The 240,711-nt window shown below is 57.1% G+C and overlaps 9 protein-coding genes, 1 long non-coding RNA gene and 1 pseudogene across 20 annotated transcripts; 6 read left to right on the forward strand and 5 right to left on the reverse strand.

Moving 5' to 3' along the window:
* The first annotated feature begins 2,477 nt into the window (after positions 1-2,477).
* On the forward strand, positions 2,478-3,715 carry LOC129007167 (interferon-induced transmembrane protein 3). Its single transcript, XM_054437636.2, has 2 exons — positions 2,478-2,834; positions 3,401-3,715. Exons 1-2 carry the CDS (start codon positions 2,589-2,591, stop codon positions 3,551-3,553), a joined length of 399 nt encoding a protein of 132 aa, XP_054293611.2. The 5' UTR covers positions 2,478-2,588; the 3' UTR covers positions 3,554-3,715.
* Positions 3,716-4,756: 1,041 nt separating this feature from the next.
* Positions 4,757-8,879, forward strand: IFITM1 (interferon induced transmembrane protein 1). Of its 2 annotated transcripts, XM_063670615.1 has the most exons (3): positions 4,757-7,283; positions 7,601-7,959; positions 8,526-8,879. In XM_063670615.1, the coding sequence occupies exons 2-3, from the start codon at positions 7,774-7,776 to the stop codon at positions 8,715-8,717; spliced, it is 378 nt and encodes a 125-aa protein (XP_063526685.1). In that variant the 5' UTR covers positions 4,757-7,283; positions 7,601-7,773; the 3' UTR covers positions 8,718-8,879. The 2 variants fall into 2 exon arrangements, with proteins under 2 accessions (XP_063526685.1, XP_054293612.1); XM_054437637.2 differs by having other exon boundaries at positions 4,757-7,959.
* A 5,641-nt stretch (positions 8,880-14,520) lies between these two features.
* LOC129007169 (interferon-induced transmembrane protein 3-like) lies at positions 14,521-16,041 on the reverse strand. Its single transcript, XM_054437639.2, has 2 exons — positions 15,402-16,041; positions 14,521-14,835 (listed from the first exon to the last, which is right to left on the reverse strand). Exons 1-2 carry the CDS (start codon positions 15,645-15,647, stop codon positions 14,683-14,685), a joined length of 399 nt encoding a protein of 132 aa, XP_054293614.1. The 5' UTR covers positions 15,648-16,041; the 3' UTR covers positions 14,521-14,682.
* Positions 16,042-74,937: 58,896 nt separating this feature from the next.
* Positions 74,938-86,619, forward strand: B4GALNT4 (beta-1,4-N-acetyl-galactosaminyltransferase 4). Of its 2 annotated transcripts, none has more exons than XM_054437640.2 (20): positions 74,938-75,418; positions 77,506-77,609; positions 78,061-78,153; positions 78,245-78,340; positions 78,419-78,509; positions 78,584-78,684; positions 78,835-78,902; positions 79,137-79,215; positions 80,347-80,413; positions 80,523-80,657; positions 80,731-80,840; positions 80,971-81,071; positions 81,148-81,248; positions 81,318-82,224; positions 84,263-84,546; positions 84,711-84,864; positions 84,975-85,047; positions 85,137-85,290; positions 85,672-85,798; positions 86,165-86,619. In XM_054437640.2, exons 1-20 carry the CDS (start codon positions 75,268-75,270, stop codon positions 86,286-86,288), a joined length of 3,120 nt encoding a protein of 1,039 aa, XP_054293615.2. In that variant the 5' UTR covers positions 74,938-75,267; the 3' UTR covers positions 86,289-86,619. The 2 variants fall into 2 exon arrangements, with proteins under 2 accessions (XP_054293615.2, XP_054293616.2); XM_054437641.2 differs by having other exon boundaries at positions 85,672-85,822; positions 86,165-86,295.
* Positions 86,620-96,281: 9,662 nt separating this feature from the next.
* PKP3 (plakophilin 3) lies at positions 96,282-107,736 on the forward strand. Its single transcript, XM_054437642.2, has 14 exons — positions 96,282-96,428; positions 98,020-98,215; positions 100,289-100,368; positions 100,495-101,126; positions 101,220-101,343; positions 101,942-102,146; positions 103,037-103,211; positions 103,405-103,522; positions 103,594-103,764; positions 105,897-106,082; positions 106,454-106,607; positions 106,773-106,965; positions 107,065-107,152; positions 107,363-107,736. The coding sequence occupies exons 1-14, from the start codon at positions 96,348-96,350 to the stop codon at positions 107,396-107,398; spliced, it is 2,439 nt and encodes an 812-aa protein (XP_054293617.2). The 5' UTR covers positions 96,282-96,347; the 3' UTR covers positions 107,399-107,736.
* Positions 107,737-108,563: 827 nt separating this feature from the next.
* Positions 108,564-118,323, reverse strand: SIGIRR (single Ig and TIR domain containing). Of its 4 annotated transcripts, none has more exons than XM_054437644.2 (10): positions 118,177-118,323; positions 112,736-112,896; positions 111,572-111,770; positions 110,950-111,083; positions 110,694-110,834; positions 110,301-110,444; positions 109,912-110,014; positions 109,694-109,844; positions 109,200-109,389; positions 108,564-108,907 (listed from the first exon to the last, which is right to left on the reverse strand). In XM_054437644.2, exons 2-10 carry the CDS (start codon positions 112,740-112,742, stop codon positions 108,744-108,746), a joined length of 1,233 nt encoding a protein of 410 aa, XP_054293619.2. In that variant the 5' UTR covers positions 112,743-112,896; positions 118,177-118,323; the 3' UTR covers positions 108,564-108,743. The 4 variants fall into 4 exon arrangements, with proteins under 4 accessions (XP_054293619.2, XP_054293620.2, XP_054293618.2 ...); XM_054437645.2 differs by having other exon boundaries at positions 118,208-118,281; XM_054437643.2 differs by lacking the exon at positions 118,177-118,323 and adding an exon at positions 115,676-115,914.
* A 483-nt stretch (positions 118,324-118,806) lies between these two features.
* Positions 118,807-148,137, reverse strand: ANO9 (anoctamin 9). 3 transcript variants are annotated; one of them, XM_054437649.2, is made up of 23 exons: positions 148,047-148,137; positions 139,653-139,727; positions 139,444-139,566; positions 134,701-134,846; positions 133,387-133,442; positions 133,237-133,295; positions 133,083-133,156; positions 131,091-131,225; positions 130,905-131,001; positions 130,602-130,662; positions 130,412-130,494; positions 129,214-129,318; positions 128,967-129,131; positions 128,850-128,886; positions 128,580-128,691; positions 122,020-122,077; positions 121,824-121,921; positions 121,597-121,739; positions 121,342-121,494; positions 120,462-120,609; positions 119,767-119,868; positions 119,599-119,692; positions 118,807-119,468 (listed from the first exon to the last, which is right to left on the reverse strand). In XM_054437649.2, exons 1-23 carry the CDS (start codon positions 148,050-148,052, stop codon positions 119,250-119,252), a joined length of 2,349 nt encoding a protein of 782 aa, XP_054293624.1. In that variant the 5' UTR covers positions 148,053-148,137; the 3' UTR covers positions 118,807-119,249. The 3 variants fall into 3 exon arrangements, with proteins under 3 accessions (XP_054293624.1, XP_054293625.1, XP_054293626.1); XM_054437650.2 differs by having other exon boundaries at positions 133,387-133,436; positions 148,047-148,118; XM_054437651.2 differs by lacking the exons at positions 133,387-133,442; positions 139,444-139,566; positions 139,653-139,727; positions 148,047-148,137 and having other exon boundaries at positions 134,701-134,775.
* Positions 148,138-156,601: 8,464 nt separating this feature from the next.
* On the forward strand, positions 156,602-202,382 carry PTDSS2 (phosphatidylserine synthase 2). 2 transcript variants are annotated; one of them, XM_063670618.1, is made up of 12 exons: positions 156,602-156,783; positions 168,421-168,522; positions 185,371-185,453; positions 191,517-191,584; positions 197,958-198,092; positions 198,451-198,501; positions 199,208-199,321; positions 199,538-199,656; positions 200,451-200,565; positions 200,639-200,784; positions 200,912-201,097; positions 201,278-202,382. In XM_063670618.1, exons 1-12 carry the CDS (start codon positions 156,602-156,604, stop codon positions 201,426-201,428), a joined length of 1,452 nt encoding a protein of 483 aa, XP_063526688.1. In that variant the 3' UTR covers positions 201,429-202,382. The 2 variants fall into 2 exon arrangements, with proteins under 2 accessions (XP_063526688.1, XP_054293627.1); XM_054437652.2 differs by having other exon boundaries at positions 201,449-202,382.
* LOC134740227 (uncharacterized) lies at positions 156,800-161,120 on the forward strand. The gene is made up of 3 exons (XR_010127524.1): positions 156,800-158,246; positions 158,319-158,585; positions 159,359-161,120. It is a non-coding gene; the product is annotated as an uncharacterized LOC134740227 (long non-coding RNA).
* A 2,824-nt stretch (positions 202,383-205,206) lies between the features above and the next one.
* RNH1 (ribonuclease/angiogenin inhibitor 1) lies at positions 205,207-217,752 on the reverse strand. 3 transcript variants are annotated; one of them, XM_054437655.2, is made up of 10 exons: positions 217,600-217,752; positions 212,528-212,689; positions 210,706-210,876; positions 210,052-210,222; positions 209,303-209,473; positions 209,052-209,222; positions 208,744-208,914; positions 208,259-208,429; positions 205,575-205,745; positions 205,207-205,470 (listed from the first exon to the last, which is right to left on the reverse strand). In XM_054437655.2, exons 2-10 carry the CDS (start codon positions 212,626-212,628, stop codon positions 205,383-205,385), a joined length of 1,386 nt encoding a protein of 461 aa, XP_054293630.1. In that variant the 5' UTR covers positions 212,629-212,689; positions 217,600-217,752; the 3' UTR covers positions 205,207-205,382. The 3 variants fall into 3 exon arrangements, with proteins under 3 accessions (XP_054293630.1, XP_063526687.1, XP_063526686.1); XM_063670617.1 differs by lacking the exon at positions 217,600-217,752 and adding an exon at positions 215,333-215,404; XM_063670616.1 differs by lacking the exon at positions 217,600-217,752 and having other exon boundaries at positions 205,207-205,745; positions 212,528-212,662.
* Positions 212,600-214,528, reverse strand: LOC129007176 (uncharacterized; annotated as a pseudogene).
* Positions 217,753-240,711: the final 22,959 nt, after the last annotated feature.

Consider the following 240,711-nt stretch of genomic DNA (forward strand, 5'->3'; position numbering starts at 1 on the left):
TGTCCACAGGGAATTTCCTTGCGGACAAAAGACAAGTAGAACTCAAACTTACCCTTCTGTCCGCTGAGATAATGCATATCTGATTGCTTCCTTTGCAAAGGCTAATCAGAAACTCAAAACAGTGCGATCCTTTGTCTCTTCTCGACCTATGACCTGGAAGCCCCCTCCCACTTCGAGTTGTCCCATCTTTCCAGACTGAACTAATGAACGTCGTACATATATTGATGTCCATGTCTCCCTCAAATGTATAAAACCAGCTGTGCCCCGATCATCTTGGGCACCCTGTCAGGACCTCCTGAGGCTGTGTCACCCGCGCATCCTTAACCTTGGTCCTAAATCGACTGAGAACTTTCTCAGATATTTAGGGTTTACACTGTCATGTGATGCTGTACCACGGTCAGGTTGGAATTTGGTAACTTATTGCTACGAAGAGTCTGTTTTGTCAGTACTATGAGCTCCATCTCAGTGTTAATGCTGGTCGGTTGTGCCTAAACTCCACAGGGAGGGGATATGAGTAGGTCTGTCCAACCTCCCTTTCCCTTCGACGGTGTGAATTCAGTTTTTCAGGTTTGTTTGGGACCCCCTTGGCCAAGGGAGCTCCATTCAGTCATGGGGGCAGTGGGGGGCTTAGATTTTTAATTTTGGTTTTCAGTCAGCACTCCAGTCCAGTCAGGAGGGCTTCAGACCACGAAGAGGGGAGGTGTCCCCACGGCAGAGCCAGACACAGATCCCAGGACATTCTGTGTGTCAGGGAGACATGGCCCAGGACAGAAGGCCTCTGGAGGCCTGGACATGGCTAAGTCCTTAGAGCTCACCCCAGCCAGCAGAAGGAGGAGGACTTAGGGTGTTCGACGTCGAGAAGCACTGTGAGTCGATGGTAGACACAGCCATTGTTAAAGTTAAATCATAAATCTTAGAAATTATCAATACAATGTATCTTATAGAGCCAAAGTCATCATTACTCAAACACATCACTCTGCAGTTACACGGCTGCACGCTACTGTCATGTAAGCTCTGGAAGTTACTGACATGGACCTGACCGCCCGCTGAGGTGAAAGGCTACAGCAGGGTGAGCAGCTGCCCATCTCTGTAAATTCCACCTTCAGCGATGTCCTCTGGGGAGTCTGGCCTGGTGGGCGAATAAGCCCAGGAAAATGGGCCCACGTAGCACATCAGGAATTAAACAGGTCGCGGGTCGCGGTGCACACAGGCCTGCAGGCCACACTCCTGCCCCGTGACCCACACTGCCCCCTCTGACAAGCCCAAGTGTACAGCATCAGCTCAGTTTGCCGCAATAGCCTCTGCCAAGGAGGGTCCAGGAAGAAACCCAGAGGCCACACAAGGTGTTTCCACAGGAAGGCTGTAACCTCAGGAACTCTTCAGAGGCAACACCGGTTCATGGGAAAAACAGGCGGCAACTACGGGAAGCAGCTGGCACCCGTGTGAGGACCCAGGGAAGAGGCAGAGATGATCAGAACCTGGGAATCTGGAGGGTGCCCCAGGGACCAGCCAGCCAGAGCTCTGGGCAGTGTGGGCGCTGCTGGGCCGTGTGGAGCGGGTCTGGGAGCCGTCACCCAGGTGGGCCTCCAGGGGAAAGGGCCATGGCTCCTAACTCCACCGTCCAGGTCTCTGCCATTGGCATCCCACAGCCCCGTCTTCCGTCAGTGCTCCCCAGAGTCCCTGTTCCTGGGCCTGGAGGGCTCCTTTGGGGCAGGCAACATTGGCCACCAGGCCTCTGACCTGCACCAGGAGACACGGGGACCTTTAGTCCCTAAACCTGCATGGAGCAGGACTGCAACCCCAGGAAAGGACAAGGGATGTCAGCTGTCAGCAGATGAGGCCTGTGACAAGTGAGGTGAGGGCTTTTTTTTTTTTTTTTTTGAGACGGAGTCTGCCTCTGTTGCCCAGGCTGGAGTGCAGTGGCACGATCTTGGCTCACTGCAAGCTCCGCCTCGCCGATTCACGCCATTCTCCTACCTCAGCCTCTCGAGTAGCTGGGACTACAGCTGCCCGCCATCACACCAGGCTAATTTTTTTTTTTTTGTTTTGTATATTTAGTAGAGACGAGGTTTCACCGTGTTAGCCAGGATGGTCTCGATCTCCTGACCTCGTGATCCGCCCGCCTCAGCCTCCAAAAGTGCTGGGATTACACGCGTGAGCCACGGTGCCTGGCGGAGGTGAGGGCTTTGGGGGAACGGTTGTGGGGCCTGGAGTGTGGAGGCATCAGCACAGGCCTGGCAGGAGCCCTGAACCGGGACAGTGAGGTCCTGCAGCTGCTGGCCTGGGGTGTGGAGACTCCCAACACAGGGGAAGTCTCCAGGACCCCCACACCACTAACAAGATGAGACTTGTACTCCCGTGGGCTCTAGAGAGGAAGCCCCTCTTAGCCCTCAGCCCTTCCTTCCTCCCTATCCTAAAGTAATTTGATCCTCAGGAATTTGTTCCGCCCTCATCTGGCCCCGGCCAAATCCCGATTTGACAAATGCCAGGAAAAGGAAACTGTTGAGAAACCGAAACTACTGGGGAAAGGGAGGGCTGACTGAGAACCATCCCAGTAACCCGACCACCGCTGGTCTTCGCTGGACACCATGAACCACACTGTCCAAACCTTCTCTCCTGTCAACAGCGGCCAGCTCCCCAACTATGAGATGCTCAAGGAGGAGCACGAGGTGGCTGTGCTGGGGGCGCCCCACAACCCTGCTCCCCCGACATCCACCGTGATCCACATCCGCAGCGAGACCTCCGTGCCGGACCATGTTGTCTGGTCCCTGTTCAACACCCTCTTCATGAACCCCTGCTGCCTGGGCTTCATAGCATTCGCCTACTCCGTGAAGGTGCGTATGGCCCTGGTGGAAATCCGGGGGGTGCCGGTGAGCCTGGGGCTCCACCTGCCCAGATGCTGCCTGGGGTGGGGACTTGTGTGTCCCTGTGAGTGTGAGTTTGTGTGCACGTCTGTCCCGTGTGTGCCCACGGCAGTAGCTTTGTCTGTGTGATCTGTGTGTGTGTGGCTTGGGGAATCTGCCCAGTGCAGGTCTAGGAGGAGGCTCCAGGAGGCTGGCTGGCTGGCTCAGAGTCTGTCCCTGGCTATCCACTAGCCCAGAGCAATTCTCCCTACAGCCCAGTAAGAAATTACACCCTCACCTTCCAGACTGGCCCCCAGGCTCTCCCAGAAAGTGAGAAGGGAACTCACAGGTGACTTCACCCCATGGTGGGGAGAACAGCCTGTGCTGGGGCCAAGGCAGAAGGAGGATGAGCCCCGAGGCTCCTGGAGAGTCTGAGCCCGGGTGAGGACGGGGAGGAGGTGGTCCCTGATCTCAGGGCGGGGAGGAGCCAGGGGGAGCCATAGCACGCGGCTCTCAGCTGGGGGATCCTGGTCTCTTCACCATCTCCTCTCCCCCAGTCTAGGGACAGGAAGATGGTTGGCGACATGACCGGGGCCCAGGCGTATGCCTCCACCGCCAAGTGCCTGAACATCTGGGCCCTGATTCTGGGCATCCTCATGACCATTCTGCTCATCGTCATCCCAGTGTTGATCTTCCAGGCCTATCAATAGATCAGGAGGCATCATTGAGGCCAGGAGCTCTGCCCATGACCTGTATCCCACGTACTCCACCTTCCATTCCTCGCCCTGCCCCCCGGGCCGAGTCCTGTATCAGCCCTTTATCCTCACACACTTTTCTACAATGGCATTCAATAAAGTGCACGTGTTTCTGGTGCTGCTGCGACTTCACCTGGGGAGGGGTCCTGCTGAGGGTTCGGAGCGTGGTTCTGAGACTGAGCAGGTTGGTCAGCCCCTGCACTGTCCCTTCCAGCCTCTGTGCAGTTCTTGGGGATGGGGCAAGTGCTCAGGCCTTCTGGTTTCGGGCCTCCTGCCGTGAGCAGCAGCTGGATCCAGGACCCTGGGAGGAGTTCCTGTGTCCTGCACGTCTCAGCTCCGACTCAAGGTGAGCTCTTTTCGGGAACGTCAGTGCTGAGTTCGGGACACCCTGGGCCCAAGGCCACGCTCTCGGCCTGTCAGCAATCCAGGCTGTCGGCTCAGGACAGAGGGAAGGGTTAAGCCCCCAGTAGGGCCAGGGAGGGGTAAGGTGGCACCGGCTCCCCAGCTGCTCCCAGGCCCTGCTCTGTGGTGCTGAGGACCTGGCTTTAGTTCCTCGGGGTGGAGGGAGCACACAGCTGCCTGCCTCCGAGCTGTCTGGAGCAGCCAGTCCTGCAGATGTGGGCAGCTCAGGCCCCGTGGGAGGGAGGGGGCTTTGTGCCCAGGGCAGCAGCTGAAGGAGCCCCGGGCCTCGCAGCCCCTCCTGGGTGACCAGGTGCTGCTTCGCGGCGGCTGCCCCCTCCAGTCCAGCGGGTATCGGCCCGGCCCCCCCGTGGTGGGGGCAGCACAGGAGAGTGGAGCGACCCTCCTCGAAGGGTCTGACGCCCCGGACAGAGACCCCCGCCCCGACCTGGTTACAGCTCCCTTCCCGGGTTCGGTCTCCGGTGTGCGCATGTGGGGTGCCCCACGGGCGGCCGCGGTAGGAGCTGGGGTGGCCATGCGCGCCCCCGCCCCGCCGTGCACCCCCGACTCCAGGTCTGGATCTACTCGCCCTCCCCACCCTTATCCGCCCCCAGCCCCGGAGCCGCGCTCTCACCCCAGGGGCCGCAAGGGCGATGGACGCAGAGGAAGCGCCCTCTTCCCCTCGGGGTCTCCCGGAGGTGAGTCCCAAAGGGGGCCAACTCCGAAGTGGGTCCCGGGTGGGAGGCGCGCGGCCCCGCCCGGCGGGGAGGGAGAAGCGGCGGAGGCGGGAGCTCAGCGGCGCCCCTGGCGGCGGCCGGCGCAGGTGCAGGTCCCGGAGGAGGCTCCGCCCGCAGCCCAGACCCCCGCGGGGTGGGCGGGACGCGGACCCTGAGACCCGCAGCGCCTGACCGGGGCGGGAGCCCCTCTCCTCCCCCTCGGGCACGTCCCCGGCCGAGCCTTCCCGCCCTCCTCTGGGGCTCCCACCTCCCCTTCACCCGCGGGGGTCCCGATTTCCGCGTCTCCTGGGCCCCTCCCTGGGCAGGGGGTGCAGCCGGAATCCAGGGGTGACCTGCTGGAGGACTTGGTGGCCAGGGAATCACCGTGGGAGGCCGGTCCTGTGACCCCATAATGGGTTCTCTGCGCTCCTGGACGGGCCCATTGGTCGCATCGGGGCAGGGGAATCGCAATAAGGAGAATGTAATTCATGCAGAGTCCGCTGCGGGGGAGACCGGAGTTTTATTATTACTCAAATCCGTCTCCCCAAAAACGTGGGTATCCGAGTTTTGAAGGATGATATGGTGGGTAGGCGGCCAGTGAGTCAGGAGTGCTGACCGGTCCGGTTGGAGATGAAGTCTTGGGGAGTCGAAGCTGTCTTCCTAACCCTAACCCAGTTCCTGGGTGGGGGCCACAGGACCAGATGAGCCAGATTGTGGATCTGGGTGGTGCCAGCTGATCCATTGAGTACGGGGTCTGTAAAGTATCTCAAACTCTGATCCTAGGTTCTACAGTAGTGCTGTGATCCCCGGGAGCAATTTAGGGGCTGGCGGGGTCAGAATCTTACCTCCTCCAGCTGCATGACTCCTAAAACATAATTTCTAATCTTGCAGCTAATTTGTTAGTCTTGCAAAGGCAGTCTGGTCCCTAGGCAGGAAGGGGGCTTGTTCAGTCTTGATCTGTAAACTGTTTCTCTCCAGATTAGTTTAGGCTAAGCCCAGGGATGCGCAAGGGCAGCTTGGAGGTTAGGAGCCAGGTGGAGTTGGTTAGGGTCAGAACTCCTTCACTGTCATCATATTCTCAGCTATGACTTTTGCAAAGGTGGTTTCAGTTCCATGCCTGCCCCTCAGAATCCTGTCTCCCTCTTGTGCCCTGCAGTTTCTTCCTCCCTAAACCGTCCATGGTTTAAAGAAGCTTCCAAAATACCTTCCACAGGAAATTCAAGCCCCACCCCACTCCGCAGTGACGTGTGGCCTTTGATAGGAGGTCACAGAGCCTTGTGGGGAGTTTGTGTAGGCAGCCCTCGATGTCTCAGAGCAGGCTCTACCCACATCCACCCCTGGCTTGCCGGGACCCAGCCATAGTTTGGTCTAAGTGGCCTGGGATGTGGTTGGGCTGGCGGCGACCTGTTGAGGGGTGGGTGGAGGGTGGGGGGTTGGTGTGCAATTTGGGGAGGCCCAGGAGTGACTCCAAGCAAGGGCGAGGGCTAGCTCTTTTTTTTTTTAGCTGCAATGGGTAGGGAGGGGCTGATGGTTCTGGAGCTCGGTGTTTGAGATGTTAAGTCCGCTGATGCTCCTGGCTGAATAAAGGCCAAATAAAGCCCTTTCTTTCCTCAACTCGATGTCTGAAGGTTTTGTCTGTGGCTCGTCCTGGTACAATTTCTAACGTTACCAGTAATTTTAAAGCTAGCTTATTAAAGATTCTACTTAAGTCACATGAACGTGAAAAGCATTTAGGCTTATTATTTAATTTATGAGTACTCTTTAAGTGTAAGCTAAATTTGGTAACTTGTGGCCAAAAACACATAACGAAATATGTGTATGTGCACATACACACACATACACACTCAAGCAAAAGTATGGCTTTTACTTCAGAACTCTAGCTATGAGATAGTAATACAAATTCATTGGTTTACACAAACAATAAAAAGAAATGGTTGGATGCAAACAGTGGATTTTATCTCTGTAGAAAAGTAACAGCAGACTTAAAGCAGGCAGAAAAGAAAGCAGAAAAAGAACTTAAGAACATTATATTAATAATTGCGGGCCCACCTTCGGGCTCTGATTTTTCCTTTATGTAATTTGCAATTTGTAATTCATGATCCTTGTGCCTGAGGGCTCACTCCTGCTACTTAGTCCACAATTCCCCGTCCCTGTGAAGGCGCACCCAGGCCTGACAGCCCCAGACTTGGCTTTGCCAGCCCTCCAGGTCTCTCCTGCATGGCTAGGACCCAACGCCTAGGTCATCCAGCACTCACCCCAACCAAAGCCATGGGAAATGCTGGGACCCGGGAGGTAGAGGGTGGCACATGTGTGCCCTGTGCGCCGAAGCTCCCCCGTCAGGCCCTGGAATCCTCCCTGTGTCTCAACACACTCCCCTCTGGGGAGTCACTTCTCCCCAGAGTCCCCGTTCCTGGGCCTGGAGGGCTGCTTTGGGGCAGGAAACTTTGGCCACCAGACCTCTGACCTGCACCAGGAGACACTGGGAGGTTTAGCCCCCAAACCCGCACAGAGCAGGACTGCAACCTGAGGAAAGAGCAAGGATTTCAGGAGAGAGGCCTGTGACAAGTGAGGTGAGGGCTTTGGCGGGATTGTCCTGGCGCCTGGAGTGTGAAGACCCCAGTGGGGGCCTGGCAGGGGCCCTGAAACGGGACAGTGAGGTCCTGCACTTGCTGGCCTGGGGTGGACAGAACCCAAGCCTGGGTAAAATCCCCAGGGCCCCCTAAACCCCACACTTAGGAAGTCACTAGTCCTGACTTCAGTTTCTGATGAGGAAGCCCCTCCCCTTCACCTTCAGCCTTTCCTCCCACCCTTCCATAAAGTAATTTGATCCTCAAGAATTTGTACCACACCTCATTGGTCCCCGGCTAATTCACCAATTTACAAACAGCAGGAAGGAAATAGAAAAGAGAAATACACACTTCTGAGAAACTGAAACGACAGGGGAAAGGAGGGCTCACTGAGCACCGTCCCAGCATCCGGACACCACAGCGGCCCTTCGCTCCACGCGGAAAACCACACTTCTCAAACCTTACTCAACACTTTCTTCCCCAAAGCCAGAAGATGCACAAGGAGGAGCACGAGGTGACTGTGCTGGGGGCACCCCCCAGCACCATCCTTCCAAGGTCCACTGTGATCAACATCCACAGCGAGATCTCCGTGCCCGACCATGTCGTCTGGTCCCTGTTCAACACCCTCTTCTTGAACTGGTGCTGTCTGGGCTTCATAGCATTCGCCTACTCTGTGAAGGTGCGTATGGCCCTGGGGGAAATCCGGGGGGTGCCGGTGAGCCTGGGGCTCCACCTGCCCAGATGCTGCCTGGGGTGGGGACTTGTGTGTCCCTGTGAGTGTGAGTTTGTGTGCATGTCTGTCCCGTGTGTGCCCACGGCAGTAGCTTTGTCTGTGTGATCTGTGTGTGTGTGGCTTGGGGAATCTGCCCAGTGCAGGTCTAGGAGGAGGCTCCAGGAGGCTAGCTGGCTGGCTCAGAGTTTGTCCCTGGCTATCCACTAGCCCAGAGCAGTTCTCCCTACAGCCCAGTAAGAAATTACACCTTCACCTTCCAGACTGGCCCCCAGGCTCTCCCAGAAAGTGAGAAGGGAACTTACAGGTGACTTCACCCCATGGTGGGGAGAACAGCCTGTGCTGGGGCCAAGGCAGAAGGAGGATGAGCCCCGAGGCTCCTGGAGAGTCTGAGCCCGGGTGAGGACGGGGAGGAGGTGGTCCCTGATCTCAGGGCGGGGAGGAGCCAGGGGGAGCCATAGCACGCGGCTCTCAGCTGGGGGATCCTGGTCTCTTCACCATCTCCTCTCCCCCAGTCTAGGGACAGGAAGATGGTTGGCGATGTGACCGGGGCCCAGGCGTATGCCTCCACCGCCAAGTGCCTGAACATCTGGGCCCTGATTCTGGGCATCCTCATGACCATTGGATTCATCCTGTTACTGGTGTTTGGCTCTGTGACAGTCTACCATGTTATGTTACAGATAGTACATGAAAAACGGGGTTACTAGTAGCTGCCCATAGCCTGCAACCCTTGTACTCCACTGTGCAATGCTGGCCCTGCACGCTGGGGCTGTTGGCCCTGCCCCCTTGGTCCTGCCCCTAGATACAGCAGTTTATGCCCACACACCTGTCTACAGTGTCATTCAATAAAGTGCACGTGCTTGTGATGATGCTGTGACTTCACCTGGAGTGGGGACCCTGCTGAGAGGTCCCAGCCTAGTCCTGAGACAGCCCAGTGGTCAGCCCCTGCACAGCCATATCCCTCCTCTGTGAAGCTCTCAGGGGAGCAGGGATGTGCTCAGAATTTGCTGGTTTCCGCCTCCTGCTGGGGGCAGCAGCTGGACCAGGACCGTGGGGTGGGCGTTTCTCTGACACCAAGGTAAGGACACACTGTCCAAAATACCTTTGGGCCAGGACAACCTGCCTCTGAGCTGGCTGGAGCAGCTGGTCTTGCAGATGTGTGCAGCTTAGGCCCTGTGGAAGAGGCAGGGGCTTTGTTCCTAGGGTAGCAGCTGAAGGAACCTCAGGGCTGCAGCCCCTCCTGGGTGATCCAGGTGTGCTGGGTCCTAGCAGCTGCCTCCTCCAGTCCAGCCGGCATCTTCCCTGCTCCCCTGGGGTGGGGGCAGCCAGTGGCCCGAGGGTGGGGCGGACCCCCCCGCGCTGTGGGCTGACGACACAAGCCGGTCATACCCAGTGACTTTTCCACCAAGTCGGACGGAAACTCTGAAGTCTGAACCCAAACGCAGCTGGGCCTCCTGGGTGGAAGAGTTCCTGGGGACAAGGCAGGGCCTCATTGTGACGGTGGGGGTCCTCCTCCCACGGGTGCCTTGTCCCTCGGGGGATTCTGGCTCTCAGGCTGCCGGCAGTGGGACCGCGACGACAAGCCCCGCCTGCCTTCCGCCTCAGCCGGCGGTACTGAAGGGCTCTCCCGGGGCCTAACTCGGTGCCGACATTGCTAACTGCCTCCAGCTCCCCCCGCCGCTCACCCTGCGGCGCCCTCTCCCCGGGGGTTCCACTTTCGCGAGCGTGACCAGGGAGTGAAGCCGGCTCGGGGGTCCTGGGGAGTGAGGGGCGGGCCCGGCGCCGCGGGATCAGGGAAAGGCACTCGCTCCGAGGCAGCGAGGTCGGCGGGAGCAGCAGCCGGGCCCGGGGAGGAGGCGCAGCCAGGTGCCCAGGCCCAGGCGCGGGGCGCGCGGGTGCGGGGACCTTCCCCAGGCGGGCAGCGCTCGCGAGGGCCTGGGAGGGCAGCTTCCGACCGGGAGCCCCGCGGGAGCTCGGGAAGAGGGTCCCGCCAGATGGAGACCCCTCTGGCGCAGCCAGCGAGGGCCCCGGGATCCCGCAGTCTGGAAATGTGACGGGAAGTCTGAGGCATCACGAAGGCGGAGACGCAGGGCGCGTCGTGGGTCCTGGGTGCCGAACGCCAGCTCGCCAGGGCCCAGCAGCGCGGCCAGATCCCGGTCCCCACGCGCGTCGGGGGTGCGCGGGCCGCGGGGAGGTGAGAGGCCGGAGCCGAGAAGTTTCCCAGACAGCACCCGCGGGAACAGAGCTGGTCGGCCTGGCCGCTCCTCGCCGCGGACTCCTCGGGGTCCCCGTGGACAGCAGCCCCTGCCAGGCCTGCAGCGGCCTTGGGCCTCTCCTCCTCTGCAGGGGAGACTCCGGCCGCGGGCTCTGGAAAAGGGCAAGACCAGGCACGGCGCAGGTGCTCTCTGTCGGGAGAATGCGGCCACACGGGCTGCGTTCACAGCGGGAGAAACCCTCCTGGGAGGGACGGGGAGGACGCTGAGCCCAAGGCGGGAGGCGCCGGAGGACAGACGTGCCCTACACGGGGTGCCGAGGGACCGGCCAGGCTGACCCCGGCGTGGACAAGTTTGCCTCCCAGAGGCCGGAGATTGAGAGGAGAAGGGACCGGCCGACTCTGGGTGCAGCGTGCCTCCTCACCGGGCGGGTGTGTGCTGCGGGCATCCATTTGCAACCGCTGGAGGGGACTTCCTGCCCGCGAGGGCATTGCAGTAAAGAAAGGGTTTGGGAGGCGGAGGCTGCAGTGAGCCGAGATCCCGCCACGCACCCTATACTGGGCGACAGAGAACACTGCGTCTCAAAAAAAGGGTTTAATAAACCCTTTCTGTCCTCTTGAGCTGAGTCGCCCCTCCCGGGTGGGGCCACAGGAGCTGTCAGGTCCAGGGGGAGCCATGGGTGTCAGGCACGCAAAAAAAAAGGGAGGGGAATCTCAAAAGGCCAATCTTAAGCTCTAAATTATGTGGACGAAAAGAGTCGAACTCTGTAAAATATTTGAAGAGATTTATTCTAAGCCAAAATATGAGTGTCCGTGGCCTGTGACGCGGCCCTCAGGAGGTCTTGAGAACATGGGCCCAAGGTGGTCGGGGCCCAGCTTGGTTTTATACATTTTAGGAAGACATGAGGCATTTAAGAAATACATTGAAAAAAAAAAATACATTGGTTTGGTCCGGAAAGGCGGGACAACACAAAGCTGGGGGGTGGGGGGGCGGTGCAGTGCCCCAGGCTACAGGTGAATTTAATCCGCTGGTTGACGATTGAGTCATTGAGTTTGTCTAAAGACCTGGGATTGGTAGAAAGGGGGTGTTCAGGTTAAAATAAAAATTATGGAGACCAAAGTTCTTTTGAAGTCTTATTATAGTGGCTGCCCTTAGGGACAATAGATGACGAATGTTTCCTATTCCTAAAAGGTGCTAGACTGTTAATCTCTTCAGGATTGGGAGGGTCTGGAAGAAAAAGATTTAGCTATGTTAATAGAGATTCTTTACAGCTGCAAATTTCCCCTACAAAGAACAGCTTTGCTGGGGCCATTTCAAAATATGGCAAAGAAACTTGTTTTGGGGTAAAATATTTTTATTTTCTTCCTCATATCGTAATGTTCTGCCAGGGCCAGGTTGGAAAGTAAATAATGATATACTTGGTTAAATAAAACCCATCTGATGAGAATTTATGGTTTGTAGGGCATGACTCCCCAAGCCCCTTATAGGTAGGAATTTGGGCAAGACAAAAAATCAGAGTTTAGTCCTCAATCATGATGAGCCGCTGAGTTTTGCACAAAGCCTGTTGTCATTTAAACTATAGCCTAAATGTCTCTCAAAGTCAGCTTGGCCCCAAAAACCAGGAATAATTAAGGGAAAGGCAAGATGGGGGTGGGTTAGCTCAGCTCACAGTTATAATAATTCTTCTCAGTGATATTGTTACAGCAGGTAGCTCCTCCGGCTTGAGCAGGACAGGAGAGCGCTTCCCACCCCCAACCAGGAATGTCAGGCGACCCCTCAGGTGATGGTCAGATGGTTGTTACACTGTTTCTCTAAAATAATAATTGTTAGCAACCAGCGCCAAGGAAAGGCAGTCAGTCTCCCAGTAGATAGAAAAACACCTGAAACGTGGTCAGCAGCTTCCCAGTAAGATCTCAGGAGCTGGGTGAGTGGGCTCCAGCATGCGCATGAGGAGGCAAAACGGCGGGGTTTAACTGGTGTATGACCTTCGAGGACCTTTCAGCTGGGAAGGGAAGAAGGCCTCAAGGGAGCATGCGTACAGCTCCCCACGTTTTTAGGGAGACGGATTTGAGTTATAATAAAACTCCGGTCTCCCCCGCAGCGGACTCTGCATGAATTACATTCTCCTTATTGCGATTCCCCTGCCCCGATGCGACCAATGGGCCCGTCCAGGAGCGCAGAGAACCCATTATGGGGTCACAGGACCGGCCTCCCACGGTGATTCCCTGGCCACCAAGTCCTCCAGCAGGTCACCCCTGGATTCCGGCTGCACCCCCTGCCCAGGGAGGGGCCCAGGAGACGCGGAAATCGGGACCCCCGCGGGTGAAGGGGAGGTGGGAGCCCCAGAGGAGGGCGGGAAGGCTCGGCCGGGGACGTGCCCGAGGGGGAGGAGAGGGGCTCCCGCCCCGGTCAGGCGCTGCGGGTCTCAGGGTCCGCGTCCCGCCCACCCCGCGGGGGTCTGGGCTGCGGGCGGAGCCTCCTCCGGGACCTGCACCTGCGCCGGCCGCCGCCAGGGGCGCCGCTGAGCTCCCGCCTCCGCCGCTTCTCCCTCCCCGCCGGGCGGGGCCGCGCGCCTCCCACCCGGGACCCACTTCGGAGTTCGCCCCCTTTGGGACTCACCTCCGGGAGACCCCGAGGGGGAGAGGGCGCTTCCTCTGCGTCCATCGCCCTTGCGGCCCCTGGGGTGAGAGCGCGGCTCCGGGGCTGGGGGCGGATAAGGGTGGGGAGGGCGAGTAGATCCAGACCTGGAGTCGGGGGTGCACGGCGGGGCGGGGGCGCGCATGGCCACCCCAGCTCCTACCGCGGCCGCCCGTGGGGCACCCCACATGCGCACACCGGAGACCGAACCCGGGAAGGGAGCTGTAACCAGGTCGGGGCGGGGGTCTCTGTCCGGGGCGTCAGACCCTTCGAGGAGGGTCGCTCCACTCTCCTGTGCTGCCCCCACCACGGGGGGGCCGGGCCGATACCCGCTGGACTGGAGGGGGCAGCCGCCGCGAAGCAGCACCTGGTCACCCAGGAGGGGCTGCGAGGCCCGGGGCTCCTTCAGCTGCTGCCCTGGGCACAAAGCCCCCTCCCTCCCACGGGGCCTGAGCTGCCCACATCTGCAGGACTGGCTGCTCCAGACAGCTCGGAGGCAGGCAGCTGTGTGCTCCCTCCACCCCGAGGAACTAAAGCCAGGTCCTCAGCACCACAGAGCAGGGCCTGGGAGCAGCTGGGGAGCCGGTGCCACCTTACCCCTCCCTGGCCCTACTGGGGGCTTAACCCTTCCCTCTGTCCTGAGCCGACAGCCTGGATTGCTGACAGGCCGAGAGCGTGGCCTTGGGCCCAGGGTGTCCCGAACTCAGCACTGACGTTCCCGAAAAGAGCTCACCTTGAGTCGGAGCTGAGACGTGCAGGACACAGGAACTCCTCCCAGGGTCCTGGATCCAGCTGCTGCTCACGGCAGGAGGCCCGAAACCAGAAGGCCTGAGCACTTGCCCCATCCCCAAGAGCTGCACAGAGGCCAGAAGGGGCCGTGCAGGGGTTGACCAACCTGCTCATGAAAGGAGGGTCCAGCTGGGCTTCCTGGGTCCAGTAGGGGTTCAGAAAGCTGTGAAACACTCCTTTCCTGCATCAGGACTCCCTTCGGTCCTGGATGAATAGTACTGAAGATACATGCCTACAATATTCCTAACACCAGGATTTGTGCATGTTTTCTTCCTCAAGAAAGCTATAAACAGCAAAAATTCTGCTGTAGGCTTCCCTGTGTCCTCTCCCTGTCTTCCTTCCCCCCACTAAAACTAAAAGGAACGTTAAAAGCCCCTTTTTCTGCGACCAGCGGACCTTATCTATGCTCCCAATTCCAATTCCTGTGAACATACTTTGTAAAGTCCCGTGAAATCCTGTCTCCTTTGCCATACCGCTGCAGGTCATAAAGTAGATAAAATTAGATAAAACCTAAGTTGCAATTCCGTTTTTCCTCAAAATCTAAGACATGTCACAAAATAATTTACTGCCTTTGTTTCTCCCTCTGGTAACATCTTCCCACCACAAGTATTTCCCGCCTTAAAGAGATTAAAAGGCAATCACCCAAAACCAACAGTGGCTACCCGCTCGGGACCCCTTCCATGCTGTCGAAGCTTTGTACTGTCACTCTGCTCAATAAAGCCTACAGTTTTTTTCTCTTGGTCTGTGTCTCCAACACTCGCCGCGGGCAGCCGCCACACCCACTTCTTTGGTGTGGCTAAGGCAAGAACCTTTGGCATTACATTTAGTCTCAGAACCAGCAGGACCCCTCCCCAGGTGAAGTCGCAGCAGCACCGGAAACATATACACTTTATTGAATGCCATTGTAGAAAAGTGTGTGAGGATAAAGGGCTGATACAGGACGCGGCTCCGGGGGCAGGGCGAGGAATGGAAGGTGGAGTATGTGGGATACAGGTCATGGGCAGAGCTCCTGGCCTCAATGATGCCTCCTGATCTATCGATGGGCCTGGACGATCAACACTGGGATGACGATGAGCAGAATGGTCATGAGGATGCCCAGAATCAGGGCCCAGATGTTCAGGCACTTGGCGGTGGAGGCATACGCCTGGGCCCCGGTCATGTCGCCAACCATCTTCCTGTCCCTAGACTGAGGGAGAGGAGATGGTGAAGAGACCAGGATCCCCCAGCTGAGAGCCGCGTGCTATGGCTCCCCCTGGCTCCTCCCCGCCCTGAGATCAGGGACCACCTCCTCCCCGTCCTCACCCGGGCTCAGACTCTCCAGGAGCCTCGGGGCTCATCCTCCTTCTGCCTTGGCCCCAGCACAGGCTGTTCTCCCCACCATGGGGTGAAGTCACCTGTGAGTTCCCTTCTCACTTTCTGGGAGAGCCTGGGGGCCAGTCTGGAAGGTGAGGGTGTAATTTCTTACTGGGCTGTAGGGAGAATTGCTCTGGGCTAGTGGATAGCCAGGGACAGACTCTGAGCCAGCCAGCCAGCCTCCTGGAGCCTCCTCCTAGACCTGCACTGGGCAGATTCCCCAAGCCACACACACACAGATCACACAGACAAAGCTACTGCTGTGGGCACACACGGGACAGACGTGCACACAAACTCACACTCACAGGGACACACAAGTCCTCACCCCAGGCAGCATCTGGGCAGGTGGAGCCCCAGGCTCACCGGCACCCCCCGGATTTCCCCCAGGGCCATACGCACCTTCACAGAGTAGGCGAATGCTATGAAGCCCAGGCAGCAGGGGTTCATGAAGAGGGTGTTGAACAGGGACCAGACAACATGGTCGGGCACGGAGGTCTCGCTGCGGATGTGGATCACGGTGGATGTCGGGGGAGCAGGGTTGTGGGGCGCCCCCAGCATAGCCACCTCGTGCTCCTCCTTGAGCATCTCGTAGTTGGGGGGCTGGCTGCTGTTGACAGGAGAGAAGGTTTGGACAGTGTGGTTCATGGTGTCCAGCGAAGACCAGCGGTGGTCGGGTTACTGGGATGGTTCTCAGTCAGCCCTCCCTTTCCCCAGTAGTTTCCGTTTTCTCAACAGTTTCCTCTTCCTGGCGTTTGTCAAATGCAGAGTTGGCTGGGGGCCAGAAGAGGGCGGAACAAATTCCTGAGGATCAAATTACTTTAGGATAGGGAGGAAGGAGGGGCTGAGGGCTAAGAGGGGCTTCCTCTCTAGAGCCCACGGGAGCACAAGTCTCATCTTGTTAGTGGTGTGTGGGTCCTGGAGACTTCCCCTGTGTTGGGAGTCTCCACACCCCAGGCCAGCAGCTGCAGGACCTCACTGTCCCGGTTCAGGGCTCCTGCCAGGCCTGTGCTGACGCCTCCACACTCCAGGCCCCACAACAGTTCCCCCAAAGCCCTCACCTCACTTGTCACAGGCCTCATCAGCTGACATCCCATGTCCTTTCCTGGGTTTGCAGTCCTGCTCCATGCGAGTTTAGGGGCTAAAGGTCCCCGTGTCTCCTGGTGCAGGTCAGAGGCCTGGTGGCCAATGTTGCCTGCCCCAAAGGAGCCCTCCAGGCCCAGGAACGGGGACTCGGGAGCACTGACGGAAGACGGGGCTGTGGGATGCCAATGGCAGAGACCTGGACGGTGGAGTTAGGAGCCATGGCCCTTTCCCCTGGAGGCCCACCTGGGTGACGGCTCCCAGACCCGCTCCACATGGCCCAGCAGCGCCCACACTGCCCGAAGCTCTGGCTGGCTGGTCCCTGGGGCACCCTCCAGATTCCCAGGTTCTGATCATCTCTGCCTCTTCCCTGGGTCCTCACATGGGTGCCAGCTGCTTCCCGTAGTTGCCGCCTGTTTTTCCCATGAACCGGTGTTGCCTCTGAAGAGTTCCTGAGGTTACAGCCTTCCTGTGGAAACACCTTGTGTGGCCTCTGGGTTTCTTCCTGGACCCTCCTTGGCAGAGGCTATTGCGGCAAACTGAGCTGATGCTGTACACTTGGGCTTGTCAGAGGGGGCAGTGTGGGTCACGGGGCAGGAGTGTGGCCTGCAGGCCTGTGTGCACCGCGACCCGCGACCTGTTTAATTCCTGATGTGCTACGTGGGCCCATTTTCCTGGGCTTATTCGCCCACCAGGCCAGACTCCCCAGAGGACATCGCTGAAGGTGGAATTTACAGAGATGGGCAGCTGCTCACCCTGCTGTAGCCTTTCACCTCAGCGGGCGGTCAGGTCCACGTCAGTAACTTCCAGAGCTTACATGACAGTAGCGTGCAGCCGTGTAACTGCAGAGTGATGTGTTTGAGTAATGATGACTTTGGCTCTATAAGATAAATTGTATTGATAATTTCTAAGATTTATAAGATTTAACTTTAACAATGGCTGTGTCTACCATCGACTCACAGTGCTTCTCGACGTCGAACACGTTTGCTACAGCATGTTTTCCAGGCCATGCAGCAGGGATTGTATCCACATAGTATAATTTTTTTTTTTTTTTTGAGACGGAGTATCACTCTGTCACCCAGGCTGGAGTGCAGTGGCACCATCTCAGCTCACTGCAAGCTCCGCCTCCCGGGTTCAGGCCATTCTCCTGCGTCAGCGTCCCGAGTAGCTGGGACTACAGGCACCCGCCACCATGCCTGGCTAATTTTTTTTTGTATTTTTAGCACAGACAGGATTTCACCGTGTTAGTCTATTTCCTGACCTTGTGATCCACCCACCTCAGCCTCCCAAAGTGCTGGGATTACAGGCATGAGCCACCGCACCCAGCCTCCACATAGTAAAATATTAACGTCTCATACTAAATGCCCGCTCGCGGGAGTCAGTCCTCAGGCCCAGCTCCCTAAGTGCTCTTCCTTCTGCCGGACAGAGTTAGTTCTAAGGAGCCATGTCCAGGCCTGCATACACATGTTCTATCCTGGGCCATGTCTGCCTCCAACACAGGATGGCTTGGGTTCTGTGTCTGGCTCTGCCATGGGGACACCATGATCTGAAGCTCCCCTCACGGGGTGGAGTGCAATGCCATCGAGGTCCTACTTGCTCCCTCACCCACAGCCGGCGCATGGAGGACCAGGCTCTGAATTCTGCCTCCCCCATCGTCTGGTCCCCCAGGATTCTTACTGTAGCCCCAGACGTGAATGGAGGGACAGGCCTCGGGAAAAAGTGGTGCGGGACAGGGGTCAGGGCAGCTCGCCTGTTCCATCCGGGTGCTCCGCTTCCGTGCTGCAACGATGCATTGTTGCTGGTCCCACACCTGCTCTTACTTGGTGGGTCTGACAGGGCCCTGCTGGTGGTGAATGGTGTCCATCTTTGGCAACAGAATAGAGAAGACTGCATTTGCCAGATCAGTGTCCACACCTCCCAGGCTCCAGGCCGGCTTGATCTACACCTGGCTGTCAGCTGCCACTGGGCTACAGTTGGTTGGTCTGCACCAATCCCCTCCACCCACCAGGGGCCGTGGGTCCTGCGGGGCCAGACTGCTAAGGAAAGGGCGGACGACCGGGCACCAGCACCCTGCACCCACTAGGCTCCGAGGGTGCCACTTACTTCCGTCCCTTCCCAGATGAGACTTTGTTTTCGGTTGACTCTCCCAGCTGGGGCGGGTGGGGAAGCAATTTCAGAGACTCCACCTGCCTATCCCCCATGCAATAGCTGCTACCCACCAGGCCACTGATGGCGCGAGGGGCTGTGCCTACCCCCATTTCTCCCTACCCCAGCTACACATTTTGGGAATGGGAAATGCCTGGGGGGAGGGTCCCTGGACCAGGGCCCCACTGATTCCTTGGCCCCCCTGTGTCCCGTGTGGGCCAGTGGCCAGGATGATGTTTTCTGTGTCAGGGTCCTGGCCTGTCCCCTGTGTCCAGCATGGTCTGAGATGTTTGGGATGCGGCTTTCCTCAGGGCCTGTGATCCAAGTGCACGGCCATAAGCTCCTCCAGAAGGACTGAGGGATGTGAGGAGCCCGGAGCCTGGTGGGGCAAGGTCCCTCCTCCTGGGGCCTCCAGCCTCACTGAGTGGATGGGCTGGGGCGGAAGACTCGCTGGCGTCTGGAGGGTCCAGGTCCTGAGTGGCGATGGAGGTGTCACCTGTGTCCCGCTCTGCCGCGGGCTCCTGGGCTGGTGGGAGCTGGGGAGCAGCACTGTGAGCCTCCTCTTCTTTCCCTGTGGGGATAGCATCTTTCCAGACATCTGGAGGACTCTGCTGGCAAATGCCGTGGGGGCTGCTCTCACCTGCGTTAGGAGGGAACTACTCTCCACCCGGGGTCTTTTCGTCTCTGAGCCATGAGGCCCCTCTCCCGAAGGAGGTCAGTCCCTGTCAGGGCAGGGAGGCCTCCACGGACGAACCATCCTGTGTGCGGTTGGCACGCTCCCAGCCGTGACCTTGGTGCATGGGGTGCCCCGACCCTCCCTGGCCAGCTGCTCAGAGACAGCATCCTGGATTCAGGCTGAACCCCTGCCCAGGGAGGGGCCCAGGAGACACAGAAATCGGGACCCCTCGCAGGTGAAGGGGAGGTGGGAGTGGCAGAGGAGGGCAAGAAGTCTTGGCGAGGGATGTGCCCAAGGGGAAGGAGAGGGGTTCCCGTCCTCGCCAGGTGCTGCAGGTCTCAGGGTCCGGGTCCTGGCCACTCACGATGCCCCAAGAGCCGCACATGAGCACATGCCCTGTCCGTAAGAGCTGCACAGAGGCCGGAAGGGGCAGGGCGGGGGCTGACCACCCTGCTCAGTCTCAGAACCACGCTCTGGACCCTCAGCAGGACCCCTCCCCAGGTGTAGTGGCAGCAGCACTGTTGTGGGATTCAGGAGGACGAGAGAGAGACTTTGCGTTAAAACAGGAGAATCTTTTATTAATACACTCAGGCCCAGCAGACTCACGTCCAAAGACTGGGTCCGGAACAAAGACAGCATCTGACTTTTATACACACTTCACAAAAGGGGCAGAGCTAGCTTGAAGCAAACTTACAGTGGCATGAAAGCAGGGATACAGGAGCAGGACAAAGACAGCATTGCACACGACCGTTGCCAGGCAACCCAGATGTCCATTGTCTGGGTTTGCCTGGGCACAGGCTTATCCCATAACCTTCACTGTGCTGCCCAGGCAGCTGGATTATCCCATAACCCTCACTGTGGTGTCCAGGCAGCTGGATTATCCCATAACCTTCAGTATGGTGCCCAGGCAGCTGGATTATCCCATAACCCTCACTGTGGTGTCCAGGCAGCTGGATTATCCCATAACCTTCACTATGGTGCCCAGGCAGCTGGATTATCCCATAACCCTCACTGTGGTGTCCAGGCAGCTGGATTATCCCATAACCTTCACTATGGTGCCCAGGCAGCTGGCGTTCAGGCCTGCTCACGCGTCTTATGACCTTCACTGTACTTCTTAGATAAAACAGAATACTTGAAGTCACTAGTTACAGAGAACAGGAATCTATAAACTCATTCCATAAAACAAAGGAAAATTTGTTTTTTCTTCTCCCTGTGTTGAGGGAATGCTGGGAGAGTCTCAGAGCACATTAGATAATATTATTAAGACTTCTCCTGGGTCTCGGCTGTGCCTGCTACTGCCTCTGGGACAAGTCAGCCTAATACAGGAAAACCTATTTCTCTTTCTTTTTAATTTTATTTTTATTTAATTTGCTGCCTCATTCCCTTCCCCTCTGAGGCCTTTTATTATTATTATTTATTTTATTTATTATTTTTTTTTAGTTGGAGTCTCGTTCTATCACCCAGGCTGGAGTGCAGTGGTGCGGTCTCGGCTCACTGCAAGCTCCGCCTCCCGGGTTCACGCCATTCTCCTGCCTCAGCCTCCCGAGTAGCTGGGACTACAGGCACCCGCCACCACGCCCAGCTAATTTTTTGTATTTTTAGTAGAAACGGGGTTTCACCGTGTCAGCCAGGATGGTCTTGATCTCCTGACCTCATGATCCGCCCGCCTTTGAGGGCTTTTATAACAGAAGTTTACTAGAAGGCCTCAATATTACTTAATTCTGAATGAAGAGACAAGTTTTCTTCTTTGGGCAAAGTTTGATATTTACGCAAAGCCATTAGCTGAGTGGCAGTTTGCTACTGTTGCCTCTGTAGCTGATTGAATGCTTCCGACAAGGAGAGGTCAGAGACAAGGGAGCTTAGGCAACTTCTTAGTATGGCCAGAACAACTCCTATTAAAGTCTTGAACTGTCTGAAAAATGAAAACTAGCCTCTAAAGGGAGAATCTAGAGACTACTTTTTCTTTTCTTTTTCTTTTTTTTTTTTTTTGAGATGGAGTCTTGCTCTGTCACCCAGGCTGGAGTGCTGTGGCGCGATCTCAGCTCACTGCAAGCTCCGCCTCCCGGGTTCACGCCATTCTCCTGCCTCAGCCTCCTGAGTAGCTGGGACCACAGGCATCCGCCACCATGCCTGGCTGATTTTTTGTATTTTTAGTAGAAACGGGGTTTCGCGTGTTAGCCAGGATGGTCTCGATCTCCTGACCTCGTGATCTGCCCGCCTCGGCCTCCCAAAGTGCTGGGATTACAGGCGTAAGCCACCGCACCCGGCTCTTGACAAAATTTGTTTAGCAGCTGCTTGAGTGTCCAGTTCATGCGTTCCACTTTACCTGAGCTCTGCAGCCTGTAAGCTGTAGGTAATTTCCACTTTATTTTTAATAATCAAGTTAAGTCCTGAACTATTTCAGCCATAAATATTGGTCTATTGTCTGATCTTAGAGTTAGAGGCAGTCCAAATCTGGGAATAATGTCTCTTAACAACACCTGGGTTACTTCTAGTGCCTTCGCTGTCCAGGTGGGGAAGGCCTCAACCTATCCTGAAAAGGTGCAGATGAACACCAACGTGCACTGATAACCCCCCTCTCAGGGCAATTCGGCAAAGTCCGTACCACAGCTTTTCACAGGGCATGGCTCCCTGGCTCCTGTTTCCTGAACTCCTGGGGGCTGAGTAGGCCCTTGTTGTGGATTGTTCTGAGCACAAATTTAACACCATTTGTTTACAAATGGCTCGAGTAATAGCAGTGAGCCACGGCACATAGAAATAATGCCTTAATAGGGCCGGGCGCAGTGGCTCACGCCTGTAATCCCAGCACTTTGGGAGGCCGAGGCGGGCGGATCACGAGGCCAGGAGATCGAGACCATCCTGGCTAACACGGTGAAACCCCGTCTCTACTAAAAATACTAAAAAAATTAGCCAGGCGTGGTGGCAGGCACCTGTGGTCCCAGCTACTAGGGAGGCTGAGGCAGGAGAATGGCGTGAACCTGGGAGGCGGAGCTTGCAGTGAGCCGAGATCGCACCACTGCAGTCCAGCCTGGGGGACAGAGCACGAGACTCCGTCTCAAAAAAAAAAAAAAAAAAAGAAATGATGCCTTAATAATGTCTTTAGTGCTTGTTTTTGTTTTGTTTTGTTTTGTTTCCAGTGGAACTGTTTTACAAATCTGAGGGCCACCATTCCAGGTATGGCTAGCCTCCCGTTGGAGAATTTTTACCATCTTTCTTCAATGTAGTTCTTATTCTTCTGGGCAAACCAAGCCTTTTCGTTTGGAGTGGAGCTTGGGGTCCCCAGGAGGGGAGTCTCCGGGAGGGGGAGGCATAGCTAAGGGTTCCTCTCTAGAAGGTGGAGTTGTCGTTGCAGCCCGTTTGCCTCTTTGTCTGCCTTTCTGTTTTGTTGCTTTTCGGCGCCTCTTGCAGTGCATTGCTGCCACCTCTTCTGGGGCCCACACAGCATTTAACAGCAGTAGAATTTCTTCCTTATACTTTGTTTTTTCACTTCCAGCGGTTAAAGGTCTTTTATTCTTTGTAAACAGCCTCATGAACATGCAAAGTGGCAGAAGCATATTTGGAATCTGTGTAAATACTTGCCTTCTGCTCTTTTCCTAGCCAGAGAGCTCTTGTCAGAGCTATTAGCTCTGCTTTCTAAGCAGAAGTTTCTGTAGACACAGACGGCACCTCTGCTACTGAGTCCAAAGTCACCGCGGCATACCCAGCTCGGCAGACTCCCTTTAGTATGAAACTGCTTCCATCAGTAAAATATTCAATGTCCAGGTCCCCGAGGGGCTGATCTGCTAAATGTTTCCGGCCTGAGAACACTTTATCTACCACGTCCACACAGCAATGAAGGGGACTTCCTGTGTAGGGTCCAGCCCTATGGGGGCTTAGCGGGTGTTCTCCCCGTGTGCAGAGACAAGAGATTGTAAGAAATAAAGACACAAGACAAACAGATAAAGAGAAAACAGCTGGGCCCGGGGGACCACTACCACTAAGACATGGAGACCGGTAGTGGCTCCGAATGGCTGGGTGCGCTGGTATTTATTGAATACAAGACAAGGGGGCAGGGTAAGGAGGGTGAGTCGTCCAAGTGATTGATAAGGTCAGGCAAGTCACGTGATCATAGGACAGGGGGCCCTTCCCTTTTAGGTAGCCGAGCAGAGAGAGAAGGCAGCATACATCAGCGTTTTCTTCTATGCACTTTTAAGAAGGATCAAAGACTTTAAGACTTTCACTATTTCTTCTACCGCTATCTACTACGAACTTCAAAGAGGAACCAGGAGTACGGGAGGAGCATGAAAGTGGACAAGCAGTGTGACCACTGAAGCACCACAGGGAGGGGTTTAGGCCTCCGGATGACTGCGGGCAGGCCTGGAGAATATCCAGCCTCCCACAAGAAGCTGGTGGAGCAGAGTGTTCCCTGACTCCTCCAAGGAAAGGAGACTCCCTTTCATGGTCTGCTAAGTAACAGGTGCCTTCCCAGGTACTGGTGTTATCGCTGGACCAAGGAGCCCTCAAGCGGCCCTTATGTTGGCGTGACAGAGGGCTCACCTCTTGCCTTGTAGGTCACTTCTCACAATGTCCCTTCAGCACCTGACCCTACACCCGCCGGTTATTCCTAGGTTATATTAGTAATGCAGCAAAGATTAATATTAAAAGCTAATGACTAATGTTTATAATAATGATTGATAATTGTCCATGAGCATCTCTGTATCTAATTTGTGTTATGACTGTTCTTATTCTAACTATTTTCTTTATTATACTGAAACAGTTTGTGCCTTCAGTCTCTTGCCTGGGCACCTGGGTAATTCTCCGCCCACAGCTGACTTCACACCATGCTTCTCCTTGAGCACGTCTCAGGTTTCCGGGAGGCTGATGTTTTTGGGACTGAAGAAGGCTTGGGAAGTGTGGTTCCTGGTCTCTTACGTGGCCATTTGTGGAGTGACGTCTGGATGCTGGGGTACCGTCTCTGGCAGGTCTGTCTTCTCAGGCACCTTCTCCCACCTGGACTCAGGGGTTCTGCTTTCTTAGAAGTTTCTGTTTCCTGCTGTTTGGAAATTCGTGAATTGTGTGAGGTCTGAGGAGGGGGGTAACACATTTCTGAACGTGAAGTTATACATTCAGGGCAGGCGGAAACACTGTGGGCTAAGGAGGGTTCTCTGCAGGACCCCCATCAGGACGGTGTCAGGGCGGGTGGAAACACTGTGGGCTAAGGAGGGTTCTCTGCAGGACCCCCATCAGGACAGTGTCAGGGCGGGTGGGATCACTGTGGGCTAAGTAAGGAGGCTTCTCTCCTGGACCCCCATCAGGATGGTGTCAGGGCGGGTGGAAGCACTGTGGGCTAAGTAAGGAGGCTTCTCTCCAGGACCCCCATCAGGACGGTGTCAGGGTGGGTGGGATCACTGTGGGCTAAGTAAGGAGGCTTCTCTCCAGGAGCCGCATCAGGACAGTGTTATGTGACTCCAACCTCCTCTTGTAGGGGTGCCAGAGGCCCCTGTGAGCTTTACTAGGCCTGGGAGTCTCCTCACCTCACCCCAGCTGCTGCAGGACCTCACTGTCTTGGTACAGGTCCCTGCCAGGCCCCGATGGGGCTTCCACACTCCAGGCCCCACAGGGAGCCCCTCAAGCCCTCACCTCTCTCATCACAGGCCTCCTCTGCTGAAATCTTTCCTTTCCTGGGGCTGCGGTTTTGCTCTATGTGGGTTCAGAGGCCTAAGCCTCCCCGTGTCTCCTGGTGCAGGTCAGAGACCCAGTGGCCATTGCTGCCTGCCCCACAGCAGCCCTCCAGGCCCAGGACCAGGGACGGCAGGGAGCACTGACTGAAGAGGCGGCTGTCTTGGGACACAGGGAGGATTCCAGGGCCTGTGGGGGCAGCTTCGGTGCTGAGGGCTGACACGTGTGACCCCCTCCTTCCTCCTTCCGGGGCCCCTTTGTTTTATAAAACACCACAGAGGTCGAGGGTACATGAGGGGTTGGGGGGGGGTTCCTGGACTCAGGGCCACACCCAATGGGGCCTGGGCAGGGCTCTAGGGCCCCACTGGCCAAGAGGTTCCTGAGATTACAGCCGTTTCCTCTTCCTGCCTCAGTGTCCCATGGACAGGGGGTGCAATCTGAGCAGAGTGAGGTGAGGTCACTGGGTCAGCGGCTCCTGTGGCATCCGGCCAAGGACAATGTGCTGAAAAGTTTCCCCTGAAAAAATCAGAAACAAAACTCACCTCAGGAGAGGCCCCTGCTCCCTCGAAGAGGAAGTGGGAGTCACGTGAGGCTCGTCTTGATTGGGGTTCCTGGAGAGGAGGCCCCCTCTCCCTAGGTGGGGGCTCCTGTTTCCCCTGCTCTGCTCTCTGAGGTCCCCAGGGTCCAGTCCCCTCCCCACCCTATCCTGAAGCTTGTCAAGGCCACCAGAGACCTGCTCCCTGTGCCGTCTCAGACTGGACTCTGGGGTCTCCTGTGCCTCCTCCGATTCTGCACCTCAGTGCAGCCTCTGGCCTGGCTGCACTCTGAGGAGCTCCCTGTGGCCACCGAGCCCTTGGAACGTGGCCAGTTCCATTCTCAAACTGCTGTGAGTGCAAAGCTCATGCTGGATTTTGAAGATTTGGTGAGAAAAAAAATTTCTTTGTAAAATGTCAATATTTCATCAATAGTATATTTTATTGATGATACGTTGAGATAATATTTTGGATATATTTGTTTTAGTAGATTGCTGGCCAGGCATGGTGGCTCACTCCTGTAATCCCAGCACTGGGAGGCCAAGGCACAAGGATGGCTTGAGGCCGGGTGGTTGAGGCTGCCGTGAGCTGTAATGGTGCCACTGCCCTCCAGCATGGATGACAGAGACCCCGCCTCTAAAAACAATTAATTAATTACAATTAAATCAGTAAAAAAAAAATTTAATTAAAATTTAAAAAATGGATTGTTAAAACAAATATCACCCATTTACTTTTGCTTTTTTAGAAATGTTGGTACTGGAAGATTTAGAATGGGGTGTGCAGGGCTCACCCTCTTCACTCATGTCACTGGCCCCTTCCACTGGCAGCATCGCAGGTGGAGCTGCCATGCGTCCAGAGGTGAGGGTCCTGGCCTGGGGATCTGCCCCCACAAGTCCCCCAAGACTCCGGCTTCCTCTCAGGGGTTCACTTCTTTCTTGAATTAGAGCTGGGTCTTCTGGTCACAAAGGAGCTGTATCTTTGAGGCTTGGACTGTTCCCCAAATATGCCTCATGGCACGGGGCAGGCCTCTGAGCAGTGGGCAGCGGGGGCTCGCTGCCGCCAGTCCCTGACCCCCGCCCTTGTGTGAGTGCTTCAAATGGCTTCCCCACTGCCATTCAAACACGATAACTTCAGAAGGTGGCATTTGTATCTGACATCTTGAGAGTCTTAAGACTTTTTCTAACAGTTTCCAAGGACAGGCTAATAATCAGAGAGATGAGAACAACCTGGTCATCATTAGGAAAACAAAATGTTCTGACTGCACAGGAAAATAAGGTTGATATTTCTGTGAACCTACTCAAATTAACACCCAATCAAAAACATTTTTTTTTTTTTTTTTTGAGAAGGAATCTTGCCCTTGTTGCCCAGGCTGGAGTGCGATGGCGTGATCTTGGCTCACCGCAACCTCTGCCTCCCAGGTTCAAGCAATTCCCAGCCTCAGCCTCCCAAGTAGATGAGATTACAGGCACGAGCCACCGTGCCCGGCTAATTTTGTACTTTTGGTAGAGACGGGGTTTCTCCATGTTGGTCAGGCTGGTCTCGAACTCCCGACCTCAGGTGATCTGCCTATCTCAGCCTCCCAAAGTGCTGGGATTACAGGTGTGTGCCACCATGCCTGGCCACAAAACTGATTTTTTAAAAATTTATCTAGATTGTAAAAAAATATATCTTCTTCTTTTTTTTTTTTTCTGAGATGGACGGAGTCTCGCTCTGTCGCCCAGGCTGGAGTGCAGTAGCGCGATCTCGGCTCACTGCAAGCTCCGCCTCCCGGGTTCACGCCATTCTCCTGCCTCAGCCTCCCGAGTAGCTGGGACTACAGGCGCCCGCCACCACCCCGGCTAATTTTTTTGTACTTTTAGTAAAGATGGAGTTTCACCGTGTTAGCCAGGATGGTCTCGATCTCCTGACCTCGTGATCTGCCCGCCTCGGCCTCCCAAAGTGCTGGGATTACAGGCGTGAGCCACCGCACCCGGCCTGTCTTCTTCCTTCCTAAGTAAGTGAAGGAAATAATGTATACAGTGGTCCATTTCCAAGACAAAGTGCCTTAAATCAGCTTGGGTCAGCAAACTACAGAAGAAACAGGATATACTAGGCCCCTGCTTGGATAGCTGATGCCTTCTTGTCAGCCTCCTCCCTCCTCTTCTCCCTCCACTTAGTTGCCCTTGCCCAAACCAAGGAAGTTTAGTCTAAGATGAAAGTTTACTGGCCTGCAAAATAGCTCGGTTTGTCTGCCCTTATCAGCCTGCCCAGCTACTTAGCTCGTAAGTCAAATACACAGAGCCCCTGGGCTGACTGGGATTGCAACGCATTGTGGGCTGCAACAAAATGCAGCAGGACAACCCTAAAGAAGACACCTAAAGCTCCTGCCCAACAACCAATAGGAAGACTGTGACCCCACAGTACTCAGCCTATGAGGATGCGGGGGAGGGGCCCGTGCACTGGGGGATAAATCGCTTGTTGTGACTGTGCTGCGTGTGCCTGCCCGTCAGATGCCTGATCTCGTAAGACCATCATTAAAAGTCTCACTTTTACTGTTTTCCGTGTTTCTAAATCCATTCTTTGGGTTCGGACAAGTGAGTTTGTTTCTCACAGTAAGCTCTAGAATTTTGTGACTTAGCAGTTTAAGGAAAAAGCAAGTCTCCGTGGGGTCTCTTAATGGCCAAAAAATAGAGCAAGGAATAAATAGAGGGTTTTTTTGTTTTGTTTTGATTTGTGAGTTTTGTTTGTTTCTTTGTTTGAAACAGGGTCTCACTCTGTCACCCAGGCTGAAGTGCAGTGGCACCATCATAGATCACTGCAGCCTCCACCTCCTGGGCTCAAGCGATCCTCCTGCCTCAGCCTCCCGAGTAGCTAGAACTCTCAAGTAACACACACATTAGCATGCCCAGCTAATGTTTAAATTAGGGTTTTAATTCACAGAGAAATAAAGAGTATCTGAGCATTCATCTTCCACAAAAGCAATCTGAAATCGTCTCTGTAAGTGGGCGCCCTGTCCTTCTGCAGGCTCAGTGTGGAGAATGAGGTTGCATCTCAGGATGGCCACGGCTCCTTCCTTCCCAAGCCCTTTCTTCAGCAGCCGTGGCGGAAAAGCCCCTTTGGAGTTGCAGCTAGAGGGTGCCTTCCAAGAGCTGCTGGGCCAGCTTCACCAATGCCTGCAGACGGTCAGGACAGATTCAGAGAAGCTCTGGGTCAGAAGGTGTGTGAAAAGCCCCTTCCTCGAGCTTCCGGTCGAACGGCCCCATGAGGGGTGCCCTGACCTTCTTGCTCTAATGCAGCTGCTGTTCCCCGGGGCAGCGACTCCCCCTCTCTCCCTCCCAAGTGCAGCCCCGCCCTCTTCACAGGCACACACCCCACAGCACGTGCGGTGCCTCAAGGTGCCCAAGGTGCACGGGGAGGCCCATCAGTGCTGTTCCCCAAGCCTCCAGCTTTCTTCCTGGAATCTTTCTTCCCTTCCTTGCAGCTTGGCATGAACTTGTCACTTGAGGTGGCCGGTGAGATGTGGGCATGAGAGGTGGTGCCAAGAGATCAGGCGTGACTCCACCTCCGGTTCCCACCTCGGAGGGCTGGCAGCACACGCCGGGGGCTCCCCAACCTGGGCGGCTGGGCGAGGACGAGGCGCAGACCCCACACCCGCCACAGGCCCACACTGGAGGGAGTCAGCGGCTGAGGGTCGGGCTATTCGTTACCATCGCACAGCCTGGCTCATCCTGGCTGACTCGGGGCAGTGCTGCCCGGGCCAGGCGGAGCAGGGAGGACGTGGTGGGGAAGCGACCCCTGGGGTGTTTGGAAGGCGGAGAAAGAACCTAACAAATGTGAGCCCTGGACTCTGAGGCCGGGCAGCGAATGTTCTGCGGGTGCTGTCTGCGGCAGGATGTGGGTTTTGGCATCATGAGTTCAGGAGAGAACTGGCCGGTGGGTGAGCAGGTGTGAAAGGAAACCGAGAAAACCCAGGGGGACTTTGTGGGTTAAAAGAGGCAACTGCCTTTCCATCCTGACCAGCAGAAGGGAAGATTGCAGAGACCCTCGAATGACGATCTCAGCGGTTGCGGCTAGGATGGAATCAAGAGTCCGCCACCGCACCCACAGCTGACATCTCCAGGTAGGGTCCAGCCAAGGGAGTGGCCCACGAAAGCCCTTTTGTTGCACCAAAGGCTCCAAGAAAAAGAGACTAAGGGTGTGACTCACGCTCTCAAGCCTGACCTGATGCCGCATTTTGTGCAGAGAGATTCTAGAGGGAGGGGGCAGTGGGGGCTGAGGATGACCAAGGAAGGAAATGCAACAAAGCCCAGAGCAGGGAGGACAAGCAGGTGTGACTCCGGCACAGGGACCTGACTAAATCAGACTGGTTTAAAAAGCTGATTTACGCCAGCTGCTATGGCTCACGCCTGTAATCCCAGCACTTTGGGAAGCTGAGGCAGGCGGATCACTTGAGCCCAGGAGTTCACGACCAGCCTGGGCAACATGGTGAGACCCTGTCTCTACAAAAAGTATGAAAAAATAGCCAGTGGTGGTGGTGCATGCCTGTGGTCCCCCCCACTCGGGAGACTGAGGTGGGAGGATCGCTTGAGCCCAGGAGGTCGAGGCTGCACTGAGTGTTGATCAATCACGTCGCTGCACTCCAGCCTGGGTGACAGAGCCAGACCCTGCTGTCAGGCCTCCATGCCCAAGCCTGGACATATACATCCAGATGGCCTGAGGCAACTGAAGAACCACAAGAGAAGTGAAAATGGCCAGTTCCTGCCTTAACTAATGACATTACCTCATGAAATTCCTTCTCCTGAACAGTGAGTCTCAGAAGTTCCCCCACCCAGCACCTTGTGACCCCTGCCCCTGCCCGCCAGAGAACAACCCTCTTTGACTGTAATTTTCTGCTACCCACCCAAATCCTATAAAATGGCCCCACCCCATCTCCCTTCGCTGACCACCTGCACCCAGGTGATTAAAAAGCTTTATTGCTGGCCGGGTGCGGTGACTCACACCTGTAATTCCAGCACTCTGGGAGGCCAAGACAGGCGGATCATGAGGTCAGGAGATCGAGCCCATCCTGGCTAACATGGTGAAACCCTGTCTCTACTAAAAATACAAAAAATTACCCGGGCGTGGTGGCGGACGCCTGTAGTCCCAGCTACTCGAGAGACTGAGCCAGGAGAATGGCGTGAACCCGGGAGGTGGAGCCTGCAGTGAGCCAAGATCACGCCATTGCACTCCAGCCTGGGTGACTGAGCCAGACTACGTCTCCATAAAAAAAAAAAAGCTTTATTGCTCACACAAAGCCTGTTTGATGGTCTCCTCACATGGACGCGCATGACACCTGCCTCAAAAAAAAAAAGAAAAAGAACAAAAGTTGATCAAAGATTTGAAAGAGTTGCACTGTCCTAAAAACACAGGCTGGATCCAAAGAGACAGTGACAGCTTGAGACTCAAAGTAGCCCTTGGGCCCTCCGTCTCTATAGGCAAGAAGGGAGCTGAGGAAGCCACTCAACTCTCCAGCACCCACCCTGTGAGGCCACGGAGGACCGTGGGGATGGGAGGTGTCCTCTCCACCGAGCACAGCCCTCTTCTCTTCCAGGAAGTTGCTCCCCAGCACCAGGGTCCTCACCCAGCCACCCCTGGGACTTTGGAGCCGCTGCAGAGCCTGACTGCTGGGATTTGCCTTCTTCCCCTTCCAAACCAGACCGTTGAAGCCCCTGTCCCTGCTCCTTGGTTGAATACTGGGGGCGTGGGCAGAAAACTCTTCATTCTTTTAATTCAGGGCCCTCCAGCTTGGGAGGAGACACAGCTAGGCTGGATGCGGCAACTTGTGTACTTTTGACCTTCATGTAGCTGGAGGACACCGGGTTGCCCTTGAGGAAGCAGGTGTATTTTGCCTGCACGATGGGCAGTCTTCCGAGTACCTCGAAGGTGTCTGCATGTGGTGCGCATTAGTGCTGTTCACCAGACACCTTCAACTGTCCTCTGGGCAGATGGCAGGGTTGTGTCTTCCCATGGAGTTCCTTCCTTTCGCCTCAGTGACTATGAAGATGTGTGTCGAGGTGTGACCTCGCCTGGGCCTCTGCATGAGGGTGGGGAGCACAGTCCTCCTTAGTCGGGGTGGAGCGTGCATGGGACGTAATTACCTGGGGCCATTTGTTACGCAGCCTAACACAGCCTCTCCTGGCTGATGCAGATGGCCATTGCAGCAGTCATCTGCAGGTCCTCAGCTTAGTCTCACCCTCACTGGAGATCTTAGCCTTGGCCTCACAGGTGCTCCAGATCTTTTCCTGGCAGAATTTTGGTGACTTCAGAAATATGATTACTGCTGAACCCACTTCTCCCAGCATTTCTATTTGTGGTTGCCTGGTGTGTTTAAAGTCTGTGTTGATGGGTGCATATATTTTTTACGTTTCCCTATTGTGAAATTTAATAAATTTACAGCAAAATGTATAAAATACGAAAGTAAAAAACTATCACCCTAGTCAAAAAATGGTGCATTGCCCATCCCCGAGAAGGTGCCTGCCTGTCCCTGCCCAGTCACGACCTTCACTTGCGTCCGTCCGTGTGAAGAGACCACCAAACAGGCTTTGTGTGAGCAATAAGGCTTTTTAATCACCTGGGCGCAGGTGGGCTGAGTCTGAAAAGAGAGTCAGCGAAGGGAGATGGGGGGGGCCGTTTTATAGGATTTGGGTGGGTAAAGGAAAATCACAGTCAAAGGGGTTGTTCTCTGGCGGGCAGGGGCGGGGGTCACAGGGTGCTCAGTGGGGGAGCTTTTTGAGCCAGGATGAGCCAAGAGAAGGAATTTCACAAGATAATGTCATCAGTTAAGGCAGGAACAGGCCATTTTCACTTTTTTAGTGATTCTTCACTTGCTTCGGGCCATCTGGGCGTATATACGTGCAGGTCACAGGGGATACGGTGGCTTAGCTTGGGCTCAGAGGCCTGACAACCACCCCTCCCATCCCAAAGACCACCCCTCCAGACTTCTGTGGTGAACACATTCTTGCTTTTTGTCAGGATTTTAACACCCACGAGTGGGTTAAACCAAACCTAATCGAGTGTTGGCTAAACCCAAACACAATGAGTTAGAGCTTCCAACATCTAAGTTCTAGGACCTCTGCTGATAAGGGTTTTCTACGGAGGCCTCATTATGTAGGGACGATTGCTTAAATCATTCCCCTAGGGACTGACTCAATCCAGTCCCTCTACCCTCCCCACAGGTTGAGGGTGGGGCCGGCAGTTCCAGCCCTTGAATCGCCTGGCAACCAGAGCCCCTTTCCAAAGGCCTCTCCATTAGCATAAACGCAGGTGTGGTTGAGAGGAGCTCTATCTTTACTCCTCATCACCTCGGAATCACCAGGGTGTTAGGGGCTCTGCAGAACTGGCAACGAAGGCCAAACCGGTTTTTCTTACTGCATCACCGTATCCATTTCCCATTTGTTGAAAAAGATCTTCAAGTTTACCTTTTGTTTCCAAAAACATAGCGAGCATCGCTGGTTTATTGTCTGGGAATTCCAGCACCCGGAGTTTTTGCTGCCTGTGGCTCCTGCTGTCCCTCACCCTCACTGTCTTCTGTCTCCATGGTGCCTGTTTATGTTTCACTGTTGGACATGGAGCAACTTTCAGGCCTGGGGTGTTATCTCCATCAGGGGAAGATTGCCTGCTGATTCTGTCAGGCACCTGGAATCACCCAATTTCAGTTTCAGAGAACTTTTCCATATTTCTGGGTCTTTTCTTAAAATGTATCTGTTATTAAATCTGTCTTTTAATTCATATTTATTATAATAATTCTTCTACAAGGACATATTTCTGCCATAGTTTTTATATTTTCTATTTGCCCTACTTTTGGGGTTTTTTTCTTTTGGTGATTATCATGAGAGATTTTTTCTTTTATAACTTTTTTTTTTTTTGAGACAGAGTCTCGCTCTGTCACCCAGGCTGGAGTGCAGCGGCGCGATTTCGGCTCACTGCAACCTCCGCCTCCCAGGTTCACGCCATTCTCCTGCCTCAGCCTCCCGAGTAGCTGGGACTACAGGTGCCCGCCGCCATGACCGGCTAATTTTTGGTATTTTTAGTAGAGTCAGAGTTTCACCGTGTCAGCCAGCATGGTCTCGATCTCCTGACCTTGTGATCCGCCCGCCTCGGCCTCCCAAAGTGCTGGGATTACAGGCGTGAGCCACCGCACCCGGCATAACTTTTCTAAAAATTTATATTTATTTATTCATTCAACAAATACATACACACACATACACACACACACACACACACACACACACTTTTTTTCTTAAGATGGAGTTTTGCTGTTGCCTAGGCTGGTCTCAAACTCCTGGCCTCAGGCTCTCCTCCCACCAGGCCTGCCACAACAAAACTTACTGAGTCCCTCCTTTTTGTTGTTGGGGCTCCAAATGTGATCTTCAAATATGGCCCTTTGGCATGTTGAGTACTTGGGTCTGGGGGCATTAAGGGCCTCAGAAGCAAAGCCTCTCTGACCTTCTCCTTCCCTCCTATTTCCTGCCCCATTTTCTCCCCAGTGTGAATCACAGAAACCAGAACCCCTTTTCCCCACGGTGAGTCATAGAAAATAGAACTCCTCTCCCCCAAAGCAGGCCGTAAAACCTAGAAGGTCACTCTGTCCCTTTCCCTTGGAGGCCTTCCTTCCAAGAGGTCCTGCTCCCATGAGTGGGAGGGAGGAAGGGGCTTTGCAGGGGAGGCTGAGAAGGCTCTGGGCAGCCTTGCTGGGTCGTCCCTCAGCCTTCCCACTGGCTTGTTCCCATTTCTACACAGCTGCCCGTTCTTCATCTAATCTGAGCATAAAGAGCTTCCCTGGGTCTCTGGGTCTTCTGTGTCACACACAGCTTTGACGCAATAAATGTGCTCTGCTTTCCTCTTGTTAGCTGTGTGTTGTTAAAGAGTGTCGCTGTGACCTATGACAGGTGAAGAAAGGTCTCACAGCTCTCTGCTCCGAGTGTCGCTGCCACCCTATGACGGGTGAAGAAAGGTCTCACAGCTCTCTGCTCCGAGTGTCGCTGTGACCTATGACAGGTGAAGAAAGGTCTCACAGCTCTCTGCTCCGAGTGTCGCTGTGACCTATGACGGGTGAAGAAAGGTCTCACAGCTCTCTGCTCCGAGTGTCGCTGCGACCTATGACGGGTGAAGAAAGGTCTCACAGCTCTCTGCTCCGAGTGTCGCTGTGACCTATGACAGGTGAAGAAAGGTCTCACAGCTCTCTGCTCCGAGTGTCGCTACCACCCTATGACAGGTGAAGAAAGGTCTCACAGCTCTCTGCTCCGAGTGTCGCTGCCACCCTATGACGGGTGAAGAAAGGTCTCACAGCTCTCTGCTCCGAGTGTCGCTGCCACCCTATGACGGGTGAAGAAAGGTCTCACAGCTCTCTGCTCCGAGTGTCGCTGCCACCCTATGACGGGTGAAGAAAGGTCTCACAGCTCTCTGCTCCGAGTGTCGCTGCCACCCTATGACGGGTGAAGAAAGGTCTCACAGCTCTCTGCTCCGAGTGTCGCTGTGACCTATGACAGGTGAAGAAAGGTCTCACAGCTCTCTGCTCCGAGTGTCGCTGCCACCCTATGACGGGTGAAGAAAGGTCTCACAGCTCTCTGCTCCGAGTGTCGCTGCCACCCTATGACGGGTGAAGAAAGGTCTCACAGCTCTCTGCTCCGAGTGTCGCTGCCACCCTATGACAGGTGAAGAAAGGTCTCACAGCTCTCTGCTCCGAGTGTCGCTGCCACCCTATGACGGGTGAAGAAAGGTCTCACAGCTCTCTGCTCCGAGTGTCGCTGCCACCCTATGACGGGTGAAGAAAGGTCTCACAGCTCTCTGCTCCGAGTGTCGCTGCCACCCTATGACGGGTGAAGAAAGGTCTCACAGCTCTCTGCTCCGAGTGTCGCTGTGACCTATGACAGGTGAAGAAAGGTCTCACAGCTCTCTGCTCCGAGTGTCGCTGCCACCCTATGACGGGTGAAGAAAGGTCTCACAGCTCTCTGCTCCGAGTGTCGCTGCCACCCTATGACGGGTGAAGAAAGGTCTCACAGCTCTCTGCTCCGAGTGTCGCTGCCACCCTATGACGGGTGAAGAAAGGTCTCACAGCTCTCTGCTCCGAGTGTCGCTGCCACCCTATGACGGGTGAAGAAAGGTCTCACAGCTTTTCTGCTCCTACGGTGCCCAGAATTGTTGCACGTGATGAAACAAACCGAAACACCCTAAAATACTGGGGGTTGTTGAGATACGAAAGTTAAAACACAGGGCGATGCTCTGTCCCTCTCTCTGCTTGCCTGGTGGCAGGACAGCAAGTTACAAAGACTAAGGTCCTGGCCTCCCCTCTGCCTTTTGCACCTGAAGATACTTGCGTATCAGCTCAGAGACAGAGATTCCAGGAGGAGATGTTGCTCTTCCCCTAAATGTTCGTCCTCACATTTTCCTGCCTTTGTCTTGTTCCCATAGGATTTATAGCTCATGTTAAAATACTATTTAAGTAAAGTCCTAAGCCATTGCAGAGAGAGGGAAATACTTTTAACCTGAGGCCTCTCCCATGAGACGGGTACAGCAGGCATCAATAAACTGCTGTTGATTTTTCTCATGTTAATCTCACTTCTATTTTCAGGAGACTGTCTCAACTAAGAACCTATGAGGGAAGGAACAACGTTGTATCTTCTCCCCTACACCCTTTGGCAAACCTTCCCATATCCCTCCGATCTCTCACTCCATTGCTGACGGCATTATCCAGATCTTCAGGCTTTGTACAACTGTATTTTCCTTCATCTTTGCCCTTTGCATCTACCTTTTTATTGGCAGTGGTTTGTTCCTAATAACAGATTTCCCAAACACATTTGGTCCCCAGACTTCTCCTGTGGCCTGCAGCATTTCCTGGATTTCTGTTTTTTGTTTTTTGTATTTTTTTCTTTTTTGGCTTCCTTCTTCAAGAATGTTTTCAATGTAGATGTGAAGGAGGAACACATTCTGAGGCTTTCTGGAAATATCTTTATTATTCTGTTAGATTTGAATAACAATTTGGCTGCATATAAAATTCTAGATTTTTTCTTTCAATTCTGTAAAATATCACCCTATAATCTTCTTATTTGTGTTAAAATATAAACATAAAAAGATGAAAAAAAAATTTTTTTTTTTTTTGAGGCAGAGTCTCGCTCTGTCGCCCAGGCTGGAGTGCAGTGGTACGATCTCAGCTCACTGCAAGCTCCGCCTCCCAAGTTCCCGCCATTCTCCTGCCTCAGCCTCCTGAGTAGCTGGGACTACAAGCGCCCGCCACCGCGCCCAGCTAATTTTTTGTATTTTTAGTAAAGAAGGGGTTTCACCGTGTTAGCCAGGATGGTCTCGATCTCCTGACCCCGTGATCCACCTGCCTCAGCCTCCCAAAGTGCTGGGATTACAGGCGTGAGCCACCGCACCCAGCCACATCGGGTTTTTAAAAGTCTAGAACTCTTTCTCTTTTTGAGATAAGTTTTCACTCTGTCACCCAGGCTAGAGTGCAGTAGCATAATCATAGCTCACTGCAGCCTCAAACTCCTGGGCTCAGGCGATTCTCCCACCTCACCCTTTTGAGTAGCTGGTACTACAGGGATGTGCCAGCATACCCTGCTAATTTTTTCTTTTTTTAGAGAGGGGTTTTTGCTGTGTTGACCAGGTGAGTTTCAAACTCCAGGCCTCAAGCAATCCTCCCACCTCGGTCTCCCAAAGTGCTGGGATTACAGGCATGAGCCATCACACCTGGCACTAGAACTATTTTGAGGGGTGCGAGTGAGGGGACAGGGTGTTACTCGGCTGCCCAGGCTGGAGTGCAGCGGCATGATCATGGCTCACAGCAGCCTTGACCTGGGTTCAAGGAATCCTCCCACCTCAGCCTCCCAACTGGCTGGGACCACAAACATGCATCACCACACCTAGCTAATATATAGATATACTTTTTTTTTGGTAGGAAGAGTCTGGCCATGTTGCCCAGCGTTAGAATTCTTTTTAATTTCTTTTTCAAGACGGAGTCTTGCTCTATCACCCAGGCTGGAGTGCAGTGGTACGATCTTGGCTCACTGCAATCTCTGCCTCCTGGGTTCAAGTGATTCTCCTGCCTCAGCCTCCCGAGTAGCTGGGACTACAGGCGTGACCTACCATGCCCGGCTAATTTTTTTGTATTTTTAGTAGAGATGGGGTTTTGCCATGTTGGCCAGTCTGTTCTTGAACTCCTGACCTCAGATGATCCACCCGTCTCGGCCTCCCAAAGTGCTGGGATTACAGGTGTCAGCCACTGTGCCCGACTACAACTTTTAATACAGAATTTCAGATTTGACTTTGAAAACCTCTTGAGCCTAGAAAGCCATGCCATTCCATCAGACTTTGCCTGCAATACTGTATTAGTCCGTTTTCACGCTGCCAATGAAGACTGAGCAATTTACAAAAGAAAGAGTTTAACTGGACTTAGAGCTTGCAGTGAGCAGAGATCGGGCCACTGCACTCCAGCCTGGGTGACAGAGCGAGACTCTGTCTCAAAAAAAAAAAAAAACACATCTTCATACCTTATAATTTTTTTTGTTTTTTGAGACTGAGTCTTGCAATCTCTGCTCACTGCAACTTCCGCCTCCCGGGTCAAGCAATTCTTCCCCCTCAGCCTCCCAAGTAGCTGGGATTACAGGCGTGCACCACCACGCTCGGCTAATTTTTGTATTTGTAGTAGGGATGGGCTTTCACCATGTTAGCCAGGCTGGTTTCGAACTCCTGACCTCAGGTGATCCGCCCCCGTCAGCCTCCCACAGTGCTGGGATGACAGGCTTGAGCCACTGCAACCGGCCTCTTATAACTTTCCTTACCCAAAATTTGCCTTCCTTTGTTTGTATATTCTGCATACAGAGCTGTTTCCCTTATTATTTCTAGTAATTTTAATTACCATATAATTAGAATTCTAAACACTTACTAACTTTAAAATCTTTTCTTATCTTTTTTTGTTGTTGTTGTTTTTTGAGTCAGGGCCTTGTTCTGTTGCCCTGACTGGAGTGCAGTGGTGCTATCGCAGCTCACTGCAGCCTCAACCTCCCAAGCTCAAGTGATCTTCCCACCTTAGTCTCCCAAGTTGCTGGGACCACAGGCATGTGCCACCATGCCCAGCTTTTTTTTTTTTTTGAGAGGAGTCTCACTCTGTCACCCAGGCTGGAGTGCAGTGGCGTGATCTTGGCTCACTGCAACCTCCGCCTCCCGGGTTCAAGTGATTCCCCTGCCTCAGCCTCCCAAGTAGCTGGAACTACAGGTGTCCACCACCATGCCCAGCTAATTTTTGTATTTTTAGTAGAGATGGGGTTTCACCATGTTGGCCAGGATAGTCTCAATCTCTTGACCTCGTGATCCACCCATCTCGGCCTCCCAAAGTGCTAGGATTTACAGGCGTGAGCCGCCGCACCCAGCCCAGCTAATTTTTATTTTTGGTAGAGATGGACTGGTCTGGAACTCTTGGCTCAAGTGATCCTCCCACCTCAGCCTCCCAAGTGTTGGGATTACAAGCATGAGCCACCACACCAGCTATTAACCTTAGTTTCTAGTGAAAACTAGCAAATAAACACTTGTCAACTTTTTGCATACATACCAACATTCTGCAGATTGGCAAATCTGTGAATATACCATTTCATAATTTCTAGAAGTGTGTGTTTCTTTATCATACAATTTTTCAATATGGCACAGGATATGTTTGCTGGCAAAGAAAAGTATGTTTAGTTCTTCTATAATAAGAAGCCAAAAGTAGACAAGCTTATGTTTAGCAATCAAAGTTTCAGTATTTTATCTTATTTGAAAAAAATAAGGTTTAAAAAATATCTTTCTAGATACTCAATGAATAACCATCATTTAATTTAACTTAACACAACCCTAACAGTGTAAGCTACCAAAAAGAATTGGGAAGCTACTCTTAAGTAGATGTTTCATAACAGCAGACAAGGCTAGACATCATCAAATTGCTTTTCTTGGTGGCAACTCTTGTAACAGAGATAACATAAATTTTTTACTAATAAACCTAGGTAAAACCAAAGTTGTGTGTCTGTGTTTTATTTAATGCTGACAACTCTAAATGTTTCATTAAACCAAAAAAGTTTAAATAGCATTTATTTACCAACTATAATCTCAGATGACATGAAATTTAAAAAACATTTGGGTTAGTTTCTATATTTCTAAGAGTTTAAGGATAACTCAACTTATATAAGCTCATATTTTTCTTTAAGCCAATTAAATACCACTTTTTTATAAATTAATTTTGGCAATGCCATCTAGAGTAGGAAAATGTCATGTGTACATATATACATAGACATACATAAACATACAGACAGAAGCAGATCATATAGCTTTCTTATTCTTTTCACACTCTTCAGACACTAGAGTGTTACAGCTTTCATTCTAAAATTTTAGCCATATGCCAGGTACAGTAATACAAAACACACTATTTAATACAAGAACAACTGGCTTCAAATCTTGTTTCTGGCACATGGAACAAGTCAAAATTACTTGCCAGATGATTAAAGCTTTTATTAATATTTGTGGGAAAGACTTAAGGTTTTTCATTTGCCCAATTTCCATATAGCTCTTTTTTTTTCTTTTCTCATAAGACATCTTCCCAAAATTTGCATATCAAAGAGATAACCCTCAGGTGTTTGAGCAGAGTAGAAAATTTACATCTCAAAGGCACAGAACTTAGACTTCAGGCTTAAATATCTTCATTTGAAGAAGAGAAAAATAGAAAGAAATGAAAAAAAGAAAGAGAAAGAAAAGAAAGAAAGAGAAAGAAAAAAGAGAGAGGAGAAGGAAGGAAGGAAGGGGAAGGGACGGCAAGGGAAGGGAAGGAAAGGAAAGAAAGAAAAAAGAAAAAAGCAAGCAAGCAAGAACAAAGAAAGAAAGAAGGAAGGAAAGAAAGAGGAAGGAAGCAAGGAAGGAAGGGAGGGAGGGAAGGGAAGAGAAGGAAAGAAAGAAAGAAAAAAGCAAGCAAGCAAGAACAAGGAAAGAAGGAAGGAAGGTAGGAAGGAAAGAAAAAAGAAAGAGGCCGGGCGCGGTGGCTCACGCCTGTAATCCCAGCACTTTGGGAGGCCGAGGCGGGCGGATCACGAGGTCAGGAGATCGAGACCATCCTGGCTAACACGGTGAAACCCCGTCTCTACTAAAAATAGTAAAAAAATTAGCCAGGCGTGGTGGCAGGTGCCTGTAGTCCCAGCTACCCGGGAGGCTGAGGCAGGAGAATGGCGTGAACCAGGGAGGCGGAGCTTGCAGTGAGCCGAGATCGCGCCACTGCACTCCAGCCTGGGCGACAGAGCGAGACTCCATCTCAAAAAAAAAAAAAGAAAGAAAGGAAAGAAAGAAAGAAAAGAAGGAAGGAAGGAAAAGGAAAGAGGAGGAAGGAGGGAAGGAAGGAAGAAAGGAAGAAAGGGAAGGGAAGAAGGAAGGAAAGAAGAAAGAAAGAAAGAGAGAAAGAAGGAAGGAAGGAAGGAAAAGGAAAGGAAAGGAAAGAAAAGAAAAAAGAGAGAGCAAGCAAAGAACTAACTTAGCCAAGATGGGGGTCAGAAATGCACCCTAAGTGAAGGTAAGGTTTGTGATGTAGATTTAAATCAATACTTTCTCCATTCTTTTTTCATTGTTTATTTTGTTTTGTTTTGAGACAGGGTCTTATTTTACAACCCGGCTAGAGTGCAGTGGTGCGATCATAGCTCACTGCAACCTCAAATTGTTGGTTAAATTTATTTGTAAAGACGGGGTGAGATGGTTTGGATTTGTGTCCCCACCCAAATCTCATGTTAAATTGTAATCCTCAGTGTTGGAGGAGGAGACTGGTGGGAGGTGATTGGATCATGGGGGCGGACTTACCCCTTGCTGTTCTCAGGATGGTGAGTTCTCATGAGATCTGGTTGTTTAAAAGTGTGTGGCACCTCCCCCTTCTGTCTCTTCCTCCTGCTCCGGCCATGCAAGACGTGCCCCCTTCCTCTTCACCTTCTGCCATGATTGTAAGTTTCCTGAGGCCTCCCCAGCCATGTGTCCTCTTTTCTTTTGCCTTTTTTTGAGACAGAGTCTCGCTCTGTCACCCAGGCTGGAGTGCAGTGGCACAATCTCAGCTCACTACAACCTCCACCTCCCAGACTGAAGCAATTGTCTTGCCTCAGCCAGCTGACTAGCTGGGATTACAGGTGCACGCCACCATACCTGGCTAATTTTTGTATTTTTAGTAGAGATGGGGTTTCACCATGTTGGCCAGGCTGGTCTCAAACTCCTGACCTCAACCTGCCTCGGCCTCCCAAAGTGCTGTGATTACAGGCTTGAGCCACCACGCCCAGCCTAAACCTCTTTTCTGTATAAATTACCCAGACTCAGATAGTTCTTTATAGCAATGAGAGAAGGGACTAATACACCGACTCTCACTATGTCACCCAGGCTGGTCTTGAACTCCTGGGCTCAAGCAACCCTCCTGCCTCAGCCTCCCAAAGTGCTGGCATTATAGGCATGAGCCACCACTTCTATTTCCTTTATAGAGGTAAATTTCTCTTACAAAGGGTCTCAAAATAATTGGATCAAAATAATCTTTATGCCAGAGTAGCACATTTGGGGCCTACGTTGGCTACATCAGAGGCTTCCCAGCCCAGTTTATGCTTTTTAACTCCATCACTGAGTTCAGGGTGGAGCCTACTGATGAACCGGCAAGCATTTTCCATGCCTGGAGTTAGCACAAATAGGCCAGGATATAATTCTACATCATCAGCAAATTTCTGGGACAGGGAAACCTTTCACTATTGTTCTGGGCTCAGATTTTAATCAAGATGTCAATGTGGTTAAAGAAGAAGGCCTGGTTGATCTAAAGGCCTAACACGATGAAGGTTTGGCTAACTTTCTTTTTGTCTCTGGGTTATAAAATTTACTGAGCAAAAAAGTGAATAGTTCAGAGCAATCTGGCAGAGCAAGATGGAGAGAAATACAGAAGGGCTCATCTGTGTTGAGTCAGTAGACACGCCCTTTCTCATTGTCAATTAACTGCTTCGGTGTTCCATTTGCCTTTTCTATGGAGTCTTTTAGAGAGACAATTTCGGATTCATTTAGTCTTTTAGCAGCCTGTGCATGCCAATCAAAAAATCGTCTGAGCATGGCGGTTCTCGCCTGTAATCCCAGCACTTTGGGAGGCTGAGGCAGATGGATCACTTGAGCTCAGGAGTTCGAGACCAGCCCGGGCAACGTGGTGAAAACCCATCTCTACTAAAAATACAAAAAATTAGCCGGGCTTGGTGGCGCGTACCTGTAGTCCCAGCTACTCAGGAGGCTGAGGCAGGAGAATCACTTGAACCCAGGAGGCGGAGGTTGCAGTGAGCCAAGATCACGCTACTGCATTCCAGCCTGGAGGACAGAGTGAGACTCTGTGTCAAAGAGAAAATGTAAATTAAAAAATGCATTCCATTTTCTCTTAGTTGCTTTGGATCCCATCTTTTGCAGTGGACACCACAGATGAACAGCTTCGTCTAGGTCATCACTTACCCACTGCGGCCACCACTTAATTCTAAGTTGTCTTTGGTAAAGTTCACCAGTTTCTCTAGACAAGTACTGGTTCTCAGGTGGAGGAATCTCAGACTCTGTGGATTCAGATAAACTCATTATTCTGTCTTCCCAAACCCTTACCTATGTGAAGATACCTAATGGACCCAGTCCAGTTTCTGTAGGTCCCCTACTAGGCCCAGTTCAGTTTCTGATAGATCCAGTTTGACGCTAGATCTAGTCTGGATTTTTTTTTTTTTTTTTTTGAGACTGAGTCTCACTCTGTCGCCCAGGCTGGAGTGCAATGGCGCAATCTCTGCTCACTGCAACCTCCGCCCCCTGAGTTCAAGCGATTCTCCTGCCTCAGCCTCCAGAGCAGCTGGGACTACAGGCACCTGCCACCGCACCTGGCTAATTTTTGTAGTTTTAGTAGAGACAGGGTTTCACCATCTTGGCCAGGCTGGTCTTGAACTCCTGACCTCGTGATCTGCCCACCTCAGCCTCCCAAAGTGCTGGGATTACAGGCGTGAGCCACTGTGCTCGGCCCTGGATTTTTTTTTTTTTTTTTTAAATGCTCAAATAAAGTTGGAGATCTTAGGATGAAAGTTGCGGAGCTTGCATGAAGTAGAAAAATTAGGCCGGGCGTGGTGGCTCACACCTGTAATCCCAGCACTTTGGGAGGCCAAGACGGGCAGATCACAAGGTCAGGAGATCAAGAACATCCTGGCTAACACGGTGAAACCCCGTCTCTACTAAAAATACAAAAAAATTAGCCAGGCGTGGTGGCGGGCGCCTGTAGTCCCAGCTACTCGGGAGGCTGAGGCAGGAGAATGGCGTGAACCCAGGAGGCGGAGCTTGCAGTGAGCCAAGATCGTACCACTGCACTCCAGCCTGGGCGACAGAGCGAGACTCCGTCTCAAAAAAAAAAAAGGCAACTGCCTTCTTTGTCTGGTGCTCAGACTTTCAGGACGCATGTCTGCTGAGCCGGTGTACACCTTAAATAAACTCTCCTGCACCCTGTTCCATCTCTCCGGCTTCCCAATTTCCTGCAACAGCATCCAAGAGGGATCTACTGGTGGGGATGTCCAAATCAGCAGCAAGAAAGCAGTGAGTACAGAGGCTCCAGGGGCGTCCACACCAGATTCTTCATTGCTGCAAGGTGTCTTTATGGCCAGGAGGAGACTCTTCCAGGTCTCACTTCTGACACCTGAACTGCTAAAAAGATAAACAGACACATTTAAAAATTTTAGGGTCTATTTTAGCAAACAGCAATTCATGAATTGGGCAGCACCAAACTGCAAGTTGTTCAGGGCTCCCGGAAAACATGTACAAGGTACACATGGAAGCAAAATTTATAAAAAAAATTGGGCCAGGCGTGGGGGCTCACACCTGTAATCCCAGCACTTCGGGAGGCTGAGGAGGGAGGATCACGAGGTCAGGAGATGGAGACCATCCTGGCTAACATGGTGAAACCCCATCTCTACAAAAAATACCAAAAAAAATTAGCCAGGTGTGGTGGCAGGCGCCTGTAGTCCCAGCTACTCAGGAGGCTGAGGCAGGAGAATTGTTTGAACCTGGGAGGCAGAGGTTGCAGTGAGCCGAGATCATGCCACTGCACTCCAGCCTGGGTGACAGAGCAAGACTCCGTCTCAAACAAACAAACAAACAAATAAACAAAAAATTGATTGGTTAAATTAAAACAGTAGCTTCAAAGTCCCTAGTTTGAAGCTGCATTTTCGTGGTATCTAACGATTGTGTTTAGTTTGAAGTCATGTTAGGATCTAACCATTCATGCTGAGTTGGGTTTCAGTTACCTTATCTAAGAACTCAGGGCACTGGGAGCCTCCTCAATCTAATGGCCTCCCAATGAATTATTTCAACATAATTTTCTGAGAAATCTGGTATCAATCTAATTCCTGTTTCATTGTAGGAGACCTGTTTTTTCTTTCTGGAACTTTTTCTTTGATACTCTTCAGTTTCACTGTGGTATATGAAAATGTAGGTTATTTCTTATCTCACCTCTTTGCAGCCTTTCGGTCTGAAGCCCTTCATCTTTCCTCAATTCTGGGAATGTTAGCTTTATTATTTATTCAGGTATTTCTTTCTCCCACTGCTTTTGGCTCCCTCTTCTAGAACATGGAATATTGACAGGTATGCACCCCTCTCTCTTTCCCTCCTCTCAGCTCCGTGTTGCATGCGCCCGTTCTTTATTCTTCCACGATAATTCCTAGCACCTCTCTCAATGGAGCTGGCGACGCAATGTCCACTCTTCAGTTGGGTGCGTTGCCTTTTTATAATTCTGGCCGTCATAATACTATAAAAGCTAGCACTTCTTTTATCACAGTCTGTTTGGTGGGGGAAAAACTGTCACTTTCTTTTTTTTTTTTTTTTTGGAGATGGAGTCTCGCTCTGTCACCCATGCTGGAGTGCAGTGGCGTGATCTCAGCTCACTGCAACCTCCGCCTCCTGGGTTCAAGTGGTTCTTCTGCCTCAGCCTCCCAAGTAGCTGGGACTACAGGCGCCCGCCACCACGCCTGGCTAATTTTTGTATTTTTAGTACAGACAGGGTTTGACCATATTGGCCAGGCTGGTCTCAAACTCCTGATCTCAGGTGATCTGCCCGCCTCCGCCTCCCAAAGTGCTAGGATTACAGGCGTGAGCCACCGTGCCTGGCCAAAGCTATCACTTTCTAAGTGCTTAGCCTGTACCAAGCATGGTACTAAGTGCTTTACATATATATATTGAACACTCGTAACAACCTGCTGACATAGGTGCTGTCATTGGCCCAATTCTTCAGAAGGCAAAATGGAGACACAGAGAGAGGTTAGGCAATCTGCCCAGTCTCACACAGCTGAAACGCAGCAACAGGATAGCGATCTGCGCCGGAAGGTCGGCTGTAGGACCTGCACTCAGTCATGTGCCACTTTGTTTATTCCAACTTTTGTATTATTTCTTTCCATGTACTTAATATTGATTTTTTCTCTAACTTTTTATTTTGAAACAACTTAGGACCTACTGAAAAGTTGCAAGAACAGTACGGAGAGCTTCTGTACCTCCCTCACCCAGCTCCCACCACTGACAGCATCTTATATGACTGTAATATAATTACCAAAAGTGGGAAATTAACATTGGCACAGTGCTGTTCAATAAAGACCTTATTCAAATTTCATGGCCTCCCAATTAATTATTTCAACATAATTTTCTGAGAAATCTGGTATCAATCTAATTCCTGTTTCATTGTAGGAGACCTATTTTTTCTTTCTGGAACTTTCTCTTTCTGGAACTTTTTCTTTGATATTCTTTTTTTTTTTTTTTTTTTTTTGAGACAGAGTCTCACTCTGTTGCCCAGGCTGGAGTGCAGTGGCGCGATCTTGGCTCACTGCAAGCTCCACCTCCTGGGTTCACGCCATTCTCCTGCCTCAGCCTCCCGAGTAGCTGGGACTACAGGTGCCCGCCACTGCGCCCGGCTAATTTTTTGTATTTTTAGTAGAGACGGGGTTTCACCGTGTTAGCCAGGATGGTCTCGATCTCCTGACCTTGTGATCTGCCCGCCTCGGCCTCCCAAAGTGCTGGGATTACAGGCGTGAGCCACCGCGCCCGGCCTTCTTTGATGTTCTTCAGTTTCACTGTGGTACATGAAACTGATGTCCTCTTCTGTTCTGTTCCATTTTGCATTTTCATTGTTACTTCTCCCAGCCTCCTGCAGTCTGGGACGGTTCTTCAGTTTTTCCTTGTATTTGATGATCCGAACACTTTTATAGACTATCCACCAGTTATCTTGTAGAATATCACTCAGTTTGTGTTTGTTTGATGTTTTTCCATTTTGGAACGAGATTATGCCTTTTTGGCAGTAATATTGCAGAAATGGGCTGGGCAAGGTGGCTCATGCCTGTAATCCCAACAATTTGGGAGGCTGAGGCAAGAGAATCGCTTGAGCACAGGAGTTTAAGACCAGCCTGGGCAACATAGCAAGACCCCATCTCTACAAAAGAATTTTTAAATAGCCAAATGTGGTGATGCATGCCTGTAGTCCAAGGGACTCAGTAGGCTGAGGCAGGAGGATCACTTGAGCCCAACAGGTGGAGGCTGCAGTTAGCCATGATCATGCCATTGACCTCCAGCCTGGGTGACAGAAAGAGACCCTGTCTCAAAAATAAATATTAATACAGAAATGATGCTTGGCTCTCCTGGCGCGGTGGCTCACGCCTGTAATCCCAGCACTTTGGGAGGCCGAGGCGGGCGGATCATGAGGTCAGGAGATCGAGACCATCCTGGCTAACATGGTGAAACCCCGTCTCTACTAAAAATACAAAAAATTATCCGGGCGTGGAGGCGGGCGCCTGTAGTCCCAGCTACTCAGGAGGCTGAGGCAGGAGAATGGCGTGAACCCGGGAGGTGGAGCTTGCAGTGAGCCGAGATCACACCACTGCACTCCAGCCTGGGCGACAGCGAGACTCCGTCTCAAAAAAAAAAGAATCTATTTTCTTTTGCAACAGGACACAATTGGAGAAATTGGTTATTTTACCAAGGCTTTAACTGGAATGGTGTGCTTTCTTTTAAGGAATGAAATTTGACTTGTAAAGTCAATAAAAGCCCTTGGGAAACTAGCCTCACATCTTGTCTACTCAGTCCCTGGAGAAGGTTTCTGAGCTGTGGTAAGTAAGAAATGTCACTTTCTTTCTTTTTTTTCTTTTTTCTTTCTTTCTTTTTTTTTTTTGGAGACGGAGTCTCTGTTGCCCAGGCTGGAGTGCAGTGGCGCAATCTCAGCTCACTGCAACCTCCGCCTCCCGTGTTCAAGCGATTCTCCTGCCTCAGCCTCCCAAGTAGCTGCGATTTATAGGCATGCACTATCACGCTCGGCTAATTTTTGTATTTTTAGTAGAGACGGGGTTTCACCATGTTGGCCGGGCTGACCTCAAGTGATCCGCCCACCTTGGCCTCCCAAAGTGCTTGGATTACAGGTATGAGCCACAGTGCCTGGCTAAGAATGTCACTTTCTAAAAGGTCTAGGAGCCCCAAGTTATCTTGGGACCCCAAGAGGAGAGGAATTTACTCAGCTCACAGGTATTTGAGGGCAGAAACCCATGGCAGCGCTCAGCTCTAAAAAAGTCTTATCTAAGATTCCTTCTACGGAACAGACTTCCATCAAAGCCAATTTTAAAAAAAGCTTATCTAAAAAATAATTATTCTTGCTGCCCTTTATACAAAGAATCAGGCCAAGTGTAATAAAGCAAATTGGTCATACCATGATTTGTCTTTAGTAAAAATAGGAAACTAGAGAGAAAAAAGTTATATTTCAAGAACTATGGTACATGTGTTATTAAATTCTAGTCTCATCAGTTGTGTTGTTTGCATTTAGTGAACTTAATATCTGACATGCATTATTTGGATCAAATTTTTACATTTTTGAAGTTATTTCTGCTTTACCAATAATCTTTAAAACTTGTCTGTATTTCCCAAAGATTACTTAAGTCACATGAACTAAAGGCATTGCACTTTTAACTTTTCTGACAAATTTTTTATTTAAGCTCTTATTATTAAACCAATTAATTAAAGCTCTTTTATATTCCACACACAACATGTATAAAAACACAGACAAATAGAAGATAAAGACCCATCTCCTAAGCTGGGAATTGAACCCTGAACCCGGGCCGCCATTGTGATGGCCGAGACCACGAGAAAGTACGGCCACGTGGTTACAAGGCCAAGCTCCCAAGGACATGACGGACCAGAGGGAAGCCTCGTCCAGTTTACACACACACACACCCCACACACACCACACACGCACACCCCACACACACATCACACACCCTCCACACACACACACCACACACACACCACACACGCACAACCCTCCACACACCCCCCACACACACCCCCCACACACACCCCACACACACCACACACACACCACACACGCACACCACACACACACCCCTCCACACACACCCCCCCCACACCACACACACACCACACACACCACACACGCACACCCCTCCACACACACCCCCCCACACACACCACACACACACCCCACACACACACCCCACATAAACATCACACACACACCCCACACATACATCACACACACACCCCCACACACCCCCCCCACACCACACACCACACACACACACACCCCTCCACACACACCCCCCCCACACCACACACACACCACACACACCACACACGCACACCCCTCCACACACACCCCCCCACACACACCACACACACACCCCACACACACACCCCACATAAACATCACACACACACCCCACACATACATCACACACACACCCCCACACACCCCCCCCACACCACACACCACACACACACACACCCCTCCACACACACACCCCACACACGCACAACCCTCCACACACACCCACACACACCACACACGCACACCCCACACACACATCACACACCCTCCACACACACACACCACACACGCACCACACACACACCACACACGCACAACCCTCCACACACCCCCCCACACACCCCACACACCACACACACCACACACGCACACCCCACACACACCACACACACACCACACACACGCACCCCTCCACACACACCCTCCCCACACCACACACACATACCACACACCACACACGCACACCCCTCCACACACACCCCCCCCACACACCACACACACACCCCACACACACCCCACACACACCACACCCCCCCCACACCCCCACCACACACACACCCCACACACGCACACCCCTCCACACACACCCACACACCCCCCCACACCACACACGCACCCCCCACACACACCACACCACACACCCCCACACACACCCCACACACACGACACACACCCCCCACACACACACCACACACACCACACACACCACACACACACCCCACACACACCACACACACACACCACACACACCACACACAACACACACCAAACACACACCCACACACACCCCCCACACACACCCACACACCCCACACACACACCCCCCACACACATCACACACACCCCCACACACAACACACACACCACACACACCACATACCACACACACCACACACACACACCCCACACACCTCCCCCACACACACCCCACACACACCCCCCCACACACCCACACACACACCCCCCCACACACCCCCCACACACCCCCCACACACCACACACACACACCCCACACACACCCCCCACACACACCCCTCCACACACACACCTTCCCCACACCACACCCCCCACACATGCACACCCCTCCATACACACCCCCCCCACACACACCCCACACACACACCACATACCACACACACACACCACACACCCCCACACACATACCCCACACACACCACACACACACCCCCCACACCCCCCCACACACACCACACACACCACACACACATACTACACACACCACACACACCCCTCCACACACACACACCCCACACACCCCACACACACACCACACACACACCCCACACACCACACACCCCACACACCAAACACACACCCACAACACACACACCCACACACACACCCCACACACACACCCCACACACACACCCCCCCACACACACCCCCCCCACACACACCACACACACACCCCACACACACACCCACACACACCCCCACACACCCCACACACACACCCCACACACACACCCCCACACACCCCACACACACACCACACCACACAATACCACACACACACCACACACACACCCCACACACACCCCCACACCCCCCCACACACACCACACGCAAACACACATCATACACACCACACACACACCACACACACACACCACACACACCACACCACACACCACACACACACCCCACACACACACACCCACACACACACCACACACACCTCACACACAAACACCCCACACACACCCCACACACACCACACCACACACCACACACACACACCACACACACACACCACACACACACCACACACACACATACACCACGCACACCCCCCACACACACCACACACACATCACACACACCCACACACCCACACACACACACCCACACACACCCCCCTCATACACACCACACACACACACACCACACACACACACACACAGAAGTCTGACTGGTGAGCAATTCTTACACTTTTGCCAGCATGACAGATTTCTGGGTTTCCTTTCCCCGGGGGGCCCTAGTGACCTGACTGTAGCAGGACAAGCCGCAGACAAAGCCCCTCAGACACTGACTTAAAGAAGGAAGGGCTTTATTTGCCCGGGAGCTTTCGCAAGAGTCAAATCTTCAACAGCCGAGCTCCCCGAGTGAGCAATTCCTGTCCCTCTTCAGGGCTCACAACTCTAAGGGGGTCCACGTGAGAGGGTCGTGATCGATTGAGCAAGCAGGGGGTACGTGACTGGGGGCTGCATGCACCGGTAATCAGAACGGAACAGCACAGGACAGGGATTTTCACAGTGCTTTTCTATACAGTGTCTGGAATCTATAGATAATATAACCGATTAGGTCAGGGGTCGATCTTTAACTACCAGGCCCAGGGTGTGGCACCGGGCTGTCTGCTTGAGGATTTCATTTCTGCCTTTTAACTTCTTTCTTTGGAGGCAGAAGTTGGGCATAAGACAATGTGAGGGGTGGTCTCCTCCCTTACGACTGGCTGCACCACAGCCCTGGGGCCAAGCTGCAGCACAACGGAAGTTACCTCTTTCTGTTCTGGCCAGAGCAAAATACGTGTGAGAAAACAGAGACATTAGCCACTCTGCTTAGCACCCAACATCACACTGGCAAGGCTCAAACTTGCCCCGGTCATCGTTAATCCAACCACGAGTTTCAGCATGTGTTCTCTGGGCAAGACGGTCGCCCTGAGTGATAGAAAAGATAAAAAAGGGGAAGGAGAGAGAGAAAAGCATTGCCTGAGGCGGGATGGGGAAGGCAAAATGTTCCAGGAGGCCAGAGAAAGACCTGCCCATTGCAGGGACACTGAGGACTTCAGGCGGCTGCTGTTGGGATGGGACTTTTTCTGGCAGTCCCATCAGCTCTCAGGTTCCCCTTTTGGGGGAGGAGGAAGCTCCCCATGTTCCACGATCCTGTACGTGCCTAATCCTGTCACCCACAGCCATCGGCAAAGAGTGCAAGGCAGATTAACCCAAAGAGAATAGCCATTAACATCCCCTCGTGCCAAACCCGTTCTCAGCCGAGAGGGACTTTTCCAAGGGGGACTTTACTGAGGGGGGCCTCTATGCCCCTAAATCTTAGAAGGGACCCTAACCAACCCTCCTAAGTTGGGCCTCTAACCCAAGGTGGATCAAGCATCCTTGCCTTGTATTAAGAGTGGCCTTTCACCCTCTCTGTCTTAGGACAGACCTTACCCCTAAGTGGGCCTCTCACCCAATCCCATCCTTTACCGGCTACCCCACCACTTACCCAGTGTCGTCCAATCAGGGCCGAGTCTATTTCCTTTGGGTCGGGGGCTCCTCCTCAGTATTGTCCCTTCAGGGTTTGCCAGAAAGATGTTACTGGACCCCACCACTTACCCAAAGTTAGCCTTTAGGTCGGGGATTTCTGCACTGGAGCCCCTCCTGAGGTCACCAGAGATATGTCACTGGGCCCCACCACGTACACAACGCTAGCTTTTGGACCATGTAGAGTAGCTTCCTGACCTTGCCATGGATCTGTAAACTGTCAGGGCCCTGGTGGGAGTGTAGCACTGAGGACGACCAGAGGCCACTCTCGTCACCATCTTGGTTTTGGAGGGCTTTGTCCGGCTTCTTTACTCCCAACTGTTTTATCAGCAAGGTCTTTATGACCTGTAGCTATTGCCAACCTCCTATGTCATCCTGGGACTTAGAATGCCTTAACCGTCTGGGGATGCAGCCCAGTAGGGCTCAGCCTCATCTTACCCAGCTCCTAATCAAGATGGAGTTGCTCTGGTTCACATGCCTCTGACGGAACAGTCTGTGCTGTTTCGCCCTCTGGACCAGCCAGAACATTCTCACTCTCCCTGGGATGCCACTAGGTCTCTGCTCCTGAGAGCCAGGGTGTTGACCTTGGAGGTACGCAGAGTCCATTTCTCACATTGTGTGACTGTGGGCCTGGTGCTAGTGACAGGAGAACGAGGCCTGGAGACAGGGAACGTAAGACCGATTCACACCTCAGCTATGACAGGAAATATCCTCTCCATAGCGCCTGCACCCAGTAAATGACTTTGTAACTTTACTTCATCCTCTCCATTTACATGGGGCGTACACCAAGTAACCAACAGAATCCTCTAGAAGGTATTTAAACTCCCCAAAATTCTGTAACGGGGCATTGAGCCCCATGCTCCGGCCGCTCCCACGCTGTGGAGTGTACTTTCATTTTCAGTAAATCTCTTCATTCCTTCCTTCTTTTGTGTGTTTTGTCCAGTTCTTTGTTCAAGAAACCAAGAACCTGGACAGGACACCCTCAACCGGTAACGATACGAAATTCATATTCACCCAGTGACTCTGCGCCCTTTTTAAAGAGGAGGGACTTTGGGTGTGTTACTTTACCTCTAGAGGGGCGGAAAGGTCCCCCCAGCTGGGAGCCGAAGGCCCAGCCCAAGCTGCTATTGGTGGGCGGCACCCCGCCCCCAGGCCGTGAGAGCAGAAGACGCTCAGAAAGATCTCTTTCTAAACAAATCAAAGCCCAGTTTTGTTTTTGTTTTTTTGGCTTGTTTTTTTGTTAAAGCAAAGTATCAGACTGTGAATAGGCACCAGTTTCATCTCAGACTTACTGCTGGACAACCAGCAAAACCCTGTGTCTGCCCGGCAGGTTCCTATAGAGAAACCTCGACTGGTTTCCAGGGCAGGAAGCCCGGCCCAACTTTGTGGACTGTGCCAGTGAATCGGCCTCAGGCCAGGAACAGAGCCCGCCCCAGAGGCCGGGGTGAAACACGAGCTGTGAGCTGCGAATCAGAAACAGAGCGACAGGACACTATTTTCATGACGAGGTTCTGGGATTTTCCCTGATGTTCATTTCCTCGTTTTTTTGTTTTGTTTTTCCCTTCCCAGTATTTTTGGACTTGAACTTTAGAACTTCAACTTCTCTGAGGTTTAGCTTGGTGGGAGGAGGGGGATTAATTATTGTACCGTAATTTCTCCTGGGATACTGGATTTGGGAAAGGGTATATATCCTAATTTGGCATTCTGAATTGGTTGCGTTTGATTAAAAACATGACTTCTATCATGTAGGGTCCAGCCCTACGGGGCTTGGCGGGTGTTCTCCCCGTGTGTAGAGACGAGGGACCGTAAGAAATAAATACATAAGACAAAGAGATAGAAAACAGCTGGGCCCGGGGAACCACTACCACCAAGATGCGGAGACCGGCAGTGGCCCCGAATGGCTGGGCACGCTGATAATTATTGCATACAAGACAAGGGGGCAGGGTAAGGACGGTGAGTCGTCCAAATGATTGACAAGGTCAAGCAAGTCACGTGACCATGGGACGGGGGCCCTTCCCTTATAGGTAGCGGGAGCAGAGAGGGAAAGCAGCATACGTCAGCGTTTTCTTCTATGCACTTTTAAGAAAGATCAAAGACGGCCGGGTGCAGTGGCTCACGCCTGTAATCCCAGCACTTTGGGAAGCCGAGGCAGGCAGATCAGTTGAGGTCACGAGGTCAAGACCAGCCTGGCCAGCATGGTGAAACCCTGTCTCTACTAAAAACACAAAAAACTAGCCAGGCGTTGTGGCGGGCGCCTGTAGTCCCAGCTGTGTGGGAGGCTGAAGCAGGAGAATGGCGTGAACCCAGGAGGCGAAGCTTGCAGTGAGCCGAGATTGCGCCACTGCCCTCCAGCCTGGGTGACACAGCAAGACTCTGTCTCAAAAAAAAAGAAAGATCAAAGACTTTATTTCTTCTACCGCTATCTACTATGAACTTCAAAGAGCAACCAGGAGTACGGGAAGAGCATGAAAGTGGACAAGGAGTGTGACCACTGAAGCACCACAGGGAGGGGTTTAGGCCTCCGGATGACTGCGGGCAGGCCTGGAGAATATCCAGCCTCCCACAAGAAGCTGGTGGAGCGGAGTGTTCCCTGACTCCTCCAAGGAAAGGAGACTCCCTTTCACGGTCTGCTAAGTAACGGGTGCCTTCCCAGGCACTGGCGTTACCGCTTGATCAAGGAGCCCTCAAGCAGCCCTTATGTTGGCGTGACAGAGGGCTCACCTCTTGCCTTGTAGGTCACTTCTCACAATGTCCCTTCAGCACCTGACCCTACACCCACCGGTTATTCCTTGGTTATATTAGTAATACGACAAAGAGTAATATTAAAAGCTAATGACTAATAATGTTTATAGGGATTGATAATGTCCATGATAAAAGCTAATGATTAATAATGTTTATACTAATGATTGATAATGTCCATGATCATCTCTGTATCTAATTTGTATTATACCTATTCTTATTCTATTTTCTTTATTATATTGAAAGTTTGTGCCCTTTTTTTTTTTTTTGGTACAGAGTCTTGCTCTGTCACCCAGGCTGGAGTGCAGTGGAGCATCTGGGCCCACTGCAAGCTCCGCCTCCCGGGTTCACCCCATTCTCCTGCCTCAGCCTCCCGAGTAGCGGGGACTACAGGCGCCCGCCATGTGCCTTCAATCTTTTGCCTCCGCACCTGGGTAATCCTCTGCCCACACTATCACGTGCCCTGAATAACGGGGTTAAGAACAATTTGGGGTGGAAAACAGGGTAGCAAGGGAACAGGTGGCTCAGAACACAGGAAGTTAATTTAACTGCAGTCCAGGGAGGATGGCATTCTGGAGGCCGAGTTGGCCTGAGGTCTAAGAGGTGGAGGGAACTCCAAGCTTGGCCTGGAGCTCAGGGAAGGGAGCTCGCGTGGACTTCAGGAGCCCGGTGGGTTCTTCCTGTGCACAAACGGGCAGGGTCTGAGCTCCCACCGTCTGGGAATGCAGCCCAGTGGATTTCAGCCTCATTTTACCCAGCTCCTAATCAAGATGGAATTGCTCTGGTTCAAACGCCTAGCTTCTCCAGCTAGGGGGTGAACCGGCCACAGATCCCCGGAGGCCAACAGAAGACAGAGCCCCTGGGTCAGAGGCAAGGACGGTTGACTTCTCAGGCAGGCAGGTGGCCAAGGGAACCGCTTCTGCGGCGGCTTCCCAAGCCCCAGCTCCCGCAGAAGGCCTGGAGGGGCCCGGGGACCCGTGCCACGCAGTGGGTGGTGGCAGGACCCGAGCCCGGGGGCGCATCTTCCTGCACAAGGACTCTGCCCCCAGACACTGGCTGCCACGCGGGACGGTGACCAGCGCTGCCCTCGGCGCCGGGGAGGCCTCCCAGGGCTGTGCGCCAGGAAAACATTCCCGAACCGACGGCCCGGAATGGAGCGGGGCGGGGCGTTTCCCAGCCCGAGGAAAACAACCCCGAACGCGCGGCCAGGAATGGATGGGGGTGGGGCGTTTCCCAGCTGCTCTCCAGGGAGCGGCCCGGAGCGGGGGAAGGGGGGGGCGGCGCGTTCCAACGGGGGGGGGGGTCTGCGTTTCGGGCCCCCAGACACGCAGCGCGCGGAGGAGCCCCATCTAGAGCCCCTTCCTCCACAGGAGGGCCCGGGCGCAGGGGGTCTCCCCGCACCCAGCCCGTCCCGCCCCGTCCCGAACACAAAGGGCTCTGCCCGTCCGCGCTCCCACGAGGCGGCCCCTCCCCGCTTCCGGCCGAGGTGCGGTCGTCACTTCGGGGAAACGGAGAAAGCGCCTGGGGGGCGGGGGGCGGGCTGCGGGTTCCGACGCTGCCCGGGCGCGGCATCCCCTCCCCGCCCCTACTTCCTGGGGCCTCTGGCACGCCCGACTCCCCGGGACCTTCCCACCCCGGCGAGCGCGGCCCCCAGCGGACCCGCCCCCCAGAAGCTCGGAGCCGACCCCGACCCCGGCCCCGCCCCTCCGGCGAGAGAGCCCGAGCCCGGCCCTGCGGCGCCACCTGGTGGCCTGGACGGGAAAACGCGCCCGCACGGAGGGGACGGAACGGGGCCCGCGGCCTTCGCCCCCCAACCCCTTAGCCCCCCGGGACGCCGGGGTCCGGGACGCTGAACCCAGATTTCGACAGACTCCGGTCCTGAAGGTCCCCCGAATATTTCTGATCAAACCGAAGCCCAAATTAGGACCTGAGCGGGAGTTTCTGTTTCCGCTGCGCTATCCTGGTTCGCCGGGGGCGGATGGAGGGGACCCCGCGGAGACGCAGGATCGGACCCCAGCAGCCCAGGGCCCCCGTCTCGTTCGTGCATCAGAGCGCAGGGCGGTGCCCAAGGCCCTGGAGCCACGAAAGCGGCGTGGGCCCCGGAGCCCCTGAGCCCACCCACCCCTGGCAAAGGAGGTTGGGAGGACACGCAGGGCAAGAACGACCTGGCGGAGCCTCGGGTGCCTCAGGGAAAACACAAACCCTAAACAAGCCAACAGGACTTCGGAATGGAAAGACCTGGAAGCACCGGGCTAGGCCCGGCAGGACAGGGGCACCCGGGGGAGCGGGAAAGGCCCTGGGGGGCGCCTAGGGGAGTAAGGAGGGGCTGGTGTGCACACCAGGGAGGGTCAGGGCCAGGCCTGGGGGACGTTGTGGGGACCCAGGAGCGGGTCTGGCCCAGGGCAATGTCCCACCTCCCGTGCGGGGAGCCACCGCGTCTGGAGGAACCTCCCGCCACTGCGCGGGTGTCGAGGGCGCGCGGGGGCTCAGGGCGCGCAGCAAACACACAGGCGCCCCTCCAGGAGCCCGCGATGGACGCGCTCACCCCTGGGTCACCCTGACCTGCTCGGCTGCCTGCATGGGGGGGCTACAGAAACCGTTCCACCTTGGGAGGGCTGGCCCTGTGGCCCGGCCACTCAGCAAGGACACGCAGGACTCAGGGCCCATAGCGACGCCTCTCCCAGAAGCTCTACCCTGAGCTGAACCCACTCTTCGGTGCAGCCGCCCTGTCCCCAGACTGCAGGTCACACACTCTGGCAGGCTGGGAGCCCCCCTCCCCTCGCGCGTTTGTCCTAAGCAGGGAGCCCGACTCTGCCGCCCTGTGAGTCACAGAGGGGCACCCAGGTTGCATCTCCAGTGACCCCCAGCCTCCTTTCCCAAGTCCCCACGGTGGCATTAACCCAGACACAGCAGGAGGTGTTCTCCTGAATCACCCAGGAAGAGACTCAGGCGCCTCCCCCCTCCCACCCGCCCCGCCCGTTACACATGGTGTCCTCCCGGGCCTGCTGACTTAAGGGCTGGGGTCCTGGCGCTTGTCCCACTGTCAGGGAACAGCCCTCACCCTGCTGCCTGACGCCAGGAGTCGGCCCCACCTTAGGACAACCCCCTTTTTCCCGGGGGCCCAACAGAGGACATGGAGGGGTCCAGGAGCAATTATTACAGACAGTGTGGCCAGAAGGCACCCGCATCCCCAATGGAGAGGCATCGGAAGCCCGCACTCCCCAGGGCACAGCCGCTGCAGTGGGGATTTGTGGTTGAACTTGGTTGGGACCCGGTGCATTGGTTTGACCCAAGCCAGGGGGCAGCGTCACACACTGAGCATGTGCGGCCTCCGTTGCTGGAGCGGTGGTGTGCACCTGTAATCCCGGCTCTGTGGGAGGCCCAGGTGGGAGGATCGTTTGAGACCAGAGTTAGAGACCAACCTGGTCAACATAGGGAGACCCTGTCTCAGTGAAAAATACAATTAGCTGGGTGTTGTAGGGGCTGGTGGCATGTGCCTGTAGTCCCAGCTTCTCAGGAGGCTGAGATGGGAGAATTGCTTGAACCCAGCAGGTCGAGGCTGCAGTGCGCTGTGTTGGCACCACTGCACTCCAGCCTGGGTGACCGAGTGATAATATAGGAGTTAAAAAGAAATTATTTAGGCAGGTAGTGAGGGTAAGAAAGTCCTCAGTAAGGTTTTCCTTTTAATGAAAAGCAGCCCCGAAATCATTTTCTTTTCTAACAAAGAGCAGCTGGTAAAATCGAGCTGCAGACATAGACAAGCAAGCTGGAACAGGTGAATGCCGACAGCCGTGCCAATAGGAAAAGGCTACCTGGGACTAGGCATGATCAAAATGGCAGTTCCATCTTCCCTTCCCTTTGGCAGCCACGAGTACAGTAAGGAGCAGACAAGATGGCGCTGGCAGGCCGGGCGCAGTGTCTCATGCCTGTCATCCCAGCACTTTGGGAGGCCGAGGCGGGCGGATCACGAGATCAGGAGATCGAGACCATCCTGGCTAACACGGTGAAACCCTGTCTTTACTAAAAATACAAAAAAACTAGCCGGGCGTGGTGGTGGGCTACTCAGGAGGCTGAGGCAGGAGAATGGCGTGAACCTGGGAGACGGAGCCTGCAGTGAGCCGAGATCGCGCCACTGCACTCCAGCCTGGGGGACAGAGCGAGACTCTGCCTCAAAAAAAAAAAAAAAGAAAATTTCTTCAACTTGATAAAGTTCATCTACCCAAAAATGTGCAACCAACATCACACGTACTGGTGAGACTGTAGATACTGTGTCCTAAGGTAGAGAAGAAGACGAGGCTATCTCCTCTCATCATCCCTATTCAGCATTGCACTAGAAACCCAGGATCATGAAATAAAACAGGAAAAGGAATACCATCTATATAGGTTGGGAAGGAAGAAGTAAAACTGTCTTTGTTCACAGATGACATGACTATCTGCGCAGGAAATCCCAAATAATTAACTATAAAACTCTTGGAACTCATAAGTGATTATAGCAAGACTGCAGGATACAAAGTAATACACAAGAGTCAACTGCTTCCTATATACTAGTGAAGAACAATGGGGATTCAGCATTTAAAACTCAATACATTTACATTAGCACCATAAAAATGAAATACCTAGGTATAAATGTAACAAAATATATACAGGAACCACATGACAACAACTACAAACTTTGATGAAAGAAATCTAGGATCTAAATAAATGGTGAGATAGTTTGTGTGAGTTGATAGAAGTTTAATACTGTTGGGATAGCAGTTCTTCACAATTTGATCTATAGATTCCATACAATCCCAATCAAAATTCCAGCAGGTTGTTTTGTGGCTATTGACAAGCCGATTCCAAAGTTTCTATGAAAACTCAAACACTCGGAATAGCCAACACCATACTAAAAAAAAATAATAAAGTTAGAGGACTGACACTGCATGACTTACTGTAAAGCTATAGTCATCAAACAGCCTGGTATCAGCAAAAGAACAGACAAATAGATCAATGGAACAGAACTGGGAGCCCAGAAATAGGTCCATACAAATATAGTCAACTGATCTTTGAGAAAGGAACAAAGGAAATTCAATAAAGAATGATAATCTTTTCAACAAATTATGGTGGAACAATTGGACATCCATATGCAGAAAGATGAATCTAGACAAAGACCTTACACTTATCACAAAAATTAACTCAAAATGGATCACAGATCTAAATGTGAAATGCAAAATTATAAAACTAGATGATGATGGGAGATAATTTAGGTGAGCTTGGATTTAGCAATGAGTTTTTTAGATACATCATGAACATCCATGAAAGAAAATTAGTTGGGCTTTATTGAAATTAAAAAATTTGGTTCTGGGCCAGACACAGTGGCTCACCCCTGTAATCCCAGCACTTTGGGAGGCCGAGGCGGGCAGATCACGAGGTCAGGAGTTCGAGACCAGCCTGACCAACATGGAAAAACCCCATCTCTACTAAAAATACAAAATTAGCCAGGCGTGGTGGCACATGCCTGTAATCCCAGCTACTCGAGAGGCTGAGGCAGGAGAATCTCTTGATCCAGGAAGGTGGAGGTTGCGGTGAGCCAAGATCCTGCCACGGCGCTCCAGCCTGGGCAGCAAGAGCAAAACTCCGTCTCAAAAAAAAAAAAAAAAAAAAAAAAAATTGGTTCTGTGAAGCACACTGTTAAGACAATAAAAAGGTGGCCAGGCATGGTGACTCACGCCTGTAATGCCAGCACTTTTGGAGGCCAAGGCAGGCAGAACACTCAAGCCTAGGAGTTTGAGACCAGCCTGGGCAACATAGGGAGACCTCATCTCTACAAATAATAATAATTTAAAAAATTAGCCAGGCATAGTGGCATGTACCTGTAGTCCCAGCTACTCAGGAGGCGAGGTAGGATTGCTTGAGCCTGCGAGGCAGAGGTGGCAGTGAGCCAAGACTGAATCACTGCACTCCAGCCTGGGTGACAGATCGAGGAAAAAAAATAAAAAGATAAGACATACACTGGGAGAAAATATTTGCAAAACACATTTTTGGTGCAGGATTGCATGAAAAATACTCAAGGAACTCCTAAAACTCAACAATAAGAAAACAAACCACCTAATTTAAAAATGGGCAGGCCGGGTGCGGTGGCTCACGCCTATAATCCCGGCATTTTGGGAGGCCAAGGCAGGTGGATCACTTGAGATCAGGAGTTTGGGACCAGTCTGACCAACATAATGAAGCCTTGTCTCTACTAAAAATACAAAAGTTGGCCAGGCAAGAGGGTGCATCCTGTAATCCCAGCTATTCAGGGGTCTGAGACAGGAGAATAGCTGGAACCTGGGAGGCAGAGGTTGCAGTGAGGTGCTCCAGCCTGGGCGACAGAGTGAGTGAGAGACTCTGTCTCAAAAGTAAATAAATAAATATATTTTTAAAAACCTGTAAATAAAAAACTAGCAATACCAAATGCTGACAAGGACATGAAACGGCAGTAACTCTCATTTATTTGCATTTATGGCTAACGGAAATGCAAAATGACACAGCCACTTTGGAAGACATTTGGCAGTTTCTTACACAACTAAACATAGGTTTACCATGTGATCCAACAATTCAACCCCCAGGTGTTTATTCAATTGAGTGGAAAACTTACGTCCACAGAGAAGCCTGCACACGTTTATAACGGTTTTATTTGTAATTGCCAAAATGGGAAACAATCAAGATGTCCTTCAATAGTGAATGGGGCCGGGCGCGGTGGCTCATGCCTGTAATCCCACCACTTTGGAGGCCGAGGCAGGTGGATCATCTGAGGTCTGGAGTTCGAGACCAGCCTGCCCAACATGGAGAAACCCCGTCTCTAGTAAAAATACAAAATTAGCCGGGCCTGGTGGTGGGCGCCTGTAATCCTAGCTACTCGGGAGGCTGAGGCAGGAGAATCGCTTCAACCCAGGAGGCAGAGGTTGCAGTGAGCCGAGATCGCACCACTACACTCCAGCCTGGGCAACAAAAGTGAAACTCTGCCCCCCGCCCCCCCCAAAAAAAGAAAAAAGAAATAGTGAATGGATAAACTGTTAGTACATTCATATAATGAAATATTACTCAGCAATAAATAAGAGCTATCAAGTTACAAAGAGACACGGCTGACCCATACGTGCATATGGCTAAGTGAAAGAAGCTGATCTGAAAAGGCTGCATGCTCTATCCGGGCGCGGTGGCTCACGCCTGTCATCCCAGCACTTTGGGAGGCCGAGGTGGGCGGATCACGAGGTCAGGAGATGGAGACCATCCTGGCTGGCACGGTGAAACCCCGTCTCTACTAAAAATACAAAAAATTAGCTGGGCATGGTGGCGGGTGCCTGTAGTCCCAGCTACTCGGGAGGCTGAGGCAGGAGAATGGCGTGAACCCCGGGGGGGGTGGAGGCTGCAGTGAGCCGAGATCACACCACTGCACTCCAGCCTGGGTGACAGCGAGACTCTGCCTCAAAAAAAAAAAAAAAAAAAAAATGACTGCATGCTCTATAATTCCAACAGTATGACATTCTGGAGAAAGTAAAACTATAGGGACCAGAGGCACAGGGGTCTTAGGATGAAATGAATAGGGGAAGGACAGAGGAATTTCTTAGAATGGTAAAACTATTATGCATGATACTGTAATGGTTGGTACATGACAGTCAAAACCTTAAAACTGGACAACACAGAGTGAACCTTCATGTACGAAAATTGTGTTTTATTTTTGACACAACATCTTGCTCCGTCTCCCAGGCTGGAGTGCGGTGGCATGATCACCGCTCACTGCAGCCTTAACCTCCTGACCTCAAGCAATCCCCCACCTCAGACTCCTCAGCAGCAGAGACTGCGGGCGCGCACCACCACACCTGGCTAATTTTTGTAGGATCTCATCATGCTGCCCAGGCTGGTGTTGAACTCCTGGCTCAAGCGATTCTCCAGTCTCAGCCTCCCAAAGTGCTGGGATTACAGGCATGAACCACCACACCCAGCCTCAAAAATTTTAAATAATAATTTAGGAGGGCAGGGGATCCCAAGAAAGAATGTAGAATGTGACAAAAGAATGCGATCGTGGTACGAAGGTATGAAACACCTCGCTGAAGGAGGCAGGGGAAGGGTGCTGACCTCAGTGATTCTGGAAATGAGTGGAATCTGTAAGACTAAAGGCAAAAGGCACTCGCATCTGCAATGTGCTTTAGTTGATAAAGTTGTCACACAGGGCTACAGGTTGACAATTCTGATATCACCGTACACGTATACTGGGACTGAGCAGCTAAATAAGCAGAGGGCAGATGGTGGAGCCCCGTCCCTCGCTCTCAGAGGGGAGTTTGCAGATCATGAAGGGGAGACGGCTGAATGATCCTGGTGGTGACGGGCGGGATTGGAGGCATCTGTGAGGGTTCCTGTTTAACTTCACATAGACACAGATGGCTACAGACAAAAATATGTACAGGTGAGTGCATATCCCTGTTAGCACACACACGTATTTATTGGTTTTGTCTGCAAGAGAACATAAAGGAACTAACAGCCCAGCATCAGTGAACACACCTGGCACCAGGATCTTGGTTTCCTGTCCTGTTCTGTCCTAAAGGAACCAGCGCTCCGTGGGGAAGCGGCTGATTCTAGGACTGGGACAGGAAAAGTATAAGGTGAGTCTGGAGCATCCTGCAGTGCCAGAAAGGAAGGAAATGCTCAGAAAAACAAACAACTACAGACCAGACACACACACACACACCATGCACACATGCACACACCACAAACACACATACACACATTCATACACCACAAACACACCCACATGCACCATACATACACACAGGCACACACACACATACACACCACACACCTACACACATACACTCACATGCACCACGCACACACACACATACACACACATCATGCACGTACATGCATCATGCAGAGACACACCCCCCACACACCAGGCACATACACGCCACACACACACACACCGTGCACACACATATACACCCACCACATACATACATATGTCACATCCACACACACACCACACACGTACACACATCACGCACACATACACCAACACACACAGATACACACACCACAAACACACCACACACACACACAGCACACATACATACACACATACATTCACACACATGCACCATGCACACGCATATACACACATACCACACACACCACACACAGGCACCATACACATACACACACACCACAAACATACATACACACATACATACACTCACACACATGCACATACACACATACACATGCAACACACACATACATACACACCACAAACTCACACACACACCACGCACACACCACAAACATGCATACATAGATACATACACTTTTACACACACACCATACATACATACACATACATCACACACACGTACACACACACCATGCGCACACATATACACACATACCACACACACAGGCACCATGCACGTACACACATACCACAAACATACATACACACATTCACACACACACCATGCACATACACACATACGCACAACACACACACACACACACCACAAACACGCACACACCACAAACATGCATACATACGTACACTTTTACACACACACCATACGTACATACACCCACACCACACACAACATACACACACCACAAACACACACACATGCACCATGTACACACACACCACACATACAACGTACACACAGGCACCGTGCACATACATATACCCACATATACACCACATACACATACACACTCACATACACACATGCGCTAAAAACATACATACACACACACCACACTTACATACACATGCACACACACGTACACATGCACACGTATACACATACACATGCACACACATACACACCAAACACAAAGATACACACACACGCAAGATGTAAATATGCCAGTGGACCCAGGGTCCAACTGAGTGAACTCCCAGAGTTTGAGCAACACCTCATTCTACATCCTAACCCAAAGTGTGCTGTAAATACCTACAAGTGCATAGCGACATAAATTTATAAGTGGGGAAGAAGAGACAAATCTCCCATGCAGAAGAATTCTAAACCAATGGCTTAGACACTGCCCCTAAGGAGGAGCAGAGCCCCTGCCAGCCCCTCGACGTGGGCTGGCGCAGTGCCCTCCTTCCAGAGAGCGCGGGGTGGGAAGGGCTGGGCTCCTTCCGCGCGGCTCCTCCTGCAGAAACCGCTGGAGCTGGATGGGCTCTGTCTCTGCAGAAGACGAGGCAGGCGTCATGAGTCATGAGTCATGAGTCGCACCGGTGATGTTACCCCGATAGAATGGATGAAGATGCTGCTTTACCTCTGGAATGTTCTTCCAAAAAACCTATAACCCCAGCCTCATCATGAGAAAAAGAGCAAGCGAATCTCAGCAGGGGCCCCCCACCACACACCCGGCCTCTTCTGAGCTGTCCAGGTGGTCAAAAGCAAAACGGCTCAGCCCAGAGGCCCTGGGAGACAGACGCTGAGGAACGCGATCCTGGAACACAGAAAGGATGTCAGGGAAAACAAACGAGGGACTCTGAACCAACTGTGACTTTATTTGGTCAATAATGCATTGATACTGGTTCATTCATTATAACAAATACATCGAACTAAGCAAGATGGTAAAAACGAGGGGAACTGTTGGTGGGGCTGGGGGGCAGGGAATCTCTCCGTGTTATTTCTGTAAATCTCAAACCCTTCCGAAAAATAAAGGCCATTCATTTTTTAAAAATGCTAAACTGGGGCCGGGCACAGTGGCTCACGCCTGTAATCCCAGCACTTTGGGAGGCCGAGGCGGGTGGATCATCTGAAGTCAAGAGTTTGAGACCATCCTGGCCAACCTGGTGAAATCCCATCTCTACCAAAACCACAAAAATTAGCCGGGCGTGGTGGCGGGTGCCTGTAGTCCCAGCTACTCGGGAGGCGGAGGCAGGAGAATCGCTTGAACCTGGGAGGCGGAGCTTGCAGTGAGCCGAGATGGCTCTACTGCACTCCAGCCTGGGCGACAGAGCAAGACTCCCTCTCAAAAAAAAAAAAAAAAAAGCAAAACTGACTATGTTGTCATGCCCCTGCCCGCTCCTCCCTAATTGTGAATTAGGTGTTGCAGTGGGCCCTGGAAATGGGGTCTCTGCCGTCCCCAGCATGGCAGGACTGGGGTAGCACCTCATGTCTACAGACAGAAGGGTGTGGCCCAGGCAGGATCAGCATGGCACCCCTAGGCTTGGGGGCTGCCCACTGAAGCCTCACTTGATTTGTGTAATCAGAAAAACTCTAGGTGTGGTGGATAGAAGTGTGTCAGTCAGCTCAGTCTGCCATTACACAATACCGCAGGGTAGAAATGTATTTTCTCACCTTTCTGGCTGCTGGAAGCCTGAGATCAGGGTGCCGGCGTGGTCAGGTTCAGAGGCTCTGGCTCCATCTCACTGTGTCCCAGGGCCTTTCCTCAGCATGTGCATGTCAGGGGAGAGAGAGACAGACAGAGAGGGAGAGAGAGACAGAGGGAGAGAGAGATGGGGGAGAGACAGAGACAGAGAGGGAGAGAGAGATGGGGGAGAGATGGGGGAGAGACAGAGACAGAGAGGGAGAGAGAGACAGACAGAGAGGGAGAGAGAGAGAGACAGAGGGAGAGAGAGATGGGGGAGAGACAGAGACAGAGAGGAGAGAGAGATGGGGGAGAGACAGGGACAGAGAGGGAGAGAGAGACAGACAGAGAGGGAGAGACGGACAGAGAGGGAGAGAGAGAGAGACAGAGGGAGAGAGATGGGGGAGAAACAGAGACAGAGAGGGAGAGAGAGATGGGGGAGAGATAGAGACAGAGAGGAGAGAGAGATGGGGGAGAGACAGAGACAGAAGAGAGAGAGATGGGGAGAGACAGAGACAGAGAGGGAGAGAGAGATGGGGAGAGATAGAGAGGGAGAGAGAGAAAGAGAGAGAGATGGGGGAGAGACACAGACAGAGAGGGAGAGAGAGAGACAGGGAGAGAGATGAGGGAGAGACAGAGACAGGGAGATAGATGGAAGAGAGAGGGAGAGAGAGAGAGAATTTGTGGGGAGACAGTGTGTGAGCTCTGGACTCCCCTGTTATCAGGGCACCAACCCCATCCTGGGGGCCCAGCCTCAGGACTTCATCTGACCCTAATCACCTCCCAAGGGCCCCCTCCAAATGCCGTCTCATAGGCTTAGGGCTTCAACATACAGATTTGTTCAGTCCACAGCGAGAAGCCTGGGTTCCTGACAACAGAGCTGTGGCCCCTCTGCCAATTTCCATTCCAAGCCAGTCCACAGAACCAGGCCCTGAGGAAGGACCTAATGACACTGCCAAGGATTTTACTGTAAATCTCCTTCCTGGACTTCCCGTGGGCCCCTAAGAACCACGCACCAGATGGCTATGAAGGGAATGAGAGATACAGACTTTTCAGGGACCTGGCTGTGCACGGACGTTGATTCCACGGTGGTCTGCCGGCAGAGCAGGGGCTTGTGGCCGTCAGGTGATCCATGAGTTCTAGCTCAGATCTGTCTCTTGGCGAGGCCAGTGACCTGCTCTCTGGTTTTGGAATGCATCAGTGGCACAGACATCCTCAGAATCCTACATTGGTCCCTGACTCATGGGGTGAGGGGTCTCATGTTGGAAAAGGCCAGATGGAGGCCATAGAGCTGCCTCTACCCAGATAAACAGTCAATCGAAATCAGTCCTGCCTCCCTAGAGGGACAGCAGAGATTGGTGCCACCATCCAGGACCTGACCCGCCTCCCTGGAGGGACAGCAGAGATCAGTGCCACCATCCAGGACCTGACCCGCCTCCCTGGAGGGACAGCAGAGATCGGTGCCACCATCCAGGACCTGACCCGCCTCCCTGGAGGGACAGCAGAGGTCGGTGCCACCATCCAGGACCTGACCTGCCTCCCTGGAGGGACAGCAGAGATCGGTGCCACCATCCAGGACCTGACGATGCAGGGGCTGGCGACTCCACCACAGCCCCGTTTGCCTCCCGTCTTTGGCCCGTGCAGAAGGCAGGTGGATCTTGAAGAAGTACAGGGAATTGCTGTAAAAATAATCGATGGTGATTAGTGTAACTTCTGCTCCTGACACGCTTTCACTGAGCAGCAAATCCACACGTCCCTTGCAGCCTCATGGGCAGCTTATTCATCAGGGAAGGCCTTTTTCTCCACACCTGCGGGTGAAGACCATCGGGACGCTTTGCCTTCAACAGGCAAGGCCAACGATTCACCTTCATTCCCTCCCTCCAGGGACGCCAGCTCCCAGCCCAGCGTCATCCTGTGGTGACAGGAACCACATCGCCCTCGCTTGCAGACGTCACACTACCCGCTCCGTGGGGGGCATCGTGTGGACTGGACTCGTGAGCAGAAAGTAGCCACTGCCCTCAACACCCCCCTAGAGCATCTATGAGCCGAACGCCTGGGGTCCACGCCTCTGGCACGTCTAGGGACCCAGTGGTTCATCCCTTCCCAAGCACAAGGCAAGTGGCTACCTCAGTCCCTTCCTCCATGAAGAAAGAGGCACCATGCCTAGTGCTGTAGGTCCCATGTTATTTGGGAAGCAACTTTTGCCCTATTTGGAAGTGCTGCTCCAACCCCTTAACCCAACACAAGGGGAGGCCTGCTAGGGGCCACGTGCCACATGGGCTGCTCTGACACTTGGGCCACATGGCCAAGCACATCCAGTGCTGCTTGAACTGTGTCGAGCTTCTGGCTGGACCTCTAGTTGGCCCCTGCACTGACTTTCAGCAAAGCATTGCCACCATCTGGAGACAGGTGTCCCAGGGTCCACCATCTGGACATAGCTGTTGCAGCCCACGCCATCTGGAGAGAGGTGTCCTGGCCCCCACCATCTGGAGAGAGAGCTGTCCTGGCCCCCACCGTCTGGAGAGAGCTGTCCCGGTCCCCACCGTCTGGAGAGAGAGGTGTCCCGGCCCCCACCGTCTGGAGAGAGAGCTGTCCCGGTCCCCACCGTCTGGAGAGAGAGGTGTCCCGGCCCCCACCGTCTGGAGACAGAGCTGTCCCGGTCCCCACCGTCTGGAGAGAGAGCTGTCCCGGTCCCCACCGTCTGGAGAGAGAGGTGTCCCGGCCCCCACCGTCTGGAGAGAGAGGTGTCCCGGCCTCCACCGTCTGGAGAGAGGTGTCCCGGCCCCCACCGTCTGGAGAGAGGTGTTCCGGCCCCCACCGTCTGGGGAGAGCTGTCCCGGCCCCCACCGTCTGGAGAGAGGTGTCCCGGCCCCCACTGTCTGGGGAGGGTTGTCTGGCTCCCACCATCTGGAGAGAGGTGTCCCGGCCCCCACCGTCTGGAGAGAGGTGTCTGGCTCCCACCGTCTGGAGAGAGGTGTCCCGGCCCCCACCGTCTGGAGAGAGCTGTCTGGCTCCCACCGTCTGGAGAGAGCTGTCTGGCTCCCACCGTCTGGACAGAGGTGTCCCGGCCCCCACCGTCTGGGGAGAGTTGTCTGGCTCCCACCGTCTGGGGAGAGCTGTCTGGCTCCCACCGTCTGGGGAGAGGTGTCCCGGCCCCCACCGTCTGGAGAGAGCTGTCTGGCTCCCACCGTCTGGAGAGAGGTGTCCCGGCCCCCACCGTCTGGAGAGAGGTGTCTGGCTCCCACCATCTGGAGAGAGGTGTCCCGGCCCCCACCGTCTGGAGAGAGCTGTCTGGCTCCCACCGTCTGGAGAGAGATGTCCCGGCCCCCACCGTCTGGAGAGAGGTGTCCCGGCCCCCACCGTCTCGGGAGAGGTGTCCCGGCCCCCACCGTCTGGAGAGAGCTGTCTGGCTCCCACCATCTGGAGAGAGCTGTCTGGCCCCCACCGTCTGGGGAGAGGTGTCCCGGCCCCCACCGTCTGGGGAGAGCTGTCTGGCTCCCACCAGGCTCCAGATACTGAGCAGGGCCAAAGGCCACATTTTTTTTTTTTTTTTTTTTTTTTGCACAGGGACTTGCTTGGTTGCCCAGTCTGGAGTGCAGTGGCATAATCACAGGTCTGCAGCCTTGACCTCCCAAGCCTCAGCAATCCTTCCACTCCAGCCTCTCGAGTAGCTGAGACTACAGGTTTGCACTACACCTGGCAAATGTTTGTATTTTTTGTAGAGATAGCGTCTCCCTGCGTTGCCAAGGCTGGTCTCGAACTCCTGTGCTCAAGCGTCCTCCCACCTCCACCTCCCAAAGTGTTGAGATTACAGGCATAAGCCACCGTGCCCAGCCCCAGGGGCCACATTCTAACGCCTGGGCTGCCATCGTGCACCGGGTGTGGTCGGACCCACCAGCCTCAGGGCTGGCTGTGCACAGCAGATGCCACGGACGGAAGTGGTCTACGCGTGGTCAGCTCAAACAGGTCCTGGGGTCCCGGGAAGCCAGTGGAGGAGGTGGGTCCTGAACAGGCATGAACAGGCAGCTCCCCTCACTCTGCCTCATCTCTCTGAAATACACCACTGGGTCATGAGGAGTTCCCTCGGACCAGATGACTCAGAAAGCACAATGCAGCCCTGGTCACAGATGGCTCTACCTAATGAGCTGGCACCACCCCGAGGTGGGCGCCCCAGCACAGCAGCGCCACCTGGGTGTGGGAGGCCAGGCCTGCATGACAGGTGCAAAGGCAGGTCCTCGCAGGGCCGAGCAGCAAGCAGGATGGAGGAGGAGGCAGAGTTCCGTGGACGCCCCGGCCATGGCCGACCGTCTAGCTGACGGTCAAGCACTTGGAGGGGCACGATTACAAAGTCAGAGATGAAACGGTCGGGGTGAAGGTAGACAGACCTCTTGGGGTGGGCAGTGTGAAGAATTTGTGTGCAAAGACCTGTCTCAGCAGAGGAGGACCCTAATAGTCAGATGGACAAAATGACCCATTTGTGCGCATCAGCCAGCCTCTTTCCCCACCTCCTCTCATCCTGAGTCAGGACCAAGTGGCTGTAGCAGTGGGAAGCGGATAACCCTGGGCACCCCGCAGCCAACAGCGGAGACCAACACTGGCCCCATCCTCCACCATGGAGGATGCTTGTCCCAGCAGGATGAGCTCCCACCCTGGCTGTGGATGCTCAGTGCCCTCAATGCCTCTGCCCAAACCACCACCCCACACATTCAGAGCGCCTCACCCACCCATGGGGTGCTCCGCATGGTGGCATCGCCATTGTCCTGGGGACAGCAACCGGACGGTGCTCCTGGAACCCACGGATCTCACCGTGTTCCTGATGGAATGGCCTTTAGGAGGCTCAGTTTTGGCACCAGCTGAGTGACAATGCAGTGGATCTGGGGTCCTCTGGACGCAGCAGATCCACTGAATCAGCACCTAATCTCTGGCTTTTCCCAAAGCCAAGGCTCACTGGTCCAGGCGTGGAGGAGTGGAAACTGCAACATTTTCCCATTGTCGTTAATCCCCAGTGAGCCACAAGTGAAAGTTTTGCCCCCTGCAGTGTTGCGCACTGTTGGTCTAGAGGCCTCAGATTCCCAGGAACCAACTCATCCCAGTTTGCTTAAGACTTTCCCGGGTTTATTTATTTATTTATTTATTTATTTATTTATTTATTTTTGAGGCGCAGTTTTGCTCTTGTTGCCCAGGCTGGAGTGCAATGGCATGATCTCGGCTTACCACAACCTCTGCTTCCTGGGTTCAAGCAATTCTCCTGCCTCAGCCTCCTTAGTAGCTGGGATTGCAGGCATGCACCACCACCCCCAGCTAATTTTTTATTTTTAGTAGAGACGGGGTTTCTCCATGTTGGTTAGGCTGGACTCAAACTCCCAACCTCAGGTGATCTGCACACCTCGGCCTCCCAAAGTGCTGAGATTACAGGTGTGAGCCACCACGCCTGGCCGACTTTCCCAGGTTTAAAATGGAAAGTTCCATGTCCTAGGAATCCCCTTGGTCCTGGGAAAGCCCTGGAGTGTTTCCACCAGTGGACACGTTACGCAGGAAGCTGACCAGCAGAGGTGCTTGCAGAGGGCAAAGGGACCACGCAGGAGTGACGGAAGAGCATGGCCATAAAGACTGTACCAGCCACGACCACGTGACTGTAGAAGTGAGCACTTCTTATACTCACACAAGTCACACTTGTACTGACATTACCCATTCTTCCTGCTTTTTTCCTCTTCCGTTGCCCTGCTAGCTGCATAAAATGCATTAACAATAGTTAACTTTACATTTCATCTCAGTATTTGTGTCATCCAAACCCAAACGTGCACTTTGCAGTGTCAAGTGTTAAACGCTCTTAGAGAAACTAGAAGAACGAGGATCGTCTTCTCAAATGTGGATAAAATGACACGAACCTTTTGTTCAGTCCCTTCTGGTTGAAATATTTGCATCATATTACGTAGAAGCATGACTTTGTTTTTTGCCTTATTTGGAAGTTAAATGTGTTTTTTAAAAGAAGTGTGAGTGTGTGCTGAGTTATTAAGAGGAGGACCCTGCCAGGTTCTTTTTTTTTTTTTTTTTTGAGACCGAGTTTCGCTCTGTCGCCCAGGCTGGAGTGCAGTGGCGCCATCTCAGCTCACTGCAAGCTCCGCCTCCCGGGTTAGCGCCATTCTCCTGTCTCAGCCTCCGGCGTAGCTGGGACTCCAGGCGCCCGCTACCGCGCCCGGCTAATTTTTTGTATTTTCAGTACAGACGGGGTTTCACCATGTTAGCCAGGTTTGTTTCGATCTCCTGACCTCGTGATCCGCCCACCTCGGCCTCCCAAAGTGCTGGGATTACAGGCATGAGCCACCGTGCCCGGCCAGGTTGTTCTCTTATTCTAAGCTGGAGATCCATTTCCCAGAACCTTCTCCTCTGTGGCTGGGTCACACCGAAGTGAGGCAGTGGCCGTTCTTCTCCGGAAGGGGCCAAGACAGATGTGGTGGCATATGGAGCATCTGCGTCTGGCAGATCCCAGCTCGCCCCTCAATTGTACCTACTATGCTTTGGATCCACAGAGGACACTATCTGACTGTGGACCCATCAAGCGTCCCAAACGCATCTCTCCCGACATTGGCAACACTTGCCTTCTAAGCACCTGTTTATGGGTCAGGCCAGCCGTTGCCTCCCCAGAGAGTGACCCTGGAGCTGGAGCTGGCCTCCCTCCATCACCCGTCTCATCTCCTTCACGTCACCCACCACCAGCAAAGTGACTATGCGTTCACTGGTTTGTCCCTGCCTAGTAACATGTAAACTCCATGAAAGGAGGGCCCTTTTCTGTCTTGCTCACTGCTGTGTCCCATAAGTCCCTGGCTCGTCAGGATACTAGAATACTAGGTAGCGTCCGCTGGCTGGGTGAATGTGCCTAGGATGGGGTGCCATGCAGTGAAAAGAGGGAAAGCATTAGATGCACAGCAAGACAGATGCACATAGAAAATATGGGGCTTGGAGAAACAGAATGAGATACATAAAAGAGCACTATCGGCTGGGCGCGGTGACTCACGCCTGGAATCCCAGCACTTTGGGAGGCCGAGGCGGGTGGATCACGAGGTCAGGAGATCGAGACCATCCTGGCTAACACGGTGAAACCCCGTCTCTACTAAAAATACAAAAAATTAGCCGGGCTTGGTGGCGGGCGCCTGTAGTCCCAGCTGCTCGGGAGGCTGAGGCAGGAAAATGGCGTGAACCCAGGAGGCGGAGCTTGCGGTGAGCCGAGATAGCGCCACTGCACTCCAGCCTGGGCGACAGAGCGAGACTCCGTCTCAAAAAAAAAAAAAAAAAAAACAATTAGCCAGGCATGGTGACGTGTACCTGTAGTCCCAGCTCCTCAAGAACCTGAAGTGGGAGGATCGCTTGAGCCCAGGAGGTCAAGGCTGCTGTGAGCTGAGATTGCACCACTGCACTCTAGCCTCAAGAGACATAGTGAGACCCTGTCTCGAAAAGGAGTGGGGTACTATATTTTAATGAATATGCAGATAACAAAAATATGGAAAGTGGACTGCAGGAGGCAGGAGATGAGGAGCTGATGGGGTGGGGGAAGGTTTGAGAGACCGGGTGTTGTTTAAGGGCCGGTATGAACAGCAGGATGCAACCAGCTTGCTTCTGTGCTCAGAAGTTAGGGGAGGAGGATGGAGGGGAAGGAGGGATGGAGTTGAGGTCTTAAAATAAGAAGGCAACTTCTGGGCAATCTTCCATTGTGAGGTGGGGTCCATGTCCCCACAACCCACGAAGTTGGGTGGCCGTGGCAGCATGTGGCAAACCTGGTGGGTGACTCCAAGATGCTTCACTCTGTGTGCTGGACCGGGAGGCTGCCCCTGGCAGCTGAGCGTGCAGGTGCTCTGGCCAACCACCCGGGGTGAGCCCAGCCATTCCTGCTGAGGGTGCACTGGCTTGGGGCAGAAGTCTCTGGATGGCTCCAGCCTGTCCCGCGGAGCCGGCCCCACCACTCACGTCTTCCCACCGGAGGCCAGCACCTCGAGGAGCAGAGAGGAGCTGTCCCCGAGTGCCCTGAGTTCTTGACCCACAGGACACAGGAACACAGGAACACAGGAACGCTGCTGTTGGACAGCACTGAGGCTGGGTGGTTTGTTACACACCCAGAGACAGCTGAACAGACAGAAGGAGAAGAGTAGGGTCACGCTGGCAGCTGGACAAGGGAAGTACTGGGGGGACAGAGGGACTGGCAGAGGTTGGTGCAGACCAGGTGAGAAAGGGCACGAAGTGGGACAAGGTCCCGGTGAGAGGCACAACACGGTCACCCGCCTCAGGCCGCGCTCGGTGGGGCGGGGGCCACCAGCTGGGGCCCCTCCTGCCGCCCAGACAGCTCGGCCCCCTGCGGCCCCAGCCCTGCAGGCTGAGATCCCGCAACGACTCCCACCTCTGGGCTGAAGCCGGTGCTTGGGGCCCCCCAGCCTCTCTCGCCCCCCCATCCCCACCCCCATTCCCCGCCCCCCAGGACCCCGGGTCCCTCCCCTCCCTCCTCCTTGTTGTCTGGCTCCAGTCCTTCGGGTCACTGTTCTCCGGAGGCTGCCCCGGCTCCCAGTCGGGCCGTGCCCATCCCCCGCCGCCCCCCACGGTCCCCGAGCCCCAGAGCTTCCCAGCCCCGCGTCTGTGTGCCGCGCCCCCGCGCTCCGTGGCCCAGGTGGACGCGCGCCCCGCACCCCGCATCCCTCGCCCCGCATCCCTGCCCGCCCCGCACCCCTCACCCCCCGCACCCCGCCCCCCCTCGCCTCGCCTCCCCTCGCCCCGCCTCCTCCGCCCCGCACCCCGCGCCCCGCCCCGCCTCCCCCAGCCCCGCACCCCGCCCCGCGCGCAGCCATTGGCTCCCCGCGGCCTGGCTCGGCCAGATTGGTTCCGCGCGCGGCCGGGGCCCGATCCGCGGTGGCAGCTCCGCGGCGTGGATGCTGTTCCGTCCCGCCGCCGCCCCAGGAGCGCGGAGCCGGGAGCGGCCGGGCGGGGGGCACCGCGAGGAGCCGCCCCCGCCGCCCACCCCGGGCCCGCGGCCGAGGGCGGCCTGGGGGGGTCGCGGCCGCACCCGGTGGCCGCGCGCGGCGGACAAAGGACCATGCGGGGCCGCGGGCGCTGAGCGCGGCGGGGCGGGCCGGGGATGCGGCGCGGGGCGGGCGGGGGCCGGGGGCTGCAGCGGCGCCGCTGAGCGCGGCCTGGGGCGGGCGCGGCGGCCGCGATGCCGCGGCTCCCGGTGAAGAAGATCCGTAAGCAGATGAAGCTGCTGCTGCTGCTGCTGCTGCTGAGCTGCGCCGCGTGGCTCACCTACGTGCACCTGGGCCTGGTGCGCCAGGGACGCGCGCTGCGCCAGCGCCTGGGCTACGGGCGAGGTACGGCGCGGGGGGCGCGGGGGGCGCGGGGGGCGCGGGGGGCGCGGGCCGGGCCTCCCACCGCACGGGGGTCTCCGCTGGGCCCGACCCGCCCGGAGACCCCGCCCGCTGTTCCCTGCTCTGCGATTTGGGGGGAGGGGGCGCGGTTCGGCTCGGCCCGGACGCTCGATGACGTCGGCAGTGACGCGCGCGACCCTCCCAGAGAGGGTCCCTGACTCTGGGATCTGGCCTGGATCCGGTAGTGAGGGGCTGACGGTGGGCTCCTGGGGAAGTGTCTGTCCCTAGACCCTGCTGAGGCTTCCGAGAGGCCTTCTCAGGCCTCGCCTCCACCCCCTGCCCGCTTAGCAGGGCCTCAGTTTCCCTGTGTGCTGGGGACCCGGGCCGGGGCTTGGTGAAGTGGCCGGTGCAGCCAGGACGCTTCCCGGCGGGGGCGCCCTGGTGAACTGTGCCAGTGTTGTGGGGGTCCATGCGTGGGGATGGGGCCCAGCTTGGGGAGCCTGGAGTAAACTCTCCCAACCCCAACCCACAAACAAAGCACATGGGGTCACGGTGAGCCATCCCGGGCAGGGCCTCCTGGAGATGGTGATCTTTGACATACACCTTCCAGACAGGAAGGCGCAGATGAAAGCCTGGGGGTGGGGTGGGGGGAGAAGGGGCAGAATGCCCCCTCTGGAGGAGGGAGGTTAGTGCCATGCTCAGACCAGGAGAGACCCCAGCTGGCTGCCTCTGAGCCTTTTCCAGGGAGCCAGGTGTCCTGAGGGGGCAGAACAATGATACTGGCTGGGGACACCTGGGCCACTCCACCTGCCAAAGCCTGCCTGTCTTCTCTTCCTGTGCTGGGACACCTGGACCCACACAGGCCAAGGGTCTGGGGCTTGTCCCAACCCATGTACCTCACAGCTTCCACACCCTCAAGAGACCCCCGCTACTGCTGAATCCCTAAAAAGCCCCACCCCAGCTATCAGCAGACAGGGCAGGATCCACAGCTGGCCCAGTGACACAGAACAAAACCAGCCCCCTCTGCAGGTGCCTCTGTGGTTTTCTGAGCAGCGCAGGGGTCTAAGCCCAACCAGGAGGGGGCGGAGGCATAGGGACCCCTCTTCCAAGGACCCTTTGAGGCTAAGCTAGCTCTGCCCAAGGGCACTTGTACCACTTGCTACCTCTGAGGTCAGGGCCAGGACCAGAGGAGCCCAACAGCTGCCTAGGGAGAGGGCGAGTGAGCAGACTGTTCTGTAGGAGGACCTGGGGCCAAAGTCAGGGGAGCCCCGGGGGGCCCTTCCCAGGTCTGCCTGTGGACATCTCTACTGCCTCCCCACAAGCCTGGGCAGGCCAGCTCTGCACCCCAGCCCTCTCCACTTCCTGGACCTCCCTAAGCTGAGGACCTAGACATCCCCACTGCGGCCCCAGGGGGTTCCACGCCCTGGGACCTGAGCATCTGTAGGGATGCTTCTCTTCACCCCAATTCTGCCCCTCCTGGTCCTCCTACCCAAGGACACTCAATCCAGGGCCACCCTCTGCTCCAGGGCCGTGCCTGGGCTTCAGCATCCATGCCTGTTCCTCAGTCCAGACTTTGAGAGCTCAAATCCTTCAGGAGAGACAGTGCCAGCTTTCCTGACTACAGTCCCTGGCACTAACCCTGAGTTTTCAGTTCTGGTAAGGGAGGCAGACGTGGAACACTCCAGCACACAGAGAAAGTGCTGAGTGCACAGGGCAGTCCTGGGGTCTTCCTGGAGGCAGAGCCACTCAACAAGAATGGCCAGATGGAGGTGCATGTGGGTGCCTACACAGGCCAGCTGGCGTACCCAGCTTTCCTCCCTCACACCTGCTGGAGGTTGGGAAGAGCCTGCTGGAAGGCTCGGCCTGGGCTGCCCCACCAGAGGTGGGGTGTAGAAGAAGTTGCCTCGCTGGGGGAAGGGGCATCTGGTGGCAGAGGAAGCAGATGAGAAGGAGAGGCTTTAGCGAGAGACACCACAGCCTCCCTGCCCTGCTCTGGCCATGTGGGTCCCTGGCCCAGCTGAACCCAGCAGCAGGTGGAATGGCCTTGGAGAGAGCCTGCACCCGAGACAGGCCTCACGTGCCACCTGCAGATGGTGAGAAGCTGACCAGTGTGACCGATGGCCGGGGGGTCCACGCTGCACCATCCACACAGAGGGCTGAGGACTCCAGTGAGAGCCATGAAGAGGAGCAGGCGGTGAGCAGGGCCTTGGGGAGAACACGTGTGCACGGAGACGAGACCCCGAAGCCACTTGTGTGTTTGTGTCTTGAGAACCTGTCCATTCTGGAGGACGCAGCAGGGGAGCATGAGACACAGGACATGTGGGGCATGGCACGGCTTGTCTGTGTGAGCTCCAGCACCAGGCATCCTATCTGCAGCTCTGTGTCTGGGGGCTGCAGCAGGTGCATGAATGTGCCGGCCGGTCAGTGTGTGGGGTGGCCGAGCATCTGCTTGGGCTAGAGTGACCAGGGTGTCTGAGCGTATGTGCCAGGTGCCATGCATCAGGGTTTGCTTGGCTGTGGGCTCGCAGGCATTTAGGGCTGTGTGGATACATGTTGGAAGGGGTCTTTGTGAAGGTTTGTCTTGGTGTGTGTGACCTCCTCCCTGCCCTTCCAGCCCTGACCCCGTTGCCTTTTCTCTCCTGCAGCCTGAAGGTCGGGACCTAGATATGCTGTTTCCTGGGGGGGCTGGGAAGCTGCCACTGAACTTCACCCATCAGACACCCCCATGGCGGGAGGAGGTGAGCTGGCTTGGCCTGTAATGGGCTGGGAGGCAGGGTGGGGGCTGGGGGGCGGCGGGCCGTGCAGAAGGTAAGGCCCCCCAATCCCCAGTACAAGGGGCAGGTGAACCTGCACGTGTTTGAGGACTGGTGTGGGGGCGCCGTGGGCCACCTGAGGAGGAACCTGCACTTCCCGCTGTTCCCTCATGTGAGTGCCGGGGTTGGGGGGTGCAGGGTGGGCAGGGCACGCAGGGGGCTTCGACAGCAACAGTCACTGCTCCCCCAGACTCGCACCACCGTGAAGAAGTTGGCCGTGTCCCCCAAGTGGAAGAACTATGGACTCCGTATTTTTGGTTTCATCCACCCAGCGAGGGACGGTACGGGGGTGAGGGTACCCCGGGGGAGGGGTGTCGTGAGGCTCCACCCCCCTGAGCCTAGTCTTGTGGACTAGGAGACGTCCAGTTTTCCGTGGCCTCAGACGACAACTCGGAGTTCTGGCTGAGTCTGGACGAGAGCCCCGCTGCTGCCCAGCTTGTGGCCTTTGTGGGCAAGGTACCCCCACCCCAGCCCTGGCGTCTTCCCAGGCCTCCTGCAGCTCAGTCACCTGTGCCCACCAGCCTCTTGGGAATGAGGACCCGATGGGTTTGGTGTCCCCAGGGAGAGACAACCGCCCCCCACCACCCCTGCTCTATCACCCCCCAGACTGGCTCCGAGTGGACAGCGCCTGGAGAATTCACCAAGTTCAGCTCCCAGGTGTCCAAGCCCAGGCGGTGAGTGACTGTGGGGTGCATGTGCATGCACTTGTGTATTCGTGAGAGGGGGCTACGCGCTGTCTCCTTATCCTGTGCACACTTGCACACACACTGCACGAGCACCCACCCAGCCGAGCTGCCATCCTCCTGAGGGCCAGCCCTGAGGGGTGTGGGAGCCACCTGCCCCCTTCCCTGGCTCCACTCATTTGAGCTTCCTGCGCATGGCACAACCCTTGCTCCTCGTGTCCCCAGGCTCATGGCCTCCCGGAGGTACTACTTTGAGTTGCTGCACAAGCAGGACGACCGCGGCTCGGACCACGTGGAAGTGGGCGTGAGTGCCTTCCTCCCCCAGGAGCTTCTGGAGACTCCACTCCCTCCACCTCCCTGCAGGGCAACCGCAATGGGGTCCCCGTCCCAGAGTTGACAAAGCAGATGGTCAGGGCCATGGGCCTGAGGTCAGGAGGGTCTGCTCTGCCCTCCTGGGGGGCTCGGTGAGGCTTCACTAGGAGTCACCTTTGAATAGAGTCTTGAGAGGATGGAGACATTCAGTAGGGAGATGTGGGGGGCAGAGAGTTTGGGGTGGGATGTACGGCGGGTGAATTCCAGACCACAAGGACAGCGAAGGAACAGACCCAGCAGAGGAACCGGGTCTTCGAGACTAGGAGGGGTCTGGTGGCCAGATCAGGCGGGGCCTGAGCACCACTCTGGACAGATAGGGCTTTGTCCTGAGAATGAGGCCATTGGATTTGCATTCCAGGAAAAAACCCCTGGCCACAGAGTGGAGAGAGCCTGGGGGAAGGATTTTTACTGTGGCCTTTGGTCCTCAAACCCAGGGAGGTGGCTGTGGGGATGGATGGGGGAAGGGGGGAAGGGGTTATACAGCAAGGCAGAGGGCCTGCAGCCTGGTGGGTATGGGCGGCAGCACGATGGTGCCTGTGTCTGGCGTGTGGAGGGCACATTTCATCCCAGCTCAGCTGGGCAGAGGGCCCAGGCTGGAGACAGGGGTTTGGGGTGGTCTGTGGAGGCCCCAGGATGAGGTGGGAACAGAAGGGCCTGAGACAGCCCCTGGAGCCCTAACTTGGTGGTGGGGGTAGAGTGGGGGAGGGGGTGTCCAGCCTGGCCCTTAGGGGGCCAGCAGTGACCTCACTGGGAATGGGTGGGGTTGGGGGGCCTCAGGGAGGGAGGGAGGGAGGAAGGGAGGAAGGGAGGGAGGAGGAAAGGTGAGGAAGGGAGCATGGCGGGGTCTGGCACTGCTCCCAGGGTCCCTCAGCTTTCTGGGCTTCCTTCCCCAGCTTCCCTGCTGCCCCTTCTTGGAACCCCCCAGACCCCTCTGCCATCTCCCCTCCTGCATCCTTTAAGGGATTGGTCCTATTAGTCCCCTGGCCCTGAGCCAGGGTAGACCCTTTCTTCCCTGGACCCAGCCACGGCCCTGTCCCTGACCCCCACCTTCTCTGCCCCCCAGTGGCGAGCTTTCCTGCCCGGCCTGAAGTTCGAGGTCATCAGCTCTGCTCACATCTCCCTGTACACAGGTGCGAGCAGACGCCTCTGGGGATGTGGGGCTCCTCGGGATGGGCTCTGGGTGTGAGCGGGAAGAGTGGAGGAGGGTCTGAGCACTCCCTGGAACCCCTCTGCCCCCAGATGAGTCAGCCTTGAAGATGGACCACGTGGCGCACGTCCCCCAGTCTCCAGCCAGCCACGTAGGGGGTCGTCCGCCGCAGGAGGAGACCAGTGCAGACATGCTGCGGCCAGATCCCAGGGATACCTTTTTCCTCAGTGAGAGGGGGCCCGCGCGGGGGCGAGGGCGGGGGTGCCTGCCCCAGCCACCCTGTGACCGCACCTCCTGCAGCTCCGCGCATGGAATCTTCGAGCCTGGAGAACGTGCTGGAGCCCTGCGCCTACGCCCCCACCTACGTGGTCAAGGACTTCCCGATAGCCAGATACCAGGGACTGCAATTTGTGAGTGCGGCTGGAGACCCCGTCTCCCGTCCGGGACTCCGCGGAGCCTTCTCCAGCCCCTTGGGAGGCCGCCCCGGGAGGTCCTCGCCCTGAGCCCTGAGCCCTGCGCCCCCCACCCCCCACCCCCTAGGTGTACCTGTCCTTCGTTTATCCCAACGACTACACCCGCCTCACCCACATGGAGACGGACAACAAGTGCTTCTACCGCGAGTCTCCGCTGTATCTGGAGAGGTGGGCGCGCGGCCGGGCTAATGCGGGGCGGGGCGGGCGGGGCGGGACTCGGCTCTGATGCCCCGCCACGCCCCAGGTTTGGGTTCTATAAATACATGAAGATGGACAAGGAGGAGGGGGACGAGGATGAAGAAGAGGAGGTGCAGCGCCGAGCCTTCCTCTTCCTCAACCCGGACGGTGAGTGTCCTCAGCGCCCCCGGCCCGCACCCACCTGCGCAGGGAGCTTCTAACCCGCGTTTCCCGCAGACTTCCTGGACGACGAGGACGAGGGGGAGCTGCTCGACAGCCTGGAGCCCACTGAGGAGGCCCCGCCCAGGAGCAGCCCCCAGTCCCCCGCCCCAGAGGCCCCTGCCGAGCCGGGAGCCACCCCAGCCCCGCCGACCCCTCCCCGCCCCCGGGATGAGGGGACCCCCAGGCACTCCCGGGCCCTGAGCTGGGCCGCCAGGGCCGCCCGCCCCTTGCCGCTCTTCTTGGGCCGAGCTCCGCCCCCGCGCCCTGCAGCGGAGCAGCCGCCCCCAAAGGTGTACGTGACCAGGGTGCGGCCGGGACAGCGGGCATCCCCCCGGGCCCCAGCGCCGCGTGCGCCCTGGCCGCCGTTCCCTGGCGTCTTCCTGCACCCCAGGCCTCTGCCCAGAGTGCAGCTGCGGGCGCCCCCACGCCCACCCCGGCCCCACGGCCGCAGGACCGGCGGCCCCCAGGCCACACAGCCTAGGTCCCCAGCCCGGGCGCAGGCCACCCAAGGGGGCCGGGAGGGCCAGGCTCGCACGCTGGGACCTGCGGCGCCCACAGTGGACTCAAACTTGTCCTCCGAAGCGCGGCCCGTGACCTCCTTCCTGAGCTTGTCCCAGGTGTCCGGGCCGCAGCTGCCCGGGGAGGGAGAAGAGGAGGAGGAAGGGGAGGACGATGGGGCCCCCGGCGACGAGGCCGCGTCGGAGGATAGCGAGGAGGCCGCGGGCCCGGCGCTTGGACGCTGGCGTGAGGATGCCATCGACTGGCAGCGCACGTTCAGCGTGGGCGCCGTGGACTTCGAGCTGCTGCGCTCAGACTGGAACGACCTGCGGTGCAACGTTTCGGGGAACCTGCAGCTGCCGGAGGCGGAGGCCGTGGACGTGACCGCTCAGTACATGGAGCGGCTGAACGCGCGCCACGGCGGGTATGGGGGCGGCCGAACGCGCGCCAGGGCGGTTGTGGGGGCGGGGACAGCCGGGCAGAGGAGGTCTTGGCCTTGGTGAAACCCTCAGACCTTCCCCAGGGCCCAGTGGTGTACCGGCCTGGGGGCTGAGGCACCGCGCCCCACCCCAGGGAAGCCCCAGCTTCTCCCCTTCCTACCCGGTGTCCTGACTGCCTGGGCACTTGTCCAGCCTCAGGGACCTCCCTGGAGCCCCACCCAGGGCTGGCGCCCCGTCCTTGCACCTGTGAACCCCACTTCTGTCATCCTGGACCTAGGCCCAGGGATGAGTACAAGCTGCAGAGGTCGGCGTCAGTCGCAGCCAGTTGCTGCGCAGACAGCCCCATTCCGGGGCCAGGCAGAGACACTTAGGGCAAATCTCAGGACGCCTGGGCCCCTCCTCCTCTCCCCTCGCAGTGCCCCTGGGCGTTCCCAGACTCTCAGGACCTGACTGCAGAGGAGGGTGCAGGGCTTCTGCCCCATTGGCCCCTCTGGTCTCCCTGAGGCCCCAGGAATCTAGTGCTGTCTGCCCTCCCTGCAGGCTGGTGGGCGGGAGTGGGGAGTCTAATTTGGCCTTGGGGAGGCCTGTGGAGTTCTAAGAAGAGGCAGCGTCTGCTGTGCCCATCCTTGAAGGCGAGTTAGGAGTTGCACAGTGATGACAGGAAGCGGCAGAGGCAGAGGATGGAGGCAGAGCGGGGACTGTTTCTCGTGTGTGTGATGGAAAGTTGCGAGCAGAGCAAAGGCAGGGGCAGAGGATGGAGGCAGAGCTGCGCGCGACTGTTTCTTGTGTGCGTGCTGGAAAGTTGCAAGCAGAGCAGGAATTCCACCGGTTTGGGTGCAGACAGGTGTGCCGCTGCCTGGAAGGGAAGGGAAGGTGGTGGGTGGCCTGCGCCCGGGCCGGAGACCTCGGCTGTGTGGCCTGGAGCCCTGGGCGGTGGAAGCTGGATTCTAGGTGGCTCAGAGGGCATGCCTGCCCCTGGCTCTAAGCTTCCTGAGAGCAGCTCATCATTCCATGGGGTCCTCATGGGAAGATCATGGTTGTGGCCCCACCGTTGCTCACCTGGGTGTAGCTCAAGGAGCAACAGTGTAGAGAGACCAGGAGCATTTGGGGCAGGAGGTCCCTGACACTCAGGGCTTTGGGGTGGGGAAGGACAGGAGTTGGAGGGAGGCCTCGGACCCTCGGCTGTCACACAGGTGAGCGTCCCCCAGTGAAGGGCACAGACTGCCAAGGGAGGACGTGAGGCCGACTGAAGAGAAACCGTTATCTAGGGCAGGGTCCTGTTTTCTTCAGTTGAGGAGAGCAGAGTGGAGGGAAACTGAGGTTCTCCGCCGAGCGGAATGAGGAGGAAGGGGCCAGGAACGGGCTCCCGGCATTGAAGCAGCCTTCTCCACTCAGGGATCAGGACAGGAGCGGAGCTGCTGCCCGGGGGAAAGGGGTGCTGTGAAGGCACGGTCGGGGGCTTCTCAGAAGAGGTGACCCAGGGCCTGGAAGAAGAGTGGCTGGGAGGGCTGGGGCAAACATCCCAGGCAGGGGACTCCTCAGGACAAAGGAGAGGAGACAGTGGCTGTGCCTGAGGAGGAGTCTGCTATCCCAGTATGAGGGGAAGACTGAAGGCCACAAATTCGAAACTGCTTAAGGTCCTAGAATGCCACAAAAGCCCTTTGGAACCTTGTCCTATGGGCGGTGGCTAACTCATGAAGGTTTCTGAGCAAGGGGGTAACAGGACAGGCGGGCATGTCATAAACGTCACCTGGGACGTGAATGGTGGCCAGGAGGCCCGCGAGGAGGTGAGGACGGGCCTGGTCTCGCTGGTGTGCCCCCAGTCCTGCCCCGACCCTGGAGGGGGTGGCTGGAAGGTGGACCTGCCTGTTGGGCCTGCCTGGAGGGGCAGGAGCTGTGCCGCGGAGCCCGCAGCCTCCGCCAACACTAAGTCGGCTGAGTTTCTGTGGCCAGCGCGGACCAGGGTTGCGGGCGGGGTGCAGGCTGGAAGCCCTAGTACCGGCTGACCACCGAGCCTTGCAGGCGCTTCGCGCTTCTGCGCATCGTGAACGTGGAGAAGCGCCGGGACTCGGCGCGAGGGAGTCGCTTCCTGCTGGAGCTGGAGCTGCAGGAGCGCGGGGGCGGCCGCCTGCGACTGTCCGAGTACGTCTTCCTGCGGCTGCCGGGAGCCCGCGTGGGGGATGCAGACGCAGAAAGTCCCGAGCCTGCTCCCGCCGCCTCCGTGCGCCCCGACGGCCGCCCCGAGCTCTGCCGGCCACTGCGCCTGGCCTGGCGCCAGGACGTGATGGTTCACTTCATCGTGCCAGGTTCGCAGGGCGGGCTCGGGGTGTCCGGGAGACCTCGTGGGAGGAACATGGACCCTAATGACTAGGAAAGGGTGTGAGTGTCCGGGATGAGGTTCTTCGGAGCTGGGAGGCCCCAGCGTAGAGTCAGCGTCGGCTCAGCGCCACCCCCCCCATTTCTCCTCCAGTGAAAAACCAGGCACGGTGGGTGGCACAGTTCCTGGCGGACATGGCCGCGCTGCACGCGCGCACCGGGGACTCGCGTTTCAGCGTCGTCCTGGTGGACTTCGAGAGCGAGGATATGGACGTGGAGCGGGCCCTGCGCGCCGCGCGCCTGCCCCGGTAACGGCCCCTATTTCCACCTGGGCGGACCCAGCGCAGCTTTCCTCCCCGGGAGGTGGGTTTTCCTGACCCCACACCCAGAGATCGTGCCTGTGACTCCCCCTCCCCAGGTACCAGTACCTGAGACGAACTGGGAACTTCGAGCGCTCCGCCGGGCTGCAGGCGGGAGTGGACGCGGTAGAGGTCCGAGGGCCACATGGGGGTCGGGGAGCAAAACGGGGCGTGCCCGGGGAGGAGCGGAGGGCGGGGCTCAGACCTCCCGCACCCCCCAGGACGCCAGCAGCATCGTGTTCCTCTGCGACCTGCACATCCACTTCCCACCCAACATCCTGGACGGCATCCGCAAGCACTGCGTGGAGGGCAGGCTGGCCTTCGCGCCCGTGGTCATGCGCCTGAGCTGCGGGAGCTCGCCCCGGGACCCCCACGGTGAGGCCCCGAGCGCCCCACCCTGTGATACCAGGGTTCCCACCAACCGCGGCGGTAAAGTCCAGGAACCCGGGGCCTCTCTCAATCCCCAGGGGAGGCCTGGGAGTCCATCAGTGCTCCCCGTAGTGCCCAGAGCCCCAGTCCCCCCGCACCAGCCCACCCAGGGCCATGCCGGGGGCCCCAGGAACCTCCTCCAGTATCCCGGGTTTATGCACCGCGCTCCAGGGTCATGACCCGGCACCACCGGATGACTCCCGGAAGCCCCCGGGGTGATGGGAGCCGGCGCCTGACCCCTCCCGAGGTCTCCTAGCGGCATTTTGCAGGGGGGAAGCCTTGCAGGACCTGGTCTGAAGGGCAGCACCCCTCACCCTCCCGCCCCAGGTTACTGGGAGGTGAACGGCTTTGGCCTTTTTGGGATCTACAAGTCGGACTTTGACCGGGTCGGAGGAATGAACACGGAGGAGTTCCGAGACCAGTGGGGGGGTGAAGACTGGGAGCTCCTGGACAGGTGACCCCTCCCCACTCCCCAGAGGTGACACCCTGACCCTTGCATCCTCCTCCTCTGAATGGGGAAGGGGGATTTATGCCCCCCATGGCACCCACATGCTGAGAGAACTCTGCCCTTCCCCGTCTTCCCATTATCCTGTAGGCCCGGAGAGACCCCTCCACCCACATCACTTCTGAAACCCTGTCCCACCCCTAGGGTCCTGCAAGGTCAGGGACAACCCTGAACCAGCTCTGCCCCCTGATCCCATAGGCCCTGGGTGGTCCTGAGCCCCCATCCTCCCACTGGGGCCATGCAGGCTCGAGGCAGCTCTGACACCCCCAGCCCCCGGCCCCGGGGTCCTGACCACCTCTCTGCCTCCGGCCCCAGGGTCCTGCAGGCAGGGCTGGAGGTGGAGCGACTCCGACTGCGGAACTTCTATCACCACTACCACTCCAAGAGGGGCATGTGGAGCGTCCGCAGCAGGAAGGGCTCTCACACGGGGGCGTCTTGAGGACGGGCAGCCCCTCCCAGCCCCGGTGGGAGTCCCGAGGCAGCTGCTGGAGGCTGGGCTTTGAGCTTGGTCCCGAGAGACCCGGCAGGGCTGATCAGAGGAGCACAGCCACCACCTGTGCCTGCCCCTCTCTGGCCCACTGGGCGCCTGCGTCATGCCCCTCCCTGGAGAGGCAGCCTTCACGGCGGGTCAGGGCCTGGCCTTGGTCCCCACTCTGCGATGATTTCTGTGAAATTTTGCTGTAGCGATGACATTGTTTTCAGAATTTCCAAGAGTTCTGTCTGTTCTGTTTTTTATTCAGAATGAAATGAAATATTTTTTTTAGTTCTGACTTGTCCTCTGTGCCTGTTCTCTTGAGAGGTAGAGTCCTCACCCCTGGGGGACCGTGAGCACAACCTCCTGACTCCCAGCTGCAGCCCTTCCGGACCCCTCCTTCTCCTAACCCCAAGACCACTTTCCCCTTCCTGCCTGTGAGGTTCTGTGCCAGGCCTTGTGGGGAGGGGGCTTCCAACTTCCTCCGCCCTGTGTCTATGGGGTCTGTGCCCACTGATAACAGACATAGATAGCACAGGGCCCTCCCACACTGGGGTGAGGAATGAGCAGTCACCGCCTCAGTGCCCCTCATTCTGCAAACAGAATCGGGGTGTCATTCCCACCCCAGCCTCCTCTAGGGTGGAGGAGCTGCTGCACCCAGGTGGGGCATGTCCTGTGCTGGGGTTGGGGGTGATCAGGCAGAACTCAGGGTTGCCAGAAACAGAAACCCAACTCAAGATGGTGAAGCCGTAATCAGGGGGCCTGTATGACTTTGGTACCTGCGAGGTCAGGGTCAGCAGGGCACCAAAGAAGGACAGACTCAGAGGCTGGTTGAAGCCCACTCCTGCCTTGTGTCCTCTCTGCCTGTGGGTCCAGCTCAGTCCTGGCCTGGGCCGGGTCACAGGAGGGAGGCTGTACTCTGCCAGGCACCGAGTGATTGTATAAGTTCCTTGTGGCTGCTGTAGCGAATTGGCACAAATGTAGTGGCTTAAAAAAATTATTATCTTACAGTTCTGGAGATGAAAAGTCCTAGAATTAAGCCCGGCACAGTGGCTCACGCCTGTAATCCCAGCACTTTGGGAGGCTGAAGCGGCCGGATCCCTAGACATGGTGGTGTGTACCTGTAGTCCCAACTACTTGGAAGGTTGAGGCAGGAGGATCACCTGAGCCCGGGAGGTCAGGGCTGCAGTGAGCTGTGATTGCACCACTGCACTCCAGCCTGGGAAACAGAGCCAGGCCCCCTGTCTCAGAAAAAAAAAGCTAAACTTAGGGTGTCAGCAGGGCTGGTTCCTTCTGGACACTTAGGTGTGAGTCTGTCCGTGCCTTCTCCAGCTTCTCAAGGCCACTTGGATTTCAGCAGCTTGGCCTCTTCCTCTCTCTCACTCACTCTCTCTCTCCCTCTCTCTCTCATCTCCTCCTGTGACTCTGACCCTGCTGCCTTCTCTTATAAGGCCCCCTGTGATTACACTGGGCCCTCCCAGCAAACCCACAATAACCATCGCATCCCTCACTCGGTCACATCTGCAAAACCCCTTTGCCATGAAGGTAACAGTCACAGGTTCTGGGACTAGGACAGGCACATCTTGAGCAGTCACTCTTCTTTCTACCTCCTCGTTCACACTGGGTGGGAAAATAGCTCATACGCCCAGCAGCCAGAATTGCCCTCTGAAGATGTGTCCTGAGGTCACCACTCACCATGCACACAGGGCAGCTGGGAGGTGGAGCCGAAGGAGGAACCAGGTGGACCTGCCATTGACCAGAGAGGCATCCAGTCGCCTGGTGTGGGCTCCACAGGTCCCACTGTTCCACAGGGGAGAGGTGCCCGCAGGGCAGGGGACATGGCAGGCCACACACACGCCCGGAAGCCATGTGCTGACCAGCTGTCCTGCCCACCGATCCCTGTGTATCTAATTCAGATGGACTTGTCCCCACTCAGATGTTTCGAAGCAAGAGAAGAACTAGCCTTGGATTTAATGATGCACGCTACCCCAAGAAAATGAGAAAAGGAGAGAAGAAATGTAAACCACAGGCGGTTGAAGCCTGCACGTCAGAAAGAGAATTAACCTTGGAAAACAAAAAAGTCAGAATTCCATGTAATCTGGACGATTCACACCATCATTTAATCCGTTTAGCAATGATTCATTGCACACTCACTACATGTCACGCACCGAGGAAAAGGCAGGGAACGGAACAGACAAAAACTGCTGCCCCCCAGGATCTTACATTCTAATACGGGGGGGTGGGGTACGACAACGCTGCAATAAAACATCTGGTATACCAGCTGGCGGCAAGGGCAGCGGAGGGAAAGGAAGCCTGGGAAGGCAGCAGCCCATGTGGGGATGACTACGTTTCTAAGCAGGGTGCTCAGAAAGACCAAGTGTGAGGTGAAGGCGGCTGAGGACACAGGCGGGGGAGGGCAGGGGCCAGAGGCAGCCTTTGAGGAAATTTCTTAAAAACCAGTGATAAGGCTGGGCATAGTGGCTCACACCTGTAATCTCAGCACTTTGGAAGGCTAAGGCAGGAGTGGTCCATCTAGAGTGGCTGCAGCAGAGAAGCATGGCAGGGCCTCCCACTCCTCGGAGCAGGCAGGAGCCCCGCCCTCCCGGGCACTGGGTTCATTTGCGTGCACCTCAACATTCCTGCGCTCTTGGGGGCCCAGGAAGGCCCCCACCCAGTCCCCTGTAGGCTCAGAAGTACCTGCTCCTGCTCCCCCGGCAGAGCCTGGTGCTCCCAGTAGCTGGAGCCAGGGCCCACAGTCCACTCCCAGAGGCATCTCCCGGCATGGTTGCGAGTCTGGTGAGGGGGGGCCCCAGGCTGCCCCTGAGTGTTGGAACTGCAGGGGGATCTTGTGGTGACATCACCTCCCTCTGCCCCGGATGCCGACCTGGGCTCTGTGAGAGCCTAAAGCCTTCACCCCAGGCTGCAAGGAGGCAGACAGGGCAGCAGGATGGCTGCAAGAGCAGTAGTGGTGGCAGCAGGTCCCCAGTGCCCCATGTCCCCAAGGCTGCCGACTGTGCTACCTCCACCCTTGCACAGCTGGGCAAGACCCACTCCCAGGCCTGGAGCCCCCACAGCCAGCTCAACCTCGCTTCCTGCCGTGTCCTGGGAGCCCATGAGCACCCAGCTGAAGGCACAGCCGGGACTCATGGAACCAGCCCTGGAGGCAGTGGGTTTATTTGTGCAGGGTTGGCAGGGCGGGAGCACCACAGGTGCAGCTGCAGCCATCCAGGTTGCTACTGTGGGCCCAGGCCTCCTGGTGGTCTTGGGGGCCAGGGAGGAACCCCCTAACACCACAGGCTTGGGGGTGTCTCTGCTTCTGGCACCCACTCTGATCTTGGAGTGGGGTCGGGGCCAAGCCCAGGTGCTGTTGCAGCCCGGCCGGGTGTGCACCCTCAGAGCAGTGCCGAGATGCCAGTCCCCTGCCACCTCAGCCCCTCCAGACTTTGGGCACCAATGAGTGTGGGAAGGAGGCCAAGATGGAGCTGGGGGCAGCTCAGTGCTGGCCTGTGGGCACCCCTTGGCACGAGCGACCTGGGCACCATGGGCAGCAGTGGGAGGCAGACAGGCTCCTGGGAGAGAATGGGCAGGTCCCTGGTGAGGCTCCACCTTCAAGCCAGGGTGGGCCTGAAGGCTGGGGGCCAGGCTGACAGTCCCGAGGACCACAGTGGGGACTTGTGGTGCCTTTTCCGGGCCCACCCATGGCTGCCCAAGCACCAGTCGGCATGAGTTTCCTCCCCTCTGAGGCCCATAAAAGCCCTGGGTTCAGCCAGAGTGGAGAAGAGGACAGAGAGACGACAGGATGACCAGCTGCAGAAAGGAGCTACCCTCTCTAGGGCCTCCTCTTTGCTGAACGCTACAGGCATTGGGTCAACCAACTGCAGAGAGGAGCTGCCCTCTCTGCTGAGAGCTGAACACTCATTGGGACGACCTTCCTGCAGAGAGGAGCCGCTCACTCCCAGCCTCCTCTCTGCTGAGAGCCTCTGAGCTGTTCTGACACTTAAAGCTCCTCTTCGTCTTGCTCACCCTCCACTTGTCTGTGTACCTCATTCTTCCTGGACACAGGACAAGAACTCAGGCAAAGGTGCTCCCAGCCACAGAGGTTTCTGGCCAGAAAAGCAACACCCCAAATATCTCACAACATTTTTGGGGGCTCGTCTGGGATCTGCAGAAGGGCGAGTAAAAGTGGATCTTCTCTTTCTGTCCTTTCTTCGTGATCCTTAAACTCAACAGCTAAAATGAAAGAAAAATACCAGGCCTCTGTCAATTAGTTAAAAGTGACGACTAGTCTCCAAGTGCCAGACTCAACACATGGAGGCCAGGCTTGCTGCGGGGGACACTGTCAAGCCCCCATCACCCTCAGGTGTTGGGAATGTTGGCTTTGTTCCAACCCAGTTTTCCTTCATGGAGATCTAGCTGTCACATGGGACCAGAAGGAGGTCCTAGAGCAACTGGGGGTATTTGGCTCAGGTTACCCCTTGGTGTTATCCAAAGGCCCCTGGACTGACTCCAGTCCCTGGCCTCCCATGAGGGTGTTGGCACAAGGACCTCCACTCTTTCCTATCATTCTTTTTTTTCTTTCTTTTGTGGCTGTCATGGTTCCTATCTCTTCTTTATGTACAATGTTAAATGTTAAGGATGTTGTTGCAAACCAGAAATATTACTGGGTAGAATGAGCATTTGACTGAGTCATCAAAACTATAAAATGGAAGGTTAAGAATAGCGCAGATGAAGCAAAGTGTGCCTTGGTATCTGTATGTAAATTTGTGGCAAAAATGTTCTTGTCACATCCTTGGCCGCCAACTTGGTGCCAAGCACCTTGAGACCCAGAAAAGAAGCATGGTCTCAGGAAGGAAGCTTTTCTGTAAACGTGAGACCCAGAAGAGAAGCATGGTCTCAGGAAGGAAGCTTTTCTGTAAGCATAAGACACAGAAGGGAAGCATGGTCTTGGGAGGAAGCTTTTCTGTAAATGTGAGGGCTGGTGATCCGAGGCCTCGTGTGTGTAGGCTTTCTTTGCCTTGCAGGGTAACTTGGACCTTTGCCTCTATTGCAGGATTGATCTAGCCCTCCTGGTGGCTGTCTCAGGAGAGGCTGCAGGAGGCAATCCCAGGGAAATAGAGAAGCAAACCCCAGAGGCACCTCCAGTGGAGGAATCAAACCCTTCACTCCTCCCTACTCAGGTTCTCTCTCAAGCTTTCCCATGCCTAGAAATCTTCATTTTAGGCCGTTGAAAGTCAAATTAAGGGGGATCTTGGCAAGTTTTCAGATGGCCCTGACAGATATATAGAGGCTTTCCAGAACTTAACCCAAGTATTTGAACTTTCCTGGAAGGATGTCATGTTACTTCTGAATCAAACCCTGACTGCTGAAAAGCAGGCCACCCTGCAAGCGGCAGAGAGTTTGGGGGATGAGCTGTATGTCTTACATAGGGCCAGAGAAGAGGAAAAGCTTTATCCAATTGGAAGAATAGCAGTACCATTGGAGGACCCTAAATGGGACCCCAGTGATAAAATGGGAGAATGGAGGATGAAACACTTTCAGATGTGATACTGGAGGGCTTGTGAGGGAAAGGGGCTGGGCCTCTTGATTGCACCGGGCTGTCCATGGTAGAGCAGGGAGTGGCCCCACTGCCTTCCTGGGGGATGGCAGGGGCCTTGGTGAAGTGTGCCTCTCTGTCTCCTGATTTGGTCAATGAACAGTTGGTCCTAGGGCATGAGGAGATCAGTTCATTGCACAGGCAGCCCCTGATGTCAGGAGGAGGATGCGGGAATGGGCTGTGGGATCAGATGGTACTTTGGGGGCATCCTGGGAGGGGCCACCTCGGTTTTTTCCAGTGGGGACCAGGAGGAAGTCCAGAAAAGAGAGATACTGGAAGAAGGCAGAGGCTCTAATAGCCACCCTGTGGGCTCATGGACCCCAGAATCCCTGGATATATCTGTGACTGCTGCAAATGTGTTGGGCTAGGGCCCTGCAGGAGGGTTTCCAGAGAGTGCAGGGAGGAAGGTCCTTCAGGAGGGTTTCCAGACAGTGCAGAGAGGAGGGCCCTGCAGGAGGGTTTTCCAGACAGTGTAGGGAGGAGTGTCCTTCAGGAGGATTTCCAGAGAGTGCAGAAAGGAGGGTCCTTCGGGAGAGTTTCCAGACAGTGCAAGGAGGAGGGCCCTTCAGGGGGAGCTTTCCAGACAGTGCAGGGAGGAAGGTCCTTCAGGAGGGTTTCCAGACAGTGCAGAGAGGAGGGCCCTGCAGGAGGGTTTTCCAGACAGTGTAGGGAGGAATGTCCTTCAGGAGGATTTCCAGAAAGTGCAGAGAGGAGGGTCCTTCGGGAGGGTTTCCAGACAGTGCAAGGAGGAGGGCCCTTCAGGGGGGGATTTCCAGACAGTGCAGGGAGGAGGGTCCTTCAGGAGGGGCTCTCCAGACAGTGCAGGGAGGCCACCTTGACCCTGTCCAGTTTGCCTTGGGGACTGTAGGGTCCAGCCATACAGGGCTTAGTGGGTGTTCTCCCCATGTGCGGAGACGAGAGAGTGTAATAAATAAAGGCACAAGACAAAGAGATAAAGAGAAAGCAGCTGGGCCTGGGGGACCACTACCATCAAGACGCGGAGACCAGTAGTGCCCTGAATGGCTGGGCACGCTGATATTTATTGCATAAGACAAGGGGGCAGGGTAAGGAAGGTGAATCTTCTAAGTGATTGACAAGGTGAAGCAAGTCACATGATTACAGGACAGGTAGCCCTTCCCTTTTAGGTAGCGGAAGTAGAGAGAGAAGGCAGCATACATCAGCGTTTTCTTCTATGCAGTTATACAAACGATCAAAGACTTTAAGACTTTCACTATTTCTTCTACCGCTATCTACTACGAACTTCAAAGAGGAACCAGGAGTATGGGAAGAGCATGAAAGTGGACAAGGAGTGTGACCACTGAAGCACCACAGGGAGGGGTTTAGGCCTCCAGATGACTGCGGGCAGGCCTGGAGAATATCCAGCCTCCCACAAGAAGCTGGTAGAGCAGAGTGTTCCCTGACTCCTCCAAGAAAAGGAGACTCCCTTTCACGGTCTGCTAAGTAACGGGTGCCTTCCCAGGCACTGGCGTTACCGCTTGACCAAGGAGCCCTCAAGCGGCCCTTATGTTGGTGTAACAGAGGGCTCACCTCTTGCCTTGTAGGTCACTTCTCACAATGTCCCTTCAGCACCTGACCCTACACCCCCCGGTTATTCCTAGGTTATATTAGTAATACGACAAAGAGTAATATTAAAAGCTAATGATTAATAATGTTTATAATAATGATTGATAATTGTTCATGAGCATCTCTGTATCTAATTTGTGTTGTGACTATTCTTTTTGTTTGTTTGTTTGTTTTTGTTTTGTTTTGTTTTTTGAGATGGAGTCTTGCTCAGTCGCCCAGGCTGGAGTGCAGTGGCAGGATCTCGGCTCACTGCAACCTCCGCCTCCCGGGTTCACGCCATTCTCCTGCCTCAGCCTCCTGAGTAGCTAGGACTACAGACGCCCGCCACGACGCCTGGCTAATTTTTTTTTTTGTATTTTTTTTAGTAGAGATGGGGTTTCATCATGTTAGCCAGGATGGTCTCGATCTCCTGACCTCGTGATCCGCCCGCCTCAGCCTCCCAAAGTGCTGGGATTACAGGAGTGAGCCACCACGCCCGGCCATGACTATTCTTATTCTAACTACTTTCTTTATTATACTGAAACAGTTTGTGCCTTCAGTCTCTTGCCTGGGCACCTGGGTCATCCTCTGCCCACAGGGGACCGCTGGAGGACGGACGGTCCCTGGAGACATGGGTTGCCGGACCTGGGGCCGGTCTCCCAAATGGTACAGCAGGACTGACGGGTCCCCGGGCTCCTCTCCCCAGCTACAGTCGTCCAGACCACCATTGCCATCCAGGAGCCCCAGGGATTGTGGGGGTCGAGGGAAGGAGGATGGACCTCCTCCTGGACTCCACAGTTCTCCTCTCCAATCTGGGGCCCCCTCCCCATCTCTTGTCACAACTGCGAGTGGCATCTCAGGCCTCCTTCCTCCACCATGTCAGGAATCAACACAGCCTTGTGAATACAGGGACCTTTCCATGGAGGGGTTAGCTGTTTTTCCTTTCAGAAGGCACCTTCTTAGGCCAGGCCCCCGATTCCCAGGACTTCCCTCCTCCGCCTTGTTTGAGGAGGACCTGGCCCCACAGGGCCATGTGTTTATAACAGGAAAGCAACAGGAGCTGCCGCCACCTGTTAGTAGCTGCAATTTGGTGAGGGACACTTGGGACTAATTGAATGGGTCCATACACCCTCCTGAGGCCAGATCCCAGGAGAACCCCCGGGAGATATCCCGCCTGCCTCAGACATACGCCCCCTTCCCCAGAGCAGCACCGGGGGCATAGGAAGAGCCCGGGACTCGTCCGATGAACGAACAAGTAGTGGACGGACGGATGGACAGACTGACCAACAGGATGGCAGTGGATGGGGTGTGTGCAGATGAAAGGTGTCCCCCCGAGAGCCTACAGAGCCGTACCCCTCAGCTACCTTCCATGCCAAGGACCAAGGTCAGAGACCTCAGAGCTGCCCCAGCCACAGGCACAGGGCAGGGGCAGGGGCCACACTCCACAGGGTGAGGGGTGGTGCCCATGGGCAGCCGGGCAGGCTCCATGAAGGGGCTGGGCCCTGAGCCGGACTTGGCTGGAGCCCAGGTCAGAAGGTTTGCAAGCGTGGGCGCCAACAGATAGTGCCAGGACGCTTGCCTCTGCGTGAGCTGTGCCCCCACGCCGGGTCCATCAACCACCAAGGGGCTCCCCTAATGCCCTCCGAACCCCGCCCCGGCAGGCGGTGGGACCCGAGGCAGCCTCCCAAGCCTCTCTGTGCACTGGCTCACTGCTGAATTCGGCTTTGACTATTATTTTGCTTCCAATTTCCTCACACCTTTCTCCCCAGATCCTCCCCCTTCTGCTCCTTAAGACGCCCACCCCATTCCCATCCACCCACGCAGGCTCTGCCCTGGAGGTTTGTCTTCTGTGCCCTCCCACAACTCCAGGCACGTACCTGGCAGCTCTGCCCATCACCTTGGCCCAGCCCACCTTCTCTGTGAGCGCCTCCCATGCCCCCCAGGCTGAGCCCACGGAGCCCCGAAGCCCTTCTGAGCCCTCTCCCACCGCCTCTTGGGAGGTGACTGACAGGCCACCCGCCACCCAGGACCCATCTAAGAGCAGCGCTCACTCACCCTTCAAGGCCCTCAGGTTCCAGGCTCTCAACCTGATTGTGCACACAGAGCGGCCTGAGGCTACATGCAGATTCCAGGCCCCACAGACAACTGCATCCTTCAGGAAGCCCACCATCAAGCCCCCTCCAGGGCTCCTGTGCCAGGAACTGGCTCCAGGGACAGTGAGACACTCAGGGCTGGTCACAGGGGTCAGATAAGACTCCTCCGAGCCTGGAGCTGGAAGCCGCAGCGCCGGCCTAGCAGGCATCGCCATCCGTCTGGCCCAGCCGCAGTGAGGGAAGGTGCACCCCAGATTCCTGGCTTTGCCAAAACTGTGCCTGGCAGGCGCCACGCATCCTCAGGGAGGCGCCGCAGCTCTGGGAGGGCACCCACAGCCCTCTCTGCCAAGGGGAGGAGGGAAGGTCGGCAGAGCCGGCCCTGGGGGCCCTGCAGGCTACAGGGTACCGGCGTTCCCATCATAGCTCCAGCCGCACGGAAGCCCCTTCACTGGGCCCTCTTGAGAGCCCTTCGGCCTGACCGGGCTGCAGACGCCCTCCAGGCTGGCTTCCCCCGTCATGCGGCCCGGCCTGGCCTCTGCAGGGCCCCAGGTGGGCCTGGGGTGGACCTGGGTGTAGGGCGGGACCCAGCCCATGCCAGGCACATACCTCCAGGCCCGCTCTGCGCCGCACAAACTTGTCTCCCAGGATTTTTCCACACGAAACCCGTCTCCCAGGGAATCAGCCAGTCCGATGAGCTGGGCGTTCCCACCCCGCCCTCCGAGGCCCCCACAGTCCTGTCCCCGCCGCAGAGGCTGCCCCGCACGCGCAGGGCCAGGGATGGAGCCCAGGACACCTCGGCTGTCAGCAGTGGCCTCTGGGATGAGCTGGGAGGCTGGCGGGATCCGGACCACGAGCCGGGTAGGTCTCCCACCCCTGCCCCACCACCCCGACCCCACCTGGTGGCCCCAGCCCGGGCCTCGCCCATCCTTTCAGTGGACCCTCCCCTCCCCCGTTAACCCCCCACGCTGACCTCCGACTCCCACTCTCCAGCTTCCTCCCCTCAGCACTGACCTCACCCTTAATGCTGCCTCCTAACCCTGACCCAAGCCTCACACCAGACCCCTGCTCCCAGCCCCATTAAGGCAAAAATCTTCCGGGGACGGGGCTAGGTGGCAAGGGTCTGCCCTGGAGGAGAGCCCAGAGCCAGGGTCCAGGGTCCAGGGAGAGGCAGAGGCTGTCAGATGAGCTCATGAGAGAAGCCCAGAGGTTGTCACAGATGTTCAGCTCCCACTCCCAGCCCTCCTAGGCTTATCCCCACCCCCATCTACCAGGGGTTTGTCCCAGAGGCTAGAGGGCCTCAGAGCCCACCTGCTGGCTCCACTGGCTGTGGTGCTCGAAGGAGACCTTCTGGGCACAAGTCCTGCTCGGTCTGGGGCCCCCCCAACCCTCGCTCCCTCTCCATCCCAGCCTCTGCTCTCCCAGACCCCCTGGTTCTTCCCTGCACACCTGCTCCTGCCCCAGCCTGGCATGCGCTGACAGGAGTGCAGGCTCTCTGAGTCAACCCCCTGGGGCAGCCCCACCCCCCTGCACCCTGACTCATGTGCTGGGAACGGCCTCCCACCCCAGGGCCTGGGGGGCAGGAGCAGTGGTGCCAGGGTCCCAGAAGCCAGAGAGGGTTTTGGAGGCCTCTGTAGGGGGTGAGGGGGTCCTGGGGGTGAGTTCCAGGGTCTGCAGGCTTCGGGGGAGGGCCGGTCCATCCACATGCTTCCTGGTGCGGAGGGGGCTCGCTGGATTCCAAGGACCAGGGCCAGGGCCTCCATGGAGTCCCGTTGGACCCTAAAGCTCCGTCTCCCCAGCCTTTGTCCTGACCCCTGGCACTGACCCCTGGCCCCCCGACAGTGTCTCCTTCCAACCCTTCCTAGGCCTCATCCCCGCCTCACCAGCAAGGCTGGGCTACCATGGAGGCTGTCTGATTCTTGGAGCTACGTAGGGCCCTAGACCCCCAGGGAGTGGGACACCCTCCCCTTCATGCTGGGGGTGGCAGGACATAGGCCCCCCGCAGGCCCCCTGCCCTTCCCTGACACTCAGGACACAGAGGGCCCCTCTGTCCCAGCCCCATGACAAAGGGCCCGGTCTGGCCTTTACAGGCTGAGAACAAGAAGGACCCAGGTCCCCGTGGCCCTGTCGTGGGGTGGGAGAAAAGGAGGCGGGAGGCCAGGCTGGGACCTGGGGCCATGCAGGGCCTGTTCTTCCGCCCAAATTCCACCTTAAGCAGGCAGCGGCCCCTCCCTCTCACCTGGCCAGGTGTCCCCGCCCCCAGCTGCGCTCAGGGCTGGGCAGGCGTCTGTCTTCAGGCAGCTCTGGGTGAGGCTGGTGGGGCGGGGACTTCAGGGAGAGGGCCTCGAGGGACAGGACGTGAAGACAGTTGGGTTTGGAGGCGGCCGCCAGGCCCAGGCCCGGTGGACCTGCCGCCATGCAGGACAGTAACTTCCTGCTGTCGGCCCTGCAGCCTGAGGCCGGCGTGTGCTCCCTGGCGCTGCCCTCTGACCTGCAGTTGGACCGCCGGGGCGCCCAGGGGCCGGAGGCCGAGCGGCTGCGGGCAGCCCGCGTCCAGGAGCAGGTCCGCGCCCGCCTCCTGCAGCTGGGACAGCAGCCGCCGCACAACGGGGCTGCTGAGCCCGAGCCTGAGGCCGAGACTGCCAGAGGTAGGCGGTGGGGACAGCGGCGGGGACGGCGGTGGCCGGGAGAGGTGGCTGCGGGCGGACGTGGTAGTGCGAGGGCAGAGGCCGCAGTGAGGCCGGCTCCTGACTCACCAGGCCTCACACTGAGTCACACACCCCGCCCCAACGGGCGTGGGGAGAAGCCACGGGTGGGGCTGCCCCGTCCAAGCGGGGACCCCCGGGTCCTCCAGAGACTGAGCCTGGCCGGGCCCCACCTGTGCCTGGAGGCCTGGAGCCCTCCCTGTGGGGGATGACAGGGAAGGCTGGCACATGGCAGGCGGGCCAGGCCCCTCAGTCGGCAAACCCGGAACATGCACGCGCCTGGCCCCGGTAGCACAGGCTCACGTAGGGTCTCAGGGACACCCAGACACCCACGCTCCTCCCACACCTCATGGGAATGAGCAGAACGGGAAAGCGGGGAGAGGTGTGGGGGGACTGGAAGTCCTGGAGGAAAGCCAGGCCTGTCTGGACCAGGGGCTCCCTGAGGAATTAGAGGGGAGGGCCCGGCTGGAGTGACCCAGATTTCTCTGTGGGAACAGCAGGTGGAGGAGCACCCCTCCGTGCCAGCCAGACCCGCCTGTGGCGGAATCCTGGCCCCACTCACACGAGTGTGTGTGCATGCCTGTGAGTGTGAGTGACAGGAGCACAGACGCTGTGAGTTGAGGGCCGTGGTTCTAGGAATGTCATTTCCTCCTTCCCAGGCTACAGCAACAGGGATTAAGGTTAGACAGTAAGATGGACCTCCCGGAATGCCAGGGACCCAGATGCCAGTTCATTGTGGTCCACTTGGTGTTTAGGGGGGCCCTCCCCAGTACTGGCCTCCAGCCACTGGCTGGGGGGAAGTGAAGGTCGCCCAGCGGAGGGGCCGGCCTGGCGGCCTGGACCGTGGGGTCCTCCCTCCAGGGGCCTCAGCCTTGCTGGTGACCAAGTCGGGTGCCCAGGGGTCATGGGGTGGAGGACGGTGAGGGAAGGGTTAATTACCACCCTGGCAATTAGAGGGAGGTGGATTATAATTGGGGGGTGGGGGTGAGGTCCCCAGGCTGGGGCGTGCCCCCACTCCGGGCTGGGCCTCACGAGCGTCAGAGGTTTAATAGCCCCGGCCCAGAAGCCCCATTAACCAGGGTGAGTCTGGGGCCCCTGCCGTGGGGGTGTCCCCCACAGAGCATCCAGCTCTGGGCAGAGTTGTGGGAGGGCCATGGCCCCTTTCCCTGCACCCCACCCTGAGCCCCTCAGCCAGGTCGCTCTACTGGGCCTTCTCATGCCCCCACCGTCAGCCCATCTTCTCTGCACCCATCCACGAGTCCATCCCTCTGCCCACTCACCATCCACCCGTGGGACCCTGTCGTCGCCGGCTCTCCCACCTCTCCATCCACCACTCTGTCCATCCTTCCAACAGTCACAGCAGCCCTCCCATCCTCCTCCTGCCTGTCTCTCCATCCACCCCCCTCCCTCCACCCTCTGCCCACCCACCTGTCTGTCCACTCACTGAGGAGTCGGGCTGACGCAGCTGCCCTTGGCGTGTGTGTGGCTGGACGGGGTGGGTGTGGCCCCTGCCTCGGGCTCTGCCGGGTGGGAGAGGGCACTGCAACAGGGCATACTGGTCCAGGGAGACAGTGTCACTCTCCTGTGACCGGGCACAGATGAGGTTTGGGCACAGGAGGGGCTCAAAAGGAGTCAGTGTGGGCCGGGGCAGGCCAGGCTGGCTTCCTGGAGGAGGCTGGGCGCTGTACCATGGCAGGGATTGGAGAACTGATGTCAGAGTCCCTGGCACATTCCTCCTGGCGACCAGGAGGTCAGTGGGTGAGCGTATCTGCCCTCTTGGGCAGAGGAGGCACAGCTGGGGGGTGGGCTGTGGAAGGTGGACCACCAGGGCTGACGTGAGGAGACCAGGCCATGGCAGGAATGGGGAGGCACTGGCCCTGGAGCCCCCCTGGCCTCCCTGCTCTGGATTGGAGGCTGCTCCTAGGGTTGCCAATAGCGATGGAGTGGTAGAGAGGAGGCAGGAAGCCAGTGCTTTGCTGTGTGGCAGAGCTGGGCTACCACCGTCCCTCTCCACAGGCACATCCAGGGGGCAGTACCACACCCTGCAGGCTGGCTTCAGCTCTCGCTCTCAGGGCCTGAGCGGGGACAAGACCTCGGTGAGCGATGGGCCCAGCCCGAGGGGGACGATCTGAGCTCTGCAGTCTGGAGAGCGGGAGGCTCTGCAGCGGGGCTGGACACAGGTGAGCCCAGGCACGCCCTCACCGCCTCCTCTCGACCCACAGGGCTTCCGGCCCATCGCCAAGCCGGCCTACAGCCCAGCCTCCTGGTCCTCCCGCTCCGCCGTAGATCTGAGCTGCAGAAGGAGGCTGAGTTCCGCCCACAACGGGGGCAGCGCCTTTGGGGCCACTGGGTACGGGGGTGCCCAGCCCACCCGTCCCATGCCCACCAGGCCTGTGTCCTTCCATGAGCGCGGTGGGGTTGGGAGCCAGGCCGACTATGACACACTGTCCCTGCGCTCGCTGCGGCTGGGGGCCGGGGGCCTGGACGACCGCTACAGCGTGGCGTCTGAGCAGCTGGAGCCCGCGGCCACCTCCGCCTACAGGGCCTTTGCGTACGAGCGCCAGGCCAGCTCCAGCTCCAGCCGGGCAGGGGGGCTGGACTGGCCTGAGGCCACTGAGGTTTCCCCGAGCCGGACCATCCGTGCCCCTGCCATGCGGACCCTGCAGCGATTCCAGAGCAGCCACCGGAGCCGCGGGGTAGGTGGGGCGGTGCCGGGGGCCGTCCTGGAGCCTGTGGCTCGAGCACCATCTGTGCGCAGCCTCAGCCTCAGCCTGGCCGACTCGGGCCACCTGCCGGACGTGCGTGGGTTCAACAGCTATGGTAGCCACCGAACCCTGCAGAGACTCAGCAGCGGGTGAGCGGCTGGGCCTGGCTCAGGGAGGGGGCTTCTGCCACGGGCCCAGCCTGAACCCAAAGTTAGCCTGACCCCTGACCCCTGGCTCCGCAGTTTTGATGACATTGACCTGCCCTCAGCAGTCAAGTACCTCATGGCTTCAGACCCCAACCTGCAGGTGCTGGGAGCGGCCTACATCCAGCATAAGTGCTACAGCGATGCAGCCGCCAAGAAGCAGGTGACCGCCCCGACCACCCACTCACTGCCCCCTGGTGACCTCCCTGGTGGGCCCCACCACCTCCCACTGGCTTCTGCTCACTGACCACCCCTCATGACCCCCAAGCTGACTGGGTAGACCCCACTCTGTGCAGAGCCCCTCAGCAGAGGAAGAGCAGGAGGATACAATTTGGATACACCAGCATCACCTGCATCACCTCCGTACCCCCACATACACCTCATCACCTCCGTACACCCACGTACACCTCATCACCTCCCTACACCCGCGTACACCTCATCACCTCCCTACACCCGCGTACACCTCATCACCTCCCTACACCCGCGTACACCTCATCACCTCCCTACACCCGCGTACACCTCATCACCTCCCTACACCCGCGTACACCTCATCACCTCCCTACACCCGCGTACACCTCATCACCTCCCTACACCCGCGTACACCTCATCACCTCCCTACACCCGCGTACACCTCATCACCTCCCTATACAGCTGCATCCCCCGCATATCTACATCTACGCACCTGGACACAGCTGCACACAGGTGCATAGTCTGCATCCATCCACATGTGTCTGTGCACCCCCATATGCCTGTGCCCGCAGGCCCGCAGCCTTCAGGCGGTGCCTAGGCTGGTGAAGCTCTTCAACCACGCCAACCAGGAAGTGCAGCGCCACGCCACAGGTGCCATGCGCAACCTCATCTACGACAACGCTGACAACAAGCTGGCCCTGGTGGAGGAGAACGGGATCTTCGAGCTGCTGCGGACACTGCGGGAGCAGGATGATGAGCTTCGCAAAAACGTCACAGGTGCTGCCTGTCCCCTCCTCCACCTGTCCTTCCTCCACCTGTCCCCTCTGCCTGTCCCCTACTCCTCCTGTCCTCCCTCTGTGTCCCCCCCACCTGGCCCCCCTCCTCCACTTCCCCCCTCTGCCTATCCCCCACCTGTCCCCCCTCCATCTGTCCCCCTTTTCTGCCTGTCCCCCTCCTCCTGTCCCTCCTCTGCCTGTCCTCTCTCCTGCGTTCTGACCCCTCCACCCCATTCGGTTCCCCTCCATCCCTTTGTCCCTTTCGCTGGCCGTGTTTCTACTTGGGTCTCCACTGCCCGCCTCTTTCCTGGACCCCTGGCCACCCTGTCCTGCGACTTTGTCTCCTTGGAGCCACCTCAACTGCCAGGCCTGCTCACCACCCCACCCCCACATCTTTTTTTTGTTTTGAGACGGAGTCTCGCTCTATCACCCAGGCTGGAGTGCAGTGGCGCGATCTCGGCTCACTGCAAGCTCCGCCTCCTGGGTTCACGCCATTCTCCTGCCTCAGCCTCCCGAACAGCTGGGACTACAGGCGCCCAACACCACGCCCAGCTAATTTTTTGTATTTTTAGTAGAGACGGGGTTTCACCGTGTTAGCCAGGATGGTCTCGATCTCCTGACCTCGTGATCCACCCGCCTCGGCCTCCCAAAGTGCTGGGATTACAGGCGTGAGCCACCGCGCCCGGCCCACCCCCACATCTTGTCCCCTCTTGCTTGGTCCCAGCTCTATCACCCCAAATGCCACCCCACGGTCTCCCCAGTTGGGCTCGTGGGTGAGGCACAGAACACCAGGCCAGCCCCTGGGGAGAGGCAGGACCTCTTCACACCAACCCCAGAAAAGCGGAGGGGGTTAGAGGGCAGAGGCTGATAGCAGCCTCCCCCATCCTCCAGGGATCCTGTGGAACCTTTCATCCAGCGACCACCTGAAGGACCGCCTGGCCAGAGACACGCTGGAGCAGCTCACAGACCTGGTGTTGAGCCCCCTGTCGGGGGCTGGGGGTCCCCCCCTCATCCAGCAGAACGCCTCGGAGGCGGAGATCTTCTACAACGCCACCGGCTTCCTCAGGTGCGCCAGCCTCGGGCAGTGGGGTGGGGACTGCAGGCGCGGGTCATTGTAGGGACTCCGCCTGGCCTGGCGTTCACAGCCCCACACACCGCACGCCTCGCATTGGGGATGGGCGTGCGAGGGCCCAGGATGGGTTGGGGCAATGCCTGGGATGGGGCGTCCCCGGGGGGCTCTGATCCACCTGGGTCCCCAGGAACCTCAGCTCAGCCTCTCAGCCCACTCGCCAGAAGATGCGGGAGTGCCACGGGCTGGTGGACGCCCTGGTCACCTACATCAACCACGCCCTGGACGTGGGCAAATGCGAGGACAAGGTGAGGGGCGCGGTGTGGAGGAGGGGCCGTGGCCCCCGGGCCGCCGCTCTGACCCGCGCCCCTGCCCGCAGAGCGTGGAGAACGCGGTGTGCGTGCTGCGGAACCTGTCCTACCGCCTGTACGACGAGATGCCGCCGTCCGCGCTGCAGCGGCTGGAGGGTCGCGGCCGCAGGGACCTGGCGGGGGCGCCGCCGGGAGAGGTGGTCGGATGCTTCACGCCGCAGAGCCGGCGGCTGCGCGAGGTGGGCACCAGCCTGAGCGGGGCGTGGGGTGGGGGCTGCGACCCCGGCCCCGCTGACCCCACCCCGCTGACCCCACCCCGCTGACCCCAGTCCCGCTGACCCCGCCCCACTCACCCCTCCCCGCTCACCCCTCCCCGCTCACCCCTCCCCGCTCACCCCGACCCCCGCTCACCCCTCCCCGCTCACCCCTCCCCGCTCACCCTGACCCCCGCTCACCCCTCCCCGCTCACCCCTCCCCGCTCACCCCTCCCCACTCACCCCTCCCCGCTCACCCCTCCCCGCTCACCCCTCCCCGCTCACCCCGACCCCCGCTCACCCCTCCCCGCTCACCCCTCCCCGCTCACCCTGACCCCCGCTCACCCCTCCCCGCTCACCCCTCCCCGCTCACCCCGACCCCCGCTCACCCCTCCCCGCTCACCCCTCCCCGCTCACCCTGACCCCCGCTCACCCCTCCCCGCTCACCCCTCCCCGCTCACCCCGACCCCCGCTCACCCCGACCCCCGCTCACCCCGACCCCCGCTCACCTCTCCCCGCTCACCTCTCCCCGCTCACCCCGACCCCCGCTGACCCCAGTCCCGCTGACCCCGCCCCGCTCACCCCTCCCCGCTCACCCCTCCCCGCTCACCCCTCCCCGCTCACCCCTCCCCGCTCACCCCGACCCCCGCTCACCCCTCCCCGCTCACCCCTCCCCGCTCACCCTGACCCCCGCTCACCCCTCCCCGCTCACCCCTCCCCACTCACCCCTCCCCGCTCACCCCGACCCCCGCTCACCCCTCCCCGCTCACCCTGACCCCCGCTCACCCCTCCCCGCTCACCCCTCCCCGCTCACCCCGACCCCCGCTCACCCCTCCCCGCTCACCCCTCCCCGCTCACCCCTCCCCGCTCACCCCGACCCCCGCTCACCCCTCCCCGCTCACCCTGACCCCCGCTCACCCCTCCCCGCTCACCCCTCCCCGCTCACCCCTCCCCACTCACCCCTCCCCGCTCACCCCGACCCCCGCTCACCCCTCCCCGCTCACCCTGACCCCCGCTCACCCCTCCCCGCTCACCCCTCCCCGCTCACCCTGACCCCCGCTCACCCCTCCCCGCTCACCCCTCCCCGCTCACCCCGACCCCCGCTCACCCCTCCCCGCTCACCCTGACCCCCGCTCACCCCTCCCCGCTCACCCCTCCCCGCTCACCCCGACCCCCGCTCACCCCTCCCCGCTCACCCCTCCCCGCTCACCCTGACCCCCGCTCACCCCTCCCCGCTCACCCCTCCCCGCTCACCCCGACCCCCGCTCACCCCTCCCCGCTCACCCCTCCCCGCTCACCCTGACCCCCGCTCACCCCTCCCCGCTCACCCCTCCCCGCTCACCCCTCCCCGCTCACCCCGACCCCCGCTCACCCCTCCCCGCTCACCCCTCCCCGCTCACCCTGACCCCCGCTCACTCCTCCCCCGCTCACCCCTCCCCGCTCACCCCGACCCCCGCTCACCCCTCCCCGCTCACCCCTCCCCGCTCACCCCGACCCCCGCTCACCCCTCCCCGCTCACCCCGACCCCCGCTCACCCCTCCCCGCTCACCCCTCCCCGCTCACCCTGACCCCCGCTCACCCCTCCCCGCTAACCCCGACCCCCGCTCACCCCTCCCCGCTCACCCCGACCCCCGCTCACCCCTCCCCGCTCACCCCTCCCCGCTCACCCCGACCCCCGCTCACTCCTCCCCCGCTCACCCCTCCCCGCTCACCCCGACCCCCGCTCACCCCTCCCCGCTCACCCCTCCCCGCTCACCCCGACCCCCGCTCACCCCTCCCCGCTCACCCCGACCCCCGCTCACCCCTCCCCGCTCACCCCTCCCCGCTCACCCTGACCCCCGCTCACCCCTCCCCGCTAACCCCGACCCCCGCTCACCCCTCCCCGCTCACCCCGACCCCCGCTCACCCCTCCCCGCTCACCCCTCCCCGCTCACCCCGACCCCCGCTCACCCCTCCCCGCTCACCCCTCCCCGCTCACCCCGACCCCCGCTCACCCCGACCCCCGCTCACCCCTCCCCGCTCACCCCGACCCCCGCTCACCTCGGCCCCGCTCACCCGGCCCCTCTGACCCCGCCCCGCTGACCCAGTCCCCGCTGACTCCTCCCCGCCCTGCGCAGCTGCCCCTCGCCGCCGATGCGCTCACCTTCGCGGAGGTGTCCAAGGACCCCAAGGGCCTCGAGTGGCTGTGGAGCCCCCAGATCGTGGGGCTGTACAACCGGCTGCTGCAGCGCTGCGAGCTCAACCGGCACACGACAGAAGCGGCCGCCGGGGCGCTGCAGAACATCACCGCAGGCGACCGCAGGGTGGGGCACCCAACCCAGCCCGAGGGGCTCCCAGGGGTTCATGCTGTTGCGGCGGGGGAGGCGGGGGGGGAGGGGAGGGAGGGGGAAGGGAGGAGGAAGGGGGACGCCCCAGGTCTGAGAAGCCTCTGAGGTCAGCGTCCGGGTGGGGCAGGACTTGGGCCTTGGGCCTTGGGAGGACTGAAGTTCTGCTCTGGGTTTGAAGGGAGGCACCTGATCCGGGCTGCGGCTGATGTCCCCGGCTGGGGGGCAAAGGCAGAAGCAGAGGCCCCCCTGAGGGTGGCAAGAGGATGCAGCGACCCCGTTGTTGCAGGACCCCCCCAGGTGAGGGTCTGAGGCCTCCCGGTCACGGCTCACACCCTCCTTCCCCACAGTGGGCGGGGGTGCTGAGCCGCCTGGCCCTGGAGCAGGAGCGTATCCTGAACCCCCTGCTAGACCGGGTCAGGACCGCCGACCACCACCAGCTGCGCTCACTGACCGGCCTCATCCGAAACCTGTCTCGGAACGCTAGGAACAAGGACGAGATGTGTGAGTTGGGCAGCCCCTCGTCCCTGCCCTGCTGGACCCACATGTCAATTTTAAGTGTGGGCTTCAGACCACTGGAGCCAGTCCAGCTCCCTAGGGGAGGCAGGGGACCCCAGGTGCCCAGGCGGCCGGGAGTAGGGGTGCAGACTGATCCCCGGCCTCCTGCAGCCACGAAGGTGGTGAGCCACCTGATCGAGAAGCTGCCGGGCAGCGTGGGTGAGAAGTCGCCCCCCGCTGAGGTGCTGGTCAACATCATAGCTGTGCTCAACAACCTGGTGGTGGCCAGCCCCATCGCCGCCCGAGACCTGCTGTACTTTGACGGGCTCCGAAAGCTCGTTTTCATCAAGAAGAAGCGGGACAGGTAGGGGCCGACCCAGCCGTCCAGCAGCCTGGTCAGGGGCCCTCCCAGCCCACCCTGTTTTCTGGCTGTGTGTCCCCTCCTGACTCCCTCCACCCTCAGCCCCGACAGTGAGAAGTCCTCCCGGGCAGCGTCCAGCCTCCTGGCCAACCTGTGGCAGTACAACAAGCTCCACCGTGACTTCCGGGCGGTATGTTTCCCGAGCCCAGGGCAAGCAGGGACCCAGGTGCAGGGCATGGGACGCTGGGGGAGGGTCAGTGAAGAGGCCAGTGGGAGGATGGAGACCAGGGACCCAGAGAGGAAGGGTCCAGGCCACACCCAGGACACTGCAGGAGGGACAGAGGGCAGAGGGCCGCACGGGCAGACATGCACCCTGACCTTGGGCCTCTCTCCACTGTAGAAGGGCTATCGGAAGGAGGACTTCCTGGGCCCATAGGTGAAGCCTTCTGGAGGAGAAGGTGACGTGGCCCAGCGTCCGAGGGACAGACTCAGCTCCGGGCTGCTTGGCAGCCCAGCCTGGAGGAGAAGGCTGATGACCGAGGGGCCCCTCGCTGGGACCCCTGTGTGCATCTTTGAGGGTCCTGGGCCACCAGGAGGGGCAGGGGCTTATAGCTGGGGACTTGGCTTCCGCAGGGCAGGGGGTGGGGCAGGGCTCAAGGCTGCTCTGGTGTATGGGGTGGTGACCCAGTCACATTGGCAGAGGTGGGGCTGGCTGTGGCCTGGCAGTATCTTGGGACAGCCAGCACTAGGAATAAAGATGGCCATGAACAGTCACTGCCCTGTGTCCTTCCATGGCTGGCCCGACCCTGTGGCTGGCAGCATGATCCTGGGACTCGAGGTGTCCCCAGGCACCCCCTGCCCCTGAGGACACCCACCCCCTGGGCTCACACACAAGCCTCCCAAGATCAGAGGACATAGGACATGGAGAGCCCAGCAGAGGGACAGCTGGCACCTCAGGGCTGAGAGGGGACAGGGTGGACAGCAGGCGCACCACAGGCACAGATGGAGCAGAGCTGGGGGCCTCGAGAGCAGAGGGGTGACTGGAGTGGGAAGAGGGTGGCTGCCTTGTGGGCCATACTCATGCAGCAAACAAACCCAACTCCTCCTCCGCCCACCCTGGGCCTGGAGTTGCCTGGACCAGGGGCTCTCACACTGGCTGCCTGAGGTTTGGGGTCCAGTGGGCTCTCGGACACCCCCATCCATCTCACCCAGAGCCAGGCCATTTAGTTGTGAAGTTACTGTGGATATTCTTAAAACAGAAAGTTTCTGTGAAGCTCAGAACTTGAGGTCTCTAAGGAGCCTGCCCCATCCAGGATCTACCTGCATGGGAAGGGTCTAGGAACAGTCACGTCCCCAACCAGGGACCAGGCAGGGAGGCCTAAGGAGGCTACTGTAAGCACGGGACACGCCTGAGCTGGCTTAGGAAGGGGGATGGAGAGAGGGCAGATTTGGTGATTTGGCGGGTGGGGATGAGAGAGGGAGGGGTGGGGATGAGAGAGGGAGGGGTTGGGATGAGAGAGGAGGGGTGGAGGGCTGAGAGAGCTGCAGAGGGAAGCCTAATCCGAAACCTTCCGCCGCATGGGAGGAGACTGAGGCCCCAGCAGAATCCAAAAGGACTTTATTATCTGGCACTGGGAGGCGCCCTGAGGCCACAGCCTTTTCCCAAGGCTGCTGGCAGGGTCCCAGGGCTGCTGGCAGGGGTTGTGGTCCTGTTGAGCAGAGGAGCGACGCCCCTGCCCTGGCCCCCGCTATCCCTATGATCCTGCACTCTGGGGTGGGAGCTACACATCATCCTTGGACACCAGGCAATAGAAGTCTGTGCGGGCACTGTAGTTTCGCGAGCCGAGATCCGAGACGTCCACTTCGCTGCTCCGGCTCTCTCCCAGCGAGACCCCACTCGTGTGCGGTGGAGCTGATGGCTCTCCAAAGACAGGCCCCCGGACACCTGGGGTGGGGAGACCGAGACGCCTGAGGTGGCCACCCACAGCCTTGGCCCAGACCCACTGCCAGGGGCTGCCCCTGCTCACCCCCCTGCTGTGATGGCCTGTGAGGCCCAGGAAGTTCCCAGGGAGACCGAAGGCCGAGCACCTCCAGGGCAGAGAGGCCGTGCAGGGGCCCTCGGTGCCAGGAAGAGTCCTCAACACCTGGAGCCCCTCCAGGCCCTGTGCCCTGTGCCTGCCCCCACTCCGCCCTGTGCTGAGCTTCTCCAGTCGGGGAGTGGGGCTGGGCCGGCATACCCAGGTCGCCCTCAGGGTCCGGGTCCACCTCTGAGTCCAGGGCCCGGCTCTCCGGGACTCGGCCTCGAAGAATCAGCATGGGGTCCTTGTCGTCCTGCAGCTGCGTCTGGGGGTCTCCTTCCACCGGCCTGTACTGCACCTTCCGCGGCAGCGCCAGCTGCAGTTCTTTCCAAAAATCGGAGGAAGGAGTCTGGGGGCCAGGTTGGGGCGGTTTGCAGGTGTGAACACCTCGGTAGCCCCTGGCGTCCTAGCCCCCAAGAGCACACCTGCGGCTGCCCATGGGTTCCACGCCCTGCGACAGCTATTCCGTGGCTCCGGGGACCTCAAGGGTGGCTCCCCCCATCGGGGCCCCAGGCAGCGGAACCTCCCCCCAGGGCCCATTCACAAAGCGTGGTGCCTCAGAGCTCCCCACGGAGGGGTCCCAGCCTGGAGCCCGGGCACCGCCCATCTCTAACCCGCCGCTCGCCCCGGACCCTCCCACGCCTGCTCCGCACCACGGAGCCGGGCCTCCAGAGCAGCAAGGTCACCAGGTGGCGGTGCTGGCGTAGCAGGCGGAGCGCCGGGTGCGCGGGGTCGCGCCTCTGGCCCTCGAAGGTGATGAAGATGGGCCTGCGGGTGAGCTCCAGCAGCCGGCACAGGCCCTCCCTGCGGGGCGGAACCGTCAGGGGGTGGGTGCTAAGCTGGGGCCCACCCAACCCCGCGCGGGACCCACCGGAAGCTGTGGCTGCACCAGGCCCGGCTCAGGAAGGCGTCCGAAAGCACCACGATGAGGCGTCGGCAGCGGCTCAGATTCACCAAGAGGTCGGCGGAGGGCTCTGCGGGAGGGCGGGCGTCGGAAGTGCAGGGGCGGGGGCGGGGGCGGGGGCGGGGGCGGGGCCGGAGGCTCAGGGGCGGGGCCAGGCGCAGAGCTGTAAGGGAGGGGCGGGGCCTGCGGGGTGGGGCGGGATTTTTGAGGCGGGGCCTCGGGGGTGAGCGGGGATGCGGGGCGGAGCTCGATAGTGGGGGCGGGGCCCCGGGTGGGACGGAGCATGGGGCGGGGCGGGACCTCTGGGTTAGGGCCCGGGGGGGGCGGGCCCTCCGGGTGGGCGGGGCCCGGGATACCAGCGCGCGGCAGGAGGTCGCGGTCGTCCAGGAAAAGCTTGTGGCCCCGACGCCGCTCCAGCTGCGGCTTCAGGATGAAGTTCACGAACTTGCGGTCCTCGGGGCAGTCGCTGTAGGACACGTAGGCGTCGTAGAGCTTCCCGTCTGCGGACGGCGGCCAGTCACCCCGATGGCTCCCGAGGCCTCACACCAGCCCTCGGGGTCCCCAACACCCCTAACCATCTCCCACGTGCACAGGGGCAGACCCGCCCCGGACTTTAACCCCAGCCGGGCCGCACAGAGCCCCCGGGGGCTAACCCCTCCCCGCCCCACGCCTCCAAAGCCGAGCTCAGCAGCGCAATCTCAGGGAGGCCGTGGCGACCCCTCCCTCGCGCCCACGCGGGCCCCACGCACCGTTCATCTCCACCTCCCCATACGCGTCCTGGTACCAGAGCAGCACGTTGAGACGGCACTTGACATAGAGCAGGGCGGCCAGCAGCAGGGCCAGCAGGACCAGGAGGGAGGCCAGCACCGCAGCCACGTGGCTTGTAGGGCCTGCGGGTGGGTTGCCTGAGCCGCTGCCCCTCCAGCAGCCCCCAAGCCTCAAGGTCCCTGGGCCTCACTAGGTCTAGGTCCCCTTCTACCCTCCACCTTGGGGAACCCCCATCACCAGCTCTCTGAAGAGTGAAGGAGGAGGAGCTGACATTCTGGATGGAGCAGGTGAAGGCTCCATAGACCTCAGCGCTGGTCACGTTGACCCCCAGGACACTGGACACAAGCACCTCTGACAGGTTGGCCTTGACCCTGGGGATACCAAGCCAGGGTCAGGGTCGACTGGGGATACCAGTGGACACCCCCGAACCCCACCTGTCTGGGTTCACCCAGGAAGGCTGCAGAATTGGGCCTCCTGGGTGGTTCTTGGGCCTTAAGCCAAGAAAAGTGACCTGAACCTGGAGGGGGTGCAGATTTGTTTCAGAACAGTCGTCCCAGTCCTGGGTCTGGGGCCTGGAGGTCCTTTGATCACAGACTTGGCTAGATGGTCACCGTTCATTCAGGCCCTAGACTTTGCTGACACCCGTAGCCCTGGGCAGTTACGAGGTGTGTGTCTACAGGGGCCATGCAGACCTGAGGGTCTGTCCCTGACATCACTGACCCTCCGTCTGGGTCCACAGAGGCACTCTGCTCGTGTCATGTCTGGCCAGGTGGTTACAGACCCAGGCATAGGTCAGGGAGACCACTGCCCTTGGCATGTCTGAGAGGTCACTCTGACCCTGGATACCCGGGTCTCTTACCAGGAGTACTCGTGGAGGCTGTAGTGGCCCCCATTTCCCAATGGAAGCCCGTCTTTCAGCCACTGGACTGAAGGCAGGGAGCAGTGGGGCCCAGAGACTACCCAAGCCGTGCAGTTCAGAGCCACTGAGCTGCCCAAGGCAGGCCTCAGCACCTGGTCTTCAGACGGGGAGAGGAAGTCAGGGGCCCTATCACAGACACCTGAAGAGAGAGGACACAGTGGGTCAGCTGTGCCAGGGTGCCTGGCCCCACCACCTCCGCAGTGGTCCGTGGTGCAGGAAGAAATAAGGCCTCTGTGTGGCTTGGCAGTCACACCATGTCTGCCCACGAGTCCCATGGGGACACGTGGCACGTCTTCCCCCAGTAGTGGCCAGGCTTTGGGTGTTCCGCCCACCTTGTGCTGAGGGGACAGAGAGCAGTGGCCACAGTTGAGCTGCCCCAGGCCCACGCTCAAGCCCCATCTGGCTGCTTGTCCACACAGGACGTGAGTCCAGCCCCCCATTTCCCAGATGCACCTGTTGTCCACCCCTGGTGACACCATGATTCCTGTCTCATAGGAGGGACCGGGCACTGTACCCCTCAGCCTGGCCTGCCTCTGCTGGGGGATCTGCAGAGAGTGTGGGCGCCAGTGGGTTTGGGAACCCAGATGCCCAGTGTGCCAGCACCTTCCACCTGGATGGGCAGAGCTGGGTGCCTGGAGCAGCTGGCCTCATTCCTGCCTTGGGGGTCTTGGGGCCCTCTGCTCCTGGCCACAGGCAAGCCCTCCCCACCACCTGAGGCCTGAACTTGTTCATCTTTACATCAGGGTGATGAGCCCTAGTGGGAGGTCAGACCGACATCTTCTCAGTAGGGTATGGTCTCCTACCAGCTCACATTGGCCACACCCCGCTGTGGGCCCCAGCAGTGCCCACTCCTAGTATTCCTGGGCTTTACTGACCCTCACGAGCCTGGTCTGGGGCAGGAGAGGGTGCAGGGCTCATCCTCACCACTCGCCCTGGTTTCAGGGCCAAGGGCCCAGGGGGAGGGGTGAGCAGGGGCCTTTGTACCCCCAGCATGCGGCCAGGCAGAGGGCCTGGGATAACAGCAGGATGCACAATGTGGAGCCAGCCTGAGGGGCAGGAGGTGGGAGTGGGGAACTCAAGCCCATCCCTCTCTGACCTGCCTACCTGGCATGGCTCTGAGCCAGGGCCTCCTCGGGGCAGGCTGGGCTCCAGGGTCACCCCCGGCTCCACTGGGCTCCTTGGCCAAGCAGACTGATCCAAGAGCTGGGCAGGACTCCTCTCTGTCTTTGCAGTCAGCTGGACAGGGCACCTGGACAGGTCAGAGGCTGCCGCCATCCCCAGGGAACAAGTTAAACAGGAACAGGATGAGTTAACCAGTAACTGCCGGCCACAGACAGCACTGGCCCTGACCAGATGCCACCCTGAACAGCCGCATGGATGCTGGCAGAGTTCTTGGAGGCCAGCAGGGTGTCTCTCTGAGCCCCTTACACGTGGCCAGAATGGGCACCACTTCACGCAGCCCACGGCCACAGGGAGGGGCCATCAAGTTCAGGACCGCCTCCACTGGCCCTGGGGCCACCATGACGACCCCGGGGTGCCGTGGACGAACACCAGGTGGGACCCTGTCTCCCGAGATGGCAGTTGGCCCAACTCCTGGCTGTCCCCTTCAACAAAGCTGCCACTGCAGGGGGTGCTGCAGTGCCAGAGACACAGCCTGGACTTGGGGCAGGGGTGTGAGTGATGTGCCCTACACCATGGAGGGGGGTGCTCAGCTCTGACCACATATGGATACAGTTCGGGGGGGGTGCCCAGCTCTGACCACGTCTGGATGCAGCCAGGGGGTGGGTACCCAGCTCTGATCACCTCTGGATATAGTCAGGGGTGGGTACCCAGCTCTGACCACGTCTGGATACAGTCAGGGGTGGGGTGCCCAGCTCTGACCCACGTCTGGATACAGTCCGGGGGTGGGGTGCCCAGCTCTGACCCACATCTGGATACAGTTGGAGGTGGGTGCCCAGCTGTGGCCCACGTCTGGATACAGTCAGGAGTGCACATGAGCACAGACACCTCGAAACACCTCGGGAAACACCTCGGGAACCCTCAGCTTAGCCTCGCCCTGCGGTTGTGAGGCCGGAGGGTGAACGGCACCCGGTGGGGATGGAGGTCTCGGGTCCTGTGTCCTTTCCCAGCCCGTAGCAGCAGCCACACACACCTCAAGTCTCCCAAAGCTCCTCAGTGAGGTGGCTGCAGGGAGAAGCCCAGAGCCTCTTCCTTGGCAGCCCAGGGCCCTGGGGGCCTCTCCTCACTGGATGCTACAGGGTCACCCTGTTTATCCAACAGGCACTGACTGTCTACTCCCCTCCCTGCTGCAGGGACACAGTGGAAGTGGGGATGTGGGGATCAAGCCTAAGGTTCTGCACCCCAGCTCCCTCAGGATTCCTCCCCACTAAGGCCCCAGAGGTGGTGGCAGGGACAGTCCTTTTAGCCTGCCACCTATTCCCTCTGCATGGGTGAAGCACAGCCAGAGGTCCCAGGTTTGGCTGTTTGGCAGTTTCCTCGGGAACCGATACAGCATGAGGCGCACACCCATGGGGGATGGCAAGGGGGGTCCTTGAAGAAGCCCTTTGCGGTGGAGGACAGTCCAAGGAAAGTCCTTGACCCAGGGGAACCACCACTGAGGGTCCTTAAAACACACACTTCCCAGGAAACCAACTCCTCACAGCAAGCCCGGGAGGACACACCCCCAGCCCAGCAGAACCCCTGGCATCTCCTGCGGTGCCTCCGTGACCGCCCCAAGCTCAGACCTCAAAGTCCTCCCTCCAAAAGCAGCCTCAGAGCCTTCTGGAAGTCAAGGGCAGACTGCCAGGATATGAGCACAGCAAGAAAGCAGGTGCCCTCCCCTGCAAACCCTCCTCTGCACCCTCTCCCCTCTCCACCTTCCCCTGCACCCTCTCCCCTGCACCCTCTCTCCTGCACCCTCTCCCCTGCACCCTCTCCCCTCTCCACCTTCCCCTGCACCCTCTCCCCTGCACCCTCTCCCCTGCAAACCCTCCCCTGCACCCTCTCCCCTGCACCCTCTCCCCTGCAAACCCTCCCCTGCACCCTCTCCCCTGCACCCTCTCCCCTGCAAACCCTCCCCTGCACCCTCTCCCCTGCACCCTCTCCCCTGCACCCTCTCCCTGCAAACCCTCCCCTGCAAACCCTCCCCTGCAAACCCTCCCCTGCACCCTCTCCCCTGCAAACCCTCCCCTGCAAACCCTCCCCTGCACCCTCTCCCTGCACCCTCTCCCCTACACCCTCTCCCCTGCACCCTCTTCCTGCACCCTCTCCCCTCTCCACCTTCCCCTGCACCCTCTCCCTGCAAACCCTCCCCTGCAAACCCTCCCCTGCACCCTCTCCCCTGCTCCCTCTCCCCTACACACCTTCCCCTGCACCCTCTCCTCTGCCTGCCTCCACCTGCACCCTCTCCCCTCCCCACCTTCCCCTGCACCCTCTCTTCTGCCTGCCTCCTCCTGCACCTTCTCTCCTCCCTACCTTTCCCTGTACTCTCGTCTGCCTACCTTCCCCTGCACCCTCTCCCCTCTCCACCTTTCCCTGCACCCTCTCCTCTGCACACCTTCCCCTGCACACCTTTCCTTGTACCCCCACCCCTCCCTACCTTCCCCTGCACCCTCTCCTCTGCCCCTCCCCCCCTGCACACATCACATACACACAGCCCTCTGGCCCATGTGCACCTGCACAGAGCTTCAGTCTCAGCCCGTGTGCACACTTGCACCTCCTACACAGCACACTTCCTACCACACACACCTCGAATTACCACTGCACACAGCTTAGGCTGCAGACCCCTCACACAACTTCTGAATATATACAACACCCATTGCAACGCTTGTCACAGAGCCTAGGACCACAAGCACCCCACAGCACACACACTGCACCTGACACCCACCCTTGGCCGCTGATGCCACACTCACAGCCTCCTGCTGCCCCTCACTCTGTCTCACACACACATGCACACACATGCATGTGTGGGTCTTGTGCACCGTGGGCCTCCTCTCAGCCAGGCCCTGACACAGGCTCACTCAGAGTAGCAGGGAAGGCAGTCACCTGGTTCCAGTTCTTTCCTCCGGGGGGCAAATGTTGGTCATTGATGTGCCTTTGGGAGCAAACTCTCCCCTTCACTGGGCCCCAGGGAGTGTCCACAGCACCGAGGCTGCTCTGGATGCATCACCAAGCATGGTGGGGACCTGGCTTGTGTCTTTGTGTATTTTGATCAGAACTTTCCCTGTAGCTTCCTGGCCTTGCAGTCACATCCTCTCCTAAACCTAAACCCCACCCAGGCACCCACCCCTTCCCTAGGCGGGCGGGAGGACGGGCAGTTGGTGGTTCTCACCCAGCCTGCCCCGGCTCTTCCTGTAGCTCTGAGTCAAGCGGCTCCTTCCTCTGGGGCCCGCCCCAACCCACCCAGGCACGGCACTTTCCTCTGTGCAGCATGTGTGTGTGCATGCGTGTGTGTGTGCAGTGTGTGTGTGTGCGTGCGTGTGTGTGCGCGTGTGTGCGCGTGTGCAGAGTGTGCGCGTGTGTGTGCGTGCGTTTGTGTGCGTGCATGTGTGTGTGCGTGTGTGTCGTGGGGTGGGGGTGCTCAAAGGGGCAGGTTCCGGGGGTAATGGGTGGGGGGGGTCCTCCAGCCAGGGGACCCCCGCCAGGGCCATCCTGCACACATACAAGGAGGACTGGAGACAGCGCAGCATGCCTCCCAGACGCCACTAGGACTCACACTCAGGAGCCAAGGGGCCGGTTTGCTCCCCCATGTGTCTCTGACCTCTGACCCCGGGGAACAGGGCCTTCAGAAACTCCCAGTCAACAACGGGACTCCAGCAGAACTCTTCCGCCCTCTCCCTGTCCCTCTCCCAGGCATGGCTCCCCCGATGGGTGAGCAGTTACAAGGGTCTATGGCATCTTGTGGACCTTCCCTTCAGGCTGGGGTGGGAGGGCAGCGCCCCCTTTTCCAAATAAGGAGCAAACACAGGTGGCCGAGGCTCCTGGCTCAGAGCAGATAAGGGGCAGACAGCATCTCCTGTTGTCACCACACTGACACCCCCCAGGTTGACCTGGGACTGGGGACCCAGTGACCGGTGGCTGGTATTGCCCACAGAATCAGACAAGGGTCTCCTTTTGACCCCGGCCCTGCCCTCAGCCACATGGGGGCAGGGCTTCATCGTGGAGGGCTGCCCTCCAGCCTCCCTGCCCTGGCAGAACACCCTCTCAGCAGCAGGCTTTCTACACGTACTTGTCTGACTGAGTCCCAGCCCTATTAGGACCTTCCTGTGTTCCGGCACTCAGCCTTGGGTGATGGTGGGCCTTGGGCTCAGGGTCCCAAAGACAGCACCCCTTCCCCCACAGAGCCTGGTACCAGCCCCTCCTTGAAGTGGGCCCTTGGAAGCCCCTCAAGAAGGTTCTCCCCACACTGCAGGTCAGGAAGCAGGCACAGCAGGGCCCAGGGCACCCCCGCAGGAAGCAGGAGCAGGGCCTCCAGCACAGGCCCTGGGGTCAGCCGCCAACTGTGAAGCCCCGGCTCCGCGGCTGCTCTGTGCACCCGGTCTCGGCGTCACCATCTCTCAGGGCTGGCTTGATGTGACTTGGCACCCCCTCCTTCCCTCTCTCTGCTAACGTCCTCCACCCCCGAGCCCCCAAGTCCACCGTCCAGGGTGAGCATGAAAACCCACAAAGTCTTCGACCCTCTCCCGCACAGCTCTTCCGAGGCGCCCAGAATCTCAGTCCAAGCCTGGCCCTGGTCGCCTCGCACTGCCCACCGCACTCTGCTGGGCACCCTGAGGTTCTTAGAAAGCGCCAGCTCCTCCCGCCTCAGACCCAGCCAGCGTCCTCGGTCCGCGGCCGCCCCTGCCCGGTGGGTTCGACGCTCAGCACCCAGCAGCCTGCGGGCGACTCCCGCTCAGCTCGGACGCGCTGCCCCTCCGCTCCCCGCGCGCGCTGGGCCCCCCGCGCCTGTCCTGAAGCAGGAGCGTGGGCAAAAGGCTGCGGCCCCGCAGGCCAAGGGGCTCTGGTTCGCTCCCCTACCCCGCGCCCACCTGCGCCCTGGGCGCCCTCCAGGTGCGGAGGGCGGAGAACGGGGACGCGCGCTGGAGGCGGGCACGGGGGTGCGGCTCGGGGCGCTCGGCCGGGGCAGAAGCGCGCGGATGGCGGAAGCTCCACCCGGCGCCGGGCGAGCTCGGGCCCCAGCCTGACTCTTGGTCCGCCCTCGGCGCCTCAGGAAGCCTCGAGCTGGGATCCAAGCTTGGGGGACCGAGGTGGGATCCCTGCGCGCCTCGGCGCTCCTCGCCCCGCTCTGTTCTGCGCCGAGGGTCACCAAAAAGCCGCTGACCACGTCGGGCAGAGGAAAGGGTGGCCCCCGCCCCCTTCGCCCACTTTCCTCCCTTCCCCCAGCCCTGGAAAGGGCCAGGACGCGGGCGAGCTCGGGCTTCCGGGCGACGCGGGAACCTCCCCGGCCCCGAGCCATTTCCTGAGAGGCCGCGCCCAGGGACAAGCAGCGCCGCGGGCCCCGACTCCAGGCCTGCAGCGGCTCTGGGAGGACAGCGACCTCCACTCACCTTCGCGGGTCTGATGGCGACCGCCACTCACCTGCTGCCAGGACCTGGGGCTCGCGCCGGGCGGGGGCGGGGCAGCTCACCTGAGCCAGGTGCGCAACGGCAACAGCCCCGGCGGCGGCGCAGCCCCGGCAGTGGCAGCAGGTGCGGCCCCGCCCCTCAGTCAGGGCGGGGGCGGACCCCAGCGTCCCGCTCTGCGCCCAAGGTTGGCGCTGCAGGCTGCGCTGCTGCCCCGGAGCCGCTGCCGCACGGGCCTGGGGCCAGTGGCCAAACCAGCCCAACCAGCGCGCAGAGCCCCGGAGCCCCAGAGCCTTGGGGACTCTTCGGAGCGTCCACCGCCCTCAGGGTTCTGCGCGTCCGCCCCTACCTCTTCCTTTCCTCCAGGAAGCCTGCCTTGACCCCCACCCCACCCTCAAGTGGCCCCGATGTCTTCTCTTGCCTCCCTCAACACCCCAGGTGCAGGGACGAGAGGACCCCATCGGCGCCCCTCCCTTGGAAGCCCATGGAAAACCGGAGAAGGGACAGGCGGCCTGAGGCGGCCTCACCTGGTTCCAGACCTTCCACACTCGGTCTGTTTCCCATCTAGCCCTGAGGGCAGATAAAATCCACCCCGGACCCAGCGAGGCCAGGAAAGCAAGACAGGCAGGTTTAATTTTATTACAGAAACTGAGGCTGGCCGAAGGGAACAGGCCAGCGAGGTGGGCCCAGGACACCCCCAACAGCCAGGATGGGGGCACGGCAGGATCTGGCGCCCAGAAGTCAGAGGGAGGCCCAGGAAACTTGCACCAGTTTTCCTGCCTTGTGGCTGCCTGAGGAGTCCTCACTCCCAGTTCTGTGGGTGCCAGGGGTCACCCAGAGTTCAAGTCAGGGCTGTGCCAAGCCTGAGAGCCCCCACAAAGATGGAGCAGGCGGAATAGGGCGGCAGCTCACAGCCCTGAACATACAGGGGACTCCTGCGGCCCCCCATGGGCACAGCCTTCTCACAGCACCCCTCAACACACACAGCAGTGGGCTTGTGGGAGGTGCTGGTGGTGGCACTGTCTCAGCTCCTGGTGGCCTCTGGACGGGCTCTGGCCCTACACGTCTGTGCTCCTGGCACTGAAGATGGAGGCTGGGGTGGGATGGGCAGGCATCGGGGGCCGAGAGCCTGCCCCCACCCCGCCCAGCCTCTGCCTTCCGTGCCACATCTTCTCACGCAGCCTCTGGTACTTCACCTCCAGAACCTTGTTCTTCACCGACTGAGGGATGTCGGGCACGAACCAGGAGGCAATGAGCTTGATGCACAAGGCTACGTGCTAGGGGCAGCACAGGAGAGGCCCAGCACGGTCAGGTGCCAGATGGCATTTGGGGGTTCAGGGCCGGGGAGAAGGGCTGGAGAGAGAACTGCCCGGACCCACTCCGAGGCCTCTCCCGGTTCTGGCTCACCTCAAAGAGGATGACGAAGGCCAGGCGGATGGCCAGGAGGAACCAGAACTGCTCCGAGAGGTTGTAATCGGGGGGATTGCGGTAGTCCCTGTATCTGGGGTAAGGAAGTACCTGAGGTCAGGGGTCAGGAGTTCAGAGGGCATTCTTGGGGGATGGGGAGTTCCAAACCTGCACAGAGTCACGTTTTCTGAGGCCTCAATCCCATCAGGGTCCTGGAAGTCCTTGGTGTGGAAGACGGACAGGCTGTGGTTGACGTAGCCCTTGAGGCAGCTGGGGAGAGGGGAGAGGAGTGTGGGGTGGGGTGGGCTTCCAGGGCGGCCCCTTCAGGCCCCAGAGTGCTTCTAGCCTGCGTTATGGAGCAAACAGTGAGGTGGGGGCCACACCACAGACTGCCTCCAGTGGGACGGGGCTCCCGGGCCAAGCACATCTTCACATCCGGGGGGCTTGGCGGGGCTGTGGGGACTCTGGACATCACCAGCCACTTTCCCTGCCAGAGACTGGCCCTGGGGACCCAGTCTGCAGTTTGGTGGCTCCTCGAGGTCAGAGAGCTGGATAAATCAGAAGAGGACATGCAGAACCTCACATCGGGAGGGAGTCGTTCTGGCAGGGCCTACTCAGGAGGCAGCCAGGTCTGGGAACTTCACCCGCAACTGCGGTCCTGGCCAGTTATCCCTGACCTCCAGCCCAGGGCCTGCCGTCAGTGGGCGCAGGGCAGGGGCCACCCCCAGGCCCCAGCCTCACTAAAGCCCCAGGGGTACCAACAGGTCCAGCCATTCCCAGGAGAAAGGATCTGGGTTCCCCCGGGGCTTGGCTATGGTAGGCCCAGTTTCTCCCAGGGGTCTCCAGACACCCTGAGGCCTTACTCGACGGTAGAGTTGCCTTCTTTCAGGCATGGGCTATAGCGGTACTTGTAGACCACTCGGGGGATGAACTCAGATGTGAAGGCAATGACCATCCCGTTGGCAATGACCGCCAGCACACCGATGGTCTCCAGCACCTGCAGCCAGGTCCCTGCACCAGAGCAGTGGGCAAGTGGTCTGACTCAGCCTCCCTCGGCTGGTTCTGCCCCCACCCCCACCCCCAGCCAACATGGGGCCTGCCATGTCTCTGTGCATGGTGTCCCCTTGCAGCCCTAGGGCTACAGTATTCACAAGGAAGTCCCCAGCCATGGCAGAGCATGGCCTCCGCGCTCCTGCACCCCTCACCCTGACATGGACAGGGAGGGACCTGGGAATCCTCATCCCTCCATCTTCCTGAACTTCTCAGCTGCCCCCCAGCCACTCCACCTCCTGGGTTCCCACCCCAGGGTAAGACCTTGTAACCTGGGCCCTAGACTGGGGGCCTCCCTAACACCACTCTCCCTTTCCCCACATCCAGCGCCACAGCCCCCGTCGCTCCCCTGCTGCCTGTCCGTCTCAGCGTGGCCAGTCTTGGGACAGAGGCCGGCTGCTCTGTTCCTGCCCCAGCCACTGGCAGAACCTGGCTCCGCCTTGGGGGCGTCAAGCCCCTCTAAGAGCCTGACGGTTTGTGGGAGGAGCCTACAAAGCGCCCGGCCCCGCCCACTCCTGGGACCCTCCCACTCAGGCTCAACCCGCATCCGAGGCCGTCGGAGAAGGGCTGGGGACTGTCCGCGGCGTGAGATCGGAGAGATTATTTTTTCCAGGTGAGCCGGCCTGGCCAGCGGGACGCCCACAGGCCTGAGGCCGCCCGGTTCCCGCCCCTCCTGCGCCCGCCGGGCCTGACCGATGTCCTTGGCCTTGCGCGGCACCAGGCGCCGCTGCAGCCAGACCATCTTGATGGCGTCCAGGCGGATCTCCACGAGGTTGCTGAAGAGCGCGAGCAGCGGCGCCAGCGGGAAGGCGGCCACGAAGATGGTGGTGAAGCCGTACTGGATCACTGCGGGGTGGGGGTCAGGCTCGCCGGCGCCCCGCATTCACGTCCGTGGACCCCCGCCCCGCATTCGTTTCCGCGAACCCCCGCCCCGCAGCGCCCACGCACTCATCTCCATGAACTCGTCGAACAGGCTGAAGGTGTTGACAGGGTTCAGAAGGTAGTTGCGCCGCCAGTCCCTGAGCTCGGGGTCCCGGGGCAGGTGCCCGGACTCGGAGGCCCGCAGAGAGCGGCACTTGTGGGTCACCCACCTGCGAGGAGAGCTGCGTGGCAGGGAGGGCGCAGGGGGCGGAGGGGCCCGGGGCTCCCGGGGCTGGGCGGGGGTCGGCACTCACGGGACCAGGTACTCGACACAGTTGCTGAGCGTCTGCTTCAGGCCCATGATGATGGCCATCTGCACGAAGAGGTCCATCATGCAGCCGCTGGCGTGGCACTGCGGGGCCAGACAGGAGGGGATCAGGGAGGGGTCCTGGGGGACGGTCAGGGGAGCAGTGGCTCAGGGACAGGGTATAAAGCCTGGGGGTGACTGACCTCTTCCAGCTTCCACAAGCCCGCCAGGCGCGTGGACTTCCCGGGGTGGCCGTTGATCCTGGTGGGGGGAAGGGGAAGTCTGGGGCACTGCGGGAAGCGCCCTGCCTCTGACAGGGTGGGTGCAGCAGGACAGAAGCGGGGAGGAAAGACACAGAACAGGCGGGGCAGGCCCTGCAGGTGAGCAGGGCACAGGTGCTCACACCCAGACGAACCGCACCCGCACGTGGGCGCGCGCACACACACACACACACAGGGGAGGCCACAGGCTCCCAGACGAACCGCACCCGCACGTGGGCGCGCGCACACACACACACACAGGTGAGGCCACAGGCTCCGACACACGCTCCAGACAGTGTCTGTTACGAGTGGCCTTGGTTTCTCCCCGTGGAAACGACACAGTGGGTTATTTTGTGTTTAAAATCACCTGCTTTCCATAATATGAGAAATACATGGACTATCTTAAACCAAAAGTCAGGCTCACGGTCAGTGGTGAGATCCCAAAAGCATTCCTATTGTAGCTCACGACAACTGGTATTTAACACGGTTCTGGAATTCCTTGCAAATAAGCAAGAGAAATATGAAGTATAAATAGTATACATTTGCAAAGAAAAAAATGACTCGTTTTAGAGAACATGATTATATACCTGGAAAATCAAAATAAAACAACTGAAAGGCTAGGTGGATAAATCAATCGAGTGCTCAAGTGGATACAAAACGAGCATCCAGCAGAACTGGCTTTTCTGTGTGCGGCAAAGCTGCAGGGAAACGTGGCATGAGACAGTATCGGTCGCCGGCAGACACCAGCACAAGTTATACCATAACGAGACTGAAACTCGCAAGGCATCTGTGGGGCCTAAATGAAGAAAACTATAAAACTACTAAGGAGCATGAAAGACTTGCATGGAGAACCTCGTTCTCCCATAAGAAAACGCAGGATGTATTTGTAGTCAGAGCGATGGGCCGCAAAGACGCCCACGTGCTCATTCTTGGAGCCTGTGACCACGTTCTTACCTAGCAAAGGAATTTTATCTCACACGGCAGATGGTATTAAGGCTGCTAATCAGCTGACTTTAAGATGGGGAGATTATCTTGGGTTATCTGGGTTTTTCTGGTGTAATCACAAGGGTCCCTCCATGGGGACAGGGAGCAGCTGGGAGCTGGCCTGACTCAGAAGGAATCAGAAGGACTCAGGACCCAGAAGGACTCAGGACTCAGAAGGACTCAGCCCCACGCTGCAAGCTCTGCAGGGGGAGGAGCAGCCATGCACCAAGGAGAAGCTGAAAGTGAATTATCCCCTGGAGCTTCCAGAAGGAGCCCAGCCCTGCTAAGCCCTTGGTTTTCACCCAGTGGGACTCATCTAGGACTTGTGGCCTGCAGAACTGGGAGGTAATAATTTGATTGTTTGAAGCCACTAAGCTGTGGTCATTTGTTACAGTGATTTTCTTGGAAATAATGTATCATTTTACTTATACAATCTTAAGCCAAGTCCCACAGAATTTTTTTTTTTTTTTTTTTTGAGACAGAGTCTTGCTCTGTCGCCCAGGCTGGAGTGCAATGGCATGATCTTGGCTCACTACAACCTCCACCTTCCAGGTTTAAGTGATTCTCCTGCCTCAGCCTCCTGAGTAGCTGGGATTACAGGTGCGCGCAACCACGCCTGGCTAATTTTTGTATATTTAGTAGAGACGGGGTTTCACCATGCTGGCCAGGCTGGTCTCGAACCCCCGACCTCATGATCCACCAACCTCGGCCTCCCAAAGTGCTGGGATTACAGGTGTGAGCCACCACGCCCAGCCAGTCTCACAGAATTTTTGGTAATTTGACAAAATGATTCTGACATTCCTCTGAAAGAATAAAGATATGTAAATAACCATTAAAAAAGTAGAAAAGAAGAGTGATGGACAGCAGCTAGCCCCACCCTACAGCAAGGCATAAAGCGATAATACCCAGCACAGCAAGGGGCTGGTCCTGGAATTGTCAGAATCCATGAAAAGACAATATATAAGCAAAGAATGGAATTTGGTGTATGACGAAGACGGCATTTCAATTTAAGAATGATGATGGGGATGGTTAATCAATCAATGGTTTGGGGACAACTGGGTGCCATTTGGAAAACAAACAAACAGCTTCCTTCCTCTGCCCCTTGCAGCAAACCAAATTCCTTACAAGTCAGGGATTTGAAGGTTTAAGGGTTTTTGTGACAGGATCTCTGTCACTCGGGCTGGAGTGCAATGGTGAGATTATGGCTCACTACAGCCTCCACCTCCCAGGCTCCAGTGATCCTCCTACCTCAGCCTCCCAAGTAGCTAGGACTACAGGCCCACACCACCACGCCTAACTAATTTTCTATTTTTTGTAGAGATGTGCGGTGAGGGGTAGGGGGGCAGTGGGTCTCACTACATTGCCCAGGCTGGTCTTGAACTCCCGGCCTCAAGTAAACCTCCTACCTTGGCCTCCCAAAGTGCTGGGATTACAGGCATGAACCACTGCACTCAGCCAAATGTTTAATATTTTGAAATCATAAACATCTAAAGGAAATCACAGTTGAATACACACACACACACACACACACATTTGAGATGGAGCCTCACTCTGTCACCCAGGCTGGAGCGCAATGGTGTGATTTCAGTTCACCGCAACCTCTGCCTCCTGGGTTCAAGTGATTCTTGTGCCTCAGCCTCCCGAGTAGCTGGGACTACAGGCTCACGCCACCACGCCTGGCTAATGTTTGTATTTTTAGTAGACAGGGTTTCTTCATGTTGGCCAGTCTGGTCTTGAACTCCTGTGTGATCTGCCTGCCTCAGCCTCCCAAAGTGCTGGGATTTCAGGCGTGAGCCACTGCACCTGGCCCACAGTTGAACATATTTATTAATCTTGAGGAGTGGTATGAAAAAATAGAACCATAAAGGAATATACTGTCAAAAAGAAAATTTGCTCTAGTGTAACACGGGAAACCAGGTACATTTTTCACGCTGTTTTCCGAGAGACCTCCCCATGCAAAGAGGCACAGAACTAAGCTCTAGAGCCAGACTTTGTGGTTTTTATCTGTTCCACCACCCACTGGCTGTGTGTCCTGGAGATAGTTTCTTAACCTCTCTGGTCCTCAGTCATCTATTCTGTAAAATGGCAATGAGAGAAGCTCTGCCCTATAGGGCTACTGTGCAGATTAAATGAGTTAATGATAGAATGTGTGAGTGGGCAATGGATGTAGCTACTATTATACAGACCCATCTCATCCATCAAGAAAAATCAATTCAGTTCCTTGGTCTTTAATATGAATGAATAACCACACAGATTTACTCACAAGAGGGAAACCACCTGTGTAAGAAGAGGATAACGATAACAAAACAAAAATGGACCCTTTAGGAAACAAGAGATAATTAGGGGACAGATGAGAACTTAGGGAGAAGGAAAACCTAACTGAAATCCTCCAGAACATAAAAACACGGAAGGGATGCTGTGAATAAAAAATAAAGAGGGAACAAAAAACACTCTTAGAAATTAAGACTTTAATTGTTAAACGTAAAACAAAGAAATCAATGGATGGAGAAAAAGGCAAAGTGAAGGAAATCTCTCCAGATGTTACAGGAGGAGACACGGAGACGGGACGCGCTGGAGAAAAAGGCTCGGAGACGGGACGCGCGGGAGAAAAAGGCGGTGCGGAGAGACGGGACACGCGGGAGAAAAAGGCTCCCAAGGAGGATCTCTGGAAGAAAAGGGACTCCGTGCAATACACAATGTACCACAGAGAGGCTGGATACAATTGATAAAGTCATTCAAGAAGAAGAGGCGACTAGAAACCCCAGGAGATGGATTGGAAAGCCGACAAAATCAAAAACAACGAAAGATAAACTCCAGGAAAAACAAAGAGCTGCACAATAAATGTTATAAATATGATGCAAAGTAAAACATACCATGATTTTAAGAAACTGACAGTTGAAAGAAAGAAAGAAAGAAAGAAAAAGAAAGAAAGAAAGAAAGAAAAAAAGAAAGAAAGGAAAGAAAGAAACCTGGCCTTCATGCTACGATAACCTAACAAAAATGCGCAGATAATATGAACAGTCAATTCACAGGAAAAAAATACAGTGATCAATAAATATCTGGAAAGATGCTAGACTTCACCAATAATTTTTTGTTTTTTTTTTTTGTTTTTTTGTTTTTTGAGACGGAGTCTCGCTCTGTCGCCCAGGCTGGAGTGCAGTGGCGCCATCTCGGCTCACTGCAAGCTCTGCCTCCCAGGTTCACGCCATTCTCCCGCCTCAGCCTCCCCAGTAGCTGGGACTACAGGCACCCGCCACAACGCCCGGTTAATTTTTTGTATTTTTAGTAGAGACGGGGTTTCAGCTTGTTAGCCAGGATACTCTCAATCTCTTGACCTCGTAATCCTCCCGCCTCGGCCTCCCAAAGTGCTGAGATTACAGGCATGAGCCACCTCGCCCGGCCCCTCACCAGTAGTTTTTTAAAGGCACTTTTAAAAAATGAAAAGACTTTGCGCATCAGCTCAAGATGGAACGTGTGGTTTCACACACTGTGGGTAGCTTTGTCACTGACACAGCCTTTCTGGAGGTCTCTTTAGCAGGATCTATGTTAATGTAAATGCAAACTCCCAAGTCACAATTAAAAGGGCGACTGCAGGCGCAGTGGGTCACACCTGTCATCCCAGCACGTGGGGACGCCAAGGCAGGAGGATTGCTTGAGACTGCAGGCACGGTAGCTCACACCTGTCATCCCAGCACATTGGGAGGCCGAGGCAGGAGGATTGCTTGAGCCCAGGAGTTCGAGACCAGCCTGGGCAACATGACAAAACCCCGTCTCTACAAAAAAATAGAAAAAATTAGCCAGGCATGGTGGCACATGCCTGTAGTCCCAGCTATTCAGGAGGCTGAGGCAGGAGGATTGCTGGAACCAGGAGTTTGAGGCTGTAGTGAGCTGTGATTGTACCACTGTACTCCAGCCTGGGGCAATGGATCAAGATACTGTCTCTAAAAGTAAATAAATAAAAATAAAATGACAGGCTGCTGACACCCACTACAAGGCATCACCTTATATGTGGAAGGGAATTGGAGAGGGCTGCAGTCCACTCAAGACATCAGGCTTTCGGGGGAGACACTCAGGAAGCAACCCAGCCCTGCCAGGATCCCCAGGAAGCCTCAGGACTTGGGTACCCCTGGTGGCTTGGGGGCACTGATTAGGGGAATGCAGGCCCAGCTGGAAGGTCCCTGGGCCTCCTACCTGGCCACAAACCCCCTCAGGAGGACTAGAAGCTCACTAGGGATTTGAACAACCAAGGACTCAGCACACAGGGTTGGACCAATTGACACTGAGGCCCCACACTGTCCTCCCCAACCCCAGCTGGCCTCCCAGCACATAGACAGCGTCCTTCTGCCTCCAGACAGGAGACCAGGGTTCACCCCCAGGAACTTCCAGAGTGAGAGGTCCCACCAGGAGAGATGTGGCCCACAGCAAGCCATGGTACACGCCTTTCCCAAGATGGATGGGGGTCAAGAACCAACATCTACAGGGCCAAGCGTGGTGGCTCACACCTGTCATCCCAGCACTTAGGGAGGCCAAGGTGGGTGGATCACCTGAGGTCAGGAGCTCGAGACCAGCCTGGCCAACATGGTGAAACCCTGTCTCTACAAAAAATACAAAAATTAGCTGGGTGTGGTGGTGCGCACCGGTGGTCCCAGCCACTCAGGAGGCTGAGGCAGGAGACTCGCTTGAATCCAGGAAGCAGAGGTTGCAGTGAGCCAAGATCGCACCACTGCACTCCAGCCTGGGCAACAGAGCGAGACTCCATCTCAAAAAAAAAAAAGTAAAGCTGCAGCCAGCATCCCTCTCAGCCCGCCTTCCTAATTAGTGAAATGAGCATTTCTGGCTCCATCAATCGATATGCACCTTTTTTGGCGAGGTGCAGTGGCTCACGCCTGAAATCCTAACACTTTGGGAGACTGAGGCGGGAGGATCGTTTGAGCCCAGGAATTCGAGACCAGCCTGGGTAACACGGTGAGACCTCATTTGTACAAAAAATATTACAATTAGCTGGGTGTGGTGGTGCATGCCTGTAATCCCAGCTACTCAGGAGACCGAGGAGGTCAAGACTGCAGTGAGCCAAGATTGTGCCACTGGACACCAGCCTGGCGACAGCAAGACCCTGTCTCTCTCTCCCTCTCTCTCTCTCTCTCTCTCTCTCTCTCTCATATATATACATGTATACGAAGACGTGTGGGCAGGCAGACCCAGGAAGACACCGAGTGCATTTTCAGCATAAAGAGCAGGTGCAGTTATTCCCAGGACAAAGCCATTTCTGCCAGTGCTGTTATGTGCCTGCAAATGCATGAAAAAGCCTGGGAGACCACCAGACTGTCTTGATGCCACCTCAGGGCCCGGAATTCAGGAGCTGGGCTCACTGTAGGCTTTGCTCACATGTCTCTAGATTGGATTTCCACTTGCTCTCAGCAGAAATTACTTTTAAAATTAAAAGAATGGATATTGCCCTTTAAAGGCAGTGGAACAAGCCCTCGTGAGTTGGGTTGGAGGGAGCCTGGCGCCGGCCCTACCTGCCCAGGATGAAGGCGATGTAGATGAGAGACGAGAAATGGGTGAAGAACTGCAGCGTGAAGAAGCGGATGGTGAACCTGCTCTCTCGCTCCGAGAAGGTCCTGGGCATCTCTGGAACGGGACGGGCCCTCACCTCTCTCCCTGCTCATAGGAGAGGCCCTGGGGCAGCAGGAAGGGTCCCCTCCCCTGCTCTCTGACCACAGCCCCAAGGCCCCAGCCCTGAGTCCTCCCGCCGGGTCCTCCAAGAGGGTCTGGGGTCGTCCTCTCACCGAAGTCACAAAGCTTCAGGGCCACGCGCCTGTTGATCTGCGGAGGAGGGCACCGAATGTGCTCACTGGGGCTCCGGTGGACCCCCCAGCTTGGGCCTGCCCCGCTCCCGGCCCCACCTTGGTCATGATGACGATGGTCACATAGTGCACCAGGGCTCCGGTCACCACCACTGCCGTGGTCACCTGCTCCTCCAGGAAGGGCACGGCCGAGCTGCTGAAGAGCTCGGAGGCCAGGACGCGGTAGACCACCAGGATGTGGGCCATGCCGATCATGAGGCAGATCTGCAGGACAGCTGTGGTGGGCGGGGGCCGGGGAGGGTGTGCAGCCCGGGTCTCCAGCCCCACTGCCGTGTGCCCTGCGTACCATGAGCAGGGTCAGGACGAGGATGATGGTGCTGCGTAGGTAGGAGTGCTGGTATGGCCGGAGCTTGTAGTCGGGGCAGTTAATGAGCTGAAGTGCCATTTCCTCCTGGGGAGAGCACCGGGCAAGCCTCAGACAAGGGACACTCACCCAACACGTGGGGAGACAGACACGGGACACGCCTCACGGGTGGACAGACACGGGACACTCACCGCACACGTGGGGAGACAGACACGGGACACGCCTCATGGGTGGACAGACACGGGACACTCACCCCACACGTGGGAGACAGACACGGGACACGCCTCACGGGTGGACAGACACGGGACACTCACCGCACACGTGGGGAGACAGACACGGGACACGCCTCACGGGTGGACAGACACGGGACACTCACCCCACACGTGGGAGACAGACACGGGACACGCCTCACGGGTGGACAGACCAGGACACTCACCCCACACGTGGGGAGACAGACACAGGGACACGCCTCACGGGTGGACAGACACGGGACACGCACCCCACATGTGGGGAGACAGACACGGGACACGCCTCACAGGTGGACAGACCAGGACACTCACCGCACACGTGGGGAGACAGACACGGGACACGCCTCACAGGTGGACAGACCAGGACACTCACCGCACACGTGGGAGACAGACACGGGACACTCACCGCACACGTGGGGAGACAGACACGGGACACGCCTCACGGGTGGACAGACACGGGACACTCACCCCACACGTGGGAGACAGACACGGGACACGCCTCACGGGTGGACAGACCAGGACACTCACCCCACACGTGGGGAGACAGACACAGGGACACGCCTCACGGGTGGACAGACACGGGACACGTACCCTACATGTGGGGAGACAGACACGGGACACGCCTCACAGGTGGACAGACCAGGACACTCACCGCACACGTGGGGAGACAGACACGGGACACGCTTCACAGGTGGACAGACATGGGACACGCTTCACAGGTGGACAGACCAGGACACTCACCCCACACGTGGGGAGACAGACACGGGACACGCCTCACGGGTGGACAGACCAGGACACACGCCCCACATGTGGGGAGACAGATTCGGGACACATGCCTCAGACACGGCAGGCATATGTGGGCCGTGCAGGGCATCGGGCGCCAACAGCCCCTGCCTGGGTCGGCCTCAGCTGCGCCGCCGGCTCCACCTCACCTGTTCCTCGTCCCACACGTACAGGTCCCAGTGCAGGACCACGCGGGCGCGCTGCCGCTTCCAGATCTCCAGGAACACCGTGGCTGCGGCGGGGGCAAGGAGGGGCATCACTGCACTGCGCCAGGTGGGCCTCGGAGCTTGGGCCGGCACTTCCCCTGGCCCCACAGAGGTGTCCTGCGGCAAAACTCACCCCAGAGGGCCATGAAGATGGCGAACATCACCGTGCCATCGTTGTCAAAGAGGTGGGTGAGCTGGGGAGGTGATGGGTGGGCCGGAGAGGAGGTGGGTGAGCTGGGGAAGGGGGCAGGTGGGCTGGGGAAGGGGGCGGGTGGGCTGGGGAAGGGGGCGGGTGGGCTGAGGCTGGGCCTCCCCGTCAGCCCTGTGGGGAAGCTGAGCAGCTCTGCAGGGCTCCGGGCCTTGACCTCCCCGCCTTCGGGTGGGTGCACCGTGCCCATCTTCCGCAGGCCCCGGGGTGGACCCGGAGGCGACAAACCTTGGCAAAAGTGCAGGTTTCCGAGAGCCGCCGGTACCTGCGGCTGTGGTCGCCGAGGGGACACATGAGGATGTCATGGGCCTCACAGATCTCCTTGCTGAAGGGGCGGGGATGAGGCTGCGGTCGGCTCCTCCAGGCAGCAGGGCCCACCCTGGCCCCCCACGCCCAGCCCCTGCTGTGGCCCACCTGATCTGGCTGGCCTCAAACAGCGAGAATCCGCTCAGAAAAACTAAGAGGCCCGTCAGGGCGGCCGGCACCAGCATGTAGGTGTACCAGCCCAGCCAGACGAAGTACAGGGCCACCTTTTCCCCGAAGTAGTTCCTGCGGGCAGCAGGGGTCAAGGCCAGCTGTCAGGGGGCAGCGGGGGAGGGACGGGGAAGGGATGGGGGTGGGAGGGGCAGCAGGGAAGGGATGGGGGAGGGATGAGGTGGGAGGGGGCAGTGGGGGAGGGACAGGAGAGGGATGGGGAGGGATGGGGTGGGAGGGGGCAGTGGGGGAGGGACAGGAGAGGGACGGGGAGGGATGGGGGTGGGAGGGCGAGGCAGGGGAGGGAGGGGGCAGTGGGGGAGGGACAGGGTGGGAGGGGGCAGCAGGGGAGGGATGAGGAGGGATGGGGTGGGAGGGGGCAGTGGGGGAGGGATGGGGGAGGGACGGGGTGGGAGGGGGCAGCTGGGGAGGGACAGGAGAGGGACGGGGAGGGATGGGGTGGGAGGGCGAGGCAGGGGAGGGAGGGGGCAGTGGGGGAGGGACAGGGTGGGGGAGGGACAGGGGAGGGACGGGGTGGGACGGAGGTGGGAGAGGCGGCAGGGGAAGGATGGGGTGGGGGAGGCGGGTCTCTCTTTTGGTGGCATCAGTGAGTCTGAATGGGAAGCACATCTGTGGGCGTGGGGGCATCTGTGAGGGTGTGGGCAGTGTGGGAGCGTCTTCTGGGTGTTGTGTGGGGGCATTTACAGGGGGTGGCGGCTTCTGGGTGGTGTGTGTGGATGTCTGCGGGGGTGTGGGGGCTCCCATGGGTATCTGGGGGCATCCGTGGGGTTGTGGGGGCTCCCATGGGTATCTGGGGGGCATTCGTGGGGGTGTGGGGACTCCCATGGGTATCTGGGGGGCATTCGTGGGGGTGTGGGGGCTCCCGCAGGTATCTGGGGGGCATCTGCGGGGATGTGGGGGCTCCCATGGGTATCTGAGGGCATCTGCGGGGGTGTGGGTGCTTCCATGGGTATCTGGGGGTGTCCACAGGGGTGTGGGGCTTCCATGGGTATCTGGGGGCATCCGCGGGGGTGTGGGGGCTCCCGCGGGTATCTGGGGGGCATTCGCGGGGGTGTGGGGGCTCCCATGGGTATCTGGGGGTGTCCGCGGGGGTGTGGAGGCTCCCGCGGGTATCTGGGGGGCGTCTGCGGTGGTGTGGGGGCTCCCATGGGTATCTAGGGGCGTCCATGGGGGTGTGGGGGCTCCCATGGGTAACTGGGGGCATCTGCGGGGGTGGAGGCTCCCATGGGTATCTGGGGGGCATCTGCGGGGGTGTGGGGGCTCCCATGGGTATCTGGGGGCATCTGCAGGGGTGTGGGGGCTCCCATGGGTATCTGGGGGTGTCCGCGGGGGTGTGGCGGCTCCCACAGGTATCTGGGGGGCATCTGTGGGGGTGTGGGGGCTCCCGTGGGTATTTGGGGGCATCCGCGGGGGTGTGGGGGCTCCCGTGGGTATCTGGGGGCATCCGCGGGGGTGTGGGGCTCCCTCAGGTATCTGGGGGGCATCTGTGGGGGTGTGGGGGCTCCCGTGGGTATCTGGGGGCATCCACGGGGGTGTGGGGGCTCCCATGGGTATCTGGGGGTGTCCACGGGGGTGTTGGGGCTCCCATGGGTATCTGGGGGTATCCGCGGGGGTGTGGCGGCTCCCATGGGTATCTGGGGGGAATCTGCGGGGGCGTGGAGGCTCCCGTGGGTATCTGGGGGCGTCCACAGGAGGCAGGGCCGTTGGGGCTCCCATGGGTATCTGGGGGCATCTGTGGGGGTGTGGGGCTCCCTTGGGTATCTGGGGGCGTCCGCAGGAGGCGGGGCCGTTGGGGCTTCCGTGGGTATCTGGGGGCGTCTGCGGGGGTGTGGGGCTCCCTCGGGTATCTGGGGCGTCCACAGGAGGCGGGGCCGTCCGCAGGGTTCCTGTGACCTCTTTGGGCAGCGTTACCTGATTTCATCAACCGGCTGCTTGCGGAACATGTGTCTCCACCGCGCCCAGGTCTTCTTCAGGTGTCCCTCCCCCTGCCTCGGGTGACAGACAGTGAGAGCCCCCATGCCAGGGTCCCACCCCAAGGCCATCTCCGGGCTGGCCCACCCCTCACCTTGTGCAGGGGGAACCTGGCCTCAAAGACCCCGTCCTTCATCAGATCCTCGAAGGTCTCTGGGTCACAGGGGTTCACGAGTCAGGGGGAGTGAGGTGCTGGGAGAACCCTGCCCGCAGCGCCCCGTCGGTGCCCCACCCTTGCCCTTACCACCAGCCGAGGTCTTGTTGTTCATGACAACGAAGTTCACGATTCGGATTCTGAGACTCAAGAGCCAGAGCAGGGTGGCCCCGTGTGACCACAGTGGACCCTGCCTCCAGGTCTCAACCTGCCCTCTGGTCTGGCCAGGCCCAGGTCCCTCCCTGTCCTGGCAGAGCCCCCAGCCTGCCAGCCCTGACCAGAACCCAGAATCCACAACTCACCCGGGAGCCCACCCCGCACCCTCCTTAAAGTGCTCCCGGGGCCTGGCCTGCCCCACGGCGTCCAGGAAGAGGCTGGGCTGGGGGCTCCCTCTCCTCCCAGCCCGTCCCTCCCAGAAGCCCAGACCACAGCCCGCACCTCCAACCACACCTCCCACCTGCGGGCCCCATGTGTCCAGAGCACACCCCAGCCTTTATCCGCACACACCCTCCTTATACGCTAGGAGCTGTTCTGTTCCACTGTGCAGAGACTGGGGCTCAGGAAAGGGAACATCCCAAGGCCACACAGCCACAAAGCAGCACAGCCAAGTGTCCAACGGCAGAGCCGGGCTCCAAGCCTCCCCCTGTGCCTAGAGACATGGCTCCTGGACACCCCAGGGCACATCACAGGCACGCGCCCCCCCAAGCCTGCTCCCATCAGCCCCCTCAAGCCACCTCCCCTCCTTTGATGACCCCTTGCGGCTCCCCAAGACCCATAGCTCTCTGTTCACGGGTGCCCTCCACTGCCTCGTAACCAATGCCAGCAGTGTCCTTGGCTGGTCCACCAAGCAGGCCCTGGCTGAGCCCTGCGGGGCCTGGACGGGGTTGGGCAGGTCATGGGGGCATGGCGGGCCAGGCTTGGAGGCTCCCTCCTGGGCTGGAGGATTGGGGAGAAGCAGGGCCTTAGGGAGCGAGGAGGGTGTCCCTGCCGGGCCTCTGGGTCTGTGCCTGGGAGGCCAGGGACAGTGTCCAGGAAGGGACATCGGACCTGGAGAGGAGGGGTCTTCAAGAGACACTGGCCTTGGTCCAGGAGGGGCCTCTGGGCCTCTGTAAATCCTGCCCACCCCCTAAGGTTGGCTGTGACTGTGTCCCCAGGAACACAGGCGGCCACACGGAGCCCTCAGAACGCTCTGAGGGTTGAGAACCACCATGATCCTTTATTGGGACAGGGAAGCTGAGGCTCACACAGCCGGTGGGTCTCACACCTGCGGCCCCCGCCCTGAGACCACACGGCTGTCCTGCCTTGGTGACGCCTGGAGCCTGGCACTGTCTCCTGCCCGGTCTGGACCAAGCACACGGGTGGCAAGGGGTTCTCCAGGCCACGGCTCTGGGTGCAGCCTCTCACCTCGTGGTGACCGGGATGGTGGTCGGTGCGGCCAGCTCGGCGTGGGGGGCAGGCCCCTCAGGCTCCAGAAGGAGAGTGCGGTACAGGCCAAAGACACTGTTGTCAGCACGGATCCCAAAGAAGACCTGTTTCTGGTCCCGGATCACCTGGGGGCACATGGGGCCCTCTATCCCACCTCAGAACCCTCCCCCCTCTATCCCACCTCAGAACTCTCCCCCCTCTATCCCACCTCAGAACTCTCCCCCCCATCCCACCTCAGAACCCTCCCCCCTCTATAGAACTCTCCCCCCTCTATCCCACCTCAGAACCCTCCCCCCTCTATCCCACCTCAGAACTCTCCCCCCTCTATCCCACCTCAGAACTCTCCTCCCTCTATCCCACCTCAGAACTCTCCCCCCTCTATCCCACCTCAGAACTCTCCCCCCTCTATCCCACCTCAGAACCCTCCCCCCTCTATCCCACCTCAGAACCCTCCCCCCTCTATAGAACTCTCCCCCCTCTATCCCACCTCAGAACCCTCCCCCCTCTATAGAACTCTCCCCCCTCTATCCCACCTCAGAACCCTCCCCCCTCTATCCCACCTCAGAACCCTCCCCCCTCTATAGAACCCTCCCCCCTCTATCCCACCTCAGAACCCTCCCCCTCTATAGAACCCTCCCCCCTCTATCCCACCTCAGAACCCTCCCCCCTCTATCCCACCTCAGAACTCTCCCCCCTCTATCCCACCTCAGAACTCTCCCCCCTCTATCCCACCTCAGAACTCTGCCCCCTCTATCCCACCTCAGAACCCTCCCCCCTATATCCCACCTCAGAACCCTCCCCCCTCTATAGAACTCTCCCCCCTCTATCCCACCTCAGAACCCTCCCCCCTCTATAGAACTCTCCCCCCTCTATCCCACCTCAGAACCCTCCCCCCTCTATCCCACCTCAGAACCCTCCCCCCTCTATAGAACCCTCCCCCCTCTATCCCACCTCAGAACCCTCCCCCCTCTATAGAACCCTCCCCCCTCTATCCCACCTCAGAACCCTCCCCCCTCTATCCCACCTCAGAACTCTCCCCCGTCTATCCCACCTCAGAACCCTCCCCCCTCTATAGAACTCTCCCCCCTCTATCCCACCTCAGAACCCTCCCCCCTCTATAGAACCCTCCACCCTCTATCCCACCTCAGAACCCTCCCCCCTCTATCCCACCTCAGAACTCTCCCCCGTCTATCCCACCTGAGAACTCTCCCCCCTCTATAGAACTCTCCCCCCTCTATCCCACCTCAGAACCCTCCCCCCTCTATCCCACCTCAGAACTCTCCCCCGTCTATCCCACCTGAGAACTCTCCCCCCTCTATAGAACTCTCCCCCCTCTATCCCACCTCAGAACTCTCCCCCCTTTATCCCACCTGAGAACCCTCCCCCCTCTATAGAACTCTCCCCCCTCTATCCCACCTCAGAACCCTCCCCCCTCTATCCCACCTCAGAACTCTCCCCCGTCTATCCCACCTCAGAACCCTCCCCCCTCTATCCCACCTGAGAACTCTCCCCCCTCTATCCCACCTGAGAACTCTCCCCCCTCTATCCCACCTCAGAACTCTCCCCCCTCTATCCCACCTCAGAACCCTCCCCCCTCTATCCCACCTGAGAACTCTCCCCCCTCTATCCCACCTCAGAACTCTCCCCCCTCTATCCCACCTCAGAACTCTCCCCCCTCTATCCCACCTCAGAACCCTCCCCCCTCTATCCCACCTCAGAACCCTCCCCCCTCTATAGAACTCTCCCCCCTCTATCCCATCTCAGAACCCTCCCCCCTCTATAGAACTCTCCCCCCTCTATCCCACCTCAGAACCCTCCCCCCTCTATCCCACCTCAGAACCCTCCCCCCTCTATAGAACCCTCCCCCCTCTATCCCACCTCAGAACCCTCCCCCCTCTATCCCACCTCAGAACTCTCCCCCGTCTATCCCACCTCAGAACCCTCCCCCCTCTATCCCACCTGAGAACTCTCCCCCCTCTATCCCACCTGAGAACTCTCCCCCCTCTATCCCACCTGAGAACTCTCCCCCCTCTATCCCACCTCAGAACCCTCCCCCCCATCCCACCTCAGAACCCTCCCCCCTCTATAGAACTCTCCCCCCTCTATCCCACCTCAGAACCCTCCCCCCTCTATCCCACCTGAGAACTCTCCCCCCTCTATCCCACCTGAGAACTCTCCCCCCTCTATCCCACCTCAGAACCCTCCCCCCTCTATTCCACCTCAGAACTCTCCCCCCTCTATCCCACCTCAGAACCCTCCCCCCTCTATCCCACCTCAGAACCCTCCCCCCTCTATAGAACTCTCCCCCCTCTATCCCACCTCAGAACCCTCCCCCCATCCCACCTCAGAACCCTCCCCCCTCTATAGAACCCTCCCCCCTCTATCCCACCTCAGAACCCTCCCCCCTCTATCCCACCTCAGAACCCTCCCCCCTCTATCCCACCTCAGAACCCTCCCCCATCTATCCCACCTCAGAACCCTCCCCCCTCTATCCCACCTCAGAACCCTCCCCCTCTATCCCACCTCAGAACCCTCCCCCCTCTATCCCACCTCAGAACCCTCCCCCTCTATCCCACCTCAGAACCCTCCCCCCTCTATCCCACCTCAGAACCCTCCCCCCTCTATCCCACCTCAGAACCCTCCCCCCTCTATCCCACCTCAGAACCCTCCCCCCTCTATCCCACCTCAGAACCCTCCCCCCTCTATCCCACCTCAGAACCCTCCCCCCTCTATCCCACCTCAGAACCCTCCCCCCTCTATCCCACCTCAGAACCCTCCCCCCTCTATAGAACTCTCCCCCCTCTATCCCACCTCAGAACCCTCCCCCCTCTATCCCACCTCAGAACTCTCCCCCCTCTATCCCACCTCAGAACCCTCCCCCCTCTATCCCACCTCAGAACCCTCCCCCCATCCCACCTCAGAACCCTCCCCCCTCTATAGAACTCTCCCCCCTCTATCCCACCTCAGAACCCTCCCCCCTCTATCCCACCTCAGAACTCTCCCCCCTCTATCCCACCTCAGAACTCTCCCCCCTCTATCCCACCTGAGAACTCTCCCCCCTCTATCCCACCTGAGAACTCTCCCCCCTCTATCCCACCTCAGAACCCTCCCCCCTCTATCCCACCTCAGAACTCTCCCCCCTCTATCCCACCTCAGAACTCTCCCCCCTCTATCCCACCTCAGAACCCTCCCCCCTCTATCCCACCTGAGAACTCTCCCCCCTCTATCCCACCTCAGAACTCTCCCCCCTCTATCCCACCTCAGAACCCTCCCCCCTCTATCCCACCTCAGAACTCTCCCCCCTCTATCCCACCTCAGAACCCTCCCCCCTCTATCCCACCTCAGAACCCTCCCCCCTCTATCCCACCTCAGAACCCTCCCCCCATCCCACCTCAGAACCCTCCCCCCTCTATAGAACTCTCCCTCCTCTATCCCACCTCAGAACCCTCCCCCCATCCCACCTCAGAACCCTCCCCCCTCTATAGAACTCTCCCCCCTCTATCCCACCTCAGAACCCTCCCCCCTCTATCCCACCTCAGAACCCTCCCCCCTCTATCCCACCTCAGAACCCTCCCCCCCATCCCACCTCAGAACCCTCCCCCCTCTATAGAACTCTCCCCCCTCTATCCCACCTCAGAACCCTCCCCCCATCCCACCTCAGAACCCTCCCCCCTCTATAGAACTCTCCCCCCTCTATCCCACCTCAGAACCCTCCCCCCATCCCACCTCAGAACCCTCCCCCCTCTATAGAACTCTCCCCCCTCTATCCCACCTCAGAACCCTCCCCCCCATCCCACCTCAGAACCCTCCCCCCTCTATAGAACTCTCTCCCCTCTATCCCACCTCAGAACCCTCTCCCCTCTATCCCACCTCAGAACCCTCCCCCCTCTATCCCACCTCAGAACCCTCCCCCCTCTATCCCACCTCAGAACCCTCCCCCCATCCCACCTCAGAACCCTCCCCCCTCTATAGAACTCTCCCCCCTCTATCCCACCTCAGAACCCTCCCCCCATCCCACCTCAGAACCCTCCCCCCTCTATAGAACTCTCCCCCCTCTATCCCACCTCAGAACCCTCCCCCCTCTATCCCACCTCAGAACCCTCCCCCCTCTATCCCACCTCAGAACCCTCCCCCCTCTATCCCACCTCAGAACCCTCCCCCCCATCCCACCTCAGAACCCTCCCCCCTCTATAGAACTCTCCCCCCTCTATCCCACCTCAGAACCCTCCCCCCATCCCACCTCAGAACCCTCCCCCCTCTATAGAACTCTCCCCCCTCTATCCCACCTCAGAACCCTCCCCCCTCTATCCCACCTCAGAACCCTCCCCCCTCTATAGAACTCTCCCCCCTCTATCCCACCTCAGAACCCTCCCCCCTCTATCCCACCTCAGAACCCTCCCCCCTCTATCCCACCTCAGAACCCTCCCCTCCTCTATCCCACCTCAGAACCCTCCCCCCTCTATAGAACTCTCCCCCCTCTATCCCACCTCAGAACCCTCCCCCCTCTATCCCACCTCAGAACCCTCCCCTCCTCTGCAACTGTGGCCCAGAGCCACGGAGCCACCTCGCTCCCCACGCCCCTGCTTCTCCCCAATCCTCCAGCCCAGGAGAGAGCCTCCAAGCCTGGCCCTCCATGCCGCCATGACCGGCCCCACGGCCCTGCCCCTCGCTGGGCACCTGCCCTGGCCCCACGGCCCTGCCCCTCGCTGGACACCTGCCCACCTTGATGTGGAAGCCCTTTCTCCTGAGCTCCTCCAGGAACTGTTGCTGCCGCGCCTGCCGGGGGTCTTTCTGGGTGTGACGATGGGCCACGAGGACATAGTCCCACTGCTCGGAGGCCTCAGCCTGCAGGGAGGAGGCATGGGGCCAGGTGCAGGTGAAGGGGCAGGACAGGGCCAGGTGGGGCCCGGGAGGGGCCTATGGACACCCACCTCACAGGTGCTGATCTCCACCAGCGGGAAGCTGTCCCCTTCGGGCTCCACCAGGATCCGGAGGCTCTCTTCACCCTGGGGGTTTGGGGGCAGAGAAAGGGATAGGAGGATGTGACTGGGGGCGAGATGCCTCTCATTGGCGGGTCCCTGCAGCGGACCACGTGGTCACACACTGTCCCTCCCCACAACGAGAACAGCAAAGAGGCCCGAGGAGATGGCTGTAGGCGGGTGACAGGCCAGAGGGCCAGGGCCTGCTGCAAACAACCGACAAAGGACTGTGGAAACAGAAGCGCGTGAGGGGCTCCTACAAATGCAAAAGGGAAGACGCAGCCCACAGAGGCCAACGGGATTGTGCAGAAGAGGAGCACGGTGAGCAGCCGACAGGGGAAGCTATGGGAACGCCAGAACAGCCAAGGAAACACAGGTCAGAGGACCAGGAGACCAATGCACAGGCGAAGCCACAGGCGCCCCTGCACACTCCCAGTGCTGTGCGTATCAGAGCACGGGTTTGGAAACCTGTTGGACTGTGTTTAAAATTGAACGTTCCCAGCCCCTGGCCCAGCCTGTCCACCCCTGGAGGTGCAGACAAGGGCACTCAACGGCGGCCCCATTTCACATCAGGTCCCTGGGGGCTGGGCAGACGGATGGACACCATGTACCATGCCACCACCCCCACAGGGAGGATCCTGCAGCAGGCGAGGTGGATGCCCACAGGCACAGCGCATGGGGCTCCTGCAGGGTGACGGCCGCGGGCACATCCCAGCAGACACAGGGACACGAGAGTCTGGGGCCAGAACCTTCCAGAGGAGGGGAATTTGCAGGGCCTCAGAGCATCCCCTGATATTTGTTAATTACTGAGGCAGTCTCCAAGCTGTCTCTGGCTGCATCACACCTGGTCCCTGCACCTGAGTCCCTCCCCTCTCTCAGCCGCATCCTCACCAAGCTCAAGACCTGCCTCCTCCAGAAAGTCTCACTTGACTGCTTGAGCCAGTTGGCCCTTGAGGGCTGCCAGGTAAAATAGAGGCCACCCAGTCACACCTGATTTCCAGATAAACAACAGAAGGATATAGTAGTGTAGTGTGGGATGGGATGGGATGGGATGGGATGGGATGGGATGGGATGGGATGGGATGGGATGGGATGGGATGGGATGGGATGGGATGGGATGGGATGGGATGGGATGGGATGGGATGGGATGGGGCGGGGCAGTATGGTATAGTATGGTATAGTCTAGTCTAGTCTAGCCTAGCATAGCATAGGATAGCATAGCATAGCATAGCGTAGTATGGTATAGTATGGTATGGTCTAGTCTAGTCTAGTATAGCGTAGTGTAGTATGGTATAGTATGGTATAGTCTAGTCTAGTATAGCATAGCATAGCATAGCGTAGAATAGTATGGTATAGAATGGTATAGTCTAGTCTAGTCTAGTATAGCATAGCATAGCATAGTATATCATAGATGCCCCAGTGATTGCATGGGACGCTCCTACACCAAAAATGTTTATGTGACATTCAGCTTGACCAGGTGTCTGTTTCTTTTTTTTTTTTCTTTTCTTTCCCTTTTTTTTTTTTTTTTTTTTTTTGAGACAGCGTTTTCCTCTTGATGCCCAGGCTGGAGTGCAGTGGTACAGTCTCGGCTCACTGCAACCTCCGCCTCCCGGGTTCAAGCGATTCTCTGGCCTCAGCCTCCTGAGTAGCTGGGATTAACAGGCATGCACCACCACGCCTAGCTGGTTTTGTATTTTTAGTAGAGACAGGGTTTCTCCATGTTGGGCAGGCTGGTCTTGAACTCCCGACCTCAGGTGATCCGCCCGCCTCGGCATCCCAAAGTGCTGGGATTACAGGCATGAGCCACCGTGCCCGGCCCTGTTTCTTATTTTGTTTTGCTAAGTCTGCAACCCTAGTCCAGGTCTGGCCTCCAGCCCCCACCCCACACACACACACCAGGAGCTACTGGTTCTGGGACAGATCTCCCCATTCTCTCTACCGTCTCAACCACAGAACGGGAGGCTCTCAGGCAGGGGGTTGGTCCACGGCTAGTACCAGTCCTCGGCCAGTTAGGAACCGGGCCGCAGAGCAGGGGTGAGCAGGGGGTAAGCAGGGAGTGAGTAGGAGGTGAGCAGGGGGTGAGCAGGAGGTGAGCAGGGGGTGAGCAGGGGGTGAGCAGGGGGTGAGCAGGGAGTGAGCAGGAGGTGAGCAGGGAGTGAGCAGGGGGTGAGCAGGAGGTGAGCAGGGAGTGAGCAGGAGGTGAGCAGGGGGTGAGCAGGAGGTGAGCAGGGGGTGAGCAGGGGGTGAGCGGGGAGTGAGCAGGGAGTGAGCAGGGAGGTGAGCAGGGAGTGAGCAGGAGGTGAGCAGGGAGTGAGCAGGAGGTGAGCAGGGGGTGAGCAGGAGGTGAGCAGGGAGTGAGCAGGGGGTGAGCAGGGAGTCAGCAGGGGGTGAGCAGGAGGTGAGCAGGAGGTGAGCAGGGGGTGAGCAGGGAGTGAGCAGGGGGTGAGCAGGGAGTGAGCAGGGGGTGAGCAGGGGGTGAGCAGGAGGTGAGCAGGAGGTGAGCAGGAGGTGAGCAGGGAGTGAGCAGGGAGTGAGCAGGAGGTGAGCAGGGGGTGAGCAGGGAGTGAGCAGGGAGTGAGCAGAGGGTGAGCAGGGGGTGAGCAGGAGGTGAGCAGGGGGTGAGCAGGGAGTGAGCAGGAGGTGAGCAGGGGTGAGCAGGGTGTGAGCAGGGGGTGAGCAGGGAGTGAGGAGGGGTTGAGCAGGGGTGAGCAGGGGTGAGCAGGAGGTGAGCAGGAGGTGAGCAGGAGGTGAGCAGGGTGTCAGCAGGGTGTGAGCAGGGGTGAGCAGGGGTGAGCAGGAGGTGAGCAGGGTGTGAGCAGGGGGTGAGCAGGGTGTGAGCAGGGGTGAGCAGGGAGTGAGGAGGGGTTGAGCAGGGGGTGAGCAGGGGGTGAGCAGGAGGTGAGCAGGGGGTGAGCAGGAGGTGAGCAGGGGGTGAGCAGGGGGTGAGCAGGAGGTGAGCAGGGGTGAGCAGGGGGTGAGCAGGGGGTGAGCAGGAGGTGAGCAGGAGGTGAGCAGGGGGTGAGCAGGAGGTGAGCAGGGGGTGAGCAGGGGGTGAGCAGGGGGTGAGCAGGAGGTGAGCAGGGGGTGAGCAGGAGGTGAGCAGGGGTGAGCAGGGTGTGAGCAGGGGTGAGCAGGGGTGAGCAGGGGGTGAGCAGGGGGTGAGCGTTCCCGCCTGGGCTCCACGTCCCGTCAGATCAGCGGCGGCTCCCGTCAGATCAGCGGCGGCGTCAGATCCTCACAGGAGGAAGAATCCCATTGTGAACTGCACGTGCAGGGATCTCCGCTGCTCCTTATGAGAATCTAATGCCTGATGATCTGAGGTGAGACAATTTCATCCCAAAACCATCCCACCACACCCACAGCTGTGGAAAAATTGTCTTCTGCGAAACCGGTCCTTGGTGCTGAAAAGGTTGGGGAGCGCTGCACTAAGGCATCTGACGCCCCGGTCACAGGGAGATGGGCTCAGGTAGACACCATCTCAGCGCCCATTGCCACACTGCAGCCTCCCGGGGTGGGGAAGTTCTTGCCCTAGTTGGCCCACGGGGCTCACCTGGCCCTTCTGCCCCGTCCTAGACCAGCAGTTCTTCCTGCCTCAATCAACCCTTCCTCTGACTCCCTCCTTGGCCTTCCTGACAGCCCGCGGACAGATACTTGCACTCAGGCATGGCATGCCACACTGAAACTTCTCCCCCATCCTGGGTGAGAGGAGAAATCTCCATCCTCCAACAGATATGCAGGAAGGGGCGTGGCACCTGCCCAGGCAGGAGAGGCACCTCTGTCTCAGCGCAGAGGGCAGCCTCCCTGGAGGGGACTGGTGGTCTGGGGGACGTGGGCATCACAGCTCCAGCTCTGCAGCGTGCCTCCGTAGGGGCCCGGGAAGTGTTGTGTTGGAGGGATTCACAGGGGAATGGCCCCTCTCATGCCTGGCTTCAGATCCAGGATGAGGGTCCCTCCTCTGCCCAGAACCCCAGCTCCTCTGGCAGAGGCTGAAATTACAGACCCCCTCACAACAGCCTGGGCCGAAAGTGGAAAGCCGGCAGGATAAGCCCAGACCCCTGAGAAGGAAGGGACGAGGCAGGGACCCCAGACCAGGCAGGACTTCCGGAAAAGCCTGGGAGAGGGGACTGTCCCTGGGGAACATTCTCAAAGGTGGGGGTGGGAAGCCATCCTTCACCCCAGAAATGAGGCACAGAAACCCCCTCCCCACCAAAGACACCGTGCAGCACTGGGGTGATGACCCCACGCCTCTGCAAACAGCAGGATCAGCCTCCCCTGGGGAATGGGGTGCGGAGCCCCCATCACGGACGTGGGCTGACAGGGAGCCCCCCACCCCGGGGCAGAGCTACACGCACACCTGGGGCATGCCAGCCCTTGGCTGCCCTTAGCTGCTCCCTCGGACAGGGCAGAAGCACTAGGGCTGCCAGGTGTAGCCCCCTCCGATACACACAGCCAGACAGGTGGAGCCCCCCACAACACACACAGCCAGACAGGTGAAGCCCTCCCGACACACACAGCCAGACAGGTGTAGCCACCCCTGACACACACAGCCAGACAGGTGTAGCCCCCTGACACACACGCCAGACAGGTGGAGCCCCCCCCGACGCAGACAGCCAGACAGGCGTAGCACCCCCCCGACACACAAACCAGACAGGTGGAGCCCCCCCGACACACACAGCCAGACGGGTGGAGCCCCCACCGACACACACAGCCAGACGGGTGGAACCCCCCCGGACACACACAGCCAGACGGGTGGAGCCCCCCCGGACACACACAGCCAGATGGGTGGAGCCCCCCCGGACACACACAGCCAGACGGGTGGAGCCCCCCCGGACACACACAGCCAGACAGGTGTAGTCCCCCCCGACACACACAGCCAGACATGCGGAGCCCCCTCCGACACACACAGCCAGACAGGCCTCAGGCTCCGAGACTCTGCTGCGGAACACTGGGCCCACCAGCCTCCAGGACCGGGCCATCCATCTGTCCATCCGTCTCCAGGGCCAGTGTTTACAGAGCCACACCCACCGGCCCATCCCCTGGGCCACAGCCACCAGCCTACAGGACCGGGCCATCCATCTGTCCATCCGTCTCCGGGGCCAGTGTTTACGGACCAGGGGAGCCTGGCTTCTCCATACCGCCCTCAGGGTCTTCACAGGTGGGGGCTGGACCACCTGAAGTCACCTCCACTTCCAGCCAAGCAGACTGTTCAGTTTATCCACAGTGAGATGTCTGGGACTTCCATGTCCCCAGTCCATGGGCCCCACCTCTGGAAAGCCATGTGTGGGCCCACAGGCTCCCAGCTCCCAGGGTAGGGACAGGGGCTGTCCCTACACACTCAGTTTCGGGGCCTCTGAAGCTTCAGCCAGCCTTGCCATCTGCAAACCCAGAGAGGGAGGCCAGCTCTGGGTAGACAGCTGGCCAGGCCCTAGCTCTGACACCACTGAAACACCTCAGGCCTCAGTTTTCTCGTCTGTACGACAGGGTGTCCTCACCCCAGCCCCCAGAGGCACCTCAGCGATGTGCAGCCACAGGAAGAAGGTGGACAGAACCACACACTGTCCTCCCCCGTCCTTCCTGTCCCACAGCCCTCACAGGTGACACACCCAGTAATCCAGGGCCCCAGGGAGTTGGTGGGGGGCTCCTGGCACCCCCATTGTGGGCATAAGCCATAGGCCAGCGTCCAGCGGGCAAGTCCCTGGCTCCCAATGAGGAAGCTTCTGGAGACACTGTGGCCCGCAGGAGACCCTCCCTCCCAAGGGCTGGAGTGTGAGGACAGAGCTGGGTGTCCTGCCCATTCGTCCTCTTCCCAGTCCAGCCTCCAGGTTGGGGGCAGGCAGAGGAGATAGCTGTGCAGATATGACCCCACCCGACCCCTGAGAGGCCTGGCCAGGGGGTCCTGTGACTCACATCATCCCAGCTGTGCATGGGAAGGAGCAGGTCTGGCCAGGGAGTCCCGTGACGCACATCACCCCAGGTGTGCATGGATACGACCCCACCCTGCTCCTGAGAGGCCTGGCCAGGGGGTTCCACGACGCACATCCCCCCAGCTGTGCATGGGAAGGAGCAGGCCTGGCCAGTGGGTCCCACAACACATATTACCCCAGCTGTGCATGGGAAGGTGTTTGGGCCTCATCTCTTCCTGAGGTCACGTCAAGCCTCTTGGCCGGCGCCTTGAGCCTTCTGGGATCTGGCCCTTGAGAACTTTACAGTATCATCATTCACGGAGGGTCCCCTCCTGCCCCACCACAGTCCCGAGCACGGAGAGGCCCACCTTGTGAGCTACAGCGCCTCGCCTCTGCCCAGCCCACGCATCCTCTGAGCAAACCCTCCTCACCTGGCTCTGCTCCTCGGAGCCCCTGAAGCCAGTCCTCCCTCCCTCCCTCCCTCCAGCTGTCCAGTCTCTCATCTGTCAGTTTACCCATCCGTGTGCCCGTCCATCCCCAGACACTGACGGAGCGACCTGCGCACAGTCCTCCCAGGCAGTGCGTGGCATTCATGGACGCAGGGGCAGGGGCCTACTTGGCAGGCGAGGAGGCATGGAGCTTGGCATTGTAGGGCAAGAGGTTGGCAGAAGGTGAGAAAATGGGGGCAGCATTCCTGGGAGAAAGAACATGTGCGGGCAGGCCCTGAGAATCAGGGTGCAGTTGGTGTCTGGGACTCAGCAGTCAGCACCTCCCAGGGACTCAGCACTCAGCACCTCCAAGGAGGACTTGGTAGCTACTACTCCTGGTGACTCAGCACTCAGCACCTATGGAAACTGAGTCCAGGGACTCAGTCCTTGGCACTTCAGCTTTGCAGAAGCATAAAGGGCAAGAAGGGAGCTGCCAGAAGGGGAGGCTGGAGGTTGGCAGAGGCCAATCAGGGGAGGCTGCTTGGCCAACTGGAGAGCTTGGACTTCAGCAGGGGGCAGTGGGGAGCCACGAAGAGGTTAGAGCAGAGGAAAGGCACGCCCAGATCCAGCCTGGAGCTGGGACTACCAAGTCCTCCCCATGTCTGCAACTGTCCTTTTTGATCACCACAGGAGTTTTGACCTGCTCCGTTTCCAACCTGGACTGGTTCACCCCTCCTTAGGCAACCTGGTGGTCCCCTGCTCCTGGGAGGTCACCATATTGATGCTGAACTCAGTGCGCACCCAGTCAGCCTAACACACTACAGCCCAGAACTCCCAGGCTCGAGCAACCCTCCTGCCTCAGCCTCCGGAGTAGCTGGGACCGCAGGCGTGCGCCACCATGCCCGGGTTCAAGCAACCCTCCTGCCTCAGCCTCCGGAGTAGCTGGGACCACAGGCACGCGCCACCACGCCCGGGTTCGAGCAGTCCTCCTGCCTCAGCTTCCGGAGTAGCTGGGACCACAGGTGCGCACCACCAGGCCCAGCTGCAACTGTCTTTTTTGAAGGACTGATGCTCTCACTTCTGACAAACCAGGTGCTGCTTCTCCCAGCCCAACCCCTGGCCAGCCCCAAGTCTCTCCTCTACCCGCAGCATGGAAGGAAGGGGCTGGCAGAGGGGACCCTGAGCTCAGGCTAAGGGGCATCAGGTGCTGGGCTGAGCAGCCAAGGTGTCAGAGCTGGATGTGGAGGGCCGAGGAGAGCCCTGGGCAGAGATGGAGCAAGAGGCCGCCGGTGCAGCCCACACGTGGAGGCCCTGGCAGGCCGAGAGGGAGGCTGGTTTCACTCTGCACCTCACCACTGCCTCCTCCCTGGGCCGACCAGGTGCTGACCCGCCCAGGTGTTGGCCCTGGCCCCAGGTGACCTCTTCACTGGCAGAGGGGAGAAAGGATGTCTTTCTGTGTGTTCCCCTGCACCCCCTCCCCCAGAATTGGAATCCAGCAGCAGCAGTTGGCCCCCACATGTGCTGGGCAGGGGTCCTTGGGGAGCAGAGAGCCCACAGCCTGCCGGCCACCTGCAGCTCCCAACCCCGGGGCAGCCCGCCTGGAGCCCACAGCCCGCTCCCCCTTAGGGGCAAAGCTCCCAGGTCTGGGGTCCTCACCAGCAGCCCCCGCCCCGGTGGGCATGCCCTCTCCATCTCGTATTCAGGACTCTGGTAAAGGCTCCTGGTCCCACACACTTGCTAAGAGCCCAGCCCTGGTGTCCTCAGAATCCCGGGCTGGAGGGAGGAACGCCGCCCTCCTCCAGTGCTTCCAACCCCCAGCGTGCCCCAGGGGTCCAGGAGGCAGCTTGGCTGAGCCGGAGTGTCACCCTCACCCGACCTGGCAGCCTGCAGGGACCCCCCCCCACACACAGGCGTCTTCCAGGTGGGGCTGGCAGGGGGCGGCTGGGGCCGGGTGGCCCGGGTGTGAGCGTGGCTGGGGGCCTCGAAGGTGTGGACCCTTTTGAGCGTAGGACTCACCTGCATGCTGGCTGCGGCCGGAGTTCCGGCTGGGGTTTGGCGGCCAGGAGAGTGGCTGCCAGTGGCAGGTGCTCCTACCTGACTTCCGCGTGGGGCTCACCCCTCCCTCCTCCTCTTCCAGCGTCCTGCAGCTGCCGTGCCTGGGTGTAGTCAGGGAGGAGCCAGAGTCCAGGCCAGGAGAGTACTCCAGCCCCTGGAGCCTGGGACACCTTCCTGGAGCCCAGATGGCGGGTCAGGGGCCAAAGGGAAATTCCTAGGCTGGAGTTCCCGGGAAGGGGGTTTCCACTGTGAGATGGGTCTCATGACACCTGGTCCTAGGGGGAAGCAGGATGGCACAGAGCCCCTGACAGAGCCGGCACCAACACCCCCACTTGCCTTGCCTCTCTCACCCCCGCTCACACATCCCCATGTTCCCTCCAAAAGCATCCCACCTCGGGCCACGGCCTCCCCACCCCGGGCCACGGCCTCCCCACCCCGGGCCACGGCCTTCCCACACTGGGCCACAGTCCCCCCACCCCAGGCCACGGCCTCCCCACCCCAGGCCACCGCCTCCCCACCCCAGGCCACAGCCCCCCCCAACCCCTGGCCACAGCCTCCCCACCCCAGGCCACCACCTCCCCACCCCGGGCCACGGCCCCCCCACCCCGGGCCTCAGCCTTCCCACACCGGGCCACGGCCCCCCCCACCCCGGGCCACAGCCTCCCCACCCCAGGCCACGGCCCCCCCGGCCATGGCCCCCCCCACCCCAGGCTACCGTCTCCCCACCCCAGGCCACAGCCCCCCCACCCTGGGCCACGGCCTCCCCACCCCGGGCAACCGCCCCCCAACCCCGGGCCACGGCCTCCCCACCCCAGGCCACGGCCTCCCCACCACGGGCGACCGCCTCCCCACCACGGGCCACGGCCTCCCCACTCCAGGCGACCGCCTCCCCACCCCACAGGTCCAGTGTTGATTCCCTTAGAGGAGAAACTGGGGCAAGGAGGACTGAGGACGAGACAGACTCCCAAAGAAACTGTCTGCTCCCAGCTGAGCCCCTGCTTTCTGGGCCCCACTGGGGAGTCCTTGGAGTCTTGGGGACACGTGGCTGGCCCCAGGCTGTGTAGACAACGGAGGAGGAGCCCTCCACCCCACATCCCCAGGCCCTGAGCACGTTCTGTGCAGCCTGGGCTGAGGGCGGCAGCTGGGCAGGCTCTGGGTGTCCTGAGAGTGACCGTCCAGTGGAGTGCCCTGAGGACGGAGGGGGTGCGGGGAGTGGGGGCCCAGGCCGTGGGCTGGCATGCATTATCTGCAGCGTGTGTGGCAAGGAGTCCGCTTCTGAAAGCTGCTGCGAAGCTGGGGAGGCAGGGCCAGAGCTCCGCAGGCAGACGCAGTCACACGGAATGGCACCAAGCCCGCTGGGGCCAGAGCAGCCCCCGGCAAGCCCAGCAGCCCTCTGCCGTGGTTCAGGCCCAGGGCTGACAGTCGGCTCTGGTTTCCCCAAGGGGTAACATGGCCCCACCCACATTTCTCCTTGGGGGACCTCCTGGCAGGCTGGGACGGCAGCAGAGACCACAGCTTTGCCACTTTGGCAAAGACAAGCAAGTGAAGTGGTGGCCGAGGACCTGTGAACTCAGATGGAGCAAATCCAAATGGAACACATTCAGATCTGTGTGCAAAATGGTGGTGGCTTAAACAAGCTGTTTATTTCTCCTATAAGTGAAATCTGGAGTTGGCCAGGCGCGGTGGCTTATGCCTGTAATCCCAGCACTTTGGGAGGCTGAGGCGGGTGGATCACCTGAGGTCAGGAGTTCGAGGCCAGCCTGCCCAACATGGTGAGACCCCGTCTCTACTAAAAATACAAAAATTAGACAGGTATGGTGGTGCATGCCTGTAATCCCAGCTACTTGGGAGGCTGAGGCAGGAGAATTGCTTGAACCTGGGAGGCAGAGTTTGCAGTGAGCCAAGATCACACCACTGTACTCCAGCCTGGGTGACAGAATAAGACTCTGTCTTTAAAACAAAACAAAAATCTGGAGTTGGCTAGTCCTGGACTAGTATGGCCAAACTATAGTCATCAGAGAGCCGGAATGCCTTTAGCTTGTTGCTCTGCCACCTTAAATATATGGTCCCAGCACCTGGTCCAAAATGACTGCTCAAGCTCCGGTCATCACATCCACATTCCAGCCAGTGGGAAGAGGAAAGGGTGAAGGAGGGAACCTCATCCTTCACATGGTTAGTCACATGACCATACTCTATGGCCAGGAAGCCTGGGGCATGTGAGCTCTTTTCCCATGGAAGAAAGCAGGGTAAGCAGGAGAGGGAACATCCAGTAGTCTCACCAGGGGGTCACAGCTGCCAAGTTATGTCTAGTTCAGAAACAGAATCTGCAAGGCTTGTTGAGTATGGGAGGAACTCACATGCAAAATTCGTGTTCCCAGCCCCTGCACTGTCCGTGATGGGTGTCGCTCCCCATTCCCCAGCTCAGCCTGCTCAGGGTTCTCTGTGCTCATGTTTTCGTTGTGTTAAAACAATCTTCGGCTGGGTGCGGTGGCTCATGCCTGTAATCCCAGCACTTTGGGAGGCAGAGGTGGGTGGATCATGAGGTCAGGAGTTCAAGACCAGCCTGGCCAAGATGGTGAAACCCCATTTCTACTAAAAATACAAAAAATTAGCTGGGCATGGTGGCAGGCGCCTGTAGTCCCAGCTACTCAGGAGGCTGAGGAAGGAGAATCATTTGAACCCGGAGGGTGGAGGTTGCAGTGAGCCAAGATTGTGCCACTGCACTCCAGCCTGGGTGACAGAGTGAAACTCCGTCTCAAAAATAAAAATAAAAATAAAACAATCTCCACGTTGTCATTGTGTTAAAACAATCTGCTAGCAGGTCATGTGAGTTACTTAGGCGTCACTTCAAATGTCCACACAGCTGCTGTGCTTTTTCAATGACTTTTTCAGCATTCCCAGTTTGGTTGCAGAAACACTGTTCCTCCTCCCCCCATACCTTCCGTGGACATCACCAGAGGAATCCTCAGTCACTTCCAGAGTCCTGGCTGCAAAGCCAGCATGTCCAGCCTCAGGGGAGAGAGCTCACCGAGGCGGCTGCATTGGCCGCTGGCCTCACCCAGTGTGGAAGTTCCCTTACGTTCAGTGAAGGGTGGAGAGGGAGGGGGACCCCACCCAGTCCTATCTGGACAGAAAACCAGTACAGCCCTTTCAGAAAGCAATTCAGCTATAATACGTATTAAGAGCCTTAAAATTGTTTAGACTTTGGTTCATTAATCTTTTTGTAAACTGTTCTAAAAAAATGCAATAATGAAAATATGTATATATGTCATTTGCAGCAAAAATTGTAAACCACCAATGTTCAACAATACGAAAATATCAGCGAAAACATGGTATTCATATTTATATGCTGATTAAGTAGACATTAGAAGTTATACTTTCAAAGAGTTTTTGAGAACATAGGAAAATGCTTATGTTATACTGTTAAATAAAAAAACATAGATTACAAATGTATAAAAATTTTTTCTAGATTAAAATAGATTTATTTCTTTTTCTTTTTTGAGATGGAGTCTTGCTCTGTTGCCCAGGCTGGAATGCAGTGGCAGGATCTCGGCTCACCACAACCTCCACCTCCTGGGTTCGAGCGAGTCTCCTGCCTCAGCCTCCTGAGTAGCTAGGATTACAGGCACGCACCACCATGCCCGGCTAATTTTGTATTTTTTGTAGAGACGGGGTTTCACCGTGTTGGTCAGGCTAGTCTCGAACTCCTGGCCTCAGGTGATCCACCCGCCTCGGCCTCCCAAAGCGCTGGGATAACAGGCGTGAGCCACTGCACTTGGCGGAGATTAATTTTTTTTTTTAATGTTCTTTTACTTTAAGTTCCGGGATACGTGTGCAAAACGTGCAGGTTTGTTACACAGGTAAACGTGTGCCATGGTGGTTTGATGCTTCTGTCACAAACATGTATAAAATGTTTATGTAAACTTAGCTAAGGTGCTTTAAAATATGGGAAGAGTAGACTGATATTTGATATTTACATTTGCTTAACAATGTGAACTAAGGATGGTGTATTATGCTTTTCTTCATTATGTTTGTTTTCAAATTTTCTAACACAAACACATCACACTTTAATAAACTCATTAAATTTGCTTTATTTCCACATTCAAGTCTATTATTATAAACTTTATTTCCCCTAGACTCATCCTGACTCTTGGCTTCCGGGTGTGAATGCAGCTCCTGAAGAGGCAAGAGTTTGGCCTGGACGTCCTGGCAGGTGGCCCTGCCCTGCCTTGGCAGAGAACTTTGGTCGAGGGCCCCACAGGCCTCCTGCTCTTCCTCTGTGGACCCTGGACCCTGTTCCTCTGTCCTTCCTCCTCCCACTTCAGAAGACCCTGTCCACCAGACCACCTCCCCCTGAGGCCCAACGTGCAGCAGAAGCAGCTCCTCCATCCCTGCAGCCTCCTTTTAACTGTGGGATATGGCAGCCACCCGTGGAGAGGTCCGGATGACAAAGCCAGCGAGAACTGGGGAGCACCCAGGTGAAATCCCACAGGCAGGTGTGAGCACCAATTTTCATTACCTTTGCCCTGGGCCCCTCAGAGACCTGTCCTCCCCCACCCCACAGCCTCCTGGGCACGGCCACAGACACAGACAGAGTGTCTGGACGAGCAGACTCGTCCAGGCACTGCTCAGAGGCAGCCCCTCTGGGTCAGCTGGAGTCGGTGCCTCTGAGAACCTGCCCCTCTACTCTCTCTGGGCTGGTCTCAGGCACCCTGTTGGCTCCAGCCTCTCTTGGCTGACAGTGCTTGGCAGGTGACCCCCCGAGCCTGAAGCCCCTGCAGGGGAGACCCTCTCCCAGCTGGGCCTCTGCCCTTGAGGTCCACCTGAAGCCGTCCTTGCCTGCCACACCAGGGAGGCATTGGGGTGGGGACCCAAACCCCTCCCGTCCTCATTGCAGGGACAACTCTGTCTCCTTGCTGCCTCCCCAACACCTCCAGGCCTTAACCATCTTGACTTGGGGAGCAGTCCTGCTGTCCACACTCCCTCCAACAAGCCGGAGAAAACTCCCGGGCACAGGCATGCGTGTGGCACGGTGAGTTTTCTGTAATCCACTCACTTTTACAGATTTACCGCACCAGGGGAAATATTATAACAGGCATTTGTTACTTTACAAATTCCTAGGCTTCCTCTCCCTTCCTTGCAAGGGCATTTTTAGAAAGCATTTTGCCAACATTCACTATTTAGCACCATAAATGTGACTCTGGCCAGCTCTGTTCCTGGGTAAGGCCGGAATTGACCATTTTCTTAAAAGTTCCAGCGCCCTGAGGCTTCTGGCGGGCATCTCCACAGCTGAGGAAGGCTTCTGTCCCGTGCACCCTTCCCCAGGCGGGGGACCCCCAGTTCTGCTGCTCTGGGGCCTCGAAGAACCAAGTCCTCCAAGCTGCTCCACTGCCTCTTCTCACCAGCCACGGTCCTCCCTGAGCCACAAACCTCCGGCTTCACCCTTGCCCCTCAGGCCCACGTCTTGCAATGGACTCTGCCAGTCCACGCATGCCTGGGTGGGGAGGGGTGTGCACTTCTGCAGCTGGGGTGAAGACAGGGACAGGGTAATGTGAGACTCAGATATGAGACGCCAGGTGCAAAGCTGCAGGTGGACAGCTCACTGTAGAGTGCAGGGGTTCAGGGTAGAGGTTCTGGGGTCTGGAAAGAGCTGGGCATAGCTGTCACCAACCTTTCTCTGCCTCAGTTTTTTGTCTCTAAGCAACAGTCAAAAATAGAACCTAAGGGGGTGTGTTAAGATCACAATAGTTGGCCTGGCACGGTGGCTCACGCCTGTAATCCCAGCATTTTGGGAGGCCAAGGTGGGTGGATCACCTGAGGTCAGGAGTTCGAGACTAGCCTGGCCAACTTGGTGAAACCCCGTCTCTACTAAAAATACAAAAATTAGCCGGGTGTGATGGCAGGCGCCTTTAATCCCAGCTACTCCGGAGGCTGAGGCAGGAGAATCGCTTGAACCCGAGAGGCGGAGGTTGCAGTGAGCCGAGATCACGCCACTGCACTCCAGCCTGGGTGACAGAGTGAGACTATGCTTAAAAAAAAAAATCACAATAGTTAGCATTTACAAAGCGTTGGGAATTCTACTTGGCACGTGGCCAGAGCTCCGTAGTGATGGGCAACGAACACGTGGTCTGCGCGCCCGGGGCCGTGCTGTCTGGCAGCGCGGGGGCTTCCAGATCACGCTACTCCGGGTCCCAAGGCCCCGCCCTCAGGCCCCGCCCACAGACCCCATCCTCGGCCCCGCCCCTCACGCTCCCTTGGGCCCCGCCCCCTCCGGCCCCGCCCCCGAGCCGATAGGCACGAGAGTCATTGCGAGGCGGCCTCGCGCGCAGCATCCTTGGGGCCAGGGACCCCAGTGGGGCCGGTACATCTCCCTGCCCCGGCCTCTACACCCTGGAGGGACGGCAGGAGGGCTCTGTGCAGTTTGAGAGAACACCCATACGCAGGAAGTGACCTCAACATCACCGAGAGGGCGCCTGGAATGTGAGCGCCACCTGCTGGGATGGGAACAGGTCTGGGAGGGGACCTGAAGGATGGTTCACAGGGAACCAGGTCTGTCGGGTGATTGCTGGAAAGATGGCATGGACGGGAACTGGCTGCTCTGGCCCCTCAGCCGACCCCAGCTGGACGGGGCCAGGGCCTGGGGCAGGGGGCCAGGCCTGGGGAGGCCCAACAGCACGCCCCCTGGAGCCAGCGCGTCCCACACTGCCCAGCCTGTGTGTCAGGAGCTGGGGTGAAGGTCCCATCACAGTCAGGCCCCATCCCTGCTGGGCGTGGCTGTGCAGGAGCCCCGCAAATATGTTTATATATTTAGTATGTGAGTTATATTTCAATAAAGCTGATATGAGATATACTTCACATATGCTGTTCACCCATTCAACTCGTTTCGAGCGGACAGTTGAGTGGTTTTTAGGACATTCACAGATAGGAGCTGAGGTCAATTTTACAGCAATTTCATCGCCCCAAAAGAAACCTGCTACCCTTTGTAGTCGCTCCTTATTACCCCTTCCCCAGCCCCTGGTGAAAACTCATCTAATTTCTGTCTTCATAGATTTGCATTTCCTGGACATTTCATACAAATGGATCACATAATGCGTAGTCTCCTGTGACTGGCTTCTTTCACCTAGCATAATTTTTTTTTTTTTTTTTTTTGAGAAGGAGTCTCGCTCTGTCGCCCAGGATGGAGTGCAGTGGCACAATCTCGGCTCACTGCAACCTCCACCTCCCGGGTTTAAGGGATTCTCCCACCTCAGCCTCCCGAGTAGCTGGGATTACAAGCGCCCGCCACAATGCCCGGCTAAATTTTGTATTTTTAGTAAAGATGGGGTGTCACCACTTTGCCTAGGCTGGTCTCGAACTCCTGACCTCAAGTGATCCGCCCGCCTCGGCCTCCCAAAGTGCTGGGATGACAGGCGTCCGCCGCCGCGCCCGGCCTGCCTAGCATAATGTTTTCAAGGTCCAGCCGTGCTGTAGCATGCGCATGCTTCGCTCCTCTATGGCTAATAACATGCCGCTGTTATCAAAATGCTGCAGCTAGGAGCGCTAGTGTGTAAATTTGGCGTGGACACTTGTTTCCAGGTTTGAGGAGCTGCCACATTGCTTTTCAGAGTGGCTCAGGAGCTAATTTTTTTGCGGGGTACCATGTCAACAATTTGGGTCAACCAAAACCAGCGTGTCCGCACCATTCTCGCCGCCCAATTTCACGCGATCCCGCGAAAGAATGACCCAGACCGGTCCAGGCGCGGTGGCTTACGCCTGTAATCCCAGCACTTTGGGAGGCCGAGGAGGCAGATCACAAGGTCAGGAGTTCGAGATTAGCCTGGCCAACAGAGTGAAACCCCGTCTCTACTAAAAATACAAAAATTAGCCGGGTGTGGTGGCGGGCGCCTGTAATCACAGCTACTCGGGAAGCTTGAGACAGGAGAAACGTTTGAATCCGGGAGGCGGAGGTTGCAGTGAGCCGAGATCGCGCCATTGCACTCCAGCTTGGACGGCAGTGCGAGACTCCGTCTCAAAAAAGAATGACCCAGGTCGCATGGGGTGAAGGGTCGGGAAGCGCCCCAAAAGGAGAACGGAGCTGGGCTCCGGGATCCGTCGGCGAGGAAGGGGCGAAGGGGTGGAGGGACTCGGGCCAGGCCGCCGGGGATGTCTGTGGTTACCTCCAAGCTCTGGAGACCTTGGCGAGACCCGCGCCATCCGCATCTTGGCTCCTGCGACCTCAGCCTCAGGGGTGGCCGGCTCCGGTTTCCTGGCACAGGCAGCATCCTTCCCAGCGAGCACCGCGTCCAACCCGCGACGTCGGACCACAAGGCCTAGCATGCCCCGCGCGGACTACAAGCCCCACAATGCACCGCACACCCTTTACTGGCCAGCCCGGCGCTGCTCTCCTGAGACCCCGCGGGCCAGCGCCGCGACCCCTTCCCGGCGCTCCTCGCGCTGTACGCGGCGCGTCCTCTGGCCGGTGACCCGGTGTGCGTGGGGTCGAGGCGCCGGGCGGAGCGGCTGCGGGCCGAAACGCCATGCGGAGGGGCGAGCGCAGGGACGCCGGGGGTCCGCGGCCCGAGTCCCCGGTGCCCGCGGGCAAGGCCTCGCTGGAGGAGCCGCCTGACGGGCCGTCTGCCGGCCAAGCCACCGGGCCGGGCGAGGGCCGCCGCAGCACCGAGTCCGAGGTCTACGACGACGGCACCAACACCTTCTTCTGGTGAGGGGCAGTGGGCGGCCGCGGGGCGGCGAGGGTGCCCTCGGCCTGGGGGTTCCGGCACCGCTGGCCTGGGGGTCCCCGGCAGCGCCCTCCCGCCGTCTTGGAGTCCAGGACTGCGGCCGGGGGTTCGAGGGTGTGGCGGCACCGCCCCCCGGGTCCCGGGGAGCGGCCGGACCGAGCTCTTGACGCCGGGTCGGGCGGAGCGCGGCGCTGTAGGTGGGGGAGACCCTTGGCAGACCCTCCCTGCGGCCGCTTTGCGTCTCTCTCGCCGCCCTCCTCACCCCTGCCCGCCTTGCCTCTGACCGCGCGGTTCTGCGATCCAGACCCCTTCCCCGCCACCCACCTCCAGCGTCACCCCAGAAACGCTTTCTCTGTCCTGCTGTCCAAGCTTCACCTGTGTCCCCCGTCATTCTGCCTGTGGTTGCTCCTCAGTGCTTGCGGCTGCACGAAATCATCTTGTGTGTCGCCCCCGACCCCACGTGGCGATCGTGTTGATTAGCAGAGTGTGTGCGTGCTTCAGGAATGTAGTCGGTCTTCGTCGAATCAAGGCTCTGTTTCTCTCCTCCGTTGCCCCTAGCGGGGCCAGCGACTCCTCCCTGCACAACTCAGCCCTAGCTACACCTTGGGGTCCCCCTGTCCGCCGCTCTGCCTTTAATGAGGGGTGGAAAAGGAAGAGGCCCTCGGGAGCAGCTGGAGTGTGGCACTCTGTGTCCAGACAGGCTCCAGGTGCCGCTCCTACTCCCGACGGCTGCGACCCTGGGCTGGCCCTTTGCCGATGCTCCTCTGTGAGAAGGATCAAGCCGTGGACCTGAAAGCAGGCTTCGTGAGAGGAAGGGTTGGCTCTTCTTGACCGCAAGGTGCCCAGTGCCCATCCTGTGGAAGGCCCGGGGGCACAGAGGCAGTAGAGGTGGGGTCAGCCCAAGGAAAACGTGTGGGAGACAGGCGCCTGCGGCCAGCAGTGGAAGGAAGGCTTTATGGACGCTTGCAAGCGAACCATGGTGTGGGATGGTCGGAGAGCAAATCTGAGGGGTGAGGAGGGCCTGATGGAGAAGTAAGGGACATGTCAAGGGAAGGCGCCACCACAGAGAGGGACTTCACCGGCCCTGGCCTGTCACCGCAGCCGAAGCTCTGGAGAGAGACTGTCCAAGTGGTGGGAAAGCAGGTTAGGGTGGAGGAGGCCCCACGCAGGGTCTTCCGTGAGGTGTGGGCAGCTGCTGTTGCGGGGAAGGCATCCGAGCTCTCCTTTGGGGAGATGAGTATACCGGGTGGCTGTGGGGCCCTCCGGAGGGAGAGGAGATGGGGTGCCTGCCACGTGGACCCTCTGGCTTCCGGGCTCTATGGACATCAGGCCTCTCCATCAGGTGCCCTGCCACGCCCCTTCAGGCCGTCCTCCCGCAGCACAGCTGGGGACCACCGGAGTCTCTGAGGTCCCGGAGCGAGGAGACCAGACAGGGTCCTCTGAGGTCCCGGAGTGAGGAGACCGGACGGGGTCCTCTGAGGTCCCGGAGCGAGGAGACCGGACGTGCTCCTCTGAGGTCCCGGAGCGAGGAGACCGGACTGTCTCTTCTTTTTTCTCATTTGACCGTTCAGCACATTGTGGGGACCCCTACTGCCTGTCAGTTACCGTTCTACGGGACACAGCAGAGAACTAAACAAGAAGCTTAGATTCTGGCGCAGGCACGGAACTTCAGAAGGCTCAAAATGTGCTGGCTGGAGGGGTGCTGAGTGTGACGGGAGCCGGGGGCACACGCAAGCCCACCCAGCCCACCCAGTACCAGGGAAGCAGCAGCAGCAGCTCAAAGGTAGGAGGGTGCCGGTCTCTTTAGAAGCACAGACCAGTGGTCCCTGCCCACAAGGGGTGTTTGGGACACATACAGCTGGGCGTAGCGGAGCTTGCCTGTCATGAGGCCAAGGGGGTCAGGAGGGCTCTCCAGGAGCGGGTGCAACGGGGCTGGCTGGTCCAGGTACCTCCTTCCTGGGTCTTCTGGGTGGGTGGCTCTGGCTCTGGCTTTCCCCTCGACCCTGTCCCTGTAGAGACGCATGGGGCAGGTTCTTGCTGTGCCTCCTCCCTTCCCTGTGCAGAGGAAGGAGCTTCACGCTTCGGCGTGGCAGGTAACTCAGTGCCTGCGTGGTGAGAATTCATTACCTGCAGAGCCTTGCACTGACCTGAGTCCATCTGCACTGACTTGCTGTGCTGTCATTTTTTTAAACTGTAATTTTGTGTTTTAGATAATTTTACTTTTTATTTTTTATTGATTTTTATTTATTTATTTATTTTTAATAGAGACAGGGTCCCCCTATGTTGCCCAGGCTGGTCTTAAACTCCTGGCCTCAAGTGATCCTCCTGCCTCAGCCTCCCAGATTGCTGAGATTACAGGCGTGCGCCACCACATCCAGCCAGGGCGTTCATTTTCAAGAATGGGTGCACTTCCTCGGGCCAGTGACAGCTGCCATGTGTGAATTTTGTTTCTCTGTGATTGCTTGTCAGCCGTAGGGATAGGGCGTGCAGCTCGATTCAGGGCTTGACTGGCCCTGGGAGCACGAGGCTGAACTCTCCTTCTCTGGATTCATTCAGGGTAGCAAGGACAATTGTGGGGAACATCCAGAGAAAAACGTTTAGATCCGCAGACTCCGAGAAGCGCTGTGCGAAGATGTGGCAGCTCATGTGGTCTGGAAATTGTTTGGGAGAACACTTGGAGACCCCTTACCCTAACGAGGTGCCTGTGAACGTTGCCGCCTGTCCGTGGGAGACGCTGAAGCAGCTTCAGATGACCACACAGCTCCTGAGCCGGGGGCCACTGTGATGTTCTGAGAGTCTTTATTGTATGCTTGCGTCTTGGAATGGGGCGCCTCGAATGAGCCTTCTCAGTGACCTGAGGACTTTGTGTGTGGGGTGACCTCCGACCTTCAGATACCCCAGGTTTCTGGAAGATGCCTTTCTCCGTCATCCTGGATCGGGGCTTTCCCAGCTTTGCCTACACCTGAGAGGCACGAGTAGCCAGATGAAGTCTTTCTGGTCTTGCTGGTCAGAGCCAGGAGGGCCAGCGCCCAGTCCAGGAGCCTCTCGCAGGCCTTGGGCAGCCGATCCGGGCGTGGCCTTTCCTTGGCCCTTTGGACGACGACGCTGCGTTTTCCTCTTGGTCTTGGCCTCCCTGCCCACCATGAGAGTGGACATGAGAGTGACCATCTCCACGGAGGCAGCTGGGTCTTTTGCACTCCCCATGGCAGGGAGCCAGCTGTCTTCATGCCCTCACCCTAGTGAAGTGGCTGAATTGCCAGGATTTATCACAGCTCTGTTCTGTGTCTGATCACAGGACCCACACCTTCCTGGAGAGTCTGCCCAAACAGCAGGCGGGTGGGAGGAGCCATTGAACAGACCTGGCATCCTGGGAGGGACACGGAATTCTTCCCTTAAGAGTCTTGTGCTATCTTGAGCGGCACTCTGTCACTTCCAAGATGTGTAGACGCAGTGCTGCGTGTAGGACGAGGACCGGAACTCACTAATACGGATCTTACTAATATGGAATTCACTAATACGGAGCATTGGATTTGAGCAGCTCTGAGATGTGTCCTCCTGCAGGGCTGCTGTGCCTGGTGCCCTTTCTCTGGGTCCCTTACCCTCTGCCTCCCTTCCTGCTGGGTCCTCTTCATTCCCATTTCTGCTTCCTCAGGGCCAGGAGGGTGCTGGGCACTTGGTGGCCACCTCAATGACAGTGTGCACATTTACCTGAAGGGGCAAAGGGTTATCTTTATATTTCAGGTAATCTCTGTGTTTTGGGGAAATGAAAAGATGGTGTTGGGTTAGGGCTGATCAATGATCAGCGTTTCCCTGGGCTACACAAGGAGTGAGTGTTGGGTTGGTGGCCACTTTAGAAACCACAGGAAGGTCTCTGTCGTGGAAAGTCTTATTAAAGGAGTCAAGTTTTACGCCTGTAATCCCAGCAGTTTGGGAGGCCGAGGCAGGTGGATCACGAGGTCAGGAGTTTAAGACCAGCCTGGCCAATATGGTGAAACCCAGTCTCTACTAAAAATACAAAAATTAGCTGGGTGTGGTGGCGGGCACCTGTAATCCCAGCTGCTCGGGAGGCTGAGGCAGGAGAATCGCTTGAACCCGGGAGGCGGAGATCGCGCCAGTGCCCTCCAGCCTGGGTGACAGAGCAAGACTCCATCTCAAAAAGAAAGAAGTCAAGTTTCACTTTTAACTTGTGTTAGTGTGTGATCCTGTCTTTGTGTGCTGTGGAACTTGGTGCTGGTGGGACACAGGCTGCTCGCCCCACCCCTTGAGCTTTGCGTTTATTCCTGGGATTCTGCATGTGAATTGGAGCCTGTGCTGTATCTGGGAGACGCTGACTGGGGTGTGGGCACGTCCGAGGGTCAGGGTGGGGCCAAGTGCATCCTCCTCCTCCAGTGGGCCTGTGTGTGGAGTGGTGGCATTCTGGGTGTCCCTGAGGCCTGGTTGTTTCCATCTTCTTCCTGAGCCCACGTGGAGATGACGAGGGGTTTCCTGCTGGTCTCTTGCAGAACAGGGGTGAGTGGTGTCCTCACGTTGATCTAGCTTCTGGGTCTCCCATTCTGCATGTGAGCAGGTAGTTGGGCTGTTGTCTCTTCCACGGTTAGCCTCCCTTAGGCTGGGGCTCCTTCACCCCTGTTTTCTTAGAGACATTACTACCCAGAGTGAGAACCCCTCACGTGGGGTGGCCGTGTGGTTCCAAGGCAGGGTCCTGTGGAGGTCCTGTTAGCTTCCCCACTGGAGTCCTCCCTCACAACAGGCTCCTGTCCCGGCACCTGCACTCCAGCCAGGCAAGAGTCCTGCTCCCGTGCACACCACACCCTGTCTGTCTGTGCTGTGGGCCCTTGGCGGGGTTCTGGGTGTCTGGAGCCCCTTGACCTTGTTCCTCCTACAAGGTGACCTCGTCAGGAAGCCCCAGGATGAGACTGTCCTTGGCTCCTCCGAAGGTCACTTCATACATGTGCACCCTTTGGAGAGGTCCCTGCTGTTTCTCAGAACTGCTGGGGATGGAGGCTGAGCCCGAGAGTGCTTGCTCCTCGCGCTCCCTCCTTGCTGTGGTCTCCGGAGATGCCTCCCAGGCCACGAGCCCTCCTGGCGTGGTTTTACTGGGACCTGGCTTTGCAACAAAAATAGTTGTTTTAACCTCTCTAACCACTCCCATCCCTCTTTTGTTTTTCTCTATAACGTGTAGGGTTTCTCAGCCCTCCTGTATTGGTCTCACTCCACTGGAAGGAAGGCTCAGGAACGCAGCCTGTGCCTTCTCCCGGGTGTGGCTGGGGCGGGGGCTCAGGGAATGGCTGTGATGGCCGAGTGTCCAGGAGGCTCCGGGCCCCACCGCCCGCCTTGCTGCATGACCTTCACAGTGTCACTTACCAGCCCTGACTTGCCTGCGGGCACCACCCCCACTGCATGAAGGTGCCCTGGCCTGGGGCACGGACACAGCCAGAGCCACTGCGCTCCTGGTCGTCATCACATCATTGGCTTTGCGATCTAAACCTGCTTGTTGTTTTGGTTTGTTTTTCTTTCTTTCTTTTTTTTTTGAGACAGGATCTCACTCTCACCCAGGCTGGAGTGCAGGGACGTGATCTCAGCTCACTGCGGCCCCCAACTACTGGGCGGAAGTAATCTCCCCTCACCCTCCCTCTTCCCAAGTAGCTGGGACCAGACACGCGCCACCACACCCAGTTAATTTTTTTTTTTTTTTTGGTAGAAACAGTCTCACTATGTTGCCCGAGCTGGTCTCCAACTCCTGGGCTCAAGTGATCCTCCTGCCTCAGCCTCCCAAAGCTCTAGAATTAACAGGTGTGAGCCACGGCACCCGCCCCCAAACACTCCTGACTCTTCTTATCCTAACCGGGGTCATCTTACTCTCCTCACCGAAATCTGATGTCACCTCTATGGAGGAAAAGGTGGGCCTCATGGAGGGGCAAGCCAGGGACAAGGGGAATCCTGGGCCCCAGCTGAGCCCAGCCCGTTTCCCCTCAAGGGCTGTCTCCAGGAGGACACGTTCTGTCAGTGTAGTGTTCAGCAGAGGGTGAGTTTCTGGGTCGCCAAATCCAGGCACCCTTAGGAATGGAGGTCTAAGAGGGCCTTCTGAAGTGGGTTCTCTGCTGTGATTGTGGGCAGGTCTCTCAGGTACTGAAGGGCCCCACCGTGCGGAGCTCAGCAGGAAGGCTGAGGTTCCCTGCAGTTTCCTCATGGCTTAGGACTCAAATGCAAATGTATTTAAAGAAAAAGGTGGTGATAGTTACAATGAAACTTTTATTTACCTCTGGTTGGCTTAAATGCCTAGTATTGTAAAATATGGCAGAAGAATTCACTTTTATGCCTGTAATCCCAACACGTTGGGAGGCCAAGGTGGGCAGATCCCTTGAGTTCATGAATTTGAGACCAGCCTGGAAAACATGGCAAGACCCCGTCTCTACAAACAATACAAAAAAATCCAACCTGGCCAACATGGCAAGACCCTATCTGTACAAAAAATACAGAAAGTTCCAGCCTGGCCAACATGGTGAAATCCCATGTCCGCTAAAAATACAAAAATTAGCTGGGCATGGTGGTGCATGCCTGTAGTCCCAGCTACTCAGGAGGCTGAGGCAGGAGAATTGCTTGAACCCAGGAGGCAGAGGCTGCAGTGAGCCGAGATCACTGCACTCCAGCCTGGCCGACAGATCAAGACTCGGTCTCAAAAAAAAATAAAATAAAATAAAATTAGCTGGGTGTGGTGGCATGCGCCTGTAGTCCCAGGTGGTCCCAGGAGGCTGAGGTGGGAGGATCTCTTGAGCCCAGGAGCGGGAGGTTGCAGTGAGCCAAGATCACACCTCACTCCAGCCTAGGCGATGGAGCCAGACCCTGTCTCAATAAAGAAGAATTCATTTCTCTGTTTTCTTCACTTGGGGCTAGTCCGCTTAGCATAACTGGATGTTTTCATAAGAAAAGTAAAAGTTAATTAAAGGGCATAAACAACTCCTAAATAAATGGAGAAATAGTCCATGTCTCATGAATGGGCATCCTGAGTGTTAGTCACTCAGCAGTTCTCCTCACACTACTTGATAAGTTCAGTTCCATTCCAGTCAAAATCCTAATGGAATCATTTGTGTCAACTTGCCAAACTGCTGTTTAAACTAATATGGATGAAAATTAATGTGGAGTAAATGTGCAAGATTAATTAGGATTAAAAACGATAAAAAGGGCAGCATTCCGGACACAGGTGGACTCTGGCCAGGGTCCAGCCTGGAGCCCCCACCTGCAGTCCTGCACCTCCACCCTGGCTCTTCATGAAACCGGCTAAGTCCAGGTGTGGGTGCGTTCAGTGCAGCACCCACGTGCAGGTGATATGTCCGTGTGCTGCCACAACCACACTCACACTGGAATATTCCATCACCTGGAAGGCCCGTGTCTCTGCTCCAGTCTGCTTTTCGTGAATGCAAACTCATTTCCTCGAGTTGTGCGTGGGTGACAGCAGATGGGAGGTTTCTTTTGTGCCTGGCTTCTGTAGCATGTTTTTCTTTTTATTTTTTTATCTTTTGAGACGGGATCTCACGATGTTCACAATGTTGCCCCGGCTGGTCTTGAGCTCCTGGCCCAAAACAGTCCTCCTGCCTGGGCCTCCCAAGGGGCGTGTCTTTCAGATCCATCCACGTTGAGGTCGTTGCCAGCAGCACATTCCTCTGAGTGCTGAGCCGTGTTCCACCGGTCGAGGGACCACAGTGTTTCTTCGTCCACTGATAGAGTTTTGGTTTGTTTCCCGTTTTAGGTTATTATACCTGAAACACCTGCATGTAAGTCTTTGTCTGGACCTGTGTTTGCATCTGTCTCAGGCCCACGTTTGGGAGTGTGTGGCTGGCTGGACCTGTGTTTTCATCTATCTCAGGCCCACGTTTGGGAGTGTGTCTTTGACTGGACCTGTGTTTTCATCTGTCTCAGGCTCACGTTTGGGAGTGTGTCTTTGACTGGACCTGTGTTTTCATCTATCTCAGGCCCACGTTTGGGAGTGTGTCTTTGACTGGACCTGTGTTTTCATCTATCTCAGACCCACGTTTGGGAGTGTGTGGCTGGCTGGATAGTAGATGTAGGTAGGCCTCACTCTTCTGTGCCGTTTTGCAGTCCCACCTGCAATGCGTGAGCATCTTGCCCCAAGACCTCACCAGCACTTGGTGTTGTGATGCTTTTAATTTCAGCCATTCCAGCAGATGTGTACTGATGCTGTGTTGTGGCTCAGATTTGTGATGTTTGAATTTCAGCCATTCCAGCGGATGTGTACTGATGTGTCGTGGCTTGGATTTGCTTTGTGATGTTTGAATTTCAGCTGTTCCAGTGGATGTGTACTGATGTGTCATGGCTCGGATTTGTGATGTTTGAATTTCAGCCGTTCCAGTGGATGTGTACTGATGTGTCATGGCTCGGATTTGTGATGTGTGAATTTCAGCCGTTCCAGTGGATGTGTACTGATGCTGTGTCGTGGCTCGGATTTGTGATGTTTGAATTTCAGCCGTTCCAGCGGATGTGTACTGATGCTGTGTTGTGGCTCGGATTTGTGATGTTTGAATTTCAGCCGTTCCAGTGGATGTGTACTGATGCTGTGTTGTGGCTCGGATTTGTGATGTTTGAATTTCAGCCGTTCCAGTGGATGTGTACTGATGCTGTGTCGTGGCTCGGATTTGTGATGTTTGAATTTCAGCCGTTCCAGCGGATGTGTACTGATGCTGTGTTGTGGCTCGGATTTGTGATGTTTGAATTTCAGCCGTTCCAGTGGATGTGTACTGATGCTGTGTCGTGGCTCGGATTTGTGATGTTTGAATTTCAGCCGTTCCAGCGGATGTGTACTGATGCTGTGTCATGGCTCGGATTTGTGATGTGTGAATTTCAGCTGTTCCAGTGGATGTGTACTGATGCTGTGTCATGGCTTGGATTTCTGATGTGTGAATTTCAGCCGTTCTAGTGGATGTGTACTGATGTGTCATGGCTCGGATTTGTGATGTTTGAATTTCAGCCGTTCCAGCGGATGTGTACTGATGCTGTGTCATGGCTCGGATTTGTGATGTTTGAATTTCAGCTGTTCCAGTGGGTGTGTACTGATGTGTCATGGCTCGGATTTGTGATGTGTGAATTTCAGCCGTTCCAGCGGATGTGTACTGATGCTGTGTTGTGGCTCGGATTTGTGATGTTTGAATTTCAGCCGTTCTAGTGAATGTGTACTGATGTGTCATGGCTTGGATTTGCTTTCACGGTGACCAGTGATGCTCCTCATTTGTTCATGTGCTTATTGGCCATTTGTATGTTTTCCTTGTGAAGTGTCTGTTCAATTTTTTGCCTGTTTTTTCATTAAATTGTTTATTGAGCTGTATGAGTTCTTTATAAATTCTGGATAAAAAGTGGTTTTTTGGGGGGTTTTTTTGTTTGTTGTTTCTTTTTTTTGAGATGGAGTTTTGCTCTTGTTGCCCAGGCTGGAGTGCAATGGTGCGATCTTGGCTCACCACAACCTCCACCTCCCAGGTTCAAGAGATTCTCCTGCCTCAGCCTTCCCAAGTAGCTGGGATTATAGGCATGCACCACCAAGCCCAACTAATTTTGTATTTTTAGTAGAGATGGGGTTTCTCCGTGTGGGTCAGGCTGGTCTCGAACTCCCAACCTCAGGTGATCCGCCCACCTCGGCCTCCCAAAGTGCTTGGGATTATAGGCGTGAGCCACCGTACCCGGCCTTTTTTGGGTTTTTTTGTTTTTTTTTTTTTTTTTTTGAGACGGAGTCTCGCTCTGTCGCCCAGGCTGGAGTGCAGTGGCGCCATCTTGGCTCACTGCAAGCTCCACCTCCCGGGTTCACGCCATTCTCCTGCCTCAGCCTCCCGAGTAGCTGGGACTACAGGCTCCTGCCACCACGCCCGGCTAATTTTTTGTATTTTTTAGTAGAGACAGGGTTTCACCGTGTTAGCCAGGATGGTCTCGATCTCCTGACCTCGTGATCCACCTGCCTCGGCCTCCCAAAGTGCTGGGATTACAGGTGTGAGCCACCGCGCCTGGCCTGTTTTTTTTGTTTTGTTCTGTTTTGTTTGAGACAGATCTTGCTCTGTCTCCCAGGCTGGAGTGCAGTGGCACATTCATCCTAGTTCACTGCAGCCTCGACCTGGGCTCAAGCGAATCTGCCATCTCCCCAGTAGCTGGGACTACAGGCGCCTGCCACCACGCCTGGCTAATTTTTTATAGAGATGGAGTCTCACTGTGTTACCCAGTCTGGTCCTGAACGCCTGGGCTGAAGCAATCCTTCTGTCTCAGCCTCCCAATGTATTGGGACTACAGACGTGTGTGTGGCCTACAAAGTTTTATCAGATATATGTATTGTGAATATTTTCTCCCAGTTTGTAACTTGCCTTTTCATTTCTTTAGGGCACAAATAGTTTATGTTTCATGGAGGCAAGTCCTGGGCAACATGCTTTAAGTGCGTTGTTCACTTAATTTTCATGATGTTCTTGGAAGTCAGAAGCTCCCCCATTTAGATATGAGGAAACTGAGGCACGGAGGGGTGCATCATCTCTCCGAGGACACACTCCGGTGGATGCAGGACCTGGATTAGACATGAGGACACACTCCGGTGGATGTAGGACCTGGATTAGACATGAGGACACACTCCAGTGGATGTAGGACCTGGGTTAGACATGAGGACACACTCCGGTGGATGTAGGACCTGGATTAGACATGAGGACACACTCCGGTGGATGTAGGACCTGGATTAAACATGAGGACACGCTCTGGTGGATGTAGGAACGGGGTTAGACATGAGGACACACTCTGGTGGATGTAGGAACTGGGTTAGACATGAGGACACACTCCGGTGGATGTAGGAACTGGGTCAGACGTGAGGAAACTGAGGCACGGAGGGGTGCATCATCTCTCCGAGGAACACACTCCGGTGGATGTAGGAACTGGGTCTCTGCCTCCATTTGCAGGTGGTTGTGCAGAGGGGGTCTCAGGCGAGTGTCTGGCACAGGCAGTGGCTGGGGTCTGGTGGCCCCCAGTTCTGGTACTGGGCTGGTTGTGGGCTTTTCCACCAGCGATGGGACGGGACAAGACTGCAAAGGGAGCGCCCTGCCTCCTCCTCCCATGTCTGGGCTCTGACAGGCCAGAGGACGGGCAGACCCACAGCTCGCGGCTCCCTCCAGCCGGCAGCGGTCACTCTGCAGGCCTCTGCTCAGGCCCCTTCTCAGCTCTTGGTGTCTTGGGCTGCTGCACTGAATCTCAGATGTTATTTCATGAACCGAAAGACTGGTTGTCTTGGCTTGTCTTGCGCAGTGAAAAGCACCGTGTTTACGTGTCCAGTTGCTCTTAATAGCAGATACCTGCCCTGGATGCCAGTGGCGGCACGTGCCCTCTAAGCAGCAGCCTTCAGCTCCCCAGGAACACGGGGCTCTTCCTGTCTAGCCTCCTGGGGGCTGGTCTCAGCCCTGACTGGGCAGCAGACGCAGGGTCATCTCGGAGTTACCCAGCTAGGGACTCGCAGCCAGTTGCTGGTTGGGAGTTGGAGAGTGGAGTTTAAGCCCTCTCCTTGACGTAGAGAGGATTTGGGGCCTGTTACGTGAGTATTTAGCAATGCTGCCCAAGCTCTGACACCATGCTTATGCGTTTTTGGATTTCAGGCGAGCCCACACCTTAACCGTGCTCTTCATCCTCACCTGTACACTTGGCTACGTGACGCTGCTGGAGGAAACACCTCAGGACACGGCCTACAACACCAAGAGGTAACCTGCCCTCTCGTCCTGCCTTCTGAAACTGCCCTGTGCCCCCATGTGGTGGGTGTGGTGTCCTTGCTGCTCGGGCTGCCAGGGGCTCAGAAGGCCTTCACCAGAGGGCTGCGTGGGGCTGCCAACCTCTCCCTCGAGTGTGTCTGACGCGCAGACTCCGGGGTTGCCCTTGGTGCTGCGTGGCGTTCCCGGTCAGCCCCCCTCGCCTGTCACTGGGAGCCAGGAGTCTGTGTCATCTCCATGTGACCGGCAGCCTGTGCTGCGTTTCCCCTGAGTTTTGCATGTTGACAGGCTGGAACGAGCTGCAGCAGCTACAGGGCTGAGCCCTTGAGTTTGGGCGTCTCCAGGGGTGAGGTTCCTGCGGTGGCCGCATGCTGGTTCCGTCAGCCAGCGGGGCTCTTGCACGGACGGGGCCGACACGGACCGCTGACCATCTGGTCGGCAACCTGCGACCTCGCTTCTGTGGTCCGGAAGCGAGTAAACTCGTCTTCTCAAGTTTATCTCCACAGGCAGGCAGGCTAGACCTTGGGTGTATCCTCTGCCTGAATTCCATGGATTCTGACGCCAGTCTCAGAAGTGTGTGTGGAAGAGAAGCTGGTTTTAGAGCCTGTGAATCAGTCTTGAGTTTTCTGCACCTGACTCTTCTCTCGCGTTGCTCTTCCGACGTGCGCACAGGGTGTGTCTGCCCAGGGCTGCCTCCTGCCCAGCAAGGCTGCTGACACCATCAGGGCCTGGGCCCCACTTGCTCCGGCGGGATGGTGGGAGGAAGCTGGAGCAGGGTCTGGAGACCAGCACCAGGATGGGGACAGAGGTGGAAGGAGGCATTGGAGGCCTGTTGGTGTTGGGGCCACAAGTCGGCTCTGGTTGGCGGGAGCCCTGGGGTTTGTGGGACTTCCGCTGTCCCTACGGCTCTTGGGCCAGCACTTCATTTTGTAAAGCAAGAGTCTCGGTGTCTTCGTGAGTGTTGGACGGGGTGATGGGTATTTTGTAAAGCAAGAGTCTCGGTGTCTTCGTGAGTGTGGGACGGGGTGATGGGTATTTTGTAAAGCAAGAGTCTGGGTGTCTTCGTGAGTGTTGGACGGGGTGATGGGTATTTTGTAAAGCAAGAGTCTGGGTGTCTTCGTGAGTGTTGGACGGGGTGATGGGTATTTTGTAAAGCAAGAGTCTGGGTGTCTTCGTGAGTGTTGGACGGGGTGATGGGTATTTTGTAAAGCAAGAGTCTCGGTGTCTTCATGAGTGTTGGACGGGGTGATGGGTGGGCATGGTGTGAATGTTGTCACGCTTGCACAGGCGTTGGTGGCCCTGTTTGCCCACTGACTTGCCACCAGCCCTGTGGGCTCTAGAACACAAGCACGCCCAGTGCCCTGTCTCTAGGGGACCGGATGCTTTAGAATCACGCACAGCAGACCTCATAACTGAGCCCACCTCCCTGGGGCAGTGGGGCATTTCTGGTTAGAAATTGCTGTTGGGGTGCCTGGACCCAGGGGTCTGCAGCCTGCTCCCCAGAGGAGCTCACCCTCCATCCTCACCTGGGAGGTGCAGGTGGCCTCTCCTGTCCTGGTCTCCCTACCCTGCTCCTGGCTGCATGCTCTGTGGGTTCTCTGCCACCTTGCTGTCATCGCTCTCCCAGTCAGCTTTGCTGGCCCTTCCCATTTTTTCTGAGCCTGAGGTGCCAGCTTGCTCCCAGGCCTGGCCTGGCCAGCGCCTCCCATCCTCCAGGCCCAGCTCGCTCCTTCTCCCTTTCTTAGGCAGTCCCAGCGGGGGTCACGTGCAGAACCTGCAGGCCCGGTGTGCACTGTGTAACTAGGCTCCGGAAATAGATGAGGGAGCATGTGCTGTGCCTGGGGCCCCTGTGGAGGGGCCACCTGGGGACGCTGGACCTGTGACTCTGGAGGCAGTGAGGCAGTGGGCAGGAGCCCCGTGTGTGCCTAGAGGGAGCTTTCAAGGAGGACTTGGTCTTTCTTGAATTCATCCATCAGCACCTGGCTAGGAGGGTCTGTGGCATCTGCCGGGCGCAGCAGGGCAGGTGGATTAGGAAGCAGGACCAGGTCTCACCTCAAGTGTCCCACATGGCAAGAATTGTCAAGAGCAGGAGTGCAGGGGTTGTCTTGGGAGCGCTCCCCGAAAGAATTCACCAGGCCCCCACCAGGCGCGTCACAAAGCCTCACCACCCCAAGCCAGGCCCTGCCCTCCCAGGCCTGGTTCCTATGGGAAGCACTGGGTGACCCAGACCCAGATGGGCCAGGATCTTAGACCCCTGAGGGGGCAACAGCGGTGGGCACATCCCCCACTTCACCCAGCGCTGGCCTCTCCTGGGGGGCCCCCGTCGTGAGAGGCTGGGTTCTGCCATCCTGTCCTCTCCAGCAGGGAGCCCCTGCGTGTGTTCATTGAGAGGGGCCAGGAGACAGGAATTCACGGGGCCCTGGGCACTTTTCTCTGAGGTTCTGTTCTGGGGACACTGGACGCGCTCCCAACGCACTTTCTCTGCGCCCCTTACCCTCTTTGAGGGCACAAAAGAAGCCACCCATCCTTCTCTGCTGCTGGCACCTGGAACCTGCTCCGGGCTCCTTCCTGGAAGGCTCGGCTGCCCCAGGTCACCCTGGCACTGACCGTGGCTCTGCGGCTCCTTCGAGTGAAATTGCCGTGGTGCACTTGTCCTGAGTCCATTCTCATGGCCTGGACCCGCACTGCTGCACACCAGGAGCCCAGCTCCTGGGCAGTCGCCCTACCCGCCCGCGCACAGGGTGTCCACGCACAGGGTATCGGCACACAGCGTGTCCAGAAGGCTGCGGGGGCTGGTTTACTTTTAATACGAGAATTATCTGATGTCTTCAAGGGTAGATTTCTTACATAGAAAATACCTTCTAGGCCAGGTGCGGTGGCTCACGCCTGTCATCCCAGCACATTGGGAGGCCGAGGCGGGCAGATCACGAGGTCAAGAGATCGAGACCAGCCTGACCAACATGGTGAAACCCTGTCTCTACTAAAAATACAAAAATTAGCCGGGCATGGTGGCTCATGCCTGTAGTCCCAGCTACTCGGGAGGCTGAGGCAGGACAATCGCATGAACCCAGGAGGTGGAGCTTGCAGTAAGCCAAGATCGCGCCACTGCACTCCACCTGCCGACACAGCGAGACTCCATCTCAAAAAAAAAAAAAAAAAAAAAAGAAAGAAAATACTTTCTAGAAATTAGGCTTATTTTTATTTTTTATTTATTTTATTTTTTTTGAGATGGAGTCTCACTCTGTCCCCCAGGCTGGAGTGCAGTGGTGCAATCTCAGCTGACTTCAAGCTCTGCCTCCCGGGTTCACGCCATTCTCCTGCCTCAGCCTCCCGAGTAGCTGGGAATACAGGGCCCGCCACCATGCCCGGATAATTTTTTGTATTTTTAGTGGAGACGGGGTTTCACTGTGTTAGCCAGGATGGAAATTTTTTTTTTTTTTTTTTTTTTTTTTGTCATTGTTGACCAGGTTGGCCTTGAACGTGTAGCCTCGCCTCGCCTAGCACCAGAACAACCAGCCTGAGCCACCGCAGCTCCCAGCTTTTTTTTTTTTTTTTCCTCCAGACGGAGTCTCGCTCTGTCGTCCAGGCTGGAGTGTAGTGGTGCGATCTCGGTTCACTGCAAGCTCCACCTCCTGGGTTCATGCTATTCTCCTGCCTCAGTCTCCCAAGTAGCTGGGACTACAGGCACCCGCCACCACACCCAGCTAATTTTTTGTATCTTTAGTAGAGACGGGGTTTCATTGTGTTAGCCAGGATGGTCTCGATCTCCTGACCTCGTGATCAGCCCGCCTCAGCCTCCTAAAGTGCTAGGATTACAGGCGTGAGCCACCGTGCCCAGCCAGCCTTATTTTTAAAAATTAATATTTATGTTATTAAAGTTAAAAAGTTATAAAACTAGTGTGTCTTCCTTCAGCTTGCTGTCATTGTTCTTTTTATGGATCTAACAGGTTCCCCACCTTGGGGGATGGTTTTCTTTTTCTTTTTTTTTTTTTTGGAGACAGAGTCGTGCTCTGTTGCCCAGGCTGGAGTGCAGTGGCGTGATCTCGGCTCACTGCAACCTTCACCTCCCAGGTTCAATCAATTCTCCTGCCTCATCCTCCCAGGTAGCTGGGACTATAGCCGTGCACCGCCACGCCCCACTAATTTTTTTATATTTTGGTAGAGACAGGTTTCACCATGTTGCCCAGGCTGGTTTTGAACTCCTTAGCTCAGACAGTCCACCCGCCTCAGCCTCCCAAATTGCTAGGATTACAAGCGTGAGCCACTGCACCCGGCCCTGTTTTGTTTTGCTTGAGTCAACGTTATTGACCTATAATTTACTATAATCTATGTCTGATTCACACGTACGGCTGATGAGTTTTAACGGATTCATACCCCCGTGTGCCCTCCACTGCGTGGAGGTGGGGAAAGTGTTCACTGTTCCCTGCGCTCAGAGCGCCTCACCCTGGCTCGGGTCACCCCAGCTCGGGCAGTGCCAATGCATCTGCCTGGGTGAGGGCGGGGTCTGTGCTGCCAGCCCTGGCTTCCTGTGAACGCAGTTGCTCCTCCGTCCTGGCCTCTCGCGCTGGAGGGTGGCTTCGCGGCATCCTTGCTGTGCCTGCCAGTGGGCTCCCTAGGGAGTTTCCGCCGCGTGGACACGGCACCGTTCACTGATCTGCCTGTGTGGGGGTGACCCTGGGGGAGAGTCCAGCTTTCCTCACCAGCCCATTACATTTTTATCCCATTTTAAACTTAGTAAATTAAACCTCTTTACACATTTTACTCAATAAAATACATGTAACATAATAAATGTAATACACTTAAAATATAAATATCCTTACTTGTAATACATATAAAACATAATGCATATAAATATACTCACAGTGCTGAAGAATAACAAAGTTGGACACAGAAACTACGCAATTTCAAGACTTCCTGTCAAAAATGCACCGAAATACCGAGGCCAGAAACAGGCGTGCACGACTGCGGGCAGTCGATCCTTGACAAAGGAACAAAGGCAATTCCATGGAGAAGGGATGGCCTTTTCAACACTGGCGCTAGAGCAACAGAACATCCACATGCAAATCTAGACACAGACCTGACACTTCTCACAAAAACTAATTCTAAATGGATTCTAGATAAGCCTAAATGTAAAATGAGAAGCTATAAAACTTCTCTTTTTGTTTGTTTTTGAGACAGGGTCTTGCTCTGTCACCCACACTGGGGTGCAGTGGTGCAGTCACAGCTCACTGTAGCCTCCAATTCCTGGCCTCCAGCAATCCTCCTGCCTCAGCTTCCCAAGGAGCTAGGACTACCGGTGTGCACCACCACACCCAGCTACTTTTTAAAATTTTTTGTAGAGATAAGGTCTCACTATGTTGCCCAGGCTGGTCTCAAACCCCTGCTTTGGCCTCCCAAACTGCTGGGATTACAGATGTGAGCTATCATGCCCAGCCATAATTATAAAACATCTTGGAGAAATCACAGGAGAAAGTATAGTGACCTTGGGTTTGGTGATAATAAAATACCAGTAGCACAATCCATGAAAATAAAAACTTGATCAATTGAACTTCATTACAATTAAAATTGTCTGCTGGGTGTGGTGGCTCATGCCCCTAATCCTAGCACTTTGGAAGACCAATCTAGGAGGATTGCTTGAGGTCACAAGTTCGAGACCAGCCTGGGCAACATAGTGAGAACCCCGCCCCCCACCCCCAACTAAAGATTAGGAAAAGATAAATTGGCTAATTGTGATAGTACATGCCTGTGGTTCCAGGTACTCAGGAGACCGAGGCGAGGGGATTGCTTGAACCCAGGAGGTCTAGGCTGCAGTGAGCTACGATAGCACCACTGCACTCCAGCCTGGGCGACAGAGTGAGACCTTGAAAAAATTAAAATCTCTGCTTTGTAAAAGACACCGTTAAGAGAACGAAAAGGTGGGCCACAAGCTGTTGAAAATGTTTACAAAATACCTATCTGATAAAGGACTTGTATTCAAAATATGCAAAGAACTATTAAAGCTCGAGAAGAAGAAAAACAGGCTGGGCAGGGTGGCTCACACTTGTAATCCCAGCACTTTGGGAGGCTGAGGCAGAAGGATTGCGTGAGGCCAGGAATTCCAGACCAGCCTGTGTAACGTGGTCTATTAGTCTGTTTTCATACTGCTATAAAGAAATACCCAAGACTGGGTAATTTACAAAAGAAAGAGGTTCATTGACTCACAGTTCCGAATTGCTGGGGAGGCCTTGGGAAGCACCATCACGGCGGATGGTAAAGAGGAAGCACAATCACAGCGGATGGTAAAGAGGAGGCACAATCACGGCGGATGGTAAAGAGGAGGCAGAATCACGGCGGGTGGTAAAGAGGAGGCAGAATCACGGCGGGTGGTAAAGAGGAGGCAGAATCACGGCGGGTGGTAAAGAGGAGGCAGAATCACGGCGGGTGGTAAAGAGGAGGCAGAATCACGGCGGGTGGTAAAGAGGAGGCAGAATCACGGCGGGTGGTAAAGAGGAGGCAGAATCACGGCGGGTGGTAAAGAGGAGGCAGAATCACGGCGGGTGGTAAAGAGGAGGCACAATCATGGCGGGTGGTAAAGAGGAGGCACAATCATGGCGGATGGTAAAGAGGAAGCACAATCATGGCGGGTGGTAAAGAGGAAGCAGGCACCTCCTTGCAAGGCGGCAGGAGAGAGCGAGAATGGGCACAAGAAAAACTGCCACTCCTTTTTTTTTTTTTTTTTTTTTTTGAGACAGAGTCTTGCCCTGTTACCCAGGCTGGAGTGCAGTGGCGCGATCTCGGCTCATTGCAACCTCCGCTTCCTGGGTTCAAGCGGTTCTTCTGCCTCAGCCTCCCAAGTAGCTGGGACTACAGGCGTGCACCACCAAGCCTGGCTAATTTTTGTATTTTTTAATAGAGATGAGGTTTCACCATGTTGGTCAGGTTGGTCTCAAACTCCTGGCCTCAAGTGATCTGCCCACCTCAGCCTCCCAAAGTGCTGAGATTACAGGTGTGAGCCACCACGCCCGGCCAAAACTGCCACTTTTAAAACCATCAGCTCTCGTGAGACTCCCTCACTACACGAGAACAGCATGGGGGAACCGCCCCATAACCCAGTCACTTCCCTCCCTCCACACGTGGGGATTACAATTCAAGATGAGATTTGGGTGGGGACACACACAGTGAAACCGTGTCACATGGCAAAACCCCGTCTCTACAAAAAATACAAAAATTAGCCAGGCGTAGTGGTGTACACCTGCAGTTCCAGCTACTCAGGAGTCTGAGGTGGGAGGATCCCTTGAGCCCAGGAGGTCAAGGCTGCAGTGAGCCAAGATCACACCACTGCGCTCCAGCCTAGGCAACAGAGAAAGACCCTCTCTTTCAAACACAAACCTGGGTGACAGCCACTCGGAAGGCTAAGGCAGGAGAATCACTTGAACCCAGGAGGCAGAGGTTGCAGTAAGCCGAGATGGGGTCACTGCACTCCAGCCTGGGCGACAAAAGCAAAACTTTGTCTCAAAACAAAAAAATACCTGGGTGAAAGGTCTAAGCAGATGTTCACCAGAGAAGTTATTCAGACGGGAGATTGCGGTGGGAGGGTGCCCAGCATCATTTGTCCTTCAGGAACTGGAAACAGGGAGACGCCACTGCATACCTGACGGAGCGGCTAAAACCTTAAAAACTGACAGTACCAAACGCTTCCAGGAACTCTCACCCATTGCTAGTGGGAATACAAAAGGCTAAAGCTGCTTTAGAAGACAGTTTGACAGACTCTCACAGAACTAAATATAAATATATTCTTGGTCCGGGCGCGGCGGTTCACGCCTGTCATCCCAGCACTTTGGGAGGCTGAGGCAGGTGGATCACGAGGTCAGGAGATCAAGAGAAGCCTAGCCAACATAGTGAAACCCCATCTCTACTAAAAATACAAAAAATTAGCCTGGCATGGTGGCGGGCACCTATAATCCCAGCTACTCGGGAGGCCAGGAGGCGGAGGTTGCAGTGAGCCGAGATCGCACCATTGCACTCCAGCCCGGGCAACAGTGTGAGACTCTGTCTCAAAAAATATAGATATAGATATAGATAGATAGATAGATTCTTACCATGCAATCTGGCAATTTTGCTCCTAAATATTTATCCAACTGAATGGAAAACTTATGTCCACATAAAAACCTGCATGCAGGCCAGGCATGGTGGCTCACGCTTATAATCCTGGCAGTTTGGGAGGCTGAGGCAGGAGAATCGCTTGAGCCCAGGAGTTCAAGACCAGCCTGGGCAACATAGTGAGACCCCGTCTCTACCAAACTAAAAAACTTAGCCGAGTGTCACAGCACACACACGGTCCCACCTGTCAAGAGGCTGACTGGGATCTCAAGCCTGGAAGGCAGAGGTTGCAGTGAGCTGTGATTGAGCCACTGCACTGCAGCCTGGGCAGCAGGGTGAGACCCCGTCTCTAAAAGATAGTAATGAGCATCAAGCCACTGCAACAGGGAGGAACCTTAAATACATGTTTCTATAAATACACGTTCCTAAGTGAGAGGAGCCAGTTGAGAAGGCCACGCACTGTGATTTCAGCTCAATGACCTTCTGGAAGAGGCAATATGATGTGGTAGTGAAAACATCAGTTGTTTCCCGGGGAAAAAGGAGAGTGGATAGTAGAACGCAGCATTCGTATGGCAGTGAGGCCACTCTGTGTGGCACCGTCCTGGTTGGTACATGACACTGCATTTGTCCGAACCTGTAGAACTGGACAACACAAGAGCAGACCTTGTGCAGATTTTAAACATTCATTGAGGAGATGGGGGTCCCAGCTGGGAAGGCTGACTGACAAGAATCTTAACTACTGCAGATGCATTCCGTAACCTTCCTGAAGGTTGTTCAGAGGAAGGTGCTGAGTAACTTTGGAAATGAGCAGTGTCTATAAGGCCAGAGGCAAAAGGAATGGCACAGACGCTGCTCTAGTTGATAAAGTTTTGCTCCACAGAGGTGCTGAGTGGCAGCTCTGTCACTGTGGTGTGTATGATGGCTGTGGGAGAGCAGTCTCTGGGTAATCAGAGGGAGGAGGAGGGGAGTCTCTGGGTAATCAGAGGGAGGAGGAGGGGAGTCTGGGTAATCAGAGGGAGGAGGAGGGGAGTCTCTGGGTAATCAGAGGGAGGAGGAGGGCAGTCTCTGGGTAATCAGAAGGAGGTGGAGGGGAGTCTCTGGGTAATCGGAGGAGGAGGGGGAGTCTCTGGGTAATCGGAGGGGGAGGGGAGTCTCTGGGTAATCAGAGGGAGGAGGAGGGGAGTCTCTGGGTAATCAGAAGGAGGTGGAGGGGAGTCTCTGGGTAATCAGAGGGAGGAGGAGGGGGAGTCTCTGGGTAATCGGAGGGGGAGGGGAGTCTCTGGGTAATCAGAGGGAGGAGGAGGGGAGTCTCTGGGTAATCAGAGGGAGGAGGAGGGGGAGTCTCTGGGTAATCGGAGGGGGAGGGGAGTCTCTGGGTAATCAGAGGGAGGAGGAGGGGAGTCTCTGGGTAATCAGAAGGAGGTGGAGGGGAGTCTCTGGGTAATCAGAGGGAGGAGGAGGGGGAGTCTCTGGGTAATCAGAGGGAGGAGGAGGGGGAGTCTCTGGGTAATCAGAGGGAGGAGGAGGGGGAGTCTCTGGGTAATCAGAGGGAGGTGGAGGGGAGTCTCTGGGTAATCAGAGGGAGGAGGAGGGGGAGTCTCTGGGTAATCAGAAGGAGGTGGAGGGGAGTCTCTGGGTAATCAGAGGGAGGAGGAGGGGGAGTCTCTGGGTAATCAGAAGGAGGTGGAGGGGAGTCTCTGGGTAATCAGAGGGAGGAGGAGGGGAGTCTCTGGGTAATCAGAAGGAGGAGGAGGGCAGTCTCTGGGTAATCAGAAGGAGGTGGAGGGGAGTCTCTGGGTAATCAGAGGGAGGGGGAGGGGAGTCTCTGGGTAATCAGAGGGAGGAGGAGGGGAGTCTCTGGGTAATCAGAGGGAGGAGGAGGGGGAGTCTCTGGGTAATCAGAAGGAGGTGGAGGGGAGTCTCTGGGTAATCAGAGGGAGGAGGAGGGGGAGTCTCTGGGTAATCAGAAGGAGGTGGAGGGGAGTCTCTGGGTAATCAGAGGGAAGGGGAGGGGAGTCTCTGGGTAATCAGAGGGAGGAGGAGGGGAGTCTCTGGGTAATCAGAGGGAGGAGGAGGGGGAGTCTCTGGGTAATCAGAAGGAGGTGGAGGGGAGTCTCTGGGTAATCAGAGGGAGGGGGAGGGGAGTCTCTGGGTAATCAGAGGGAGGAGGAGGGGAGTCTCTGGGTAATCAGAGGGAGGAGGAGGGGGAGTCTCTGGGTAATCAGAGGGAGGAGGAGGGCAGTCTCTGGGTAATCAGAGGGAGGAGGAGGGGGAGTCTGGGTAATCAGAGGGAGGAGGAGGGCAGTCTCTGGGTAATCAGAGGGAGGAGGAGGGGGAGTCTCTGGGTAATCAGAGGGAGGAGGAGGGGGAGTCTCTGGGTAATCAGAGGGAGGAGGAGGGGGAGTCTCTGGGTAATCAGAGGGAGGAGGAGGGGAGTCTCTGGGTAATCAGAGGGAGGAGGAGGGGGAGTCTGGGTAATCAGAGGGAGGAGGAGGGCAGTCTCTGGGTAATCGGAGGAGGAAGGGAGTCTCTGGGTAATCAGAGGGAGGAGAGGGGAGTCTCTGGGTAATCAGAAGGAGGAGGAGAGTCCCTAGGTAATCAGAAGGAGGTGGAGGGGAGTCTCTAGGTAATCAGAAGGAGGAGGAGGGGAGTCTCTGGGTAATCAGAGGGAGGAGGAGGGCAGTCTCTGGGTAATCAGAAGGAGGAGGAGGGGAGTCTCTGGGTAATCAGAGGGAGGAGGAGGGCAGTCTCTGGGTAATCAGAGGGAGGAGGAGGGGGAGTCTCTGGGTAATCAGAAGGAGGTGGAGGGCAGTCTCTGGGTAATCGGAGGGGGAGGGGAGTCTCTGGGTAATCAGAAGGAGGAGGAAGGGAGTCTCTGGGTAATCAGAGGGAGGAGGGGAGTCCCTAGGTAATCAGAAGGAGGTGGAGGGGAGTCTCTGGGTAATCAGAAGGAGGAGGAGGGGAGTCTCTGGGTAATCGGAGGGAGGAGGAGGGGAGTCTCTGGGTAATCAAAGGGAGGAGGTTGGCGTGGCCCCTGTGATGGTGGATTACCATTGCACGTTTAGCCCAGAAGAGACAAAGATGGTTAAACAGTGTGTGTGCAGTGGTTAATGGATACACACGTATCTTGTTGCTGTACAAGCTGAGGGGGCCTAGAACCAGCTATGCTTGCAGCAGTGAGCACACCCAGGCCCAGATCCTAGTTGCTAGTGCCCTCCAGTCCACGGGGCCAGGGCTCTGAGGAGAAATGGCTGATTCCAGCACCGGGGCAGGAAATGCCCAGGATCAGCTGATACTGGCAGTTCCAGAAAGTGAAGAGCTCCATAAACAAAACCCCACAGTCACGGGATTGCGTCCCAGCAAAAGAGCCTCCCAGTGGCCAAAGAGCAACAAAATAATAAAGTAGTATTACAATATAACCCAGAGTAGAAAATAAACATCCACGAGCCCATAGTGATATAAGTGATTGAATAAATAAACAGAGGGAACAAGACCAACCTTCCCTGCAGAAGGTGTTCAGTAAATGAGATAGATCCCCCGGCTCCAGGAGGTGGCGTGAGCTCCCGGCCCCGCCGTGCGCTGTGCGTGGTAACCTGACTTCCCTCCTGGGTGTGCAGCACGGAGAGGTCAGTGGGAGGGGGACGCTGCAGCCGAGGTGCCTGCAGACACCCCCGAGCCCGGTGGTCAGGTCAGCATCCACTGGTCATGTTCACGGCATGGCCGATGGGGAGGCTGCTGCCCGATCCTCCCGACCCTGACTACCCCAGCCCGGCCATGCGGAGCCACAGCCGACTGTCTCACTGAGGAACATTCCACAGAATTCCTGACCAGGCCTCCTCCAAACCATCCAGGTCATCAGAGACAAGGAGAGTCTGAGAAACCGTCCCAGCCTAGGGGAGCCTGAAGTGACGGGACGAGTAGATGCCACATGGCGTCCAGGAAGGGATTGTTGGGGGCGGGGCAGGGGGAAGGACATCAGGGGAGAGTGAAGGAAGCTTAGGCCTCAGCAGCTGTGTGGCAGCACTGGCTTATTTATTTTTTATTTTTTATTTTATGTTTATTTTATTTTATTTTTTGAGATGGAGTATCACTCTGTCACCCAGGCTAGAGTGTAGTGGTGTGATCTCGGCTCACTGCAACCTCCGCCTCCCGGGTTCAAGTGATTCTCCTGCCTCAGCCTCCCGAGTAGCTGGGATTACAGGTGCCTGCCACCACACCTGGCTAATTTTTGTATTTTTAGTAGAGATGGGGTTTCATCATGTTGGTCAGGCTGGTCTCGAACTCCTGACCTTGTGATCTGCCTGCCTTGGCCTCCCAAAGTGCTGGGATTACAGGCGTGAGCCACCGCACCCAGCCAGCACCGGCTTATTAATGGTGAGATGTTAATGGGAAACTGGGCATGTGAGATATGGGAGCTTTTACTATTTTTACAATAATTCTGTAAATCTAAAACCATTCTAAAATTAAAAATTTATTTTTAAAATGCAATATATTTGTTTTCCTTTTAAAGCACTTCCCTCATTCTTACCCAACGGACACACCTTCTCAAGTACTTAAGTAATTCTTTTTTTTTTTTTTTTTTTTGAGACTGAGTCTTGCTGTCACCTAGGCTGGAGTGCAGTGGCGCGATCTCAGCTCACCGCAACCTCTACCTCCCAGATTCAAGTGATTCTCCTACTTCAGCCTCCCGAGTAGCTGGGATTACAGGTGTCTGCCACCACACCCGGCTAATTTCTTATATTTTTAGTAGAGACGGGAGTTTCATGTCGGCCAGGCTGGTCTCGAACTCCTGACCTTTAGTGATCCACCTACCTCAGCCTCCCAAAGTGCTAGGATTACAGGTGTGAACCACTGCGCCCGGCAAGTAATTCTTATGAACAAATTAGCCTTATAAAGTTGTCATAAACATTATGTGATGTGTGGCCAGGTTAGAGTCCTGTGTGACCCGGTCTGAGCTGGCCTCTGGGCAGCGTGCCATGTGGGGGGTGCCACAAGCTGATTCGGGGAGTACCGGCCTGGGGTGACGCACGCCTGTCGGGCGGATGGCGGCCTGGGGTGACGCGCGCCTGTCGGGCGGATGGCGACCTGGGGTGACGCGCGCCTGTCGGGCGGATGGCGGCCTGGGGTGACGCGCGCCTGTCGGGCGGATGGCGGCCTGGGGTGACGTGCGCCTGTCGGGCGGATGGCGGCCTGGGGTGACGCGGATGGTGGCCTGGGGTGACGCACGCCTGTCAGGCAGATGGCGGCCTGGGATGACGCGCCTGTCGGGCGGATGATGGCCTGGGATGACGCGGATGGCGGCCTGGGGTGATGCGCGCCTGTCAGGCGGATGGCAGCCTGGGGTGACGCGGATGGCGGCCTGGGGTGACGCGGATGGTGGCCTGGGGTGACGCATGCCTGTCAGGCGGATGGCGGCCTGGGATGACGTGGATGGCGGCCTGGGGTGACGCGCGCCTGTCGGGCAGATGGCGGCCTGGGGTGACGCAGATGGTGGCCTGGGGTGATGCAGATGGTGGCCTGGGGTAACGCGGATGGTGGCTTGGGGTGACACACCTGTCTGGTGGACGGCGGCCTGGGGTGATGTGGATGGCGGCCTGGGGTGACGCGCGCCTGTTGGGCAGATGGCGGCCTGTGGTGACGCACAGCTGTGAGGCGGATGGCGGTCTGGGGTGACACGCGCCTGTTGGGTGGATGGCGGCCTGGGGTGACGCACAGCTGTTGGGTGGATGGTGGCCTGGGGTGACATGCGCCTGTTGGGTGGATGGCAGCCTGGGGTGACGCACAGCTGTCGGGCGGATGGTGGCCTAGGGTGACGCGGATGGCAGCCTGGGGTGACGCACGCCTGTCTGGCTGATGGTGGCCTAGGGTGATGCAGATGGCGGCCTGGGGTGACGCGGATGGCGGCCTGGGGTGACGCGGATGGTGGCCTGGGGTGACGCACGCCTGTCAGGCGGATGGTGGCCTGGGATGACACGTGCCTGTCGGGCGGATGGCGGCCTGGGATGACGTGGATGGCGGCCTGGGGTGACGCGCGCCTGTCGGGCAGATGGCGGCCTGGGGTGAGGCAGATGGTGGCCTGGGGTGATGCTGATGGTGGCCTGGGGTAACGCAGATGGTGGCTTGGGGTGACACACCTGTCAGGTGGACGGCGGCCTGGGGTGATGTGGATGGCGGCCTGGGGTGACGCGCGCCTGTTGGGCAGATGGCGGCCTGTGGTGACGCACAGCTGTCAGGCGGATGGCGGTCTGGGGTGACGCGCGCCTGTTGGGTGGATGGCAGCCTGGGGTGACGCACAGCTGTTGGGTGGATGGTGGCCTGGGGTGACATGCGCCTGTTGGGTGGATGGCAGCCTGGGGTGACGCACAGCTGTCGGGAGGATGGCGGCCTAGGGTGACGCGGATGGCGGCCTGGGGTGACGCGGATGGCGGCCTCGGGTGACGCGGATGGCGGCCTCGGGTGACGCGGATGGTGGCCTGGGGTGACGCAGATGGCGGCCTAGGGTGACGCATGCCTGTCGGGCAGATGGCAGCCTGGGGTGACGCAGATGGTGGCCTGGGGTGACGCGGATGGCGGCCTGGGGTGACGCACAGCTGTCGGGCGGATGGCGGCCTGGGGTGACGCAGATGGTGGCCTGGGGTGACGCGGATGGTGGCCTGGGGTGATGCGGATGGTGGCCTGGGGTGACGCGGATGGTGGCCTGGGGTGACGCGGATGGTGGCCTGGGGTGACGCAGATGGTGGCCTGGGGTGACGCAGATGGTGGCCTGGGGTGACGCACGCCTGTCGGGCAGATGGCGGCCTGAGGTGACGCGGATGGCAGCCTGGGGTGACGCGCACCTTTTGGGTGGATGGCGGCCTGGGGTGACGCGGATGGTGGCCTGGGGTGACGCGCCTGTCGGGTGGACGGCGGCCTGGGGTGACGCACGCCTGCACCGGGAGCAGCTTCCCTTGGCCAGTGCCCATGTTCCTCTTTTCATTTTTGTCTTTTCTGGGGAGGGCAGGGGGACATTTCACTGTCTTTCCACTGAATGTTATGACCCTCCCCACGCCCCTTGGAGGCACAGCTGAGGTGGGGCCTATGTCTGGCTCTAGGGGGCCCTGAAAGGTACTTTTCACACCTCCCACCCCTCAGCACTGAGAGACCTCGGGAGGGGTACCTGTGACAGGGACGCGGGCCCCACCTTGCTGAACCCAGCAGCAAGGGCATCTCTGCCTCTGTCCCTGGAGGGTGACAGCGGTAGTGTGGGAGCTGGGGCCTGGGTGGAGCCGGGTCAGAAACTCAGGTTTTGCCTGGGTGGGCCACGAATGTCCTGCCGAGGGTGAGACCCTCAGGGCTCTGGGTGGAGAGCAGCACCTGCCCAGAACCACCAGACCCTTGTCCTGGCTGCACCAGGGGCCAGCGACCTTGTCCCTCCTCCACCCTGCAGGCCTCCGGCGGGGCTTGGCCTCACCTGCCTCTGTCTACTCAGGACTTTCAGACCAGGCACTCCTGCAGGCAGAGAGGGGAATTTCCGAGACTGAAGTTGTTACTGGGTATTTTTTAACAGCGCTGTCTTAAAAAAACAGCTTGTCTCTGTGGTCCCCGTCTATTCTTGCAGCCACGTGAACGTGCGCGTGTGTGTGCGGCAGCTTCCCTCACGGCAGCCAAAACCCAGAGGCAGCCCAGTGTGCGAACACGCCAAGGTGTGACTCTCGGCACAGCACTGCCGAGCCGTGGGAGGGACTGGGTGGTGCAGCGGCCAGTGGGTCTCAGACCCTGAGCTGAGCACGACTGGAGAGGATGGGCGCATCCAAGCGTTTGCAGAGCACAGAGCGCGTCCGCAGAGCGCGTCCGCAGAGCGGGTCCACACCTTGGGTGTGGCGAGCGGATGTGAGCAGTGTGCCTGTGACCAGGGCTGTCTGCACATCCGCCGGCCTAAGCTGCTTCTCGCTGAAACCCACTGGGACTCTGGCTGAGGCCGGCCCCAAGGAGCTTTGCCGAGGAGGGAGCACCCTGCCCCTGCCCAGCGCGGTCCCTCGCACCCTCCTTCCCGTGAACCTGCATCTTTGGTTGCAGTTACAGCTCTCACGCTTCCATCTTATGAACCACAGGAGTCCCGTTGGTTTTGGATGAGTTGACCCCAAAAAGACACAAGAGCTCTCTAGAGACCCTTCCTGGGGGTCCTGCTGCGTTGGAGCAGGGAGGCAGTAGCTCCTGACGCCTTCCCTCCTACGTGGGCTTTGTGATCGCTGATGGTCACATGCGGGGCATTCGGTGGCCTCTGTGTAGAGCCAGTGTCTTCCCGATGTGACACTGGGAACCACCAGCAGCCCGAGCACAGAGACCTTCTCTCGGCCACTGGGCGGGCTGCAAATGTGAGGGCGAATGTCGGGCGCAGGGTGGTGGAGGTAGCTGGGCCTTCCCCACTGCAGAGGCAGCAAATGTGAGGGCGAATGTCGGGCGCAGGGTGGTGGAGGTAGCTGGGCCTTCCCCACTGCGGAGGCAGCAAATGTGAGGGCAAATGTCGGGTGCAGGGTGGTGGAGGTAGCTGGGCCTTCCCCACTGCGGAGGCAGCAAATGTGAGTGCGAATGTCCGGCCCAGGGTGGTGGAGGTAGCTGGGCCTTCCCCGCCGCGGAGTCGCCCAGCAATGCCCGAGGCCCTTTTCTCCCACCCCAGCATCAGGGGCTGTTCCACAATGGGTGTCTGGGGGTCCCTGCAGCCTCCCACCTCCCTCCTGGGAGAAGCCTGCACACACTGAGGGGCTGTTTGTTCTTTATTTGCAGAGGTATTGTGGCCAGTATTTTGGTTTTCTTATGTTTTGGAGTCACACAAGCTAAAGACGGGCCATTTTCCAGACCTCATCCAGGTAACTTGCCATTTCCTTTTCCGTGTGCCCCTGTAGCAGTTCTGTTCTGAGCGGCCACTCTGTGTCTGTGCTGCTGGGTGTGAGTGTCCTGTCCTCCCCTCCACCTGGCCCCTCCCCGAGGCCTCCAAGGCCACTTCCCACATGGACGAGGGCACTGGATTCTGAGCTGGCCATGTGCTCCTCCTCCAACCACCGAGGGTCTCTCCAGGCCTTCTCTGGCCCTTTCACTCTTCCCTGTCCAGGGCTCTCCAGCCCTTCTCTTCCTGCTTCTGCCTCCTCTTTCCACAAACCAGAGTGGCCGAGGGCTCCAGATGGGGCTGTGAGGCTGGGGGCAGGTGGGTGAGGGCACCAGATGGGGCTGTGAGGCCAGGGACTGTGGGCTCTAGGTGGGGCTCTGAGACCGGAGGGGGCGGGGGTGGATGAGGGTACCAGATGGGGCTGTGAGGCCGCGGGTGGGTGAGGGCTCCAGATGGAGCTGTGAGGTGCCGCCCATTCCCTGCCCTTGAAGTGGTTGCCCAGTGCACTCTGCCTCGGCCACCACCCCACCTTATGGCCCTGAGTTCTAACAAACCCTCGTGGGCCAGAGCATCCCGCCAATCTCAGTGCACTCTGTCCCCCAAGTCCCACCCCAGGAAGGCGGGCTCAGGCCTCTGTAGGGTCGGTTGTGTCCCCTGAGTGGCCACGCGAAGTAATTAGAAACATTTTCTGTTTCGACAGGAGTATGTATTATAGAAAATTTCGAAAATACAAAGATAGTTAAAAATAAAACTACCCACAAATAATAACCAGTTAAATTTTCATGTGTTTGTGATACGGACATATTCACTTGTTTGTGTATACAAACATATTCACATGTTTGTGTGTACGGACATATTCACGCTTTTGTGTACGGACATATTCATGCATTTATGATACGGACATAATCACGTGTTTGTGTATACGGACATATTCACGCGTTTGTGTGTACGGACATATTCACGCGTTCTGTGATACGGACATATTCACGCGTTTGTGATACGGACATATTCACACGTTTGTGTGTACAGACATATTCACGCGTTTGTGTGTATGGACATATTCACGCGTTTGTGTATACGGACATATTCACGCGTTTGTGTGATACGGACATATTCACGCGTTTGTGTGTATGGACATATTCACGCGTTTGTGTATACGGACATATTCACGCGTTTGTGTGATACGGACATATTCACGCGTTTGTGTATACGGACATATTCACGCGTTTGTGTGATACGGACATATTCACGCGTTTGTGTGTATGGACATATTCACGCGTTTGTATGATACGGATATTCACGTGTTTGTGTGATATGGACATATTCATGCGTTTGTGTGATACGGACATATTCACGCGTTTGTGTGTATGGACGTGTTCACGCATTTGTGTGTACGGACGTATTCACGTGTTTGTGTGATACGGACATATTCACGCATTTGTGATATGGACATATTCACGCGTTTGTGTGCACGGACATGTTCACGTGTTTGTGTGATACGGATATATTCACGCGTTTGTGTGTACAGACATATTCACAGCCTCGAAAGAGTGGAATCCTGAGCGTGTGGCTTTGTGCATTCTCCGCTTCAGGTTCAATGACTTTAGTCATTTACTTACTAATTTTTAAAATGACTTTAATCGTTTAGGTTTAAATGACTTTAGTCATTTCCTTACTAATTTTTTAACAGCTGAAATTTTAATGACTGTTTAGCTGTCATTAGAATGTACTAAATTTCACTAACTTATTTAAGCCATAATATTGTATATTTAGAGAGTTTCCAGTTTTATTTTAATAAACTAGGCTGTGGTGAATTTTTTCACGTATGCTCTGTGTAAATATCTGATTACTCATTTAATACAATGTCCCAGAAGTGAGTATTGAATTAAAGGGCATACACGGTTTAAGCCCGTGATATGTGTTATAAAATTGGCCTCCAGGAGAGCAGTGTCTGCCCCAGGGTCAGTGCTATGGTGGTGAGTGAAGCTCCCCCATCCACAGAGGCCCTGAGCAGGGGGCCGTCCTGTGACCTCGCTGGCCCCTTCCTTGCCCAGGGCCTTGAGAGAGGGCTCCGTGAGTGCCTGGCGGGCCGCTCTGCTGGCTGACAGCTGTGTGGGAAGGGCCCAGGGCTCTGTCTGCCCAGCTGGCTGAGCACAGACGGTCTTGCCTCCAAGGGGTTTGGATTCCTCAGCAGAGCAGTAGAAAGTGCAGTGATGGTCTTAAACTGCCCGTCACACAGCAAGAAGCCTGGTGCGGTGATGGTGTGAAAACTGCCCGTCACACAGCAAGAAGCCTGGTGCGGTGATGGTGTGAAACTGCCCGTCACACAGCGAGAAGCCTGGTGCGGTGATGGTGTGAAACTGCCCGTCACACAGTGAGAAGCCTGGTGCGGTGATGGTGTGAAACTGCCCGTCACACAGCGAGAAGCCTGGTGCGGTGATGGTGTGAAAACTGCCCGTCACACAGCGAGAAGCCTGGTGCGGTGATGGTGTGAAACTGCCCGTCACACAGCGAGAAGCCTGGTGCGGTGATGGTGTGAAACTGCCCGTCACACAGCGAGAAGCCTGGTGCGGTGATGGTGTGAAACTGCCCGTCACACAGCGAGAAGCCTGGTGCGGTGATGGTGTGAAAACTGCCCGTCACACAGCGAGAAGCCTGGTGCGGTGATGGTGTGAAAACTGCCCGTCACACAGTGAGAAGCCTGGTGCGGTGATGGTCTGAAACTGCCCGTCACACAGTGAGAAGCCTGGTGCAGTTACATGCTTGTTGGGTGGATTTGGAAGGAAGAAGAGCTGCCGGAAGCTCAGCCCATGGCCGTCCTTGCTTGGAGATGCACCAAATCCCCCCTGGGTGGCAGCATCACCGGGGGCTGGGATGCAGCCGTGAGTGGGACAGACTGGTCAGCAGGCAGCAGCTTGTCCTGGCATGTGGCCCCTGGCACAGGGAGAGACTCCCGGGAGACCCTCAGCTCTGTGCAGTCTAGGAATTCCGGCGGCAGGTCACCTGGCGGGATGTGGAGCATCTGGGCCTGAGGTCTTGATGCTTCCAAAAGCTCCAGCCACGGCGTCTCTGAGTTGTGGCTCGTCCCCTCCCACTGGGCAGGACTGGGGGTTCCTGGGGTGTTCCATTTTTAATCTGAGCTCTGTTCTACATTTCTTCTGTCCATTTAGTTTGCTTGGCATAAATTCCACATTACTTTGCCAATCTTCAATTTATTGACGGGGAAGCCTGTCCTGGAGCCACCTTCTTCCATGTGTCTTGTTAACTTGGGAGCCGGCAGGGAGCCCTCAACCCTCTGCAGTCACAACACATTGAAGTGGACAAGTGATGAGTCCTGTGCAGCGGAGGCTCTGGGAGGGGCAGGGAGAAGGGCTTCTCCAGAAAGGTGGTCCCTGTGCAGCGGAGGCTCTGGGAGGGGCAGGGAGAAAGGCTTCTCCAGAAAGGTGGTCCCTGTGCAGCAGAGGCTCTGGGAGGGCCAGGGAGAAGGGCTTTCTCCAGAAAGGTGGTCCCTGTGCAGTGGAGGCTCTGGGAGGGGCAGGGAGAAGGGCTTCTCCAGAAAGGTGGTCCCTATGGGCTCTGCCCACCTTCTTCACACTCCCCTGGGTCTGGCCCAGGAATGCCCAGTCTGGCAGCTGTAGCCGTAGCCATTAGCGACTGGGCCTCATGAGGAGGAGTGGAAATGGGCCCAGCCCGGCCATCTGGGGAGCTGCTTTCTTTGGAAACTTGAGTTGGCTGCAGCTCTGAGGGAGGTGGAAGGTTCTGGCCCACGGAGGAGGGCATCCCTCCTATGTAAACTGCATTTTCTTCCTGGCTCCCTCTGAAGGCTGAGTCAGCCACAGCATTTCCAGGGCTGCTGAGGCTGCCTGTCTGTCTTTCCCCTCTGGTGTGATGTTTAGAAAGACAAACGAGCGCTGGGGGCTGGGGGTGGCCCTGGGGTCAGGGAGGTGCTGGAGTTGCTCCGGGAAGCGACGCAGGAACGCAGACCAAGGGCCTGCTGGGTATTCGGGGGCGGCAGCCTGGTGCTGGTTGGGTGTGAAGCATGAGTGGGGAGAGGAGTCCGAGATGCCACCTTTCTGATCTGGGGCCTTCCCCAACAGGTGAAACATGAGAAAGATTCGATTTGGCAGTGGAGGGAGGGAAGTTAGCACCGGAAGTTAGCAATGTTCTGTGTCCCGCTCAGAACATTGTGGTTTCTTGGGTGTAGCTGTCCCCTCAGAGAGCACCTGCAGGCCGGGCACCAGCTCCTAAGGCGTCCCCTGCAGCCCAGGCACCTGCTCCGAAGGCGTCACCTGCAGCCCAGGCACCTGCTCCGAAGGCGTCACCTGCAGGCCAGGCACCTGCTCCGAAGGCGTCACCTGCAGGCCGGGCACCTGCTCCGAAGGCGTCACCTGCAGCCCGGGCACCTGCTCCGAAGGCGTCACCTGCAGCCCGGGCACCTGCTCCGAAGGCGTCACCTGTAGGCCGGGCACCTGCTCCGAAGGCGTCACCTGCAGGCCGGGCACCTGCTCCGAAGGTGTCACCTGCAGGCCGGGCACCTGCTCCGAAGGCGTCACCTGCAGGCCAGGCACCTGCTCCGAAGGTGTCACTTGCAGGCTGGGCACCAGCTCCTAAGGCGTCACCTGCAGCCCGGGCACCTGCTCCGAAGGCGTCACCTGCAGGCCGGGCACCTGCTCCGAAGGCGTCACCTGCAGGCCAGGCACCTGCTCTGAAGGCGTGCCCTTCAGTCGGCGAGCCCTTGTGGGGCGAGGGCTGCCCCGAGTTAATTTCACCACGAGCCCCTTTAATTCTTGGGCCACTGGGAAGTTTCCAGGTTCTTATCCCAAGGCGTGAGGAAGAAGTTTGTGATCTCAGTCATCTGTCTTGGGTCCCAGACCTCCCTTTGCAGCTTTTCCTAAGAATGCCAGGGTGTTTGTATTTCCTGCCGATGACGGCGGCTTTTCGTGAGCCATGGTGGCCATCTTCCCCCGAGTATGTCAGGGCCTCCTTCGTTTGGTCCGAAAACCTCACGTCTGCATGTCTTGCCGTGAGCTGCTCAGAGCCGTGGGAAGTCAGGAACTGAGGGATGGTTTCACGTTAGAAGGCTGGTAATGTAACTCATCACATCAACATGAAAAGTTGATCCCCTTAAATGCAGAAAACAAAGATTCACACTCATCCATGACAAGACTTAACATACTGGAATTGAAAGAGTTTTTAACGTGATAAAAAGTGTCCCAGCCTGGGCAACATGTCGAAACCCTATCTCTACAAAAAAAATACAAAAATTAGCTGGATGTGGTGGCACGTACCTGTGGTCCCAGCTACTCAGTAGGAGGATTGCTTGAGCCCAGGAGGCGGAGGTTGCAGTGCACCAAGATTGCACTCCAGCCTGGGCAACAGAGCCAGCACCCTGTCTCAAAAAAAAAAAAAAAGTGGCCAGTCACAGTAGCTCACACCTGTAATCCCAGCACTTTGGGAGGCTGAGGCGGGTGGACCATCTGAGGTCAGGAATTCGAGACCAGCCTGGCCAACATGGTGAAACCCCGTCCCGACTGAAAATACAAAAATTAGCTGGGTATGCTGGTGCACACCTGTGAGCCCAGCTACTCGGGAGGCTGAGGCAGGAGAATCGCTTGAACCTGGGAGGTGAAGGTTGCAGTGAGCTGAGATTGCACCACTGCACTCCAGCCTGGGCGACAGACTCCATCTTAAAAAAAAAAAAAAAAAAAAGTATCCACCAAAAACCTACTCCAAACTTAATGGCGCAAGTTTAGAAGCATCACTCATAAACACAAGACAGGGATGTTTGCTGACTGCTTCTGTGCAACAATTTATGGACAAAAGATTTAAGGACTGGAATGGAAAAAATGAAGAAAAAAATTCACTTTTCAGAGAGAAATTGTGCCTAATTCTGAGTTACAGCTTTCTTTATAAAGGCTCTCCCAGGGGCCTGTGAAGAGCCCAGAAGAGACACTGGGTGTGAAGGAGCCAGGAGCCAGCCTGGGGCTGAGCGGGGCCGTGGACGCCTGGGCCGGGTGCACTAACGTTCTGTCGTCTGTGTTTGTAGCTTACTGGAGGTTTTGGCTCTGCGTGAGTGTGGTCTACGAGCTGTTTCTCATCTTTATACTCTTCCAGGTAAGCTGTTTTTCTGAGTTGGATACCTGGGAACTTAGGTGACACTGTGGCCCCAGGCAGGGTGACAAAGGAGGCCTTGCCCACACGGCCCTCGAGTGATGGGAGGAAGCAGGGCTAGACCCCCACAAAGTAGGCCGAGCTGCGGGGGGTCTCCAGGAGCATCTGTGCGGCCCTCGAGTGATGGGGGGAAGCAGGGCTAGACCCCCACAAAGTAGGCCGAGCTGCGGGGGGTCTCCAGGAGCATCTGTGCGGCCCTCGAGTGATAGGAGGCAGCAGGGCTAGACCCCCACAAAGTAGGCCGAGCTGCAGGGGGTCTCCAGGAGCATCTGTGCGGCCCTCGAGTGATGGGGGGAAGCAGGCCTAGACCCCCACAAAGTAGGCCGAGCTGCAGGGGGTCTCCAGGAGCATCTGTGCGGCCCTCGAGTGATAGGAGGCAGCAGGGCTAGACCCCCACAAAGTAGGCTGAGCTGTGGGGGGTCTCCAGGAGCATCTGTGCGGCCCTCGAGTGATAGGAGGCAGCAGGGCTAGACCCCCACAAAGTAGGCCGAGCTGCGGGGGGTCTCCAGGAGCATCTGTGCGGCCCTCGAGTGATGGGGGGAAGCAGGGCTAGACCCCCACAAAGTAGGCCGAGCTGCGGGGGGTCTCCAGGAGCATCTGTGCGGCCCTCGAGTGATAGGAGGCAGCAGGGCTAGACCCCCACAAAGTAGGCCGAGCTGCGGGGGGTCTCCAGGAGCATCTGTGCGGCCCTCGAGTGATGGGAGGAAGCAGGGCTAGACCCCCACAAAGTAGGCTGAGCTGTGGGGGGTCTCCAGGAGCATCTGTGCGGCCCTCGAGTGATGGGGGGCAGCAAAGCTAGACCTTCAAAACGTGGGCCGAGCTGCAGGGGGCCTCCAGGAGCATCTGCTGGTGGGGCGCTGACTGTGGCCATTTAGCAGGGCCACACTTAATGAGGGCAGGGCCAGTGGTGCAGGCACAGACGAGGGCAGGGCCAGTGGTGCAGCTGCCAGGGCGGCTTTGCCCACAGCTGTCATATCCGAGTGCAGGTGGGGACTGGGCGTGAAGGGAGCTGCAAGTCAGGTCCTGCGATGCAGGCCAGCGTGTGCATGGCCAGGGCACATCTGGGCCTCAGAGGGGACCACAGCGCCAAGAGGGATGGGGTCTTTCTTTTTGTGTTTTGTGGTTGACCAGTGTGACTGTGTGTGCTTCTTCCCCATCCTGACCACATTCTGCAAGACGAGCAGGGTGCAGGTGGGAGATGCAGCTCCTTTGTAAATCCTGGGTCAGGCTGTGTTGCTGCCGCAAATGCCTACTTTATTAATACTCTTTGTTCCGTTTAACTTAGTGTAAACGCACATTTTTGGGGCCGTCTTCAGCTTACAAAGGACTTTGCTATTCCCAATCTTAAAACTCCATCAGTGCATGATGAGATTTTTTATCATCGTAGCAGAATTGACTTTTTGGGGTAGTGTACATTCTGTGAATTTTAGCATTTGTGTAGACTTCTAGAAACACAATTAGAACACACAAGAATTCCACTGGCCCTAAAACTCCTTTGTGTTAACCCCTTGGTAGTCGTACCCGGCCCTGACCCCTGACAGCTGGTGAGGGTTCGCTTCTGTCTCTTCGAGAATATCCTGTCTCTTCGAGAATGGAATCATGCGGTGGGCAGCCTCTTCCCGCCCTGCACAGTGCCTCTGAGGTTCACCCAGGATCATGGGGTGGGCAGCCTCTTCCCGCCCTGCACAGTGCCTCTGAGGTTCATCCAGGTTGCATGTGTCTTCCTGCGCTCCTCTTTCTTTTACTATTTATTTTTTGAGACGGCGTCTCACTCTGTCACCCAGGCTGGAGTGCAGTGGTGTGATCTCGGCTCACTGTAGCCTCCACCTCCCGGGTTCAAGGGATTCTCCTGCCTCAGCCTCCCAAGTAGCTGGGATTACAGGCACCTGCCACCATGCCCCACTAATTTATTGTATTTTTAGTTTCATCTTGTTGGCCAGGCTGGTCTTGAACTCCTGACCTCAAATGATCCGCCCGCCTTGATTGGGCACGGTGGCTCATGCCTGTAATCCCAGCACTTTGGGAGGCTGAGGCGGGTGTATCACAAGGTCAGGAGATCGAGACCATCCTGGCTAACAGAGTGAAACCCCGTCTCTACTGAAAAATACAAAAGAATTAGCCAGGCGTGGTGGCAGGCACCTGTAGTCCCAGCTACTCGGGAGGCTGAGGCGGGAGAATGGCATGAACCCGGGAGGCAGAGCTTGCAGTGAGCCGAGATCGCGCCACTGCACTCCAGCCTGGGCGACAGAGCGAGACTCCGCCTCAAAAAAAAAAAAAAAAAAAAGATCCGCCCACCTTGGCCTCCCAAAGTGCAGGGATTCCAGGTGTGAGCCACCGTGCCCGGCCTGGGCTCCTCTTTCTTGGCAGTGACAGTTTCTCAGGCTCCTTGTTTTTGGTGACCTGGACAGTTTTGAGGATTGGTCAGGATTTAGCAGAATATCCCGCAAGTGACATTTGAAATTGGGAAGTGTGAGTTCACCCAGTTTGTTCTTTTTCAAGATGGTTTTGAATCATCTGGGTCTCTTGCATTTCCGAATGAATGTGAGGGTCACCCTTTCCATTTCTATGAAAAGAACAGGTGGAATTTTTTATGGGGATTGCATCAAATCTGCAAGTCTGTTTTGGGAGTAGTGTCATCCTGACAATATTAACTCCGTCAGTCCTTGAAGATGGGATGGCTTTCCATTTATTTAGGTCTTTAATTTCTTCCAACAGTGTGTTACAATTTTCAGAGTTTAAGTTTTGTACTTCCTTTGTTACATTTACTTCCAATTATTTTATTCATTTTATGCACTTGTAAGTGGAACTGTTTTAATTTTACTTTTGTTCATTACTCGTGTATGGAAATGTAGCTTATTTTTGTGTACTGATCTTGCATCCTGCAACTGTGCTGAACTTATTAGCTCTAATAGTTGTGGTGTTTTGGGGTAGACTCTTAAGAATATTCTATATTCAAGATTATGTCATCTACAAATAGAGATAGTTTTACTTGTTCCTTTCCAATCTAGATGTCTTTTCTTTTTTTTTTTTTTTTTTTTTTAGACTGAGTTTCGCTCTTGTTGCCCAGGCTGGAGTGCAATGGCACGATCTTGGCTCACCACAACCTCTGCCTCCCAGGTTCAAGCAATTCTCCTGCCTCAGCCTCCCGAGTAGCTGGGATTACAGGCGTGCACCACCATGCCCAGCTAATTTTTTTTTTGTATTTTTAGTAGAGACGGGGTTTCTCCATGTTGAGGCTGGTCTCGAACTCCTGACCTCAGATGATCCACCCACCTCGGCCTCCCAAAGTGCTGGGATTACAGGCGTGAGCCACCGCACCGGGCCGATGTCTTTTCTTTGCGTAGCTGCCCTGACCAGAACCTCCAGCTCAGTGTTTCCTAGAACCTCCAGCTCAATGTTTCCTAGAATAGGCAAGGATGGGCTTTTTTTTTTTTTTTTTTTTGAGACGGAGTCTTGCTCTGTTGCCCAGGCTGGAGTGCAGTGGCACGATCTTGGCTTACTGCAGGCTCCGCCTCCCAGGTTCTAGCGATTCTCATGCCTCAGCCTCCGTAGTAGCTGGGATTACAGGAACATGCTACCACACCTGACTAATTTTGTATTTTTAGTAGAGTCGGGGTTTCACATGTTGGCCAGGCTGGTCTCAGAACTCCTGGTCTGAAGTGCGCCACCGCACCTGACTAATTTTTTAACTTTCTGTGAAGATGAGGTTTCGCTATGTTGGCCAGGCTGGTCTCAAACTCCTGAGCTCAAGCGGTCTGACCCCATTGGCCTCCCAAAGTGCTGGGAGTATAAGCATGAGCCACTGTGCCTGGCCAGATGGACATTCTTATCTGATTCCTGATCTTAGGGGAAAAGCATCCAGTCTTTACCCCACTGAGTGTGTTAGCTGTGAGTTTTTCATAGATCTCCTTACCGAGTGGAGAAAGTTCTGTTGAGTTTTTCATAGATCTCCCTACCGAGTGGAGAAAGTTCTGTGAAAGTTCTGTGAGTTTTTCGTAGATCTCCCTGGTGAGTGGAGAAAGTTCTGTGAGTTTTTCGTAGATCTCCCTACTGAGTGGAGAAAGTTCTGTGAGTTTTTCATAGATCTCCCTACTGAGTGGAGAAAGTTCTGTGAGTTTTTCGTAGATCTCCCTACCGAGTGGAAAAAGTTCTGTGAGTTTTTCATAGATCTCCCTACTGAGTGGAGAAAGTTCTGTGAGTTTTTCATAGATCTCCCTACTGAGTGGAGAAAGTTCTGTGAGTTTTTCATAGATCTCCCTACTGAGTGGAGAAAGTTCTGTGAGTTTTTCGTAGATCTCCCTACTGAGTGGATAAAGTTCTGTGAGTTTTTCGTAGATCTCCCTACTGAGTGGAGAAAGTTCTGTGAGTTTTTCATAGATCTCCCTACCAAGTGGAGAAAGTTCTGTGAGTTTTTCATAGATCTCCCTTACTGAGTGGAGAAAGTTCTAGTATATTCCTAGTTGGTTGAGTGTTTTTATCATGAAAAGTTGTTAGATTTTTGTTAAGTGATTTTTCGTATCAAGTGAGATGATCATATGGGTGTTTTTCCCCCTTCGTTAATATGATGAATTACATTGATTGATTTTCTTATCCTGAACCAAGCTTGCATTCCTGGGATAAATCCTGCTTGGGCCCAGGGTGGGTGTGCCTTTTTACATACTGCTGGACTTGCTTTCCTAGCATTTTATCTAAGATTTTTGCATCCATATTTGTAAGAGATACTGTTCTTTAATTTTCCTGAAATGTCTTGTTCTGGCTTTGGCATCAGGGTTTGTGAGGATGTGTCTGACGTTTTCTCATGATTTGTCTGGGTTGAAGGCATGCACTGGCACCATCACCATGACGCATCCCTGGTGCTGTGGACCTTGACCACCTGGCGAGATGTGTCTGTCAGGCTTTCCACTGTCAATCCGTAGTGCATTCTCCACAAGGAGGTCACTGGTGCAGCCTGCACGGAGGGAGGGGAGTTTCGTTGCCCTCCTTGGTGTGTGGCGTCTGCACGTTACCTGGAATTCTTGTGCATGGGAGAGATCCTGCTTCTCTACCATTAGTTATTCCATCATGTATTTATTTATATCAGTGTGGACTTACGGATACTTGTCTTACACTTGGATATTTATTTCAGCGCTGCTCTATTTATCATGGTGCCCAAATTCTTTTGCCAAAAGGAGTTTCCACTTGGTTCCTGTATTGCTTTCACACACCATCACGGAGTTCTTGGCTTTTTGTTTTGTTTTTCTGAGCACACCCTGACTTCCTAGCACTGCGGGATGCTCCAGGCTCCTCCTGTCCACTCCCTACCCTGGTCCTGGAATCAGCCCCTTCTCCAAGAGCCCTGGGTCCTTACTGAATATCAGGGACTGAGGCCTCGGTGCTGGGTGGGCTGCGTGGTCCTGGGTGCCATAGCTCACAGAGGACAGGCATGTGTGCACTCACTGTGTGCACAGGCGTCTGTAAACACAGCCAGTGCACGGGCGCATGTGTGCTCACTGTGTGCGCAGGCGTCTGTAAATGATGTAAACCTCCCTTGAGGTCAGGCCCAAAAGCCTGCCTTGCCCTAAGGTCAAGAGGTGCATCTGGCTGATGCCAGCGTCTGGGTGAGGAAAAGAGCAAGTTCCACAAGGGTGACTTCTGTGAGGGTGTTGGCCTGAGCGCACGTGTGGGGAGGGGTCGGGGTGGGGGCGGCGCACCGCAGTAACGCGGGGCCCCGTCCCGCTCCCGTCTGTCCAGCGGTCCTAGACCCCCATGTCCTGAAGCGCACCTGTGCCCACCTGGCCCCGGGGAGCGCAAGTGTGGAGACGGGGTGTCGTGCCTGGGGGTTCCTTCCCCACGTGCTGCCCCACCAGGATTTCCCTGGGGTGGGAGGGCTGCTGAGACAGGGCACTGCCCTCCTCCAGAGTGACTGAGATGCAGTTTACAACCATGATCTCCTGGCCGGGCGTGGTGGCTCACGCCTGGAATCCCAGCTCTTTGGGAGGCCGAAGCGGGCGGATCATGAGGTCAGGAGATCGAGACCATCGTGGCTAACATGGTGAAACCCCGTCTCTACTAAAAATACAAAAAAAAAAAAAAAAAAATTAGCCGGGCGTGGTGGCGGGCGCCTGTAGTCCCAGCTACTCGGGAGGCTGAGGCAGGAGAATGGCGTGAACCCGGGAGGCAGAGCTTGCAGTGAGCTGAGATTGCGCCACTGCACTTCAGCCTGGGCGACAGAGCGAGACTCTGTCTCAAAAAAATAAATAAATAAACAACCATGATCTCCCGTTTCAAGTTGCCACCACTAACTCTAGCCCCACTGACGGGGGCACTGGCCTTGCAGACTGTCCAGGACGGCCGGCAGTTTCTGAAGTATGTTGACCCCAAGCTGGGAGTCCCACTGCCAGAGAGAGACTACGGGGGAAATTGCCTCATCTACGACCCAGACAATGAGACTGACCCCTTTCACAACATCTGGGTAAGACGCCGGGAGCCCTGAGGCGAGTCCCTCCCCAGGTGTGGCCCTGTGCCAGACCAGGCACCATCCACGCTCCTGCCTCGCCGCCCCCGCACCCCTCGGCCCACACGTGGGGTCTCCTCCTGGTCCAGAGATGTGCTGAGGCCCTATCCGTCTGGGTGGTGCTCACGGTGGGCAGGGGGCCCCTGCTCTCTAGCCTGTCGTGGACGTGGTCTCCACAGGCCACTGCAGCACCTGTGAGTCCCTGGCCTTCTTCCCAGGGTCTGGCAGGTGCTGCTCAGGTGTGGGCTGATCTGCCAGTGTGGGGAGTGGGGGTGGCTGTGCCCCAGGGTCAAGGGTCACACCCTGTCACCCACAGGACAAGCTGGATGGCTTTGTTCCCGCGCACTTTCTTGGCTGGTACCTGAAGGTACGGCACCTCCTCTTCCCGGCCTCCCCGCCCTGGTTCTCAGGCCTGCCCTGGGCTCTGGACCATTTCTGTCTGTGGGGTTGAGCTCAGGGTGCTCTGAGTGTGGTGGGAGGGTGTCGCACTGCAGCCTCCCAGAGGTTCGAGAAGCCGTGGGGCTCCCGGACCTCCCAGAAGCCCTGATCCTGGCCGGGTCCCCGCTCCGTCCTCAGGGTCGGGGCGGTGGAGAGAGGCAGCAGGGCAGGAAGTCCCACCCCTGCCTGGGCTTGGGCACTGCCCCATCCCACTTCTGAGGGACCCTGTGCTACCTATGGGGCTAAGAGCAGTGCCCGCTTGACCCTGTAGCCCACCCTGGCAGAGTTTGGTGTCAGGCCCCGGGCACGGGGATGCTGCCTTGTTTGTTGACAATCGTACATCGAGGCTGCTGGAGGGGCAGCTGTCCACCCCACGCTCACCCTGAGACCTCACTGGGGGGCCGCCCGCCCCACGATCAACCTGAGATCTCACTGGGGGGCCGCCCGCCCCACACTCACCCTGAGACCTCACTGGGGGGCCGCCCGCCCCACGCTCACCCTGAGACCTCACTGGGGGCCCTGCCAGTGCTGTCGACTCCAAGAATGCTGCCAGCCGGGGTTGGGGCTGCATGCACCCATGGGCAGGGCCAGGTGTGGCCCACGTCCCATACTCTGGCTGACCCTGGCGCCCGCAGACCCTGATGATCCGAGACTGGTGGATGTGCATGATCGTCAGCGTGATGTTCGAGTTCCTGGAGTACAGCCTGGAGCACCAGCTGCCCAACTTCAGCGAGTGCTGGTGGGATCACGTAGGTGCCGGCGTAGCCCCCAGGGCAGTGGGTGCAGGCTGAGGGGCATTCTCGGAACTCCTGTGCCCAGCGCAGTCCCTGGACCCCCTCATTCTCCCCGGGGGGCAGTGGGTGCAGGCTGAGGAGCATTCTCGGTTCCCCTGTGCTCTTCCGGGGTCCTCCTCGGGGGGCTCGTTAACCCCAACCCCTGCAATGAGTGCTGGCCCCTCCCCGCAGTGGATCATGGACGTGCTCATCTGCAACGGGCTGGGCATCTACTGCGGCATGAAGACCCTCGAGTGGCTGTCCCTGAAGACGTACAAGTGGCAGGGCCTCTGGAACATACCGACCTACAAGTACGTTGTGGGGGCTGCGAGGGCAAGGACGGGTGGGGGTTACCTGGAGGCAGCCTCAGCGTCCGTGCCCCAGCAGACCCCGAGCACCAGGCCCGTCCAGTGTGCAGCTCAGGAGGGGTGACCGTGGGGCTTTGCCTCCTGGAACCTCCCCTCTGACCTGGTGTCACTCGAGCCCAGCCGCCCCTCACAGTGGCCATGGCGTCTGACCCACTTACCTCCCTCCTCAGTTCCCGGCCGGCCTGGCGCAGGGGCTCTGGGATCATTCCGTGCTTCTCCCTCCCCTGGTTGCTTTGGTTATGAAATAGTTGCAGGTACTTTGTCATTATGACTTTGGAATTTAAAAAAGAAACAAAAGTCTAAGGAAAGGCCTGGGGGACGGGGGTCTCCCCTCCTGCCTGTGGGTGCCCCGGCTCTGCCTGGCTCTGCAGACGTGGCCAGCTCACGGCACCGTGGAGCACCCTCTGAGGCGCTGCAGCCGCTGCTCAAGCTGGAAGAGACTGAATAGCAGAGGGCCGTGGGAAGCAGGGCTTGTAGCTGGGTGGCCAGACCTCAGAGAGCGGCCAGGCAGCAGCCGGGTAACCAGGAAGAGTCTGTGGCCTGATGGCGCAGGACGGGGCCGGGTGACCAAGAGCAGAGCTGGTCCGATGGCACAGGGTGGGGCCGGGTGACGAAGAGCAGAGCTGGTCCAGTGGCACAGGGCGGGGCCGGGTGACCAGGAACAGTCTGTGGCCCGATGGCACAGGGCAGGGTTCGGTGGGCTGCCGTCCTCAGGCTGCCGGCTCTGTGGTTCCCAGGGGCAAGATGAAGAGGATCGCCTTCCAGTTCACGCCCTACAGCTGGGTTCGCTTCGAGTGGAAGCCGGCCTCCAGCCTGCGTCGCTGGCTGGCCGTGTGCGGCATCATCCTGGTGGTAAGGCCGGGCTGCCTCGCGATGGCGCGGCGGGCTGGGAGCCAGAGCTGGTGCTCACCCTCTCCTCCCCTAGTTCCTGTTGGCAGAACTGAACACGTTCTACCTGAAGTTTGTGCTGTGGATGCCCCCAGAGCACTACCTAGTCCTCCTGCGGCTCGTCTTCTTCGTGAATGTGGGTGGCGTGGCCATGCGCGAGATCTACGACTTCATGGATGACCCGTGAGGGCTGCGGCAGGCCGGGTGGAGACACCCCCGGGGGGCAGGGGCCGGGGGGCCGGGGCCTGGGTGAGGCCACCTGGAAGACCCTGGGGGGCCCGGGATGCTGAACCCCCTGCTGCCCCTGCAGGAAGCCCCACAAGAAGCTGGGCCCGCAGGCCTGGCTGGTGGCGGCCATTACGGCCACGGAGCTGCTCATCGTGGTGAAGTACGACCCCCACACGCTCACCCTGTCCCTGCCCTTCTACATCTCTCAGTGCTGGACCCTCGGCTCCGTCCTGGTGCTCACCTGGACCATCTGGCGCTTCTTCCTGCGGTGAGTCGGGGCAGGGCGGGTATGTTCCGAAGGAGGGCCACTGTCCGGGTCTCTTGGCGCAGGCGCTGTGGGAGTTTGGTGTCGTTGGTGTCTCGCTGTCCCTGCTTCAACCCTGTGGCCGCCTCTACGGGAGGCGCCTTTCCTGATCCAGCGCTCGGGGCCTTCGCTCTGCACTGACAGATCCAGGCTTCTCAGGGCTCCCGTCTGCCACGGCTGCTGTCCCAGGGCCAGGGTACCCGGCCCCCACCCAGCCCATCCCGGACCTCCACAGGGACTAGGTGCCAGCTGTCCGTGGGGCCTGCAGTGGGGCTGGTGTGGGGGCAGGTCGTGACGCTGCATCCCACCCCCCAGGGACATCACCTTGAGGTACAAGGAGACCCGGCGGCAGAAGCGGCAGAACAAGGATGACCAGGGCAGCGCCGTCAGCAACGGGGACCAGCACCCGCCGGGGCTGGACGAAGACCTGCTGGGGCCTGGGGTGGCCGAGGGCGAGGGGCCACCAACTCCAAACTGACCTGGGCCGTGGCTGCCTCGTGAGCCTCCCAGAGCCCAGGCCTCCGTGGCCTCCTCCCGTGTGAGTCCCACCAGGAGCCACGTGCCCGGCCTTGCCCTCAAGGTTTTTTCCTTTTCTCCCGTGCACCTGGCAAGGTTGAAGGCGAGGGGTGGAGGAGGCCCCAGCACAGCCTCATCTCCATGTGTACACGTGCACGTGTGTGTGTACGCGTGTGGCCGCCTGTGGTGTGCACATGTGCTCTGGGCTCCGAGGCTTCTCCAGAGCCAGGAGCTGGCTGGCGTGGCAAGGGCATGCTCTGGGGCAGCGTGTCCCTCAGGAACCAGGGTCCTCCCTCCCCTTTCTGCCTGGTCAGCCCCGTGGCCTCTGGCCCACCAAGCTCCCTGTCACCCAGCCATAGCGTGGCCCAGGCAGGGACATCTCGGTACCCCTTCTGCACTCCGTGGGCCCTGGGTGCGCTGAGGCCTGGAGGCGTCTACACTGGCTCCGCATCCACCTCCCCGCAGCTCGTGTGGGGCGCTCATCCACAAACACCCCATGGCTGAGAGGCAGGGGATCCAGGCGGCGACGCTGAGCCACCTCCGAGCCTTCCTTTCACACAGACCACCCTGGAGGACACGTGGATGATGGGGTCAGAGATCACTGAGCTGCCCCTCAAGGGGGCCTGGAACCCAGGCGCTGGGGTCACGCCTCTGTGGTTCCGAGTTGAGGGTCGTCTTCACGAGCAGAGAGAACCAATAAAGTGACAGCGAACGCCTGAGGCTTCCCGCCCTCCCCCCGGCTCCCCATGTCCTGCTTTGGGGTCCAGTGCAGCCCCCCAGCCTGCCCTCAACGCCCAGTGCCCACTTGGGGAAAACCACACAGAGGACACGAGGCACCGGGGTCAGCCTCAGCCTCTGCACCGCCCCACCCCCCAGAGAGAGCAGGTGCCAGACGCAGCCCCTCTCCCAGGCTCCAGGAGGGTCCAGGTGGCACCCAACCCTCTGCTGTGTTTGTCCCAGGCTGGCGGCCACTGGGCAGTGGACACAGGATTCCTGGGGAGCGGCAGCCGCCTTCTCGGGCCGTTATTTTTACGCTTATTTTTTTTTTTTTTGGTCTTTTTTTTCTTCCTTTTTGTGGAGAACGGAGTCTCGCTATATTGCCCAAGCAGATCTTGAACTCCTGGGTTCAAGTGATCCTCCAGCCTCTGCCTCCCTGAGAGCTGGGATTACAGGCGTGAGCCACCATGCCCGGCTCGAGCCACTATTTTTTTGAGATGGAGTCTCACTCTGTCAGCCAGGCTGGAGTGCAGTGGCGCGATCTTGGCTCACTGCAACCTCTGCCTCCCAAGTAGCTGGGATTACAGGCGCACACCACCACGCCCGGCTAATTTTAGTATTTCAGTAGAGATGGGGTTTCACCATGTTGGCCAGGCTGGTCTTGAACTCCCAACCTCAGGTGATCCACCCTCCTTGGCCTCCCGAAGTGCTGGGATTACAGGCGTGAGCCACCACGTCCGGCCAGGCCACTATTTCTAAAACTTTACCATGACAATTTTCAAACACAGATGGAGAGAAAAGCAGTTCCCTGAGCCCTGTTCCCAGCTGGAGGGGGCAGTAAGGGGTGTTGATGGCTGGTTGGACACAGCCTGGGGGGACTCCAGGAGCCAGATGCACCCACACCCCCTGGTCTGCCTTGGGGCCCCAGGCGTTAAAGAGCTTTACTTTTAGTATTTTTGACTACTTTTGGGGAAAATTTCAACCCCTGTAAGTCAAGGGCTGTAATGTGGAGCACATACAAGAGCAGCCTCCAGGGCTCGGCAAGACGACGTCATGTGTGGCCACCACACCCAGCAGTCCTTTTTCCAGTCACGGCCACTCACAGCTTTGGCCTCCATGGCCCTGCACGGATGGGTTCTGCTAGCTGCCCTGCCCTGCGTGCTACAGGACACACGGGGCCTTAGCATTCTGCTCTTTGCAGGTGGCAGCTTTGATCGCTCAGGAGAAACTGCCACCTGATCTCCCCACTGCGGGGGCCCCCACTCCCCCCCCACACACCCTGCAGGTCCTGTCACTCCACCCACGCTGTCACGCTGTCCGTCCTCGCTGATGCTCTGAGCCAGGTGGTGGCAGGTGGGGGTGGCGCCCTGCTTACGGTCACCGTCTGCTCTTCCCAAGGAGCAGGGCGAGGCGGGGCTTGTGATGAAAGTCCTGTGTTCCAGCGCCCACCGTGTCCCAAAGGCGGCCCCTGGGAGCCCTTCTGGCAGCCAACTCAACCCCAGACAGCGCCCAAGGGCTCCGGTTCCTCACACACTGAGATGCTCCGGACTCACCTTGGGCACCCCTTGCTCCAGGCCTGGCGTCACCCATTTCCCCAAGGAGCTCTGTTCCCCACTGGGGGTCATAGTTAAGAAACTAAGATCCTGGGTCACTTAATTTTACTTATTTATTTTACTTATTTATTTTTGAGACAGAGTCTCACTCTCGCCCTGGTTGGAGTGCACTGGCATGACCTCGGCTCACTGCAATCTCCACCTCCCAGGTTCAAGCGATTCTCATGCCTCAGCCTCCCGAGTAACTGGGATTACAGGCATGCGCCATCACACCCAGCTAATTTTTGTATTTAGTATAGATGGGTTTTCACCATGTTGGCCAGGCTGGTCTCCAACTCCTAACCTCAAGTGATCTGCCCACCTCAGCTTCCCAAAGTGCTGGGATTACAGGCATGAGCCACCGTGCCCAGCCCCTGGGTCACTTTAAAGGGCTTTATAGCCAGATGCAATGGCTCACACCTGTAATACCCACATTTTGGGAGGCCAAGACCAAACACCAGCCTCAGCAACATGGCAAGACGCTGTCTCTACAAAAAGTACAAAAATTAGCCAGGTGTGGTGGTGCACGCCTGTAGTCCCAGCTATCTGGTAGGCTGAGGTGGGAAGATGGTTTGAGTCCCAGAGGTCGAGGCTGCAGTGAGCCAAGATTGCGCCACTGCACTCCAGCCTGGGCAACAGAGAGAGCCTGTCCAAAAAAGGGGGGTTGCCAGGCAGCTTCTTTGCAATGAACCTGTAGTTGCTGACTCGGCATTGGATCTTTGAAAGCTCATGAGCGTCCCCCTCTTGGCTTGGCAGGGCACCCCGGGCTGGCCTACCTTGGTCAGCTGTCCACCCATGGGCAAGGTGGGCTGCCCCTGAGGGTGGGCCCCATCGTCCCACACAGAGCTGCAGTCAGAGCTGGGCCGAGCACTGGGCTCCGGGCAGGAACCCAGGCCGGGCTGGGCCGTGCTGGGCTGGGCTGGAGGCAGTCGGGGCAGTGCTGGGAGCTCCTGAGGCTCTGGGGTGGAAGCTGCGGGAGCAGCTGGGCCTGCAGGCAGCTCCCAGCAGGCATCACCCTGCACGGGCAACAGAGCCAAGGGGCATCCCTCCACCCCAGGCAGGGCCTGCCCCATGCTCCCCAGTGTGGGTGGGTGCGGCTCAGGGGACCCAGCTGAGCACAGCCAAGGCCTTGGGCTGCTTCCCTGGTGTGGGTCCCTTAGGCAGGGAGAGAAGCCCATGCCAAGTGGGGTGGTGTCGTCTCCGATGCCAGCGCCCTGCAGGGACCCCAGGAAGGAAAAGAGCCCCTCCTGCCAAGAAAGTGCTTTAATGATTATAAAGTGTCCAAAATATACTGGCAGAAATAAGCGGATCTGAGCATTTGTCTTCAAACCTAGGATATGCAGGATGAGAGCATGGCAGGGGCTGGTGGGCCCCAGGGGTGCCTCAAGGCCGGTCGTCCAGGGAGAGCAGCGGCAGGAAGCGCCTCAGGAGATGACCCTCAGGGATGGCTTGTCCTCCTCCAGGGCCTGCAGCCGGTCCTCCATCTCCTCAGACCAGTAAATGTCGTACAGGCTGCACACAGGCCAGAAGAGAGGCATGGGCCCATGTCCTCCCCCCGCCCCGCATTCCTCCCTGGGCAGCCCTGGCCGCACCACCCGCCCAGCGCATGCACATACACCAGCTGCTCCAGGAGGCAGCCCGGCTGCCGGACGCTCTCCACCAGCTGCAGGACGCCCGCGTCCCCCAGGCAGTTGTTGCTGAGGTCCAGCTCGCGCAGGCTATGGTTGGCCAACAGGGTCGCGGCGAGGCTGCTGCAGCTGCTGTCACTCACATCGCAGTCGGCCAGCCTGGGTGAAGCAGGGCGGGGGTCAGGGTGCAGGGCACGCCTGGCACCTCGCTGACCGGCAGAGCAGCCTGGGCCTGGGGGGCACGATGGACACCTGTGCTCGGCAACTCGGGACCCTCAGGTGGGGCCGTCCCCAAGGCTCACCGTCCCTCTGCGGCTGGGCAGGTTCCCCACCACAGACAAGGAAGGCACAGACAAGCGAGGCACAGCAGCCTCACTCGCCTGAGACCTTCTGCAGGGAGGAGAAAGGACAGGAGAGAGATGCCGTCCACCCAGAGAGCCACACCCACCCCCTTGCCACCTCAACACCGCCTGGCTGCGTGGGCTTCAGAGAAGCCAGCCAGAGGCCGAGGGGCAGCTGTGGGGAAACGAGGGTATGGAGGACACCAAGACAGGAACAGAGTGGACAACAGACTTTAGGCTCCAGAGAGAGACAGGAGAACGGGCCAGACAAAAGAGGGTGGAGAAGGGAAGACCCAACACCCACTTCCCGGGGGGGAGCCGCCACAGGCCAGACAGCAGGGCCAAGGAGTTGCACTGGACCTCTCCAAGGTGGGGGCCAGGGAAGCTGTAGGACCCCCACCCTGTGCAGTGGCTCAGGGAAACAAGTCTGCAGTGACCAGGACCCAAGGTTCCTCTCCACATCTGGAACACCCACAAGGTCCTGGCAGCCAGGATGGTGTCCCCTGGCAAGGAACTGAAAATCCCCCATCAGGAGGAAGCCCTCGAGAAACGCAGCCATGACTCGGCCTGCAGGGCTCACTGTCCAGCATGACTCAGCCTGCAGGGCTCACTGTCCAGGGCTCCTGGGCCTCACTCTGCACCTGGTGCCCAGCCCAGGATGACCAGCCACCCACGGAAAGCCCCTGGCGAGAGGCACACAGGAAACAACAAACAAAAGACAAAACACTGAGGGTGGAAATTCAGTAGACTGACTGGTAAATGAGAACATCTCCCAAAAATAAAACAAAACATCGAAAAGAAAATTTGGAGAACACAATTAGAGGGCCACTCCACAAGACATTAGGACAGGCTCATGGGCACACCAAAAAAGAAAGAGAAGGAGAGAGAAGAAAAATCAGCAAAGGCCTATTTTCTTAGTAGAACCAAATATCCAGCACAATCAAAGAACCAAGACCCACATCAAGGCCAAGCACGTGGAACCCCGAACACAGTGGACAAAGAGATCTTGAAAAGCTGCCAACAAGAAAAAGCAGATCATGCACACAAGATCACAGTGGCTCATGCCTGTAATCCCAGCATTTTGGGAGGCTGAGGCAGGCTCATCACTTGAGGTCAGGAGTTCAAGACCAGCCGGCCCAACATGGTGAAATCCCATCTCTACTAAAAATACAAAAATTAGGCCAGGCATGGTGGCTCACGCCTGTAATCCCAGCACTTTAGGAGGCCAAGGCAGGTGGATCACGAGGTCAGGAGATCGAGACCATCCTGGCCAACATGGTGAAACCCCGTCTCTACTAAAAGTACAAAAAATTAGCCGGGTGTGGTGACGGGTGCCTGTAGTCCCAGCTCCTCAGGAGGCTGAGACAGGAGAATGGCATGAACCCGGGAGGCGGAGCTTGCAGTGAGCCGAGGTTGCGTCACTGCACTCCAGCCTGGGCGACAGAGCGAGACTCTGTCTCAAAAAAAAACGAACAAACAAAAAAAATTAGCCAGGTATGATGGTGCATGCTATACCCAGCTAAATGATCCAAGGGCAGAGCAGGGGCACAAGGCCTCCAAAAATTACCTTCTGCAGAACCTTTTCTTAGAAAGCTGCAAGAGAACGTGCTTTAACAAAGGAAACAAATCTGGAAAGACATCCTGACCCTGGCGGGGTTCCCGCATGGGAGGAAGGTGGGCGGGGCTTCCAGGAAGATGGACCACAGGGTGGCCAGGTAGGCTGGAGCCCCATGAAGCTCTCAGGCTTCATGAAACATAACCTCTGACTTTCAAAGTTAAAATGAGAACTAAGCCAGAGTGGTGCCGCTACCCCACCTTTCCCAGCACATGAACATGCACGCTCACTCTCGCCCGTGTGCTCACACTCACACGGACACTCGTGCTCACTCTCACCCGTGTGCTCACACAGACACTCGTGCTCACAGTCACGCGCTCACACACACGGACACTCGTGCTCACTCTCACCCGTGTGCTCACACGGACACTCGTGCTCACAGTCACGCGCTCACACACACGGACACTCGTGCTCACTCTCACCCGTGTGCTCACACGGACACTCGTGCTCAGTCACGCGCTCACACACACGGACACTCGTGCTCACTCTCGCCCATGTGCTCACACTCACATGGACACCCATGCTCACACTCATATGCTCACACACACTTGTGCTCACACACATGCCTCACCCATGTGTGCTCACATACACACGGACACTCATGCTCACACAGATACTCGTGCTCTCTTGCCCATGTGTTCACACACACGGACACTCGTGCTCACACGTGCATATGATCTCCCAAATGTGCACACTCGCGACCCTCACACACTCACCAGAGCACCCGCAGCACAGAGCCGGGCTGGCCCAGGCCCTGGCAGAGCTCCCGCACGCCCGCATCCTCCAGCCTGTTGTTGCTTATCTGTAGTTCCAGGAGAAACTTATTCTGGGCCAGCACCGAGCTGAAGTGGGAGCAGCAGGCGGCTGTGAAGCTGCAGGACTTCACCCTGTGGACACACACAGGACTGAGGCCTGGCAGGGGCCCAGGCTGGCCCACAGCTGCAACTGGCCCTTCCCCTGAAGGCCCCACGTGGACCTGAGCAAAAACATCTGAGAGCCTCCCAGCATGTGGGCACCTACACCTGGTCCTCAGCCCCAAGCACTGTTCCCATCAAACCACAGGCTGCTCCCTGGCCTATACGTTCTGAACATCGGATCTGAGCCCAGCACCTTCCCTGGAGTCGCTCACTCCTCCCCGGTCTCCTCGGTCACCCTGACCCTCTCTTGGGCGACACAGCCCTGCCCCGACAGCCACACTCACCACAGCGACTCCAGCTGGCAGCAGGGCTCCAGCAGGGTCTCACACAGCAGTCGGGCACCCTCGTCCCCCAGCTCGTTGCCGGCCAGGCTGAGCTCCTTCAGGCTCTCCTTGGCCCTGAGGACACGGCACAGATCCCCGCAGCCCTTGGCAGTGATGCCACACTCCCAGATCCTGCAGGACATGGACCACCACAGACTTTCCTCAGCACCGTCTCATGGCCTGAGGTGAGCCCAGGAGTGGGGGAGTGCTCTGAGGACGGCCCGCCGCCCCTGACCCTCCGGGAAGGAGGCCTCGGGGAGTTGACTCACCACAGGGTCCTGAGCCTGGAGCTGGGGTGGAGCAGCCCTGGGCACAGTTCCGCGATGCCCACATCGCCCAGCTTGTTGCTGCCCAGGGCCAGCTCCCGCAGCGAGGCCTTGGAGGCCACGATGCTGCACAGGTCCCGGCAGTTGTCTGACGTCACACCGCAGCTCTCCAGCCTGGGGACACAGGTCACGCGTGAGGCAGCACAGGACCCCCCCAGCCCACATCGCACACCCCCCCAAGGCCCAGTGCCTACTTGAGCGCCTCCAGCTGGCAGGGGGAGTCCTTCAGGCCCTGGCACAGCACGCGGACGCCAGCCTCATTGATGTCGTTGTTGCTAACCGTGAGCTCCTTGAAGTCTGGCTTGGCCCTAAGCACGGAGGCCAGGGGCTCGCAGCTGGCAGCCGAGAGGTTGCAATACTCCAGCCTGGGGGATGGCCGAGCTTAGCACCACACAGGAATGTGCACCAGCCAAGGGTGTGATGCCAGGGATCGCAGGGGGGTGCTGGTGTCTCATCTCCCCCTCAGCCTTCTCCTGCCTGGGCATCAGGTGTCAGTGCTGAAGGACCCCCACAGACTCATCCAGAGGCCCGGGCCTCTGTGGACACCAGCATTCCTTCTGGAAACCCCTCACCCCTTCCCCGACCTCAGACTCTGGGGCCCAACCAGGCTCGGGAGAAAGAAACCAGCCTCTGGAGGGCAGGGCCACCTGCACGTGCCAGGCTGTGGACAACTCACAGTGGCCGGGTCCCCCACACACACTGAGGTGGTGAGTGGAGCCTGAGTCACGGCCAGGCATCTGTTCCCACTATCAGGTCCTGGGGCAGCTGTGCCTTGCAAAGGGAAACTGGAGGGGGAGGGAGAGCGATGACAGATCCCCCCAGCCCCAGCATCATGGGGAGAGGAGAGCACCACAAGGCCATTGTGACCTTGTGTTCTATGTAGGGGGCTGGCTGGGGAACAGGCAGTGGGCAGCACGGGCCCTGGGGCAGGACGCAAACTCACTGCAGCTTTTCCAGGCGGCACTGGGGGTCCAGGAGTCCCTCGCAGAGCAGCTGCAGGCCCACGTCCCCCAAGAGGTTGTCGCTGAGGTGCAGCTCCTGCAGGGTGGGCAAGGAGCGTAGTGTGCTGGACAGGACCCCGCAGCCGGCCCCCGTCAGGCAGCAGTTCTGGAGGCTGGAGCATACCTGGCTGTCAGCAGGGCTCCCCTGAGCCAAGCTGCCACGCCCTTCGCCTGCCAGAGCCCAGAGCCCGAGCAGTGCTCTGCAGGCGGCAGGTCTATACCTGCTCCTTCCCTGGACGGGGTTCTGGGGTCTGGGGTCTCCAGGCCGAGTGAAGGAGGGCACGCGTGTTGCTCGGCCCAGGGAAACCTTGTCTGCAGACACACCCTTCAGTGGGGGTCCTGAGGTGATGCTGGAAGGCTAGGGACGGTGGGCAGGGCCAGACCTTGGGTGCGGGGGCTGGGACAAGGCAGGAGGGGCCCCGTCCCCCCACTGTGAGACCACCAGGCCTGTGTGCCTCTGGCTGATGCTGGAAATGCCTGCTGCCACTGCCTGCCCACCCGCAGCTGCCCACGAGCCCCCGGCGGCTCTGTCCCCTGCTGCCGGGCTACCAAAGCAGGCCGCACCGGGCCAGAGGCAGTGCCAGGCCCCGCCTCACCTCAGCTTCTGGATCTTGCAGGAGGGGCTCTGCAGGCCCTGGAGCACGCAGTGCACGCCGGCATCACCCAGCTCGTTGCTGCGCAGGTTGAGCTCTGCCAGTGCAGGGTTGACTCGAAGTGCAGAGCTGATGTCCTTGCACCGTGCTTCTGTGAGGCCACAGTCGTCCAGCCTGCGACCAGACCCCAGGGTCACGTGGGCCACGCAGACAGCACTGGCCTCAGGCTCCACCACTACCCCACGCGCAGATTACAACCCATCGGTGGGCCCAGAAGACAGCAAGGCGAGTCACACAGGACATTTCAGAAATGAAACAAAAAAGAGGAGGAACTGTTCCACGAAAGTTTTAAGATGCTCGCACGTATGCAGACATGTGCCTGGGGCCGAACGTGCTCTTCACCTCCAACCATGGGGCACTGAGCACAAAAGCTCCTGGTCTGTCCTAAGGAAAAAAATCAAACCTGTCTGAGGTAACAGCTACGGGAACTGCCTGGAACAGGACGCAGCAGGTTGTTCAGACAAAGGAGCAAATAAACAGTGACACCAGCTTCTAACATGACAAAAGAATGATGATTGATAAATGTGGAGGAAAGAAAGAAATCACAAAACTCAGGCCGGGCACAGTGGCTCACACCTGTAATCCCGGCACTTTGAGAGGCCGAGGTGGGCGTCACCTGAAGTCAGGAGTTCGAGACCAGTCTGGCCAACATGGTGAAACCCGTCTCTACTATAAACACAAAAATTAGCCGGGCGTGGTGACAGGTGCCTGTAATCCCAGCTACTCGGGAGGCTGAGGCAGGAGGATCGCTTGAGCCCACGAGGCTGAGGCTGCGTGAGCCATGAGGGAGCCACTCCAGCCTGGGCGACAGAGCGATGCCCTGTCTCTAAAATTAAAAAGAATTTAAAGTATCTCTCGAAGGCATTGATCAGTCACAGGAGGAAAAGCAGCGGTGTCACAGTGGAGAGGGTGGCAGACGGCGTCTGTAACAGGACGTTCCTGGCAGGCCCCACGGCATCTCCCTGCATTGCTGCCGGAACTGTAGGACTTCAACCACGAGAAACCACCAGACAAGCCCCAACAGAGGACGTCCTGCAGGAGCCTGGCCAGACCCTCAGACCACCAAGACCCCAGAGAGACGAGGGGACAGTCACAGACGGGAGAGGGCTAAGGAGACAGAGGGCTGAGGGCCACGCAATCCTGGACCAGTGAGGAAGAGGAAAAGGGCAGGGCGGAAAAGCAGACTCTGCCTGGAGGTGCTGGGCCAGAGCTGGCGTCCGCAGGTACACAGGACCACCTCACCAGGGAGCCCCGTACGGTCCTCGTAACTCCTCCGCAAACCTGACACTAGAAATCACCAGGTAAAAAGAGAAAAGATGCGGCCCACCCAGGCACTCGTGTCCTGCTTATGAAGCTGCTGGGTTTGTGAGGACCTCGAGAGCCGAGGACTCCCAGCCCCCAGCTTGGCAGGGACAAGCAGCGCCCCATGGAGGCTCATGGAGGGGACCCAAGCTGTGTCCTGCCCTCATGTCTCCAAGGGAGGGAGAGGAGCTGAGACACCGGAGCCAGAGACCCACTGGCCAGTGCCCGCCCACCTCAGCCCGCCCACCTCAGCCCATGCTGCATGAACCTGGAATGGGTTTTACATTCCTAAGTGGTCGAAAAGAAACACAAGAATCGCATCTCGCGCACACAGAAGCTGCACGGAATTCATACTTCACGTCCACAAACAAGGCGTTCCAGAGCAATGCACCCTTCAGAGGGAGCCGCCACCCACAAGCCTGCCCCTGCCAGCACCCCAAGGCCACCCCGAGGGCAAGCATACCTGACCACTTGGCACTGCTGGAGCAGAGGGAGGAGCTCGGCCCATCTAGCATCGCTCAGCTCCTCACACTGGATGTCCAGGCTCTGGATGTCCAGGCTCATGGTGGAGGTGAAGAGTGGCCTGGGTGGCCGAATCCCCTCACGGTTTCACAGGCCGGAGATTCTGCAAACAGGAAAAGTCCAAACAGGACCCACAGGGCTGATGTTTCAGGAAGAGCTGCAGCCTCTCCCTGGGCAAACACTTCCTCTTCAGCACCCTCCCCACCTTTGTCTCTGGAGCAGACATCAGGGGTGGGGCAGGGACCAGCACCCACCCCCAGAAAGGCCACCAGGGGCAGCAGAGCTTGGGGAACGCAGATGCCAGCCCACCTCCTGGCTGTCACCACCCAGCCTCTGTGGGCACCTCCTCCTGCCCCACAGAGGGCGGGACAGCAGCAGCCCAGGAAGCCCCTGCCTCTCATTTGCCTGGGCAAGGACAGGGTAGGGTGGGGTGGTCTGTGAGCCTGGAGGCCCCAGCAGGGGAGCAAGGAGGTCTGTGCGCTTGACCTGTGTCTCACCCTCAGGACAGGCAGACTGGGCGGGCCAGGCAGACTGCCCACAAAGCCAGAGACCTCCCAGGATGCCAGGATCCTGGACCCGGCCACAGTGTCCGAAGCAAGACACAGCAGGGGGGCGGCCACTTGGGGTGTCAGCTTCTATGGCCCCCTTCTGGGGTTGAGGACTCTGCCCCAGGCCACAGCACATCCCCTGCCCCACGCCACACTAGCCCAGAGGCCGGGCTACCAGGCAAGCTGGGTGGGTCAGCCTGGGACGGGCACAGCTGCCACACCCTGAAACCTCCCCAGGCACAGGCCCTGAATATGGAAGGAGGTTCCTGAGGCCCTGAGAGCACAGCTCAGGTACCTGCCAGGGGCCTGGGGAAAGGAAGTGGTCAGGCAGAGACAGCCACCCCAAACCTTGGTAGGTGGATACATTCCCTGAGCACCTGCCATGCACTGGCCTGGGGACTACAGCAGGGCAGGAACCTGGAGAGGAGGCTCGGACGGCCAGGAGGGGTCCCTGGAAGCAGCAGCCCTGATGCCACGCTGGGGAAAGGGGTGGGCGGGGGGGGGGAGAGGGCTCTCATCCAGAAGCCCCAGAAAGCTGGCAGGATCCACTCCGGGAAATGACGCAACCCCAGCTGCCCTTCAGAAAGACGGCCAACAGGACCGCTTGAGAGGCTCCTGGTGCCCTGACACCCCCAGCTTCCTGAGTCTGTGTGCCTGGCACTCCTCTCCCCGGGGCTGGTTCAGAGGCGGCTGGTCCACTCTGGATGAGTGGAGGGAAGAGGCCCCTGGTACCAACTGGGAGGAAAGAGGCAAGGCTGGGCTCGGGTCCACATGCCTGGGCGCTCGGCCTGCAAGGACAGTGGCAAAGGGTGGTGACATCCCACGGCCCCACATGGAGGAACTGAATCCACCCGATCCGAAGCACGTGAGCAAAACCGACCAGGGTGTGGCCACCCAAACTCTGACTCCAGAATCTAGTCATCAGGAGGCACTGTGGGAGGGACGGCGGGTGGAAGGAGAGCCTCAGGCAGCCGCCCAGGGTGCACACGCTCCCCAAATCCAGCCTGACACTCCTGTGTCCTCTGCAGCCAGATGAAAGGTGGCCCCAGGGTGTCCTCCTCCTGGGAAAGCTTGGTGGGGGCTCAGGGTGGCCAGTGCTCCCGTGACCATCTGGAACTAGTGCTGCGGGAGCGGCCCCGTCTCTACCCCTCAAGCTTGGCCAGACCCTACTGTATCCCAGGAGGGCACTTCGGAACCTCTGTGGGTCACGGATCCCACTGAGGACCCCATGAAAATGCGGGTGTAAACGCCCTTCTCTGTGACTGGAGGAGTCCCTGGCTCCATACACAGCCAAAGCTAAAAGCACATTCAGGAACCCACTACCACCAGCCGACAGCCTGCTTTGGTTGAGGCAGGGATCTGAACACCGGCCCTAATGGTCCCTTATCCGGAGACCAGACCTTCTCAACCTTACGGCGGGAGGTCTCCGCAGCGCCCAAGGCCTGGGCTGGGCCCACCCTGGGGAGCCACATGGGAGGGGCCGTCTGGAGGCCAATTCAGGTCCTTAGGTTCCGACGTGACGGAGGCGTGGACACGGCGACCTCCGGGGGACGCGGGGCCACCACTCTCTAGGGAGACACGGGCCACGCTCAGGGGACGCACAAAGGTTCCCGGTCCCTGGGACCCCCGCCCGCGCCAGCGTCGAGTCCCTCGAACCCGCTAGTTCTGGACACCCTGCCGCGTACTAAAGGGCTGGGAGGGAACCTCAGAAAAACACGGAGGGGGTCTCCCCTGCCTCTCTGCCCCCGCCCGCGCCCGCTCGGCCCGGGACGCTCACCCGACACCGCCACCGCAGACCCAAGGCCAGAGCCGCTCCGCGATCCTTCCGCCCAGGCGGGGGCGGGCGGAGCCTCCGCCCTGGGGGCCGCGCCCGCTAGTCGTCGCCCACTCGACCCTCTGGGCCCTCGGCCGAGCGGGCCGTGCCCGGCTCAGCCCCCGGGCCTCGTCCCAGTTACTACCCCAGCTTCCCCACTCCCCCCTGGGTCGGGGGTGAAGCCTGACGTCCGCATCCCGTTTCCCACTGTCTGGCCCCAACCAGCCTTTCCACTTGATCTCCGGGAACCGGCGCCTGCACCCGCCTGCCCCCAGACCATCCCTCCAGCTCTGGCAGCCCCACCGCCCTCGAGGGACCGGCCCCTGCCTCCTCCCACAAACAGGCCGGACTCCAGGAATTGCCCAAACAATAAAATAAAGCAAACCTGAGACACCCCTTTTTGCTACCAGACTGGAGAAGGTGGAACAGGTTGACGATGATCTGTTGTGGCTGAGGCGAAAGGGGCGAGGCTGTGAGGAGGGTTTTGGAGCGCCGCTGGGCCGTCCTGAAAACTTTGGACACACCCTCTGTTTCTATCAGTCAAGAGTTCTTCATGTTTGAGCTCGGAAAGCATGTTCAAAAATCTTTTTTTTGTTTGTTTGGTCCCGCCTTTCTGGACCAAACCAATGTATATCTTAAATGTATTTCATTAATGCCTCATGTCTCTGTAAAACGTGTAAAACCAAGCTGCCCCAACCACCTTGGGCACATGTTCTCAGGATCCCCTGAGGGCAGTGTCACCGGCTGCGGTCACTCATATTCGGTTCAGAATAAATCCCTTCAAATATTTTACATTTTAACTATTCTTATCGACAGTACATTTTTAAAAATAAGAACGGCCCTGAAAGATGTCCACCTCCTAATCTCCAAACCTGTGGTGTTACCTTACGTGGCAAAAGGGACTTTGCAAATATTAACAATATTGAGATGTGAAGGCTATCCTGGGGTGTCTGGGCAGCCGGCATATAATCATGAGAGTTCTTATGCAGACACAGCAGGTTTTGAAGATGGAAGAAGGTGGCCTCTACAAGTTGGAAGAAGAAAAGAAGCAGATTCTCCTTGGGAACCTCCAGAAGGAACTACCCTTGCCAACACCTTGATTTTAACCTCTTAAAACTCACTTTGGGGCTTCTGAGCTCCAGGCCTATAAAACAGCCTGTGACAAATTCGTTATAGCAGGGATGAGGAAATAGCTCACTGCAGCCTCCCTCCTCCAGGGTTCAAGTGATCCTCCTGCCTCAGCGTCCCAAGTAGCTGGGACTATAGGCGTTCACTACCGCAACTGGCTAATTTTTTCTATTTTTTGTAGAGACAGGGGTCTCACTATGTTGGCCAAACTCACTATATTGGTCTGGGCTCAAGAGATCCGCCCGCCTCGGCCTCCCAAAGTGCTGGGATTACAGGCTGCACCAGCGCACCTAGCCCAATGTAACTTTTTGTTTTTTTTTTGAGACGGAGTTTCGCTCTTGTTACCTGGCTGGAGTGCACTGGCACGATCTCGACTCACTGCCACCTCCGCCTCCTGAGTTCAAGCGATTCTCCTACCTCAATCTCCCAAGTAGCTGGGATTATAGGCGCCTGCCACCACGCCTGGCTAATTTTGTATTTTCAGTAGAGACGGAGTTTCACCATGTTGGCCAGGTTGTTCTTGAACTCCTGACCTCAGGTGATCCGCCCGCCTCGGACTGCCCGGCCCAGGCAACATCGTGTGCAGTCTCCGGCTTGCATTCGGTTTAGTCAGCCAATCGCTAAGACGACACTTGACACCGTTTTCAGATCTTTAGGCTTTCCACCATCCTAGAAGGGGGCCTGCCTGGTACTAAGGCCCTTCTGAAACACTGCCAAACTGTCCTCGGGAAACGGTGCAGAAGTCCTTTGGTTTCCCCCAAGGCGCGTGGGCACCTTGGCTGGAACCTCGCCCAGTAACACGACGTGCCTGGGACCCCTTCGTCATTTCCGCCAACCCCGGTGACAACCCTGACACCGGCCCATAAGTGCCGTTACAGTTATGTTGCTCTCCTCCCCGCAGCTCCAGGCGGCAGCTTCGCGGCCCGGCGTCCGGTCCCCCGGTGGTCCCGGAGCGAGGCTCCGCAATGGAGGGCGGAGGACCCTCCCTCCCCGACCTCGCACGACCGAGACCGCCCACCTTTCCCCCAACGCCCAGCGGTGGGAGCCGTTCGAGTCTTCTCCGCCAGGGCGGTCCTTCCCGGGAGGCCGGTTCTTTGGGGGAATAAGGTCAAGGGTTACGGGATTTGGGGAAGAAAGCTCGGCCGGGCCAGGATTGCTCGCGTAGCTCGCTGGAATCTAAGGCACTAGAAGGCCTGACGGCCACGCGAGGACGAACCACGCAGGCGCAGCCCCGCCCCCTCAACGCAAGGACTTCCGGCACGCCCCAAAGGGGAGCTTGCAGCGGGATGACGTCCTCAAGGCGCGCCACGTCCGCCGGTCGGCGCAGCTGCCCAGCGCAACCTCGGCCCCGCCTCGCCGGCCCCGGACCCCTGCCCCGCCCGACCCCGCCCCGCCACGGGAGCGCGCCACTCGCCCGCGCAGCAGCGGCCTCAGTAGCGCCAGGCGCGCGTCTACAAGAAGCCCGACCAAGGCCGGCGTGGGCGAGGCCTGGCTACAGGCTGACGTACCGCTGGAGCTACTGACCTCGGGACGACTGGCGGACGGTCGCGGGCCCGGAGACCCAGAGCCACACGGCCGACTTCCTTCTCGAGTCAGCAGAACGGGTTGAACGTGTCGACAGCCCCACCCGCCAGAGTCAGCGTCGCGGGCGTATTTGTGCCTGCTTGTGGGCGTGGCAAGAAGCGTGGGCGGTGACTACTGGGCGGGGCTCAGAGCGGGGGCGGGACCTTGCGGGAGCAGTCTCGGGGTCGGGGAGGGGCCTGGTGGGCGTGGCTCGGTTTGGGGGCGGGGCTCGGCTAAGCACAGTCTTGGCGCAGGGGCGGGGCCTGGTGGGGCGTGGCTCAGTGAGGGCGAGGGGGTCTCGCTTGGGGGCGGGGCTCCCTAGTAGGCGGGGCTTGGTGCCGGGGGCGGGGTCTGGCAGGCGTGGGCGCGTGTTGTGTGCCTCGCGCTGGCCGGCACGTCTCAGCAATTCCTGAGAATCCTCGGAGGAAGAGACCGGGGCCCGGAGCGGCAGCGCCTTGGGGGCGGAATCGCAGGCGCGGGTCGGGCCTTGCTGGGGCGCGGGGCGCGGCCCCCGGAGAAAGCGGCCGCCTCGGGACAGGAGGGACCCGGGAGAAACCCCCCTGGGGCGGCTCCGCATGTCGGGGTCGCGACTCTGGACGACCTTGGTAGAGGGGCCCGTTTGCGCCGAACTCGCGACCCCCGAGGGAGCAGCGGCCCGGTGATCCATGCCGCCCATCCTGGCCACTGGCTGCCGCCTTTGTTTTGTGGGACCCCAGCCCGCAAGGCCCGCGGAGCTGCGGCCTCGTCCCGAGTGTACTGCAGTGGCGCAATCCCAGCTCACTGCAGCCTCCACCTCCCGGACTCCAGCGATCCTCCCGCCTCAGCCTCCCAAGTAGCTGGGACCACAGGCTCCACCACGCCTGCCTAATTGTTGTATTTTATGTAGAGAAGAGGTCTCCCTGTGTTGCCCAGGCTGGTCTTGAATTGGGCTCAAGTGATCCTCCTGCTTCAGCCTCCCATAGCGCTGGAATTACTGGCATAAGCCACTGCACCCGGCCTGATCATCTTTAAAGAAGGTAGTTCTGGTCGGGTGCGGTGGCTCACACCTGTAACCCCAACACTTTGGGAGGCTGAGAAGGGTGGATAACCTGAGGTCAGGAGTTCAAGACTAGCCTGGCCAATGTGGTGAAACCCCATCTCTACTAAAAATACATTAGCCAGGCATGGTGGTGGGCACCTGTAATCCCAGCTACTTGGGAGGCTGAGGCAGGAGAATCGCTTGAACACGGGAAGCAGAGGTTGCAGTGAGCCTAGACCTCACCATTGCACTCCAGTTCGGGCAACAAGATGAAACTGGCCGGGCACGGTGGCTCACACCTGTAATCCCAACACTTTGGAAGGCCAAGGCAGGCAGATCACCTGAGGTCAGGAGTTCAAAACCAGCCTGGCCAACATGACAAAACCCCATCTCTACTAAAATTACAAAAAATTAGCCAGGCGTGGTGGTGCATGCCTATAATGCCAGCTACTCAGGAGGCTGAGGCAGGAGAACCACTTGAACCCAGGAGGCAGAGGTTGCAGTGAGCCAAGATTGTGCCATTGCACTCCAGCCTGGGCAACAAGAGTGAAACTCCATCTCAAAAAAGAAAAAAGAAACTCCGTCTCAAAAAAAAAAGAAGGTGGTTCACACACACACACACACACACACACACCCACCCACCCACCCCCGGCAAGAAGGCTCAGGGCGGAAGGCAGCCAACCTGGCTGTGACCCTCATCCTGCACACGTGAGCTTGGTGACCAGTAGCTGATTCTTTAACTCTCTAAGCTTTGGAGTCTGGATGTGAGGTTTAGAATTCATAACAAGAAGCTGGAAGGATGCCGCCAGCCTGACTCCTGGACTGGTTCTCTTGACATCTTTGCGAAAGCTGCTGGAATGTTCTGGTTTCATTTCATTCTTTTCTATGCCATGACTCTTAGATATGTTCCTGGCAGTTCTCATAAGAGCGAAGAAAATGTTTAAAATGGCTGTTTGGGCTCCCTTTTGCGACACACTGTGGGGAAGGTGCCCAGGTACGTATAGGTGCTGAGTGTACGGCCAGCATGGTGTCTGTGGCCGGGCCTCCCTCCTCAGTGCGGCTACAGCCCCTGAAAGGTATGTCTTCATTTTTATTTTATTTTATTTTATTTTTTTGAGATGGAGTCTCGCTCTGTCGCCCAGGCTGGAGTGCAGTGGTGCGATGTTGGCTCACTGCAAGCTCCACCTCCCAGGTTGACGCCATTCTCCTGCCTCAGCCTCCCGAGTAGCTGGGACTACAGGCGCCTGCCACCACACCCGGCTAATTTTTTTTTTTTTTTTGTAATTTTAATAGAGACAGGGTTTCACCGTGTTAGCCAGGATGGTCTCGATCTCCTGACCTTGTGATTCGCCCGCCTCAGCCTACCAAAGTGCTGGGATTACAAGCGTGAGCCACCATGCCTGGCCTTCATTTTTATTTTTGAACTTATCTGGCTCACCCTGTTATGTCTTTATCTTATTTTTAAACTTAACCAGTTCACCCACTGTGGAATTCGGAGTATATGGAAGTATTCCCACCCCCAGTTTTATATACCGCCCCAGAGCTGACCATTCTCGCTCATTTCTGCTGGGTCCTGGCCGACTCGAGTATGCCTTTCCTCCTGATCCTGCCCCACACAGATCTGAGGGATGCTGCCCTTTCCTTCTCCACCTGTCCCTCCCTCACATCCAGCCCCACCAGGCTACACGTTAGCTTAAATAGGGAGCTTTTACATTCCCCATGAAAGGGAATCCAGGGACAGGCTGAGGCAGGAGACCCCCAGTGTTCATGAGATGCTATCTAGAGAAAGCACCGTGGTGCTGAAGGCCTAAGTCAGACCCCGGAGAGATGCACCAGGGTGACTTCGGGTGGAGAGTCCTGTGCCTGTTCTACTTCTATAAATATATTCAGGCCAGGCGCGGTGGCTCACGCCTGTAAGCCCAGCACGTTGGGAGGCCAGGGCAGGCGTATCATTTGAGGTCAGGGGTTCAAGACCATCCTGGCCAACGTGGTGAAACCCCCATCTCTTCTAAAAATACAAAAAAATGGCTTGGCACAGTGGCTCACACCTGTAATCCCAGCATGTTGGGAGGCCAAGGCAGGCAGATCATTTGCGGTCGGGAGTTCGAGACCAGCCTGACCAACATGGAGAAACCCCGTCTCTACTAATAATACAAAAATTAGCCGGGCATGGTGGTGCATGCCTGTAATCCCAGCTACTTGGGAGACTGAGGCACAAGAATCGCTTGAACCCAGGAGGCGGAGGTTCTGGTGAGCCGAGATCACGCCATTGCACTCCACCCTGGGCAACAAAGAGCAAAACTCCATCTCAAAAAAAAAATACAAAAAAATGAGCCAGGCGTGGTGGCCTGCACCTGTAATTCCAGCTACTCGGGAGGCTGAGGCAGGAGAATCACTTGAACCCAGAAGGTGGAGGTTGCAGTGAGCAGAGACCACACCACTGCACTTCAGCCTAGGTGACAGAGTGAGACCATATCTCTAAATAAATAAATAATATGTTTGTCTAAAAGTGCCTTTTTGATGAAGTATGAGATATGTACATAAAGTGCACATAGTGTAAGTGTAGCACACAATGGATTTTCACAAGTGACGCGTGAAATGGGAAAACACTGGCCAAGCATGGTGGCTCACACCTGTAATCCCAGCACTTTGGGAGGCCGAGGCGGGCGGATCACAAGGTCAGGAGATCGAGACCATCCTGGCTAACATGGTAAAACCCCTTCTCTACTAAAAATACAAAAAATTAGCCGGGCGTGGTAGTGGGCACCTGTAGTCCCAGCTACTCAGGAGGCTGAGGCAGGAGAATGACGTGAACCCGGGAGGCAGAGCTTGCAGTGAGCCGAGATCGCACCACTGCACTCCAACCTGGGCGACAGAGCAAGACTTCGTCTCAAAAAAAAAAAAAGAAAAGAAAAATGGGAAAACATTGAGGATGAAGTAGCAAATATTTGAGAATTCAACTTGATTGGTGGCTGTTACAGGTTCATATGTGAGTGGTTACGTAGTAGGTAGTTTAACTTAAGCTGGCAATGACCAGCTGAATTTTGGTGACAGGACTGCTCTTAAGGTTTGAAATGTAGGGTACCCTCTGATTCATGGGCTAATCTCTGCCACTTAGCAGGAGGAGCTCATGATAGAGCAGGTTGAGGAGAAAACTTTGCCCCATAAGGGCTTCTCACTGGAAGTGAGAAGGTCTTGGCTTTGAGCCACCAATTTCAATCAGACAGAAAGCAGACCAGTCAGCAGGACGGTGTATGCCTCAGGAGATCCATGCTGATGTGGGGGCCTCAGATACACGACGCCTCAGGGCCCAGGCATGATCCTCTCCTTCCCTCCTGCACGGAGATGCTGTGAGAATTAGACACTCCCACAGGGCCCTGTCAGACACTGAGCTAGCCTCTGGGAAACGGAAGATATTCAGAACACCAGCTACCCCACCGACACACATACACAAGGCGCTGGAGGGGACAGCTGTGCAGCGGCAGAACATGGGAGGTCTTGATCAGTTAACTCAGTGAGGTTAGGAGGCGACTTTTTTCTTTTTTTTTTGAGATGGAGTCTTACTCTGTCACCCAGTCAGGAGTGCAGTGGCATGATCTGGGCTCACCGCAACCTCCGCCTCCCAGCCTGAAGCGATTCTTCCACCTCAGCCTCCCGAGTAGCTGGGACTACAGGTGTGTGCCACCACACCCAGCTAATTTTTGTATTTTTGGTAGAGACAGTGTTTCACCACGTTGGGCAGGCTGGTCTCAATCTCTTGACCTCGTTATCTGCCTGCCCTGGCCTCCAAAAGTGCTGGGATTATAGGTGTGAGCCACAGACCCTTTTTGTTTTCGTTTTTGTGATGGAGTCTCGCTCTGTCACCCAGGCTAGAGTGCAGTGGCTCAATCTCGGCTCACTGCAAGCTCTGCCTTCCGGGTTAATGCCATTCTCACTTCTTAGACTCCCAAGGCTACAGGCGCCTACCTATAGGCCCAGCTAATTTTGTTTTTGTATTTTTAGTAGAGACGGGGTTTCACCGTGTTAGCCAGGATGGTCTCAATCTCCTGACCTCGTGATCCACCCACCTTAGCCTCCCAAAGTGCTGGGATTACAAGTGTGAGCCACCGCGCCCAGCTTTTTTTTTTTTTTTTTTTTTTTTTAGATGAAGTCTCACTCTGTCACCCAGGCTAGAGTGCAGTGGTGCGATCTCGGCTCACTGCAACCTCCACTTCCCGGGTTCAAGTGATTCTCCTGCCTCAGCCTCCCAGGTAGCTGGGAGTACAGGCTCGTGCCACCACACCTGGCTAATTTTTGTATTTTATTTATTTATTTATTTATTTAGAGATGGAGTCTCGCTCTGTTGCCCAGGCTGGAGTGCAGTGGCACGATCTCAGCTCACTACAACCTCTGCATCCCAGTTCAAGCAATTCTCCTGCCTCGGCCTCCTGAGTAGCTGGGATTACAGGTGCCCGCTACCACACTCGGCTAATTTTTTGTATTTTTAGTAGAGATGAGGTTTCACTGTGTTGGCCAGGCTGGTCTCAAACTCCTGACCTCAAATGATCTGCCTGCCTCGGCTTCCCAAAGTGCTGGGATGACACTGAGCCACCGCGCGTGACAAGGAGGTAACTTGATCCATATGTTTGCGTTTACATGGTGCGAGGAAAGGGCACCCTAGGTAGATGGAACAGCGTGTACAAAGGCCCGGAGGTTTAAAATCACCACTCTTCTAGCTCTCATACTAACTTTGCCTATTTTGAACTTTACATAAATGGAATTATATTGCATGTTCTCTTTTGTATCTGACTTCCTTTTCTCAATACTATATGAGTGGTATCCATGCCATTTAAAGTAATGGTCGATTAACTCAATGCTACGTCATCTTCTAGTTGATGGAGGGCAGGCAAGACCCACAGTGGGGCTGATCCCCTCGAGGGTTCCTGGCTTTGCCCAGGAAACAATTCAAGGGCAAGCTGGAAGTGAAAGTAAACAGGCCAGGCGTGGTGGGAGTTACTACCCCTTTCCATGGCAATGACCCCACGACCCAAAAGTTACTACCCCTTCCCTAGAAACTTTTGCCTGAGCTGCCCCTTAATCTGCATGAAATTAAAAGTGGGTATAAATGTGGCTGCAGAACTGCCCTGAGCTGCTGCTCTCAGCACACTCTGCCCAGCACACCCCGCCTGCAGGGGCCGTCACGGAGCTGTAACCCTGCCGCTTCAAGCTGTTTTGTTTTGTTTTGTTTTTCTTTTGAGACAGTCTCGCTCTGCTCTTCCAGTTTGAATATCATGCAGGCTGGAGTGCAGTGGTGCAACCTCGGCTCACTGCAACCTCCGCCTCCCGGGTTCAAGCAATTCTGCCTCAGCCATCTGAGTAGCTGGGATTACAGGCACGTGCCACCACACCCGGCTAATTTTTGTATTTGTATTAGAGACAGCGTTTCACCATGTTGGCGAGGCTGGTCTCAAACTCCTGGCCTCAAGTGATCTGGCCCGCCGCCCGCCTCGGTGTCCCAAGGTGCTGGGATTGCAGGTGTGAGCCACCGCACCCAGCAAAAGTGCTTTCTTGAGATGGAATCTGCTCCTGGTGAAGATGCTCTAAACATTGCTGAGATAACAAAGGATTTAGAATATTCCATAAACTTCGTTGATACAGCAGCGCTAGGGTTCAAGAGGATTTTCCAGTTGTGAAAGAACGTCTGCTGTGGACAAAATGCTACCAGACAGCATCGCGTGCTACGGAGAAATCTTTTGTGAAAGGAAGAGGCTCAATGTGGCCAGCTTTATTGTTGTCTTATTTTAAGAAATTGCCGGCCGGGCGTGGTGGAGAATCACCTGAACCCAGGAGGCAGAGGTTGCAGTGAACCAAGATCACGCCATTGAACTCCAGCCTGGGCATAAGAGCAAAACTCCATCAAAAAAAAAAAAAGAAAGAAATTGCCACAGCCACCCCAGCCTTCAGCCACCACCACCCTGATCAGTCAGCAGCCACGAACAAGACCTTCCACCAGCAAAGAACCCAACTTCCTCAAGCCTCAGATGATTGTTGGCACTTTCTATCAGTATCTTGGTTTTTTCTTTGTTTGTTTGTTTGTTGTTTAATTTTTGAGACAGAGTCTCACTCTCTTGCCCAGGCTGGAATGCAGTGGCACCATCTCGGCTCAGTGCAACCTCTGCCTCCCAGGTTCAGGCAGTTCTCTTACCTCAGCCTCCCGAGGAGCTGGGACTACAAGCACGCACCACCACACCCGGCTGATTTTTTTCCATTTTTAGTAGAGACGGGGTTTCACCATGTTGGCCAGGCTGGTCTCGAACTCCTGGCCTCAGGTGATCCGCCCACCTTGGCCTCCCAAAGTGCTGGGATTACAGGTGTGAGCCACTGTGCCCGGCCATTTTATTTTGGAGACGAGGTCTTGCTTTGTTGCCCAGACTAGAATGCAGTGACATGATCTCGGCTCATGGCAACCTCTGCCTCCCAGGCTGAAGCAATCCTCCCACCTCTGCCTCCCTAGTAGCTGGGACCACAGGTGTGCACCCTCACACCCGGCTAGTTTTTTGTATTTTTGGTAGAGACAGGGTTTCACCATGTTGCCCAGGCTGGTCTCCTGAGCTCGTGCAATCTGCCCACTTGACCTCCCAAAATGCTGGGATTACAGGTGTGAGCCACTGTGCCCAGCCTATTATTATTATTATTATGTGTTTTTTTTTTTTTTTTTTGGTGTTGAGGGAGGGTAGGGTGGTGGGAGCCCAGTTGGGGAGGGAGTGAGGAGTGGTCAATAAAAGTATTTTAAATTGAGGCATGTGTATTGTTTTGTAAACATAATGTTATTGCACACCTGACTCCACTGTGGTATAAACGTAACTTTTATATGCAGTGGAAAACCGAAAAATCCCTCCGACTGGCTTTATTGCAACATTTGCGTTACTGCAGTGTCTAGAACTGAACCGTGGTATCTCAGGTCCACCTGTGCTAACTTCCAGCACTACCAAGTTTGACGCAGCTAGATGGTTTTCTCCCTGGCTGGTTGCTGCTTCTCACCCACAGAGGCGGTGGAGCCCTTGGAACTGGGCAGAACACAGGGCTGCCTTGTCGCCACTGCCTGGCTTAACCTGAAATTGGGCCGTTTGACAGAAAGACTTGAAAGGGCCACCAGTAAATTCCTTTTTCTTTTCATTGATTTTCCTCTTCTTACTTTCCTCCTCCTGAAGTTGGGTTCATGTCCCAAGAAGACCCGCAAGGCCTGGCCTGTGGGTGCACATGTGGGGAGGGTCAGGTCTGTCGACTGAGGAGGGCATTGGTAGGGGACTTTGAGCAGTGCTGCTCCAGAGCCACGAATGATGGGATGGGAGGCTCTCCCATATCTGCCGAGAGCACAGCACCCCATGACTCCTGGGAGCTTGTCATAGATGCTGCAGGATGAGTCCTTCCTCAGACAGGATATTTGCTAATGCCTCTGCCAGCCTGGGCTTGTCTTCTCAGGGCCTTTCAAAATGCACACACCCTTCATTCTCATGAAGTCCAGTGGATCAGGTTTTCCTTTATGTGTCATGCTTTTAGTGTTTATCTAAGAATCATTTCTCTAACCCAAGTCATACTGACATCCTCCTTTTCATTCTTAACGCACATTTTACCATTGTAGGCCTTACATTTTGGCTTATAATAAGTTCTGAGGCCGGGCACAGTGGCTTATACCTGTAATCCTGGCACTTTGGGAGGCCAAGGCGGGTGGATCACCTGAGGTCAGGAGTTTGACACAAGCCTGGCCAACATGGTGAAACCTCATCTCTACTAAAAATACAAAACGTGGCCAGGTGTGGTGGCGGGCACCTGTAATCCCAGCTACTCAGGAGGCTGAGGCAGGATAATCACTTGAACCTGGGAGACGGAGGTTGCAGTGAGTCAAGATTGTGCCACTGCCCTCCAACCTAGGCGACAGAGCGAGACTCCACCTCAAAAAAATTAATAGTAAATTTTGAATGGATTTATGTATGTACTGTCATGTACAGATTGAAGTTTCCGTTCATATGCATAGCCCCGTCGTTCTAGTACCATTTGTTGCTAAGATTCTCCTTTCTCCGCTGAATTTGCTTACACTTACTTCAAAATAAGTTGAGCATGTATGTGAGAGTCTACTCTGGATCCTCTATTCTGTTCCACTGATCTATTTGTCTATCCTGTTACCACACTGTGACAGAAATGTGCCACATTTCTGAACCTTTATAACACATCTTAGGCTAGGTGCAAAGGTTCACGCCTGTAATCCCAACACTTTGGGAGGCCGAGGTGGGTGGATCACTTGAGGCCAGGAGTTCAAGACCAGCCTGGCCAACATGGCGAAATCCGTCTCTACCAAAAATAAAAAAACTAGCCGGGCATGGTGGTACACGCCTGTAATCCCAGCTACTCGGGAGGCTGAGGTACAAGAATCACTTGAGCCCCAGAGGTGGAGGCTGCAGTGAGCCAAGATCGCACCACTGCACTCCAGCCTGAGTGACAGAGCGAGACTCCATCTCAAAAAAAAAACAAAAACCCACATCTTGAAGCCAGGCATAGAACTCCCTCTCACTTGACCATTCTTTTCCAGAGCTGTTTTGATGATTGTAGGCCCGCTGCATTGCCACACACTGAAACACAGGCCCATGAGCACACATACATGTACAATACAAATATAAGTGCACACCATGACGCAGTGAGATTTATCCCAGGAATGCAAGGCTGGTTCAACATGAAATATGAGCCAATGGAATTCACCATATAAGCATATTAAAAGATAAAAACATGGCCAGACATGGTGGCTCACATCTGTGATCCCAGCACTTTGGGAGGCTGAAGCAGGAGGATTCTGAGCAACACAGTGAGATCTGGTCTCTAAATAAATAAAATAAAACAAAAATACATCATCATTTCAGTAAACTTAGAAAAGACATTTGACAGAATCCAGCAGGCTTATAAAGCTTTTTATTTATTTATTTATTTTTTTCGAGACAGAGTCTCGCTCTGTCGCCCAGGCTGGAGTGCAGTGGCCCATCTCAGCTCACTGCAAGCTCCGCCTCCCGGGTTCACGCCGTTCTCCTGCCTCAGCCTCCCGAGTAGCTGGGACCACAGGCGCCCGCCACCACGCCCAGCTAATTTTTTGTATTTCTGGTAGAGACGGGGTTTCACCGTGTTAGCCAGGATGGTCTCGATCTCCTGACCTCGTGATCCACCCGCCTTGGCCTCCCAAAGTGCTGGGATTACAGGCGTGAGCCACCACGCCCGGTCAGCTTTTTAAATTTTTTTGTATTGTTAGTAGAGATGGGGTTTCACTTGGCCAGGCTGGTCTCCAACTCCTGACCTCGTGATCCGCCCGCCTTGGCCTCCCAAAGTGCTGGGATTACAGGCGTGAGTCACCGCGCCCGGCCGCCTGTTTACTTTATTACTAGGGGACTGTATTCCATTCCCATAATCCGGGGGAGGAGACACGCACGAGCCGACACCGGCAGGTGGGGCAGGAAACGCAGCCAGCGCGGAACCGGACGCCCAGGAGCCGGCCCGGAGCTGCCCGCGGCGGGACCGCCGGACAGGACTCGCGGCGCCCCCTCCTGGACGCGGCCGGCGGCGCGCGAGGAAGGAGCCGCCCCGAACGCGCGAGCGAGGCCGGGACTCGGGCGCCCTCTGTCGGCCGTTCTCGCCGGCCGCTCTGGGGGACGGGACGGGGGGGGGGGTGGTCTCCCGGTCACGTGACCTGGAAACCCCGCCTCCAAGCCGAGGGGGCCTTGCGGCCCTAACACGCCGCGCGCTTACTAGGGCGCGGGAGGCGCCGCACGGGGAGGCTTCTCCGAAAGCCGCGCGGGCCTCTCCCGTGTGTCCGCGGTGCAAACCGGTCCTTCCGCCAAAAACCTGCTGTCTGGCTTTTTGCAGGTAAGAACGACCCAAAAGCTAGACGACATTTTCAGAACATATAAGTACAAATAAGAAGAGGGAAAGTCACCTGCAGTTCACCCCTCAGCAGCGCGCATTCCTTAGATCTCGGTGTTTCTTCATAAAGGAACATGGGCTGATACACATATGAGCTTTATTACTGATTTTTTTTTTTTTAATGGGGAATCTCGCTCTGTCGCCCAGGCTGGAGTGCAATGGTGAGATCTCGGCTCACTGCAACCTCCGCCTCCCGGGTTCCAGCGATTCTCCTGCCTCAGCCTCCCGAGTAGCTGGGATTACGCGCGCCACCACGCCCGGCTAATTTTTTTGTATTTTTAGTAGAGACGGGGTTTCATCATGTTGGCTAGGCTGGTCTCGAACTCCTGGCCTCAAATGATCCGCCTACCTCGGCCTCCCAAAGTCCTGGCATTACAGGCATAAGCCACCGCTCCCGGCCTAGTATTGAATATTTAAAACATACAAACAGGTTTTTTAAAAATAATGAGCCCCAGGCCTGACCTCTCCCCTTAAACACATGCTCAGAGCCCCCCGAGTCGCCCTCTCCCCTCCATCCAGGGTCTCCTGGAGGCCTCTGCCGCCTGAGTTTGGTCTCCGTCCTTCCCGTTCCCTGAGGCCGTGCTCACCCCTACGCCTTCCCAGATGGCCAGGGCCTCTCCTGCGCCTCTGAACGATTTGGAAACGCCGCGCAGTGCGCACCCGCCCGCCAGTTGCTGGTTCCATTCAACAGAATTGGGGTGGGAATTGTCCATATTGAGACGGCGTCGGTTATTCATCTCAGATGCTGTTGACTGCTCCGCTGCCTGAACACCGGCATTTACTCACCGATGCTCCCGTCTTGTCTGACTTTATGCAAACACTGCCACCGCCAGCACACTGCGGACCTCTGTGTGCCCAGACACGGGGCAGACGCCCTGCCAGGCCCAATCGCCCCCCAGCAGTGGCTCTCAGAATTTACACTCCCGCCCCAGGGCACAGGCTCCCTCCCTGCTCCAGACCTTCACTAGCCACTGGTTCCACTGCCTCAGGCCTCCCTGTCCCCACCCTAGTCATGAGACTATGAAATGGTAACTCACCATGGGTCTAGCTGGCATTTCACCAAGTACTAGTCAGGCATACTTATGCTTGGTCTTGCCTGTTCCTACCCTTTCCTTTTTTTGTTTGTGCGTTTTGAGACAGAATCTCGCCCAGGCATCTGGAGTGCAGTGCTATGATCACAGGTCACTGCAGTCTCAACCACCTGGGCTCAAGCATCCCTCCTGCCTCAGCCTCCCGAGAAGCTGAGACTACAAGCACACACCACTATGCCCAGCTAATTTTTGTATTTTTGGCAGAGACGGGGTTTCGCCATGTTGTCCAGGCTGGTCTTGAACTCCTAGCTCAAGCAGTCGGCCCACCTCAACCTCTCAAAGTGCTAGGATTACAGGCGTGAGCCCCTGCACCCAGCCAAGAGATATTTTCAAAAGCACAATTACAGCCCAGTGCAGTGGCTCGCGCCTGTAATCCCAGCACTTTGGGAGGCTAAGGCAGGCAGATCACGAGGTCAGGAGATCGAGACCATCCTGGCTAACACGATGAAACCCCGTCTCTACTAAAAAATACAAAAAATTAGCTGGGCGTGGTGGCGGGCACCTGTAGCCCTAGCTACTCGGAAGGCTGAGGCAGGAGAATGGTATGAACCTGGGAGGCAAAGGTTGCAGTGAGCCAAGATCACACCACTGCACTCCAGCCTGGGTGACAGAGCGAGACTCCATCTCAAAAAAAAACAGTTAAAATCAGCTGCCCAAAACAGCTCACATAACCCAAATGAAGGCAGAAAAGGGGAGATAAGATACAGGAAACAAATAGCATGAGTGGAAAAATAAAAAAATCTAAATCCAAATATATCAATAATTACATTCAATGCAAATGGTCTAAGCATATTAATCAATGCTTTTCTTTTTTCAAACAGTGTCTTGTTCAGTCACGCAGGCTGGAGTGCAGTGGTGTGATCACGGCTCACTGCAGTCTCAACCGCCTGGGTTCAAGTGATTCTCACTTTATCCTCCAGAGTAGCTGAGACTACAGGCATGCACCACAATGGCCGGCTAATTTCTGTATTTTTTTTTTTCTTTTTTTTTGAGACAGAGTCTCCCTCTGTCGCCCAGGCTGGAGTGCAGTGGCAGGATCTCAGCTCACTGCAAGCTCCGCCTCCCGGGTTCACGCCATTCTCCTGCCTCAGCCTCCCAAGTAGCTGGGACTACAGGCAGCCGCCACCACGCCCGGCTAATTTTTTGTATTTTTTAGTAGAGACGGGGTTTCATCGTGTTAGCCAGGATGGTCTCGATCTCCTGACCTCGTGATTCGCCTGCCTCGGCCTCCCAAAGTGCTGGGATTACAGGCATGAGCCACCGCACCCGGCCATTTCTGTATTTTTTGTAGAGATGAAGTTTCACCATGTTGCCCAGGCTGGTCTGAACTCCTGAGCTCAAGCAATCCGCCCACCTCGGCCTCCCAAAGTGCTGGGATTACAGGAGTGAGCTACCTCACCTGCCCTTTTTGTTTTGTTTTGTTTTGTTTTGTTAAGTAAATTCTGATATTCTCTGTATACATTTTCTTTTCTTTTCTTTTGAGACAGAGTTTCACTCGTCGCAAAGCGCAAAGGTTGGAGTGCAGTGGCGCAATCTCGACTCACAGCAACCTTCACTTCTCGGGTTCAAGCGATTCTCCTGCGTCTGCCTCCCAAGTAGCTGGAATTACAGGCATGTGCTTCCATGCCCAGCTAATTTTTGTATTTTTAGTAGAGATGAGGTTTCACCATGTTGGCCAAGCGGGTCTCTGTATATATTTTCTGTGTATAATCTATTACTGTTGTAAAACAACAATATATAGTTTTTTGTTTTGTTTTGTTGAGACTGAGTTTTGCTTTATCACCCAGGCTGGAGTGCAATGGCGCCATCTCGGCTCACTGCAGCCTCCACCTCCCAGGTTCAAGCGATTCTCCCTCCCCAGCCTCCTGAGTGGCTGGGATTACAGGCATGCACCACCATGCCTGGCTAATTTTTGTATTTTTAGTAGAGACGGAGTTTCACCATGTTGGCCAGGCTGGTCTCGAACTCCCGAACTCAGGTGATTCGCTCGCTTTGGTCTCCCAAAGTGCTGGGATTACAGGCATGAGCCAGCACGCCCAGCAATATATAGTTTTAAAAAGCAATCTGGGGGCCGGGTGTAGTGGCTCATGCCTGTAATCCCAGCACTTTGGGAGGCTGAGGCGGGCAGATCATGAAGTCAGGAGTTTGAGACCAGCCTGACCAACATGGTGAAACCCTATGTCTACTACAAATACAAAAATTAGCCTCGTGTGGTGGCGGGCGCCCATAATCCCAGCTACTCAGGAGGCTGACGCAGGAGAATCGCTTGAACCCGGGAGGTGGAGGTTGCAGTGAGCCAAGATCGCGCCACTACACTCCAGTCTGGGCAACAGAGACTCCATCTAAAAAAAAAAAAAAAAAAAAAAAGTGGGGGGCGGGGGCCGGGCGCGGTGGCTCACGCCTATAATTCCAGCACTTTGGGAGGCCCAGGCAGGTGGATCATGAGATCAGGAGTTCAAGACCAGCCTGGCCAATATGGTGAAATCCTGTCTGTAAAAATACAAAAATTAGCCGGGTGTGGTAGCGCGCGCCTGTAGTCCCAGCTACTCGGGAGGCTAAGGCAGAAGAAACACTTGAACCCGGGAGGCAGAGGTTGCAGTGAGCCGAGATTGTGCCACTGCACTCCAGCCTGGGTGACAGAGCAAGATCCTCTCTCAAAAAAGAATAATAAATACACAAAATAAAAAGAAAACTACAAGATCGGAAGAAAAAAATTTAAAAGACCTAAATAAATGGAGAGACATACCACATTCTTAGATGCAGACATACTGTCATACAGGTATCAGTTCTCGGTAACTGATCTATGGATTCATTGCAATTCCAACAAAATCCCAGCAGGACTTTCTGTAGATATAGACAAACTGATTCTAAATGCACCACACGTGGAAAAATGAAAGAAGACTCACATAACCCAATGTTACACTGACTGTGGAGTAACAGTGTGAGGCCAGCTTGGTGTTGGAGAAGGGGCAGACACACACCGAGGGAAGACGATGGAGATCCCAGAAACGGACGCACGCAAACATGGCTCATGGATTATTGACCAAGGTACACAAGCAATTCAGTAGAGAAAGGAAGATCTGGCCGGGCGCGGTGGCTCACGCCTGTAATCCCAACACTTTGGGAGGCCCAGGCGGGTGGATCACCTGAGGTCAGGAGTTCGAGAACAACCTGGCCAACATGGTGAAACCCCGTCTCCACTAAAAATACAAAATTAGCCGGGCGTGGTCACAGGTGCCTGTAATCCCAGCTACTCGGGAGGCTGAGGCAGGAGAATCGCTTGAACCCGGGAGGCGGAGGTTGCAGTGAGCAGAGATCGCGCCATTGCACTCCAGCCTGGGCAAAAAGAGTGAAACTCTGTCTCAAAAAATAAATAAATAAATAAATAAAAATAAAAATAAAATAAAAAAGAGAAAGGAAGATCTTTTCAACAAGCAGTGTGGGAACAACCGGACATTCTTATGCAGAAAAAAATGAATCTTGACCTAAACCTCATAACTTAGACCTATGATCCATTGTGAGACAATCTTGTATAAGTATAAAATATAAATATTGGTGGGGCATGGTGGCTCACGCCTGTAATCCCAGCACTTTGGGAGGCCGAGGCGGGTAGATTATGAGGTCAGGAGAACAGGACCATCCTAGCCAACATGGTGAAACCCTATCTCTACTAAAATACAAAAACAAAAATTAGCTGGGCATGGTGGTGCATGCCTGTAGTCCCAGCTACTCAGGAGGCTGAGGCAAGGGAATCACTTGAACCCGGGAGGTGGAGGTTGCAGTGAGCCAAGATCTCACCACTGCACTCCAGCCTGGTGACAGAGCAAGACTCTGTCGCAAAAAAAAAAAAAAAAAAAAAAGACAACTTGGGGCTGGGGCGGTGGATCACCCCTATAATCCCAGCACTTTGGGAGGCCGAGGCGGGCAGATCACCTGAGGTCGGGAATTTAAGACCAGCCTGGCCAACATGGAGAAACCTTGTCTCTACTAAAAATACAAAAATTAGCTGGGTGTGGTGGCGAGCGCCTGTAATCTCAGCTACTTGAGAGAATGAGGTAGGAGAATCAGAGGTTGCAGTGAGCCAAGATCACCACACTGCACTCCAGCCTGGGAGACAGAGTGAGACTCCATCTCAAAAAGAAAAAAAAAAAAAATATATATATATATATATATATATATATGTATATGACTTGGGTTTTTTCCTTTCTTTAAACAGAGATGGGATCTTGCTATGTTGCCCATGCTGGTCTCAAACTCCTGGCCTCAAGTGATCCTGCTGCCTCAGGCTCCCAAGTAGCTGGGATGACAGGTGTGAGCACCACACCCAGCTAATTTTATTTTACAGATGCGGTCTCCCTGTGTTACCCAGGCTGGTCCGGAACCCCTGGGCTCACACAATCCTCCTGCCTTGGCCTCCCAATGTGCAGGGATTATAGGTGTGAGCCTACAAGCCCAGCCAATTTACAATTTTTACATAAAAACATAGGAGAAGGCAGGCGCAATGGCTCAGGCCTGTAATCCCAGCACTTTGGGAATCCAAGGTGGGCGGATCATTTGAGGTCAGGAGTTTGAGACCAGCCTGGCCAACATGGTGAAACCCCGTATTTGTATCATCTACCAAACATAGGAAAAAAAAAATTAGCTGGGCGAAGTGGCATGCACCTGTGGTCCTAGCTACTCGCTTGAGCCTGGGAGGCAAAGGTTGCAGTGAGCCAAGATTGCACCACTGCACTCCAGCCTAGGCAGCAGAGCAAGACCCTGTTTTAAAAATAACAACAAAAAAAAACCCCAACACATTGGACTTCATTAAAATTTAACCTTTTGTCCTGTGAAAGGCCTTAGTAAAAGAAAGAAAAGAACTACAGATATGGAAAAATTTTTTTACTTTTTTTTTTTTTGAGATGAAATTTCACTTTTGTCGCCCAGGCTGGAGTGCAGTGGCACGATCTCAGCTCACTGCAACCTCCCCCTTTTGGGTTCAAGCAACACTCCTGCCTCAGCCTCCCAAGTAGCTGGGATTACAGGTGCCCGCCACCACGCCCAGCTAACTTTTGTGTTTTTAGTAGAGACAGGGTTTCACCATGTTGGCCAGGCTGGTCTTGAACTCCTGACCTCAGGTGATCCACCCACCTCGGCCTCCCAAAGTGCTGGGATTGCAGATGTGAGCCACCGCGCCCGGCCAATGGGAGAATATTCTCAAATCACACCTCTGACAAGGACTCATTCAGAATATGTAAAGAAGTGTTGGCCAGGCGCGATGGTTCACACCTGTAATCCCAGCACTTTGGGAGATCAAGGCGGGCGGGTCACTTGAGGTCACGAGTTTGGGACCTGCCTGGCCAACACGGTGAAACCCCATCTCTACTAAAAATATAAAAAGAAGCCAGGTGTGGTGGTGCATGCCTGTAGTCCCAGCTACTCAGGAGAATTCACGAGAATTGCTTGAAACCGTGAGGCAGAGGTTGCAGTGAGCTGAGATCGCGCCACTGCACTCCAGCCTGGGTGACAGAGGTGACAGAGTGAGACCCTGTCTCAAAGAAAAAAAAAAAGAAAAAATCTCAAAAACATAACCAAATTAAAAAACCAGTTTCCAAAATGAACAAAGGGCTGGGTGAAGTGGCTCATGCCTGTAATCCCAACACTTAGAGAGGCTGAGGCAGAAGGATCACTTGAGGCCAGGAGTTGGAGACCAGCCTGGCCAACACAGTGAGACCTGGTCTGTACAAAAAATAAAAAAACATTTAGCCAGGCATGCTGGTGCATGCCTGTAGCCCCAGCTACTCAGGAGACTGAAGCAGAAGGATCACTTAAGCCAGGGAGGTGGAGGCTGCAGTGAGCTACCATCACACCACCACACTCCAGCCTGGGGGACAGAGCCAGACCCTGTCTCCAACAAATAAATAAACAGGCCAGACGCAGTGGCTCACACCTATAATCCCAGCATGATCCTTCCCTTTGGGAGGCCAAGGAAGGCAGATCACCTGAGGTCAGGAGTTCAAGACCAGTATGGGCAACCTGGTGAAACCGTGTCTCTACTAAAAGTATAAAAAATTAGCCAGGCATGGTGGCAGGTGCCTGTAGTCCCAGCTACTCGGGAGGCTGAGGCAGGAGAATCACTTGAAACTGTTAGGCGGAGGCTACAGTGAGCCAAGATCGCACCACTGCACTCCAGCCTGGGCGACAGTGAGACTCCGTCTCAAAAATAATAAAAACAAACAAAACCAAAAATAAGATGAAGACTTGAACAAAAACTTCAGCAAAGGGGACCTGCAGCAGGCACAGCAGCGCCAAGGAGACGCCCAGGCTGTGGCCACCAGCCGACTGCCAACTGAAACCATAACAAGATCCCACAACACGCCCAAGATGAAAATCACGGGCGGCAGGACTGTGATGCATCCCGGCTGAGAAGGCAAGGGGCCCAGCACGCTGGAGAGTCAGGTGCAGAGTCAGGCATGCACCACAGGACCCCGCCCCGTGTCTCCCATAACAAACTGAAAGCCTATGTCCTTGGGGGGCACGGTACGCAAATGCCTATGGAGGAGGCTCCAGTCGTAACAGGCAAGACCTGGCAGCAAACTAAATATTCTTTAGCAGGTGAACAACCTGTGCTACATCCCTACAAAGAAATACTGCTCAGTGGCCAGGCGCGGTGGCTCACGCCTGTAATCCCAGCGCTTTGGGAGGCCCAGGCAGGTGGATCACCTGAGGTCAGGAGTTGGAGACCAGCCTGGCCAACATGGCAAAACCCCGTCTCTACTAAAAATGCAGAAATTAGCCAGGCATGGTGGTGGGCACCAGTAGTCCCAGCTACTGGGGAGGCTGAGACAGGAGAATTGCTTGAACCTGGGAGGCAGAGGTTGCAGTGAGCCAAGATCACGCCACTGCACTCCAGCCTGGGCGACAGAGCGAGACACTCTCTAAAAAAAAAAAAAAAAGAAATATTGTTCAGCAAAAATACACAGGCACACACGCCAATCTTCTAATGTTAGAAATTTTGGGACTGGCCGGGCGCGGTGGCTCACGCCTGTAATCCCAGCACTTTGGGAGGCCGAGGCAGGCAGATCATGAGGTCAGGGGCTCGAGACCATCCTGGCTAACACAGTGAAACCCCGTCTCTACAAAAATACAAAAAAATTAGCCGGGCATGGTGGCGGGCACCTGTAATCCCAGCTACTCAGAAGGCTGAGGCAGGAGAATCGCTTGAACCCAGGAGGTGGAGGTTGCAGTGAGCCAAGATTGCGCCACTGCACTCCAGCTTGGGCAACAGCAAGACTCCGTCTCAAAAAAAAAAAAAAAATTTGCAATGTGCCATGTGGCATTGCTAACCACGGGCACCATGCACAGTGAACTCTGGGACTCACGCATCTTCCCAGACTGAAATCTGTTACCAGTTGAACAGCAACTCCCAGCTCCCCTCTCCAGCCCCTGCCACGGGCCACCCTACTTTCTGCTTCTGAGTTTGACTGCCTCACAGCAGAGGAATCATGCAGAATTTCTCACTTGGCAAAACGATAGGGTAAGGTTTTGTTTGTTTGTTTTTTTGAGACGGAGTCTTGCTCTGTCGCCCAGGCTGGAATGCAGTGGTGCGATCTCGGCTCACTACAAGCTCCGCCTCCCGGGTACCTGCCATTCTCCTGCCTCAGCCTCCCGAGTAGCTGGGACTACAGGCGCCCGCCACCATGCCCGGCTAATTTTTGTATGTTTAGTAGAGACGGAGTTTCACCATGTTGGCCAGGCTGGTCTTGAACTCCTGACCTCAGGTGATCCGCCCACCTCGGCCTCCCAAAGTGCTGGGATTGCAGGCGTGAGCCACCATGCCCGGCCTGAAACCCTGCATCTTTATCCAGGCCTCCCTGGATGGATGTTGGGAGAGTTTACGTGTGGCCTTGTGGGATCGCTGTGGCCGACTCTCAGCTATCCGAGAGCTCCATCGCTTCATCACGAGGCGGCAACTGGTGGCGAGTCCTGAGCGGGGATGTGATCCAAGGGGCAGGCGGCGCCCAGGACAGAAACTGACGTCACACAGGTGAGTCCCCCAACTCCCTCCAGGCTTCCTCCACCCCCTCGGCAGCCCAGCACGGCCTGTCTATCAGTGGGACCTGGCCAGCTGGCTGCTGGGGGACCTCAGGCAGGGGGCTTGTCCTCAGGGCCTCGGGGCTTCCAGCAAGGGGGACATTCACGGCACCCAGGAGGGCTCCTCAAGAAGGTGAGACACAAGGGCACTAAATCCAGCCCTTTACAGAAGACCCGAGTCCATCGAGGAAGGGGGCCAGCCCCCTCCCCGCGTCTGCATCCCCAGGACCACCCCAGGTGGAGAGGGCTGAGTGTGGTGCCCCCGCGAATGCTCTGACGATCGTCTCGGGCCACAGCGGTGACAGTGACAAGGACCTGTGTGCACCTGTGAGTGGGGCAACCAGGCCTAGCTGGAGAAAAAACACACACATGCACACGTTCACCCACATACACGTGCACACACACGCTGCCAATTCAGGGGGTGGAGGACACTGACTCCAGGCCCAGCTGACCTGGGCAGGGCCCTATTGTGATATGTGCAGCCACCCCATGACGTCACCGGTGCCAAGTGCCCGCCGTGTATGGAGCAGTTGGGGACACAGCAGGTGTCCGAGGGGGGCTCTGCGTCCGCAGGTGAGAGGTGGGTCTCAACACAGCTGCCCTCCCCCATGGTATGGTGACAGTCACTACCAGGTGGCCTGTGCTGGCCTCCACGTGGCTGCCAAGGGTCACCCCTGAGCACTCAGCAGGTGCCTGTTCCACGCGGACTGTGCAAATGACTGTCTTGTTCACCTCACGGCGACCCTGTGGGGTGGATATGAACTCACGCATTTGACAGGCGAGACGTCCGAGGCCAGAGGGGAGGAGACAGACCCGACCTTGGCCGTGCTCTCCAGCCCTGCCCTGTGCTGGACCCAACCTAACCTCTGCAGCCTGCCTGCCCTGGACACAAATCTGGCTGAGACCCCAGACCCTGATGGGGCAGAGCCTGGCACTGGAAAAGCCACCAGGATGGGCCCCTGTGGGTGTGGGCAGAGGGTGATCCTCAGTTCAGGACCAGGATGGGCCCCTGTGGGTGTCGGCAGAGAGTGATCCTCAGTTCAGGTTTTTCCCAGAAGATGGGTTCCTGCAGGAGGGGGTCTCAGCAGCTTAGACTTCAGACGCAGTCACTGCTGCTCACTGTGGGAGGGCCAGACACAGAGCCCTCTGTTCTCAGGCAGTTGTGGACAATGAGGGATCCCTGGAGGGACGCCTGGTGGGCAGCAGGAGTCCCTCTTGTGGGTCAGGGTGCGGGGATGGGCTCTCCCTGCACAGCCCTCCCACAGTCTTGTCCTCTGGGATTGGCAGTTTGCAGGGGTGTCCTCAGCATCAGACCAGGGGGGCCACACACGGACCCAGATCTATGGGGCCCAGCCCCGTGAAGATCAGATGGGCTCAGTGGAAAAGCTGACCACATCTGCTTTCCTTTCAGCCAAACCGGGGAGTGTCCCGGCACCCAGGCCTCCGCGGGTAACCCCAGGCATCAAGACCCTCCTCAAGGGGAGGAGCTGGCTCTCCCCTGCACATCAGCTCAGCTCCCGAATCCCAAGGGGTCAGCTCCCACATGGGGGCCTGGTCCTACCACACACTGGCCTGGCTGGGCTGTCCCCGAGGCCAAGGCCTAGTGGCATGAGGGGGCTTCCGTGGAGCCCAGGGCAGCGGGCTGCTCTCTGGAGTCCCCAGGACTCGGGGTGTGGCTGGCCTGTCCCCAGATCAGGACACACCCCAGGTTGTCCAGTGGTTCCCGTGCTGGAACTCCTGTTGAAGCCACCCAGGGACCTGGATGCTTCCCACAGTTCAGCACGGAGCAGGGGTGCTGGGCCCTGACCCCTCCACGTCTGTCCTGGACACCCCAGGACCACAGCACGGGCCCAGCCCTGCAACCCCAGTGGGGCCCTGACACCAGGCCCTGCCCAGCCCCGTAATGACCAAGAGGCAGGTCCAGAGACACCTCCTGCACGGGGTCACCTGCCTCTGACCCCCTCAGCAGGCAGTGACCAGCACAGTGTGGAAGGAGCCAGGGTGGCACCTGACAGCCCCAGAGGGCTCCTGGCCTCGGGAAGTCTATCGATGGGGAAGCTGGTCACTCGGAGGCTGCTGGAGAGAAGGGGAAGTGTGGCATCCCTGGAGAGAAGGGCGAGTGTGGCATTCCCTGGAGAGAAGGGCAAGTGTGGCGTCCCCTGGACAGAAGGGGGAGTGTCCCTGCAGCCCTGGCCAGCCAGCAGCATGCCCTGCTAGCTCTCCCCCAACCTCTGGGACAGGGAACCCTGACAGGGCACAAGTCCCCGTCCCAGAGGGGCCTGGCCCAGCCTCAACCCGAGCCCTGGGAGGGGAGGGACACCAGGGGTGCCGTGGGCCCCCAGCAGCAGCCAGGATGACCACACGGGACTGAGCCGTCTGTGGCTGTGGCCAGACCTAGAACTTGGCCCAAGGCAGGGCAAGCCCCTTGGAGCAGAGTGGGTGGCGGAGCTTGTGCATACCCAGAAAGGCTGAGCCAGTGACACTACCAGGCTCCAAGAGCAACCAGCCACGAGGCAGGCACGGGCGAGGGCAGGGGCGGGGGAGGGTGGGGCAGGAGCAGGCAGACCAGCTGCCAACCTCGTCCACTCCAGGAGGCAGGGAAGGCCAAGCTCCCACACCCTAGTGGCCGCTACCCGACCACCAATGAGGCAGAGGCCTGAGGCCAGTCGGTGCTGGAGCCCTACTTCCAAGGTCCACAGACTGCTTCAGGCCAGACAACCGAAGAAAACTGGGCACGTGAAGGCCCAGGAGGCGGGGTCCCTATGTCTGCGATTCTTTGCAGGTGCATTTCATGGTGGAAACAAGTCAGGAAAGGTGATGCCTCTCACCGCCAAGAAGGCTCCCAGGTAGAGACCAGAGCCGGCACAGATCCCCAACCCCTAAAACCACCTCCCTCTGGAGAACCATGACGCCCTCCTAGTTGGTAGAAGCATAGTAAGCTCTCTGTCCTTA

The sequence above is a fragment of the Pongo pygmaeus genome, chromosome 9 (assembly GCF_028885625.2).
Source record: "Pongo pygmaeus isolate AG05252 chromosome 9, NHGRI_mPonPyg2-v2.0_pri, whole genome shotgun sequence".
In the NCBI taxonomy this organism is placed as follows: domain Eukaryota; kingdom Metazoa; phylum Chordata; class Mammalia; order Primates; family Hominidae; genus Pongo; species Pongo pygmaeus.

Coding starts and splice junctions, on each gene's coding strand:
- LOC129007169 (XM_054437639.2), bottom strand. CDS start 15,647: ATGAACCACACTGTCCAAACCTTCTCTCCTGTCAACAGCAGCCAGCCC. Junction 14,836..15,401: donor CATTCGCCTACTCTGTGAAG/GTGCGTATGGCC, acceptor CCTCTCCCTCAG/TCTAGGGACAGGAAGATGGT.
- SIGIRR (XM_054437644.2), bottom strand. Junction 110,015..110,300: donor CGACCTCCTGCCGCGCGCTG/GTATCCCGGGCC, acceptor GCCCTCCCGCAG/AGCCCTCCGCCGACCTCTTG. Junction 109,390..109,693: donor TCTGGAGGCCCGGCTCCGTG/GTGCGGAGCAGG, acceptor CCTGGCCCCCAG/ACTCCTTCCTCCGATTTTTG.
- B4GALNT4 (XM_054437640.2), top strand. CDS start 75,268: ATGCCGCGGCTCCCGGTGAAGAAGATCCGTAAGCAGATGAAGCTGCTG. Junction 78,510..78,583: donor CATCCACCCAGCGAGGGACG/GTACGGGGGTGA, acceptor CTTGTGGACTAG/GAGACGTCCAGTTTTCCGTG. Junction 80,658..80,730: donor CAGGGATACCTTTTTCCTCA/GTGAGAGGGGGC, acceptor CACCTCCTGCAG/CTCCGCGCATGGAATCTTCG.
- RNH1 (XM_063670616.1), bottom strand. CDS start 212,628: ATGAGCCTGGACATCCAGAGCCTGGACATCCAGTGTGAGGAGCTGAGC. Junction 209,223..209,302: donor TGCCAGCTGGAGGCGCTCAA/GTAGGCACTGGG, acceptor CTGTGTCCCCAG/GCTGGAGAGCTGCGGTGTGA. Junction 205,746..208,258: donor TCTGTGCTGCGGGTGCTCTG/GTGAGTGTGTGA, acceptor TGCTTCACCCAG/GCTGGCCGACTGCGATGTGA.
- PTDSS2 (XM_054437652.2), top strand. CDS start 156,602: ATGCGGAGGGGCGAGCGCAGGGACGCCGGGGGTCCGCGGCCCGAGTCC. Junction 198,093..198,450: donor ACCCCTTTCACAACATCTGG/GTAAGACGCCGG, acceptor TGTCACCCACAG/GACAAGCTGGATGGCTTTGT. Junction 198,502..199,207: donor TTCTTGGCTGGTACCTGAAG/GTACGGCACCTC, acceptor TGGCGCCCGCAG/ACCCTGATGATCCGAGACTG.
- ANO9 (XM_054437649.2), bottom strand. Junction 131,002..131,090: donor TTTGAGGCCAGCCAGATCAG/GTGGGCCACAGC, acceptor CCGCCCCTTCAG/CAAGGAGATCTGTGAGGCCC. Junction 119,869..120,461: donor GAAGGCAACTCTACCGTCGA/GTAAGGCCTCAG, acceptor CCCTCTCCCCAG/CTGCCTCAAGGGCTACGTCA.
- IFITM1 (XM_054437637.2), top strand. CDS start 7,774: ATGCACAAGGAGGAGCACGAGGTGACTGTGCTGGGGGCACCCCCCAGC. Junction 7,960..8,525: donor CATTCGCCTACTCTGTGAAG/GTGCGTATGGCC, acceptor CCTCTCCCCCAG/TCTAGGGACAGGAAGATGGT.
- PKP3 (XM_054437642.2), top strand. CDS start 96,348: ATGGAGCCCAGGACACCTCGGCTGTCAGCAGTGGCCTCTGGGATGAGC. Junction 106,966..107,064: donor ATCAAGAAGAAGCGGGACAG/GTAGGGGCCGAC, acceptor CTCCACCCTCAG/CCCCGACAGTGAGAAGTCCT. Junction 107,153..107,362: donor TCCACCGTGACTTCCGGGCG/GTATGTTTCCCG, acceptor TCTCCACTGTAG/AAGGGCTATCGGAAGGAGGA.
- LOC129007167 (XM_054437636.2), top strand. CDS start 2,589: ATGAACCACACTGTCCAAACCTTCTCTCCTGTCAACAGCGGCCAGCTC. Junction 2,835..3,400: donor CATTCGCCTACTCCGTGAAG/GTGCGTATGGCC, acceptor CCTCTCCCCCAG/TCTAGGGACAGGAAGATGGT.